This window comes from Anomalospiza imberbis, chromosome 2 (genome assembly GCF_031753505.1).
Source record: "Anomalospiza imberbis isolate Cuckoo-Finch-1a 21T00152 chromosome 2, ASM3175350v1, whole genome shotgun sequence".
NCBI lineage: Eukaryota > Metazoa > Chordata > Aves > Passeriformes > Viduidae > Anomalospiza > Anomalospiza imberbis.
In genome coordinates, this window is record NC_089682.1 from 45,852,520 (window position 1) to 46,140,877 (window position 288,358).

Consider the following 288,358-nt stretch of genomic DNA (forward strand, 5'->3'; position numbering starts at 1 on the left):
AGAGAATGGCAGCAAAGCTGGGGAAGAGCCTGGATCTTAAGTCATATGAGCAACAGCTGAGGCAGCTGCAGAGGCTCAGACTGGAGAAAAGGAGGCTCGGAGGTGGGGAGACTGACGTACATTTTCTCATTCTGTTCAACTGCTTGACAAGAGGGTGGAGCCAGGTGGGAGTCAGGCTCTGCTCCCAGGGAACAAGGGACAGGATGAGAGAAAACGGCTTCAAGTTTAAATTGGCTGTTAGAGAAAATTTCTTCGTGGAAAGGTTGTCAAGCCCTGACACAGTCTGCCCAGGGCAGTGTTGGAGTCCCCATCCCTGGAGAGATTTAACAGTCACGTTGATGTGGCATTTGGGGACATGGGTTAGTAGTGGGCTTGGAAGGGCTGGGATCTGATTGGACTCAATCTGAAGAGAGTTTTTACAGCCCAAACGATTCTGTGATTATACAAAATAAATACTGAGTTGGACCTGATTGGTACCTGAGCTATGGTCTCTACCACAGGAACAGATCTATCATCTTCTGTGAGTGACCAATCTGATTTTTATTTATGCCTCAATATATGTTACACATGAGACGAAAGATTCCTATGAAGACTCCTGGCATCCCTGTTCCCGGAGAGGCTTCACCTGGCAGCCAATCAGGGCAGAGAAAACTTCCACGATTAAACAACGAGCGCCCCCTTCCCTCCCGGCACTTGCCGGCGGGTCAAATGCCCAGATAACCGCCAAGAATGCCCTCAAAAAGCCGGGCGGTGGGAGGAGCCTTAGCACATAAAAGCAAAGCTGCTATACAACTAGAGCCATTTTGCTTTAGGTTGCTTGGAGACGTTAGGGGCTCGCTCGGAGAGTCAGCTTGGCTCTTCTGCCCCCGCCCTCGCGTCTTCTCTGTGGTCCTGTTTCCCTGCCTGTACCTGCTTCGCCCTGCTGCACCGTTTCCGCGAACCAGCTTGTCACCTCGAAGACCATGTGCAGCGCAGTCGCCGCCGCCTGCATCCGGCATCGAACCGCGACCACCGTTGCCATCGTGTTTCCCCGCCGCGACCGTAGCCGCTGCCGCCAGCATCCAGCCGTGACTGTCGCCGCCATCGTGATTACTGGAGCTGCCGCCCATAGCTGCAGTCTGCAGCCGTCGCTTGGAGACACGCTGCCGCCGCCACTCGGAACTCGCGCTCAGCCTACCACGGGAGCTAGACGCACCGTGGTTCGCAGCACGCCCATCGGTCTGCCAAACCGCAGCTGACAAAGAGCCGCGGATCTTGTGGTGACGCTGTCCCTGTCTTCTGTTTCTTTCTCCTTCTCCCTTCTCCGCCCCCCACCCTGCTCCTTTTCCTATTCTCCCCCCTCCCCCCCTTAGTAGGAACACGTTTTTATCAATAAACGGTTTTCAGATATAATATTACTGCGTTTGCGCTTTATTTTCATCTGAGAAATCTATCAAAAGAATCCTTCCCGACTCCCTCTTTTATAACGGAATGGGATATATTAGTAGGCTCAGGAGTCAAAATTGTGGAGAAAAGGCCCTTTTCGGATGCTGTGGTTGCAGCCTTTGCAGACTACTGGATTAATGAACAACCCTAGTAGCTGTAAATTCTCTGTTTTTAAGATAGAAATCAACTCTTTAAACAAAAATCTTATCAAAATACTACTGCCTTAAAAGACAAAACCTGAAAATCCATGAGCACTTGTTTAACTCATGCAGGTAAATGATTCTATGGTTATAAATCAGTGAAGGGAATGACAAAGACACATAAGCCCTACACTGGAGTGTAATGTGTTCTGACAAGCCAAATACAGGAGCTTTCTTACATACATCCAAGCCACTGGGTGAAGACAGTGAACACTGATTATTTGAAAACAAGGCATTTTCTGCCACTGAGTAGCCATACTGAAACAAAGCTACAGAACTGCACACCAAGTTCTGACTCAAAGTATTGCAAATCTGCCCCACAACTTGGAAATGATTCCTGCAGTCTCTGAATAGAAGTGCGAAGGGAAAAATAAGTGTGTTCTCAAAAGCTTTATTCAATAGGCATTGCCCTAAAAATTCAGTATATGTATTAAAAAAAGGAGTCTAAAACTATTGTGAATTGTTCTTGGCTGCAGAGAGCTGGAGGACTGGCTCCTATCTGTGTTTCTCTGTCCATAGCCCATGTTTTTCAGACTCATGAGAAGTAATAGTAGAGTATTTGAAAAGATGTTATTGTTCAAGAATATTCATGCTGGACACACAGGTTAATAACAGACAAAGTTGTGTATCTCCTGCATCAACCAAAACATAAAGAAAACATGTCCTGGGCATTTCCAAAATCATTATCAAACCACCACCTGGTGTGTGGCTTCTTGTTGGGAAAAGCATCCTTGTGGGAACACAGCCAAGATATTTCTAATCTTTTATTTAGGACTGTTTGCTGATTTTCAGTGAGTGAGATGGGAGAAGAAAAAAAAGTTTCAGGACAAGTACTCTTCAAAGAAGTGAGATACTGCACTGCTCAAGTAGCGGGAGTCAAAGAATCCGAGAATGGTTTGGGTTGGAAGGTTCCTTAAAGCCCATCTTGTTTCAACACCCTGCCAGGGGCAGGGTCACCTTCCGCTAGACCAGGTAGATCCAAGCCCCATCCTACCTGCCCTTAAACACTTCCAGGCATAGGGCAGCCACTGCTGCTCTGGGAAACCTGTGCCTGGGCCTCACCACCCTCACAGACAAGAATTCATTCTAACCCTGCCCTCTGTCAGTTTAAAGGGATTCCCCTGACTGTGTCACTACATGCCCTTGTGAACGTAGAGGCTGTTCTGGGGCTCAGTCATATCATCAGGTTGAGGCTTATGTTTTCCCTCCTCACAAGAAACTTGGTGACACAATTTTCAATTTCAAGTCACAAAGCAGCTGCTGAGGCTGAGGCTCTCTATGGTGGTTGCATCTTTACCCCTGACAGTTGTAATAATCCATGAAGCACTAAAGCATTTTATTATTATTAGTTTATTTATTTAAATTTTAATGCATCCATCTAGGCTGGGATACCATGGCAGTATATGGAGCAAGAAAAGCAGCCCAGAAAACCCCCATGTCCTGTGTCTGGGCTGATCCCACAACATGGGCAGTAGGGGAACAGGTGATTCTGCTCTTCTGCCTCACTCAGGTAAGACCCCACCTGCAGTTCTGCCTCCAACATCAGAAGGATGTGGTGCTACCTGAGACCTTAGAGCCCCTGCCAGTGCCTAAAGGGGCTCCAAGAGAGCTAGAGAGAGATTTTGGACAAGGTCATGGAGGGACGGGATAAGGGAGAATGGATTCCCACTGCCAGAGAGCAGGGTTAGATGGGATATTGGGAGGAAATTCTTGGCTGTGATGGTGGTGAGGCCGTGGCACAGGTTTCCCAGTGTAGCAGTGGCTGCCCCGTGCCTGAAAATGTTCAAGGGCAGGTAGGATGCATCTCAGAGCAACCTGGTCTACTGGAAGGTGTCCCTGCCCATGGCAGGGGATTGGAAACGGCTGAGCTTTAAGTTCCTTACAACCCAGACCATTTTGTGATTCTGTAATCAGGATTCAGAGATTTTGCACCAAAATATATAAAAGGTGAATATATAAATACTAAGATGATGGATCTGGACAGATAGTGATCCCTGCAATTCAGCTATTTTCCATTTGCCTCTCTCATGCCTGTCATGACCTAGCAGTGTGATTTTTTTGAAGGCTTTTCTTTCAGTTACAACAAGAAGAGATACCTCAGCCCTTCTTTGCTTGTAGATAACTTTATTTAATTCAACAGAGAACACAGCCAGGCAGGAGAACATTCTCTTTTCACTCAACACTATGCTAGAGTGATTTATTTGGGTTCTGGGCTCCCTTTTCCAGGTCTTAGCCAAGACCTGTTGGTCAAGACTCTGTCTTCAGACAGGCTTTTGCAATTTTACATTATTATGCAGATTTCCACAGGCTACTACAAGTGTTGGAACACAGCCTTATGGCATAATGGGGAGCAAACCAGTTCTGGTGCTATTTTGACTCATAAGGACAGATGTGGGAATGCCTCGAGACCGAGAAGAAAAAGAAACCGTTCTTTCACCTCTGAATCACAGGTTTAAGCTCTCCACAGCAGAAAAGATGACCTTTTTTTTTTTTTTTTTTTTTTTTTTTTTTTTTTTTTTTTCAATGAAACACACTGCTAGACATGTCTATCTGGGCCAAAAAGTGGATATTGCGGCAGCATCTCCAGAAGCAACTGGAAAAAAAAACTGCTGACACAGCTAGACACGATCCTGCTTCCACCCAAAAAACTAGTCAAAAGTTGAAGCATTTTCATATCTGTTTCAGTTGTGACATGCTCATTGCTTTCCACCAGCTTTTCTTTGAGTGATGTTGAAGTGCTTCTTCAATACAGATTATTCCATTTTCTCCAAATTACAGAAGATGAAACTGAGATTAGGGAAGAGACAGAGACATGATCCTTTGTCCAGAACTATAGCAAAGTCCCTCCTTTGCCAATTTACCCAGACATGATATAGTTATAAAGAATCAGGTTTAATGTCATGGGAGCTGGGACACACCCATCTGTCTCCAGAAATCTCAAGTGGCAAGTGCAGCTACATTAAAACCTTGGTGGAAACCTAAATAACAACTTGTTTCTTATGGATGAGTTTAATAGACCCTTAAACATGTTGTTAGAAGAAAATGAGGCTTGGTCAGTGGTTTAGACATTATCTGTAGGGTATCTTAATGAAAATTATTCTTAATGAAACCATTAGAGCCTCCTTTAAGTTTTAATGTTTTCATTAATTCCATTTTCATTCAAATTCCTTTAAAAATGCATCAAAATGACTAAATTTTCCTCCTTTCTGCCTTTTCTCTTAATTTCATTATTCTTTCAGGAACCCAGAACTCCCAAAGCCAGCTGGGGAAGATAAAATTAGCCAAGAGTGGGGTGGGAGAGCATTTGAACAAGAAGAGGGTGTCTTAAACAGCCCATCATTAGTAGAAGAATGGGGTGATCCCCTCCCCACCAATGAGGGGGGAGAATGGATTGAGAGCAGCCCTGAAAATGAGGACTTGCGGGTGCTGGTGGACAAGAAACTGAACATTCCCCAGCCATGTGCTTTGCCAGCCTAGAAACCCCTGTGTGCTGGGCTAATCAGACAGTGTGGGGAGCAGGGGAGGGGGGATTCTGCCCCTTTGCCCCACTCAGGTGAGACTCCCACCTGCAGTGCTGCCTCCAGCTCTGGTGACCAACATCAGAATGACATGGAGCTGCTGGAGTGGATCCAGAGGAGGCCATGGAGATTCTCCGAGGGCTGGAGCCCCTCTGCTCTGGAGATAGGCTGGGAGAGCAGGGGGTGTTCAGCCTGGAGAAAAGAAGGCTCTTTTCTCCAGGGAGAGACCTCAGAGAGCCTGCCAGTGCCTAAAGGGGCTGCAAGAGAGCTGGAGCAGGACTTTGGATAGGGGCCTGGAGGGACAGGACAAAGAAGAATGCTTCCCACTGTCATGGGGCAGGGTTAGATGGGATATTGGGAGGAAATTCTTGGCTGTGATGGTGGTGAGGCCCTGGCACAGGTTGCCCAGAGCAGCGGTGGCTGCCTCATGCCTGGAGGTGCTGAAGACCAGGTTGAATGCAGCTCAGAGCAACCTGGTCTAGTGGAAGGTGACCCTGCCCACGGCAGGGTGTTGTAAATGGATAAGTCTTAACGTCTGTGCTAATCCAAATCTTTCTGTGATTCTATAAAACAGGGCATGAAACAGCCTGTATAGGAGGCGGGCCTCTGCTTGGTCTTCCCGCTCCCTAATCCCTATCCCATGCAGAAAGCTGCATCACCTGGACCAAGACCTTCCCCCTACCCCCACGCCTGGGCTGGGACCTGGGACCTGGGACCCGGGAACCGGGCCGGGCCCGCCCCTCCACCTCCCTCCGTCTCCTCCTCCTCCCTGGGCTATATATGGATACGAGACTCGTGTCTCTCCTACGCGCTGGCTGCACGGGGGCGGCGGAGCGCGGTGCGCTTCTCCATCCCATGGCCCTACCCGAGTGCTAACCGCGCCTCCCACCATGAAGACCATCATCGCTGCCTACTCCGGAGTGCTCCGAGGTACCGGCGGGGGGAGAGGGGGGACAGTGGGAAGGGGTGGAGATGAGTCTTCGTGCCCGGAGGGGGATGCTGCGGTGCGGAGCAGCGTTCCGGTGCTTCAAGGGCTGGGGTGGGAGCAGCACCGGAACAGTCAGCTTTAAGATATTCCTCCTTTTTTTTTTTTTTGGCCGCAGGAACGTTGTTCAAGGGGAATAAGGAGGGGGAAGAGCGATGCGCAATGGCGGGAGGCAGCTGTAGCTTTTCTTGGGTAGAGGATTACAGGTCTCTGCGCAGGTTTTGTGTTTTAGCGGCTCGGAGGCTCGGGGTGCGCTCCTGGGGCTGTTGGAAATGGCTCTAGTTAGTCTTGTACATTTTGCCAAGATGCAAACTACAGTAAGTTTGCACCTTGGCAAAATGTGGGCGTGGGGCACTTGCCTATAAACGCGTCTCCCCCTCCCCCCCGCTTCCTTTTGTCATGGTAAGAAGAGAAGTGTAGTCGCTTTATCGGTACTGCGTAGCTGATAAAGTTCGGTCTCAACTTTATTTTCAAAAGATTTAATTTAGCTTGGAAAAGGCCTCTTTAGCGAATCCAACTGTTTCATAATACTGTGTTCCCCACACCTACATCGAGGGGAGAGAGGAAAAATAGCAACATGTTGCTATTTTTGCTGTTTTGTAATGAGGATGTGAAGATTCAGTGCTCAGCAGGGCTTTCGTGGTAGCCAGTTCTGCGAAGTTTGCTTTAACAGCCTTCCGTGCTGGTAAGTGGCTTGTTGAAAGATGTGGAATGGGTGTCAGTGGCTGACACCCATCGTGGACAGAACTGCTGCAGACACCGAACACTCCCCTGCACGCTGGAACATGTTGGATAAAAGCTTTGGAAAGAGTATAGGGAATCCCAAACCACATGCTACCTTGCCTGCTTGTAAAGGCATCTCAATGGATCTAGTAGGAATAAATTCAGCAAGTCTTAATGACTTGCTAGATAGAGTTTTGTATCCCTTCTGCAAGGGGGCTTGTCTAGAGAAAGATCAGGATTTGCAAACAGGGTGGGCTTTGCGTGAAAATGCAGTTGAAGAACGATTTAACCTGTGATTTGTGGAGGGTCCTTGAGTGATTGCTCTGTGTTGTGAAAGGCTTTTTGCTCTCAAAAGGCAAACTGCTAATACCTCCTGGGATGAAGGGACCTGTGAAATGTTTTATTGATTAAACAAATCCTTAGCAGAGCATGTCCCTGTTCAAAATATTGTTGATCTCCAGTTGTAGACATACCGTACTGCAGATAATATGTAATTGAGTAGCTTCCTGGGACAGGAGCAAACTGTTCTAAAGCTGTGTACAGGGCAGGATAACTATACTCTGCACTGATTACTCATTATTTTCTTAACAAATTGTTTATAGTGAATATGCTTGTGCTTGGGGCATCCAAGTAAACCTAAGACACAAAATGACTAGTGTTGCTGAAGGGCTTTTACAGGTGCCCCAGCATGCTGTGTGGGCTTCTGCTCTTGCATGGGAGGCTGAGTCCTCCTGAATATTCTACTACTGGTCTGTTTTTCTTATCTATCTTTGTTCCAGTTTCAACTTCTCTGCAAAATATTTAGCTCAAAATGTCTATTTGCAGCTTATCCTTTGATGGATCTAATACGGTTTTCCTCTAAATAAGCCATGTGAAGCAGTTTCATTCTTGACCAAGAATTAGCATGCTAATTGTCTGGAAAAGGTGGTAGATGAAGCTTGGCTTTAACAAGGTTTCAGTGTATTTTTAACTATATGTAACACTTGTACTTGAGTTAATTTCTTTGCTGCTGTTTAATTAAGCATGTCAGTTGGGTTTTTCTGGTGCCCACGTGTGAAGTTCTGTTTACTTCCATTATTGGGATCTTTGATTCTACTTCCCTGCCTAGATAAGTGTTGTTTGTGTAATTTATCTGACATAAACTGTGCTAGAAGAGCACTGGATGCTGAGTCTGTAATGCAGGGGTCAAATGCTTGGTCAAACCATTTGCTGATTCCAGGATCTCCTTGGTAGCAACTCCTGCATTTGATGTTAAATGAAACTAAATGATAAAAGTATGGTGAGCCCATCACCAGTTGCAGGATAGCTGGCTAATGTCCCTGAGCTTTCTTGGAAGGCTGCAGATGACTGCTGTCTCTGAGCAGCAGCGAGGAGTTCTCCTGGAGAAGTTGTTACTCTGTCCATTGTGACAAGGAAAGTCCTTGAGAGCCATGCATGGCTTAGTGCGGGGAGTATCCCATCAGTAGTCCAGGGAACGAACGGGCTGCAGTGTGAACTGGAAACCAGAAAAGCTGTTGGTAAAGTATGTCTTGTGTAGATATGGTTTGCCAAGGCTAACCCCAACAGTCATGGAATGGCTTGGGTTAAAAAGGATCTTAATGATTGTCTAGTTAAGGCTCCCCAGTCAGGCTTTCCAGTTCTAGGACAAGTACCCTGGAAAATGCTCCAGGGGGTGTGCTGTGTGGCCAGCATAGGAGCTACTGTCATCAGTGGCAGAAGATAGAGGTTTGGGTTTCTTCAGAATCAAGGATGTTTCCTTGGGAAAAGACTTATAGGAATGTATACAAATTATAGTTATGTCTACTGGGCCCTTTTAAACTAGGTTATAAGGGTAATCTGTTCCCTGAAAGTTAGAGAAAATGCCTTGGGTTTTTAATATGTGAAAGGTACTTGGTGTGGGCCCACAGGTAAGCCATTAGGAGGAAGTATTTTCTCTAATGGACTTAACTCAAGTGTCAGTGTTGGGTTATTCTGTGGCTGAGTGCCAGCTCCCCCTTCCCCCCATTTCTGTTGACTTGTCAAAGCTCTTCTGCTCTGTGTTACTAGAAACTGGCCTGGTTCTCCAGAGCATGGAGAGTCTTTCCAAAAATGCCTCCTGGCTACTGAAGCTGAAAGGAGATAAGGCTTGCCTGGGCGGTTGAATACAGTGTGTCAGTCATACATGATGAACGGGAGGCTCAGAACTGCCTGGAAAGGATTGTCTTGCCCTAAAATCTGCAAATGCCTGGTTGATGAAATGTTTAATCTGCAGGTTTGGTACAAAGGTAGGCCTGATGAACTTGCCAGGTTGACTGACCATTCCCATGGTCCTTTCCTTTGCTACTGGGCATCTTTAATTTCTTAACTGAGAATTAAATGCTAGTATTCAGGCCATGGTAACTACTGACTTTCCTGGTGTGGAAAATCTTGTTCTCTTTGAAGGATATCTTTGCTTTCAGCAAATAACTGACCCAAGATACTTGTCCAAGGACAGGTGCTTAGAGCTGTGTGGCAAACCACTGCCTTCCCTCTGTCTGCAGGAGTTAAATGTGAGTTTTATGGGGTTCGAAAAACAAGCTGACAGGTTGATTTGTGCTACTCAATACTGGTCTATTTACAGGGCTGGCAATGCCTACAATTTGTTCAAAACATCTAGAAAATGCTGAAGTAAAAATTCTCATCTAGAGGGATAAACAACTGTTCTCTTTGGGAAGAGGATAGGGATTTAGCTGATCCAAGGCTGGAGTGTTTGGTTTATGAAGCCAAAGAGGTTTAGTAGTATAAAAGCGAGTACTGGAAAAAAAATTACATGTGGCTGGGCTTTTATTGTGAATCACAAATAATCTCTAAGACTTTTGGCTTCTTTTGGAGGACATAGACATATGTCCAGTGACACCACTATTGCTAAATGCTTTCTTTAAACTTGTATCTGGTAATCCTCAGTCTATATCAAGTCTGTCCACATGCAATTTTGTAAGGTTTTTGGGATAGCAAGTTCCTGGAGCTGTGGCCCCTCAGCAAGAGTTGAGCAACCTGGTTTAGTGGAAACCATGGCAGGGCATTGGATTAAGATGAGCTATAAAGGTCTCTTTGAATACAAACTATTCTAAACCCAAAAAATTTCTTTTACCCCTGAACAGGCAACTGGTTTTGTAAAAGATTGGGTGAAGTTTATCCCTCACCCCAAATTTCGGGATTTGCTGCTAGATTTTACAGCATGGGATTTCTGAATCTCACTGCTTAGATACTCTGGTGTGGCAAATCAATGCACGTGACATTTTAACTCATTTTGATGTTTTGACATTCTCCTGTCTTGCCTCAAAAACAGGAGAACTACTTGTGGAATTCAATCTTAATACTAGACTGTATTATCTTGTAAAGAACTGCCTACAGCTCTAGCTGTTGTTTCAACCTGGATTAGTACTGTAGGCTTCAGTTTACTTGCAGTTGTAGTGGTATGATCTATCCCGGCCTAAAACTTGGTCTGCTTAGTGTAATTAATGCCCAACACACTTCTGGAATTGTTCATGTAATATGGACTAAGCAGAACTTAAGGGTCTGAACTGGGTGGTCCAGCTCTAAATTTAGACTGCAGCCTTTGGTGTGGTTCCCCCCTGAATGTTGCCAGGGATGAGACATCTCTGGGTAACCTGTACCAGTGTTTCACCACCCTCATAGTAAAAAACTTTTCCTTACTTAATGTAAATTGACCCTTATTTCTATGAAACGGTTGCTTTACATATTTAAAGATGCACCAGTGAGAGTATCTTTGTAGAAACTACCAAAAATCCTAGTGCCTGCTTATACCTAGAGAAGCTATTTTCAATCACTTTTATTTGACTGAGTGTGAACACTTGTTATGCTATTACCACTAGCAAGTAATATCTTGTCAGCAAGAACTGAACCTATTCATAGTCCTAATAACAGGTTGATCCTTAAATACAAAAGAAAATATGTAAATATGCATAAAGTGATTTGTATTTTGGCCAGTTATTGTGGTGCTTGTAAATAAAGTAATGAAGAAAAGTGAAGGAAAATCCACTTGCAAGTGCTTCTTTCTGGAGGTTGTATATACTGCCAAAAGCTGCAGCGGGTGGTTCGTCATATAGAAAGCAAGTGTTTTCAGTGTTTTACCCACTTTGGGTTTTTTCCCCACTTGAGTATCTTAAGCTTCTACAAGAGTGGCTTTCAGCTCCTTCCTTCTTATTCACTGCTTGAGGAATGCTGATAGTTTGAGTATCTTAAGCTTCTACAAGAGTGGCTTTCAGCTCCTTCCTTCTTATTCACTGCTTGAGGAATGCTGATAGTTTTCCTTAGTCATAGAGTTGTGGATCCTGAGGGTTGTATGTTGATGTGTTCAACCAGCCCTTGAGTTGTGCTGAGGAAGGCTGGAGCACAAAGCTTTCCTTGAAAAGCACTGGGAGCTGTGTAACAGGCCTTGTGAAGGGTCGATGAGAACAGGTCAGACCACAGCCAGGTGTCTGCTTGCCTGTGGTTTGAGGCAGCTGATCTTTATCTTACTGTGTGCTCATAGGGTTCGGTCTTACCAAACACCACTTTGAAGAGCTAGCAGTTTGAGGTGAGGGTATGTGTTAAGATCATAAATTTACATCCTCTGCATTTTTATGGTCAAGTTAACAGAGGCTTGCTCAGGTGAGTACTGATGATTATTCATTAATCCCCTCCATTATTCTGAAAAAATCTGGATGTTGGCAGATGGCAAGCCTTCCTCTTCCAGGATGTCCAAACTCCATGGAAAATACTAGCTTTTAGCAAGCCTTGCTCTAAAAGCAAACTGCACATTTATCTGAAGCCTCTTACTAAAATAAGTTGGACTTGATGACCCTTCCTTTTTCCTTCAAAGGAAAAATATTGTTTCCTTTGCTCAGTGTGCAAATATAACTTTATTTCTTTTATTTTTCTTTCTTTAGGCACAGGATCGAACATTCTTTCTGCTCTGCAGGATTTGTTCTGGCTATTGAAATCCAAAGCAGAGAAACAGCTCCAAATCATCTCTGTGCTGCAATGGGTTCTCACTTTCCTTATCATGGGTAATACCTTCTGGCCTAAAGCAAAGGGGTTTTGGCTGTAATTCTGGATGAAGTCTAATGCAAAATGTTAACTTTTTCCTAAGTCAGCACTTAATTACTTTACTAGATGTGTACTGCAGCAGTGTAGTTCCTGGGGTACATGGATAATGTAAACCAGTTATGTTGATATTTTCGACTATAAATGACTTTTTCTGGCTCTAGAAACTTTCAAGAGCTATGGAAAGACTGATGTTTAGCTCGTGTCAGTGTCTACTGTGCAAACAAGGCTGAAACAATTAGAAATGTCTTACTTGGCTTGCTCATGGGAATATTCACAGAGATTTCTTAGACGCAGCTGGTAACTGATGCAAGTGATTGCAACAGGAACGCCTTCCTCTTGGCTTGGTCTCCTTCCAGGAGGTTTCAGAGATGAGCAAGAATTGTTTGTGTTAGACCAGTAAAAGAGTAAAGGCTGTTTATCCCTGGGTACTTGGATTATGTGAAACCTCAGGCTGCTCTGCTCCATTGGACTGTTAATAATTAAACTGGAGAATGACTGCTCTCAGCATCTATCTTACTCTACCTTCCCAATTCGGTTTGTGCTAAAATGACAGTGTCATTTTTGAGTGGGATCCATGGCACCCTGATGGATTGGCTGATAGAGAGCTGATGTTACGTGTGGAAGATGTGTGTAGCTGTGGGGAAAAAACCCATTGGTGTGGGCCACAAGAAATCTTTGCTCATCCAGTGTGATGAAGCAGCTGCCCTACCTGGAGATATAAGAGATGCCTGGAGGCACCATTAAGGGGAGTTAGAGGTTTTCCAGAGCTCTAGAGGAAGCTGCCTCAGCACTACATAAGGGGTTTTTGGCCAAATCCAATTTATTTGAGGATTAATGACATCAGACAGAGACTATGATTTCAGCATGGAAGAGTCAAAAGGCAAGGGATGTAAATGGAGACCAAAACCTGATGCAACCTTGTTTTCTTTTTTCTTGCACCTCTACAGGTATTGCTTGCACTTTAATTCTCATGTATATACTGTGCACAGATTGCTGGGCGATTGCTGCTCTATATTTAGCCTGGCTGGTATTTGACTGGAATACACCAAAGAAAGGTAAATATGCAGAACAGATATTTGTTGTTAAAGTGTCCCTGTCTCCATATTTGGACCAAGAAGCACTTCCTTGTAATGGATGACTTCTCTTTATAGTGGGACTTGGCTGAATCACTGTCCAAAGGCATTATTCAGTGAAGGATTTAAATGGTAGCCCTTGGCATGAACAGTGACTGCAGGTTTCATTGATGCTGAGGGCAATACAAAATTAACATTCACTACTCTGCCATTGCTGGCTTTTGCTAATATATTTATAAGGCATAGGTTCTTTCTGTAGTTCAGAAAGATCTAAGAAGTCAAGACCTTTCTGTCCTCTCCAGCTCTTGAAAGGTTCAGATTACAATGTGATTATCAAGGTGTGGCTCCTCTATGGAGTCAGTGTTGCTACAAATTAAGCAGATGACTTTGTTTTAGGAAAAACAAAACCAAACCTGTAGAAGCCAGCTCTGAGAACCAGCAGTGGTAACAAGCTTTGGCAACTACTTTTATAGCCAGATGAGCACAGTTCTCTATTGCTTCAAGATGACTGAAACCATCCAGGATTTTGGCCTTTCCCAAAGGTTGAATAGGAGTGTTTCTAGTTTGAATTGTAGAGTTGCCTACCATGAATTTGTAGTCAAGCCTTCTTTTGCTTGAAGTACCTTGTATTCCAGAGTGCGCATTGATTTCAGAGAATGATGTAGGTCTCCCACTTGGAGGAATGAAAGTGTTGATTCCTCTAGTGAGACAGCAAATGCTGGAGTCCTTTAGGCTTTTAGATGGACAGCCATGTGAAAAGAGCTTTAAAGACATGATTAATTTTTTTCAACAGGGGGAAGAAGATCCCAGTGGGTGAGAAATTGGGCTATGTGGAGGTACTTCAGGGATTATTTTCCAATAAGAGTAAGTAAAAGTTTAACACTCATCCCCTGGGCTTTAACTGCTTTAGTGTCTTGTACTGGCAGTAGTCTATCTATGACACTGAACTGTAAGCAGGATGTGACTCAGTTACTATTGCCATACTACTGCTTGTGGCAGCTGTGGTTAGAAAAACTGAAATGTATTACCAATGGTGGCAATGTGATTGCCAGAAGCTGCTGTTTCTAGTGGTTTTACCAGATTCCTGGAGGGAGTCTGCAATCATCTCTCCAGCTTCTGGAGGCACTGGCATAAGTTGTCCCAACAAGTGGTAGCTGCCTCATCCCTCAAAGTGTTCAAAGTCAGGCTGGATGGGGCTTGGAGCTGCCTGGTCTAATGGAAAGTGTCCCTGCCCATGGGAAGGAATTGGAATGGGATGATCTTTAAGGTTCCTTCCAATGTAAATCACTCTGTGATTCTCTTCTGTGCTGCAGCAGTCCTGTGTAGTGCCTGACCCTAACACTGTTCTCCTCTCATAAATCATAAAATCTAGCTCAGTTTTTGCCTGTTTTCCAGTAACTTCTGCTCTGGGATGTATTGGGCCAGAATATCTGGGACCTTTGTGCACCAAAAGTCATAGTACTTCACAAGGAGCAGTAAAACTTGTCCTCAAATCTATTTGCTTCAGAGAAGTGGATTTTCCAGCAGTGGGAATAGCTTCAATTCTCCAGCTTGTAATTTGCTCACCACATACTTGTATTTTTCCTACTGGTTCAGACATACTGCAGAGAGAGGACAGGGCTGCCAGACTGCTCTGGGACCGCAGAATAAGCTGGATGACTTGGAAGGGAGCAGGGGTCAAATTCGGTTAGGAGGGAACTCGATCCTCTTTGGAAGGGCACACAGCTGAAAAGACTATTATGTAAGGTTGTTGGCAAGTTTTACTCAGCTTGAGTATGAGGGAGGGACCTTGATACAGCTTTTGAGCTACCCATCCCCAAGACAGTCCAGCCTCAGAAAGGAACAGCAGGACGCCAAAGCGGCTTAGACTGGATTCTTCATTTGCAAAGTCACTTGAACTCTCAAGGTGCCTGAGCGTGCTGCTGGTGAACAAGCCTTTTGTCGTACTCTGAGAAGCATAGAACCATTTAGGTTGGAAAAGACCTTTAAGAGCAAGTCTGGCCATTAACCCAGCACTGCCAAGTTCACCATGAAACTTGCTGTTGTTAACAGGTAATTCTTGGCAAGTCTAAGTGAACACGGAAAAATTCACTATGCCTGCACAGACTGGAAGTCAGCCTGGGTCTCATGGCTGACAGAGAACTGAGCAGGCTCTGCTGTTGAAGATGGGTCTCAGATGTGTTGTGTTCTAGTACCAACTCCTTAGTGCTGCCTTGGATATTGGTGAAATGGGCTCTGTTATGCTGGGGACTTGGTTTCAAAGGGTCACTTGTAGTGCTGATTCTGCTGTTCTATCATTCCTTTGATGCACATTTATCCTTGTCTTCATGGAAATATGCTCTGCAGAAGCCCTGCAGGTCAGATTCACTGTGGTTATAAAAAGTTTGTCAAAGAGCTGGGTTGTTTAGGTAAGTTTAGAGATGAGATGGAATAGATTAAACTAAACTTTGCAGCAGTTTTAAAATAAATACTTGCAAGTTCACATATCTTTTTGTCAGAACTCCTTATGGGTGTAATTCCTTTGCCACTGAGGGGGAGGAGTTGTGCAAGGTTTATGGAGTCCACTGGTATTTGACATGTAAAGGGCAGAACAGGAGGGCCGACAGCTGGGAGATTACTCCTGCACATGTTTTGAGGGAACAGCCAGCTGGCTGCAGGGTTGGTAAAAGCTGCTACAGGGATCTTAGGGTAGAGAGGTGCTAGAAGTGTTTTTCTGCAGTTAAGGGACTGATGTATGAACAAAGCATCAGCATGAACAATGAATCATGTCTCTGGGTATTGAGAATGGTACCAAGAGCCAGAATGCTTTGGGCTTGCTAAGAGCATGGGAACTCCTGGGTGTCATGGTTTGACACTGGCGCGATGCCAGCGCCTCCATGAAAATGTACTTTTTAAAATAATTGCTGTGAGATGTGATCAGGAACAGAGCAGAGCAGGCCCAAACTTAGTAACTAAGGAAAGAACTTTATTAAACTACTACTACTAGAAAAACTACAAACACTAAATCCTGGATGAAGACTTTCTAAAACACCCCTCCTCCTCCCACCTAATTTCTAAACAAACTTAACAGTGAGACACTACCCAGGATCCTGATCAAGTTGCTACCCTTCAGATATTCAAATACTCAATCTTTCAAGGGAGACAGGAGTCTCTCCTGTGCCACAGACCCCCCCTCCAGGAAACACAATTGCCACCTTTGTGTTTCCATGTCACACATGGCAACCGCCCGGAGAAAATTTGCCATGGTGACACTCTCCTTTCCATGTCACAGTGCTCTCACCACTGTGCATGGACAGACTGCTCATAGGGCTCCTTTAAGGATGCTTTGCCATGGACCAAAAGAGACAACAGTTCAGTTTCTCATTTTGGGACTACAGTCCCCCCCATTTCCCCCTGGGGCTGAGGGTCCAAGAACAGAGGTCTTCTTCTCCTCTTCTTCTTCCTTGAAGATAGAGGGCTTCTCCACACCTTCTCTCTACTCCTCTGCTGGTAATCACTGAAACAGGTCTCCTGGCACACCAACGCACCACCCTAAGTGCAGCTTCTGTTAGGAGAATTTGGTTCAGTCTATGGCTAACAAGAGAAGTCCAGCCACAAGCCACTCCATCATCTCCTTCCAACTCGAGAATTTCTTCTTCCATCATCTCGGATCCCAGACTGTCTCTCTTCTACTTCAAATCAAGGAGGAGTAATATTTTACAAAGCCTTCATTTCCCAGGAAAGGGTTAAAAGCTCAGACTCTCTCTGGACGGCTGATATCTCTGCCCAGCAGCCGATTCCCAAGGCCAAGGCTGGGCGCCTTCCCCCCTCCCCTTCTCCTCCGCGCCGGCAAAGTTACAGGTGCCGTCCGGACTCTCTATCTCTTCCCTCTGGGGGGGGGAATGACAAAGACATGTCCACTTCTTTCCACCCTTCTGTCCACAGGAGCTGACTCGGTTCCAGTCCTTCTACCCCTCGGCTCACCTCGACCAGGCCGCATGGCTTCCCCTCCCCCACCCAGCCCCATGGCTGGGCAGGGGAGGTCTGCACAGCACCTTGACTGGAACCAAAAAGAGCGAGCTCTTGGGAGTTCTTGCTTTTAACCCCCTGTGTTCTCAGAGGCGTATCCCTATCTTCAGTGGTCACTTCAGGTGCCAATATCCAAACTTGACCACTGATTGGTTTGACCCAACTTCCTGAAAAAAAAAAATCACTTCCATGTCAAACCACGACACTGGGTTAAACTAGTTACCTGTTCTTGCACAAGAGGGAGATGGGTCTACAGAGGATCACTTGTTTAAATGTTCTCTCTGCAAAAATCCTTTTTACTGGATTCTGATCTGTGTAATGGCTCTGTAGGACTTGGTTTGTGTCCCAGGCTTATGGTTTGTCATGACAGTCCTCTGCTGCATCTCATCATGTGCCATGTGTCTGCTGAGCACTGCAAGGGCAGATAACACCAGTGACAGTCACACTGGTGGCACTTGTAATGCTGAACTTGCCTCCAGCAAAGTCTGAATATAGAGCTGTGGTAGCTGCATCCATACCTGCACAGGTACCAGCAGTTTTGGGCTATCACTCAGATTTAATTCATGGAATTAAATTCATATTAATTAAATTCACAGTGCAGTTGGAAGGGACCTTAAAGCTTGTTTCATTCCTCCCCTCTGCCATGGTCAGGGACCTCTTCCATTAGACCAGGCTTCAACCAGGCTGTGTAGCCAGGCCTTGAATACTTCCAGGGATGGGGCAGCTACAGCTTCTTTGGGCAACCTGTGCCAGGGCCTTACCACCCTCACAGACAAGAATTTCTTCCTATTTGGCTTGCTGTATTAGAGCAGCTGCATGAGACTCAAGCTCTGCTCCAATGTTTGTGCTGGTTAGGTTGGTCTCACTAGAGTCAGCAGTGCCTCCCAGCCTGAAACACCAGGACTATTGTACCCATACCTGGAGATATGAGGTCATGTTTTGTAATACCAGGTGGATTTGGAAAGCAGACTGAATTTGGCTCAGTTACTCTGCATGAGTTGAGTTGGCCACATTCCCTGGGACTTCATGCAGCTGCTCTGACAATAAGAAGCTATTTCAGGGCACTAGAAACTTAAGTTTGTCTGCTGGTTAATGGCTGGCCTTGTAAATAGTGCTTTAAGCTAAGCAGCACATGAAGCAGCTGAGGAGTGTTCCAGTGAACTGAGTCCTGGACCTGAAGTGACAGGTGAAGACCAAGCCGTTGCAGGTGTATGCATGTGGCTGGACTGGAGCAGACATCATCTGCATACACCATCACAATCTCATGCTGTTGATCCCAGCAGCCTCCTAAGCACATGCTGATCTGAGGATGTCATGCTGGGAGTGCCATGATCTCAAGGTTTTGTTTAGGTAAAGAAGCTATTGCCTGAGCATGTGAATATCTCCATGTGCAGTAGGACTCCAGGTAGCCAGGGCTTCAGATATTTGGCTTACTTCTGTCAGACTGTGAGCACTTCAGGTGTGTGGAGGGAGACCCACTCACTGCAGTGGGGGAGTGGGCATCTGGCCAGAGCAGGAATTGCTGCCAAAAGTTTTTTTTGGTTTTTTTTTTTTTTTTTTTTGTTGTTTTTTTTTTTTTCCCCCTCAGTTTGTCTTGTATTCTGTGTCTTGGCTAGCTACCTGGCAAAGCTCCTCCTTAATTGTTGTACATGATTTACAGAATGGAAATAGAAGGGTTAGATTGCACTGTCCTAACCTAGTGTAGTGGAAGGCATTCCAGCTCATGACAGGGAATTAGAACAAGCTGAGTTTTAATTTCCCTTCCAACCCAAGCCATTCTGTGAATTTGTGACATATATAATACTGGGAGCCTGGTGAGGGGTCTTCAGGTCCTGGCTTGTACTGCTGGGAAGGTAAGATAATTTCTTCCATTGTGTTGCTGGGTGTGATGTGGCTAAGTGCAGTTCTTGGGTTGTTTTGCAAGCTTACATGCTCATGAGACCTGCTGCTTGGATCCTGCAGGATCCTGCAGGATGAGCTCTGGTTTTGTGCTTTCTGAATTCTTCCATAGTCAGTGCTGCTCAGCTCCCACCCAGACAACTGATTGTTTTCCTGCTCTTTGGCTCCTGGTGCTGATCAGCAGTGGTTCTGCAGTCCTCTTTCTCCAGTACTGAATGTGCCACTGTTCCTAAAAATAAAATTGGCAATATGGTTCTTTAGCTGTATCTGGCACTCAAATGTTAACAATCATTTTCGTTACACTATTGCACTGGCTTAATGCTTCTGTAGGCTGGCTTAGATCTATGTAAAGAAATCTGTTATTATTAAACAGGTGGATGGACTTTGCTCCCAGAGAAACACGTTTGGTTTCTAACAGCAGCTGGGAGCAGGTGTGTTAGTGCAATGGGGTGAAGGTTCAGCTTCACTCCCAGTACTGATTGTCCAGCTGAGATGCAGCAGGGATGTGCTGACTGCCTCATCATGGGAGCACCGAGGTTCCAAAGAGCTGTGTGGGAATGCAGAAGACCTTGGAGGCAAAAGGGAAAACCAGCTGGAGGTTCAGAACAGAGTTGCAGTGGTGTTGTTCAGTGACAGCTACAGCAGTTCCTTGGGGCAACCTGATAACACTATTTGCTTCTCAAGAGGAGTGGTTCAAAGAACCAGCAGTGAGTGATCAGCCTCCTGAAGAGAGGCATGGAATCATAGGATAGTTTGGGCTGGAAGGGGCCTTTAAATGCATTCTAGTTCCACAGCCCCATCTTGTGCACTTCACTATCTTCACTCTTGCTTTAGTCTAGAAATACATGATTTACACTACTTCAAAAATTACTGCTTCTAGATTAAATTTAGGGAGAGATGAAGGTATTGACAGGTCATACCCTACCTGGGCTGAGTTTGTGCATTAGTAGATTCAAGACCTCTACTTGCAGAGAACTGCCCAACCCTGTCTGATGTCTGTTGGTCTTAGGTTCCCTGGCTTGACTTGGGTGGAAGAACACATAGAATCACCAAGGTTGGAAAAGACCTTGAAGATTGAGTCCAACTATTCCAGTGCCTTTTGGGTAATTTTTCCTGATACGTAATCTGAACCTCCCTTGGTGCTACTTGAGGCTGTGTCCTCTTGTCCTGTCACATCTTACCTAGGAGAATAGACTGACCCTCACCTGCACCCTCCACGTTTACCTTCTGTGAGCCTCTGTGTTGTGGGACAGGTGTAGAGGGCAGTGGCAGCCTGCATGGGACAAAAAGGGAAAAAGCACACACGTATGAATGTGACTCTAAATCTCAGCCCTTCTCCTTGCCTTTGTTTAGTTGGATCCCTGCATACACCCTGCCCAGCTCCTGCAGTGGTGTGGGTGATAGATTGTCATGGGTATTGCCAGCCCTATGGCTCCATAACAGGAGCTCTTGGAAAACAACTACAGCAATAAGGCTGCATCTTGGCTGGGGCTCCTATGAGGTATCCAAGCAATGGGCTCCACTGGGATCTGTGTGTCATTGTGTGTGGTGGAGGAGCTGGAGCAGGAGAACAGTGTGTCTTCCATATGTGTGGCTCTGCCAAGCTCAACATGAAGATGCCTTGTGCTCCAGAATGATAAGGACAAACCTTCTTTCAGCTGTCTTCCCTATTAAAGGATCTGTGCTTGGTGCAGGTGAGAGATGAGCTTGGAAATCACTGCCTTGCTCTGACATGAGCTTTAAGGAAGGAGTGTCTGCTGCTTGTGCAGCTAAGCCATGTGTCTGTATCTACCAGGCCTGTAGTCAAAAAGTCAGAATATTGTCTAGGTTGGAAAAGTCCCCCAAGATCATCGAGCCCAACCATTCTGCTAGAAGTGCCAAGGCCACCACTAACCCATGTGCCCAGGTGCCACATCCACAAAGCTTTTAACTCCTTCCAGGGATGTGGAGTCCATCACTGCCCTGGATAGCCTGTTACAGAAGTCTCTTTACTACTGAGCAAGAATTGAGGGGTTGCTTACCATATCACTGCTTTTTTCCTGGAGATGGGTTTTTGGTCTTTAGTCTGTGATCCCTATTTCTTGTAATTGATCAAGGGGACAGCTCTTCTATCCTGGGACGTGAAAGCAAAGTCATCTTTTAATTGGGAAAGAAAGGAAAGGGTATGAAAGGATGACTTGGTGTCATAAAGGCAACGAGGCTCTGCAGAGCTGTTTCAACCATGAGCCAATGTGCCCTCTTCCTGGAGTTCTATATGACCTCAAAGCCAGAGGAAATTATAAAGAGGGCCACTCAGCTTGCAGAACCTGCTGCTGTATCATGCTTATATCACAGCCACTGTTTTAAATAGCACAGGAGCTGTAGCTTCATCTGGGGGCAAGGCTGAGAACAGGGAGAAGGGAATCAAGTTTCTGGGTGTGCTGCTTTAGTGTGTTGCAATGGTACTTCAACTCCCTGTAGCATGATCCAACAGAATGAACTTGCATAGTGCCAAAACACTCCTTGTCCAAGGCAGTGGAGTGGGTAATGCTGGTGTGACATCTTGGCAATTTGTGGGTTTTTTTTTCCTATGAGAGCTGATGGAGAGTGGCCTTTGCATATACAGTTTGAGGGATGGGGTGCCAAAGCTTCAGCTTGTAGGTCTGTGAACTGCTGAGGTGTTGTAGTTGGCAAAAAGTGGCACTGTTGCAGCCTGAAAAGAAGAAATGTTTAGATTAGATATTAGGAAGAAGTCATAGACTCTTAGATCAGCGAGGTCCTGGCACAGGTTGCCCAGAGAAGCTGTGGCTGCCCCATGCCTGGAAGTGTTAAAAGGCCAGGATGGACAGGGCTTGGAGCAACCTGGTCTAGAGAAGGGTGTCTCTGCCTATGACAGAGGTTTGGAACTGGATGATCCTTAAGGTCTCTTCCAACACCAACTATTCTAACATATGGAAAAAATTAAATTTGATCTCTATTTTTGTAGGATGATGCAGCAGCCATGCTGTGTTTTGTCCTGTGTGCTTCCTCAGACTGCATGTGTACTGCCTGGGGAAGATGCTCTGACACATGGGATGCTGCTGCTACCTGTAGCATCAAAAAAGCCCTCTCTGGCAGTAGTTGTTCTGTGCTAGCTAAGACAGCTGTGGAGAGTCCATGCTCTGCAAACAGAGGAGCAAATGGTTAGGAATTTTGCACAGCCTGAAAACGATGTGATCATAACTCCTAGTGCATGCCCTGCAGGAATCAGAGATGGCTTAAGGTGTCTTGTTGACCCTTTAGCATGTAGGCCAGGGCAGAACCTCTTAAAAGGAGGGATAATGTCCAGTGGTTACCACCCTTCTGCACATTTTCCCACTTGGAAGGTGGCCAACAGGCCCATTAAAGGGTTGGCGTTTTTTTCAGGCATTAGGTGAACTTGCTTCTGCTATGAGACAGATGCTATGATGTTTATGTTCTTCCCCCCTCATACTGGGAGCCACTAATGTGCTGAGAGAGGGCCTGGAAGGAGGTAGCTGTGGCTACAGGACTGAAGAACTTGATTGGTTTGGGCAAGAGGTGTGTCAGAATACCTGAGGAAGGAGTAGAGAAGCAAAAGGCCCAGACTGCAGCAACCCATGCCCTCTTCCTACCTGGCTGGCCAGCTTCTTGTATCTGAGATCAGCCTGTTTATCCTGCTCCCTCTGCTTGGGAAACTGAAGTCTAAATGGCTGCTCCTACCAGAGCCTCTGAAATCCAGGTGAGACTATACAAGAGCTCTTAGGCTGTTCTCCCTGATGGGAAGAGAGACAAAACCTGGGGGATATAATTTAATTTTTTTCTTCTCTCACTTTTGTTTACTATCTGAAAATATCCATCTTCATTTGAGCTCTTTTTTCTTTCCTAGCTGGTTAAAACCCACAATCTGCTGACCACCAGGAATTACATTTTTGGGTACCATCCACATGGCATCATGGGCTTAGGTGCCTTTTGCAACTTCAGCACAGAGGCCACGGGTGTCAGCCAGAAATTCCCTGGGATCCGACCATACCTTGCGACCCTGGCTGGGAACTTCAGGATGCCCATATTGAGGGACTACTTAATGTCTGGTGGTAAGCGCAATTACACTGTGCCATTTCTGCTTATGCTCTTGGCTCTGAGTTGTCTTCACCTCCGTCAAGTGAAAAGCTGTGTTGGAAGCTCATGTAACCACTTCCTGCTGATAGCATCACCCAAATATTGCTTTCATATAGTTGTCAAGAGGAAGCTGTGAATAAATGTGAGAAATCCTGTCTAGTGGTGGGTGTCCCTGTCCCTGGCATAGAGTTGGAGCTGGATGATCTTTAAGGTCCCTTCCAACCCTAAGGTCCCTTCCAACCCTGGCATAGAGTTAGAACTGGATGATCTTTAAGGTCCCTTCCAACCCATTCTGTGAATATGGCTAGTTTGGGCTGCACGGACTGCTGTTCCTCTGTGTTCATCCTTAACTCTAGGATACTCTTGTCCAAAACCATAGTAAAGATATCTGACAGCTGTAGTTGTGGAAGGTGGAGACATGCAACCAAGTCGTCCTATTTATTGTGTGAAGGTACAGGAAGAAGTTGCACTGATTGAAAATATTGAGTAACCATGGCCAGCTCAGCTCCTGGGCTCACTACCACATCACTTGTTACACATCCGTGTTTTGTGGTGGTGGTGGATGCTGTCTCCACTCAATCACACTGCTGGGTGCCTGCCAGGGGTAAGGAGTCCTGAAGTATTACACAATACCAGCTGTTCACGGACCCTCCTCCTTGAATGTATTCCTGTAGATGGATCCCACGGATTGCAGTGACGTAAGTGTGCTGAATTACATTAATAGGACTGTTTTAATGGAGTCCAGGATTTTAATGCTGGAGGGCTTATAAATTAGGACTGGGCAGAGGAAACCATGTTTAAAATACCAATAAAGTGTTCTTACATGGCCGGAGCTTCCTTTTCAGAGTGAGAGCGCCTGTCAATTAGATAGAGGTGAGGGAGTAACACTTAAAGAATTGAACAATCTAGTAACCTGTTTGCTGTTTCTGGAACTGATTCATCAATAAATGACTTTAAAACAGGTATCTTAATAAGTACCATGGCTGGGAAGATGATAGGAGTCACTGTACCTGACTCTGACTTGTTAGAATTGACTATTTCTGAGATTACTGTCTTAATTGAGGGAGAGAAAAAACTGACTGGATCTAGTGCAGAGAAGGTGTTTGTCTCTATCTAGAAAGGGCAGCATCTCAACCTGGTTTTTATCTTCTTATACTGATGTTAGTTGCTGTGTGAAGTTCATAATGTGGGAATTCCCAGGACAGCAGTACATGAGAAGTTGGGATTTGCTTTCCAGTCTGTCACATCTGTAAATTTTAGTTGTGTTACTTAAGTTTCCATGCAGCCTTTTTGTATTTAAAAAGAAATCTTCAATCTGTTCAGTATGACTGGCAGACAAATCTTGTGGCCAGCCAGAGCTGCTTTCTCCTTTTTGGAAGGAATGTGGGAGTAGGCATTAGCAACATCATTGCTGTCTTGACTATCCCTGAGCATTGTGTTTAAACCAGAGGAAAATTGTGCTTTTTGGTTCCTAGGATCTAAGCAAGGTGTCATGAAGTTAACCTGAAAGCCATAATTTGTCTTCACTTTCCTATTCTGGAACTTAAAGGTGCTGATACAAAGGCCTTAACATCACTTGGAAAGTGCTGATAATTCCCTCAATCCTTTTTTCTGTGGATGAACCACTTCCAGGTGGAATTATAACAAATCCTAACACTGTACCAATACATGTAGTTGGTTTACAACTAGTACGAGTTCTTAATTTTACAGACTACTAGAGGTTAAGGCACAGCAGAGATCCTGTAAGGCATGAGGGCATGACCAGAAAACCCTGTATACTGTATGAATGTGCTGAAGGGCAGAAGTTATCTATTGCTACTTGTCTCCATGTCTCATTGCACTTTCTGAAGGAACTGTTTGGTGCTGTGAGCAGCAGTAATCTCCTCCTGCTAACAAGTGTGAAAGAGCTGAACATAAATCTGTTACTAGGCCTGTGTAGCCAGCATGAGCCTTGGTGTGGAGAATGGGAAAAGTTGAAAGTTGGAGCAGTGAGTGTAGCCTGAGCCTTTCAGAGGAAAAATGGTCAGAGAGATGTAATTGTGCTGAAAGAAACTAATTCTTCATCCTGAATTCCAGCTGATCTGTCTCAAGTGTGGTCTGCTGTGTTCTTATCTGGAGCTGGGATAGGTGATGACCTTGATGCCCAGATAGACACCAAGGCTGGCAGACTTGTCCTGTCTAAGTCCCCAGGGCCTATTCATCATTTAGTTCTTGTTTCAAGCAATTAATACCATGAGTGTAATAGGGGAATGACCTAAGGTACTCAGATCAGATGTGTTGTGTTAATGGAATGTAAGTGATGGCATCCCATTTCTCCTTGGCTTATTCTGGCCAAAAAACTGAGGCAGGAGCAAGCTTGGACACCAATTGTAGGATAAAGGCAAGAGTTTAAAGAGCAGGCAATCAAATTTATTTACATTTTTAAAGCAATACAGAGGAAATTAAAGGTGGTGTCTTTGGGTTTTCATTTCCCTGGAGTGGGGACTGGTGCTTTAGGGCAGAGATGGCTTACTAAAGGTGAAGGGAGGTCCTGCTCTTTTCAGTGTGGAATAGAAGGAAAGGCCTTCACACTTTCCTCAGAGTATGGATTTGCCTAAACACTTTGTCACGTAAATTGCAAGAGCTTCAAATTATTTCAGATCTGTCTTAAATGTTTGTCCATTTATTCTTTTTATATAGCTAAATCTATTCCACATCTATTCTACTACCTAAATTTGCTGAGGAATTGGTCAATATCAGACTCTCATCCATCAAAATAACACAATTGCTTTCTTCCTTTCTAAAGGTAAACCAAATCCTACTGTAAAGTTTACATGGAGGGAGGATGTCTGATACCAGTGCTTTTGATATCACAAGATATAGAAAATCCTTGCTGAAGCCTTTTGATAAAGGAAAATTTTTGAGAGCTGATGTTTGTGGAGTTTATGACCAAGTCTAGTGCTGCCAGGTCTGTGAGCTTCTTGTTTAGTTGAGGAATAGGTTGCCTGCTAATACTACCTGCTCTGACCAGAGGGACGTTGGACAGCTCAACTTGCAATTGAGGCATAAACTTTGTGCTGTAAGTATGAGAAGATCCTGAAGTCACCAGCCAATCCTGTAGTGTGACCCTTGTGTCTGTCTCCTTAATCCAGGTATATGTCCTGTGAACCGTGACAGCATAGACTACATCTTGTCCAAAAATGGCAGTGGCAATGCCATCATCATTGTGGTTGGAGGGGCAGCAGAGTCCCTGAACTGCACCCCAGGGAAGAACTCCGTGACACTGAAGAACCGGAAAGGATTTGTGAAACTGGCTCTACAGCATGGGTAAGGGGCAACCTCAATGCTGGAGCAGTACTGCTGCCATGTGGAAGGTGCTTTTATTTGAACAACTTGGTCTAGGTGAAGTGGTCCCTGTTCAATGCAAGGGTATAGGACTAGATGGGCTTTAAAGGTCCCCTCCAGCCCAAACCATTCTGTGATTCTGTTCCCTGAAACAGCTGATACCTTAGAGGGATTTTCCTTTTTGCAGTTTTGCTGTGTTGTGTGGGTGTTTCCCCAGAGCATCAGACATGAGCATCCTTTGGCTTCTGCCCCTGAGCAAGGTACAGGGGTCGGGGGATCCCTGGGACAGCAGGAGGCTTCCATGGCAAGGAGAGGCAGTGTCAGTATGGGGTGATGACCTCTGCAGTCCCCCTGATCCCCATGTGTCTGAAAGGAGATGGCCATCAAAAATAGGAGTTGAGTATATATGGAAGCATGTCCAATACCTGACTGCACAATGTTCCATAGGTACATTGTCAGTACAGTTCTTTATGCCTCCAAAGTCTATTATGTCATGCTAAGTCTGGCTGGCTTATGTCAGTACCTTGTGCTGCAAAAAAAGCTCTGGGCAATGGTACCAGCAACTGTGCAGCCTGACAGAACACACAGCAGCAAGTGTGGGGCTGTCGTATGAACTGTAGTCCAGGGGGTGGGTCCTGAATCTTTCTGTCTTTCTAGAGCGGACTTGGTTCCTGTCTACTCCTTTGGGGAAAATGAAGTGTACAAGCAGGTGATCTTTCAAGAGGGTTCCTGGGGAAGATGGGTTCAGAAGACGTTCCAGAAGCACATTGGCTTTGCTCCATGCATCTTTCATGGCCGTGGCCTCTTCTCCTCCAACACCTGGGGGTTGTTACCTTACTCCAAGCCCATCACTACTGTTGGTAAGGTTTTAGTATAAACATGCTGTGTGCCTCTCTAGGTAGCAGAATACTTGAGTCTATGCTGTACACTTGCTGTAGTTTGGTCTTGGAGTCTTGACTAAAAAATGGCTTTCCCTTCTATATGAAAACCTTCCAGCAAAACTGAGAATGAGCTAGAAGAGTTTCCAGAGGTTACAAACCTTCAGTCAATGTTCTGCTTCCAGGCAATTTTGCAAGAGAGCTCTTTTTTGGGGGAAAAGGCTGCAGCTCTACTTGGCTTTGGATAGCTGAAGTTAGAAGCAACCTGCCCCCTCATATTCCAGTGGGATCCATGTCTGACAGTTGACTATTTAAAGCCAACCCTAATGCTTGCATTTGAGTCTTCTAACCCAAAGCAGCAAGGCTTTAAGGGAGGAGGGGAAAAAATGTCAGCTTTGCTTTTGTGGTGTGTATAGGGGAATACATAAGAAGAACTGACTCTTGGCTCATGTTAGTTGAGGGATTTATCACTCTGCTTTAAACAGAAGGGAGACTTCCTAGCCGCCTTGAACAGTAGACACTTTTGTGTAGCTAAAGCACATCTGGTATTGCTGCAGAAGTGGTGTGTGTCGTTGTTGTGGGACAGTTGTGCTTCAGAGCCTGGTAAAACTGTGAGGAATCAGGCAAACCTCTGCTATAATGGCAAACTGTGCTGTGCCAGAATGGTCATGCTGAGCTACCATAGCTGTGTCCATAGAGGACAAATACCTTAGGTTGTAGGAGCATTTAATCTAACATGGATTTGTCCCTTTTTTATCAGTTGGAGAGCCCATCACCATCCCCAAAATTGATAATCCATCCCAGAAGGATGTGGACTTCTACCATAGCATATATGTGGACTCCCTGATCAAACTCTTTGACAAATACAAGAGCAAATTTGGCCTGCCAGAGACTGAGGTCTTGGAAGTCAACTGAAGGCACTGGCTCAGCAGCACCTCCTTCTCTCAGAACCGACACATCATTTCCAGGAGTCAAAGTTGTCACTGTGTACTTGAAAGCATGTGTGGGTGTATGTGTTCTTCAAAGCAAGTGTTTAAAGTATTGCTAAACCACTTCAAAAATAATAAAGGCTTTGCTTTAGAGAATTCCCATTACAAACATTTTTTTATACAAAAAAAAAAAAAAAGCACAACTCCCTATTGCTGTGAGGATTTGGATAAATTATTGCCTTTGTAACCTGCTATATAATGCTGTTGGATCACTAGCAATGGATTAGAAAAATTCCTACAACTACTGTGCCCACTAGCACAAACAATTTTGGGAGAGTAGGATCCATCTGGTTTTCAACCTAAAAAAGCAGCAGGTTGATTTGAGCAGCATGGCAATTTTACAGGTTTGTTGCACAAGAGGCCTGTCGAGACATGCTTATGTAGTATAAGGGTATTTCTGCTTTGGAAAAGCCCTTTCTGGAGGTAAGGTTGGGCTGCCACCCCCCCTGGTGTGGCATCTATGCTGGATGGTGCAGGGAGAGTCAGGTGAAGCTTGATACATAGTGTAGTGGAGGATGTTGTGGCTGTAAATTAACCACTGTATTTAAAATATCAGTTTAGAAGCAGGTATATCCCAGGTGCTGCTTGCACAGAGGCTTGTAGCTGGAAATATGAGACTTCTTCATAGCCACAAAACTCCAAGGATAAGCTCTAGGAGCAGTGGGATGGTGCAGTGGTGTTGCCCTGGTGTTGCAGACTTTTAGGGTAGACCTTAGGGAGAAAATGCAGTGGGGCTATTGATGCAAGTGCTTTGGATCCCAGAAGCATTTGGAGAAATCTAGAAGTAACTTCTGGTGTGAAGATGGCTTCTAATTACTCCATCCAGTGAATGTAAAGGAGTAGCCTTTGCATACATAGGATCTAAAGTGAGCTACTTTTAAAAGTATTTATAAAATGTTTATGTGGCTGTTAACACTGCTTGTAGTGAGATTTCTTGAGAGTACAATTAGTTTATGTATAAACCTGAAATACTGCACTACTTGCATGTCTGACCTGCCTTTTCAGCCATTCAGTTGAGTGTATCTTGAGCTCTAAAATGTGCCTTTCTTCCATGTAAGAGGATGGTACTTCACATTCCTGGAATCTTGCCTCTAAAGACAAATGTTCATCTGTCATATTTGATAGATTATTGTATTACAGAGTATCAATTTTGTACAAATTTCTAGAAATAAACTTGGGCAAAAATCGTGGGCTGCTTTGGTCCCTTCAGTGTTGCAGGATTTGTTGCTGGTATTACAGCAGTCGTTTGTATGATTGGAGTTGTGCCTTTTTTTCCTATGGGGAAAAAATGGTTTGTCTCTACAAAAGCAGACTCGCACCAAAATCACCATCTCTGGAAGTGTGTAGTGGTAGACCTGGAAGAGTTAGGTTAAGGGTTGGACTTGATCCTAAAAATCTTTTCCAACCTTAATAATTCTGTTCTACTATCTGCATCCTCCCTGCATGGGGTAGCCATGATAGTTTAAGCAAATCTTTGTGGTTTAAAGTTGGGGTTTTGCCTGGGAGTATACAAGGAGCTGAGGCAGCCTCCATCTGTGGACCTCCACTGAGCAGATACAGAAAGCGCATGCCCTATTGCCCCTTACAGCAGATTACTTTGGGTTTTGTTTCTGCCTAGAACAGAAAAAGCTGGATTGCATTCCTGGACCTCAGGTGAATAAATCCTTCCAGCCCCTTTCAGTACTTAAAAGGGAGCTTCATAAAAAAGTGACTTTCTATACAGAGCGCTCAGTAACAGGACAAGGGCCAAATGACTTCTATAAATAGGCAATAAACCTAATAGAGAAGAGATTTAGATTGGATATTGGGAAGAAATTCTTCGTTGTGAGGGTGGTGAGACCCTGGCACAGGCTGCCTAAAGAAGCCCTTGCTGCCTCATCCTTGGAAGTGTTTTCCAAGCCAGCAACCGGGTTTAGTGGAAGGTGTCCCTGCCCCTTGGCAGGGAGGTTGGAATGAGATGAGCTTTAAGGTCACTTCCAACTTAAACCACTCTGTGATTATTCTTGTCAGAGCCCCCAGACTTCTACTACTGGAGGTGCAAAGTGCTGCAGAAATAGCTCACAGTGCTGAAAAGTTCATGTGGGTTGTCCTAGTAACAAGTAAGGGTTTAACCTGTTTTGGGCTGGGTCTGGCCTGTGAACCATGGAAGTGATTAATCAGTGCTGACTGACTTTCACAGCCTGACATTGCTGTTCTCCAAGGTGAAGGCCAAACTTAATCTTTGCCCTTTTCAGGCATGTCCAATGGAATTTTAAAGTCTCCTGCTGAGGAAGATAAACCTGATGCATTGGTTGCTTCCCCTTTTCATCACCCCTAGTAGGATTGATTTGTATCTCTGTGGTCTGCTAGCTGACATGAAGGTTGTGTTTCCAGTGACTTCCCTGGAAATGAATAGCAAGAGAAGCTCTGCCCAAACCACTTATAACTTCTTGTGGCATGTCACTGGAATCCACCTTTGAGGATTCCATGAACTGAAGGAAGTCAGTTCTTGTAGAGCTTTTTCCAAGCAGTGTTTTTGATTATCATGTTTTAGATCAAAGCATAGCTGCAGACTGAAATCCCCCTAACACAGAGGAGGGAGAGAGTTATTTCAAACAAGGCTCCCTTCTTGCAAAAAGGGATATACTAATGAATATCCTGTGATTTTCCATACTGTAAGGTTGGACTGGCTCTGCTGAATTCTTGGCTGTGCTAAGAGTGTAACAAGAGATTGGTACTGAACATTGTTCTTTTGCTATTACCAGTCTATGAAAGGGGAAATTTTGCCTGATGTCAGCTCATGCCCAAGGTACTAGCCCATATTGTCTCTTAAAATAGTGCGTAGAAGGCCAAATGCATCTTGGACTGATCTTATAGTGTGTCAGCAGCTCAAGGGAGATCCCTTTGCTTGTGAGGCCCCACCTGCACTGCTCCCTTCAGCTCTGGAGTCCCCACAAAGGCATAGACCTGGCAAGTCCAGAGGAGGCCACATAGAGGCTCTGAGGGCTGCAGCCTGTCTCTGCAGACACAATGGGAAAGCTGAGGATGTTCAGCCTGGAAAAGAGAAGGCTTTAGGGAGATCGTAGAGCCCCTGCCAGTGCATAAAGGGGCTCCCAGAGTTTTAGGTATGGAGGGATAGGACAAGGGGTAATGGCTTCACAGTGACATAAGGGCATAAGGGTTTTTAGGAAGAAAAAAACTTTTTTCAGTGTGAAACAGTGGCACAGGTTGCCCACAGAAGCTGTGGCTGCCCCATGCCTGGAAGTGATCAAGGTGAGGTTGGATGGGTCTTGGAGTAATCTAGTCTAGTGGAAGGTGTCTCTCCCTTGGCAGGGGTGTAGAACTGGATGCTCTTTAAGGTCATTTCTAATTCAAACCATTCTGTGCTTCTATAAACTTAAGCACTAAGAGGAGTTAAAATTATCACCTCTGACTTTGTGGTGATAAGCATTAGAACAGTCTGCCCAGGGAAATGGTAGAATTACGATCCCTAGGAGTCTTCTAAAAGTTAGTGGATGTGACTTGTGGACAATGGGTTAGTGGTGGCCTTGGCAGTGCCAGGTTAATGGTTGGACTCAGTGATCTTAGAGAGGACTTTTCCATCCATGACAGTTCTGTGATTCTTTGGTTCTGTGACTTATGCTGTGTGTTGCTGGCACTGTGTCAGGATGGAATTGCTATGCTCTTGCTGCCTTATCTAGGTCATTTCCCTTGGCTGAGGTAGGCTGCTGCCCTGATAAAGCTGTTCTTACAATCTCTGTTGAGAAATGAGCATCTTTGCTTTCCTGTGGATCTGTCTTGCCTTTAGCTCAGCAACTTCCCCTTCCTCTGCTTTTGTTTAGCTTGATATATGAAGTACATTTGCACTTCTCTGGTTCTTTAAGATCTCCCTGTCCTCCTAACATTCCTCATTATACCTGCAAGAATCCTGATAAATCTGTCCCTCATTGCAGGCTGGAAGAGGGGACTTTCCACTTTCACCAGTTTTTCCTCATGTGTTTATACATAGTTACTGTCCTATTTTGTTGTCTTTGCCTCAAATCAGAGTCTTCTTCTGGCAAACAGAACAGTAGGGAACATGACTCAGTTTATGGAAAAGGCATGGCAGTTGGATGCAACCCACCTGCAGTGATTTATCCCTTCCTTGACTGCCAGCCATAGGGCACCCTAAGCATGTTACGTGAATCCTGGGTTCAGTTTTAAGCCCTTCATGATGAGAAGGACATTAGGGGACAGAAGTATGTCTACAGAAGAGAATGCAGCTGGGGAAGGGGCTGGAGTGCCAGAAGTGGCTGAGGGAGCTGGGTGGGGCTCAGTATGAAGGAAAGGAAGCTTGAGGGGAGCTTTGGCACTCTCTGCAACTCCCTGACAGGAGAATAAAGTCAGGTGAAGGTTGGGCTCTGCTCCCAGGGTGCAAGGGACAGGACAAGAGGAAACAACCTTAAGTTGCACCAGGGAAGGTTTATATAGTATATTAGGGAAAATATCTTCACTGAAAGGGCAGTCAGGCATTAGATCAGGCTGCAAAGGGCAGTGGCAGAGTCTCCATCCCTGGAGGGATTTAACAGAAGTATAGATGTGGTACTGGGGGCATGGGTTAGTAGTGGGCTCAGAATGGAATGGTTGGACTCAACGGTCTTAGGGGGCTTTCCCAATCTTTATGATTCTGTGGATTTACTCAGCTGTTTTTTCTCTCTCTGTGAAGCAGGGCAGCCTTATTTCCTACAGCACCAGCTATAAAGGTGGGATATCACCAGCTTGCTTTGAGTCCCTTGTTAATTAGCATAGCATAAACAGAATAATGCTGTTTGTAGTGTGTACACAGTTTTTTTTTAATTATTCAATGTGGAAGTAGACCTGGGTCTAATGAAGGAGATTGAAAAAACAAACAGAAAGGACGTGCTGCCCCCATAAAGTGCCTGTCAGTAACTCCATGATAATGTAACAAAGCCCCCAAGCATTTTGGGGAAACACCAAGTGGCAATGCCAAGAAATCACTCACCCAGACTAGAATGGCCGCCTTTGAGGAGGCAGAAACCTGAAACTGATGCATTACCCTCTGAATGAACTTTTTGTCAATTTAGCCCAAGCAGCAGTACCACAAGGAATCACAAATTATTTTTCTACAGTGCGCATTCTCAAAGCTTCATGCTATAAAATGATCCCCTTGAAAATGGTTCTGTTTGGCAACAGCTTAGATAAATAAGTTTTTCCATTTAAAGAAAAATCCATACTATCACAAAAATAGGCATTTTTTGCCTGCTTCTACCAGAGATTCAAGGGAATCCCACATCAGGCAGCTGAAAGGGCAGGAAAAAGTGCTAATGTAGGGATTTCTCTCTTTTGCTTTGTGGTTATCTTTTTTTCTCTCAGATGGGGTTTTTGGGGTGAAGATGCTTGAACAGGTTGTAAAAGGCCATAATGTAAGCCTGGTGGGAATTTGAACTATATCCACAGTCTGATTATTTACTAGTTCCCTGATTCCTCTTAGATCAGATCCACACTTCTAGCTAATCATACATTGGGAGCTTTTTCCCCCAGCAGTTTTTGGCTTTGCTGTGTGCTTTCTGCTGTGCTTAGATCAAGGCAGCACAGTGCAGGCAGGAGTGCCCTCCTGCCACATTTGACTGAGCCAATATTAGCCTCTGTGCCAAAATGTCATACTGCCATTGTGTGAAATCTTTGGAATGGTTGAGCTTGATGATCTGAGAGGTCCTTTCTAACCTATATGACTCTGTGGTTCTATACTTCTATGCAAATAGGCTATATAGCATCAGCAACCATAGATCCCATCCATTCTTCTTCCTTGTCACATCAGAAGGTATGGATATCCCAAAATCTTTTCAATAGATGTAAAGGTTTCATCAGTGAAGAGTCAGTCAGAATATTATGACCTACAGATGATACCTTATAAGTGTCAAAGATCAAGAAAGTCTTGGTGGTGTGGTATAATGGCATTTTATTATCTGGGAGATGCTTATAGCCAATGAAAGTGAAAAGTTTTGGTGCAAATGCTGTCCTGGGGAGGCTTAACAGCAAGTAGGCTCCAATTCAATGGGTATACTGATTTTTCCTCTTCTTATGTATATTTAGCTTTCATCAATGCTTTCATCTGGCAGAAACTTTTCATTCAAAGAGCTTTAAAGGTTTCTATAAATATTGAAAAGAAGGATTTACTTTTCCCATAAGTTAAATGCAACCACTTCTGGACTGGAAAGCGCAACCATGACACATCAGATAAAGTGATAAAATCACATTACCACCTCTGCAAGATGAAAATGCAGGTGCAGTAAAGGGAGGGACTTTATTTCAAGCAGAATTCAGAAATAAGTTTCCTTCAGGGACTTATGGTAATGTATCAGGAGATATTTCATGACTGTAGTTACATTTGAGCTTAGGAATTTTGCATCTTGTTTGGAAGACAGTCCTTGCAGCAGCCTGCAGTCCCAGTGGTTATTTGTTATGTGGGATTGGTGGTCAGACACACTTTCAGAGATCCACACAACAACAATGAGTTTTATTGTTCATATCTTCTTTATATAGGGAGTTTGAAACACCTCGGTTTAAACCGCCGATTGGTCTGGTTTTAACACCACCCAGCTCTTTGACCAGTGTGATGTCTGCAGTTTAGGATGGAGTGTGATCGTGATTGGGTGAAGTCCCTGTTTGAGTTTGAATGTATCCTATCATTGTTCACCAAGGGACCGGTTTATGGAACTGAGCTGGGTTTCTTATTTATAGCTGAATTAATTGCCAAGCCACAGACCAGCTGTGACACTTACTTGGTTGTGAACCACTTTGAAGGCCTTTGGCCTTGATCTACCCACTGAAATCAGAAAGCATCTTCTGGTTGATTGACATGGGCTTTTAATGTAATCCCCAGTGGTAGCAATCACTTTGAGGTCAGTGGGTGTGATGGACCCCATGTGCTGTTCTCCTTCATTTAATTGCCTTCTAATTTAAAATATATTTAGTTTCATAGAATTACAGAATCATGTAAGTTCTAAAGCCTTTGAGACCATTGAGCCCAACTATTCCCCCAGCACTACCCAGCCCACCACTAATTCATGTCTCCAAGTGCCACATCCACATGCACACATCTGTTAAATCCCACCACAGATGTGGACTCTACCACTGCCCTAGACAAACTGTTTCAGGGTTGGATGACCATTTCCATGAAAAACTTTTCACAATATCTAAGCTAAACCTCCCCTCACACAACTTGAGGCCATTTCCTCTTGTCCTGTCCCTTGTTCCCTGGGAGAAGAACCTGACTCCCACCTGGCTCCACCCTCCTGTCAGTGAGTTGTAGAGAGGGAGAAGGGCCCACCTGACCCTGCTTTTCTCCAGGCTGAGCCCTCCAGCTCCCTCAGATGCTCCTTGTCACACTTGTGCTCTAGTCCTTTCACTACTTTCCCTGTCTCATTCACAATATAAAATTAAAATACGTGCTTGAGTCTTAGAAGGAAGTTTCTTCCATGTAAATAATAGCCCTTCTAAGGAGAGTAACAGATATTCTAAGCATCATTTGCCTTCCAAAGCACCAGGAGTCCTCTTCTGTGTCCTGCGTGGAAATTATTATTTTATTATATATATATTATAATATATATATTATGAGCTGACTTGAAAATGTCTTTTACTGAAAGTGGATCTCCTCTGCACACATAATGTGACCTAAACAGCTTGATGGTGTGTAAAAAATGACAATGAAGTGTCTCTGTCTGAGGTGGGGTTTATCTATAATGGGACACTCAGGAGACTTCTGATAAATTCATTAAATCAGTTTTAATACCCCCATATTTATGTAGCTGGTGGTGACGGTAAAGTGCAAACAATGGCCAATTGCAAATTAGTACTGTCCCCCTTGCAGTTTATTGCATTAAAGACTTATATTACTATTAATTTAAAACCAAGTGCCTCTACTGTGCTTTTTCACTGTGAGCTTCTGATACAATGCCTAGGGATTACCAGAACACCTTAGGTAGCTGCAAGTGTCTCACAGCAGTTCAAAATAACCTCTGTGAAGGGAGCAAACATACTCAGCTGCAACTAGAAATACAGATCCTAAGAAATAGCTTGGACACAAACAGGTGCAGAGTTCAATGCTCACAAAACCAGTCTCGTGTTTTAGTCACTATTGCTTAAGATTGATCCCTCTCAAAGCAAAGCTAAACAAACTCTTTTAACCCCACATCTATGGCTGTAAATTACATTATTTAATGTGCATTCAGTGCAGAATTTGTCCTTTTTTCTCTTTAAACAGTTCACAAACTTCAAGTATTTTAGTATTTTGCTCTGCATTTGGAATGCTTCTACCCATTCGTGAAGTATGTTGTCTCACTGGAGTGATTTTGCAATGATCTCATACCCCAATAAGAAGCATATTTGACCTGATCTGTGGCAGAAGTGGGAATTATTGTTAGCCACAAGGTCATTTCTTCCATTCCCAAAGGTGCTACCCTGACAAAATTTGCAATAAAGTGTATTAAATAATATCTGTAATAACTTGCAGACAGTATCTCTCCCCTGTATGTCATTTTGAAGGACATGAGTCCATATATCTCACCTTCAGTGAATAAAGATTACTGATAAAGTAGTGCTTCCAGAAATGGCAATTAAATATTCTAATGTAATTTCTGGCAATTCCTTACTGGCACTTCATCCAGGTTTCTCCAGAGTATTTTCAAAAATACACTTCATTCTGCAGGAGTCTTTACCTGATTTTATTAAAATTGATTTTTAAAGTTTTATTAGTAGTAATTTTAATTATCTTCTGGCTTTGTTTTCCAGAATAAAAAAAAAAGTCCAGAAGAAATGCCATCTGGTATTCCATAATGTCAAAGTGAGGAGCTGCTAGTGTGAGTTTAGACAACATATAAACACAAGACAGAGTCAGTAATCTGGTGATGTTTTTGACTGTTGAATTCATCTGAAGAAAACTGAAGATCACAGAACCACAGACTGACATAGATTGAAAGGGACCTTAAAGTTCATCTTGTTCCAGCTCTCTGCCATGTGCAAAAACACTTTCTACTATACCGGGTTGCTCCAAGCCTCATCCAACCTGGCCTTGAACACTCCCAGGGATGGGGCAGCCACAGCTTCTCTGGGCAACCAGTGCCAGGGCCTCACCACTCACAGGGAAATATTTCTTTGAAATTTAACCTTGCTTTCGGTCAATGTGATGTCATTCCCCCTTGTCACAGAGTCACAGAATATTCTGAGTTGGAAAGGACCCACTAGGATTATTCTGTCATTCCAGGCCCTTGTCCAAAGTCCCTCTCCAGCTCTCTTGCAGCTCCTTTAGGCACTAGCAGGGGGTCTAAGGTCTCCCTGGAGCCTTCTCTTGTCCAGGCTGGACAGCCCCAGCTCTCCCAGCCTGTCTCCAGAGCAGAGGTGCTCCAGCCCTTAGAACATCTCCATGGCCTCCTCTGAACTTGCTCCAGTAGCTCCATGTCCTTCTAATGTTGGGCCCCAGAGCTGGAGGCAGCTCTGCAGGTGGGGTCTCACCTAAGCAGGACAGAGGGGCAGAGCCCCTTCCCCTACTGCCCTTGTTGCGGGATCAGTCCAGCACATGGGTGTGGATATTCTCAGTTCAGTCAGAGAGAAAAGAGAGAGAATTCTCCCAGGCCTAGCCTGGGAAAGTTAGGAGAAGGAATGAAAACAATTATTACCTCTCTTTCTGTTCATGTTGTTTATAGATATGTTCTACCACAGTGTGCTATTCATAGTGCACCAGTGGTGTGAATGGTTTTCGCTTTGAGACAAATCATACTTCACCTTAGCAATCCTGGTTATAAAAAGGAGCACTACTTCCTGTAATAAAGATTATTCTCTTGCCGTCTGAACCATTGGAGTATTTTCATTCCGTCCCTGCCTCAGCAGCGACACATGGGGGCTTCTGGGCTCTCAGTGCACATGGTCAATCCTGTTTAACTTCTCACCCATCAATACCCTAAAATTTTTCTCCCCTGGGCTGCTCCCTGTTCATTCTTTGTCCAGCCTGTGTTTGTGCTTGGGATTGCCCTGACCCATGTACAGGACCTTGTAGGAATACAGCTAGAAAGCTGAGCTGGGAGCACTGTCCAGCTCACGACAGAAGTGGATATGTTAGCATTAGTAGGCTGCAAGCCTTGTCAACAGAAAGCAGAACCTCAAAGAAGGAATGCAGAAGTTAGCAGTGTGCTTGGTATGATGTGCTTGGTAAGCAGAACTTACGTGAGATAACACATACCTGCGCTAGTTAGTACAAGGCTCTGAATTAAGCAGTGTTACCTAGTTACATAAATGTTATAGTTGTGCTATTTTTAGTAATTGCTGAAAAGGTATATAAGCTTAGCTTTGTGAATCAATAAACGGCTTCATGTGTGCAACCTATGGAGTCCACATCTCTTTTCATCAATCGCTGTCAGAACCTTGGACGTGGTCTGGTTGAACTTCACAAAGTTCACACAGACCCACTTCTCCAGCCTGTCCAGATCCCTCTTGACACCATCCCTTCCCTCTACACAGTAGAAACACCACTCAGGTTGGGTAGATGGGGAGGTTATGGATGTGGGAGCACTGTGTGCATCCCACATCCATAACCTCCCCATCTGCCCAACCTGAGTGGTGTGTCTGCTGTACTTGCTGCAGATGCAGGAACTTCATCTTTTATGATAACACACTGCAGGAACCTTGACAACCTTTTGATTTGGTTAAAAATGACAACCTTTTGATTTGGTTAAAAAATTCAAATGACAGTTTCCTAGGGCATCAGTAAATTACACAGGGTCCCATGTAATGCCATATACATGAGTTGGGCAGTACTGCTCCAGCATTACTGCCTCCAGTGATTGCTCATAATTAGGGACAAAACACTCTCAAGCTGAAGCTTGCAAATACGCTGCTTAAAATAATCCAACAATCCTAATTAATTAACAAATTATTGTAAGCCCTACATTTCAGGAATGATCTGGGTTATTAAATGGCTGTCATAATGTTGAATGATCATTGTGGTGAACTATACAAGGCAAGTACTAAATCTCTCAAAACTCATGAAAATCAGATGTAAATCTGAAACCTTATTCCTACAAGCTTCCCATTTTATGATGTCCTTGGAAATGGTTCTTTTTCATGCAGACATAACAAAACCTAACAATAAATCTGAAATTTAGAATAAGGCCAAAGCTTGAGCTGGTGTGAACTGGAAATCTGCCAGGACTTCTTTGCAGCTGTATGAGTTCCACTGCTACAAAATCAGCAATAAATCCACGTGGGTTTTGGGGTCATATTTGAATTTTTCTCTGGGCAATATTTTACTTTTTAGTCCTTGAATTGCGAGTTAGAGCTCTCAGTCTACATCAAGCAGTCTCTCTACATCAATGCAATCGCCATATACATGGCAGGTGAACTGCTATGGTAAATAAATAATTTGACTTTTTTAAACATCACTATTTTATCATCACAGTCTGCTCCTGTGGAAAAGAAGAAAAGTAGGAAAATCCTGCTATGGTAATGACATATGGACTTAAAATTCAGCAAATTTTACTATGTAAATTTGTGTCCTGGTGTTCTCCGGCATAGAGTTAATTTTCTCCCTAGTAGCTGGTATGTGGCTGGGTTTTTGATTTAGAATGAGAATAATGTTGATAACATACTTTTTGTAGAAGGAGATGGTGAAGAAGTGGGGGAAAATCAGTCACAGAACTGAGAATGGACTTATTTTTTAAGGATGTTTTGGGATTTTTATATTTTGGGCAAACAAGCAGTGGCATCTTCCCACTGCTTCCATAAATTGTTTTTAGTGATTTATCTCAGGAAAAACTATTCTTACAGCTGTGATCTTCTTTGATTTTGTATCTAAGTCTAAGCTAGAAATAGTTTTGCTCTCTGGAGGAAACATATCAAGGGCCTCAAAGGCAGAAAGCATTCTCAAAATTTAGAAAATTTTGTCATTCTGAATGCATTTTTCACACCTTGAGGAAAGAAACCCCCCAGATTTCATCCTAAAAATCAAGTTTCAGGCATCCAAGGTGAAGATGGAATGCTTAAAAGGAAGGAGAATGTGTCTTGTACTGAACCAGAAACCAGGAGGTGAATCAAACTGATAAAACAGGTCCAAAATGACTGTGTTTGAAATTCCTGATCTCAGCATGTCTCAGGACTCTGGGTGCTTGAAAATAGAAAACTGGCTATAGAAAATACTGAAATAGAAAGGTTTATTTTTCATCAGAAGCAAAAAAATGGAGACGTGCTTTTTCCCAGAAGGTCTTCCAAAAAAGGCCACTGTTTTTAATTTAATTTTCCTGATCAGAGACAGTAATATCCAGTACTCACATACGCCAGGCTCAGTGATGTCCAAAACTTAAGCTTGAGGTTACTGAATGTATTTGATGCCTACATGTTGAATCAAACAATTTGGGAAAAGAAGTCCATATAGATGTGTTACTATGCGATAAACCAAGGAATCACCCAGAAAAAAATTTAGCATCTCCATTTCAATTAGGAAGCATTTTGGAGAAAAGCAGACCATGGTGAGCAGCTGCAAAGGAAAGAGCAGGATGGAAGATGACTTCATGCCACAAGGATAGCCATCAAACCCCAGAAAACTTGACTTTCCATTCTAGATTTTATTTTACTTCTTATCTTTAACAAGTTCACTTTTGAATACCCTAGACCTAAATAGGTGCTGAAGACAACGCTGTTAAAACACCTCACTACAGCATGGAATATTATAAACCGAGGAGTACTGCAGGTGAATAAAGGCTTACTGGGCTTCCAGCAGAATGGTCTCCATGGTGTGGGAGATGCATGGTGCTGAAGACAGGAGGACTGGAGGAGAGGAGGAGCAGAGGATGGGGTTTTCCAGCACTGCAAAGCACACTCAACCCTTTCAGAGCTGCCTGGCCCAGTGGGAACAAGCATTTCCAGTGCTGTGGCATGTATTAGGGACATTCCCAGTGCTGCTGCAGGGATGGCAGGACTGGTGTTCCCAGTAGTGTGGGGACAGGTGTTTTGGCTCAGTCCCTGATGGTCTCTGCAAGTGCCATGGGGATGGGCATCTTGAGTACGACCACCTACACTAGGTAGGTGCTGCAGAGTGCTGTTGGGATGGATGGCCCTGGTGGGGCACAGGCACATGACTGGTGCTCCGAGAGCTGTACTGTATGTGGGGATGGTGCAGTTCCAGGTGGGCGTGGTCTCCGCTGTTCAGGATGGATGTTGCCTGGTTGGGATGAGATGGAGGTAGGTGCTAAGGGGATGGTTGCATTGGGCTTTGTTGTGTCTAGGCATCATGGTTGGTATGATGTTAGGTGAGTTAGCCTGTTGTGGGATGGCTTGGCATGGAATGGGATGGGTCCATATCCTGTGGGAAGGGTTTGTCTGACATGGGGTTGGTTGGCACAATGAGGGGCAGGCAGGTCTGTTGTTGGGCAGGTCGGGGTGATATGAGGCAGGTTGGGGTGACATGAGGCAGGTGGATGTGCTATGGAGAAGGTTGGTGTGATGTGATGCAAGGGGATGTGATGTGGGGAACTTTCATAGAATCACAGAATCATGGAATAAGTTGAGTTGGAAGAGACTCATCACGATCATCAACTCCAGTTCCTGGCCCTGTGTAGGACACTACAACAATCCCACCATGTGCCTGAGAGCATTGTCCAAATGCTTCTTGAGCTCTGTCAGATTTGATGCTGTGACCACTTTTCAGGGGAGCCTATTCGAGTGGTCAACCACCCTCTTGATGAAGAATCTTTTTCTAATATCCAATTCAAACCTTTCCCGACTCAGCTTCAGGCCATTCCTTCAGCTCTCATCACTGGACACGAGAGTTAAGAGACTGGTACGTGCCCCTCTGCTCCTCCTGAGGATACTGAAGAACCTCAATGAGGTCTACTCTTCTTGTTCAGCCTCTTCTCCAGGCTGAACAAAAGAAGTGACCTCAGTAGCTCCTTATAAGGCTCTCCAGACCCTTCGCTGTCCTCATGGCCCTCCTTTGGACCCTCTGCAACAGCCCAAGGTCTTTTTTATATTAACATGACTTAGATGGATGTGACACCGGGCAGGCTGTCCTGTTTTGGGGCAGGTGTCACTTGGGGCAGGTGGATATGATGTTGAGCAGGTCGGAGTGATATGGAGAGGATGCTGAGGATGACACCACTGCCGATCCACAGAGTCGGGCCTAGCCTCGCAGCCCCTCCGGGTGCTATAGCGACCGCTCCTCCCTCCCCTCTGCTGAACTGTTTTCCGTCCCACCACGTGATGACAACAGCTCCCGCACACGTGACGGAGGGCGTGCTGTCAATCAAACTCGATCTTCTCCAATCATCGCCCGTAATTGGGAACCGTCCCGCCTTCCGGAAGCGGGCGCTCTAATCGACGCCGTCGCGCGTTCCTGCGGTTTGACAGGGCCAGCGCGGAGGGGCGTTGGTTTGCGTCATGTTAAGCCAGTCGTAACTCGAGAAGGCGTGTGGGCTCCCGCCCCTGCGGCGCGAGGACCAATGGGCGTGCGGGAGGCGGCGCTTCGCCCGCCCCCCGGCACTGCGGTAATATGGCTCCGTAGCGGGCGGCCGGCTCGGCGTTGCTGCCGCCATTAACCCCTGCGCGCCCGGCGCCCTCGGGGGAGTGGAGTGGGGACCCTACGTGAGGATGACCTCGGCTGCCAGTCCCGCCGCATTACCGCCCGGCTCCGCCGCCCGCGCCCTGCATGTGGAGCTGCCTTCGCAGCAGGTACGGCGGGGCCTGGGGGCGGCGCTCGGAGTGGGCTGAGGCGGAGAAGGGTGTCTCCTGAAGTGTGGGGTGTTCTGAGGTGAAGGGGATTCGCTCTTTTAGGTGTGGGATGCCCTGAGGTGTATACAGGGGCGTGCTCACTGAGATGTGGGTTGTTCTGCGGTGAAGGGAGATGTTTCCCGAACTCAGAGGTGCTCCCTGAGGTGTACAGGGGTTGCTCCCTCGGGTGAACGGGGGCACTCCCTGAGGTAAAGGGGTGGATAGGTACTCCTAAGGTGTCAGTGGGGCTACCCCGAGGTCTGGGGGTACCTGAGGTAGAGTCCCCAAGCTGATGGAAGGGGAGTCCCTGAGGCAAGGGGCAGTTAGAGAACCTTTCTCTTAGGCTGGTAGGAAGGCAAGAGGAAGCCTGGGGATAGGGGTCTGTGCTTCTCTCCCGGGGGAGTCAGGTGGTGTTTCCTCTCCCAGAAAACTACTTCTGTGCCTGTTAAGGATCTGGAGCAGACTAAAGGTGGGAGTTGCAGCAGGAATAACACCGTGAAAATCTATGTTGAACTTGAGCACCTCGTGAGGCCGGAGCAGCTGGGGTGTCCCCTCCTCCTTCTCTTGGTGGGGTGGGGAGCAAGTGTAGATATAACATGAGGTGTATTCTGAAAAGTGGTGAAATGTTCTCTCTCTATTGCATCCTTCCTTCGCCTAACTCTCTTTTTCCTATTTGCTGATAGTTGGCTTTTGATTTACTAGGCATTTGTCCCACATTTTCATTTTGGAGAGCATTAATTTTAAGTGAGGAAGACTAGGTTTTGCTTGAGCATTTAGCAATCCGTATCAAAGCAACTTTGTGCCCTTTCCCCTCTTTCATGTGGTGACTTTGATTTACAGAAGCTGGAGCGGAGTGGTGAAGGCAGGAGTAATTAGCAAAATTTTGCTTTTCTTTAGAAATAGTGTAAGATATGAGTGTTGTTTGGGGTCATTGACTCACTACAGTCAATGTTATTACAAGTTAGACACACAATCTGTTTTACTTGAGCTACGTGTTACCAGGTGGGAATATAAAGAGTAGCTAGAGAAAAATCAACAGATGTTAATTTGAAGTGGATCTATAACTGCTCTTTTGTTAAACGTGTTCTAGAAGACATCCTCCTGGGGACAAAGGGAGGGAAATGGAGGTGGCTGTTGGCCACCTGACTCTAATTTGCGAGCAAGTACTTACTCTGAAATGTGGGTCTGCTCTATGTTATTAAGCATAAACATGAATGCTGCTCTGTATGAACAGGAAACAATGGATTGTCCACGTAATCAAGTATGGCCTTCTCCTTGCTGAATTTTTGGTTTTATTCTTTCTCAGGCTTGTGCAAGGACCGAGTGAATGCTGCAGGGAGAAGCCTGATATTAGTCATTGGATTTCGTTTGGGAAAGTGAGACCAAAACAAAGGCTTTTTCTTCTAGGAGTAGAAACTTTTATAGGAGTTCCTGGGAGCAGAAATTGAGTCATCAATTATAGGATGTTCCAGTTTAGTAAATATTTATCGAGGAATCTTGTATGTTAATTGTAGCAAATGTAAGGCTATGACATGGTGTAAGACTGTAATTGTAGCAAGTGTAAGACTAAGGTATTCTGCTGTGTGCTCTGCTAACACAAGGACCATGTGCTGAGGGATCTGTGTACTGTATCCGTACTTGGAATCAAATTGAGAGGCTCAGCTGAACACACTGATAGCAAATAACCCTCTGTATTATCTGAGCTCAAAAGCCTGTTACTGAAGTGCAAGATACCTTGAAGGGGCTTAGCAAACTGGAGCTATTTTAGTGCAGAATTATGAAAAAGATAAGTCATTCCTAGTCTATTGTCCTACCTCTGTAATGCCATAGTCTGGCTGACCCAAGCTATATGATGCTACATAAGGCAAGGTAATTGTTTGCTGTATGCCAGCACAAAATCAACTTGGTGATTTGTTTCAGTAGGCAGCTTTCTCTAGGACACCCAAAGTTACTTTTTTTTGACTATAAGGACTTAGAGCAGGATGGTCTGAGTCATGGCTATAAATCTCTCCAAAGACAAATTCTCAACTGTGAATTCAAGCTGAGTGCTTTTAATGACTGAAATGACTTTTTAGGGGAAGAAGTACCGACGGTGTAATTTGGATTTAGCCTAGCTTTAATTGTTCCAGTGACATTCGCATTTATTAGAAAACAATGTTCCTGCTACTGACACTTTTGCAGGAGTGAAAAGTTAAGTCTGAAACCTTTTGCTACTGTGATGACACTTATGTCAAAACTGACTGACCTCTTCTGTAACTTGTTTGTGTGTTGGGATGACTGAGGCAGAGAATGCATTTTGCTGTTGTATTCTGTATTTTAAGAAACAGAAATAGAGGATATGGCTGTAAAGAAATGCATCTGATTAAGCATGAAATTCCCATTCGAATCCCTTAGTAATTGTGTCAGGATGTTGTTCTCTTTTGCTGTACAAGTGAGCCCAACAGAACTGAAAATGTGAAATAATTGCACTTCAGGAGCAGAGATTCTTTAGTAATATCTCTTCACAGTTGCTCGACACAAGAAAACTGGGAGTGTCATAATAACTTAAGGATTTCTGAATGCTCAAAACAAACTGTTCAATCCTGTCATTATAAGCAGTTCAAAGCATTGGAGGGGTTGGGGGACCCAAACCTTTCAGACTTTTTTTTTAGTGAGTCGTGTGATCATCATGAGCTTATATCTGTTTTAGTCTTAGTTCTTTCATTCAGTTTGGACTCCAAAGTAAGTGATGTAGATATTCTACATGTGATTATGGGGTACAAAGAGAAGATTTCTTGTGCCAGCTGAACAGTTACCAGCTGTTTACATAATTTTGTGGGGATAGAAGTTGAGTTCTGTGTTGCTTTTCAGTGTAAATGCAATTGCTTAGTGAGGAAGTAGTTGAGAGGTTTAGCTAGTAGAAAAGGGTGAAGGGAAGGATAGACCAGAGAACACAGCTGTCTTTCAAGAGCAATACATAGTCTTAAGTTTTTTCAGTTGTAGTATAGATATCTGTTTTAATTATTTTCTGGTGTAACTGTTGCTTTAGTTAGTATTAAAGTAGCAGATAATGCCATAGACTAACATATTTTGTTAGATCTAACACTGATTTCAGATTTTGCGTTCTTTAACTCCATACTGACCTTGCAAAGCGCTGTTTTGCATTCAGATAGCTGGAAAATAATTATACTTCTGCATGGTCCATATCAAGTATTGAGATATTCCTTATTCCTTATTCTTCCTGTTTCACTTTCTCCTTGTGTGAATTAGGGCAGACTTGATGTCTTTTGAACATCTTCCATTTGCTGACTCTTCCTGGTGAAGTTCCCAGTGCAGTACAGAAGCAGGAGTAGCCATGGCATGGGGTATGGATGATTAGAAACCTGTGTTGACCCTTGATGTGTTCACATGAAAGCTACATAGCTATTTTTCTTCTTAAGGGAAACTTTCAAAAGCCTTTCAGATGCCCAGAAGTGTAAAGGCATCTGAGGCACTTTGATTTAAGGATCTGTAAACTAAAATTCACTACTGTGCATCTTTGAGCCCATGTTGATGAAATAACTTTGATTTTTCTTGTGGTAATTTAGTCTTGGTAAATCACTCTGCACAGGTTCAATGTATCTGGTTCCTTGTACAAGATCTTTGTCAATGTGAGGTATATGATGTATGTGAGTGTTTTGCACCTTCACAGGAAAAAGAGTGTGTTGCTATGGTGTTGTCCTCAGTTCTGATTCCTAGTGGAAATAGTTTTCTTAAAGGCACTTGCAAGAAAGTAACTTAATCTTAAAAAGGGAAAGGAGTTCCTGGATGGCTGTTGATCACTTGACTTGGGGAAATGGAGATAGGAAGGAGGCGCAGTTAAAAGGAGAACTACAAGTGATTTATTGAACTAATTATGGCTGTATATGAACTAATTATGGTTATGTAGCTTTGAGGGCCTTGCTGTCTTCAAGTGTGTGCTGGAAGACATTAAAATAGAATTCCATAAAATTCTTTATAGTGTGTCCCACAAAAATTGCATATCAAATGCTTCTGCTTTTCATCAGAAGTAGATCTGAAAGCCCATTTGATTCTCTTGACTCTGAACTGTGGAAACTGTTAAATTGCAAACTTCATAAGTCTTCCTAGCAAGTGTGTAAATTAGAGTACAAGCGTTTTCTTGCCCTTCCTGTGGTTTTAAGTAACCATACATCTGAGTAATGCCTAAACTTCCCATGTACATTTATTGGATATTAAAAGCTTTATGTTTTGCAGCAGAGGTGACCCAAACCTTCTGTGAGATATGCTCCAATTAAAACAGAAAAAGGTATTAAACTGGAAAATGAGGCAGCTTGAAAACTTGTATGAATTTTTGTCTACCATTTGACTTCCAAGAGATTGGATCATGTGATTGCTTCTTAATATTCAAAGAGAGAGAGACAAAAGCACAGAGAAGTGAAAGCAAATAGTGAAAATCTGAGGAAGTTGGAAGGTGCAATATGGAGGTGTAGAGTGGTGCTGTGCTAATAAATAATGCTCACGCTGATTAAATATAGATCATATTTTGGTAACTTTTTTTTTGTTTCAGGGCTGGAGGTTTTATGCCTTTTAAGAAAAAGACCCAGCACAACCTGTCTGCTATGAGCTACAAAGCACACAGAACCCTCTGTTTTAATATGACTTAATTCTGACAAATATCCAGACATCTAAATAGATGACATTGCAAGCTCGGGTCCGTTCAGTTCAAAAACAGTGGATTTGCTGTAGTAACATTTGTGTTACTAATTAATCTTTGCCTCCTGCTTTAATACTAAAATAGTTGGAAGGATTTTGCTTAAATTCTTCCAGAGCTTCTGTGGGTCATAGAGCAAGGAACCAAGCTATGAAATTCATGTGAAAGCCGGGTAAAAACAGAGTGTGTATCATGTCACACAGAGGTCAGAGCTGATCCTGATCTGAAAAGAATTCAGGGAATTTACTTCCTTGAAAGAATTGTGAGGAAGGCGCCAGTCTGAAAACAGAGATGGTGCCCAGAGATGAAGACTGTCTTGGCATGTCTTGATTAAAAACTGTTTGATAAGTAGGGTACCCCATTAAAGGCTAAGGAAGTAGATCTGGTGCTGAAATTTTAGCCAGTGTTGAGAGTTCTTTGTTCTGGAAATACGATAATTGCTTTTCAGCTCATCAGGCCTCTGAGAGAGCCCTGAGTGGTGATATAATTTTGATAAATTTAGGCTAAGTAATTTACATAAACTTCTACTTTGCTTGTACAAGATGATTTCCCAGCCTTTTTAATGCTAGTTTTACCATTGTATTTGCATTTCAGGCAAAAGTATGTTTCTGGTTCCCTGGATTGTATGGAAAGCCATCAGGAATGGGATGGGTGGGGCAGTCTTTTTCAAATTCAGTCACAGATGTATAAAACTTTCTCCCTGGGCAATTGAATTTAAGCTTCATTCTGGGAAATGTATTTCTATTTATAAAATTCTTTAAAAATCTGCCTGATGGAATTTCTGAAATTTGCTTATGGCCATGGGTGCAGTGAGCCCACTGTCACTTAGTAACATCTGGAAGTTTTCAGCCAAACCCTCCATTCACAGAGGGGGCTGTTTGATGGCATCTTGGATGGTTCTTGCTGGAAGAAAGAACCTTCCTCCCTTGCTTCAGTTCAGATACTCCCTTGACACCTTTGCAAATTTATTTAACATGTCAAAGGGCCTGCTGAGAGTAGAATTCATGAACAGTGTTGCTAAAAGAGCCAATGCTGAAGAGGGAAGACCATGCTACTGGGAGAAGGCAGATGTGGGACAAGGAGAAGACAGACCTCCCCCTTTTCCCTGCTGTGAGCCATTAGATCATCCCAGCTGCTGACAGCATGATGGGCTCCATGTGATTAGAATGGGCTTTGCTGTTGCCCATATTAGTGACCTGAGCTTCACAATTGATGCTTGGAGCTTGAGTTAGAGTCAGTGTGATGGCTGAGTACCAGAAACAGAAAATGTGTTTGGCTGTCTTCTCATCCAGCCTGGATATACTGACATTATTTTTTTTTTTCCTGAGGGTCATCAGATTCTTGTAAGGGAATAATGAAGTGGTTAAGATGGAAGAGGAATCAGAACTCTCCATGCTTGCTTTTGCTACTCATTATATGACCTTGAACAAATAATTCTGAAATTCCATGAATACTTGGGACTGTTGTAGGTAGTCCTGTTCTCCTGCCATGAGCAGTCCAGACCTTTTGTTAACAACAGTGCACTTCTCTCTCATTTGCCTTATTTCTTTTTCTCACCTCCCTGCTGCATCATCTGTATGGTGTTTTTTATTAATTATACCAGATTATTAGACAAAAAACAGTGAATAGCTTTATCATTTCTGTTTCTCAGGCCTTGGAGGAAAGCAAAGAGTGGCATTGTGGTGTAACGAATAAGAAAGGGTGATGCAGTGCTGGGGGTTGGCAGTGTTTGGCTGATGCCGGTGCTAGCTGAGCTGCAACACAGTGGGGTTTTTGTTTTGTGTATTCCAATGTCTCCACTCCAGCACAAAATGATATGAAATGCATAGGAGGTAACACTAGATATTTAAAACTTCCCTCAAAATAATATTTTGTCACAAAACAAAGCCCTTAATGAGGAATTCTAGAACCTATTTCAGTTGTCTTTGGGTATGTCTTTGTAGCTGATAGTCTCCTGGTTTAAGGTAATTATATTTGATCAGGAGAGGTTAATTAACTCTGAATGTTGCCTGTGTAGAGTTCTGAGGAAATTTGAGTAATTCAGTATAATATCATTGAACATGTGTGTGTGAAAGGGAAGATTTATTACCAGGATTCAAGTCTCTCTGTCATCATAACTTCACTAAATGGATAGGAGGAGAACGCTGGCTAAGATGGAGATTCAAATAGACATTCATTACCTGTTGCACATTGCGTTCTTAACTATGTTGTGGTCTCATAGCCCCAGATTTAATGATCCTCTTCCAACAGGCCAACAGGTTTAGGAAAAGTGAGACTTTAACCCCCAGATCCTGAAGGGTGCAAGGAAGTCACAACTCATGGCGATAAGGATTCACATCTTGTTCAGAGGTGCAGGTGCAGGTTAGGACACTCGACAGCTTTTTTTTTTTTTTTCAAACCTTGTTAACCTCATTGTGTACTGTGTATGGTAAGAAACTTGTTTGACTTTGTTTGAGAGCTAATCAATGAAACATATTACTTAAAAGCAGGTAAACAATTTAGTTTGCAATCCTAAAGAGACCTGGAGAAAATTGCTGTCTTAGTTAGAATGCAGTGGGGGGGCTGTTCTTTGTAAGGGATGAAAGGAAAAAAAAGATACCAAAAATGAAGGGAATGAGCATGTTAGTTGATTGATTTCTCTGCTACTGATATTAGTTAAAAGAGAGATGGCACATAAAATTCTTGAATCATTTTAATAGGTAGCAAAATTCATGTGCAAAGCTGTTTCTTAAAGAATGTTTCAGTTGCACATAAAAACAGCCATCAAAGCTACCCAGCTTTGAGGTTAGATGTGAAAAAATATTTCTGTTGACATTTTTGATACCAGTTTCTAAGAAAATAAGACCATGTAGTCTCACAGAACGTTTTTTGTTGGTTGGGTTTTTTTGTTTTTAATTGCGTAGTTTTTGTATATACTAGAGGTACCTGGGCATCCCATCTCAGGCTCTGTTTAAGTCATAAACAGACTTTGAATGGAATGACTCCATCAGTGATATTTTGGCTGTCAAACAAAAATTTAATATTCCTCATACCTTTCCATAAAGGAAAACTAATATATCACTGGAGTGGTGTTAAGTGATATAGTGTCATACTATGACTCTAAAACAGATTATGGCCTTTCAACTCTTCTTAAAAGCCTTTTAAGGCTAGCAACAAACAGGAAAATTGTCTTTTGGTTTCAAAAGCTTTTAACATATGCTTTTGGTCAATCAGTTTTTAAGGTGGATTCAGCCTTGCAAATAAAGACACTTTTGGGAAAAAATGGTTTAAGATAAACTCTGAGGTAAAAGTATGCACTAAAGCAGTTGTTTGAGACTTGTTGGTGTATTGTGGTCATCCACAAATTATGTGAAGCCATTTGTCCATGTCCCCATGGTAGTGGGTGAGACACTGGTGAGTTGAGAGATTAATTTGGAAAATATGGCACTGAAGGATTTGGTGAGAACTTTATGTATTTGAAGTGGCAGTTTGCTGAGTGCTGCATTCATGGGAGGCTGTTTGAAGCATGGGTCTTCGAAGTTACAATAGAAACAACAGCTAAGCAATGATTTAAGTGTGACAGTCCTGCAAAATTGCTTTGTTAACTAGTTAAATTTTATAAGATGTTAATAATGTAAAATATTTGTCAAAGATTAAGGGTGTGGTGTGCCTTGAAGCTAAGACCTTAGCTACAGCTATTAAAGCTGTTGGGCACAGAGAGGTATGAGAGAGAGATCGATTTGATCTGATGATTTTCATTCAAGGTGCAGTATTGTAGTAAACCAAGATAATGTTGGAGTTGGATAAAATTACTTAAACTAAATATTTTAGTGACATATCCTACTGTATTAATTCCAAGGGAAAAGGACTCTCATCACAGCAGATGGTAACTGACAGTGAAAATCTCAAATTACACTGTGCCCTTAATTTTCCCTGAAAATCTTCATATGTCTTCCTGATGTATTGTACCTTTATTTAAGGTTGTTATAGCAGTTTCTAGGATTACCGTGAAATCAGGAAGCTTTGTTCAGCCAGTTCCTTATGGCTCTGGATTAGGTGGTGGTTTGTTTGAGCTATTTGTCTGTTAATGCTTGTTGAAAGTAGCTTTGGCTTGGAAGTGTTTCCAGTGCGATGATGCAAAACATCTGGATGATGCTGCTGCTGTGTTTGAAGTAGATAATGTCAGATTGCTTGAAACTGCTCGAAAAGTTGGGGTGATTTTGTCATGTGGGATAAAAATGACATATAGAAGATGAATAAGAATAGCTTCTCTTGAATATCAGTGCTGCTTAATCCAAGCTTTTAGGTGCTTGTTGCTTGTCCTGTGGCTTTGCTGAATCCTGGCTGTTTACACTTGCTGTCTGGCGGAGAAAATTGAGTGTTTGGGATTTTATTTTTTTTTCACAACAGTGCTTTGGGAATCATTAAAACGCTTTGAAAAAAAGTGAAAGGGTTAATTTTCAATCTAAGAAAATTATTTGAATTATTTTTTCCTTATTTTTAGCGCCGTCTTCGTCATCTTCGGAATATTGCTGCGCGTAACATTATTAATAAGAATGGTCATTGCCTCTTGGATACATACTTCACTCTTCACTTGTGTGATAACGCCAAGATCTATAAAGGTAAACCAGGCTTGCTATCAATCTTTTTGCTAGTTTGAATCTTTGAATTCTTATGAAATGAATTATCTTTCTTCCTTTTTTTTTTTGTCTTGACAGCTTTCTGCAATTAGTTGCATCACCTTTGCTAACACTTGAAAAGAGCTCTTTAGTTTCCTCAATTTCATGAAAGCTTTCAGTGTTAGCAGCCAAGGAGGCAAAACAGATGACAGGTTTTGTAGTCTTTTAAATCAGCCTGGTTTTGTCACTGTTCTTCCCTGAGTGATGATGTAAGAAACTGGGAACTTCCCAGGGCACATAAAAGTTAAAGCTTTGGAGCTTTGGTTGCCTTTTGTGAGGAAGAGTGTCCCACTCTGTGCATACCAGTTGTTTTACAGAGCATACATCAGCACATACTGTTACCAAAGTTTTCAAAAAATTGAATTGTCAGCCAATGACGTGAAGCATCCAGGCATCTGTTCCAGTTTAGATAACTGTGTTTGAGCATTAGCTCGCCTCTCTTTCTTGCTTTTCTTTCCCACTACGGTATATAGTTCATTGTGGAGAGATGTTATTAAAAATACCTTTTCATGCTGCTTTTGGTGTGATTGGAGATGAATTTTGATTTTCTCTTAATTTTTATTTTCATCTGGCACAGTGATACATCTGGTATCTTGCCTGGCTTTTTTTACCAAGGTTGGTGTTTTAGAAGGATAAGAATACAAAACTTGGGCTTGCTGCCTGGACTTTGTTGCAGTGGTTGGTTAAACCTATCACTGATGACTATTTCTGCAGTGTTTGGTGTTAGGGACTCTTTTGCACTTCATCAAAGCTTTATCCCTGGTCTCCAGTGGGCTGGGATATTGTACAAAATCTGTATTCCTGCCTCTAGAGCTGTCTAAAGTCTTTTAAGCTCTTGCTCTGACTGGGAAAGCCAAGGTACATGCACCAGCAGTTGCTTATTCCCATTTAACTACAGGGTTGTTTCCTCTCTGAGCACCTGGAATAGGTCACCATTGCTCTTCAGGAAAGTGCTGTAATTAATTAACCAAGCTGCTGTGTTCCAGGAAGATGTTGTGTGGCAAATTAGTAATTTTTGCAAATGTCATCCAAATTCTGTTAACTACTGTGCCATGTTCTTTTCTTAGAAATCAAAGCCTTGTAAAACTTGAGGATTATCATGAGTATAAAGATGAAATACTAAATTTAAATAATGACTTGTAATAAGTAAGTGTGAAGGAGTAATTTTAGTCAAAAGCATGACTGCATTTCAAAGTCTGTCTCATAAATCGGTTACTAATAAACTGGACCCACTAACATTTGTATTTCTTCATAGTTACTTATTTTGGTTTTTTCTGTTTCAAATACTAAGATTTGTGTCAATGTTTAAGCTAATCTAAAGGTGTTTTTTTATTTATTTTTCTTTAGAATTTTATAAGAGTGAGGTGATCAGGAATTCTCTGGTAAGTTACTTTAATGTGGAAAAACTTTGTTTTAAAAATTGTGTATTTAGTGCTGTATATTGATTTCTCTGCTGAATGCCATAACTGTTTAATGTATCTTTCCACTGTTTGGTTCTGTTAGGAGCATTGTGTTCTTCTCCTCCTTTTCAGATTCTTTTCATGAGGGTTAGAATAGGGAGCTACTGAGTAGTAGAAATACTGATTTCTATTAACATCTTTGTGTTGTGTAGGAAAACAGAAAGGAACATGTACCTGCCAGATATATACATGTATTCTTTGATGAGCTAATTGCTGTAAGAAACTGAAGTTTGAAAACATGTTAGATTTTCTAAATTTTTCAGTTTAGATGAATTAAGGGGTAAGAACTAAACAGTTTATTACAAATGAGGAAGGGTAATAATAGGATAGGAGTAAGATGTTGCAAATGTTGACTAAGGGAGTTTGAGAACTTGCTGAAGACTTTTAAAGGCCTTCATTAACAACGTAGAACTGCTCCATTTTTATCACCCTGGGTAAATGCTTTGAAACCCTCCTAAATTAAGGAAGAGCTGTCTGCTTACTCAAGGCTGCTAACTTCTCTAGTTTCTCTCTTAAGTTGTTATGGTTTTTAGTTCGGTCTATTCTAAATCAGGAAAAGGAAAAACAAAAAGGGAAACTAACCACAGGATATAGGAGATAGAATAACAAAAATCTAAATAAAAGATATCTGGAGGACATCCTGTATATAACCTATGGGTATTTGAATGACCTGGTATTCTTGTGCCTGAACAGCTATGAAATATTCCTTCTTGTTAGGATGACTTTATTAATGCATTTCTTCTGTAATTCTTAGTGGGTAACTTTGCCTCTCCCTTCTTTTCAGAGGCATCCTATTTCAAATTGACTCATCCCAGTTCAGGGATGCTAGGCCTTTTCCAAGCTGCTTAAGCACTAAAAAGGAAGGCGAGTTCTTTCATGGGGTGGTGGGTTCCTATCTTTTATTTTGCAGGAGCTAATGTTTCTGTGTTCTGCAGTGGAGGGAAAGAAATAAATAAAAGCATTTTCCCATTTCTGCTTTTGGACACCCTCTTGTCTCTTGGCACTAGTAATGTTGGGTTGACTTGGTTTTGTTACAGCTTGGGTCAGTTCTTTAGATGTTGTTAGAGATGAGTGGAAATTCTTGGAACACATCGTCTTTGCAAATCTGAGTTCTGGTGGAATTTGCAGTTTAGCTTAATGTGTGCTGGTTCTGAAAAGCTCCAGATGCAAGTCTGATCTCGTGGTGTAAAGATGAGCTTTTAGTGACAGCATTTGAGGATTGAGCATCAGTCAAGAGGAGAAGAATGTGAACAAATATGTCAGCAAGTTCTGCAAATTTAATTATTGGGGAATATATCAGCATTTAACTTTGGGAATACATGCTATACTCTGGTTTTCATAAGCTGAATTATAACTGTGAAAGGAATATTACTTCATTTTGAAAGTTCCTGATTTGGTTAAACTGAATTGGTAATTTCTGAAGTAAATTCTTTGATGTCTTGTAATGGAAGGAAGCAAAACCCATTCACAGTTTCTGAAGTACTTTACAGCTTGTACCTTTTAACTGAGGAATTCTCTTTAGCAAACTGGGTAAGAAAGAAGCAGAGCTTGAAATGGTTGTTCCTAATGCTTAAGATTTTTAAAAATCTTTGAGGTGGGCTTTGCTGCTTTCTGAATTGTCAATTTATGGACTAGTTTCAGCTTGTTTAAACTGTATTTATCCTTCTTTGAATACTTAGAATCCAACATGGAGAAGTCTGGACTTTGGAATAATGCCTGATCATCTTGATACCTCTGTCTCTTGTTTTGTTGTGAGGATCTGGGGTGGCAAGAAGGAACACTTTCAGCTTTTGATTGAATGGAAGGTCAATTTAGATGGGTTAAAGTACTTGGGCCAGCAGGTAATGTGAAAATATTTTTTCTCAGCTTTTTTCTTCAGGAAACAAAACATCTGGATGAATTAATATATAGAATGCTGAGAAAGGAAATGCGTGTGTTTGAAGATTATATTTTAAAGTTTGATTACAGATATTCATGTTAGTTTACCTTAGAGCTTTAAATCATAAAATCATATAGTGGTTGGGGTTGGAAGAGACCTTAAATATCATCCAGTTCCACTCCACTACCATGGGTGGGGACACCTTCCACTATACCAGGTTGCTCTAAGCCTCACCCATCATGGCCCATTTCCAGGCATGGGGTAGTCACATCTTCTGTGGGCAACCTGTGCCAGGACCTCACCACCCTCACAGCCAAGAATTTCTTCCCAATATCACATCTAACCCTGCCCCCTGGCAGTGAGAAGTCATTCCCCCTTGTCCAAGGTCCCTGTCCAGCTCTCTTGGAGCTCCTTGAGCCACTGGCAGGGGCTATAAGGTCTCCCTGGAACCTTCTGTTCTCCAGAACAAGCTCTTGAGTCTTACCTCTGTTTAGTTTCCAGCTATCTTACTTATTTTTGTCACCTGGAAATGCAATGATAGGAAAGATGCTCTGTCTAGTATTTCTGATTTCAAAGTAGAATGGCTGAACATGGTGACTGTTGCTAAAGCTGTGAAGCAAACAGGTTTTCCATATTAAATTCAGTTTTCTGTGAGCTTTTCTGTACTTCGGAATTACAGCTGATGAAAAACTGCTTTAGACTCCTGGAACAATTTGTGCTCATTTGGTATGAAAATATGCAGTAAGCTGGCTGTAAACTGATTTTTTTCTTCCTTCCCTACAGATCCATGCAAGAAACCCAAATGAGATTATTTTTGGTCTCAATGATGGTTATTATGGAGCTTCATTTGAACAGAAGGTAAGAGTGTCCTGTATTCTGGTTTGATGGTACTGGTGACAAACTGAAGTTCAACCTGTGAGATTGATTTTTCACATTTGGATGTGCAGAGCATTAAAATGCTTTGTTTTGAGAAGGAATAGTTTTTTGACGTGACAGATACAAACTAATATCTTGCCTTGGTTGCATGGATATCTATGATGTTTTGAAAAGACTTGAAGTGTAGCATTTAGGGTCCAAAAACCTTCTGGTTACTGAAAATAAGCTTTGACTGTATTCTTTGAGGCAGACATTTCATTCCAGGATAGGACATATTGAAAGTGATGTGGTTGTTAAGACTCATTTTCATGGCAAATATAAAACAACAAAGTTTTGGTTATCAGTCTGAAGCCTAGAGTTTGTAGGTCTTTAATGAGAAGCTATTTATTTGCTCATGCTGCACCTGTTTTTCCCCATGGGTTTTTTCCTCAATAATCTACTGTAGTATTCGTGCCTGTCCATCCAATACTGTCTCTGATTATTACCTCATTGATGATGAAAAAGTTTAAACTTGCCTGTTGTAAATAGTGCCTCTGACAGTTTTTTTAAATCTCAAATTGTTGGTGGCAGTACTGTGGTACAGATAGGTTGTGTTAAGGAGTCCCTGGTTGGAGAGGAAATGACTCTTTGACACACAGCTGCAGTTTCTGCATTCAGTTTTCCTGAAGCAGGATGCAGTTGTTTTTCAAGATTTCAGTACTGACAGCCTGGGCCTGTACTCAAAGATGGGAACATTGTCGTCTTTTTCTGATTGTTGTCAGGACTTGTTCCCCAGCTCATAAGGTTTAAAGGTACTTCTTGGTTTTGGTTATAGGATCATATAATCTAATTGTTTGGGTTGCAAGGGATCTTCAAGACCAGCTCATTCCAGCCCATGGCCATTTGCAGAGACACCTCCCACTAGACCTGGTTGCTCCAAGCCCCATCCAATCTGGCCTAGAACACTTCCAGGGATGGGGCAGCCATGCTTCTGTGGGCAACCTGTGCCAGGGCCTCAACACCCTCACAGGGAGGAATTTCTTTGAAATATCTTATCTAACCCTGCCCTCTCTCAGTGTCATTCCCCCTTGTCACAGAGTCAAAGAATATTCTGAGTTGGAAAGGACCCACTAGGATTATTCTGTCATTCCAGGCCCCTTGTCCAAAGCCCATCTCCAGCTCTCTTGCAGCTCCTTTAGGCACTGGCAGGGGGTGGTCTAAGGTCTCCCTGGAGCCTTCTCTTGTCCAGGCTGAACATCCCCAGCTGTCCCCAGTCTGTCTCCAGAGCAGAGGTGCTCCAGCCCTGAGAGCCATTTTGTGGCCTCTTCTGGACTTGCTTCAGTAGCTCCATGTCCTCCTTATGTTGGAGATTGCAGAGCTGGAGGCAGCACTCAGGTGGGGTCTCTTGCCCTGCAGGTTCCTCATTCTGTATTTTGGTTGCAAATACAGTTGTAGCCTGTCATGTAGAGGAACAAAGCAGGAAACTCTTGTAGCATTACTGGTGGAGAAATTCTAAGTATCTCAGACAATTGCAGTATAATAATTGGTTTACCTGAATAAAAGAACCATGGCCAGAGCCTCTTGATTGTTATTGTCACTGATTCTTCACTTTTTTCCTGGACATGCCATCAAACTTATAAATTGACAATATATAGGTATTAGGAGTTTTACCTTTCTTCCACCTCTTCTGTCCAGCAGCATCTTGGCTGTTGCTGAAATGCTCAACAAGAAGTTTTCTTTGAGTCATGTTCTTACTCAAGTTGTAGGTTTTTTACTGCCATGGATACTTAGCTTGTGGCAAGGAAAAAGGTTGGGTTTCAAGGGTTTAAATAACTTCTGTGGGTGCCTTCTGAACACTGAAGGGTACTCTTTCTCTACTGTAGATGTCTGACAGTAACTCTTCTAGTGTTCACAGCTTTTCTTCTCAGTGTAAATACAAAATGTGCTGTCAATATAGCTGCTTTGTTCTTGATCACATTTGACTTTCACATGATGGTACCTCCAACTTCTGGACTTCAACAAGTTTATTATTTTTTGCAGCAGTAATTTTACTGGAAGATTTCAGCAGGATTCTGCTACTTTCATCAGAACCATGTCCAATGTATTTTCCTGTTTCCTTTTTGGCACCGGACCACTGAAATGCTCTGTCCCTCTCTGTTTTACCATCTCTACTAATCATACACTGAACCTTTGTTTGGAGTTGCTTAAACTGGACCAGTGTTTAAGTAAGATAGATGTATGCTTCAGGGGTTTATTTTGAAGCTGTTAACCTGCATTTAAAGTATTCCTGATCCTTGAGCAGCTTTCTGAGTCTCTTTGGTTTTGTCTGAGCCTTCATGCTTGTGTGTAAAACCAGTATTTACCAAGGTTCAACATAATCAATTCTGGATGCTCTACTAGCTTTCCTAAAGCCAGGCTTCTTGTCCTCTGGTTTCCTCAATGCCTTCCTGACTTACAGATTGCCTTTCAACTGTTTTATACGTGCTGCTTCCAACTGATAGAGCTCACCCTTCTTCTTGCAGAGATACCTTTTCAGAAAGTGTATTGAGGGAAGCAAGTGTAGGTTCTAGTTAATGACTAGCTTTCTGACTTCTCTTTAAAGAAGTAAAAGCAGAACTAATCAATACAACTCTCTGTAGTTCAAAAGTTGTCAGAGGCATGGGGAATGAAATGTAAGTTATATTTTTTCAGGGATGCTGAATTGTATCTTCATTTTCAACCATCAAGAAGGAAAGACTCTCATCTTTGGAAAGCTGCATCTCTCTCTTTTTTCAATCTGTGGTCTCCATCAATGTAGGTAGAGTCTTCCCCACATATGCATATTCTTAGTTTTTTTTTAGCAGCTAGATTCTGGCCACTTTGCACAGGCAAAACATTTTTGTGTGTTTACAAGCACATGTGCCTATAAATGTGGCAGAGAAGAAGACACACTCCTCTTTCAGAGGGTAAACTTCCTAATAGCTAAGTCTGAAACCCTTACATTACATGTTCTGCAAATTTTCTCAGGGTAAAAGTGTTTACATAAAAGAAAAGGCTGAAATAGATTGCTGCTGCAAATTCTTCCACTCCTGAAACCAGTTATTCTAGGTCAGTCTTGTTCTCTGAGAAATGTTGCACTTTGCTTTCTGAAGGCAGTGTTTGTTGAAACACCATTAACTTCATGCTGTAAAATCCTAGAATGGTTTGGGTTGGAAGAGACCTTAGAGCTCATCCATTTCTTCCCCCCTGCCACAGGCAGGGATGGATACCTTCCACTGTATCCTCCCCTTGGAGATTGCTCCAAGCCCCATCCAACATGGCCTTGAACACTTCCAGGGATAGGGCATGGTGATGCTGGGTGCATTTTCAGTTTTCCACCATCCTAGTTCTTTCAGACAGACATTAAGATTTTTTTATTTGGTATTTTTTTTAATGGAGAGATGTCTGGATTTCAGCATTTAGCATCCAGTGTCTTGAGTATGAAAACGAAGAACTGAGAGAGCTGCTGGGATGGTGCCTCTGTAGCAATGTGATGTGCTAGACAGTGTGTAGATCTCGGAATTATTTAGATGGAGCCATATTTTTGGTGGAAAGGAATGTCTGCTCTGTGGCCTGTGGTTAACACAGTTGTGTCAGGAGATGTTGACGTTTACCTCTGAATTTCAACATCTTCTGTATGGAGACAGACTCTTGTTGGGGCAGGAAAGACTCTTTAGGCAGAGACTGTGGTACTCAGAATCCATCTCTATCTGTTGGAAAGCTGGCTGATTACAGGTACAAGATGGGGCTGCTTTATACACTAAAGTAAGTGCCCTTTTTTCCTGCAATCCATAATCTTTCTGACAGTGCTGCCAGTGGCTTGACCTGCTTGAAATTTACTTTATCATGTAAAGCAACACTTCTAAGTTTGCAACTTTTCTAGGAAATTGTGTGACTGTGCCTGATATGGAAAAGCTCAATATCTGACATTTGCAGCATGAGGAATTGCTGTTTGTCTGTTACTGTTTTGATACCTTTTGGGCAGAATGGGATACTCTGGTCTCTTAAAAGAACAACCTTACATCATTCTTGCTTTGTAACTTCCAGAAACTTGTTCAGGTCACTCAAAACTAAGATTATTTTGATATTTTAATGTGTTACGGCACTGATAAAGGATGGAGCTTTATCTCATGTTCATGTAATTCTCTTGCACACAACTGAGTGGGCTCTCAGGTCTGAAGCTGAAGAATGGCAGTGTTGTCAGTAGCACTTTTCAGTGTTTCTGTGCATAAAATTCAGACAGTTATGGATTATAAAGTTCAAGAAAACACGCTATGTGTCTAGAACATAGATAAACTGATGGGTCTTTTATACGTTTATAGGTAAGTGGTGTTACTGCCACCTTAAATTGTTTCTACCTACCATAGATAAAATGTGTGAAGACAGATTTAAAATACATTAAATGCAAGATCATTCATTCTACTAAAAGTGAATGCTCTTACTCAAGATGGGTTTTTTAAATTTAAAAGTAATATTCCTTCTTTTCCTCAAGGATCACTCAGGTACCCTGAAGAACAGTCTTCTCCAGGTGGATCAGAACTGTGTTCGTAACTCTTACGATGTCTTCTCTTTGCTTAGGTAAGGTTTTTGATAATATTTTGTGTAGCTATTGTAACTTCTGTAGTGTCTGTGTGGGAGGAATCTTTCCAAATATTAAAAAAAACCCAACATTCTGGTATGGAATGTGAAAGGAAATACCCAGGTTGTGCCAATATGCTCATGTAGTGAGAAGCTGGGCTGTGGTGTATGTGTGTTCAGTGGTGGTCACTGGGCTTCTGACATGGGCTTGAGTGCTCTGAACTAGGACTGACTGTGGAGCTGGACATGCCTTGTGAATGTCAAAATCATGGAGCTTTTTTGTTGGAAAGTTTCTGTGGAAAGCCTCTACTCTGTTCTCAACAGCAATAAATTTTTTAAAATACATGAGAACACAGTCAAGACCCAGTTACTCCAACACAGATGTGGTCTAAGAAAGGTGCAGTGTTTTTTTGCTTTTGGGTGGCCACTTAAATGTCTGTGGTGATAAAAAATATGAAGTGCTAGTATTAAGTTAAACAAGATGTCCTTTTTCAGATCTGCTTTAATTATAATAGTTCAAAAATATTAGTTATGAAAAAGTATAATTTTAGTCCACCACTATCAATAAGTTGGTTTTGAGGAATCTCTATATAAATGGCATTTTACAAGACAGGTTAATAACTTTGGTTCTGCAGTAAAGGCAGTAGATGTGCTATGAAGGAAACCCTTGAATAGGAAATGTTTAATATGCTTTCTGTGTAAACATTTGACTTTTTAAATCAGTTGTACAACTTAAATCTATTTGACAGTGTTGACAGTAGGTGTCAGTGTTGCCTATCTCAAGAGAGAGGAAAAGTCAGCTCAGTTTGCCTATTCAGATGTCCTTATTTAAGCTCTCTTAAAATTTCACTGTTCTCTTTCTTGATTCTGTAAAACATACTTAAACTGAAGGCTGCTTTCTTAATGTTTGTTTTCTGTGCTTTTAGTGGGAAACAAACCAGGGGACGTATTAGGAAGTTCTGATTACATTCTGGCACAGTCCACTAGAAAAGAACTTGTACTACCTAACATTAACTCTTTGTTAGACAGAAAAAGGAAAATATGTGCAGTGTACCCTGATTACTTAATTCATGAGGGTTTTTCACATTTTGTGTACATATCTATGCAGTACGAGGCACGTTCCAGAAAAAAGACTCACTATGGTCATGAACTTGACTAGTGGGACCCCGTCTGTCTCTGTGTAATTAATCTGTGAACCTTCTTCTGAACATGCCTACCTGTTTTTCCTCAAGCTGACAAGAAAATAAGATATCAGCTGTGATAAAGTTCACCTGGTTGAGTGACCAGTGCTGTTTTGAGCCCTGACTACTGGAGCTTCTCTCTGTTTTGGGGATGTGAGAGTCCAGGCTCAAGTCTCTCACAGTGCCTAGGCATGCTGTTGTGTTTAATTTCTATGAAGCTTTGTCTCTGAGCTGGGATGTTCTCCGTTTTTATTTTGTCCCAAAAGGAACAGTGTTTTCCAAGCCTCAGAACCAGGCCTCCTGCTGATTGTATTTTAGTGGATTCTGCATATTGTATCAAGGGGTTTAGATTGCATTGTTTAGTTCCAGCAGAAGTTAGCAGCTGTAATTTGTGACTCTACATAGCTGTCATTTTTGTCTGATTTCATGGTAGTTAGGAAAGCTCGTCAGGAACTAAGGCAGAGTCCTCTCTGTAGTTTAGAATCCTTTCTATTCCCTTTCATGTTAACTCTGCTTTTTTACAGGTGTTTTCTATACTGCTGCTTAGCTTTGATATCAAGCTGAAAAGCCTGGTGATGGTATTTGTTTTAAAATAATGTCTAGTCACTTTTTGTCGGGTGTCCTTTTTCTCCTACCAAGCAGTTTGGTTTGCCACCTCCTCCCAGAGTCCATGCTTGAATAACCAGCCCATGAACTCTTCCCAAAGATAATTTGTATTATGAGTGTGTTCCTCTTTGAACAGAAGAGAGAGATGGGCATAATTTGACTTACAGTTCATTAGGCAGGATATACTTTGGGAGGTGTCTTGGTTTGAAAAGACAGGTGTCTGCTAAGGAAGGCAGGAGCTTCCCTTGAAATAGAAAATGCAAACCCCCTTCCTCCAAATTATTATAATTTTGAAATTAAGAGGTTCTCAGGCAAAGATATGGAAGTAGGAATAACAGTTATTTATTAGGAAAAAAATTAAAAGAAAATATAAAAATAAAAATGCAGTAATACAAACAACACTGACAGAGTCAGAATACAACCTGACACCCTGTTGGTCAGGGTGTTAGTAGCAGTCTGATTAAATGGTGGCTGCAGTCCTGGAGTGACAGATGTGGTTCTGTTGAAGCATTGGTGCTGTAGAAGGGTGTAGTTTTCCTCTGAAGGTCTGGTGGTGGTGTAGATGGGCCTGGTCTTCCTCTGGGAATCCAATGGAGAAGACAGCTGCTCCTCTGGGAATCCAGTGCGAAAAGTCTGCTCCGGTGTCCCAAAATCTCAGGTTATATCTAGGTAGGAATGCTTGACTCCTCCCCCTGGGCAGGGCATCTCACAATGGGATGATGTAATTTTTATCAGCCATGCAGTGAGAGTCAGTGGCTCATTAACAGAAGATATCTCCCAGAGGGTGGATTGGTAGTGGAAGAGATAAAGAAAACTGCCCCACCTGGTTTTACAGATGGCCCGATTAACAGAAGAAGCTGCCCCATGTCTAACAGATGGCAATAGAACACACACTCCTAGCCACATTTGCAACCTAAGACAGGAGGAAATGAGTTGTTGTCTTCCTTCTTCTGTCCATTGGCTCTAAAGAGAATACTGAGGTGTCCACACCATAAAGATTTGCATCTGGTCACATAAATTCCATGTTTTGAAGAGTTTCTCATTATAAGATATATGTTTGTAATAAAAATTCACAAGCTCCACATGTGGTTTCCTAATGTTTTCGCAATAAATGTGGATGTGAAGATAAGCTTGTACTGGCTTTATTTAAACTTACACAAAAGGAAGCAAATCCTGGTGACAGTGGGATCTGAGTCCCAGTTGTGGTGGTACTGTGCTGCCAGATGTGGCAAAGCCACTGATAGCCAAAATGGAGAGAACTGGCTCATGCCCAACTCTTGGCTTTACAGTGAGAACTTCTGTGGTTAATCTGTGTTTCAAAACTGCTTTTGGGGGAAGAAGCGATGTAGTTTTTTTCCTCAGAAGTGAATAGCTAAAATTTATGAAGCTTGTGAATAGACCTTAATTAAAAGTGTATGCTTGGCCCAAATTATCTTGATTAATAAAATTAGTTGGGAATGACAGAGTGTGAACAATAGAAATTTTTTTGTGAGTTGGATTAAAATAGTGCTTGTGTTCAGATGCTGAGTTACGTGGATTTAGAAGTTAATTAAACAGGAGGAAAAAGTTCAGCCAACTCCTCTTTACACAAAGAACGTTTCAGCACCTCTGCAGCTCATGACCCTTCTTGTTCTGAGACCAGGGACAAGATCCTCAGGCAAACATGGTGCTGCTTGTAAGTTGTTTGTGCCATACAGAAGTAACAAATTTTCTTCCAGCCATTTGCTTTAAAAGGGCTAACTAACAAAAATTCACCATATCAACTGGAAAGCTCAAATTTTGAGGTTTTCGTTCCTTGTCATATTTCCTGAAAAGAGATAAAGACTTTCTAAACAGTATATTGCTGGTAGTAATAGGTTATATAGTAACACCTTTCACACAGCACTCAGGATGGGCCAAATTCATCTGATGTCGCATTCTGGGCATGTCTCAATAATCAAGTTCTGAGCACGTTTGCAGCACTAATGGGAATAGGTTTATACTTGGTATTCTCTTGGTTTTCTAGCCTTTCTTTTCCTAAAGCTTTGAAAAATAGACATTTAGTATTAAGTGGTGTTGGGAAGATGAGATATCACTATAGAAAGGGCTTGAAATGCTAGGTAATAAAATTTTACTTCAATTTCTAAATACAAAAATTAATTTAGTGTATTGTGCAACAGGTTTTTGTGTTGTTTTGACACAGAGCAATTGGCTTGTGCCTTCAAGTATGTGAATGCCTGAAATCCTCCCATATTCTTCCTGGAGACAAAAAGTACTCTTCAGAACTAGTGAAAATCTGCCTCTTTGAAGTTTTGCTTCCAGTAGTTTTTGTTACTCCATTCAGAACTGCCGTCTCTATGGCTTAACTGTTCTTCAGCAGATGGCATGGTGTGTTTCTGGTGTTTAGTCAGCCAGTTAGTGCAGATTGAAGACATTTTGCTTGTGTTTTTGCCTTTAATAAGTATTCTTTTACAACAAAACCAACAACAGAATCTGACATTGGTATCATTTGAGTGCTGGGCTGGATAAAAAGACTAGCTCCAGGCAGCTGCTTAATATTATTAGTGTCCAATCTGGCAGAATTTTATTTGAATAATACTTCTGGGTAATAATCTCTAATGGGGCAGGGGTATGCTTCAAGTGACAGAGTATGCTTCAGGGTTTGCCATCTGTAATATAACTGTTCATTTAAAGAAGAGTGCATGTCTCATCACTGAAGAGGTGTTATTTAAGAATACAAGTGTTGGTAGTGTTTGTCTATGATCTGAAACTGAGATATTCATAAAATCATCTTCTAGTGACCATGGCTAAAACATGTTGATGTTATATAAAAGCAGCTTTTGTTTAGTTCTGCTTATTTTAGGGAAGATGTTTTTAAGAAGCTGTACTGCCTTTTGAACTTCCCTGAAGTTCCTCTCTTTACATCTTCATCTCCATGAAAGTAGTGAACACAACAGAGCTGGGAAGTAGATGGGCTACATGGAAAAGAGTTGCTTTTTGCTACCCTATTCTTTGTGGCATGCTGGTAGCTGCATAGAGATAAGGACAGGCAGAAAAGATCTAGTTAAATTTTAGAAGATGCACTGATAATTAAGTCTCCTGTTCCTAGCTTTTCTTTTTGCTGTCCTTTACTCAGAGAAGGGTCCCAACTCAGCTGTGACCAAAACCTCTCTAAACATTGCAGTTAGAGATGTTCACGTGGTGTAACAGGCACCATCTTTTTGTAGAATGTGAATGGGTCAGGAAAGGTGATCACTAATAAATAACCTGATACTCTTGCAGTACCTTGCTCTAGCTTTTTCTGAGAGTATCTTGGCAATCACACTGTAGACTTTCGTACTTCATTGTTGCTGCTGCTGCCATCATCTTCTAGTTGATGCAGAAATACACCATCTTAAGTGTGAAAAAGGTTATAAGATTCTTCTTACCTGCTCTTAAATCACCAAGTTCCTCTGCTAAAACATCCCTTTGCTAGTGATAAGTGTAGGGGGATTTTAAGATGGCCAGGTTTGATGTTTCTAAACAGGAAAGATTTGCACCTGGAAGACTTGGCACTTTGTACCCAATAGGCAGCCAAGACCAGGCAGGCATCCCCTCTTGGCTTTGGACAGGCAAATCCAGGTGGCCTAAGGCCAAGATGAATAAATAGGAGCTGGAATTAGACCTCTAGAGTGCCTCTGTATGCTTAATTAAGCAGTACTGAAATGGATAAACAGTTTAACAAGTGTAATCCTTCTTGGCCTGAAAACTTTGTGGGTTGAAATTGTGCTGTGGTGGCTTCCTAAAAAGCAGTGATGGAGATGAAAACTTGGATCTGATTTTTTTTTCTATTTTCAGAGGTTCCTTAGGGATTTTTATTGGTGGCATCAGACTTTTGGACAAGTCTCTTCCCAGGCATTTTACCTCTGTGATGCTGAGCTTTATGGGAACTGAGGCTATTCAGTCATTAGAACACTAAACTTACAAGCCTGCCTTTTGCCAAAATCTGTAGCAGAGAGTAGCATGGATCATAGCAAGTTGAAACAGTCCATGAAGCATAAGAGCACATGTTTGTTAACAGCTGGATTAGTAGTCTGCTGCTGCTCTGATCTTCAATTTTCCTAATATGCCATATGCAATAAGCTACCCCTGCATTGGCACATTTTTAGTGTCGATATATTGCTAGCTCTTGGTCAAATTTTGTTTCAAAGCACTTTTGAGAGGAATTACACACAGCTCTGCAGGTCTTAAAATGTAGCTTTATTGTGCCTCTTTATTTGTGACAGTGTGTAAAAGATGGTATTAATGAAGCAATACTGAGAAGTCAGAACCCAGTCCTCCTCCTTTTCTGGCTCAATGAAATGGATGAAAACCAGCATGTTGTAGAATTGTACAATGGTTTGGGTTCAGAGGGACCTTTAAAGATCATCCAGTTCCACCTGCCTGCCATGGCAGACCAGGTTGCTCCAAGGCCCATCCAGCTTGGTCTTAAACACTTCCAGGGATGAGGCACCTACTACCACCTTGAACAACCTGTGCCAGTGTTTCACCATCGTCATTGTCTTCCTTGTCTTTAATCTAAATAGTGAAGTGTCACCAAAGGAGAATCTAAGTAATTCACTGATGGATACTGAAAGTTTTTAAGAAAGAGAAATTTGTGATCAAGACTGTTTATTTTTTTACACCTTTGTCCTGGGTATGGCCATGAGAATGGTGCTGTGAGTTGCTTTCTCTCTCAGTCTGGGCAAATTTTGGTGAATGCAATCATGTCTCTCAAATCCTCAGAACTATCCAACCACACCAGGGAAAGTCAAGGCAAAATTTTGACTGAGAACAAATAAAATGGATTAAAGATCTTGTAGTGGGGAAAATGCTCTAATAAATTTGCTCATTAAAGCAGGGCAGGACAGGAAGTACATGGATGTCCAAGAAGCTGAAGAACATTCCTGAGAGCATTATGACCATCTCTGTTAGGTGTGAGTTTTCACTACTATAGCTGCAGAATTCTGCTTCCCTTGGAAGAAACTCAGATTTGAATTTGGGGGTGGCTACCAGGAGGAAAGTGCAGCAGTATGCAGCTTTGAAACATGAGTCACCTGAATATTGGCTAGTATTCCACCTCCTTCCTCCATTGCATAAGCCTGTGCTCTGCTGTCACAAGCACTTTATCAGTTGTGTAGCCTTGAGTGGAAGAACACAATCAAGTGGAGAGCACCTGGTCTCTTTTGGGTGGAGCCTGGAACACATTCAGTCTGAATTTGTGCATCTTCCTTTTCAGTTGTCTAATGAATCCCAGTCTTAGGCTTGCTCACTGTCTCAGTGTGAGAATTGAAACTTCTATGAAGATTTGTTAGGAAATGGCTGTTGAATTCTACTGGTGTTACTGTCCACCTGGCAGGAGTCATCTTGACATGTTTATGCACTTCAGAAATTTGATTTGCATCTAATTTACCTTTTTTACTAAATACAGTGTCTTGAATATGATTCTGTGTGCCCTGGCAGCAACGTTTCTGTAATCACAAACTGATAAAGAACAAAAAGAAGCTTCCTTTGTAATTTGCCACATTTGTTCTTTGAATAATAAAAAAAAATAACCCATAAATCCATCAATTTAACTGGAGTTAAATCTGTGGATTGGAATAAGAGAACTAGAGGCATAGCACATTTTGTTGCTTCATTTCTCAAAAAAACTGAGTTTCACTTTAAGGGTCTCCTCTTCCATTCATGCTCTTTGAGTATTGAAGGTGATCTATATCCTAGCTAGCTTCCTTAAATCTTCCTCAAACTGGAAGCTGGAATCTGCCCTTTTCATAGATGTGTTTTTTCCTTTTCTTCTCTGTTTCCAAATAGTTCAAAGCATTCACTGTTGCAGTCTACAAATCTACATGGATTTGATTATTTTAAAGCTTAATTTGAGTCTTAAATGTGTATGGCTTAAATGTAGACTCTCCAATGTAAACATAAGGCTTACATGTAAGTGATTTACATTTGTAGGACTCAGAACTGTTTGAAAGAATGATGGAAAATTATCTGTGCTGCATCAGCACTGTCTTGTGTGAGTGTGAGAAATGATACTCACTTTCAAAAAATTTAAAACCTCGTGAAAAATACAACAGAAGACTGAATAGAGAAAATGTTACGGTGCCGGGAGCAGAGGATCTTTCCCACCATGTGCTCATCCACACAATGGAGGTTTTGCCTTTTGACCCTTTAGGCCCTCCCAAAGTTCTGTCCATTGACTTCTTCACTGTTCAGTGGTGGAGTTTACATCCTTAAATCTTGATTGGAGGTCAGGTGCTGCCATAGTGACAAGCTGACTCTCCCAGATGTCTCGAACCCAGGCCACCCCCTGATAATGACACAAGGGGAGGTAAAACATACCTCTAAGTCTATAAAACTTCTTTTAACATACATACATAATATTTGCCTTTTAATCGTGAGAGTCAACCATCACATTATTAATTTATCACATTAGTTTCTTATAGCATTGGCTGTTGTAGAAGTTTGATGTCACAAATTAATAAGTCAGACTTGTATTTTATTGTTTTCTTACTCCCTACTGTCTTTTCTTGCCCTACATCTGCTTTTGATAAATTGTAGGTATAGGTATCTTAAGAAATTGGAAAGGGAGTATATGATTATAAATGAGGAATCTTTTCTTGTGGGAAAGCAGATGTAGCAAATGATGGTTTAAGAGGTTATGAAAAAAATCTTACAGCTGGCTGGCACTCTCCAGAATATAAATTTGTGGACTGATACAAAGTAGTGTGCATTCCAGTTTCTGAATTTAATAGGAAAGTCTTTTAATTTTTTTTTTTTTTTTTTTTTTTTTTTTTTTTTTTTTTTTTTTTTTTTTTTTTTTTTTGTTGTTATTGTTTAATAATAGATTTGGGTACTTTACTTCCAGGACCCTACATGTCACTTATTGCCAGATATGTTCCATTCTATTTTCTAAATCCCATGTAGTAATTCTCAAGTTTAAATTTAGTCTTGCTGTAAACTAAGGTTGTTCTGGCAAATATGACCAGAGGCGTTTATTTCTCTTGTGAGAAGGAGCTGTAGTATGCAACTACTATAATTAATTGATGTATTTATGGCTTAAAGTTCTGTACATGAAAAATCCAGCTGTGTCTGATAGAAAAGAAATATTGGGAGTGCATGATAGAACTGCAAAATCATGTATCAGTTGTCTGATAAAGTTGAGACTCTTTCAATAATGTAAATACAAGCATATGTTGCCTTAATGTTGGGGGTTAAGATTTTTCCTTTTGTTTCTTTCTCTCGTGGTATTTCATCCCATCTGTTGCTAAGAGACAACAATGACCAGTACTTAAAAGACACAAAAGATGTAGGCGAGGGGGAGGAGTGCAGCTGGCTGCAGTATCCTAGCTGAGGTGCATGTGCATTATCTGGGGAAGGGCAGAGATACCGCCAGATTTTCGCCGGCGGGGGGTGGGGGCGAGGGGCTAGGCTCGGCTCCTCTTGTGCTCTTGGGATTAGAGGAGGGACAACCGGTCTGCAGTCGCTGCCGTGCCCGGAGGATTTGCTGCCACTGCGGAGCCTTTGTCTTCTCACTGGGTTTTCTGCCGTGGGTGAGCCTTTGCTCGTTAGAGCAGCCGTTTCACTGGGACCTTGTTAACACCTGATCTGACTGGAAAGGACCCGCATAATCTATTTGGGTGCCTCAGGGGCAAACCCAAGAGCCTGACGCCCTCCTCACTCCTGGAGGGCGTGTCCCCCTGACAACATGCTGCAGTCCGGCCCCACTTCATTCTGCCGCTGCCTCAGGTTTTTTTGCTACACTCAGCATCAAGTCCACCCGACCGCTGCGGCTCCTGCTAAGGCTCTGGAGTTGTCTGTTACATATTCCACCACGGGGTGAAGTGAGGGGGGGTATATGGCGGGGGGGGGGGTGGTGCGTGCCTATCTCCGCCATCCGAGCTGCTGCTCCGAGGTTCCTGCTGCGGCCTATTTTTGCCATCCAGCTCGCCCGCCATTACCATGGGAGGTAGATGCAACTGACCTCGTGCCACAGCGCCCCTTGCAGGCGTGGGGGAATAATCGCACCTGCCCTACCTGGCTGGGAGCCACCACCGCCCCTGCCGGCTATGAGCGTAACTACACCGAAGGGGAAAGTGCTTGACAACCATGAGAAGGCTGTTTTTACTAGGTTTCTAGTTTTGTTTGTTGTTGCTGCCATTGTTGTTTGTTTGTCTTGTTGTACTTATACGTACTAGTAAAGCCCTTTTATACCTTTTCCCATATCTTTGCCTGAAAGCCCCTTAAATTCCAGATTATAATAATTTGGAAGGAAAGAGGTATTTTTTCTATTTCAAGGGAAGTTCTGCCTTCCTTGACAGATCCCTGTCTTTCAAACCAAGACACTTAATAGGCACAACTCTCACTACACTCCAGCTTTCAGTTTTTTAAGAGATTGCAGCCAGAAATGAACTTACTACACAAATTAGTAAGTCATTGGACTAATGCATGACCAAGAGAGACTAGGATACTGCAGCATATTGAAAATGAAAGTGCTCCAGCTGAACATTCAAACTTACTGCAGACTGAAAGAAAGAGAATGTGTTGTTAGAGCACATTCCGAAGTTGTAAAGTCAAGTTATGTTGGACCACTGCACTGTTCAGTCCTGGGAAGTAAGGAAAACTGATTGATATTCCAAACAAGGTGAAATGAACAGGGCTAATGCCTTTATTAATGTTCAGTTTTTTATTAAAAAGATCAGCTGCGCAGGGGGCCCGACACAGAGCTCGCCCCTGCTGTTGTAGCTTTCCCAGGTAGCCAGAAGGGGAGGAAGCGTGCAGAGTTTGTCACTGAAGTCTAGAGCAGCAGCTGTCCCCTCTCCTTTCCTTGTGGCACACTGGTAGCCTAAGGGTGATGAGGTGTGCAGTGTCTGTTGCTGAAGTCCAGAACAACAGCTGTCCCCTCTCCTTCCCTTGTGGCAACATCAGGAAATTCCATCTCTTCATCTCTGCTTCCCACAGCCTTTTGTAGGAGATGGTGACGGACAAAAGTCGATCAGGGTATGTGTTTCCCCTCTTCCTCAGCTAGGGCATTTGTCTATCCCCCTCTACTGTGTTTTAGGTCTTTATTTATGGGTGTCTTTATCCCCTAAAAATGCTCCCATGTTCCCAAGGGTTTTTATTTGCATTTTAGTCACAGAATGTCGGTGTGGGTGGAGGAGGCACGTTATCGCCAGGTAGTTTAGAGAAAACAAACAGGGCAATTAGCTAACTAACATTTCAATATTGGTACTCAGCTAGACCCAGCAGCCGTTTCAGTGTTGCCATGGGAACTAGGAAGGCCCTGCCCTTGTTCCCAGGAACTTTGTTCATTACACAAGGCAAGAACATTATGTCAAAGAAATCCTGTAGTGATGAAGTCCAAACCTTGCTAACCACTTTTTCCCCCTGTCCCGATCCAACCTGGTACCCAAATTGGATTGATTGGTGGAACACTGTATGCTGAATGGTTTCAAATCTTACAGCCAAGGTAGAAGGTGGGTTTTGGGCTTCTTTGCGGGGGGGAGGGAAGGGGGGCAGTAGTTGTTGGGGAAAGCAATTAGATGTAAGACTTGAAAAGCCTTGAGAAAATAACCCAAATACCCTGTATTTCAGGAACTTGGGATCTAGAAAGTATAGAGGAGAGACATTGAAATTTTATGTGGTGGTCCTTTGTAGACCAAGTAGGGATGCAGCTTGTGTTAGTCTTAGTTTATAATATATGGATTGCACTTTTAATGTATCCAACTGTTTTCTAAACTGTCAAAGGAAGGGAGAGTATTTTGTATCTTCTTAATCTCCCCCATCTCAGAAAGCTGGTGCTATAGGAACTGAAGTAAAACAGCAGCCTTGTGGATCTCCACCTTCAATAAGTCAGGATGCTCAAGAATTTAAATGTCTGCTTTGCTTTCAGGTTCTTTCCCAGGCAGCAGCATGGAACTGGCCTGATGTTGGACAATTGCAGAACAGGTCTCAGGGCCCCAAGCAACAGCAGTAAATCTGTCAGTCATCACATTCCAGTTGCTCTGCTTCTGGCTGACAATGGCTGTGAGCTGTTGCAGACACTGGGTTGACAACACTGTTGGCTAAGCTATCCCTTTAAAAAGGCTGGAGTTTTTGCTGTAACTGGCTCGGCTTTCCCAGTTGCTGGAGGAAATTTGGTAGCAGGCCAGTGGCCTCTTCAAGTCCTCAATTAGCTTTTAAAGTGCTATGGAAGTGCTAATTTTAATAAAGTACTTTAAAAAATGAAGTCTTGGGCAATGTAGGAAGAATCCCACGTTGGCTGATTGCATGTAGGTGATGTAATCAGTTGGCTTACTGTTGACAGTTATTAAACTAAGTAGGATTGTGCTCAAAGCACAGCTTGTGCTGACTAAGCTGTAGCATTGGGCCTGCATTTAGCCTAGAAATGGAAACAAGATGTGGTCAGTTAGGGTTGAAGTTTCTCTCTGTTTATTCTGAATGCGTTTTAATCCAGATTTATGGCCTCAGCTTGCTGATCTCCGTTGTGTAATCATAATTGCTTTCACCAAGGTCTGCTTGTGCTGAAGTGATACATAAAATTTCCATGTTGGCATTCTTAATAGCTCGGTTTGTATTCCCCTTGTTGGATGACCAGAGATTTCCGTGGGATGACGTGGGAGCTTTTTTTTGGTTGAGAAAAAAAAATCTGTTGATGGTTGCTGCTTTTGTGACATGAAGTCCCTAAAATTTTAATCTTGTAAGATTTAACTTTGGATATGGTCATGGTAACATTTTAAATTTCTTAGAACAACAGGGGATGTACTGGAATTGAGTCAACCAATATCAGTAATTTTTCTGTCTTGCAGTGTATATGGCCCTATTTGGCATCAAGGCAGCAATGTTTAACTGTGCAAGGAATGAGTGGATGATGCTTGGCTTAAAAAGAAATAAATTTCTTATTAAAACCAGATTTTATTGCTGAATTATTTTGTATTGCAGTTTTTATATGTTAGAAATTTATATTTAGATAATGATTCACCCAATTGGACAAGTATTTGACTACATGTATTGTTTTGAGAAGTCAGTCTCTGTAGATGTTTGTTCCTTATCCTTTGAGTATGCATAGGAGAACTTAGTTACTGTTACATAAGTTACACAACTTGTAGGTTGTTAATGAGCATTGGTCAAATCACTGTGAGTAACTCACACAGCAAATGACCCTTCTAATAATTTCTCCATTATATAAATACTCTTTCAATGAGTAGAACACTTTCCAGGAGGTTTTGCTGCCTAAATGGAGGGTTGTGAAAACTTGTAAGACTGTCTTGTGATCACCTAATGGACTAAATCAAGAACGTTCTTCCAATGTTAAACCACATAAAGAGGAAGGGGAAATGTCATTCAGTTATTACTCTTTACCAAAAAGTTTTATATTGGGTGAGGCTTTCTTATATGTAGAAGGAAAACATTCCAGACTTTTGGAAAGAGACAAATTGGAAAGTGTGGAAGTGGATGACATGACAGCAGAGCTCCGAGTGATGTTCAGGATGGTCAGCAAACCTTGGCTTTGACCTGTGTAACCACATGTTCCGTAGCCAACAGCCTCAGGATGCATTCACAAAGGTGGGAGGTGTAAGAAGTAGTTCCCAGTAGGATCAGGATTTCCAGGAGGTCTCAGTTCTTCATTAGATGTGTTTAGACCAAGCCCTTGGGTGATGCAGGACTGTTGGTCTTAGCAGTCCTAGCCCCCTCCCACCCCGTCAGCAGCCAGCAGAGCAGTGTTTCTTCATATGGGATGGCCCCTGACCAGCTCTGCAGCTTGCTGGTGCTGTGAGCAGTTTGAGAAACTCAAGAGAAGCCAAATAATTTACTTAAATTTTTGCTTGAAATTATGCTATTACTGGTGTTTAGGAGAAGCAATAGTATGAAGGAACTAAAGGCATCTGGTCACTTAAGTGTATTCATTTAGAACTGTAACATGTAAAAGTTCTAAATCACAAGACCTTGTTTATTAATATTACTAGCACTGTTTGTTTCCATGTACAACTCCTCTTTTTCTACTAAATACAAAAATTTCTACTCTGTGTTAATTTTAAGAAAGATGTTAATGTTTCTATTAGACCTGTTTTTGCCATCTTTTTCCTCTGCTTTTTTTTTCCAACAAATATGGCAAATAATTGGTTTTCTCTCTTCACCCTGAAGCCAGGGCTAACAATCAGTAATGCATCATCAAAATATTTTAATGTTTTCAAACGTGATTCAATTAAGAAGCCTATGTTTTAGCTGCGGAAGGACCCATAGCATAGTGGGATATAGTGAAGAATGTTTCATGTTCTTGGCTGGGTAGCTGTGTGTTAGCTAAAGGATACTTGCACTTTTTCTAAAGCTGGCTGTGTTAACAATGCTTGTGTGTATCTATTTTCATGTTAATGGTGATTTAACTTAAGTGAGGTGCATGTAATTACCTGCTCTCTTACCTGCAGCCTGGTCAGTATCTGTTGAGTTGAAAAAGTGAAGAGGAGATATTGATACCTGATTGAATTTAAAGACTTGGTAGTTTTCTTCATAAACTATGCAAGTTATCACAAAATGGTTTGGAGTTGTGGGATCTTAAAGCTCATGCAGTTCCAACCCCCTGCCATGGGCAGGGGCACCTTGTACTAGACCAGGCTGCTCCAAGCCCTGTCCAACCTGACTTTGAACACTTCCAAGGATGGGTCAGCCACCGCTTCTGGGCAACCTGTGCCAGGGCCTCACTACTCTCACAGGGAGCAATTACTGCCCAATCCCATCTAACCCTGCCCTCCTTATGCTTCCTCATTTGCTATTTTGAAATGGAGGCTGACAGTCTGAATTTGCATTCCTGTTGCTGGTTTTGAGGTGTTTGCACATGTAGGGAACCTTTATCACAGCTATAACTTTCTCCTTGCAGGCTCCACAGAGCTCAGTGTGCAATTAAACAGACTCAGGTAACTGTTCAGAAAATAGGAAGGGAGATTGAAGAAAAACTGAGATGTACATCTACAAGGAATGAACTGGTATGTTTGATTTATTAAAACTTTATTTTATGGGCTTGCTGAAGCATCTGACTGATGTCTTGACTGTAAGCTATTTTTTAACACTTGAACTTGGAATCTTTCTTTACACCTGTTGTTTTAAATAGGAACTCATCTGAGAGCTGTGTAGTATCATCAGTTTGAGTTGTGTGAGTTACTCGGATTGATAAATCTGTTATCCTCTTTTTACCTTTATTTTGTACAATCATGCTATCAAAGCATAAACATTGCACAGTGCACTATAGAGGTCTTCAGGAAAACCAAACTTCTGATGATTTATATGAAACTTGACAGGAATCTGTGGTGGATTTAGAGTGAGGTGAGTCCATTGGCTGTATCTTCTTGCACCATGACTCCCTTTGGATGAATAGAATTCATGCAAATGCTGTCACTCAAGTGACATATTCATTTTAAACAGAAATTGTACTAGATCTTACAATGGCTTTTGAAATTTGGTTTTGCTTGCTCTCCTCCCCTCCCCAGAGAAGTCTGTTGACATTAGTTTCTGCTTGCTGCCCAGGAAAGCTGATCTTGGTTCAAAGATGAGTTGACACAACAGGAGTGGTTTCTGGTGACTTCATTATGTTGGTACTCAGTGGTATGTGTCTGGTGCCTTGTAAAGGACACATTTGCAGTGTGAAGTTAGTTTATTGCTGTAAAGCAGATTCTGAGTTGAGAGTACTCGGCTAAGCTCCAAAAGTGTCAAACTAGTTGAAGGATTTGACAAAATGGGAAAAATGGGAGCTTGTTTACCCACTGTAATTACAGGGGTTACATTGTAGATGAAGAGGTGAAGAAGTCACCTTCCATAAGGGGCAATATAAAATCTCTTGTGAGTCTTTCCAACCCAGAGCTTCTTTGCCTTCTGGTATCTTGACTGTTTAACCATTACCTTTTCGCTTATGGATATGCTCGTCCCTCCTTGCAAAGGCTTTTAATTTTTAAATATTGGAGGGCAAAACTATATCATACAATACTAGTGTGTTTTTGGTTGGAAGGGGCCTTAAAGCTCATCAAGTTCCAAACCCCTGCTACAGGCAGGCATATACCTTCCATTAGTCTAGGCTGTTCCAAGCCCTGTTCAACCTGGCCTTGAACACTTCCAGGCATGGGGCAGCCACAGTTTCTGTGGGCAACCTGTGCCAGGGCCTCCTCACCCTCACAGCCAAGAGTTTCATTCCCAACATCTAACACTACTCTCTGGCAGTGGGAAGCCATTTCCCCTTGTCCTGTCATTTCAGACCCTTGTCCAAACTCCCTCTCTGGCTCTCTTGGACAACTGGGGCTCTAAGGTCTCCTTGGAGCCTTTTCTTGTCTCCAGGCTGAACACTCTCTCAGCTTTTTCTTTGTATCCTCTTATTGTCATCGTCCCGAAGCTGAGAATTGAATCTAATAGGGCAGCTTGAATATCTCCAGCCTTTTTCCAGCTCCTGCCTTCACTTTGTATGGACTTCTTACTGTTCACCTTCCCTCTTGCTAGTGAGCCCTTTCCCAGGGAATGAATGCTTATCCTGCTGCTAGTGCTGTGCTGTCAGTTTTTATGTCCTCTTGAAGCACCGTTCTTAATTTTTGGTCTGGGCTCAAGAGAGATGCATCCCACAGGAGGAGTAAGCACTGTGGCACACAGCTGCATTGCTTTCCTTCCAAAGCAGCAAAATTATTAGTCTTTGGGAATCTGTTTCCTTTGGTAATCTATGAACTCCATTCTTAGGCTGGTCCTAGTCTCCTGTTTTTTCATACTCTTATACCACCTTTTTATGGAACTGCTTCTGTGCAGAGAAGCTTTTTTTTTTTTTTTTAAATCTGTATTTCTTCCTATAGAAAAAGCAGAGTGAATGTTTACAGTTGAAGATCCTGGTGCTACGTAATGAACTGGAGCGACAGAAGAAGGCCCTTGGTCAAGAAGTAGCCTTGTTGCATAAGCAAAAAAGTACTTTGCTTGACAGAGGTAAGTGTAGAAACCTTAACCTAGTTTATGACCAGAATGAAAGTGCTGGTTTCTTTTCCGTTTTCATTGTCTGGCTGTAATGTGCTTGTGTTTTTTCTTTTTCTTATATTTGCAGCCAGGTGTAATTTCTTCACTCTATGTTATATTGAGTTTTAGACAGGAGTTTCTGGTATCTTGTCTCTAAATAACTTCTTACTATGACACCTCTCCAAAGCAATTTTAAATCTGTGTTTAATTGACATTTTATGATAACATCAGAAGAACTGCAGTATAGTACAGTAAAGATTGCCATCATAAATGGACTTCATGTCACAAGGGAAGTTGCTGTACCTGTGATTTGGATTCAGTTTTAAGTATTAGAAGAAAAAAATCCCTCTTAATATTTTAATATGTAAGTGACAGATGCAATACTCAGTCATCTTGGTATCATCCTTTACCAGGCAAGTCTCCTGTAGTGAAATGCTGTATCACTGCCTGTTCAGAGCTCACCAAGACCAAACTATATACATGCTTGATTTTCTTGCAGGATTTTTTGTTTTCAGTACTTAGTTGAGTCTAAAGTAATTAGTTACTACTAAAAAGAATGGTTTTTACCATGTACTTTATTCTGGCTATGCAAATATTGAGACCCCATAATTGTATTAATGCACTGTGTGATTGTGAGAGGAATAGGTATTAAAGGAAGATGAAATCTGATGGGTTGTATTTGGCTGATGAGTGGTGTGTAGTGCATGAAGACAGGTGTTCCTCCTGCTGTCTGACTTTCTCTAGTTTGGGAGCATAATATGGAAAATGGGAGGGTAAGAATAAGTGGAGAATTATTGCCAGCATTTTGTCAGTATCTACTTTTAAAACGGATTGCTAAGAAAATATTTATGCTATTTTTTTTTCCTTATTCCTCATGTTGCTTAGAAAATGCATTTGGGATTGAATACCAGAAACTTGAAGAGCATAATGAATCTCTATATGAATTAAGAAAGGAATGCACTGCTAAGAGGTAAAAGGACCTATGTTTGTTCTGTAACTGGAAATAAAAGATAAGCTTGAGAGCAAGCCATTGAAAATGGAACTTCTGGCACCAAATTCTTCCTCATGTTGCCCTAAAACTTCTGTTAAGACATCCCTGCTACAACATAGATATCTAAAGTGATTACCAGTGGCAAGTCTAGAAGAGAAGAAAACTAATGCTTGGTTGTTTGTGAAGACTCTGATAGGGATTTCAGGTGTGTTTTAGTGTAACACAGCTTTGTAATACCTGATTCTTGTAGTCAAAATATGTCTATAATGTATGGTATGCCTGAAAACAAAAATTAGCTTTGTGTGCTGTATTTTTTTGGGGTGGATTTACCTAACTTTTTGGAGGATAGGAGGTGATAATTGGAAAGCTGCAGAAGGGATATGACAACTCGATACCTTTATTTGGAGCTTTTGAAGAAAATAATAGCTTTGGAATCTCTTTCCCCAAAGAGAACAGTTTTTGAAGATAAATGCCCAGCAGACTATTCGATGCAAGCAGTTGCTGTCGGAGCTATCCTACATCTACCCTATTGATTTGGTATGTTTTCAACTTCCTGACAATCTGCTCAATGTGAAATGGAGTTCCTGTTTATTACACTGCAAACAAATATTAAGCTTTACTTGTGACAGAATCTGCTCTTTGCTCATTCTGTTTATTTCAGCTTTTTCTTACATTTGGTCTTTAGATTACAAACTTTACAGGGAGGGAACTTACACCAGTATCTCTTACACAGTGTCCTCTATGAAAATAGAATAGCTATAATTTAATGGATGTTTTCCATTTTGTCTACAATTGCATAAAGTAGCCCTGACAGTAGGCTAGGTGAGTGCACAGAAACATGTTAAAATGTTTAGCTTCAAAATATTTTATATAATGAATTAATATAAAGCTCTTCACTCTTTAAAAAAGTTGCATTTATTTTCTGAACTATGCGAGATGTGGATTAAAATACTGTGTCAGTCACTCTAAGTTTAGTTGAATATTTAATTTTTTGACTTTTATTTTATTGTTTGTTAGCTTTGTTGTCATGTTTTATGCAGGTTTTGGTGTTCTGGATGTTATTGTTTCATTCTCACTTTCCACTGTTGATGTTAAATTTACAGAACAACCAAAAGGATTACTTTGTTTGTGGAGTCAAGCTTCCTAATTCTGAAGACTTTCAAGGTAGCTGCATATTCTTAATATAGTTGTTACAGTTAACACTGCTTCTAAACTTTGTAAAATTAAGAAAACTGGTAGCAATAGCTTGGGGCCCAAATCTTTGACCAGAACGATATAGACTAGAAAAAACCTGACAAATTATTTGTTGGTACTTCCTAGCTAAAGCAAAGGAGGTTCCATTTGACCGTTAGTAAAGTACCTCTGTGTTCTAAGACTGCATATTGAAAAACTGGAACAGGTTACCCAGAGAGGCAGTGAAGTCTACATTCTTGGGGATGCTCAGGACCCAGCTGGACACACAGTCCTGAGTGCAACCTGCTCTGAGCCAGGGGTAAAGACTTACAAACTCAGAAGTGCCTTACAAACCAGAAGTGCCTTACAAACTCAGTGATTCTGGAAAATATTGGTGTCTGACCTAGAATTCCATTTGGGCTACTTTTAGTCCATAAATCTCCATGGGACAACAGGCATGAATCCCCATTTGTTTTGCTGTACTTGCTGGTGAACTTGCCAAATAAATACCTTGCAAAAAAAGACTGTGAACATCTCTGACAGTATGGAGTACTTCACAAGTGACCTTCTACTTCAACTGTCAACCCTCATCCTATTCCAGAAGCAAATATATCATATACCTGCCTGTATAACAGTTGTACAGGTAACTACATGCATTCATCTACAAATGTTTGACGTGAACTGGAAATTCATTAAAATCTCCTTGAGGATTTCTTGTCCCCAGTACCTGTTCACTCTGGTTTCTTAAGCAAAAACCTCCATCAACTGTCTGACTCCTTAAAGCCACCCCATAGTTATTAAGTTGTACTAATAATATGTATATTGGATGCTCGAATATTGGAGGAATAATCTTTAAAACAAATTAATTTGTCAGTAGGACAAATTTTGCTTTGTTTCCCTGATTGCACTAAATGTGGTAATGAACTCAGTTTGCTAACTCCTGAGGAATGAGTGGTGTGCCATCTTCTGTCCCGTATTTCAGTTTCGTGGTATTAATTAATTGCAAAAGAATTACTAATTCTTTATCCAAGTCTTTAGAAAAATTGTATTGTGAGGAAGAAGTACCAAGCATTCAATTTAGTGAAATAGGCAGTTAAATTTGAAACTCAGGTGTCTGGCATGGATCTTATCTCAGACTCAGTAGATACTAACTTTTAAAAAAACTAGGCATCAAAAAATCCCTAAAAAGCCAGTTTTGCTGCAAATTTTGAACCTTTTTTACAAAATCCATTTTGACAGGGGTGTAACTTAAATACATACATCATGACAGGCTCTGATAGAGCTCAGTATGGTTGTTGAATATCACTATAAGCTTTGTTGAAGGTCCTCCGTTTAGCTGGTTTCATGGATGCATCAGAAGGGATGACTATTGTGATGTCTGTGTCTCTTAGAAAGAATTAAAAATAGAGAAAAGAGAAGCCTTTATATGGCTTAAAGATATAGTTTCAATTGCAAGACCTATGTGTATTCCTGGCAGGTGAAGCTTTAAGATTGAAATTTTAAATGTGGAATTGAAAATGATACTTTAAAACAATGGGTTAATCTAAGTTTTTCCAGCTATTGGCAGAGAACAGAGTTCATAGTTTGGGGTCGGTGTCTCTCCAACTGATCTCACTTGTGAATAAAGTTGAGGAGGAATGCAGCTTTCTCCTGATCCCACTCATACGTGTCAACTCCATCTAGAGAAACACAGAAATCTTAATACTTGAGTTTTGTGAATTTTGTTTCACTTTTCCCATCTCTTCTTCACGCTCCCCCATCCTGGCAGTGTAGCTTTGAAAGTAAAATTTGCAGAAGAACAAGCCATCACCAGATTTCTGTGCTGCATCACCAGAGGCAAACACAACATAGTGAAGTGCAAACACTTGTAAAGCTCTCCAAAATGACACCAAGTCTCCTTCTGTCCTTCAGTTCTGACTTCTGAGAGCTCCAGTAACTGATGTTCTCTGAGCAATAAAGATGAATATTAGGAATGAATATTAGGATTCAATGGATACGAATAATAATAGAATATTTTTGTCATTAACAGCAAAAGATGATGGAAGCATAGCTGTTGCCCTGGGCTATACCGCTCACCTAGTTTCCATGATATCCTTCTTCTTACAAGTGCCACTCAGGTATCCTATAATTCACAAGGGCTCCCGGTCTACAATCAAAGATAATATAAATGACAAGCTGACGGAAAAAGAGCGAGAGTGAGTATATTGTAAATACACTGATCTACTGTCTTCAAAACAACAAATCAACACCAAAAAAAAAACCATCTTAAACAGTTTTGGGCAGTCTGAGGTGATAAGGAATTTGAAGTTATTGTTACTGCTTTCAGCAGCTGTGGAATAGTCGTTGAGTTCCAAACTTGTTGGAATTTTGGGATACAGTAGAGTAACTCAGCTTTGTTATTCTGAGTCTGTTGGCACATGCATGGCTTTGATTTGGCATCCAGTAATGCTAGAAAAGCTTAAATAGTGTTTCTTAGTGTTTTATGAATTTTGGTTTCTATTTGGAAAACTTCCCTTTTATGTTTTGCTACTGGCTATGGGAATAAACTGCAGATAGCAGGTGTAGTTTCACTGGGGAGCTGCTGCCAGTGCCAGAATAGTGGTTGATAAATGGGAGAAAACAAATAGCTTTGTCTTAACACAGAGTTTTTTAATCAATTGAAAAAGCACACTAACCTACCACCTACTATAAATCAACTAAATATTCAATATAGAGCTTTTCATTTGTTCTGTAATCATTGTCTTTGAGCACGTAGCTACACTGTTATTGTTTTTCTTCTAGGAAACTGTCTTGCTGTCTTTAAATTCACTCTCTGAATGTCTTTTCCTGCATTTTGGAACTTAGCTTATTTTTCCACTGTCTTGGCGCCTGTGTGCTCTAACATGAAATTAGCGGCAATTAGTGGTTAAGGTTCCCTTTGTAGCCTGAAACCACTGAACTGCCAGGAATGCAACACTGACCATTGCGGGGAGGCCAACTGCTCTGTTTGGATTCTGGGCACTGGCAAAGTTTGCCCAGAGACTTTATGGACTACCCATTCCTGGAAGTTTTCAAGGCCAGGTTGGATGGGGCTTGGAGCAACCTGGTCTAGTGGGAGATGTCCCCACCCTGGCAGCTGGTTGGAATGAGATGAGCTTGAAGTCCCCTACAACGTAGGGATTCTGCAACCCTGTATGTGTGTATGGATGGCTGCAGTCAGGCTTGCAGCATCAATAACTTCATTTTTCCACAAAAGTTTGAAAAAGGAGCAAAGGAAATGACAGGGGAAATGAACTTGTGGGAAGTAGTTGACTCTATTGACAGGAAGCCGTGAAAAAACAAATTCTTCTCTTTGGAAATATGCAGTCTAAGTAATACAACATTTTAACACTAATTCCTCATAATCCAAATAAAGATGCAAGGGTTTTATTGTGCCCAGTTGACAGAATTTGGGTGTGAAAGTGTCTGATTTATCTTTGAAGATTAGTGTCTTTTGGCAGGATAGGCAGGGTAATTTGCCTTGAGATTTAAACTTGTCTTCCTGTTGGGACATCATAAAACACAACTATATAATTATGTCTTGCAAAGTAATTTTGATACTGTTATGGGTAAAAATTAATCGAGCCGAATTTATTAATTAATAAAAATAGATTTTTATTTTGTGACCGAGATTCGGTCCGAGATAGCCACAATCAAATAAAAAGGTCAGGTCTGACTGCTACAGCATAGGGTCCCATATGTTTCACAGGACCCTCTCGTCTGAACAGTTTTTATACAGTTTATTCTGCCTGAGGCAGAGTTCCTTTTCTTCCTTTCAGAGTCACGCATATTCGTGTGGTTTCTCATGTCCAGGAGCAATGTACATCCATGATTGAGTTACTGGAATCTGGCATTGAGATGTATCTCTCCAATCTATCTCAATCTTAGATATTTATCAATTATTAATTGCTCAGGAAATCCAGGCCAGCTACGTTCATTCTTTTGCAAATGAGGTTCTCCTCCCTCTTGTCAGCTGGTTTTGACACAGTGTGAAGCAATCTCTCAACTCTGGCCCCTGTGCTTAAAATCTCTATAAGAATATTTCTCACCAGCATAACATATTATATACATATCTTTTTTATACGCACAAATTATCCAAATTACACATAACAATATTATTTTAATAACTTGTCCAAACACTCTTCTGGGTACCTTAGTAGAACATTGAACTGTTTTGATTCAGTGTAGTTCTTGAAGCAGATGATCATACTCCTTCCTGTACATCACTTTGAGAAGGGTTACAAACTAGAACATTTGTATCTTGAAAACAAATTTCTGAGTAGTAGAGCTCCTTGTGTGTGTGTAAAGATTAATTTAATTTCCTGTTCTCTCATACAGATTAGAAGGTTTAGTTCTTCATGCTACAGTCTTCCAAACTCTTGTGACTTAATTAATATTTGATTTCACAACAGATTTCTGAAAATGAGAGATTTTAGCTAAGTAAATGAGTCCCTGTTGGGCTATTTACCTGTGTTGTGCAAGATATTTTCAGAATTAGCTCCTGCTGAAGATCTTCTCTTCCCAGCTATTGGAGAAACAATCCTACCCAACTCCAAGGTTTTATGTCAAATGTCTTAAATTGCAGTTTTTATCTAAACTAATAGATCATGTTTCTCCCTTGCTCCTAATTGTGTTGAGCACAGCAATTAACATGCATTATTGGATTTCATTATTTCAGTTACCTGTTCTTTAGCAGCTTTTCAAACTCCAACATAAATTGTTGAGTAATTGCAGTGATGTAATCCCTATATTTGATTTTTGCTATAAAACATGGCATCCTCATTATTGACTGGCTTGTACTTACATACTTGGCTTTTTTTTTTTTTTTTCATTGCAGGGTGTTGGAGGTTAGGATTTTTCCTCTTTTTTTTTCCTTTCTCAGAAAATTTTTCTCCCATTTGTTGTCTAAGAGATGGGAACAACAGATACATAAGAGAGACAAAAGATGTGGCCTGGGCTGGGGACTGGGCACTCTGCTTCTGTCTCTTAGCTGGGAGGTTTTCTCTTGGAAAATGCGGGGATACTGAGAGAATTGGCTGGGAGTTAAGGGCTGGGCTCAGCTCTCATTCTCTCTCTCAAGATCAAACTTGTGGTTTGGTGCCGGCCTGCTGCTGCCTGGGAGATTCACTGCTACTGTGGAGTTTTTTGTCCTTCATTGCTTCTCTTTTCTGTGAGTGAGCCTCTGCTTGCAAGAGTAGGTGTTGAACTGGGACCTTTTCAACATCCAGCCTCACTGAGAAAGGGACCCTGACCCCTCCCTGGAGGGAGTGTCTCCTGGCTGCATGTGAAAGCCTGGCTGCTGCTGACCTGCCCTGTTGTTTTCTGCCAGTGCTTCAGGCTTTTTCACTAAACTTCAACTCCACAAGTGGCGTCTGACCCCCGTGGCTCGGGTCACTGCTTTGGAGTTTTTGCTACACTTGCTTTACCACAGTGGGTGTGCTCACCTTTGCTGTTCCAGCCTGTTGCTCGGAGGTTCCTGCTACAGTCCATTTCGCCATCTGGAGTGGCCCTGAGACCAGCTATATGTATGTCCCTGTTACTCCTTTTCCCATATCTTTGCCTAAAAGCCCTGTAATTTCAAAGTTACAGTAATTTGGAGGGAAGGGGTTCATGTTTTCCATCCCAGTAAGGTTCCCACCTTCCTTGGCAGGTACTTGTCCTTTAAGCCAAGACACAGGGTTTCTCTGAGATCCTTATTAGAAATTGTTTGTTGGGGGGAATAGCTGAGGTTTTCGCTCAAGAGCAAATTGCTAAGTACAGGTGTTTGTTTTTAAAGTCATACTATATAAAGATGTTACTACACTTTCAAGTTTCTTTACTGACTTTTCTAAGCCCTCCTGTTGAGCTGGTTAATATTTTGAGAGCTTTCAGAATCTAGGTAACTTCTAGGAAATGCTTCATCTGCTTCAGATTAGTTTACTTGCATGATACAGGTAACTTCTATGAGGATCTTGAGAACTTACAATTTTGTTCTGTTACAATAACTGTTACATAGGGACTTTGAAGTTGGAGGCTGAGAACTTAGCTTTTGTCTGGCCACAGTACTGAACTTAGAATGAAGTACAGAGTGACTACCAGTAGCATATAGTATATGGTCAGCCTTGTAATTGTAAGGATATTAGTGTTTGTAATCTGCTTAATAACTGTTCCTCTCTTGTATTCCAAAACCTGATTTTGGTACTACCAAAATGCTCTAAGTTTTCTCCTATGATGTCTACTTTTATGACTTTTTAAATTACCATGTTAAGGCAAGAATCAGATTTTTACAAAATTTCTGATTAACTCACTTCTTCAGTGGTCCCTTTCAGCATCTTCAGAATGCATGCAATGTATAGGAAGAAAGAATTCTCAGAAGTTCTGGAGTCTAAAAGACTTCAAAGCAATGAGTGCAGTTTGAGTCAGTTTGCAGAGGACACCATATTTGGCAGGAGTGTTGACCTGCTGGAGGGGGCAGGAAAACTGTGCAGAAGGATCTGGACAGGCTACATTGATGGGACAAGGCCAGTTGTATGAGGTTCAACAAGGTCAAGGATTGTATCCTACCCTTGGGTCACCACAACCCCATGGAATGCTGCAGGCTTGGGGCAAAGTGGCTGGAAAGCTGGGAAGGGCCCTGGGGGTGCTAATCAACAGTGGCTGAACATGAGCCCTGGTGTTCCCAGTACCAGTAATGGCACCTGGCCTCTACCAGTAATGATACGGCATCAGGCCCAGGGCAGTGACTGTCCCTCTATGCTGGGCACTGGTGAGGCACTTCCAATCCTCACTGTCTCTCGGCAAGACAGACATTGAGGAGCTGGAGCATGCCCGGAGATGGGGAAGGACTTGGGGAAGGGTCTGGAGTACCAGGAGAGACTGAAAGAGTTGGCGGAGCTCAGACTGGAGAAGAGGAGGTTTGGGGGGACCTTTTCACTTTCTACAACTCCACAAGAGGGTGGAGCCAGGTGAAGGGGTTTCTATTCCCAGGTAACAAGTGACAGGATAAGAGGAAACAGCCTCAAATTGTGCCAGAGAAGTTTTAGGTTGGATATTAAGAAACATTTCTTCCCTGAAAATGTCGTCCAGCCCTGGTTCAGTCTGGTACAGTGGTGGAGTCAGCATCCCTGGAGGGATTTAAAAGTCATGTGGCACTTGAAACGTGGGTTAGTGGTGGCCTTGGCAGTGCTAGGTGAGTGGTTGGGTTAGGGATGTTCTTAAAGATCTAAGAACCTTAATGATTGTGTGATTCTATGGATATGTAACTCCCAAATTAAAGCTACTTAGACAGCAATATTCTCTCTCCAGTGATGAACAAGTTTGCTTGCAGAATAAATCAGCTAAATTCTTTGGCAGTGTTCTGGTGGAAATGAAACCTAACACTTCATCACATGCTGAACAATAGAGTGAGAATGCTAAGATGAAACTATTTCTGATATGTTCTGAGACTGTGTCTCTCAAGCCCTGTATTTAATGCTTCTGTTAGTCTGCTCCCAGATTTTTAATGAAGGATGACTCCCAGCTTAGGGCAGTATTAGGATTGTTGTGGCTGGAGTGAGACATACATTTTAACATTCCCTGTGTTGGTGTTGCTGCTCATGTTGTAGTATTTTTGAGTATAAACAACTTGGAAATATATATATATTCCTCTAAGTGGAAAAATAGGGTTTTTTAAGTTTAATCACCTTTCTGGTATGCTTTGTATATCTGGACAAGTGAAATGTACATTCAGATGAATTATTTATGTTGAATTTTTGAGCTATCACTCCCACTATGTCTCTTAAAGATTTTCGAGAGCTCTTACTTCCCTGCTAGGTAACTTGGTGTCGCCATTGAGTCAGGAATGGGAACAAAAGACTCCAGTCTCCAGGAGGTGAAAAGAAGATCTTTAATGAAGAATCACATGTCTTTTATAACCTGACTTGCTAAGTTAAGATTTGATTGGTCTTAGAGTAAAAACTTCTCACACTACTGGTGAACTAAGTGGTACACTCTGGAAAATTATATCTATAAACAACATGTGCAGAAACAGAGATAATAATTGTTTTAATTCTTTCTCTGAGCTTTCTCACAGCTTCCCAGGAAAATCCTGGGAGAGCTTTGTCTCTCTCTGTTCAGAAGATATGTGATTACTGCAACTTGGAACTGGAAACTCTTTCAAGAAATAGTTTTACTAACATTATTTCTCTGTATTAATAGTACAGACAAATCAAATAATACACATAATCTGATGGATGCTACATCTTCTTCCCAACAAAATGTGTTAAGGGAGGACTAGTAGGAGCAATAGGAAGAAAGTTGCCACCTCAGTGTCATACTTCAGGTTGTGATAAAAATGAAGGGGTAGAAAATGGTATCAATATCTAAAAAGGTTTTATATTTAAAAGGTAGCAAGAACATTGTCATTTGCAAGCATAGCTGCTGGAGCATTTAAAGACATTGCAGATCCCTGATCTCCAGGAAGGGCTTTTTTTTTGTCATATGTTTAAATATTGAACTTGTTGGTATTTAGTGTTATAAAGGCCAAAAAGATTTATAAAATTTAAAGATAAACAAATAGGACCCAGACAGCAATGGAAGAAACCTGATCTAGTCTGGTGCATTTTTTGTAGAAATATTTGACATTAGTTGATCTGAGATAACAGTAAACAACTGTAAAGATTTCCTTGGCATTTTGTAATTTAGAGAAAGACTTTTTTTTTTCCTTTTACTGTGCATGACAAACACGGACAGCAAAGGCCAAAGGATTCAAACATCTACCATGCAAGTCTTGGACATGTACATTGAGGCATCTGACATCTTTGCAGTTGTTTTATGACTTTAATGTACCTCAGGATCCAAAAGATTTATGAAATTATGTAAGGAGGAGTGAAATTAAGGATGCTGCCATGGGTTACTTGTCCTCTCTAAATACCTTTGTTGTCATTAAAGTAGGAAACATCTGTCTATTGTAATACTGGGCCCTCATAGAAAACAGGATCAAAATACAGCTAAATAATAATATAGCTAAAAGGGATAGGTTGGTTCATGAAGTAATTTCCTGGAAGCTATCTTTATTAGTTGGAGTTACACCTCAAATTTGTCTTTTTATGCAGCTCAGCTTGATCATTATTGAAAACCTCAAGCATGCCAGAAGATTGCAGTGATTAGTCAGTTTTTGTCTTGATGTTTGATTTCTCTAGGTGCTGATACTTTGAAGGCCAGTTTGAATTCATTGCTGTAGCCCTTGTGGGAAGGGCAAATGTATAAATAAAAAAAAACAGGTCAATCTCCACTGGGATAGTGGAGACTTCTTGCAACTGAAGAGTGCATAAAGCATGAATCAGAGGTGCCCTTCTTGGGTCTTCAGAGTGGTTCTGGATTCCTTAAGGATGCAAAGCATTGAGTAAGTTTATCTTAGTTGATGTACAAGGTCTGCAGCATCTTTACATATGGAGAATGTTGATGTATCTCCACAGTTTGTTGACTGAACTTTGAACTCAAACCCCAGCAGACTGGATTAGTCCAGTTTGGGGTGCTTTTCATTAGTTTAGGTAACCAAATTTCAGAGTAAGTAAATCAGGCAAGAGGTATTTTGAATTTGCACATACTCAAGCAATTATTTTGATGTATTGGTGTTGTATTTTAGACCTACTCATTTGCACTGCTCAGAAAAACTGCTGTGTTGTGTGTGGTTCATGCAGTGTTCAATCATGGAAAGTGAGGTACTGACAAGTGGAAGTTCTGATGTAAAAAATTTCTTTTCAGGATAAAATATGAATAAAGCAAACATATGGGATTCCTTGCCAGTTCTACTCCAAAAATGCTTCCAAATTATCTTTCTTGATGTATTATCTTTAATTTCTTTGAAGTGTGGCAAGCTGGATTTGCAAATAAGTGAAGAAAAGTGTTGCTGAGCTGGCCTATGGATAATTTTGGAGTATTTGCGATCCACTTGTTGAATGAGCATAATCTGTAAGTGATTCTCCTTATTGTGGCCTTACTCTAATTTGGAAGAACGAGAAAATAAGGATTTCAGCTGCAGTAGACTTAGTACAACACCACTAAAGTTGTTATTGCTCTGTGCCTGGTAACAGATAAGTCATTTGCAAACAAAACAGTCTGAAAAATCAGAACACAAGCATGTGAAAAGAATAACTTTTCACTGACATTAAGATTTTCCAACTCAGTTGACACATCTTTACTCATATTTGGTACTTTTGCTGAGGTAATGAAATGGCAGCTTTGGGAAGAAATCTTGGCAAACTTAGATGGAGAGAGATGGTTGCTTGAGAAATCTAATTGCTATCAAAGAAAAGTTGATTCTTTGGGGCAGATTGAGTGTGTGTTAAGGGTTCAACTGTATTGCTCAAAGAATAGTTTTTGCCATGAACTTATCTTGAACTGTATTTTTGCATTCTACAATTCTTGAGGATATTTAGCTAGAATCCTGACTTACTTGATTCTTGATTAGCAAAACAATACTTTTGCCTTCATTGAGCCAGCAGATATTGCTGTGTATAGATATATAATTAGAACAGGTGTTGTTTAATGAATTTAGATAATGTTAACAGTGTTTCTGGGAACTGGAAGTTTTAACATGCTCCTGGCCAGTCTGAGAAAGCAGATTTTGTTTACTGCAGTATATAAGACCACTGATCCCAGATATCTGAGACCAGCTGAGAAATGTTACTGTGAAGACTTACTAGTCTTAATTTACTCCCATTGGAATACTATACTCCTGTTGAGATTTTTTTCCCAAAACATTACTTCATTTTTTAAAATAAGCAGGGACTTGACCAGCATAAAGTGTCTTCTAGATAAAAATGAATCTTCAGTGGCAGTGAGATTTAAAGTTCTGAAAGCGAGGTTGTCTGCTCTGGCCTTAAAGATAGTCCACGTGTTGTGACATCCATCATGGCTTGTATGGTACAAGACTTGAATCCAAGCTGAAATATGTCATGGAAATGCCCAGTTTACTAAAAACCATCAGTGTCACTGGCTCTGTAGATTCTTTGCTGTAATTTTGAGGAGTTTGAAATGATTTGCCCTCTTGTACAAAGTGGTGGCTGTCCTGTCAGGAGCTACCTGAACTTTCATAATCTGTATCTTAGCTTTTATTTTCTTTCTATAGACTATACATACTGAAGCTATTGTGCATTCCCCAAGAGCAAGGTCACAGCAGTTACACCTATCATAGAAAGATGCTTCTACTTTTGATTATCATAATCTGAACAGTTCAGAAAAGCATTTTGAAAATACATTGCATAAAGTTAAACTAATGTTTTATTTCCCCAGTAAACTAATTATTTATTTATTATATAAAGCTTGAATGGGGATATGCTTTTTCCTCATGGCAGTCTGTATTTTCATCATCAAATTTGTTTTACAAGTGTAGCTTTTTCTGTTAAGTAGGAACTAAAAACCATGTAGTCATCCAGTCTGAATTTGCTTGTGATTTGTAACTCATATTTATGTCTTAATCTGTAATTACAAGCAAAATGCATGCTTGTAGTCCTGTCTTCTGTCTTTTCATTTAATTTTGGGTCTTCTGCAGGAGATCTGTGCAGTCTCTGCACTGAAGCAGATAGAGTTGTGAGAAGGAAACAGGTTGTAAAGGTGTGCAGCCAAAGCTTCTTGTGTCTTGATCTTCAGGTGGAGTGCTAAGATGTTAGGAATGCTGGATGTTTTGGTGCTTGTGGCTCTTGAGCAGTTTGTTTGTCCTAGTATTTGATTTGAAGTGTCCTGAGAAATTGTCATTTCAAGTGAGTTGTCTGGACAGTGGTGGTCCTTCTGACTTAAAAGACTTTCAGGGTTTAATGTCTTCTGGTTCAGAGAAGCCCCAAGACTTTTAAATAACACAAGCTTCCTCCTATGAATACGACATTCCATTACAGTAAACAAACAAGATGTGGTTAGGTTGGAGGGAAAACACTAGTTCTTTCCTCCCCTGCCTACTCCTCTTGCAGACCCCAGAATGGGGTGAAGCTGAAATAACTCAAACTTCAGTAAATATTTAAACCTTTTCTTCTGCACTCCTCATACTTCAGACATATCAAACAAGAACTTGTGTTTTTTTCAGGCCACTATCTTACCTGGATTGTGCTATTTAGTCCTATCCTTGTGCAGTGTCCTATCCATGGTCTAAAGCTTAAAATTAATTTTTTTCTTAACTGACCCATTTTTAGTAACGTTGTGTGAGACACAGTTGTTCCCCCAGATCTGTTAGATGACTCCGCTATGACACGAGTGACTTAGAGTCACAGAAATTACATCAGTTCTTTATCAGTATGGTAATGAATAACTGGGTTTCAGCTGCATTCTGCCAAGTCTGTGCTGCAGCCACCTTTCTGCAGTCGTTCTGTTTACTGTCTTTGAAAATGAGAAGTGAAAGAAAAAGCCAGGTTGAATTCATTCTCTGATAAATTTGACACAATTGGGCAGTAAGTATTGGGCAGCAAGATAGTGTAAATATGGTCATGTGAAAATGCAATGGTATCAGCTTCATTTAATCTTTGGATTAAGATTCCAGTCTGCACTTAACTACTGGGTAATGTCTTGATATTGAAATGGACAGCAGTGATGACTGGTGTTCTCATGATTTGGAATTGTGACCAGCACTGTTTAACTTCTAAGTTAACTTTTAAATCAATGATGTGGACAGTGAGATGGAGTTTGCCAATGACACCAAGCTGTGTGGTGCTAGAGGGAAGGGATGGCAGAGGGACCTGGACAGGCTGAAGAGTTGGGCCTGTGCCAGCCTCATGAAGTTCAACCAGGCCAAATGCAAGGTGCTGCACTGGGATCATAGCAATCCCAAGGACAAGTTCAGGCTGGGTAGAGAATGGATTGAGAGCAGCTCTGAGGAGAAGGACAGCTTGGGAAAATGGCTGGATGAGAAGCTGGACCTACCCTGGCCATGTGTGCTGGCACCTAGAAGCACCCGTGTGCTGGGCTGATCCCATGGCATGGGCAGCAGTGAAGGGGGAAATTCTGCTCCTCTGTCCTGCTCTGGTGAGACCTCACCTGCAGTTGCCTCAAGCTCTGGGGTCTAACATCAGAAGGATGTGGAGCTGCTGGAGTGAATCCAGAGGAGACCACAGAGGTGCTCCAAGGGCTGGAGCCCCTCTGCACTGGAGGCAGCCTCAAAAACAGAAGGCTCCAAGGAGACCTGAGAGCTCTTTCCAGTGCATAAAGGGGATCCAAGAGACCTACAGAGGCATTTAGGCAAGGGCCTGGAGAGATGGGACAAGGGAGGATGGCTTCCCACTGCCAGATAGCAGGGTTAGATGGAATATAGGGAAGAAATTCTTCCCTGTGAGGCTGGGGAGGCCCTGGCAGAGGTTGCCCAGAGAAGCAGTGGCTGCCCCATCCCTGGAAATGTGCAGGGGCAGGTAGGACAGGGCTTGGAGAAACCTAGTCTAGTGGGAGGTGTCCCTGCCCATGGGAGGAGGTTGGAAAAAGATGGGCTTTCAGGTCCCTTCCAATACAAACCATTTTGTGATAATTAAGTGTTCTTAAAACATAAGTGTCCTAATTTAGCTTATAAAGCTGCAAATATTACTGGTCCTTAAAGTTCTGAATCACGTGGAAAGTTAAGGCTATGTAACATGATACCAAACTAGATTTGGAATTTTAGTTAGATTTGCCAAATGAGATGTAATATGATATTTAAATTGTGCCAGACTTCAGCCTGTGCAAGACAGTTGGATGTGATGTGTAAAAAACATTACTTTACTGACTTCTTCCCTTAAGAGCTTTCTGAAGTACAGATGAAACTTAGAGACTTTAATATGATTCGGGATATGGCAGAGGTCTGAACCGAAGAGAGAATAAAAGATCTAAAACATATGGTGTATTACCAAAGTAGAAGCAGGTGAAAACGTTTAAAAATGAAGCCATTTCATGAGCTTTAAAAATAGTTTGTGTTAAAGGCAGGTGGTTATAGACAATAAAAGTGAGCCATCAGTATATTGGTACATATACTGATATGTGATATTTCTGCATGCAGAATTCATAAATCACAGAACACAACAGTAAATGTATTTGGACTTGAATTCATAAGAGATGCTTGAGGTCTGAAATAAATGTATGGAATAAGGATTCTTTCAACTTTTCCTAACATTTACAGTCTGCCTGAGACCGGAATCCTGTAGTGATTTACTTGAGTGTTCATCAAGCACCAGAGTGACTATTTAAAATGGCTAAAGATGAGCTAAAGATATGAAATAAAATGAGATCCTGATGGCTGATGAGTACTTGTTGAGGGTCAGCTGAAAAAAAGTAGGACAATGAAGACTTTTTAGTGGTTAGAGTAGAATACTGAACACAATTTATTTGAGTTGTAAGAATGGTCGAATGCTTAAAACACCTCGAGTAGTCTAATCATTGCTGTAGCTTTGAAACAGGCCTCTGGTTTTCCAGAATCAATATCTGTGGGCAATTTTAAAACATCTCTTTTTCTGTAGTCAGTTTTCTGGATTTTTAAATACATCAGTATTAGTGAGCAGTTTTGGTTGAAGACACTATATTAGCAAATTGTTGCCTATGCTCTTACCAAAGCCAGAGGTTTTAAAAGTCAGTAAGAGAAGGGTTGTAACCCTTTCTTTTCTTGAGAAGTCAGTAATACTCCTTATAAGGAAAAAACCCCACCAGAATATATTATGGATATGAACTGCAGGCATCACACCTCATACTGTAAATATGAAAATGAAAAATCCTTGCAAGAGGCTTTTTCTCTATCTGCGCCTGAAATTTCTTGGTTTTACTTTCAGCAGCACATGATTACAGACTTCTTAGTTACATCTTGAATCATGGAAAAGACTTAAATTAACAATGGAAGGTGACTTAAACAACCTTCCTACCCCTTGAAAGGATGAAGTTTATTTAGAGGAAACTGTTATGATAGCTGAGCGTACAGGGTGGTTTGAACTTGCCTTAGAGGTGATACATTAGGCTTCTTTGTGCCTGTAGCTTTATGATTACAGGATGATCTCCTTGTATCTGGATGAACGGCAACACAGAGCAGTGGCTTGTGGCCTCATGGGGTGGGCTGCAGTTTCTGGATCAGATTCCTGCAGGGATCCCATAATTACAGAGCCAACTTCTAGCAGAAATACCTTTAGGCCCCTAGACAAGTATAACTGGCAAAAGTGTTCCTCTGAAATCATGTCTGCTGCTCCTGTACTGCCACCAGACCACGAATGTGTTTAGACATATTCAGGAATCCTCCTTGAACTGAAAACTGGAATTTGCCTTGGTTTGACACTCAGATTTCTGTTAAGCTGTTTGCATGTGCATGAGTCAGCTGGAGTGAAAATGCTGACAACCAGCCACCATTGGTTTTTCATATTGACTGCAAACACATATACTGGTTTCTCTTTCTTAATAGAAAGACTTAAACCGGAGTAGATGATTTAGTATCCTTTCTAGTCTTTGTAACCTTGATGTGACTTACTGTAATGAGATTATACTTGCTTTTAAGTTTCTTAGAGTTACATGTGTTTCTTATGTCTTCAGAGCATTCTACTTGATTAAATATCATGGTAGAATAGTCTAATTTGACTAAGCAAAGTAACAGCTCCCTGAGAGTCCTGTTGATGGTGTAGTTGGGTACTTTTAAACTTGATTCCTATCAGAATTATATTTTTATGCAAATATTCAAACTAACTATTTAAAAGCTTAGCATTTGTGAAGTGTTGTGAGGTCCTTGAACTCAAAACTTAATTCCATTGTTGATGGTAATGTGCTGGTTTTGTAATTTCAGTGTGGATTACAGGTAGACTTTCAGCCCTGTTTTTTATGTAAAAGTCTGACTTGATGTTACCCCAGCAGGGTAACTGTGAACCAAGCATGTAACCTCTGCCTTGCTTTTTCTTTTTCACAACTCTATTGAGCCTTGACTTGCTCACACTTGTTTCCTTACTCACTGCATATCAGCAGATCCTCCATAGGTTTAAATATTTGAATATTAGGTGACTTTGATAGAAAAACAAGTTTTAATCTGAAGACATCCAGTAGCTGATGTCTGCTTAGGAAGTGTGGCATGAATTAATAGGGAATGGATTGAAATAAAGCAGTGGATACTGACTTGCTGAAATTAAGATTGCAGGTAGCGAGGAGGGGCTTACTCTTGGGAACCCTCCAAGCAGGAGAGATGGGAGGGAGGTCAAATGGGTGAGGATGAGAGAGGTAAGGTTAGGGCATATGAATTGTCATCTCTATTTTAAGGTCCGTTAAAATGAAGTTATTCAGAGATGATTAAAAGAGTCTTTTATCTGCTTATATTCTTTTGGGTTTATTTTATTTAATTTTTTTTTTCATCTGTGAGAAATGACAATCAAAACCGCTTCTTGTGGGGCTGGGAATGCTTGGGTCTTGAACATAATAGTGTTGGTTCACCAGGGGAGAAACTGTTCAGTCATTGTGGCATCACAATAGAAAAACACAGGTTTTGTCCAAAGTGATATGCCATGGAAGGGGATATGAGCTATGTGCATAAAAATGTCCCACATATGTTTTGTGGTTAATTGTAGATATGCATTATGATGCAGCTGGGTAACACTGGTCATCTGACTTGTATCCCAGTGAGCCCTATAACAGAACATGACTCAAAAAAAACTAATAAAAATTTAGTGTTTGTCACAGTCCTATAGGATTAAATAAGCAAAACGTGAGACTCCCAAAACAAATGTAAGCTTTTAAGATTAAGAATCTTCTTTATGTTATCCTAAACCTACAAATCACATATTGACCATCTGGTTCAAATCAGTCTGGTGTGCAGTTTGGATCACTTTTATCCAGAGTTCTCCACCTTCTGAATTCAGAGTGGGACTTGTTTAATTTCATCATCTTTGGCACAATTCTCTTAGATCCTAAAGCCACCTTTACGCACGCCTGCTGGCTGATTATTCCCTTAATCACTTCTAGTTCTTGTTGCTTTTTCCCAGTACAGGCTCCTACTTTTCCTGACATGTCTTGAAAGCAGTGGGAATACCAGATACAGAAACAGCTCCAAATGGAGTAAACCTGTTACAAGTTACCAAACATGGTGGATATCTTTTCTTGCATCAGGTTAATTTTCTCTAAACCAGGATCTTCTTTACAAATTATTATTAAAACTACTATTGCTGAATTGCCTGTCTCTTTATATACAGAAGTAGATCATCTTCTGTAAACTCAGGATGTGTTAGCACTGTATTTTAAGAAGTCTACATATTGAAATGTCATATTCCATATCTGTACGTAAATGACAACATATTTTTACAAAGGCACATGTTGACCTTCACTGAGCAGAAGCTGTTTTGTTCACAGTTCCTGACTGTTCACATGGCAAATGCATGGTTTCCTGGAGTGTGTAAGTACTACTCTGAGGAGAAGTACTCAACTTCTGAGCTCTGTTCTGGACTGAGAACAAATTTCCAACACTTCATAACTTTTCTCAGATAATCTTTTCTGTTGATTATAGAAAGGGTACCTGTAGCGTGTGTTTTTTGATTCTTTCCACCAAACAATTCACGCTCCTTCAAATTTTTTCTCAAAATAAGTATCTGTGTTTTGCTTTAAAGGAGCTTAGTGATTTTTTTTCCCCAAATATATCAGCAAGAATGGAAAGAAGGAAGGTGCATTTTGGAATAGAATAGGTAAGTGGATGCCATTTTGAATTTTATTATGCATTTTGTGATTATAAAAACACTAAAATAGTGTTTTTTCAAAAGTATTTTCTATAACTAAATCCTTACACAGCAGACTCAGCTTTTTGCAGCATGCCAAAGGGAAAGATTAAGCTTACAGTTAATGCTTTTCTGTAGAGTGGGCAATAAGTATTTCACACAGGGAGGCAGCAGTTCAAGTTGAGTTCAGTTATACTGACTGAAGCACTATATAAAATGTTTGTGTTCCTCTCCCTTGAGTTTATTGCTTGTGATGAGGCTTAATGGGCAAGCAAGATAAAACACCAAGAGAGAGGCATAAAACCTAGTAGTATTTTTCTCTCAAGTCATAAATGTGTTTATGCAGAGGTATCCACTGGCAGTTTTCAAGACATTCATTTAAGTGATTTTGTTGTGAAAGCTGACCTGAGGAAGTACGTGGTTTAAAGCGTTTCAAGATTAATTAGTGGAAGTTAGAGGATAAAAATCTGAATATTGGCAAAGAAGCAGGATCAATGTGATAAGCAGAAAAGCCTGATTTTCCCTTTTAAAAGAAACTCTGTGTGGGAGATGTCAGTGAGCACCATGAACCAGTTTTTAGCCCCTTTCTGTACTGCATGGATCAAAGAGCTCTGTGTCTAATAATAGAATTCATGGTTCCTGTTACCAGTGACTTCATGAAATGCTGCCTTTTAGGGAAACATGGTTTGTGTTCCTAATGGTGCTTTTATTGTAAAAAAAATGGTTAGATTGTTAATTGTAAAGTTATTATTTAAATCTAACCCTAGCTCTGTTTGGGTAGTGCAATTGGAGATATTGAAATTAATTCCTCTTACTTTGTATTTTACACCTAGAATAATGTGTTGCAGAATTTTTGCAGTATTTGGGAAAGTTTCATTTTCTTGCATGGGGAACTAGCTTGATTTCTATTGATTGCTGTTGATTGCTATTAAGCAAGGTTAGCTATCTATATAGTATTCACAGAGATTTTAATGTTCCTTGGTTTAAAGAGACCTAGCAAGTTTGAAAGTAGCAGAAAACCTGAAGCTGACATCTCAGTATTTGATGTGCTGTGATCGTGAATTGTTAACCTTCAGCTTTAACGACACTATATAATAATTAAAATTACTAATGTACTCTAGTATGAGGCTGATGGATGATAAAATTCACTTTGCCTAATCACCTCTCCAGAATGTGTGTTGTTTCTAGTAGATATTATTCTCCTGTATTTGTTATCTTATATTTGAGAGAGACCTTAGTTTCTGCTGTAGGGTGGGGCTTATGTGGATAATTCATTCAGCATCTTGATTAGGAGCTGTAGGACATGGTTCGTGAAAAGGCAAAAGCTTGATTCATGTTGTAGTACCCATAAAAATAAATTTTAGTTTGCACTAAGATTACTGAATTGACCATGATGACCTTATAACCTCTGGCGCTGAGGAGGAGTCAAAAGACAATCCTTAGAGGTACAGTGTACAGCCGTTAAAGCTGTTGGAGAATTTCTTCACTTAAGCAGAGATTCTTTAAGCAGACTATAAAACCATATTCTTTAATGCAGAAACTGTCAAAGAGTTTCAATATATAAGGGACTAATGTTTTAGTTCTCTTGTCTCACTCAGCAGTGCCATGCTATGTTCTTACAAGCTATTTGCGACTTCTGGGTATTTAAAATGGTGAGCAGTATTTATTACATAGGAAAAATAAAGATCAGTAATAAAATATTTGCAAGGCCTATAGTGACCTATGATGCTGTGACTCAAGCCTTTGGTGTGTGTGTGAAGTTTGTTGAAAGGAATCACTTCTATTCTGAATGTTCTTCTGGTAAGTGAGCCTGCAAGTTTCTTCTCTGTGTAAAGGCCTTTGTGCTCTGTCAATCACAGGATAATGATCAAAAGAGAGCATCTTTTAAAAAAATACTTCTATTTGGAAATGAGCTAACCAAGTGTGACTGGGTGAATGCAGAGGGATAACATGGGATCTGGAATTGTGCTGTGTGCTTCTGAAATTACACTTTGATTGGTGAGAGGGATGTTGCAGCCCTCAGGGAATCATAAAGTGTCTTTTAAAAACCTGAAATACTTAAAAAAATGGAATTCTGTAGCTGAGTTTTGGCATCAGTTGTTAAATGCTGATTGACTGGAGTTGCAGAGGGTTCATAAATACATCCTGTGGAGGGGTTCCTGGGAGAAGTCAGCAAAGGAAGCTTTTTAAATTTTTACCTTCTCAGAAAAGGAATCTGGGGCTTTTTGAAGTTTACATAACCATCTGAATAATTTCACCTTAAATACTTTCCCCCCTCCCCTTTTTTTTCCCCATCAGATTTCCTTTATATGCAAAAGGAGGGGAGAAACTTCAGTTTGAATATGGAGTTTATCTTCTCAACAAAAATATAGCACAGGTTGGTACACTTGAGATTATTTTTTATTATTATTTATATGTATGCTCTGCTTGGTGTCAATATGATGTGAGTGTGCATGTGCTGTCCTGTGATGCTGCTCTCTGTGGTAAAAACCTGTGAACTAAGAAAAGTATCCTTGAAAACATAATTTTCACTTACCTTCAGCTTTGTGCTTTAAATTTTCTTCTGTGGTGCTTAGAGAAGGACTTGCCAGGTAACAATGAATCTTTTCAAATAGTACATTCTATGAGTCTATAGACTCCACACTGTTTTGAAAACTGTAAATATTCTCAGTTTTTTAATTCTGTCGTACCTGAAGATCTATTCATGTAATTCTTGCACATGTGTCTTTAATTTTGCTGTATTATTACTTCAGCTAGTATTCTACCCTTGTAAGAAAACACAATACATGTAAAATATGAAGTATTGCAAATGTGTGACTTTTATTTAAAAAGTTATCTAATCAACCTTATTTCCATGTTTTTAATGTATTTAAAAAAAACATCCTTTACTCTGAAAAATGCAAGAGACTTTGCAAACTTGTATTTGAGATGGCAGTACTACCTTCATCTAACACAAGAATTCAGAGAATGTTCAGAAAGCTGGTCTTAAAGAGGCCTGGCTGTTTCAATTGGTATGTAGTCCTAGGACAGGGTCAGCTGCTTTTATGCTGTCCCTGGTGATGTTCTGTGAAGAAAAGCCTGCAATATAAGTTCTGCTTAGTTCCAGTGCTTGACTGTCTTGACCACTAAAGACAGCTAATTTCTGACATTGAGTCCAAACCTGTCTTGCCTTTGTTTATATATATTATAATAATCTGATCCATTTAAGTCTCTTCCTCTTTGCAAACTTTTATGCATTGAAAAACCACTTTTCAACACTTATCTTGTCTCAGATTCTCCATCTGAAACCATATTTTTCTTGTAATGCAATGCCCAAAGTTGGATCCAGTGAGCTTTTTGCTTTCAAAACAGAGTAGGATGGGAGAAATGCTTCCTAAGTCTTGTCCTTTTATTTCCAGTTCATTGGGTTCTAATAGGTTTGTTCTCTTAAAAGCCTAGCAGAGTAAATGTTAAGATTCTGTGCAACCAACAGCCCCAGGTATCTTCTGCACAGCAGCACAACAGTCCATTCTGAATTTGCACAGGTTATTACATTTGTTGCAGTTCTGGAGACAGGCACACGACTGAACACACTGAGTTCAAGTGACAACAGTCCATTGATGGACTCCCCCTTTTATAGGGGGTTCAAAATTCCCACACTTGAACACCTGAGTGGTCGAGGTCTCAACACCACCCAGCTCACTGGCCAACTAGATGTCTGCATTCAGGATTGAATGGAATTGGCTGGATTCCCCTGTTTGAGTTAGAATCCAACCTATCATTGTCTTCCTGGGGACTTGTTTCCTTCTCCTCTTTAACGAACTAGGCTGGTCGAGTTGGGTCTGTTATGGCCAATCTTATCTGTGCAGCTTCAGACCAGCTGCAGCTGTCACAGCAGGTGGTTTGGTTAATTCACATTTTACATGCTGTATCTTGAATGTATTCTTGAAGATGAACTTTGTTGATCTTAATCATGTTTCTGCTTTGGTGGTATAACAGTAGAGGTTGAGAACTCAGTCTCAGCTTTATGCTGGCTACATCTGAGCCTATGCCCTATCCAGATTACCTAATTAAAATACTGGATAGAGCTAGAGTTCTGTTATTCCAGGTGGAATCCCATTTTGCCAGCACTTCAGTTGTAGTCATGAACCATTCCTTATTACACCCAAAGATACTTTCTCTGTATCCAGTTGTACTTCATCAATATCCCATTTCTCCGGCATGCTTGTGAGCATATTATAGCAGAAAATGCCAAGAGATTTAAATTCCAAGAGAAATAAGGCATTTCTGTTTCTAACCTGTTTGAAATTACATTAGTCTTACAGTTTTATTCTTGAAAAATATGACCTTTTTATGCTTAGTTTTTACTAGTTTTGTTTGTTTTTCCAGTTTTCTCTTCCATCACTTTTTGCCATTCCTTGTCCCAAATTGAAGTAAAGCTTCTGAATCTTTCTGTGTTGTTTGTTTTTTAAGCTTGGATTGCATTTACCATTTTCCAGACTTGCCCATGCTTAGTGTATTTTGGACAATAACCTCTGAAATTACTTAAAGGCTAAAATATCTTAAGACAAAGTTAATTGAGTCCTACTATCTTGGAAATTTGCTTAGCCAGGCTGTTAATGCATCTTAGAGTGTACCTCCTTGTTGGTGGTATTAGTAATGGCAGCCAGCTGTTCACACTTGACCTCTGGAGGGAAGATCAGTGAGAAAAAGGGATTAGTCTTTCCCTCAAATGCTTTGATAGATCTCTCTCTTCATTACTATCAAATCTGTGCTTTCCTTAACGCGACTGCTCTTTACTTTTCTCGGCCCCGGTCAGCTCCCGAATGCCCGGCTTGGGCGTCTCAGCTTTTCGTCGGGGCCGGGGCTCGCCGCAGTTTCCGGGCGCTTTTGCTGCCGCACTCCGGGGTGGGCTGTTGGCCGCGCTTTGCCGTCGGCGCAAGGGAAGAAACAAAGAGACAGGGAATTCATCCAAATACGTCTGCGTGGCGGCTGGATGCTTTATTGGCTGCGAGAGCTGCGGTGGAAAAGTTGCAGCCGCTCCCAGCTTCGCATGGACGCAAATGGCCTTGAGCATGCCGAGGAGTGGGATCAAATAGGGGAGGGACAGGGCGGACGGGGAGCCCTCCCACCCAATGGGTACAGACATCGTGGTGATGACGTGTACTACAGCAACCAATGGGAACACGGCAGGGGCGGACACGGGGCTTTGGGGAGAGTGGGATCACGAGAACGGGGAGACGGGCACGGAAACCACAGCAGTAGGGAAAAACCTGGGGGATGCACGAGGGTACAGAGAACTGGAAAACTAACAAAGAAAAAACCCATAATGTGAACCCAAACCTAGGATGCAACACCTTAATCTCTGCTTACTTGTTCATTCTGTAACTTGTGAGTCATGGTGTTGCTTGCTTTGCCTTTCAGCCCTTCTTTGTCTTTACCTTATTCTGGAGTTTGCCATTTAGTTATGTGATGCAAGCAAGAAGCTCTGTTACTTTTTTCATCAAAATGTTGAATTCTTCATTGAGCCCAAGATGGCTGTCTTTCCTGTTTGTGTAGTTTGGGTTACTTGACACTTGTGCCTGTAGTATTTTTTAATAGAAATTGTCACCACTTCTCTTGTTTTCCTGTTTAATCTCTTTGACTTGTCACCTCTGAGTTGTTACCACTTTTGGACCTACTGAAACCTCTCATTCTCATTTTCTTGTCCTGTTCCTGAAGGACTCTGGGTGATTGAACACACAGTCACTCAAGGCAACCCATGTTGCCTTCCAATTCCTTGCAGTTGGTTTCTGAAATTACTGGCATATGTTAAACTTATAAAAGTAAATGAAGGCTTTAAGTATGTATTAGTATAAAAAGAGTTTCCAGCTCTACTTGGGGTCATTGGTGCTGGTGCAAGCTAGTCAGTGGCTAGACTTCAGAGTGCTTAGTAGAACACTAGTGGTTCACATGTTAATGCTTCAGATTGTATGCTGTTGGATATAAAAACATAATAAAAGTAAATTGGAATTTCTGGGGGTGCTTCTACTGATTTAATCATGAAAGTGTTATGATGTCCACATAACTGTTGCAGTCACCTTTGTTTTGATGTCCTTGGTCAAATATTGCTGCTTTATATAGTTCTGCCAAGTGGAAATTCCACTGTGAAAGCAGAGCAGGTAGATAATGTGCAGAAATGCATCACAAAACCTCTGTGCTCTGGGGCTGACTTGACCTAAAAACCAAGATTGTCTTAGTTCTTGTATGTTTCTTGGGATGCTGAAACTGTTGAATTTACGTAGCTTTTAGCAGACCGTGTGGCTGCTTTCAGAGAAGTGTCCAGATATGCTTCGTTCTTGTGAACATGTGAAAAATTAGGTTTGGACAGAGAATGAGCAGCTGCCTCTCTCTTATCTCCAGACCATCACCCAAAGGTGTTTACCTTAATTCAGAGAACCAGTCCTCTTTGTCCGAATAAGTGTAAATCAGTTGCTTAATTCCCTCTGTGCTCTGGGAAGGTTGGAGGTGCCTGGGAAGAATAGTGGTGACTTCACTGGAGCATGAAAACAAGAGCCTGGGACTCTGTCACCTCATTTGAATCATTCATACAAGTTTTGAACACTGTAACAAAGAACCCAGAAAAACTCAATCAAATTAAAGAAATATTTTGAAATTATTTATATAAGCTTCCCTGGTTTCACAGATTTCTTTTTTTTCCTTTTACAATTATCAAAAACTCTGGCAGCAAGGAGAAATGTGAGTGTGGAAAAAGTGAGATGGGATTGATATTAAATAAAATTACTGGCATAAAAACTCTTCTAGAGATAAAGGGGTACTGTTTTGTAAAACAGCAGGATAATAACACTGGAAACCACATCTTGCACTCAGGAGAATTCAGCTGGAATTAGAAGCAGCCCAGTGCTGGCTTGGTAGAGTTTTTTTTGGAGAAACTTGCTTTGCTGTTACATTCCAAAGTTGAAACAATGTATGTTAATTCCAAGAGTTCATAATAACTTCCATCTGTATGTGAGCATGAATTGTTTCAATACCATATTTTCTGTTTGTAAAATTACATCCCTCACAAAGTTTACAGAGGAGCTTTTTGAATTGGATAACATTATCTAAGGCTGTAAATTTCCATTTAGGATTTCAGCTGTTTGACTCTCACTAGCATAGAAATGCAGGGGTTTTTTTAAAGATAAATTAGTCACTTTTGTCTAATAATACATATGAAAAAAATAACTATAATTATCAAAGGTGAAGTACAATAGAGTTGCTAAGAATGGGAGTGAATTGCACAGCTCTTCAAAGCATTAGACAGTGGGAGAACATTCAGCAAGTACTAGCCCCATAAACTCTGTAGCTCCTAGGTTAGGGATGTGCATGGAGTATCTGAGGCTTTAGTAGGAGAAAGAAGTGAACTCTTGTCCTGGTATTCACAGCGGAGTAATTGAGATTACACCATGAAAACCTCTTGTTATGGTGGATGAATATTAGGAAATCCCTGAAGCTTGGTGAGGTTTTTTGTGGGTAATAAGTGAACACAGAACAGGGTCAAAATGGCATCTCTCAGAGTTCTCTTTGTTCTGAACATACAATGTGGGTGGCACCCAGTTCTGCTGGGGCACAGACATGGACCTTGTGGAACTGAGCTCTCACCAGTGCTTGAGTAGTGGTCTTTCTGCTCTAGGTTTTTTCATCTCAAGAATTTAATTTATTTTTTTTTTTAACTTTGAAGTAGGGGTTATTGAGAGTGCAGTGACTTTGAGTTTGGAGACGCAGGCCTTTGAAAAGAAAGCATCTTTATTGCTGCTTTACTAGCTGCTTTGCTGTCTCTTTCCTTCATTCCCAGAGCCTTAATTGCTTCGACCTGACTTCAGTTTAGGTTCTTTATTACATATGATGAGCTGATCTTAATTTAGTGATCATCCTCCTTGAGGTGAGTGAGTCCCTGGTGAGCACACACAGTGTTACTGTGGGAGAACAACTTGCCCAAAATTGTACACCCAGAAAGTTGAGGGTGGTGAGGCCCTGGCACAGGTTGCCCAGAGAAGCTGTGGCTGCCCCACCCCTGGAGGTGGCCTAGGCCAGGTTGGATGAGGCTTGGAGCAGCCTGGTCTAGTGGAAGGTGTCCCTGCCCATGGCAGGGGGTTGGAATGAGATGAGCTTTAAGGTCCTTTCCAACCCAAACAATTCTGTGGTTCTATATTAAATTATTTCTGTCCAGTATTGGTCAATATGTCTAATGCATAAATTTATGATGTCTAGCCATTGAGGATAGCATGTCCATCTTGTTCATCAAAGTTCCAATTTCTTTAGGTGGTCAAGAGGTTATCTCTTGCATGATACTTGATAGGCATTATTCCTTGTCCAGTTCCCAGATTGCTTGTAGAGGACATAATTTCAATAGAGCTCAAAAGCTGGTTTCTTTAGGTACCAGTAAGAAGGGAGTTTACTGCAGCTATTTTCTTGCACAGGGCAGTCAAGTTATTTACACTCTTAAGTGTCAAATTATTTCCTATTTTAGTCAGCTATTGAAGGACATCAAATTAATTTACCTCTTAATCGTCTGGATTTCTTATTCTAAGTCTTATCTCAGCTTTACCGCAGAACCAGATGGCATCTGTATGACTCTTGTGAGACCCCTTTTATTCTTTTGCTGTGACCTTGGTCACTATCTCCATCTGGCTTTATTTGACATGGCCTCAGGAGTGGTGGTGTTCTGTCCTTGTCTAAATTAATGGCTCTTGAAAAGTAGACTTGTAAAACCAGGTGTCAAATCATTTGGATCATTTTACAACTCTTTGTTTTCCTACAGCCAACCCAAGGAGTGAATGTGTCTATTCTTACCTCAGTTCATAGAATCATAAAACAGTTTGAGTTGGAAGGGAACTTGAAGACCATCTTGTTCATGGGCAGGGACACCTCCCCTAGACCAGCACCCTCCTTGCTCCACCCCTAGACCAGGTTGCTCAAAGCCCTGTCCAGCCTGGCCTTGAACACTTCCAGGGATGAGGTAACCCCAGCTTCTCTGGGCAACATGTGCCAGGCCCTCACAACCTTCTGAATAAAGAATTTATTTCTAGTATCTAATCTAAATCTGCCCTCTTTTAGTTTAAATCTCTTCCCCTTTTCCTATCCTTGTCTGCCCATGTAAAAAGTTCATAGTTGATGTTTGTTAGCACAGTTTCTGCATATAGTGTCAGAGCATCACTTCCAAGTTTAGTGAAACCTGTGGAATTTGTTACACTGTATGAAATAAGGTTATTTTTTCTTCTGTTCAGCCTGAATGCCATGCTTAGAATTGTTTCACAGGGAAGGCTTCTTTTCTCATTTGTTTTGTCAGGCCATTATTGTGTTGTGTTAGACTGATACTCCTATTCACATTGGACTCACTTGCTCAGCCCTAGCCAAAGAATAGTTCCGCTATCATCTGACAATCATTAGCAATACATGAACTTTGCTGTTTGATATGAAAATAAAAAAATCATTCTCTTGTCAGCTCCCCCAAGGTTCTTTTTCTCATCAATAGAGTATAGATCCAGGGAAGTAACTAATGTCTAGCCCTCCTCTCGTGTGTCCACAGCCACTGTGTCCACATGGTGGCAGATGGCGTTTATGTGCTTTGTGTAATCTGCTTGAGAAGCTGAACAGCCAATGCTGCTTTCCTGGGAATGCTGCTATGTGGGCGAGTTGCTTGTCTAATGCACAAAGTAACATTCATAGAACCATAGAAGAAAGCCAAAATATTCGTTATATTGTAGGTGTAGTTAAAGTGCCATCTTCCTAATACCTGCATGGAATTAAAGTTGAATGCTTATATATTAGTGCCATATGTAAGAGGCTGAACTGAAACTCAGCTGTTAAATATGAAATGAAGCAAGAGGTTCAGTTTCTGGTTCTGTTAGACTATCAAACATGAGAGAAAATCAGCTCTATAATAGAAACAAAAAGCTTTTCCATGGCAAGTTGACCAGCAGAAATGTCTGGCCTAGAAATTGGTTTTGGCAATAAACACTAAGGAGTAGAAGTCTTTAAAGAGTTCTGTGGGTAGTGGTGGATATGCAGTGGTTATGGCCCTTTGAGTGTAGGGTACTGTGACTTGCACACTACATCTTTTATGAGGCCCCTAAACTAAGGTCATAAAACATACAGTTCAGAAAGAATGCACCAAGGCAAATTTAGCTACATACAGAAAAGTGTTCTTAAAAGAGCATAGGTTGAAGCCAGAGTCTAGTCATTGTCTTGTGAAGTGCCAGGTTTTCATTTCAATATTAAGAGGAAGGGGACTGCACCTGAAACACCACAAAGTACCTTCTCCGGCTGTGTAGAGCCAAAAGCTCTTAGGACAGGTTTCATTCCTGAAACTTTCCTAGGGTAACAGTGAGCTGATATTTAGCCAGATCATTTAGAATTGGGGAATTTATATATGTTTTTTGCAAACTTTTTGGAAAGGCTTTCTTTTTTCCTTTCCTGTCACCCATGCCAAGAAAAAATAGGTTTAAATGAGACTGGATTAGTTGTAACTGAAGTCCTGGCTTTCATTCAGCTGAAAGCCTGCCTATCCTTGTCTGTAGGCAAAGGCCAATATTAACTTGCTCTGTGAAGGAGCAGATCTTGGGTGTTCAACCCGTACAGATCCCAGCACCTTCCGCCTAAGCCCAGGCAGTGCTGGAGGCTCCTGCAGCTGTGGTGGGATAACCAGTGTTGTTGGGTGACTGGAGGGCTGAAGCACTTCTCATCTATGGACAGGCTGGGAGAGCTTGGGCTTTTCAACCTGGAGAAGAAACGGCTTTAGGAAGACCTCAGAGCCCCTTCCAATGCCTGAAGGGGCTCCAAGACTGCTGAAGAGGGACTTTGGAGAAGAGCCTGGAATTACAGGACAAGGGAGAATGGCTTCCCACTGCCAGAGGGCATGGTTAGATGGGATATCGAGCAGAAATTCTCGGCTGTGAGAGTGGTGAGGCCCTGGCACAGTTTGCCCAGAGAAGCTGTGGCTGCCCCACCCCTGGAGGTGTTTGAGGCCAGGCTGGACAGGTCTTGGAGCAATCTGGTCAAGGGGAAGGTATCTAGGCCCATGGTGGGGTGGGAGGGGGGTGGGTAGGACTGGATGAGCTTAAAAGTCCTTTCTAACCCAAGCTGTTCTGGGTTTCTTTGAATAGGAGAGATGACATCACCAGCTGTGCTTAGAGTCAGTCCTCCAAAATAGTTTTGTGGGACCAGCCTTGCAGGCATGTTCTGTGTGTTACATAGCTTTTGTACTGTGTAGCTGTCATCATCTTTGTGTATTAACTCTTCAGACTAAAAAGTTTCCTAAAAATGAGTATGTTTTTAAAATAGAACTAAATTGAGTAATCAAAAGGCAAATGGATTCCTGATATAGTTAATCTGACATAAACACATGTTGTCTGCCAGCTTCAGCTGCTTTGATGTATATATAAGTTCAATGTTATAAAATTGAAAGAGATAGGGAGGTGGGAAATCTGTTATCAAGCCCTGGCACAATGTATCAGTGTAGGAAAAAGGTGCAGTGTATAGTTTTTTTTAACTACTTGTGTGGGTGCACTGGAGGCAAAGCTGGACATTCAAATATAAAGTGTTCACATCTGTGGAATTCCAGGTCCTGCTTTTGGTAAGCCTGTTTCTTCCTTTGGAGCCTTCTCTCTTTCTGCCATGTGGCCTATTTCTTAATGGGTAAGAGAAATTATGGTAAAATGCACCTAATTTCTTAAAACTTTTCTTGCTTTAATGCATAAAAATTATTCTTATCTCTTATTTGCAAGCAAGTGACAAGCTGTGACTTGTAGGGTTTATATTTTTTTTTCCCTTCTGTTATTTTCACATTTCCCCCCACATTCTTTGTTCATCTGTTGTATAGTTTAATATGTATGTTTTGTCCTCCTTGGGTCAGGGTTCGTCTCATACTTCTGTGCGCAAGATTTGGCACATCAGGGCACAAAACCTATTTTGAAAGCTTTTGGTATGTCAGCTACTTAATCATCCATAAATGTCTTTCAGGTTTTTTATATTCTGGGGTTGAAGTTTAGAGCAAGTTGTTCTCCAGCAAATGGAATGAAATGGTCTGATATGTATGGACTCACTCATTTTTTGGTCAGTCCAGAATGTTTGGAAATCCAGAGCTTTAAAGTATTTTGTTTTTCAAGAGACTGGAAATACTAAAGGGGTTATTGCATCTCTCTTTGCTGGCCTTGTGTGTAATTAATTTGAATATTTGTGAAGTTAATATTGTGTAATTAGGAAAAAACCAAGCTCTGCTTCAATTTAGCATGTATAAGTTGATGTTTTCAGGAAGACCAGTGCTGAACTGTCCTTGGTTTAATGCTCTCTGACCTCAGCTTTTAAGTTTGAAATATCATCCATCACATGGGAAACCATTTCCTGTGTTGGTGTGTCTTACTGCCAAGTGGAGTTCACTGAATGCTGGTGTTATCCTGATAGGAAGCAAGTCTTTCATAGGTAAAACTGTTCATTCTGTACTCCTCAAATGAGAGGGCTTCCCATTTGATTCACAATCTGATCTTTTTTTAGAAGTCAGTCTCTTTTGTTCACTGACAGTAACGTAATAGATACCTGGAAAGCAGTTCAGCTGAAATGCAAGATGTGGCTGGGAGCAGAGAATCCCCAAATTCTTCTTCCATTTAAGCTCTGTGTCATGGGCTGAATCACTTGCTCTTTGGGCTCACAAACCTGCATGAATGAATGGCCAGAAGCTCAATTCCAGCCATTTAAAACAAGGGCTTTCCCGACACAACATGAAAGGGCAAATAGCTGAAAGATTTTATAACATCCAATGGAGCTCATTGTTTGCCCACTGAAATAATTCTGTGGGTTCCTTTCCTGTAACATCTTAAGGTAGAGGGTAGAGCTGGACAGATGTCATATGGGAAAATTACCTGATTTTGGATTTCTTAAAATGTGAAAGTAACAGAGAAGTGGAGGAGGAGTGTGTAGCCCTATAACCCTAACCATACATTTTCTCTGATTTCCATTCAGGACAAGGTGGGAGAGTTCTCTGTATATAACTGTATTCCCTGAGAATATTGCCCTTCTGGTATTCGTAGGTTCATATGTAGGTAAAAAGCAAACTTCAGGTATGCAAATTACATTTGGGGAGCTAAACACACACAGAAAATTTCATGTTTAAGATGGGGGCACAGAATGTTACTTATCTTTCTCCTATTGACTTTTGCATGTCTGACCTCTTGTTCTGTGCCTGATCTAATGATTTTTAATACAAAAGCTCAGGATGAATGAAGTCACAGGATATAAGTGTGCCCATTTCCTATAATCCAGTGAATATCAATTAGTGATATTGAACCCTTTTGAGAAGCTCTGACCTGAAACTATAAAGGTTATGTGCTCTATAGTTTCATCTCATCAAGCTATAAATGCAGCAAGACTGCAGTAAACATGATTTTAGTTATTTGAGTGCTTCACTGAGGAGTGGGGGAAGCTTTTTGGAGGCTGGTAACTGTTCTGTCTTCTAAATTGCCTTTTTAATGTTCTTTTATGAAACAGTCATGTCATATGAAGCATACCTTTATGGGCATGAGAGCCCATATATGTTAGTTTGTGTAACAAGCCCAGTAACGACTAAGTTTTACAGGAATACTTTACTTATAAGACTGGGTATTTCTCCCAGCCTGTCTTTGACGATGGTTCCCCTTACTGGACACCAGACTGAAACCATGAAGGCTAATGTTTGAGACCTCTCTGGAGGGGTGTTGTATTTACCTCAAGAAGAGAGAGTTCTTGAGGAAACACAGCTTTTTGGCTTATCTAAATGTTTAGTTCTACAGTGTGTTCTACATGTACTCAAACACATACTCCTATTTCCTTATTTTCTTGAGGTCTATCTCAATAAAAACTATTGCTGTGAAACCAAAATCCAGTATTAAATATTGTTGAAGTTTTAAAAATAAGAAGAAAACTGCTTAACAAATGTTTGGCAGAATAGTACAAGTTGCTGTGCATTTAGAATTGAGGCTGCTGCTGTCTTTGAATAAAGATCAGACTTTGTGTTTTGGTGAATGCAAAAGGAAGAATTAGCTTAATGTAATTCCAGGACAAATCAAATAAGGTGAAAGGGAATAAAGTCTGTTATCAGATGAGAATATAGTTTCTGTCATCACTTCTGAACCATTCCTGTATGTAGATTTCATGCATGAATTTCCCCTGCCTTTCAGATGGAAGTGAATTAAAATTCTCCAGGCTGAGAGGAGAGGAAGGGAGACAGGCTGTTCTTGGGGCAGGAAAAACCAGTGGTGAGAAAGTTTCCATCTCAGTTTGATGCAGTTTGTGAGAACTGAATCAGCCAGAGCTCTGTGGGAAAGTTTTGCTTGTTTTGGATATTTCTGAACTGTACTAGTGACTGTCTTGGTACAGGGATTGTGTAGCATCTCCAGTGTTAGTTATCACTGTTACAGGTCAAAGTGAGAGAGTGAGGGGCCCTCAACATCAGAAGGGCATGGACCTGTTAGAGTGACTAGAGTGGAGGCCACGGAGATGCTCCGAGGGCTGGAACCCCTTTGCTTTGGAGACAGCCAGGAGAGTTGGGGGTTCAGCCTGGAGAAGAGAAGGCTCCAGCGGGACCATAAAGCCCCTTCCAGTGCCTAAAGGGGCTCCAAGAGACCAGGAGAGGGACTGGAATGCCAGGACAAGGGACAACGTCTTCCCATTGCCAGAGGGCAGGTTTAGATAGGATATTGGGCAGAAATTCTTGGCTGTGAGAGTGGTGAGGCCCTGGCACAGTTTGTCCACAGAAGCTGTGGCTGCCCCAGGCCTGGAAGTGTTTGAGGCCAGGCTGGACAGGTCTTGGAGCAATCTGGTCCAGTGGAAGGTATCTAGGCCCATGGTGGGGGTGGGTAGGACTGGATGAGCTTAAAAGTCCTTTCCAACCCAAACCATTCTAGGATTTTGTGATAACAGGAAATTATCTTATTGATATCAGCATCTCCCTTGTAAATGTGGGACAAATCAGGTTAGTTCAGACTAAGCATGCTTTAAAAATTACTGGTTGTAAGTATCCTTCAATGGTATAGCATAAAATGCACTTATCTCCTTTTACTTCTTTCGTTGCTGTTTGTGTACCTTATTTGCTCTTGCTAAATCAAAATTGTGCTGGGAGACTTTTAAGATGGTTTTAGTGAAGGCTTTAGGCATGCTGAGTTGGCTTGAGGAACTTGAATGAGTATGTTCAATGGATTAATAAAGGACATGGGTCTTCAAGGATGTGGATGTAACTTGCTTTCTTGTTAGTTTAATACTCTTGAATGAGTTGCAAAGTAAACATCTGCTTTTCAGGTGTAACTCTGGGAGACGGACACCGGCATATATAGATGAGTCATAGTATCTACTGAAATAGCTGTTATATTTGAGCACTTTGTCTTGCTTGGATGAGGGCTGTCATTACTGTAGCAGTCCTCTATTTGCTCCTTCTGGAAGCAAGATTGAGAACTTCAAGACTTCAAAACTTGTTATAAACCCAGTGGTTATTTTTATTTTTTCAGCTCCTACTTCCCCAAGAATCTTAAAAAGTTTTAAAAATCCTTTTGTTATGTTTACTTTCAAACTGTAATTGATGCTTACTGATAGTCTTTTTAAGTATGAAAAATGAAAATGATTTTTAGATGCTTAGTTTAGAAGTACATTATCTGAAGAGCTATTGATACCACCACATGTTTCAATAATGTTGTAGCTTAAGCGTTTTTAAGTAAACCCACATAGGTGTTCAGAGCTAGAACAACTAGACAGATTCAATAAAACAAAGGCAAGCAAAAAATTTTATAATTGCTCCCAAAAGATATAAACACGTATCTTTTGTTTATATAGCAGCAGCATTATTTCACTGATCCCCCTGGTTGTGTATATAGCAACAGGCATTATAACAACATTTCCTGTTTTCTTTATTGCAGTGCTTAGTAATCTGAATCTCTGCCACTGTTCTGTCATATTCTGAAAAAGTCACCCAGGATCTTGTAAAACAATTAACTATGTCATTTTATTAAAACTTCTAAAACTTAGTATTTCTGTTTGACATTCTTAATATTTCAGTGTTTGACATTCTCTGAAAACCTTATGCAAATGCTTGGCTTGTGACCAGCTCTGCAAATTTGATTGAAACAATAGTTTTGCTTCTGTTTTTCTCTGTAGGTTTTCACATTTTTGGAACAGATGGGTTTTTTTTAAATTCTTGATGTTATCAAGAGAAGCTCCTCATATAGCTGAAAAGAATTCAAAATTGGTTTTGACTCCCTTAATATTGCAAGATCTTTGCATAGTGTAATAGTGGGTTGAGTCCACCTATTGTGTTGGTACCGGTACTGCTACAACATCAAAAACCAGTTGCCTACAATGGGGACTAAGGGAAATCCAAAATACAGCAGATTTTGGCATAGACTTGAATATTTTGCACAATATGTACTAAAATGGCTGATATTTTGAGCTTTAATGGCATGTTCTGGCTGTTAGACTGCTTCCACATGGCTTACAACAAGATGGATATGGCTGGGGAAACAATGTGAGAAATGATGAATAGATGAGGTTAGAATTGGAGTAATTCTGCACTCTCCCCGCCAAAAAAAGATACTTGAGCCCAACTACTCTGTGGTTTCTGGCTGTAAGTAAATATATATGCTTGTATACAATTAGTTATTACATCCTGCTGCAAGAATTAGGATAGGAAGTGGACAGTTGTTTTTTGCACATAAATGCAGGATATCATTGTTTTTCTTAAGAGTAGGCATAGAGTGGCAAACCTCCTAATTTTGATCATGGGTGCAACCTGTAATTACCCAGGAATAGAAAGATAACTAATTAGTAAAGCCAACTTGATTGAAAAACTTCAGTAGTCCTCATACTTCTTATAGACTCCATAAGAAAGTAGCTGAACTTTTGCAGGTTTGTATTTTAATTAGTTAACAAATGATGTATCTCTACTGGTAGACTTGATGAATGAACATTTTGCTGCAGAATTGTTTCCTTTAGGAAGGCAGTAAGATTTTCTGTTGTCTAACATGATTTTAGGTCATGATTTTTAAGTCTAACAGTCCAGTTGATAAAATGAATCCATGGAAGCTGTTTGGTTGGCAGTGGAGTAGAGATGCTCAGATTGGAGCTGGTTCACTGCTGGTTCGCTCACTTACCTTCCAGTGTAAGTTCAGACCACTGCAGAGAGGAAAATACAGGTAAAAATTGAAGCAACTGAATATTATTTTTTCTCATCTTGGAGTGTAAAATAATTATGCCTATTTTGTTACAATTTAACTTCAGTTTGTCATGCCTCACCTACATCTAATGCTGTGGTTTTGTTGGTATTAGTTTTTAAAGGAAATTTAGTCTTTAAACACTTTATTAGAAAGCTAATACAGTTTTTTTTAAGAATAAATCTACCATTTACTCTGAGAACCATTGTTTAAATGCAGCTTATTTTAACATTTATGGTTTTCTGTGATGTTGGAATATATAGGTATATTAGAAAATATCCACTGGTATGATAAGCTGGTTTTCTGTAGAGAAGTTGGCCTTAAAGTAAGTGTATTATCCCATTTCTTGACATTCTCTGTACAGATAATTCTTTAAGTTCTTCTGCCTTGAACTGTTTTTAAAATATGATGCATCTTGTCTCCCGTATCTTGTTTCTCTGGAGTAAGTATTGTTAGTAACAAATATGAGAGCAGAACTTGGGAAAACAAAGCTGTGCATAGGAGCTAAATATTGGTATAGAAATCAGAATTAATATTTTATCACTGGAACATCATTAATGATTTACTCAAAGTCCTGTGGAGAATACGTGGTCTTCTATGTGAATGCAAATTTTGGACACTTCTTCAATTAAAATAGGCACATTTTCTTTGGATGCTGGGTCTGTAATATCCTGAAGAATCAGTCTGATCTTTAAAATTTTAAATAAAATGCTGCTTTTGAAAATTATTGCATTGGAAACTTAATGTGGAGATGGGTGACTTTTAATAGCAACAATTGAAATTTGAACAGTTTCTTAGGAGAATCAAGACAGCACATGATTACCTCTGTCTGCTCTTGTTTTCCTGCCCTCTTAATTCTTATAGGCAAAGCAGCTTCTTCCTTCATTTTTCTCTTTTTAAATTTGATTTTGATGTTAAGAAGTACTTGTGTGAATCTTACTGTAACAAGTCACAGGGAATCATAGAATGGTGTGGACTGGAACAGATCTTAAAGATCATCCAATTCCGCCCTCCTGTCATGGGCAGGGAAACCCCCTCTAGATCAGGTTGCGCCAACCCCCATCCAACCTGGCCATGAGGCCCCATCCTTCCAAACATGGGGCACTCCCAGCTTCTCTGAGCAACCTGTGCCAGGGCCTCACCACCCTCACAGCCAAGAATTTCTTCCCAGTATTCCATCTAATCCTGTCCTCTCTTAGTTTGAAGTCAGTCCCCCTTGTCCTGTCATTTCAGGCCCTTGTCCAAAGTCCCTCTCCAGCTCTTGGAGCCCCTCTAGGCACTGGAAGGGGCTCTGAGGTCTCCCTAATGCCTTCTACTCCAGGCTGAACACCCCTAGCTCTCCCAGCTTGTCTTCAGAGCAGAGGTGCTCCAGCAACCCTTCGTGTATCACCATGGTGTCCTCTGGATTCAGTCCTTATGACTGTTGTTCAGTGCCTTACTATTTATTGGATGAGGTGGATTAACTGGCCCTGCATGTGTGGCGTTGGATGTTAAAAAAAATTAAACTTAAGGGAAGGTGTATGAGAAATGCTTTATGGATTGGGGAAAAAAGCCCAGTCCTTAATAATATTTGTTATTTTACATTGTCAGAGGTTAAGGAGAGGAGGAAGAGGAATTCTGATCTTTTAAGTAAAAAAAGTTAGTTTTAAGCTCCCTCCACCTCCTTGTTCACATTTATTTGGTATTGTACCTGTAGTGGCCTGCATCATGCAGCAAAGCAGAGATTTCTTTGTCAGGATATGTGAGACTACTACAGAATTTGCAAAGCAGGAGTTAACCTTTGCTGCATTAATGGAGTGATAATTTTGAATCCAGACTAAAACCCAATTCATCAGCTGATCCTTGAATGTCTTTTTCTGTCTCTAGAAGGCAGATAAGTTTTTAAGCGATTTCTGGGTTTGTAAATACATTAGCATCAGCTTGTATTGATGCAGACACAAGGCAGTATTGCTTTGCTTTTAATCTATTACAAAGCAAAATAGTATGCAGTTTATGAAGTTAAATAATAACTTTTTCTAGGGGTTTCATGAAACTTGTATCCTAACTTTACTTAATATGCATCTCTACTATTGGAAATAGGAAAATGTGTTTTAGTAGAAGCAGTGGTTTTGCTCATGTTTAGATACTGGGGTCTCCCATGAATTCTTCTGATCTTGGCTGTTGGAGAGATCCCTTAATTCATCTTATATTCGTGCTCTGAAACCTTAAAATGTAAGAATGACTATAAAAAAGAGTATTCCATGAACTTTTCGTTGTTGGAGGAGGAACAAATGTAAAGTTTTGAGGTTGGTGGGTTTTTTCTTCTTTATTTCTTTTGTTCCAGGCTAGTTCTCCAGTTAACCAATTCCACTGTAATCCCATCAGGAGAATGTGGTGATGATTTTGTAATTTATATTGTATGGTTGTCTTAATCCAGGTTCTGTCATTGTAGCAGAAAATATGAACCCAAGCCCACCATATGATTTGGCTTTGTCCATATGGACAAAATAAACTGTAATAAATGGCCAGCTGTTGTACAGTGCGGTACCGAGGGTGATTTTCTTCCAAAATAATTTTTCTTTCTGAAACTCAGACAAGCATAAAAATCATTCCCAATTTCAGGAGTCTTTTTCTCTGAAAAACTGATTGTTTGGGAGAAGTCAAAAATTTTTGAAACATCAGATACTTTCCTGCATCTTGCTGCCAGGAGTTGTGGAAGCAGGTCTGTGATTCTAAACAAAAGAAATTTAACTTTGAGTGGGACTGTTCCATGTTTCACCAAGTAGCTCTATCAGCACTACATTTGTGCAGTTACTGTGTGTGCCTATGTTAGAGTCCAGCAGAGACTTCTAAAGCATGTTAATGTATGCTGAGAACTTCTTATTAAATTGGTAGTGCATCATTCCAGCAGCCTTAGAGATACTGGAATGTAGGTTGTTGGGGTTTTTTTTTGATATTTTAACCACACAAGGGATACATTTCTCTGCAAAGTTTCCTTGAAATTTTGAGATTCAAACTTGAAAGACAGACTTTTTCCCTTCCATGTGCTGTTTTCTTCAGAGGTATTTTTAATTTGGTGACTTGTTAAACATGGAGTTTATAATTCTCACCAGTGACAGTTATGTCATGTGGACGACGTAAGAACAACTTGTAGGAATCAATATCCAGGTTAAAGTATGTCAGTGTTTAAAGCCTTTCCCTTTGCTAAGTAGCATCTGATTGGAGTGCTGGATTTAATTATGATACTAATAACAGGCATTTAAATGGTGATATAAACTGTGTAAGGAGCACAGATATTGATCAGTTTTGTGACGATATGTATTTTTACTCATTGATGTTACTATAATAATTCTATTACTGATTCCAGTATACACTAATACACTCAGACTGACAAGTGCACACAAATAAATATTTGGAATTCATGAATACAGAATATTGGGATGGAATTTGGTGTCTTCCCATAATGGCCGTGTTTTTATTAACCTGTGAAACTGCTCTCCTGTTGCAGATAGTAAATGGAGAAAGTGTAAGGAAGTTTAAGAGTCAGGTTGTCTGATTATTTTTTCCCTGTTCTTGGGTGGGTTTCCTAATACAAGTAGTAAATGGACCATTTTCTTAAAGGGAATAAATATCTTGGAACTGCTGGATAATAATCCTAAACTCTCTAAAATCCAGTGACTTAACTGACCATGATGTTGTGTTCTTTGGGATTTGGAAAGCTGTGCTAATTTTAGGATTTTTTTTTTTCTGGTTTTGTAGCTTAGATACCAGCATGGGCTGAGTACTCCAGATCTAAGGCAAACTCTTCCTAACCTGAAAAATTTCATGGAGCTTGGGCTGATGGTTAGGTGGTAAGTATTTTTTATAATTTATAAGAGGTGGTTGCTACAAAAAAATTGAAGGTAAGAATTTGTCTCAAACAAGCAGCTTGTCTTCACAAGCTGAGCATGCTTGGCGAGATTATGACCTTCCCAAAATACAGACTCTCTAACTGTCCACAACATTCTACTGTTTTCTTACGCTTTTACAAGTTTTTCTATATGATGGGCCCACAACCCTTCTCAGAGGTTGATGTAGCAAGGGAATCCAGTTTGAAAAAACAATGTTCTTCACTAGAGAGAGGTGAATTAATTGTTGTCTTAAGACTGTATTTAATATTTAGTAGCAGGTGCACCTTCTGTATCAAACTTCTTAAGCAGAACAAGTCATAGCCTGGGCAGTCTCTGATTGTGTAATTCAAGTAAGCTGCATAGAGGAATCTGAATGAAAAACAAAACAACTTCTCTGTAATATAATTGCTGCTAATGAAACTAGTTGTTGCATGTTCATTGTTGTTGCTAAATGAGAAGCTACTTTAATAAATAACTGAAGGTTATAGTATCTTCCAGGGAAATCCCATGTACTTCTGTTCTGATTCACTCTGGAGGATTCAGACTCATCTTTCACTGTCTGCAGAAAATCAAATCAGACAGGTTTCTATGTTTTAAGGCTAAAGTTAGTTTAGGTTTATCTTGCAGCAGTTGTTTGAGCAGGAGGTTGAACCAGTTCTCCTTAAACGGAGGTGAACTTTACTAAATGTGAAGCACAGTTTACTACCCAGTGTATTTCAACAAGTGATGGTTTTAATTTATGCTCTTTGAATTGCATGCACTCATGCAGTCTCTTGCTTTAAGCAATTATTTTGTCCTGCATTCTCATCTAATCATGGAATCATAGATTGGTTTTGTTTTCCTGCCTTCTTAACTCTCATGAGCAAAGCACTTTCTTCTCCATACCTTCTCCTCTTTTTAAATTTGATTTTTGATCTTGAAAAGTACTTGTGTGAATCCTACTGTAACAGGTCACAGGGAATAATAAAATGCTTTGGGCTGGAAAGACCTTCAAGACCATCCACTTCCCACCCCTTGCCATGGACAGGGACACCTTCCCTAGACCAGCACCCTCCTTACTCCACCCCTAGACCAGATTGCTCCAAACTCCATCCAACCTGGCCTTGAACATATCCAGGGATGGGGCAGCCCCAGCTTCTCTGAGCAGCCTGTGCCAAGGCCTTACCACCCTCACAGGGAAGAATTTTTTCCCAGTATTCCATCTACCCCTTCTCTCTGGCAGTGGAAAGCCATTCCCTCTTGTCCTGTCATTCTAGGCTCTTGTCCAAGGTCCCTCTGCAGCTCACTTGGAGCCTCTTCAGGCACTGGCAGGGGCTTTAAGGTATCTGGAGCCTTCTCTTCTTCCAGGCTGATCACCCACACCTCCAGGCTGCTGTTTGGAGTCTTGGCTAAGGAAAACAAATATAGGAGTAGGAAAAGTTTCCACTGTGAGCAATAAAGTTTCCACTGTGAGTAAAAAGCATTGCCTGATGGAAATTTAACTCAGCCAACAGAGGAAGTAAATAGGTCCTGAGAAAAGGAAGCTCAGCCCCTTGTGCAGTTTTATTCTATAAGTAATTCAGGCACAGCTGAAAAGATTCTCCCTGCTTTTGTTTTTTTCTCTAGCAAGATGCATAAAGAAAAGCCTTCTTCATTGGGAAAATAGCACAGTGAGTTTTCGTATGGTATCCATCACAATAGTGTAAAAATCCTCAGATGATGTGTGGTCCCCTCAGAACATCTGAAAATGAAAGGCCAGACTGGGACATTTGTAGCACTTCTCTCAGTAGAGTGGGAGGGGTGCAGGTCATGGGTGTCTAGTACAGTCTTGAATAAGCAGAAGTGGGTTGACACTGGAACATATGAAATGGGAATAATTTTCAGTGTGGATACCTGTTCTTCCCTTCTGGCATGTGTCATCTCTGAGGAACTGATCTGGAAACTTTAATTATGCTTCGGAGGTTTTGGCACCATACAATCCTGTTGTTTTCTGTAGATGATGCACAATCATTAACGGAAAAAAGCACTTCTTTTTTTTTTTGGCTGGATAATATTTCTATGTAGGAATATTAAGCATAGTTCTTCTGGAGTATCCCATTCCCTTCTCCCCATGGATGTCTATGCCTCATTTCCTTCTCATGTCCAGAAGTTGTATGAATAGTGTTTTTGGTTTTTTTTTTTTCTGATGATTCCAATCAATGCTTCTTAGTGCTTCCTAATAATATAAATGGAAATGAGGCTTTACAGGGAGTCTATCTTGAGGGGAAAACTGGCTAGACTTTCATAACTGGGCAGAATACAGATGTCCACTGTCCTGTGGATAATATCTGATTACAAACATTGAAACAAGTAGACAAGCCACTAGCTGTTAATATGAATATTTGAAGGAATTTTTTGTTTTCAGGTTACTGTGAGTCATCTGATACCCTCTGACACAAACTGTAGTCATTAAATAATAAATAACATTTCCAGGTTATTCTTTGTTTGCAGGAGAAGAGCAGGGAGACAAGAGGTTTTCTTATCCATGTACTCATTTGCACTGCCTGATTTGTTTGATTCTCTTGCTGGTCTTCAGTTTCCTTTCTAAGCACTGTAGCTGGGTTTTACTGAATTTAAGTTCTGTCACCACCATAATCATTACCATTTTAGATTAAAAGCAAACCCAAAAAATCCTCCATGGCTTTTTTAGAAGAGCTCACTTATGCATCCATTAGAGCAAATTAGGCTGCAAAGTCTCTGCTTCAATCTTCTATAAGTTCCCCTGTTTTGCCTGGAGCTCTGGGCTAGCCTTTGACCCTTTGGAAGGTCTGCAGAGTCCAATGTTTTTCCATCAAAGTTTAGTGGCTGTTTCCCTGAGCCTGGTGAGATTTGTGTTGTTTTGGTTTCTCAGGCATTACACTTAAATTATTAATACATGTTTTCACATCCCAACTTGTGTGGTTTATTGCTGCAAGCTTGCAGGTCTGCAAGCTCTGCTTCCATCCTAATACCTCTCTCCTGGTACCAATATTCTGCTGTGTTTACTTTTGTCCCACCAATACTTTCTGTTTCCTTTTGGGAATACTTCTTTCTGTTTCCAGATCTTTTAGTCCTGGAGTTTCACTGGCCTCCAGAAAAGTAGCTCAGTTTTTTAGGTTAGCTTTTGTGGATGCAGAAGGCCCTATGCAGATTCTGTCTTAAATCCTTTTTCTTGTGAACAAACAGTTTATTCCAGCATTTAAGACCAAATCATAGAAAGGTTTGGATTGGAAGGGACCTTAAAGCCATGTTTTCCCAGACCATGGGCAGGGATACCTTCCACTAGACCAGGTTGTTCCAAGCCCTGTCCAACTTGGCCTTGAACACTTCCAGGGATGGGACAGTCACAGTTTCTGTGGGTAACCTGTGCCAGAGCCTTACCACCCTCATAGCCAAGAATTTCTAATCTCTAATCTAAATCTCACCTCTTCTAGTTTAAAACCCTCGAAGTCAAGAATTTCTTCCTAATTTCTAATCTAAATCTCCCCTCTTTTAGTTTAAAACTGTTTCCCCTTGTCCTGTCCCTCTCTGCCTCTTTAAAAAGTTGCTCACCCTGTTTTTCGTAAGTCCCCTTCAAATCCCCACTTTCATGTAGCCTGTCCATTTTTAACATTTTTAATTAAAATAGTTTTATTTCTTTTTGCATGTTCAGATTTATCTTTCCCAAGTTTAGGCTCTTTAGATTATGGTTGCATTAAATCAAGAGACTGACTCATTTTCTCTCCTATTCTTCAGCTTTTTTTTCCCTCTGTGTAATTTTTGAGGGATAGTATTTGTGATTAATAGAAGGTAAAGAACATGCTGCAAACCTGAGCATTTTTAATTAAACATTTTTAATTAAAATAGTTTTATTTCTTTTTGCATGTTCAGATTTATCTTTCCCAAGTTTAGGCTCTTTAGATTATGGTTGCATTAAATCAAGAGACTGACTCATTTTCTCTCCTATTCTTCAGCTTTTTTTTTCCCACTGTGTAATTTTTGAGGGATAGTATTTGTGATTAATAGAAGGTAAAGAACATGCTGCAAACCTGAGCAGTCCAGCAAGAAGATTTTTTTCTTAGTGAATAGACAGTAGACTTACCTAATGCTGGCAAATACACGATACTCCTTTTGAATGGCTTGTCTGTAGGCAGGGAGATGCCCTTTTGAGCTGCATTTAATGGCTTTCCTCAAAAATACTTGACTGCCAAAGCTTATATTTGTGTATTGAGGCTATGTCTTGATTAATATACTGCTAGAATCAAGAAGAGCCCAAAACTTCTTAGTTATGAAAACTGTGGTATCTTGATTTATGAAGATTTCATTTTTTAAAATGTGTTGCCGAATTTCTTAGCTGCCAAAAGATGCAGTTTCATCTTAACTTCATATTGGCAGCCTTCTTATTGCTATTGTACATTATTTTACCAATAATCTCTATGAAGGTGATAAACTATTACTGCTTTTTAGCACAGTTGACAGGATATTGGCTCTGAACTACTCATGGAGCTTCAAGTGTTTCAGATAGCTGTAAACCAACTAAAACACTTTAATTTAGTATTCTTACTGCCATGAGGTCATAGTTTACAACACAAAAAGATCAAATGATGTTTAGGTTTTTGCGGTTTTTTTAAAGCATTCTCATAGCAAAGAGTTGTAGCTGTTGATTTTGGCTTTTGGCCAGGCAATCAAAATTTAGTATTTTGTCCAGCTGTGATCCAGTAACGTTCCTCACAGGAGACTGTGATCCAGTAAGACTCCTCACAGGGGAGGAAAAGATACATATTTGAGCCTGTAAATTGTATTTTGTCCCTCATATTGCTTTACAGTTTCTCTGAGCCACTTGCACACAGATTAAATAATCACTTGTGAATCTGACTGAAGAAACCTTTTACCAAAACTGCAACCAGAATGGGTTCCCTAAGAAAATCATTTCAGAAATGTTTGTGTCTTACTTCAGTCACTTTATCTCACCTGTTTACAATGGGGAGTCTGTGTCTTCCACCTTAGGGCTAAGAATGCTCAAACTGACGATTTGTTAACTAGCGAAAGTTAATATTCTGGGAAGAAATAGCTACTTTCTCATTTTGCTGCCAGAAAAACTTAGAGCTGAAGTCAGACTGTTAGAATTGGCTTTTGAGATTTGGATACAATTGAAACATTGAAATTGGTGACCTGAGGCTTCTCATTGTTCTTTTTTTAATTTAGAAATCCTGCTTTCTGACAGGAACTATACATACCCATATGTGTAACCAGTTATAGTGTCATCCAACCTGATGACTGAGAGTCATCAGGCCCTAATGACAGTTAATCAAATTAGTTTTTATACTCCACAAGTCACAGGCCATTCCTTTTGGACAGACGTCCACACCTGTCTGTGTGTCTCAGGAGACCAACCAAGGGATTGTTGCTAGAAGCTGAATCAGCCCAACCTGAGTAATTCAGCTCAAGGCTGTGCTTTAGAGTAAAGGGCTGTGCTCCTGCAAGCCAAACCCTTTTCACTGGGGCCAATACCTGACAGTCTCTAAAGTCTGTGAGTAACTGGATGATAGTTTTCTAACATTACTCTGTTTTTTATATGCTTTTATATATTTTTATTAATTTCATGAGCTGTGAAGCTCAAAGGACAAGGGATTATATCTTTAAACTGATGGAGGGTGGGTTTAGTTTAGAAATCAGGAAGCAGTTCTTCCCTGTGAAGGTGGGGGAGCCTGTGTTCAAGGCCGGGTTGGATGGTGCTTGGAGCAACCTGGTCTAGTGGAAGGTGTCCCTGCCCATGGCAGGGGGATTGGACCTAGATGGTCTTGAAAGTCGCTTTCAAACCAGACCCTTCTGGGATTCTATTTTGGGATTCTTTCTCTGGACTTTACTTTGATGTGAATGCTGTGAATTCTGGTAACAGTACAGCCTCAAGGAAAACACAAATGGAATAGACACCCTCCATCAGCTTCTTGTTTTCATAGGTATTAGTAGCAGCCTTGTATTTCTGAGCTCTGTGCCTCTGTCTAAACATTACTTTTGAAACTTCAGCATGACTTCCATTCTCACCTGGAGGGAAAAACTGGGTTAAACTGTTTCCTGATAGCACAGGAAGAAAAGTTTAACCCACTGTACCCAGAGTCCTTATGGATTTGTTTTACTTGCCTGCAAGACTACGACCATTGTTCGACTTAAAAAAGAGCTATTATCTTTTTATGTTTGCCTGGTAGACACTTGTCACTCAGCCTGAGCTTGTTGCCTAGGTTGCCCCCTGTGACCAAGAAGAGGCATCCAGGGAAGATGACATTCCCACTGATCATAACTGGCTCTCAAACAGGGGATTACCACCCTTCTCTCATTTTTCTTCTCCAGTGACTGTGGAACTCTTGAATGGCTGATCTCTAAAACCCTTTATACATATTTACTTCTATCTAGATGCCTTAGATAATATTTGATAAACAGATAAACCATACTATTTACTTTATTCCTCCATTCTCAGATTTGGGAGGTTATCCCTGTATTTATTCCTGACTGAAGCTCAACCCATCCTATTCATATTTATTGGTAACAATGGACAGTTTCTGAACTCTGCCTCCATATTTCTCCAGCAGCTTAAAACCTGGTTTTAACACCTTAAGGTCCATTTCAGTGCATGTCAACCAAAGAACCTGGCTGCAAGCCATTTTTGTTTGAATACATTAGTTTGAATATCTGTATCTGCTCAACAAATTGAGATAATTCCTGCTTTACTGCCCTATGAGGCAGCCCTTACCTACTCTGCTGAGAAGTTATTTTGTAGATGAGAGAGATGAATAACTTACTGCTGCTACATTTAGATCACTTGGTATAGATAATTCTGCCAGTTCAATTTAGTAAGGAAGGGAAGATGTTTTGGCTGCTGAACTGAAGAGGTATTGTTCAGGCATATCTAACATATTAGCTTGAGTAGCCTTGTTGTAAGAACCTCTTAAAAAACTCTCCTGGTCCTGCAAACTAATTAATTTCTCACCCATTTTTGTGTAAGGTCTAGTTTTACAAAGCAATTTAGGAATGTTTCCTTTGAGGGGGAATTTAAATTTTTATATTCACTGCAACAATTTTTAAAGCTGCTTTTCTTGTGCTAGACACCTCAGTTTTCATGTTGGTTTACTTGGACACTTTAATTTCTTCTGCTTCGTAGAAGAGTTACTACTGTGCCTAAATTGAGCTGATTAACACTTGCTAAAGAATCACAGAATACCCTGAGTTGAAGAGACACACAGGGATCATCAAGTCCAACTCCTGGCCCTCACAGGACACCCCAGCAATTCCACCCTGTCCTGAAAGCATTGTCCAAACATTTCTTGGGGTCTGACAGACTTGGGGTTGTGACCACTGCTCTGGGGAGCCTGTTCAGTGCCCGACCACACTCTGGGGGAAGAACCTTTTCCTGATAACCAACTTAAATCTCCCCTGACACAGCTCCAGCCATTCCCTTGGGTCCTGTTCCTTCCTGGTCACAGAGAACAGAGATTGGAGTTGCTGCTCTGCTGCCCCTTGGGAGGAAGCTGCAGACCATGCGGAGATCCTCAGCCTCCTTCAGGCTGAACAAGCCAAGTGACCTCAGCTATTCTGCAGGTAACTTGGGGTTTGCCAATTAGGCAGTCCTATGCCATACTGAAGTCTCTGTCCTTTAAAGAGTCCAGCCCAAGATAATTTAATTTGGGCAAGCTTGACACACAGCACAACAGATAAGAGGTATTACTCACTCAAGACGGCAAAGAGACTTTGCCTTGGGTTTGATCTCTCCTAGAATTACCTGTGTTTTTCAAAACAATGTGCCTCTGAAACTTCAGAACCTGGGCCTACTTTCTGCTCTTCTTTCCCTCCATATCCTTCTCATCTGAGGTGGCATTTATTCTTGTGCGGCATTGCATCTTGTCCTGAAGCGATATGCAGTATAAATAAATAGACTTCACAACTTGATGTAGTTATGAAGTGGGTATGTATGTCAGCGCCCGGCACAAGCGAGATAGTTCTCCAAAAACTTGTGCCTCAAGCCTCAGTCTGACCCACATCTTTATTCACAAAGGTGTTCCATATGCAATACATTACACAACTTTCTCATGCGTATTCAACCCCTGGCCCCGCCTGTCCTCACCTCTCATGCTAAATAGGTCCACGCCCTTCTGAGCATGCGTGGTTTGCTGTGGTGGTCGCACGGTGGTCTCTGGTGGTCTCCTGAGGCTGAAGATTGTGGTCTTCCTCAGGATTGAACTTTTGAACTTTTCTCCTCTGCGCATGCGTTTTTGGTCCTTTGGTGCCTATCTGAGTACGTCTGTCGGTCTTGATAAGCTTGGAGACAGAGGAGCCCCTTTATCTGGGTTCTTTGCATCTCCTGGTCTTCTCTGGCATTGTCCTTTATGCAAGAAGCTTCAGAGATCTGCATTTTCCTGTGCCCTTTGTACCATGGCAGAGGTTTCTCAAGTAAAATGTTAAAATTAATTTATTTTGTTAATTCAAGTGAACTCCAAAAATCTCTATTTCAGTCCCCCCCTTTTCTTAAAGTATAGTAAATTTTTTTACTACAGGGGTCCTGGTCTAAATTCTGCCCTACTATCATGACAGTTCTCCTTCAGCAGAATTCCATGAGTTCTAGAGAGTAAAGTCAGAATAGCCACCCATTTTAACATCTTCTAATTCCACTTGAGTGTTAAAATAGGCATCATTAAACTTATAGTAACTAAAATTAATAAAACTATAATGGGGTGACATAAAGTGTTCATGATCCCAGTTTCAGTTGGTGACCATCTAAATAGTGCATCCCACCAATTATGACTTGTGTCTTGTTTTACTCTTTGCAGGACTCTGTTTATTTCAGTTATGTCATGATGGACAGTTACCAGAGTTCTCTGCCCATTCTTTTGAATCTCTTCTATAATTTTAATTAGATCTTGATGTTTCATTAATTGTTTTACCAGGGTTAAATTCATTCCAATAGGGGTGGGTGGTAACTCATTGTATGTTGTGTAGTTTGATTTTATTAACTGGTGGGACACGACTGGTGTTGAATATAAAGTTGCAAATACAGAAATTTGAGTGATTCTTAATAGATAAGGGGACTTTGTTCTCATCAATTTCTATGACATCACACACGGTCCTTACACTAGTTTCATGACTTAACCCTCTTAATTACCTCCTCTATGGTCCCTTGAAGTGACTACAACCTCTGTTTCTGCCACTCTTGCTTTTTATATATTTGGCTACTGCTCATGACTAGAGATGTTAGATTTAACCCTTTCAGATCAGAAGGTTTAAAGGCCTGGGGCCAAGGCCATTCAGCATTGCTACTTTTTAATTGTTGGATTACAGCTATAATTGTAAACAACACTTCAGCAAAAATCCCCACCCACCATGATACATTCATTTTGTCTGAGTAAGTTTCAGTTTCAGTTCACCATCACCCAGTGTTATTCTCTAAGTGGCTTTTGGAGCTTTCTTAACACGGCTGTGGTGGATCCACGTGTTTTGTTCCTTAATCTTGATTGCAGTGAAGGTAGTAAGGAGCACTTGGTATGGTCCTTCCCATTGTGGTTCTAGGGTCTTCTCTGTAAGAGACTTAACATATACATAGTCTCCAGGTTGTACATCATGTACTGGTGCATCGAGCCCTGTACCCCAAGTTCCGGCCACATATTTTTCGATTGCTCTAAGTTGTATATTTAGAGCGATCATATAGGAAGTTAGTGATACATCCTGGGCAGACATTCCCTTCTGCACCCCATATGGTTTCTCATAAAGCAGTTCAAAGGGACTCAGCTTTTCTTTGGTCCCGGGTTTGGTTTGAATCTGCAGTAGTGCTAGTGGGAGGGATTGAGGCCACGGCAAATTAGCCTCTTGTCCCAATTGTCTACCTGACCACTTGATTGTGGGTTATATGGGGTGTGAAGTTCCCAGTCTATGCCCAAGTATTGGCTAACCTGTTGCACTAATTTTGTGATAAAATGTGGTCTTCTATCTGAGGAGATTGTGGCCGGGACTCCAAAGCGTGGAGTCTTTTTTTCTTTTTTTTTCTTTTTTCTTGTACCAATACCTTAGTTACCTCCTAAGCTTTAGGAGTCTTGGTGTGGAATGCTTCTGGCCATCCTGAAAAGATATCTGTTAGCATCAGTAAAAACTTATACCCCCCTTTTCTTGGCAATTCTGTGAAATAGGTCTGCCATTGCTGCCCAAGCCCATAGCCCTTCCCAGTCTGGCCAAGTTTTAGTTTGGGAATATTCTCGGGGTTGGTCTGGAGGCAAAGGTCACATTGTTGAGTCACTTGAGTAAGAGTGGCTCGTAAATGTCTAGCTATGATCCTTAATAAATAGGAGGGTATAACTAATTTTCTTTCTATGGTGGCCCATCCCTCTTGGTTATAATCTCCTTTTTGCCCCTGGATCAATTTTTTGTCTAATTTGTTGTATTTTGGCTTACCCTCACGGGAAATCTGCCCATCTGGAATCAGGGCTGCCTCATTTATTACCTCAATTTTTGCCGCTTCTTTTGCTTCCCTATCTACCAGCTCGTTCCCTTTTTCCAATTCTGAGTTTATCCTCTGATGTGCCTTAATGTGCATGATTGCTACTTTCTCTGGCAACTGGACTGCTTCTAGAAGTCGCAGTATCTTGGATGCATGTTTAATGTTTTTCCCTTGAGAATTCAGCATTCCCCTCTCTTTCTAGATGGCTCCATGAGCATGCACTACTCCAAATGCATACTTTCAGTCCATATATATGTTTATCTCTTTCCCTTTTGCTAATTCTAAGGCCCGAGTTAGAGCAACTATTTCAGCCTTTTGTGCAGAGGTATTCGTTGGCAGGGGTCCAGATTCTATTACCTCCTTGCAGGTAGTAATTGAGTACCTGGCATGTCATTTTCCACTGATGATATAACTGCTTCCATCAGTAAACCAGACGTCTGCATTCTCGAGAGGGCTGTCCTTCAGGTCAGGGTGGCTGGAATATGTGGCCTCGATGGTCTCCAGGCAGTCATGTTCCACTGGTTCCCCTTGGTTTCCACTGAGGAAGGAGGCTGGATTGACAATGTTAGTCACCACTATCTCTACATCATCTTGCTCCACCATAATAGCTTGGTATCTCAGGAACCGTTGTGGGGAAAGCCAATGCCCGCCTTTCACCTCTAGTACCGCAGACACCGTGTGAGACACTAGCACAGTCATTTTCTGGCCCAGGGTGAATTTACGTGCCTCATGGATGTTCAGTACAACTGCTGCTACGGCTCTGAGGCATCCAGGCCACCCTTTAGCGGCTGCATCTAATTGCTTAGAGAAGTAAGCAACTGCTCTCCGGTACGGGCCGAGGTCCTGTGCTAATATTCCCAAGGCAATTCCTTGCTTCTCATGGGAGAACAAAAGGATTGAAGGATTGCTTACTCACGTCTGACAATCCCAGAGCCCGTGCTGACATGAGGGCTTTTTTTCAGTTGGTTGAAAGCCTGCGTAGCTTCCTTCGTCCATTGGATGCCCCTGCTTTCAGTTGCAGTCAGTTCATATAAAGGCTTAACAAACAGTCTATAGTTATAGATCCATAACCTGCACCACCCCGTCATCCCCAGGAAAGTTCGTAGTTCTTTTACAGTCTGAGGTTTTGGGGTTTGGCATATTGCCTCCTTCCGGCTTTGGCCCAGGGTATGTTGTCCAGCACTGACTTCGTAACCCAGATAAGTTACCTTCTGTTTTACTACTTGGGCCTTTTTCTTTGATACTTGGTACCCTTGGAGCCCCAGAAAGTTCAAGAGGCTTACCGTCCAGGCGACGCATGCTTCCCTTGTCCGTGTGGCTATCAGGATGTCATCTACGTACTGTAGCAGCTTCCCTTCCTCTGGGGGGGCTTCCCAGGTCTCTAATTCCTTTGCAAGTTGTTCTCCAAACAGAGTGGGTGAGTTTTTGAATCCTTGTGGGAGTCTAGTCCATGTAAGTTGGGTTCTTTGCCCGCTTTTAGGACTTTCCCATTCAAATGCAAAAATTTTCTGGCTGGCTTCGTGGATAGGAAGGCAAAAGAAGGCATCTTTTAAATCTAAAATGGCAAACCAAGTTAGTTCGGGTGTTAAGTTAATAACGTGTAGGGATTGACCACCACAGGATACAGATCCTCAGTTACCTTGTTCACGGCTCGCAGACCCTGTACTGACCGGTATGACCCATCAGGTTTGCGGACCGGTAGGAGAGGGGTATTCAAATCAGATTGACATTCTTTTAATAATCTTAGACGCAAAAAGTTCTCAATTACTGGGCTAATTCCTTCCCTATCTTCCCTCCTCAAGGGATACTGTTTAACTCTGACAGGTTGCTTTCCTTCTTTTAGCCTGATCTGTATAGGGGGAGCGTTTTTCGCTCTCCCTGGTACATCAGAGGCCCATACCCCAGGGAATACTTGATCCATTACCTCTTTATCAATTTCAGTTTCCCTTGTGACTTCGCTAGTGGTTAATATCAAACTCAATATTTCTACATACTTTTGATCATTTACCTCTAGAGTCATTACCCCATTTTTAAATGTAATAGTTGCCTGTAATTGCCCCAGCAAATCTCTGCCCAAAAGTGGCTCTGGGGAGTTTGGCATATATAGAAATTTGTGGATCTCCCACTGCTTTCCCAATTTGTATTTTAGCGGCCTAAAGAAAAATGCCTTTTCAGTTTGGCCAGTCGCGCCCGTAACTATAGCATAATTATCTCTTATGGGCATCAAGGCTGTATTTAGCTAGTGCTGTGCGATAAACTTTATCTGTCCTGGTGCACCTCTGTCTTATGCTACAGGCCGAGCAGCACTGTTTAAGTTCTCCTATTTTGCTTCTGTTTTCTTTTCCAAGAGCCAGAACGAGGGGGTCAGAGGGGGCCTGATGCCACAGACCCTTTGCCAATTAGGGTTATTCCGGAGGGAGAAGAACATATCACAGTAAGAAACCTCCTCCCATTTCCTTTCTCTCCATAGAAATAACATTAGCTGTAACAAGGTATTATATTCCAGTGTACCTGTAGGAGGCCATCTGGCCCCCTCCTCTAGGCGATATAAGGGCCACCAGTGGGAGCGATATTTGATTAAACTTTTTTTATTTTCCATACCCCCTTTGCTTGCTATTTCTTTCCAGTGAGCTAAGACGCACCCTAATGGGCTAGCCTTGGGTACTTCCTTACTCTGTTTTGCTCCCATTATGTCTTTTAGAGCAAATTTTAACACTGAGTGTTCAAATATAAGTCACAGATAAAAGAAAAAAAAAAACCCTATTTTTTTAATTACTTATTCAGATATTCAAATTAAAATATTAATAAAAATTATAGTTATTCAAATAACCAAATTAAAATATTAACAGCCAAATTAATAAACAATAATGCTTATAATATTGAAATATTATTGTATTAATTAATTAACCATCAATTGTTGTTACTTCATTGTTTGCCCAGTCCCACATAAATTTACTAACTCTTTAGGGTTCAATCTAAACTACTGGGGAGGAAAGAAAAGGGAGAGAAAAAAAATTTCTTTAATTCATCCTTTTAACACTAAGGCTGTGCCACTCCTTTATCTTTTCCCAATCTTCTTCAACCATGTCCCAGGTTTCAGGGACTAGGTGGCTTTTCCCACAAATTAAATTCACTATTTCACACCTTGCTTGCTCAACCCCTGTTTTATAGTAACTCGGTAATTCAGGGGTGACACGTGGATCTCCGCTTACACGAAGTACAATACCACCTCTTCTGACACTTTAAACATCGGAGGAGAACCCAAGCTGTGTGCCAGGCTGGCTTCTAGAAAAAGATTGTCAATCCGCACACGAAACAGGGGATTACCCCTTCTAGACCCCACTTCAAGGGGTTTCTAAGCGCTCGTTCAACTGGGGGCTGTTCCCAGTCAAAGGCTAGATAGCAACTTGTTGAACTTTGGTATATCCCTCTGTCTCTCCCTCTGTCCTCCCGTTCTATGACTACCCAGTCCCTTGATGGATGAAGAGACTGACTTGGTTCAAGCTGAAACCACCCATGGAGACCCTGTCTCAAAGGCCGGGTTCTCTCGGCCCGGGCTTGGAGTTCTGCAGCCACTGTGGGCAGATCGCCTCTCACTTGTAACAAGAGCTAAGCTGCAAACACCGTAATGCAAAGGATCTCCCAGTGACAGCTTTTACACTAAAGGGCAGCGTTATCGTACAACAAACACTTAACTCTTAGCCCAGCCGGGTTCACTGGCTACTTTTGCAAACCCTTTACCAACCTGCGATGCTTGTAAGTGGTGCTTGCAAGTCCCAACTTGTACCACGCTCCCACTAGCTGCGCTGTCAGCTAGCGGCGTTCAAAGCGCGGCTTGTGCTCGCACGCCCGCTGCACTATCAACTAGGCTGCGCCGAGAGCGCCTTTGCAAGCCCCGACTCAAGCCCCGCGCCGCGCTCTCCCCCGTTCGCCAGAGACAGCCCATGCCGCGCATGCGCATGGCCTGCTCTATCAGGCGAATGTGCCTGTCTGCTCTATCAGACAGTGCTGGCTGGGAGCTGCCCCGCGCTGCACTCTGCTCGCTCTATCAGGCAGCGTGGTTTGGGAGCTGCTCTGCGCCTGCGCTCTCCAGCACCGCTGCGCCGCGTCTTTGTATCTTAGTAACGCCGCACTGCGCTTTACCGTTTCACTCACACATACACGCACACAAGCATACACATCCGGACGCAACAGACACACCACACCGAAGTCGGGACACACCACACTGAAATTGCAACACACCACACTGAATTCACAACACACCCCACTGAAATCGCGATTTCTCCTTCCCTGAGCTGCGCTATCAGCTGGGGGGGTTCTCCCGCCGCCGGTCTCTTGCCCGGTGGCATTCTGCTTGCAAGCCCCTGGGTAACCCTGCACGCAAAGACGTCTCAATGCGCTTTACCAGGTCCCGACCTTAAAAAAGAAATTAATACATACCGCTTCTGTCCGCAGTCACAGGGCCGTGGTCTGCTCCCGGCAGTGTACAGCCGAGGCGCAGAGTCCCTCCGGGGAAGAGCCCCGCGGTGCCTGAGGGCATCTGCCCCCAACCGGACCCGCAGGTGAGCAGAGCCGTCCCTTCGTGGTCGCCAACTGAAGCGATATGCGGAATAAATAAATAGACTCTACAACTCGATGTAGTTATGAAGTGGGTATGTATGTCAGCGCCTGGCACAAGCGAGATAGTTCTCCAAAAATTGTGCCTCGAGCCTCAGTCTGACCCACATCTTTATTCAAAAGGTGTTCCATATGCAATACATTACACAACTTTCCCATGCATATTCAACCCCTGGCCCCACTTGTCCTCACCTCTCATGCTAAATAGGTCCACGCCCTTCTGAGCATGCGTGGTTTGCTGTGGTGGTCGCACGGTGGTCTCTGGTGGTCTCCTGAGGCTGAAGATTGTGGTCTTCCTCAGGATTGAACTTTTGAACTTTTCTCCTCTGCGCATGCGTTTTTGGTCCTTTGGTGTCTATCTGAGTGCGTCTGTCGGTCTTGATAAGCTTGGAGACAGAGGAGCCCTTTTATCTGGGTTCTTTGCATCTCCTGGTCTTCTCTGGCATTGTTCTTTATGCAAGAAGCTTCAGAGATTTGCATTTTCCTGTGCCCTTTGTACCATGGCAGAGGTTTCTCAAGGGTAAGGTTAAAATTAATTTATTTTGTTAATTCAAGTGAACTCCAAAAATCTCTATTTCACAGCAATCTGAGTTTCCCAGAGAACGCACTAATTAATGTAGTGGGTGCAAATGCCACTGCACCCACTAGAATTATTTATTCTTTTTTTGCTGCAAGATAAGGGTTAGGAGGAGAGCAAAGCAGGCTCAAAACTTTAAAGGGTATAAAGAAAATTTTATTAATGGAACTAAAAGAAAAAAAAGAAATCAGAATAAACCTTCTCAGCACTTCTCCCCTCACACCCCCTTTTCTTTCCCACTGACGACGTTAAGAGACTAAACCTGTGACTTTCAGTCAGTTTGCCACCTCTAAAATAATCTTTCTTCAGTTCTCTTAGGGAGAGGAGTCTCTCTTGCCATGCCGTGGAGACTTCTCCACAAGAAATAGTTCTCTAATGGCTTCAGCGTCACAGCAGATCAGCTGCCCAAGAAAGGAAAATCTGTCAGCAGTGTGAAAGTCCCTCCCATGCTTTGCAGTTTTCCCACAGGTGCTTTCATGGGCCATGTCAACTTATGGGGTACTATTTTAAGGATAAGCTGTGTTATAGATAAAAATTGACCCAGCCTAATTTAAAAAAACACAATTTTTATTATAGTAATCCAGTTCTATCTGAGCCAGCCACAAAGAAAAGGACAGTGCCAAGCCCGGGATCGGCGCTGGGTGAGACACAGGTCCGACCTTTCTAGCAGAGGTTCTCCTATGCTTCACACCATCCATCCTGCGCGAGCAGTTTTTATACAGTTTATTTTGCTTGAGGCTGGGATTTCGGTAATCAGCCTTTTCTTTCCATTCAAAGTCCCAAATATTCATAAAGTCTCTTTTCTCTGAATTGAACAATTCAAGGTCTGGGAAGTGATGTACATCGATGATTGAGTTTCAGGAACCCAGCATTGAGATGCATCTTCCGGAGGTTCCAGTGATCCCAATCTTGGGTAGTTGTCAGGAAGATCATTGGGACGATCATCGCTTGTGAGTTCCTAGATCATCTCAAGAAACGGCCTATCTCCACATGTAACTTGCAAATGAAGCCTTATCGGCAATGGTTTCAACATACATGAGGCAACCCCCTTGCCCTGGCTCGATTGCTTTATGTCTATATTTTAGTCATATAAAACTTCTACCCATATATCTATCACTTTATAGGTGCAAATTATACATATTAGACATAACAGCTGTTATAGCATAAAAGCAAAAATTCTCTTCAGCCATCTCTAGGAAACAGAGGCTTTCTCTATTCCTGAGGCAAGGTTTCTCATCTCTCTCATTTCTTTCTGTTCAAGTTACTTCAACATCTACTTACTTCAACACGGGTGCTTCTGCTCACAGTTGTGGCTAGAATGCTACATCCCCCCAGTGCATTCCACAAGTTATAGGGAAAAAATTAAAGTCTGATGTATCAATTATATCTTCACCATAGCCTTACAAGAGAATTTCATCCCAAGACTAAGGCATCTCCTCCGTCTCTTCCCATCTAGAATTTGACTTCTTCACTGATTTCAGTGTCCCATGTTGTTTTCTCTATGTGTCTTCACCCTTTCCTTTTTCCTGATTCAAGAGAGAATTGGTATTCATAGGTTTTTTATAGGTAAAAAATGAATCGAGCCAGATTTAATATTTAATAAAAACAAATTTTTATTATGCGAATGTAATACGGTCCGAATTAGCCACAATCCAATCAAAAAGGACAGAGCCGAGCCCGGGATCAGCGCTGGGTGAGACACAGGTCTGACCACTACAGCATAGGGTCCCCTATGTTCACACCGACCTTCCCATATGAGCGATTTTTTATACAGTTTATTTAGGCTGGGGCTGAGTCCCTTTAATTCCTTTCAGAGTTTCACATTCATGTGGAGTCCTTTCTTTGGGATGAACTGAACAAAACCGTGTCTGGGGAGTGATGTTCATCTATGATCGAGTTCCCGAGTTCCCGGAACATTGAGAATTGAGATGTACCCCTCTGATGGCTCCGGCTATCTCAGTCTTATATATTTATCACTGTAGTCACCATCCAGGTGTTCCCCAGATCACCTTGACATTCATTCGTTTGCAAATGAGGTTCTCCTCCCTTTTGTCCAGGTGGTTTCAACAGTGTAATGCAATCCTCAACACTAGCTTGTGCACTTAAAAATCTTTGATAAGAATGTTTTTCACCAGTAAAATACATATAAGACATGTAAACCATTTTATATGCACGAATTATCCCCTATACAAATAACAGGTTCATTTGTTCTCAAGCTTTATCAATTGAAACAGTTTTGTATAGAGTTCTGTAGCACTGGAAGGTTGATCTCATCCAGGCTTCACACTGGGGAAATTGCTCGCGGTGCCTCTCTGTTGGTCATGTGGTCTTCTCTGACACTGTGCCAGTTGTGCTGGCTGCTAGCGCGACCCTGTGTCTCTTCTTCATGTGGGGCTCCAAAAGAAGGCTTTTGTCCTTCTGTCAGCAGCATGGCTGGCTAAAAGCAGCCAAACAAACAAAGTTCATTGCAAGCCAAAGCCATGCTGAGATAGCTGCAGCTGCATGGCGCTACCCCTGCCTCGCTGATTTCGGCCGAGCAGTCCCAGCCACATGGCCACCCCCGGCCTCAGGGCCCTCTCCAGCACCGGCCGTGGGGCCATTCCCGGTTCTGGTCCCGGCCACATGGTTGCTCCCGGCATTGGGATGGGCCCTGAAGGCATGGCCCAGCAGTGCAGCCAGGAAAAAAGAACCTGCAGGCTTTCCGGGAAATGGCTTGGTCCTGCCGGGAAGGGGCCCCAGCCACCCCAGCAGGATGGGGTCTGGTGGGCTTCCTGGGAAGGGGTCTGCATCACAGCAGAGCCTAGCCTGGCTAGAGCCCAATTACCTGTTCCCAGGCCGGAAGCAATAGAGGTTTTCATGGGCTTACCTATCCTTAAATATGTTTTTACAGAGGCTTATGCAGCTCTTTTAAGTGGTTTAACTGGGTGTCAATCTTCAAAACTAGCCAGCTGATTGGGTGCGCCAGATTCCCACAGGGAACCACCCCCAAAGCCCATGGATTCCCTCCCCACCTCAAAACCAAACAATCTGTTAAACTGTGACACAAGATTTTCCCATGCCAGACAAAACGTATCAGGCCTTAAGCAGAAGGAGTTTCTTTCAAATGGAGTTCATGAAGGAGTTTCATACTGACAGTGGTTGAATCTTAATAGGTGTATATTCAGCAGATCAATAATAGCTGGTTTTTTACTATTTTTTTTTAATTTGGAAAGAAAATGAATCAGCTGCTTATGTTAATGTGCAGCATGCTATTTGTATAAAGGGTGGTGATTATAGTTGGATAAGTATTGAGCGGACGAAGGAAAGTTCTCATAACACACCTGAGAGGAGGTGAAGCAGATTTTCCAAATTATAGAGCTTTAGACAGTGAAAGTGGTTTGTAAAACTGTATTAAACAGTAAAGTTAGACCTGTAAATTAGGCTTGATTGGTTCACGTTCCTTAAGAAATAGAGGTTGACATTTGTCCAAAAAGTTTTGGAATGACTGGCACAGAAAAGCAGAAGGTCTGGCAAAAATAACACTCTGCAAATAGTGAAGTTGGTGTGGTTTTTCTGCTTTGTGCAGCTGTCAGGGAAGTCCACTGTTGGATTCTTTGCTCATTCTTTGCTCAGTTGTTATTACTCACTTTTGAAGAGTTTATGATGACCCAGTACAGGCCATAAATATGTAAATATATGGTCAATAGTAATATTCCATAAGTGGAGCTCGGTCCTATAAAATGGACAGTTAACAGTGCAAATTAGTATAATGTGATCATTTCTTGCGTGATTGGCTTGCCTAACCATAGAGCTGTGTAAGTGTTCCTACACAACCTCACTGTTTTTAAGTACAGCTATCCTCTGGGCTGTCTTCTGTGGTTCATATGCCACTAAACGTGTTTGGGGTTTTAGCACTTTGGGATAGAAGTTGTTGGCCAAACGGAGCCTGGAGTTGTCATAAAACAATTGCTTCAGCCTTTGGTTAAACATCTGTATTGCTCGTGAGCATGCCTGATGGGTGTGATCTGTTCTTTCCTTCTTTTATAGCGATCGACACCATATATCCAGTGCAATTCCTGTTCCAAAGAGACAGAGCTCTAGCTTCAGCAGATTGGATATTGGCTTATCCAGTGGGCTTCCTTCTCCAGGTAAAGGACTCCGAAAACGAGCAAGCACAGGAAGCGAGAGACTACAGTACAAAACTCCTCCTCCTAGTTATGACTCTGCTTTAACACAGCCTATTGCTGTCACAGCCTGTGCTGGAGAGGTGGATAAAAAACCTGGACCCATATGTTCTTCCTTGGACACCTCTATGGACTCCTCCAAAAGAAATACCAAAAAAGGCCAGGACTTGTGCAGTAGTTTAAATGGAGAAAATGGAAGCCTAAACAATACCCAAGACAGGCAGGAATCTTTCCTAGGACATTCTAGTGCAATAAATGGGGCGTTTCTGCCTGGCGAGTGCTCTGACACCATGAACAATGAGCAGCCCTGTGAGTTTCAGCCCTCACTCAAGCCTGTGCTTTGCTGCACTGTGGAGCAGGCAGAGGAGATCATGGGTATGGAAGCGACAGGGTTCAGCGCAGGAGATCAAGATCAGCTGGAAGACTTTACCTCCATCCCAGTGGAACATGCTGTAGCGGTTGAGTGTGATGAACAAGTCCTAGGGGAGTTTGAGGAGTTCTCTCGAAGGATCTGTGCACTGAATGAGAACATGTCCAGTTTCCGCAGACCTCGTAAAAGTTCGGACAAGTGAGCTCCGACAGAGATTTGATAGTAGACATTGAGGTGAAATCAGTGATCTGGAATGGAAATAAAATTGCACTTATTCTTTATATTAATTATGAAAATAAAAAAGCTAAAGTTGTTCCTATGGTGTTAGACAAATGGACTTGAACACAAAAACACAGGATCATGGTGTATTCACAGCCCAGGTAACTTCACTCTGCTTTAAGTTCTTTTATGTCTGGTATTTATAATCTGTTGGAGGTTTTGTGTTTTTTTTTTTTTCCTTGGGCATTGGAATCCATTTATAAAGGCTTTTCTGAAAACAACTTCTAGTGCTGATCAGCCCCTTCTATGAATGTTTGTTATGTTCTTAATTATTATTTAGAGTTAAATTTATTTTAATCTTTTCAGAAGAAAAACCCTTTAATATATTTTTATGGTAAGATGTCTTTACATTCTCCCATGTACTCCTGTGTTTGCTTGAGCAATGTAGTCAGTATTAGAGAAATACCATTAATTTGCTACCATTGGACAACTTTATTTTGGCTGTGCTCTGTAGCCTTTGAAGTTCTAGTTTGCACTGAGGTGTCTTCAGTTGGCAGTGTGAACTTGACAGAGAATGAGCACCTGTGTGATTTTTTGCATTTTCCTTGCACTTGGTTAATCAGAATTGACATTTGGGAGTTTTTCCACTCTTCTTTTCCTCCATACTTGCTCTTCCTACCACTGGAAACCTTGAGGAATAAATCACCTCTAAGGTTCTGTATAATAATCTCAGCCTGACCATTCCCCACTTAGGTTGGGCACAGATCTCATTAGAAGAGACTTAATGAACCCAGTACCAACATGGGGTTCAGCTGCTACCCTCCAAGGTGTGCAGTGGGGACAGTGTGCCCTGAGACACTTCAGATATCTTCCAAAAAACCCAGACTGGGAATGAAGCACTTTGGAATTAGATGAATGTGTGGAATTGTTCCATCCTCCGTAAAAAGGAGGCACTTAACATTATTAATCTGATTTTTTTTAACCACCTATACTTTGAGGGAAGAAACTTCCAGTGGTTTGCTGGAGGTGCAGTTTGCTGTTGGGTAGGTTACCACTGCCACACGTGTTCAGCTGCACTAATGAGAAAGCAATTTGCAGCCTTCTTTGTGATTCCTGGTATGTATTTCAGTTTGGATTTCATTGCTCTTGCTGTCTATCTTGTATACCCAAGAATCTGAGCTCAGTTGTGAGCTCTGAAATATAAAATTATATAGCAGAATAAAAATACTTCATTTTGTCTGGCTTTTTTTTTCTCTCCCTGGTTTATGTTTTCTTTTGAACCCTAGTCTTTTCCTAACTTCACTGTAAGGCTAGCTGAAATTAACTTTTTAAAAATAAGGATATGTATCATCGCAGCTTTCTGTTGTCAAAACAAGACATGTTTGTGAGAACCAGTATACATAATAGCACTGTTCTAGAATATGCATTTTTCCAGGTAACGCCTTAATGATTGTATTAAAACTATACTGACATTTCTTCAGTTAGCTTTTAATGGTTATGTCCACAGTTGAGTAGTTGGATAGAGCCTCTCTGCAGCAATTTGCTGGCTTCGGTCTGTCCCAGGATGATGTGCTAGATGGAAGCATTTGGAGACTTTTGAGACACTGAACATGATTTCAGGTACAAAATTGGACACATCTATGAGTATCTTCTCCCCCAGATTAGCTCTTCTGTTCAAACTTTATGAAAACTTCCCCAAAGGAAGAAGCTCAAAGCACTGCCATCATCTTTATAAAGGAATAGGTAGGAAGCTCTTGCTGTCCTTTTGCCTAGAGAAGGAGAAATAAACACCTGAAAGAACAGCACTTGGTAGTGATGAGCATAAGATATTCTGTCCTAGGCCCTGTACCATCTTCAGATACCAGTATAATTTCAGGTGAAATTCAGTAACTTTAGGTCAGTTTTGCACCCTGTGGGATGGGATCTGGCACGCTCAAAGCAGCACAGGCCTGTTTGCACACACACTCATATTCCTGTATAACAGAAAAGCATTAGCTTGTGTGTGATGGTGACTTTTCAAAGCAATCCAAAGAGTAGTTGTGAAGTCACTGTGTTTTGTAGGCGAACATGGAGCATCTCAGCACAATTTAGCAACTTGTGAAATTAGGTTTGTACAGCATCAGTGGGACTTTTTTTCCCATTAGTTGTTTATTTCTCAGGTTGCACAAACCAAATGAAGCCTAGTTCTCCTCCCCAATGTTGTGTTGCTGTTCCTGTTTAATCCTTCTAATTGGTAATGTGTTAAACACTACATTTAATTTTTGTATCTGTTGCACAAAGCTGCTCAGATGGGCTTTCTATGGATGTATCTTTAGGTAGCCTTAAATTATCCCTGTGTTTCTCTTCCACTTCTACCACTTTCCTTGTAGCAGGTGGTGTGAGGTGGGACAGCATCACAGGGTTGATGAAGCATTGACCAGCTCCTTGTGGCTGTGAGGAAGAGTGTTATACAGACTGCAGCCATGTCATAGCTTTCTCCTTTTGGTTTTTGGTGTTTTTTTTGGGGTTTGTTTGTTTGTTTTATTTTATTGTTTTTTGGGGGTTTTTTTGACCCCGTGTAAATTACTTTGGAAATAGTGTAGTGGAAGAGAAACAAACAGGAGGTTTGAGGGTGAGATAATGGATCACAGTGTACATTCAGTTTTCAAGAGCCTTCTTAAAAGTCTGCAACTGTCTTCAAATGGAGAAAGCATTTCATTGCAATCTCAATCTAATCCCTCATTAGAAATCCTTAAGATTTTTGAGCATATTAGTTTTGGAATATCAGATCCAACTATATTTTTATAGCAAGCACAACAGCATTGGTTTATCCTTGCTTGACCAGGTATTTAAAATAAGTGAGACTAGAATATTGCATAGTAAATGACACATTAAAACTATGTTGGCAATTGCAGGAAAGCTCATCTGTCTTTATAAAATAAAATTGATTTGTATCTCTCAACTTGTGTGTCTTCTTCAATGGCTTCTTTGTATTTGTTTTCTTTATGAGCCTAGTTTAAACCCCAGTGGCCTTCCCAGCCCCAAAACTCCTTGGCTTATTGTTCATCAAATCAATATTGCTTCCAATGGAAATGGTTGGGCAAGAAGATTAACCTGAAGAACTGACTGCCTTGATGGTTCCAAATCCTATTTCAGAAGAGCTGGTACTGCAGTTCTTTTTCATGCTTCTCCCCAAAAGATGGCATGCAGCTAGAAAAATAGCTCCAGCCTACACTGGGGCTGGGGTTAAGCTGGATTTGTAGACAGTAATACTGTGCTCCTTCATCAGGGAAGCACCGCTACTCATCCAGCACCTTCTGTGATCCCAGCTAATAATCAACATATGTCTGCCCAAAATGCTGATGTGTGTCTTGAACAGGAGTCGGCTGCATGAGTCTTGGCAGGAGTCTGTCCACAACTCATGAATCTCTGGTGGGAAGCAGTGAAATGTGAAGAGCTACAGGGGCTCTCCAGGTTTTTTGGAGAGTTAAAAAAACTTAGGAGGTTTTTTGGGTTAGTTTTTTTTCCTCCTACCCAGTCTGTCTATCAGCAGAGAGTAAAAGCCCAGGGCATCATCTGTATAGTCCAGGAGCTGAAGTGGGAAGATACAGGAGATTGAACAGCATTACTGAAATATAGTTGCCTGAAAGTGAAGAATAAGGAGTGGGAAGAATAAGATGGAGGTGCTGCTGGAAGAGTGGACTTAATCTAGGTAAACCTTGGGTTCTTCTGTGCCTTATTCTGTCACCTTTCAAATGGCCAGAAAAGGTATGTCTGCTTACTGTCTGGATTTTAACCTTTTTCAGTTGGAAGTATTTTAATGTGCTCTGTCTGCTCTGAAATGATCTGGCATAGCTGGTATCTCTGGGCAGCCATGAGCACCTTCAGTCTGCAGGTGAGCTGTTCTCAATGCCAGGTGAAAAAATATTTTCCAGGGGAAAAAACATTCATGAATCAAATCTTAATTGCTCATTATTTTAATATCACTTTATTTTGTATATGGTAAATTGCAACATTGTTTTACAATTTTTCATTAAATAGTATGAAAGCTTTTTTTCCCTAAATAACTCTGAGATGTCATGTCTGCTGCTGCTCAATTTAATGGTGAATGTATTGCATTGACTGGCTCAACATATAATCTGCAGGACTCTTCAATCTTGCTTTACTAGGTTACTTTATTAGAATAATAGAATAGGCTAAGAAGGGACCTTCAACATCATCCAGTTCCACCTCCTGCCATGGGTAAGACACCTCCCACTAGACCTGGTTGCTCAGAGCCTCATCCTTCCTAGTCTTGAACACTTCCAGGGATGAGGCAGCCCCAGCTTTCCTGAGCTACCTGTACCAGGACCTCACCACTTTCACAGGATTTTTTTCCCCGATATTTCATCTAACAATCTCTGGCAGTGGAAAGCCATTTGCTTTGGTCCTGTTATTCCAGGCCCTTGTTCAAAGTTCCTCTCCAACTCTTTTGGAGCCCCTTTAGGCACTGTCAGGGCTCTAAGATCTTTCTGGAGTCTTCTCCAGGCTGAAGAATACTATTTCTCTTGTTTTTTTTTTTCACATGGCAGAGCTGCTCCAGACCTCAGAGCATCTTTTGCTGATAGTGCTTGAACTGTGAGCTAAGCCTGGACTTCCATGAGTCCATCTGGCCAGCTGCCTTATGTTGTGTGTTTCTTATGTCTCTGTTAAAAAGGAGTTTGCAAATCAGCTTGTATGGTCTCGTCTCAGGTGTTAAGTGAAACCATGGATGAGAACCAATTGGCAACTCCTGAACTGCCACAGCATACTTACGTTTATATATAACAGATGTACAAACACAGAACATTCTTACCTGCCTCAAAATTTCATGCAACATGCATTTATTTTGAAATACACAAATAAGGTAGCTCAGTCAGTTAAGCTGCATGAAAATCTGTAAACCTTGAACATGCAGAGTTGGCACATGTAGAAAACCTGCCAGCCCAGCCAATGTGTTTCTGCCAGGCACGAGGGTGTGAGATTGTACCTTGTGGATAGGGCAGGCAGAGGAACTCCTGCTCTTGGAGAGACATTTCTCCGTGCTTCATACAGAAGGAAATTGGTGACATCACAATGGATAGTTGGGTTACCTATCCCTACTGAAACCTGAATCCCAGCAGTATCTCTTGTTGACGTTCTACTTAATGAGTCTTTTTGGACTTCTCCTTTCAAGAGGGCACTATCTAGCTGGCCAGTTGTTTGTTGCCAATACTGCCAATACTGCCAAATGCTAAGTGCATTTATTTTCATCTGAGATCTGTACATGCTACAAGCAAGGCATTTTTGGGAAGAAAATCTCCTTTTACTTACAGGGTGTCTCCAAAGGAGGACGTGCGCAGAATTCCTTGTCCTTTCTTGGTGAAGCTCTGCTACAGAAAACCATCTGTCTCTTTTTTCAGCCCTTGGTTTTCTGGTTTTTCTTTCAGGAATCTGGTTTCTCCAGCACCAGTTGTGTTGTGTGCTCAGGCAGGACACCATCAGTTCCTGTGCAAGAGAAGGACGAAAGCAGTTATATGGTGGTTTTCTGCAGTCTGGGAACACCTTTAAAACCCTCTGGGCAGGCTGAAAGTTACCTGGAATTCTCTAAAAACATTCCCTATTTTCTGTTTCTCTATTTGTAACTGCAAAAAAATTACTTGTTTTGGAAAGAGATTGATAACTTCACATATTTTTCAGATGGCCTTGAAAGGCAAGTGCCCCATGGATTCTATATGGCTTCTCCACCTACTGATGTCTGTCACATCTCCCTTTGTTCTGTGTGGGTGTTGGTCTCTTCTCTCAGGGAATAAGTGATAGGACAAGAGAAAACAGGCTCAAGATGTGCCACAGGAGATTTAAATTGAATATCAGGGAATCTTTTTCCCCAAAAGATGTTGTCCAGCACCAGCACAGGCTGCCCAGGGTAATAGTGGAGTCCCCATTCCTGGAGGGGTTTAACAGATGTGTACATGTGGCCCTTGGGGACTTGGGTTAGTGGTGGCCTTGGCAGAACTGGGGGAACAGTTGGACTTGATGATCATGGAGAGCTTTTCCCACTTTAATGATTGTGTGATTCTATGTCTGTTCAGAGTATTGACTTGGACAGCTAAAAACTCTTGAAACTACAGCATCTTTAATTCCTTGGTGAGTTTAAGCACATTCAAACATGTTCCTACTGCACATCTACCTCATTTCATTTTAACATCTCACTTTTGGATTTCATATTCCTCATCTACCAGATGGACCCCTCCATTCACAGATCACCTTTCTTGGACTTTGAACACTGATACAAGGCAAGTGCAGGTCCACAACCTGAGGCAGCACTCTTTGCCTCCAAGTGTGCCTTTAATAGCCTTTTCCCCTGAGATAGCAGGAAATGTTCTCATGCTGGAATAAGTGGAGGGTCCTGGCTGGCTTGGCTCAGTGTTTTTATAGTGATAACTTTGTCAATAATGCATAGTGTAACAACAAAAAGTAGTTTGGCTACCCTATTGTTCATTGAGGAGGCTTGCTAAATTGGGGTAGGATTTGTCCTGGCTGATCATTCCAAGATGATGTCAGCTTTGCTGGGAACTTAAAGGGCCAAAGAGGGAAGCTTTATTCCTCCCTATATATCAGGCACTGGAATGTGTGGGTTTGCTCTGTGCAGCAAAGCTTCCAGCCTTAATGAAAAGTGTTGCTGCCTTGAACAGTTTGTCAAGTTGATGAGCAGTGGAGTAGAGGAACATTTTTCATGGTCTTTGGCTAAGCATCTTGAAACTTGTGCCTCAGCTGTGATTTTCAGCATAAGATAAACAAGCAAAACAGACACCATTGATCATTCTCTACCTGCCAAAACAAATGAGTCCCAAAACCTTTCATCATTTTCATTACAAGCCTGTCTAGCCACAGGAAAGGCTGCCCAGGGCAGTAGTGTCCCCATCCCAGGAGAGATTTAAAAGTTGTGTGGATATAGCATTTGGGAACAAGGTTAAGAGATGGCTTTTGCAGTGCTGTGGGAATGGTTGGAGTCAATCATGTTAGTGATCTTTCCTGACCAAAATGATTCTGTGAACTACCTTCTTCCCTGACAAAACCACTGTGAAACACGTATGACTTTGGTTTGACTTAATGCTCCTCACTTCAGTTTTGGTGCTAGTGTAGTTAGTGAAAGCAGAGCAAATTAAAGGCTCTGGAATCTGAATTACTGGAACAGAGGAGAGGAGGAAGAGCATGAAGTTTTGTGGGTGATTTTTAATGACTTGGCTAGGACAAATGCTTCTAGCCTAAGATTGTTCCCAGTGATTGGAAGCCAGAAGGAGGAGTGGACAAAGGATGAGATGACCAGCTCCTCATGCTGCTGAGTGTTTCCAGGGAAGAAAAGAGGCTGCAAGTGCCCTGCAAATGCCATTCCCGACTTTGGTAATTCATGGGGATGCATGGCCATGAGCTGCCAGATGATTGTGTGTGTGCATGTACAAGGCAGAAGTTCAATGCTCCCTCAAAGCAAATGAAGTTCTGATCTTATCCCCAGATTCACCATAAACAGGTTAGAGAATTATGGGGTAGAGTTATGAATAAAGGTTTATATTTGTTTTATTTAAATTTTTTTAAGACTTCAGTCCTATGATCTTTGGTTGGAGGAACCAAACTTCACCTTTCTTTTGTCCAAGTATTTTCTCCATCCAGCTAACTACAAAATGTTGAGAGTCTCTGTGAGAAGAATTTAGGAGGAAACTTTGGGGAATATAACATTAATTAGGACAACACTCTTGCGCCCTTGGTTGGTCTTGATGATCCTTGTGGGCCCCTTCCAGCTCAGGATATCCTATTATTTGCATTGAATTCTTCTCTTCTAGCTTGAAATTATTTTAAAATCTGGCATGTGGCTTGTGCCTGGGATTTCAGCTTCTTCTGAGCATTGCCTTGGTAGGATACCTTTTCCCACCCTTGTATGAACGTGTGACCCCTCTGTGAATGTGAGCGTGTGCTTTCTGCAATGCATACCCCATGGGTGCTGCTGTGTGTGTGCAGTGAGTAATGGGCAGCAGAAGAGACTTAGGTCTCACTTCCAAGTGCTTAGGATGGAGCATAAGAAATGAATGGAGTTCCCCAGTTTTCCAGTCCAGCCTGCCTGTTTCCACATGAATCCAGGTTGATGCAGGAGTGTGGATGAAATCCCAGGCACAAGCTGTCGGCAGTCCTTGAACAGGGGCAACATTGTGGCAACATGCCTGGAAAGGAAGATGTGTTATCCCTCTTGACCCTATGCACTTCTTCTCTGGCATCCCATGCTCTGGATTAATTCTTTTATGCCTTTAGCACAAGGGGTGGGATCTTGTCTTCACCTGTGTCTGGGAGGATGGGAATTGTGATTGCATTTGGCACTTTAGGCTCCCAGAATGACACTAGTGGCTGTGATTTAGATGTGTACTAATAGAGGAATTTAGCCTCACAACATATCTGAACACTCCAGATCTCTTTGGGCCTCTAATGAAGCCCTCTAATGAAACCTTCCCAGACAAAGAAATCATGTGCAAAGTAGGAAAGGTGCTGGGGAGAGGATGAGGGGGCTCATCTCCTAGACATAGTAGGTTTGTTCAGTCTTAGCTGTTATATTTGCACAGGGAAAAATATAAATGAAGGCTGTGCTGGTCTGTATCTGACAAATTTCACTCTGGAGTTCCTGACAGGTGACCCCAGGGTCCAGCTGCATTCTCTCAGTGCTTATTTTTGACACTGTAATCCAAATTAACATTCAGTGCTTGAATATACAATAAGTTAATTACAGCTAAACCCTCCAGCTCAGGGATTTCCTGTTAGTAAGTGTTGGAAAAATCAGGATTCCTAATGGTATCAGGCTGAAAACATTTACAGATCAAATTCAAGTTAGCAAGTAATGCCAAAATATTTTTGGAGCCAAAGTGAAACTGTATTTTTAGCCTGCTCCAGTGGTACCTTATCCTTCCTTGTCTTATCCTATCTCTTCCTGCCTGGGATTGGAGGCGGAGGTGCCAGCCATGCATAGCTCCTGAATAGGGTTTTGGTGCTGCTCTCAAGAGAACTCATTAAATTGCAGCAGATGAATCCACAGTCCTATGGCTAAGCACATTTCTTGAGCATGCTTTTGCAACTTAAGGTGTCTCCTCTTGTCCCTCTTTCTAATGAGCATGACAAAAATCTGCACAGCATCTTACCCGATCACTATGTGATCACCCTGATAAATGCCACAAACAGATAAGACTTCAAATATCCCAATTACCTCCAAGAGTGGAACATATGTTCCATTCTTTCCATGTCTATATGAGCATTGCAACACAGTGGGGTTACTACTTGAGCTCTTGACCTGCTGGTTAATAAACTGTTATGATGAGGTGGGAATTTGGCCTGGGACTGGTCCGTACCCATCTGGCACATGGACAGCAGCTCTTCTGCTTCCACCTTCTTCCCTTGATAGAGCTGATACCTTATAAAAACAGATGCAGCTCTCTTCATGCAGTGGATCTCAGCTGGAATTTTCAGCTGGTTTCTAATAAGATGAAGGTAAAACATTCATTTTTGTGTCCCAAATAGGAAATATGAACTGGCTTTGTGTGGGGTTGAGGGGTGGGAAAGGAGCCAAGAGGTTCTCCAGCAGAGGTGATGTCAGAGTCAGAGGTACTGCTATAAAAAAAAGGGATGCATCTCTTGCAAAGCATTAACAAGATCCAAAGAGAACAGGAAAGGTCTCATTTCTACTCATTCACAACCATGTGATGAAAAGAAATGCATGACCACACAGAATATGTGCAGTTTGGGTATTTTAGGAAGAAAATTGGAACTATAGGAGTAGGGAATATTAGAAAAGATGATCCAAAGAGACTGTAATCCCTGCTACTAGAGAGTGTGAGGACAAAGACAAGGAATCATAGAATGGTTTGGTTTGGAAGGGACCTTAAAGCTTATCTCATTCTACCCCTGTGTCATAAGCAGGGACACTTTCCACTAGACCAGGTTGTTTCAAGCCCTGTCCAATCTGACCTTGAACACTTCCAGGGATGGAGCAGCCACAGCTTCTCTGTTCAACCTGTGCCAGGGCCAGGGAATAATTTATGATGATAGAATCAGAGTAAACAAGACTGGAAGGACCAGCTTTGAAGATTGATCTGAGGTTGCTCAGGTTTTTTTGTCAAGAGAGTTTCAAGCATCTCCAAAGGTGGAGGTTCCCTAACCCAGACCCCTGTTCCACTGTTTGACCACATTCATGGGGAAAAGATTTCCTAATTGGATTTTCTTCTCTTCTTACTTGGGTTGTTAACTCTTTTCCTATCACTGAGTATCTCCCATGTCCCTCTCTCATCTCTACACCATCCCAGAGTTGCAGACAGTATTAAAGTCTGTCCTTGCCTGAGCCTCTCTCTGTGTGCCTTGAGCTCCAGTTCCAACCAGCTTGGTGGCTTTGCTGTATTCTTTCACCATTTACCTGGTACCGGGGAGCCCAAACTGGTCCCAGTGCCCTGTTTGACAAGTGTCAAATGGAGAGAAGGAATCACTTCCCTGGTCCTGCTGACTCCACTCTTGCCACCACCACCCACCACATGGTTTGTCTTCATTGTTCCAGGTTCTTTCCCCAAAAGCTATTCTCCAGCCCAGCAGACTCCAAGCTGTAGACATCCTGAGAGATGTCCCATTCTATCTCAGCAACTGACAGTGGTCAACTCAGGCTCCTGAACTCCTTTCCAGCTCCATGTTTGTGTTCATCCAAGTCACATGTATCCTTAATTCCCAAATAATTAAATAAATAAAAAAAAAAAACTTGGGAAAAGGTTCCTGTTCTTTCTTCCCTCTGTGGTTTTTAAATTTTAAGCATCTTAAACCCAAGTCATATGATTGTCACTGGAAGTGTAGCATCCTGTAGGGCTCCTGTGAGAAGAACATGTGATAAAAGTATGATTATCATTTGCAGGAGCAGCACAAGAGCAAACCTGGTAACATACCTTTCTGCAGCATGGGACCTGCATGGAGGATCAACCATGAGCTCTTAAATACCAGATATGGAAACAATTCCTTGCTGCATGCTCCTGCCTGTTGCTCTTGGCAGCTTTTTGTTGTGACAAATGATACAATTTGTTTTCCTACATGCTCATGTTTTTGTGGCAAGAGTGTTTAGAAGCAGCAGCTGAGCTGAGCCTCATTCCCCCAGGGGCTGCCTAGCCAACTAGAAGGGGATGAGTCTCTTCCTGGTGGCCACATCTAAACTTTCCCTAGGATTTGGAGAGCAGAGGCTGCTGTGGGGGGTGGCAATGAATAATTCTATAGGTGAGAAAGTCCTGGAAAGTTTGATCTTTGAAAATGCCCTAAAAGAAAGGACAGAAACCTGCTCAACCTGAAGTCATAGACCTTGCCATCTATGCTGTCTATTCTGGTGATTCAGAATATATCTAGGTCTTAAAATTTCACATTTCTAGGACTAATATATTCCCAAATTGTTCCTTCTCCCTGCTTTTGTGTCCTTCCTTCTTCTCTTCTCCAGCTAAGTAAGAGAAAAAGACTGCCACTACCATGAAGGTAGCACAGGATTGCTGGTCCCCATGGCTTGGTATGATGTCCAGTTGCTGTTGCAACTATCGCTTTTGCTGGAGCAGGGATGGATCAGAACCCTCTGTCCTCATCTGAGGTGGGGCTGTGAAGATTTCTCCTGGGTGGTACTCATTGCCCAAGGATCTGCTGCTCATCTCTGATGAGAGATTGAGCTGAACTGGGGGATTTGGTGTGCCAAAGGGTGGCAATGATCTGAGTGCCGGGTTCCTCCCTCTCCTGCACATCTCAGCCTAGGTAGAAATCTAGCTTTTGAGGTTAGCTCCAACCTTCCAAGGTTTCTGGTTCTGGGGAGCTGGAGCATCCCTCCCACACAATCAGCACACTTCTTTCCCAGGCTGTCTTCCCTTTGGCTGTAGAGGTGAAAACATAAGGGTAAGTGTCCACCCCATGATACTCCTTGGCAAAATACTTGGAGACCTTTGCAGGGAAGAACAAGATCAGCTAAGCTTTCTCCTTGTGTCCACCATATGCTAACACCTCCATGTCTCTAAGGACCACTTTCCAGGCAGCTTTGGGAATCCAGGACCTACTTTTGATCTGAGGGTGCATTTTGTGCACCCAGCAATAGCTTAGACCCTAATCCTGGAGAAGTCAGTGCCAAGGATGCTGGCTGATGACACACTGCTCAGGTGACAGGCTGTGAGAAGAGGGTTGTGTTAGAAATAGGAATTTGGTTCTGTTCCATCGTATTTCCAATGAGTCTCAGTTTATAAAGAGTTCAGGTCAACCACGTGCTTCCTTCTTTGACACTTTTTTGAGGCTGAAGATGCTTTGGGGTTAATAGTTTGAAGCTCTTCTTTCCTGGCTGCCTCCATCTCCTTGCCTGCCAGGAAAAGTCCAGCACAAGAGTCAAAAAGGTGCCTGTCTGAATTAATGAGGAGCCATCACTATGCTTTTCCCAGGGCATGGCCTGGTTGGTACCAAGGAGTATATAAATCATCATGGTTCCTAGGTGCTGAGCTGCTCTCAGGGCTGGTCCCCAAATGAGGAAGGGCATGGGGCTTGTTTCCCATTCTCAGCATGGAAACAAGCTGGGAAGACAGATAAAAGTGGTGCTTGCGAAGGATAGTTTAACATCTGGAAATTATTTGCTGTAAAGTCACCAAAGCCATGCAGAGTGATCTTTGTCCTTTTGATCTTCTCTCCTGAGCAGATGGGAATTGCAACATCCACCTGGCAGGGTAATGGCTGTGTCGACAGAGTCTAGGGCTTGGGGGTGGGGATTTGCTCCAAGAATTCTCTTCTAACAGTGTTTGGGATGTTGAGCAACAGATCCACCTTTTGCCATGATCTGTGTGAAATGAGTATCCCAGCAGTCATCTCCTGAGGTGGGATGAGGATGTGAAAGCTGAAGGGAAAGAGTAGAGGTATTTGCAGTGTAAGTTAAATGACTGTTTTGAGCTCTAGTAAGATTGAAGGAGGAGAAGTGATCATAGGGTCCCATTCTTGGGGTGCAGGCATCCCTTGGAATAGAGAAGTCTTGCTGCAAAAATATTATTTTTCCCTATCAGCAATAGAAACAATTTGTGAGGAGCAACTCATGTGGAGCCATTCCCACAGAGCTGCATTCTTAGCCAGACCAGGGTGCATTTTTCCCACAAGATTGGTTTTCCTTCTTTCTTCAGGATCACACTGTTACTTCACAACTCAGATGTCTCCCTAAACTAACCTCCCGATCTTGAAGCAGGAAGTGCACAAGGAGAACACAGGAGACAAGGTCTGATAGTTTTCAAGTTTTTTTCATCAGTGATGTCCTTGTTTTCTTACTCTGAATGTCAAGAGAGCTAGAAACACATGGAAATGCTTAGAATCATAGAACTGTAGAAGGATTTGAGTTTGGAAGGGACCTTAAAGCTCCCTTTAAGGTCCAAGTTCCAACCTCCTGCATCTTCCATTAGACCTGGCTGCTCCAAGCCCCATCTAACCTGGCCTGCAACACTTCCAGGGATGGGGCAGCCACAGCTTCTCTGGGTAACCAGTGCCAGTGTCTTCACAGTTGTTGGGTTGTGCACATCAAATCGTCCTACAAGTGCTGAAGTACAGACGAGAAACTGGAAGAGTCTTGGAAAGCCAGAGACTGACTCATCCTGCACAAATTACAGGTTGTGTGTTATTCCTTACCACTGTTATAAATTAATCAGTCAATTTAATAATTAAAGGAATTTACTAAAAGAAATCAAAGTAAAATTGGAAAAGCCACAAGCAAATCAGCACTGAGCCAGGCGATTGGTGTTGGATGAACTGGGTCCGGACTATGCAGCTCCATACCCCTGGCAGTTCACAGGGTACTGATTTGATTTCACAGGGTCTTTTTTATACTGTTTTCAGACTTAGCCAGATTCTAGCGGGGGGGGGGGGGGGTCTTCCTGTTTCCTTTTGTCCTTTTTCACATATTAATGCATGTTCTTTTCTTGTGGTGCTTCTAAACAGAGGTTTTCTGGAATAGTCTGATTGCTGAAATCCTGTTAGAAGGTAATCCCCTCGAATATCTTGTTCTGGTGATGAATATTCATCTTATGGTTCAAGGCATATCTTCTAGGCAGAATAATCCTTCAGAATGACCATCTTTTGAGACAGGAATTCATCTTGTGTATATTGCTCTTTCCCGTCACTTTGTTCCATTTAAAAGGATACTGTATTTTTTAGTCCTAAGCAAGAATTTATTCTAAATCATATATTACACCACCAACCAAGTCCTCCCAGAAACTGGTCTGTTTGTTGCTAGTGGTGAAGGGGAAAGAGAAAAGCCACACTACTTCCTTCAAACCAGGCCAGGAAGCAGGATAAGCTTCAGATTATTTTAAAGCCAAACATGTCTGAAGGGTTTAGATCAGGGATTTACAGTCTGCAGCATGGCCCTCAACAGTGAAACATGGGAGATTTGCAATGACTTGGTGGAAATTTCCAGCAGTTTGAGCAGGCATCTCCTGGTGCTTGAGTCCCTCTGAGGTCAGAACCTCAAGAAGAGGGGACTTCCTGAACAGAGAGGTCTGAGCTGAGCCACAGCCACTCAACTAACCTAGGAGACACTGTCCTCTGGTTCCTCTGCTTCTTTCCACACAGACATGCCTGAAGAAGTGCCCCTGGACGGGGCTCTGAGCAACCTGATTTAGTGGAAAGTGTCCCTACCCATGTGTCTAGGTTTGAAAGACAGGTGTCTGCCAAGGAAGGTGGGAACCTCCCTTGGAATGGAAGATGTAACCCCCTTCCCTCCAAATTATTATAACTTTGAAATTATGTGGCTTTCAAGCAAAGATATGGAGAATGGAATAATAGTTCTTTACTAATATGTATATATATATAAGAAAAACAAACAACAACAACAACAGCAGCAACAACAAACAAAACCAGAAACCCAATAACAGCTTTTTCTTGACGTCAAGCACTTTCCCCTTCGGTGTAGTTACAGCCACAGCCGGCAGGGGCACTGTTGGCTCCCGGCCAGGCAGGGCAGGTGCGACGATTCCCCCGTGGCTGCAGGGGGCGCTGTGATGCGAGCTCAGCTGCCTCTCGCCACATGGTTAATGGCACTTTGGCGGGTGGGAGAGAGACAAGGGGCTCCCTTTGCAAACTCACAGAGGGCAGTGGTCTCAGTGCAACTCGGGAAGATGACTGGACTGCAGCAGAAAACCTCAGAGTAGCAGTCTGGAACAGCAGAGGTGGGCACACCTGGGGTGTAAAACAAAATGCAGCAAAGACTCCAGAGTGGTGCCAGAAACAATGGGATAACTGGGTGGACATGGGGTGTTGGGTTAAAGAGTAGCAAAATCCCTGAAACATCAGCAGAAAACAGTGTGACTGGGCAGTGGCAGGTGGGATGCCACAGGCAGGTGCCACTAGCAGCTGGGAGACTCTCCCTCCAGCGGGGTTCAGGGTCTTGCATTTTCCTCTGAAGCACCTGAGTAGGTGGTGAGGGTCCTTCCCAGTGAGGATGGGTATTGAAAAGATCCTAGTTCAACAGCCGCTCTTACAAGCAAAGGCTCACCCACGGTAGGAAAAGCAGTAAGGGGTTGACCTCCGTGGTGGAAGAAAATTTTCCCCTGTAATGGCACCAGTCAGGCTGGCTGTTCCCCTCCATTCCCAAGAGCGACAGAGAGCAAGGAGCTGAACCCTAGCCCCTCACCCTCCAGCCAAAATCTCGTGATATCTCTGCACTTTCCAAGAGAAAGCCCCCCAGCTAAGAGAGTGCAGACAGCTGCACCCCTTCCCCCATCATGGCCACTTCTTTTGTCTTTCTTAAGTATCCTCATTACCATCTCTTAGGCAACAAATGGGAGAAAATTCCCTGAGAGAAGGGGAAAAAAAAGGAAAAATCCTAACTTCCAATACCATGGCAGTGTTGTTGGAACAAGATGAGCTCTGAGGTTCCTTACACCAAATCATTCTGTGATTCTAGGATGTCTTTCTTCAAATGGAAAAGTTATTTCCAGTTTTGTTTTTTGGAGACTTCAGTATAGATGAACAGATTAAAAGTAACCTCTGCCCCAAAGAGCTTGAAGTCTTAATGTGAAAGAAGAGGAGGATATAAAAATGAGGTTCACTCTCTTCATAGAATTTAAAAGTTTAATAAAGGACAATGAGAGACAAAGATAATAAAGCAAAGACTTACAGCTGGGTGCTCGGCATTCAGCCAAGAGCACAACTGCTATTTCAGAGATGCCCTTTAAATATCTTTCCTATTGCATCAGCCTCTTGCATATTCATAAACAATTATGTATATTTAAAATTTTCCCCAAACTAGTTTACATAATCCAAGAACTGTTTAGCATGTCTCCTCATCAGGTCCATCTTTTTAGAGCATGTGTATTTCATGGCTGTGGTTTTGTTATGTTCTTGTTATTGAAATAGAGATTTTTGGAGTTCACTTAAATTAACAAAATAAATTAATTTTAACCTTACCCTTGAGAAACCTCTGCCATGGTACAAAGGGCACAGGAAAATGCAAATCTCTGAAGCTTCTTGCATAAAGAACAATGCCAGAGAAGACCAGGAGATGCAAAGAACCCAGATAAAAGGGCTCCTCTGTCTCCAAGCTTATCAAGACCGACAGACGCACTCAGATAGACACCAAAGGACCAAAAACGCATGCGCAGAGGAGAAAAGTTCAAAAGTTCAATCCTGAGGAAGACCACAATCTTCAGCCTCAGGAGACCACCAGAGACCACCGTGCGACCACCACAGCAAACCACGCATGCTCAGAAGGGCGTGGACCTATTTAGCATGAGAGGTGAGGACAAGTGGGGCCAGGGGTTGAATATGCATGGGAAAGTTGTGTAATGTATTGCATATGGAACACCTTTTGAATAAAGATGTGGGTCAGACTGAGGCTCGAGGCACAATTTTTGGAGAACTATCTCGCTTGTGCCAGGCGCTGACATACATACCCACTTCATAACTACATCGAGTTGTAGAGTCTATTTATTTATTCCGCATATCGCTTCAGTTGGCGACCACGAAGGGACGGCTCTGCTCACCCGCGGGTCCGGTTGGGGGCAGATGCCCTCAGGCACCGCGGGGCTCTTCCCCGGAGGGACTCTGCGCCTCGGCTGTACACTGCCGGGAGCAGACCACGGCCCTGTGACTGCGGACAGAAGCGGTATGTATTAATTTCTTTTTTAAGGTCGGGACCTGGTAAAGCGCATTGAGACGTCTTTGCGTGCAGGGTTACCCAGGGGCTTGCAAGCAGAATGCCACCGGGCAAGAGACCGGCGGCGGGAGAACCCCCCCAGCTGATAGCGCAGCTCAGGGAAGGAGAAATCGCGATTTCAGTGGGGTGTGTTGTGAATTCAGTGTGGTGTGTTGCAATTTCAGTGTGGTGTGTCCCGACTTCGGTGTGGTGTGTCTGTTGCGTCCGGATGTGTATGCTTGTGTGCGTGTATGTGTGAGTGAAACGGTAAAGCGCAGTGCGGCGTTACTAAGATACAAAGACGCGGCGCAGCGGTGCTGGAGAGCGCAGGCGCAGAGCAGCTCCCAAACCACGCTGCCTGATAGAGCGAGCAGAGTGCAGCGCGGGGCAGCTCCCAGCCAGCACTGTCTGATAGAGCAGACAGGCACATTCGCCTGATAGAGCAGGCCATGCGCATGCGCGGCATGGGCTGTCTCTGGCGAACGGGGGAGAGCGCGGCGCGGGGCTTGAGTCGGGGCTTGCAAAGGCGCTCTCGGCGCAGCCTAGTTGATAGTGCAGCGGGCGTGCGAGCACAAGCCGCGCTTTGAACGCCGCTAGCTGACAGCGCAGCTAGTGGGAGCGTGGTACAAGTTGGGACTTGCAAGCACCACTTACAAGCATCGCAGGTTGGTAAAGGGTTTGCAAAAGTAGCCAGTGAACCCGGCTGGGCTAAGAGTTAAGTGTTTGTTGTACGATAACGCTGCCCTTTAGTGTAAAAGCTGTCACTGGGAGATCCTTTGCATTACGGTGTTTGCAGCTTAGCTCTTGTTACAAGTGAGAGGCGATCTGCCCACAGTGGCTGCAGAACTCCAAGCCCGGGCCGAGAGAACCCGGCCTTTGAGACAGGGTCTCCATGGGTGGTTTCAGCTTGAACCAAGTCAGTCTCTTCATCCATCAAGGGACTGGGTAGTCATAGAACGGGAGGACAGAGGGAGAGACAGAGGGATATACCAAAGTTCAACAAGTTGCTATCTAGCCTTTGACTGGGAACAGCCCCCAGTTGAACGAGCGCTTAGAAACCCCTTGAAGTGGGGTCTAGAAGGGGTAATCCCCTGTTTCGTGTGCGGATTGACAATCTTTTTCTAGAAGCCAGCCTGGCACACAGCTTGGGTTCTCCTCCGATGTTTAAAGTGTCAGAAGAGGTGGTATAGTACTTCGTGTAAGCGGAGATCCACGTGTCACCCCTGAATTACCGAGTTACTATAAAACAGGGGTTGAGCAAGCAAGGTGTGAAATAGTGAATTTAATTTGTGGGAAAAGCCACCTAGTCCCTGAAACCTGGGACATGGTTGAAGAAGATTGGGAAAAGATAAAGGAGTGGCACAGCCTTAGTGTTAAAAGGATGAATTAAAGAAATTTTTTTTCTCTCCCTTTTCTTTCCTCCCCAGTAGTTTAGATTGAACCCTAAAGAGTTAGTAAATTTATGTGGGACTGGGCAAACAACGAAGTAACAACAATTGATGGTTAATTAATTAATACAATAATATTTCAATATTATAAGCATTATTGTTTATTAATTTGGCTGTTAATATTTTAATTTGGTTATTTGAATAACTATAATTTTTATTAATATTTTAATTTGAATATCTGAATAAGTAATTAAAAAAATAGGGTTTTTTTTTTTCTTTTATCTGTGACTTATATTTGAACACTCAGTGTTAAAATTTGCTCTAAAAGACATAATGGGAGCAAAACAGAGTAAGGAAGTACCCAAGGCTAGCCCATTAGGGTGCGTCTTAGCTCACTGGAAAGAAATAGCAAGCAAAGGGGGTATGGAAAATAAAAAAAGTTTAATCAAATATCGCTCCCACTGGTGGCCCTTATATCGCCTAGAGGAGGGGGCCAGATGGCCTCCTACAGGTACACTGGAATATAATACCTTGTTACAGCTAATGTTATTTCTATGGAGAGAAAGGAAATGGGAGGAGGTTTCTTACTGTGATATGTTCTTCTCCCTCCGGAATAACCCTAATTGGCAAAGGGTCTGTGGCATCAGGCCCCCTCTGACCCCCTCGTTCTGGCTCTTGGAAAAGAAAACAGAAGCAAAATAGGAGAACTTAAACAGTGCTGCTCGGCCTGTAGCATAAGACAGAGGTGCACCAGGACAGATAAAGTTTATCGCACAGCACTAGCTAAATACAGCCTTGATGCCCATAAGAGATAATTATGCTATAGTTACGGGCGCGACTGGCCAAACTGAAAAGGCATTTTTCTTTAGGCCGCTAAAATACAAATTGGGAAAGCAGTGGGAGATCCACAAATTTCTATATATGCCAAACTCCCCAGAGCCACTTTTGGGCAGAGATTTGCTGGGGCAATTACAGGCAACTATTACATTTAAAAATGGGGTAATGACTCTAGAGGTAAATGATCAAAAGTATGTAGAAATATTGAGTTTGATATTAACCACTAGCGAAGTCACAAGGGAAACTGAAATTGATAAAGAGGTAATGGATCAAGTATTCCCTGGGGTATGGGCCTCTGATGTACCAGGGAGAGCGAAAAACGCTCCCCCTATACAGATCAGGCTAAAAGAAGGAAAGCAACCTGTCAGAGTTAAACAGTATCCCTTGAGGAGGGAAGATAGGGAAGGAATTAGCCCAGTAATTGAGAACTTTTTGCGTCTAAGATTATTAAAAGAATGTCAATCTGATTTGAATACCCCTCTCCTACCGGTCCGCAAACCTGATGGGTCATACCGGTCAGTACAGGGTCTGCGAGCCGTGAACAAGGTAACTGAGGATCTGTATCCTGTGGTGGTCAATCCCTACACGTTATTAACTTAACACCCGAACTAACTTGGTTTGCCATTTTAGATTTAAAAGATGCCTTCTTTTGCCTTCCTATCCACGAAGCCAGCCAGAAAATTTTTGCATTTGAATGGGAAAGTCCTAAAAGCGGGCAAAGAACCCAACTTACATGGACTAGACTCCCACAAGGATTCAAAAACTCACCCACTCTGTTTGGAGAACAACTTGCAAAGGAATTAGAGACCTGGGAAGCCCCCCCAGAGGAAGGGAAGCTGCTACAGTACGTAGATGACATCCTGATAGCCACACGGACAAGGGAAGCATGCGTCGCCTGGACGGTAAGCCTCTTGAACTTTCTGGGGCTCCAAGGGTACCAAGTATCAAAGAAAAAGGCCCAAGTAGTAAAACAGAAGGTAACTTATCTGGGTTACGAAGTCAGTGCTGGACAACATACCCTGGGCCAAAGCCGGAAGGAGGCAATATGCCAAACCCCAAAACCTCAGACTGTAAAAGAACTACGAACTTTCCTGGGGATGACGGGGTGGTGCAGGTTATGGATCTATAACTATAGACTGTTTGTTAAGCCTTTATATGAACTGACTGCAACTGAAAGCAGGGGCATCCAATGGACGAAGGAAGCTACGCAGGCTTTCAACCAACTGAAAAAAAGCCCTCATGTCAGCACGGGCTCTGGGATTGTCAGACGTGAGTAAGCAATCCTTCAATCCTTTTGTTCTCCCATGAGAAGCAAGGAATTGCCTTGGGAATATTAGCACAGGACCTCGGCCCGTACCGGAGAGCAGTTGCTTACTTCTCTAAGCAATTAGATGCAGCCGCTAAAGGGTGGCCTGGATGCCTCAGAGCCGTAGCAGCAGTTGTACTGAACATCCATGAGGCACGTAAATTCACCCTGGGCCAGAAAATGACTGTGCTAGTGTCTCACACGGTGTCTGCGGTACTAGAGGTGAAAGGCGGGCATTGGCTTTCCCCACAACGGTTCCTGAGATACCAAGCTATTATGGTGGAGCAAGATGATGTAGAGATAGTGGTGACTAACATTGTCAATCCAGCCTCCTTCCTCAGTGGAAACCAAGGGGAACCAGTGGAACATGACTGCCTGGAGACCATCGAGGCCACATATTCCAGCCACCCTGACCTGAAGGACAGCCCTCTCGAGAATGCAGACGTCTGGTTTACTGATGGAAGCAGTTATATCATCAGTGGAAAATGACATGCCAGGTACTCAATTACTACCTGCAAGGAGGTAATAGAATCTGGACCCCTGCCAACGAATACCTCTGCACAAAAGGCTGAAATAGTTGCTCTAACTCGGGCCTTAAACATGTATCCGAGATACTGCGACTTCTAGAAGCAGTCCAGTTGCCAGAGAAAGTAGCAATCATGCACATTAAGGCACATCAGAGGATAAACTCAGAACTGGAAGAAGGGAACGAGCTGGTGGATAGGGAAGCAAAAGAAGCGGCAAAAATTGAGGTAATAACTGAGGTGGCCCTGATTCCAGATGGGTAGATTTCCCTTGAAGGTGAGCCAAAATACAACAAATTAGACAAAAAAATTGATCCAGGAGCAAAAAGGAGATTATAACCAAGAGGGATGGGCCACCATAGAAGGAAAATTAGTTATACCCTCCTATTTATTATGGTCCCTAATAAGGGAGGAGCACCGTAAAACACAATGGGGAATTGATGCCCTACATAAATATCTAAATGGAAGGATCATAGCTAGGCATTTATGAGCCACTATTACTCAAGTGACTCGACAATGTGACCTTTGCCTCCAGACCAACCCCAAGAATATTCCCAAACTAAAACTTGGCCAGACTGGGAAGGGCCATGGGCTTGGACAGCAATGGCAGAACGATTTCACAGAATTGCCAAGAAAAGGGGGGTATAAGTTTTTACTGGTGCTTACAGATATCTTTTCAGGATGGCCAGAAGCATTCCCCACCAAGACTTCTAAAGCTTGGGAGGTAACTAAGGTATTGGTACAGGAAATCATACCAAGCTTTGGAGTCCCGGCCACAATCTCCTCAGATAGAGGACCACATTTTATCACAAAATTAGTGCAACAGGTTAGCCAATACTTGGGCATAGACTGGGAACTTCACACCCCATATAACCCATAATCAAGTAGTCAGGTAGAATCATTTGATCAAACAACAAATTGTACAACTGGACTAGAGGCTAATTTGCCGTGGCCTCAATCCCTCCCACTAGCACTACTGCAGATTCGACCCAAACCCGGGACCAAGGAAAAGCTGAGTCCCTTTGAATTGCTTTATGGGAGGCCATATGGGGTGCAGAAGGGAATGTCTGCCCAGGATGTATCACTAACTTCCTATATGATCACTCTAAATATACAACTTAGAGCAATCGAAAAATATGTGGCCGGAACTCTGGGTACAGGGCTCGATGCACCAGTACATGATGTACAACCTGGAGACTATGTATATGTTAAGTCTCTTACAGAGAAGACCCTAGAACCACAATGGGAGGGACCATACCAAGTGCTCCTTACTACCTTCACTGCAATCAGGATTAAGGAACAAAACACGTGGATCCACCACAGCCGTGTTTAGAAAGCTCCAGAAACCACTTGGAGAATAACACCGGGTGATGGTGAACTGAAACTGAAACTTACTCAGACAAAATGAATGTATCATGGTGGGCGGGGATTTTTGCTGAAGTGTTGTTTACAATCATAGCTGTAATCCAACAATTAGAAAGTATTCCTAGTCAGAGCAGTGCTGAATGGCCTTGGTCCCAGGCCTTTACTCAATACACCGGATCTATGGGGAAACCTTCCGATTTAAAAGGTTTAAATCTAACAACTCTGGTCATGCGCAGTAGCCAAATATATAAAAATCAAGAGTGGCAAAACCAGAGGTTGTGGTCACTTCAAGGGGCCATAGGGGAGGTAATTAAGATAGGGTGTCGAATGATTAATGGGACTACCCACAGTAAGGTAACCCAAATCAGTGTGAATAAGCACCAGAAAATTTGCAATCGTCCAAATGAATTAGACTGTCAGTAATGATGTCTATTTTAACACTCATGTGGAATTTGGAGGATGTTAAAATTGGTAGCCATTATGACTTCACTCTCTAGAACTCATGGAATTCTGCTGAAGGAGAACCGTCATGATAGTAGGTCAGAATTTAGACCAGGACCCCTGTAGTAAAAAAATTTATTACACTTTAAGTAAAGGGGAGGACTGAAATAGAGATTTTTGGAGTTCACTTGAATTACAAAATAAATTAATTTTAACCTTACCCTTGAGAAACCTCTGCCATGGTACAAAGGGCACACGAAAATGCAAATCTCTGAAGCTTCTTGCATAAAGAACAATGCCAGAGAAGACCAGGAGATGCAAAGAACCCAGATAAAGGGGCTCCTCTGTCTCCAAGCTTATCAAGACCGACAGACGTACTCAGATAAGCACCAAAGGACCAAAAACGCATGCGCAGAGGAGAAAAGTTCAAAAGTTCAATCCTGAGGAAGACCACAATCTTCAGCCTCAGGAGACCACCAGAGACCACCGTGCGACCACCACAGCAAACCACGCATGCTCAGAAGGGCGTGGACCTATTTAGCATGAGAGGTGAGGACAAGTGGGGCCAGGGGTTGAATATGCATGGGAAAGTTGTGTAATGTATTGCATATGGAACACCTTTTGAATAAAGATGTGGGTCAGACTGAGGCTCGAGGCACAATTTTTGGAGAACTATCTCACTTGTGCCAGGCGCTGACATACATACCCACTTCATAACTACATCGAGTTGTAGAGTCTATTTATTTATTCCGCATATCGCTTCATTATCACCTACAGTTTGGGTTTTGGTCCTTATTTTCTATAGACAGTGGGTGCTGATAAGTAGTAGCAGTCTCCATCATATGTTCATTGGATATTATCCCAACCAAGTAGGCAGTTTAAAACAAGCATACTATATCAGCTATTTCACTTCTATGTCTAAGTTTAGTTAAGAACAGAAATAAAAAAAGCTATATCTTTATAGCAAAATTACTTTAACATTTTACATATAGCATCCATTTTAATATTTGCAAAAAGCCAATATTATATGTATTTATAACAAGGATAACTGAGGAAATGATGAATCAGTAAATTAGAGAAATATGTTCTCTCTGTTCAGTTCCTTTATGAAATCCTTCTCAAGTATCTCTGAAGCGATTTGTGGAATAAATAGACTCCACAACCTGATGTAGTTATGCAGTGGGTACGTATCGTCAGTGCCTGGCACAAGCGAGATACCTCTCATGAAACTTGTGCCCGAGCCCTGGTCTGAGCTACATCTTTATTCACAAAGGTGTTCCATGTACATTACATTGCACAACTTTTCTATGCATATTCAACCCCTGGCCCTGCCTGTCCTCTCTTCACATGGTAATTAGATCCACACCTGAGCATGCATTGTTCATGGTGGTGGTTGCACGTGGGTCTTTCGGTGGTCTCTGAGGCTGAAGGCTGTGGTCTTCTTCGTGATTGAACTTTTGAACTTTTCTCCTTTGCACATGCGCCTTGGTCCCTTGGTACTTATCTGAGTACATCTGTCAATTTTGATCAGCTTGGAGACATAGGAGCTCCTTTATCTAGATTTCTTGCATTCCTTGGTCCTCTCCCCTTATTGTTCTTCATTGCAAGAAGCTTCAGAAATTTGCATTTTCCTATACCCTTTGTACCATGGCAGAGGTTTCTTAAGTAAAAGGTTAAAATTCAACACACAATTCTACAAGCTAAAATTTAAATGCTTAATTCATATTGCTAACTTAAGAAAACCCCCAAACCTCCATTTCATCTCGATGAATGAGAGTTTTTGCCCTGACTCCTGTTTGGAGGCTGCCCTTGAATTCAGGTACTGAAACAGCCCTGGGATTGTTCTCCTATTTTCTGTTTAAATATCAGAAATCGTCATGTCTCCTGGAATATCAATCCATCAGGCTACAGAGAACATTAGACCATTAAGATCATGCATGGAGCACCTGCAGCCTTTCCTCTTTATTGTTACAGCTATGCATGTGCAAGCGGGAAGAATTTAGGAATTAAAGAGGGTAACATTACTGAACAACCCAGGAACACTGGAGCAACCTGATTGAACAGTAGATTTAGCTACGGAGCACCTGGTTTATCTTTTCCTGCCTTCACAGCTCTGGGCTGGGAGGTGTGGGGTGATCTACCGCACGTTGCTATGGAGATCACAGTTTGCTGTCTCTAAATTAAAACAGGGAGAGCTGCAGCTTTTTGTATCAGAATAAGGCTGAGCTGAACTTGCAGAATAAAGGTAGCATTGAGCAACCTGATCTGAGAGAACTGTGATCTTGCTGTGAGCACTCCAGAGGTCTGTCCAACCTCAATTATTCTGTGATTCTGGTTCTTACCACAATGATATGAGTCACAAGTTACTACTTCTGGTACAAACGTCCCAGACAGTTATGGTAAGTGGTGTAAAGTCCACCTGGCAGTCAGTAACTAGTGGTATTCCCCAGTAATCAATGCTGGCATTAGTGAATGTCTTCACTGATCACCTGGATGAAGTTTGCTCCCAGAAAGCTTGTGGGTGGCAGTAGACTTAGGTAGGGAGGTGGCCAATGGACTGGAGATCAGGGCTGCTACTCAGAAGAGGGCCCTGAGCAGGCTTGAGAAATAGGCTGACAGGAGCTTGACCAAGTTCAACCAGGGCACATGTGAGTTCTTTTATCTTGGATTGAACAATCCCAGGAAGGATGGGCATCTAAACCTTAGATCACAGCTCTGCAGGCAGGGAAGGACAAAACTGCCCCCATCATCTTGTGTGAATAACTGAGCATTGCAAACTCTTTCTTGCACAGAAAGGGTTGCAGTTCATCAGGTGGAAGTTTGAAGGATTTCCTGAATAAAATACAAAGGAATATCCTGTGAGAAACTACTGTACAGCCAAGGAGAATGGACCTTTCCCCAGCTGTTCAACACATCCTGTAGCTTTTGCAAGAATTGCATCTTCCAACCCCTGTCTTTCCACCCACAAGCCCCACAAAATTATGCACTTAGCAAGTGGAGGAGGAAGCTCTTCACCCAACATGTTGGTCTTTGCCTTTCATTATTTCTCCTAAATGGTGAATCACAGAATTATTGAAGTTGTTAGAGGGCTTTTAAGCCCTCTAAAATCATCAAGTCCAACCAATCCCCAACAAACTACCAAGGCCACTGTCAACCTATGTCCCCAAGTGCTACATCCAGGGATCCACTGCCCTGGGCAGCCCTTGCCAGGGCTAGACAACCTTTTCATGGAAGGAATTTTCCCAATATCCAACCTAAACCTCTCCTGGCACAACTGGAGGCTCTTTTCTCTTCTATTCTGTCCCTTGTTCTGCTCTTCCATTCTGTTCCTTGTTCCCTGGGAGAAGAGCCTGACCTCCACCTGGCTACACCCTCCTGTCAGGGAGTTGTGGAGAGTGAGCCTCCTTTTCTTCAGCTTGAGCCCCACTAGCTCCCTCAGCCATTCCTGGTGCTTCAGCCTCTTCCCCAGCTCTGTTTCCTTCCCCGGACATGCTCCAGCCCTTCGGTGTCCTTCTTGTTGGGAGGGGCCCAGAACTGCCCCCCAGGGCTGGAGGTACCTCAACAGTGCCTGGAACAGGTCATTGCCCTGGTTCTGCTGCCACACCATTACTGGTACAGGCCAGGTGCCCTCAGCCTTCTTGCCCACGTGGGCACACCTAGGTTCATTTCCAGCCTGCTCTTAATCAAAATGAAGGAAGAAGACCAATCTTGGTGGACATTTGCAAGTCCTGCACTTGTATTTGTGCTCTGCCACAAAGCTCCTCTCTTAAGTCTCCTGACACAGAGGAGTCTCCAGGAGTCCTTCTCAGGGTCACCATCAGGGAGGTGTCAAAGCATGGAAATATTCCAGGGATGTGGGTGCTCACACTCAATCAGCTGAAGTGGGGCAGGGTGTGTTATGTCCATAAACAGAAGCATTTGGGTTGCTGCTAACCTCTGGTGGAGACCAGGAAGTTTTTGTCCAGCTTCCACTGCCCTGCTGAGATGAGGGGTCATCTGAAGAAGTTGTGTTGAAGAAATACCCAGACTTCCTTCCCAGGCCAGTCAAAATAAAGAGCTTTGGATTCTTTTCTGCATTGGCTCCGAGAGGTGACTTGCTGACACCTCTCTGGGGATGGTGCTGGAAGGGCCACTGTACAAATGTCCTCTGATGACAGGCCCAGTAAACACCTTCTTGGGCTGAAGAAGTGAAAAATGACAGTAATTTCCTGCCCACACCAACCACACAGATATGTTCTCCCATGAAGTTTTATGAGGCTGTAGAGCCTGGAAATGTATTAAAGGCAGAAAGGACTAATCAGTGGAGAGGGAAAGACTGATTGAGAGGAAAATAATGGTGTGGAACTCTGAGAAAATTTAGAAACTCCTCTGAAGACCCAGGGCAGGATTGTGATCTGACCCAGAGAGGTGGCAAAACTTCACTCGATCCAAGGTCACAGATTTACAGAACCCCTTGCAGAGACTTTGCATCAGTTCCTGCCCACTTTTAATGTGTCAAAGTGTGGACACAAAGCAGACTGATGTCTAAGCACTGGTGTTTTCCTGCCAAATGATACAATGAGTCTATCATAATTATCATGAGTTTTGTGGGGTATCATGATGTCTTCATGACATCAGTCTTCAGTCACCAGTGTTCCATAGAGGCTGCCTATACCCTGCTTGTTGGTGAGTCCTTCAGGGAAGGGCACAGGAGGGAATGTCTCACCCTGTTTCAGGACACATGCACTTACAGGCATGTATTTTCAGATGTCCTGGCTCCAACCCAGAGGTTGAAGCACATGTGGGGACATGTCTAAACCCTCACTCCTTTCTTACACATTCCATCCTGAGCAGCCAAACCTGGTAGTTTTCCAAGGACTGTATCTCTTTCCAGCTGTTCAAGGCCTCAGGTCCCAGCTCTTCTGGTCTCAGCCACCTTCCAGAACCCTGTGCTTATGCTGCAGTACCAGGAACAGGCAGTCTTGGTTTGGTGTGGTCTCAAGGCACCAACTGCTTACCATGGGCTAGACAGGATGGGGTGAAGCAGTGTCCTCTGTGTAAGAGCCCCAGGAGAAATAATCACTCTGGGGGTGGCTCTGCTGCTCTTCCACTGTGAGGGATTTAATTGATGCTGAGGAGTCCAAGCAGAGGTGCAAAGGAGAACATAAATGGGAAAAAATAGGCAAAATGGAATTAAAAAAGAGAAATCCTCTATTTTTTGTATAAGTTGTGGTCAACCTATTGCCTTCAACTTGCCAAAATGCTGAAAAATATGGTAACTGCACTGAGTGTTATCACACAACTTTTGCGAAACATTGAGTGGCTGACTCTTAGAAAAAAAACACCTTTCTTCTTTAATGTGTCATTTGAAAACTGCAGAAAGAAAAAGAATGCTTTTTGAAGGATCCAGTTTCAGCTATGGGGAGACTATAGGCATGATCTAGTTGAAGGTGTCTCTGTTCATTGCAAGGGGGTTGGACTAGGTGACCTTTAAACCTTCCAACCCAAATCTTTGATTATTGGATTTTCCCAACTGAGGGCAACCTTGGCTTTTTGCAATTCCACTGCAAATCTTCTATAAGAACTCATTACTGACCTTGTTATCCTTACTGTGTTTTTTTCGTGAGTAACATACCTATATCACAACTACCTTTTCCCTCAGGGATCTTCAACTGCTTTTGAGATAAAGGTTTATTATCTCTGCTTTAGAGATGGAGAAAACAAGATGCGTAAATGGGATTGGCCTGGTGTGATGGGGTTTTTTACATCTTGTCTAATTGCTTGCTCCCTTTATTGTTTCTGGAGAGAAACAGACACTCCTATTCATTACTTCCTAACATAGATGACTGAAATAGGTCAGGTGACCAGCTTCAAAATATTTATGTAGTGTTTGTGATGGGCATCTACAGGGAGAGGATGAGGGGGAGTAGACAGCCTCTCTAGGATAATTTTTTCTCTTTAACTACCCATTCAAGATACTTATATCTAAATAGTCACAGGCTCTTTCCTGTCCTGGTATATGATGATGGATAGATAACCTTTCTCCATAAAAATATACATAATTAAGGGTAAATTTTTCAGTATCATCTCCAGCTTGTGTTGAACAATTTATTTTCCTCTTTTTTTTCCCATGGAATATTGTTGTGGGTGAAGAGTTCTGATTTATGTCTAACATAATATTCTTGGATGGGTTTTTTGAGTAATGACACTGTTATTGTACAACCTCCAGCAAGAATAATTTGCAAAGTGTTGTGAACTTTTGAAAATGACCTGACAACAGCTCTCCAACCAGAGTGGTTTTACAGGGGTCTGTTCCAGTTCCACAGGGTTTGGAAAGAGGGAGGAAAAAAAAAGGCATCAGAGGTCTGTACAAGCTGCCCTTCGAGTTTGTGGTGTTGGTAAAGGGGCCTAGTGTCTGCTGTGCAACACCCACGGTAGGTGCGTCATTCTCTTTGGGGCATGAAAAGCTCCAAGTGCTCAGTGTTTATTGAAATAGTCTAAACCTAGAGTCACAAGGTCACCTTTATGATTTTCTCAGAAGGTTTATCTTCACCCATGACCATCTACTACATGTGAACACAGAGCCAGCAGACTTGTGCCCAGAAGCTGCAGAGACCTTACAGATATGAATTAAAACACATGACTATAGATGCTGTTGCCTCCCTTGTGGGCACGCAGTTCCTCTGGGCCACCAAGGCTTTGCTTTGGTCCATTTTCTCCCAGCTTGCTTGTGATAAGATACAGGTCCAATCACCATGAATTTAGGTGAGACCTGAATGCAAGCTGCTGCTCTAACAACTGAGGTCTCCATGATGTAGCATGGGCTGGTCTGGTGTATCCAGAAGTAATGGTGTGATTCTTACTTGCTAGGATTTTTAGAAACTAATTTCTTCTTCCATGTGGGGTTTGGGTCCCCTGAGGGGCTGAATGGAGAAAGTGAATGTTCAGAACCAGGCTTCAATTGGCTGAAAGACAATTGTCTGTCAAGATTTACTCCACAATCCCATAGCAGAAGGGCTTAATATGGGACTCCTGTGCCAAGAGTAACAGCAACAAGAGAGACTGGCTATGGAGTCAGGGTCAGATGGGGTGAGACCCTATTGTTAAGGTGCTTTGATGGTTATCAAAGGATTTAAAGAGAGGTTTTGCTATATGGGTGGGATGAGGAGACTGCAAGGGAGAGGAAGAGCATGGTTCATGGTCAGCTGGTGTAGAGAAACCTTCAGAGGTGTGATGGGACCCAGAGTGGCAAGAGCACTGATACCAGCACCCTGCAAATACTAGTGGAGTGAGAATGGGTAGATTTTCTGTCTGTAACAAAGTAGTGATGGAAAGCATCAGCTGGGGAGCCATGCTGGGCATTCTACCAACACCGTCTGCTGTGTGCCACAGCTCCGGGGCCCAGGGGAAGTCAGCCTCTTTCCACTGATGCCAGTGGATGCTGTGGGTCTGTTCATGTGCAATTAGCAGGATCTGGTCACCCTTCTCACTTCACATGTTCTAAGTGGCCTCTCTCTTTAGTGTGACAAGGAGAGACGACTCAGCCAGACTCTGTGGCCGAAATGCCAGGCACTGCTGACACACAGCAAAGCTGATACAACCATAATGAGGGGAAAAGGCTGCTTTATTAATTACAGTGGATTACAGAGGAGAAACCAAGGACAAAGAAAGCCATCTGGGCTGGCAGATTAGATGATTGGAAATCTCCCTAGATTGCCTGAATCTTCTTAACCATGTTTTAACCATAGGAGCCTCCTGCTGGCATCCACCTTCCAGAAACCTCTGTCCATGATATCCCTCCATCCAGTAAGACTAAAAATTGGGCCTACAAGAGAGACATCAAGTTTACCTGGACTCTCAAAATGTGTGACCAACATTCCCTTTCCCCTGATGAACAAAATTATGTGCAGCTGAGATGTCCTGACTGCATTCCCTTGAGATGAGCCCTTCTGCCTTTGTGGTACCAGGCTCCTCTGCAAGCAGTAAAGTTGACTTGAACCATTATTAAAATAATACGGACAAGCCAGAGGATCTTTAACCAGGAGATCTTTAACAATTACTACCTCTAAGACTGTTGCTACTTGATTTGAACCATGGTTTCTCCTGCTATCTAAGTGCTGTAGGAGACCTTAAGTCCATTCCCACAGGGCTATGAGTGCCGTGTGACTTAATTGTCCTTGATGTCTTTCTAGTCATGTCAAAGGTTTCCTTCAAAATGTTATATAGCTGAGAAAGAGATTATTATTTGCTGCCAGGGGGCAAATAACACCAAGGCATCTCTGAAGACATCTATAATGTATCTGTGTAATGTGAAGGTTAAAATAAATCAGTAAAAAAAGCCATTCTCTTGAGGGCAATATACTGTAAAATATTTCATCAGAAGGCCTAGATATTATTGCACTTGCAATTAATCTTCTTGGTTATATCACAGTTTGTTTTCTCCTGCCACATTATCTTTCTCTGTTTTCAGCAGCCACTAGATGTCAGGAGGAAATTCTTTTGGCATTGTTTTTGAGAAAATTCCTGTCTAAGTTAAAGCTGTTGACTTTCTTCAATCATTTGAGGTCCAAAAAAATGCCTAATATGGTTGGAAATGCCTTGGTATCTCATCTGTTCCCCAGCTTCTCCCCTTGGTTTGCAACCATGGATCACTTCACGCAGCTGAAGAGGCTGGGCTCTGGCAAAATGATAACCACAGCACTGACCATCTTTCATCCACTGCATGCAAGTAATGGATATTTTATTATTATTACTCCTGAATTTTGCCTAGGTTTAAACACTGGCTTTTGGAGCATTTGTAACCCTTCTGTTATCAGATCATCATGTTGCAAGTAATTCTGTGACTTGATTTTTATGACTGGAGTGAGTAGTTTTTGTTTGTAAGTTGAGTGTTGGGGGACAAATCTTGTATAACAAAGATATGCTTGCAAGGAGCCACAACACCAAATGGACTTTGGGAGCCGGTGCCTGGGGAAGGTGGTGGTAGAAGACACTTTGTGGGTGGTTCTTGCATGCAAGGAGGCCACCTTGGTGCAGATGTTCCCCTCCTATCATGTGCACCATCAGCATGAACCTCCTCCCCAGAAAGGGTCAGGCTCTTTCACAGAAAGAATTCAACAGGAAGATGCCAGAGACCCATATATCACTCCCTGTCTCCAAGAGTCATTGCAACACACTTTTTTTTCACACAGGGGAAAGGGGGACCAAATGCAAACCGTGAGTCCCATAAAACGGAAACACTATTGAAATGTTTTCTTGTAAGTTCTTCTCCTCAGCTGTGCACTACCTGACTCTTGAGCAAGAGCTGACTGCTGCGAACAGCTCTGCCCCTCAAAGCAATGACCTGCTAGAGAGGGCCAGTTCTCTAGAGAAGGGTCCTGTCTGGAAAGAGAATGCTTAAAGGTAAAAGGTTAATGCAGGAGGACAGAGAGAGGGTCTCTGACATTTGAAGATTATAGAAATGCTCCTGCCTTTCATGTCCCCTGGCAGCCCTCCCTGCCCTTTGAATGCTTTTGCTTTTTAGCCCAGTCTGCTGCAAGTTCGAAGTGGCTTTTTCCTCTGTATTGGAAAACAAGTGGTTTGGGAAATTTGGAAATTTGGTTTCTGCCTGGTTCATGGTGTATTTTGATTCATAAGTTTCCTCCTAATGTGCATGGCTTTTCCATGGGAAGCTGAGAATAATAGGTTCATGAAATCATTTAGGTTGGAAAAGCCCTCTAAGATCACTGAGTCCAACCATTAACTCAGCATTGCCAAGCGCATCACTTAAACCACGTCCCAGAGTGCCACATCTACATGGCTTTTAAAACCCCTTCAGGGATGGTGACTCCACCCCTGCCCTGGACAGGCTATGCCAGGGCTGAACAACCCTTTGAGAGAAGAAGTTTTTCCTAATTTCCAATCTAAACCACTCCTGGTGAAACATGTGTCTGCTTTGGTGGGTATATATTTGAATTGATGCAATATGTAATAGTTTTGCTGTGATGGAGAGAGGCTGCCACCATAGATATGGCGCTTGGAACCAGAGATGCTTTCTAAACATAAATTATAGGTGTGACCTATGTTTCTTTTGTGCCATGGTGTTTGTTGCAGGTGGGCATCCTGATGCACCTTGCCCCAGCTCAGGCAAGGCTCATCTGTATCCTTCATCTAGCTGAAGAGGTTTCAATGTATTCCAAAACTGTGAAATGCTGAAAATTTGGCAGCAAATGAAACAAAACAATTTTTGCTCTTTTCTCTCTTCTTTTTTACTGATCTTACTGGAATGTCCTCAGCAAGGACAAAATTTCATGTAAGTTTCTTGCAGAAAGACTTTATACTTAACATTACTGAGAACAGGATTTGGTTCCTCACCTCCAGCCTCAGCCTGTTAAACTCAGCCTTTTTCACCATAACAAGTGTTTGTAAATCCTGGTGCTTGGAGGTAGGATGTGTGTAGGTGAACAGATTCTCTGTCCACTAGCACTGGTTTTGAAGACAAGATGGACTGTTATTCTGTTCTCCCTTGTGGTGTGAGTCTGGATAGTAGACCTACAGAAACTCCTTTTTTATGGAAGTTATATAGCAGAGCCTGTGGAATTTCATTAATTTGGGCATCTTTGGGACAGAAGAAAACTCAAGACACCTCTTAGTCTGAATGTCTACACCAAGGACCATACTGCCAGAAGAACCCACAGCAGAAATGAGTCCGAGCTTTTTCAGTGTTTCACTTCTATCAACTTAGTAAGTTTCCTTTGGAGCCAACCTAAGTTTGCTTTGCTGCAACTGACGCCATGGCAGTCATCACATTCCCTCCATGGGCTTCTTTCCTGTAGGCTGAGGAAACATTACTCCACCAGTCTTTCTTCTTAAGCGGCATTTTCTTCAGTCTCTTATAATTTTTGTTCTCCTGTGACCTTTTCCTCATCTTGCCCAAATCTGACTGCCTTTTTTCACAGTGTTGATGATGTTTAAAAATGTTACGTCTCACAACATGCCCGAGGAAGAGACGACTGATTGACATCTGGGGAAAGGGGAGGCAAATTAGGGCAAAACCACCAAAGGAGGGGGAAAACAGGAACAAACCAAACAACACAATACAAAAACTAAATAACACAATACAACACTCCTAATAAATTTTCTTTGCATCCTTTACCCTGAAGGTTTTCTTTGTTATTTCCCTCTATATAGAAGTTGTAGACCACCACCTCCAGCTGCATTCATATCCCTGTCTGCCTTGTAATGTAATGAGTAACACACTCAACACAGCCCTGTCCTTGCAGGAGAAATTCCTCCATTGAGATGGATATTGAATCTCATTCTGACCAAACTGTATTCTGCCAGATTCCATTCTAAAGCCAGGAATGTGAGTGTTAATGTACAAGTGGCCTCTCATGGCAAATAGAGAAGGTATTGTTTGTGATTATTTTTCAGAAATCCATTTGGTTTTGGGTTGTGATTTGTGTTTGGTTTCTGCTCAGACACACCTAAAGAAGAGGGACAGTGTCACCTTGAGTTCTTTGTGTTGACCCACTCCAAATTATTCTTCAAGGCATTCAGAGGATAGTGGGGTTGGCTTGCTTCAACCACACACAAGTGGGAACTGGAAGTTAGAGGCTCAGAGAGGAAAACATTACTTATGGGGTCCAGAGTTAAAAGTGTTGCAGCAGGGTGGTAAGTGGGAACCTGTCTCCTGGGAATACTAAGCCAACAGTGAGCTCTCATGGTTTGGAATTTCCTTTGCTCCTGGTAGACCTGATTGGAATGAAGTATTTGTAGCTGCAGACCAGAAACCGGACTAGGGCAACCCTCCTGCCTGAAACCATGAGTCACTTAACAATTACAGCCCCAGATGGACACACCTCCTTGGGTCCATGTCAAGCATCCAAAAAGGAGCAACAAAAGTACCTCAGAGACTTGCCATGGAATCTATCACCATCTCCCTGACATCTGTTAGGCCAGTTCCTGTTCTTTGACTAAACCCTCACTCCCCATCTGAGCTTGGGAGGTGGAGATCAAACCACATCGGTCTCAGGGACAACATGGGAATCTTGACAGAGAGAACATGCAATGGCTTCTTTTCTCTTTACAGTCCCATGCCTATTCTGTGGTCTATTATCATTCAGCAGCTCTGCTGTGATTTCTGTGTCCCAGTGCTGCAGGATGGATATATCCAGGTTGATTTACCCCAAATGACCAGTAACAATTTCACTTATCTAAAGCCAAATTTTGGTTCCAGTGTGTGAACAATTTGGCTGAGACTCTGCAATCCTTATGACTGATATAATCTATACTTACACTGATATAATCTATACTATTCGGCCCATATCCTCCCATTTCCCACACCACTCAGGATTCCTCACCCTTGGTTTTACTCCTAAATCAGGAGTCTCACCAGCCCCTCTAGAAATCTCAGCCTTCATCTTATATAAACTGCAGACAGTATAAAGAAAGCTTACTAAATTAAATGCCAGAAAGATGGTGTCCTTGGCAGTCAGGGAGAACCGAACATTTTCTAATAGAGATGTAAATAATTCAGAGGAGAAGAAGGAAAGCAAAGCCTGAAAAGCCTCCTCCCCTGCTTCTCCCCTAACAAACTGAGTACACAGCCACAACCATGAACCATACATTCCTGGAACCGATAGCAACATTTTTATAAACCTCTTGCAAATCATCACAACCAAGCCCAGCCCGATAAATATTCTGGTTAGTGCCCCTCTGCTACAAAAGCTACGCATTAGGGACAATACCGGAGCTATTTCTGGATAAGAAAATAAACCTAGGGACCACAAAGGTATTAAAACTTCAAAAAACCCTAATGACCAGAAATAGAGGCAGGCTTTCAATCCAAATGACATTATAACTTCAAAAACAGACATACCAATGTACCCACGAAACAACTGAGACCAAAATATTATTTAGAATGAAGTTTTTTCCACTTTGTCTGGTCGACCGTCCCCGTACGGGCCACCAAAAAATATTTGTCCTGGTTTAGGACAAATTAGGGGAGAATCTCCAAAGGAGCCCCTTAAAGGAAACAAACCTCCACAACTCCTCCCCCCTCCCCACCACCGGGTTCAGGAGGAATTTCCTCGGAGGAAAAGTGGAAAAAACTTGTTTATTAAGCAAGAACAAAAACACTCCCCAACACAAGAAAAACAGCCCGAGATGACAACAAACGTTTTCACCAGTCCAAGAGAGGTCAAACGGCTTGGGCAGTCTGCTGAGGAGGGTGCTGAGCTTCTCTGTAATGCAGACTTCGGAGGAGTTCCTTGACGTTCCCGAATCAAGGTCTGAAGCAGGTCCGATGTCTTCAGGGAAGGGGAGGAAGGAAGGAAGGGAAAAACAAAAATAGAAAAATGGCAAAATAAGGCAAGCAAAGAAAAAACAAAAAAAGCAAGAGAGCAGAGGAAGCGAAGCGGGCCTAAAGCTAGCAGCAGCAAGCCAGAGCAAGCAGCCGGGGGAGGGACACGGCTATAGACAAAACAAACTGAGAGCACGGGAACAGGAATACACGATTGGGATACAAAGCATGAAAATGTCCTGTCACCCCAGGCCACAGGCCATACCAGATTCTGCATATTCCAGGTAAAATTCACCTGAAATGAAAGGGAAACTTGATTTACAGAGATATCTAATGGCTTCAGGCTCCACTTTGCAGAAGCTCCAGAATTACATTGTGCTGTCCAGACCCATAGGACTAGACGCACCTGAACATCCCTTCCAACCTGGACACTGGGTCTATGATAAGTGGTGGGACAGTGATCCTCTACAAGCTAAATGGAGAGGAAAATTCCAAGTTCTATTGACCACCCTCACCGCAGTCAATGTTGCTGGGAAAGGACCCTGGATTCACTACTCCAGAGTTAAGAAAGCTTCTGCTCCTGAAACAACTGTAAAAACAGAGACTGATGCTGATGAAAACCTGTTTTAAATGATTCCTCTTCTGTACCTAAAGAACTGTTCACAACAATCATTATTCTTCTTTGCATGATACCCAACTGTGCAAAGCATTATTGTTGTTAGATGTTTATTACTGTTTATTATTGTTTATTATTAATAATATTGTTAGATATGTATCTATTATTAGATATTTGCTGTTAAATATTTACTGTTATTAAATATTTATCTAGTATTATATATTTATTTACTATTAGATATTTATCTATTGTTAGATGTTTATTATTAAATGTTTATTTTAAAAGTTATTTATTGTTGTTAGATAGTTATCTGTTATTAAATACCTAATACTATTAGATATTTAGAATAGAGACTCGACAAGGTAAAGGCCTCATAAGGTCAAGCCTCTAAAGGGAAGAAATGATGCCTTAGGTTTTAGCTTTTATATTTTTCAGATTCTGTACTGCTTTAATGTGTAGTTCTGAGCTTCATATTTAGGGATGGTAAGCTCTCTTCACAGAGTAGGTAGGCAAAACAATTCCTTTTCTAGCTCGGGACCAAGGACAACTGATCCAAATTTCAGGCCTAAGAGCATAAACAGCATGGACTGAAGAGAGAAAAACAAGAAGGATAAGACTTCATAACCTAAAGCTATAATTGGACAATTAATTCCAATATGCTAATGGACCAGAACTTCTAAAAGTGAGAGTCCTCATGACCATTCATTCTGTGACTATTTTGGGTCCATCTTGGATGTAGCCCTGGCTGGGCTCTTGTCCTGCCCAAGGTGTATCCATTGAGGTCTTTTAATAAATACCTACTTTATTCTTTAACTCCATCTAGCCTCTGTTCTAAGTCAGCCTTCACAAGGCATCACCAGCAGGTCAGTTTGTTCTTCAGTCCATGTATCACTCCATGTGAACTGCAACATGACAGCCCCATCAAAGTACTTGTGATATCCTCAGTGTCTTATATTACACTAACATCAACACTTGAGAACTGCATAGAGAGAATGGAGGTTATGTGTTGCTAGCTATAGGTCAGAAAACATAACAATAGGAATTCCTCCTTTATTAGTAGGTAGCTCGACTTCAAGTTAACAGTCTGTTTCATCATAATCAGAGCTTGGAAAGGGCAGACTATAATGGCTTTGATGCAAATGGATTGGTGCTCATAGGTTTTTGCTCACTCAGATGTTGCCATTGCTACTGGACCAAGGCATGGGCTGTCCCCCATGGATGGGCCTCATCCTTGGAACTGGAAAGAATTTCTGTTAGTTTCCACCAATCTCTGTGGAAAGCAGCTTCACAGCTCACAACTGTTTAATAAAGGTCTTATTGTCACAAACTGATACTGACCTACTGCTTAGTTCAGAGTGTCCTAGGTGTGGATACTTGGCCATTGCCAGAAAAAAAGGACTCATAAATCTGTAGGTTTGAGAGGCAGGGTGTGATTCAGACATGTAAACTTGGGTGCCTCTGTGATGTTTGTTCTCTCTTTATTCTTGATGGAGATCTATGTAGTCAACCATCCCTACAGATTTTGTTTAACCCAATTTATTTAATCCAACTGGTTAAATGCAAGATTTAGTGCCTAGAGCATGCCTGGAGTGTCTAAGATACCCAAATGATCCTGAAAATGCAACAAAATTTATATGAAAGGCTATTGTCCTTCTGCAGAGCTGTCTGGAGCTTGGGTCAGGTGCTCTTCAGGCATCTCAAATGATTAAACACCTCTGCTGGGCAACAGTGTCCTGCTCCAGGCGAACAGGACTCTAAGTTCCACAGTCTGTTTGACTGTCCTCGGCCATAATGGAAGCAGAGGCACCACCATGCATTTGGTGACACCTTCATAAGGGCACTTCATGCTAAAGCTTCCCCATACAGAACTTTCATGGTTGCCTCTGCATCTGATGTTATTTCCACTCCCTGCTCCAATGCGGGAGGTATGGATAGGTCTGAAGGACAGATGCTCTCTAATCTCAGTCCTGTCTTTTCTGCAATAGGTAGAACTTTTCTGCCCAAATTTAGTGTCTTTAATGTACTTGTCATCTGAGTGCAGCATCTAAATGATTGCTGAACTCCATGGGAAGGACCAGACTCACCCTGTCATCATTCATCCAAATAGAGGGGAAACTACCAGGTCAGATGCTCTATGCTTCAGACCAGCCTCTTCTTTGCTCTATAGCAGAATCCAGGCACCTAGTTCAACATCAAGGGTTCATCTGTCTGCTTGTAGGCATCTAGTGCAAGCTGATGGCTGTAGAGCATTCTCCTTGGTCTCCAGCTTCCAACACAGAACATTTGTGTTTTGTAGGTCTGTGGTGATGCCTACTATCTCTAAGTATTTTTATATGTACCATGCATTGATCTGACTACATTTCCATTATGATTTCTTTACTTCTTGTCCTAATATCTTCCATTTATTCCCTGTATTGTCACTTGAATTAGCCCTGATGGAGGAATAAAAGAAAACATTGCTGGACTGCCCCTCAACTTGAGCACAGGCTAACCACAGACTCAGATCTCCATTTTCACTTTTTTTCATCATTCTCGAGTGGCAAATGTGAATAAATGGAAGGACTCTTGGCTGTGACTTTGGCCCCTGTCAAAGCCTCCTGGAAATGATGTAACCTCTGTTTCCTCTGTCACATAGCAAAGATAGTGTGGCTTCACATGGGGTTTGTGGCAAATGTTCGTACAGTGTTGGGAGATATTTGAATGAAAAGGCACTACAGAGCTATTAAATAATCATGTTTACTGTGCTTTCTCAAGTGGGTCACCTTAACAATGTAGTGTGCAAGTAGTGTGATTCTAGCACCCTATTTGACATTGAACTACCACACTCCCCACATCCCTCTGGAGCTGAATGTCTTCTATGCAACTTCATGCCACTGTAGGTAGAGCACTTATGAGTGTCTTGCTTCATAAAACACACTTGCCTGCATTTCTCCTTTCCTAAGCTGGTTTTCCCTCAGGAAATCCTCACAGTCTGGTGGAATTTGATCAAGGCAGGACTAAAATAAAGTTCTGTTGAGCTGTACTTCTAGAATAGCACAAGACACTTCTTTCTGATGCTCTTGAATGCCACCCTGTACATTTGCAAGGGCAGAAGATAATACAGTGAGGAGACTTGGATTCTTAGCAATTTTCTTATTGAAGTGATTTATCTTTCTGGTCTCATTTACTTTCATTACTTTGAAGTTGGCCCTTTAAATTACTTTTAAGAGAGAGAAACTTGGTGATGTAATTCATTCAACATACTGCCAGAGTCTGTGCTGAGAGAAACTATATGCTACATATACTCTTGGTGATATGTCTGAGCAATTCAAAACTCCAGCCTAGAAGAAAATGTCCATTTTCCCCTCTTTTTTTTCTTACCATCAGCACAGGTGGTGATGTTCAAGCCACCACCAGTTAAGCACTGGTTGCTCTGGCCTCTGTGCTGCGCCAGGTACCATTTTGAATGGTTTGCCTCCTGGTTGTGATGCACACACTCTATCTAGAGACTGCAGTGTGCAAAACATAACTGGAAACCATCTGAATATGTGTGTTCTTGAAGAATTTCTGATGCTTTTTACTCAGATATTTCTAGACAGCCTGGAAATACCAGAGGGAATTGCCTTTCCAGCAGGGTTTGAGTGGACTCAAATCCAGACACAAATGAGAACAAAGCATGACAGGAAGCAGAGTCTGATTGTGATGAATTTCTGTCTCAAAGTTGATGGCTTGTTAAACTGATTTACTTTAAGATTGTCCATTTTTTTCTGTTTCCCCTTTAAAATTCCCTTGGGCTTTTTGTACATTTTGTCTACTACAATCTACTATCACCTGATTGTCTGCTACAATCACCTGCCCTGTAGAAATCAGATAATAGGATAAAAATTAAGAATAAATTGTTTAGCTTGAAATAATTCCCTTCTCTGAATAATTATTTTAATGTTGAAATAGGAAAATAATATCTTTGGAGACCTTCAGTTTCCTTTCAAAACTGTTTGAAAAATCAACAAGTGGAGAAATCTCTGGGGGGCAGATAGATGACAGACTGAATGACCAGTAAATTTAAATTCTTGTGGAGAAGTTTATATAATAAATGGGAAAATGAACTCACAGGGGATTCCTTCACTGTATTCCCTGTACTGAATGGAGAAGAAATGAATTGTGGAAAATCTTAACCCAGGTTTGAATCTGGAGACAGGATATTTTTGAATTAAATTCAATTTTTTACAACAGGTCTTGATAAGACAAACACTTCACAGATTTTGAAGCACTTGCTTTAGTGACAAGCGTATCTAATTTGTCCATAATGTGCTCATCACTGGAAGAAATCTGAATGACTTGTCCATGTGTTGAGGATATTATAAAACCCTAATTGTTGAGTCTTTGTTGATTAGCCTAAAGCAAAGGAGTAGTGGCCCCAGTGCAGAGCAGGAGTTATCCTAGCAGCAGATACCAGTGGTTTAACTTACACAGCAGGATTTCAGCAAGGAATAATAGAATCATAGCATAGCTCAGGTTAAGAGGGACCTTAAATCTCCTCTCATCTCCACCTCCTACCATGGATAGGGAACCTTCCACTAGACCAGGTTACTTCAAGCCCTGCCCAACCCGACAATTGATGTTCTTTGAAGACTGAGGCACGTGCATGAGACTGGCCATAAAAAACAAGAGTACAAACATTTCATTACTATCTCCCAATGCCTGATAAAATGAGAAAAGACTTGATCTGGGGTATGTCATCTGTTCAAGAAGACCAGTGGGTGCTACTGTAGGTTGTTTCCTTGCAAGGAGGATGATTACAAGCTAAGAGGAAACCTGGGAGAGTGAGAGAAGCTATACTGCATGGTGAGAGTCTTGAGACCATTGGGGAGACCTTAAAGGAAACACAATTTCAGCTGAATACTGAGTATTCAAAGTGTTTCAAACTTCTGGGGACAAGTGTTTAGGAAGTGGACACAGATCCCTGCAGAGATTAGACCCCTGCAGCTGGTTGTCCTCTTTCTGGGATCACAGTATTCACCTTTGGCAATAGGAAATGTGCTAAATGCAGACAGCCTTATATAGGTGCTCAGCAAAGCAATGTTTGGATAGATAGGATTACTTTGCTCCTGGTTTGTGAAGTTGGCATACCTTGCGTGGCACATTTATCACCCCTCTTCCCTCTTGGAATAGGGGGAAAGGGAACAGTAGGAGGGAAAAGAAAGTGGAAGACAAGAGAGGGAGCTTGTGGGGCATGTCTTCCCATCCTGAGTGATGTATTTTTCTTGTGGGAAACACTGAAACTTCCAAGTTGAAATTAATGGGACAAGAACACTTTACAGGTGCTCATAAATGCAAAAGTGCAATGAATCAAAGATATAGTCTAAAGGAGGAATCTTGCAGCTTAGGGAGAAAAAAAAAACAGGCAGAAGAGCTGTGTCTCCTTTGATGTGTAGGATGGTCTCCAAGTTCCTGTGATGCATTTGAGGACATGTTTTGGCCTGCAGAAGGAGCTTTCTTGGGCCAGTTGAATCTGTCGGTGGAGGAACCTGGTGTAGGAGATTGTTCTCTGGGTCTGAAGCATAATGAGAAAGATTTGGAGAGGGCCAGAGGGAGCAGAAGTACCAAGAGGGAAACCTGGCAAAGGCAGATGACAGAATCACCTATTATCTGTAATGGAGAGAGATCTCTGTTCTCACTCTGTGACCTCAAAACTCTAGGTCAGCTCTCTGCTAACACCCCAATATCCTACAAGCTTACATTTACTCAGCTCTTCTTGAAGGGATACAGGGCCAACTTTTAACACAGATGATGCACCATGAGCTCTGGCTCTGACTTCCAAATTGTCCCCCTGTTGGTGATGAGCATAGAGAGCTGCATCAATCTTAGGCTTTGTACCCTTCTGCAGAGAAGCACAGCTCCATCCCACCCCACTGATGAGCCCAAGTCAGGGCTCATGATTTCACGCCACATGAAGATACATCTTTGGCATCAGCAAAGCACTTTGGAGCATGTGGAATTGTACGCTAAGGGATGCTGTTGCCCCAAGGCAACTAACATAGGGCATGAATGTCCAGCTATGGGGCTCCAAAAATAAGAAGGATGTGGAATTTTGGAGCAAGTTCAGAGGAGTCCATGGAGATCCTTCAAGAGCTGGAGCCCCTCTGCTGTGGAAGCAGGCTGGGAGAGCTGAGGGTGTTCACCTGGAGAGAAGAAGGTGCTGAGGAGATCTTGAAGTTCCTTTTAGGGCCTAAAGGGGCTCTAAGAGCTGGAGAGTGAGTTTGGACAAGGGGCTGGAGGGACAGGAAAAAGGGGAATGGCTGCCTACTGACAGAGGGCAGGGTTAGATTGGATATTGGAATGAAATTCTTGGCTGGGAGTGTGTTGAGGCTGTGGCACAGGTTGCCCAGAGAAGCTGTGGCTGCCCCATCCCTCGAAGTGTTCAAGGCCAGGTAGGATAGGGCTTAGAGAAACCTGGTCTAGTGGAAAGGGGGGTTGGGCTAGATGACTTTTAAAAGATTGTTCCAATTGAAGCATTCTGTGACTCTATGCTATGTTTGAATGAGTTGCTGATGTCTTAAGGAATGGCTTCATTGTCAGTTTGTGACTGGTTTCCTCTCCTAAAGGCTTCTGGGCAGAGTGGTTTGCTCTCTTGTAGTTATTGATCACCAAAGAAACTCCTGATCCAGGGAAATGCTGGCCCTTTTCATCTGCAGCATTCACACAAGAGCTGCATCAGTGACCATCATCCCAACAATGCTAACCTTGTTCTGACATCTCCACTAACAATTACTTTTTTTTTTTAATGAGAGAACTAGTTTCTCAAGTACTACTGGGATTTTCACTAGAAGAATTTTCAGTGCCATGTGGAAAGTGGGTCATTTGAACTCTTGGAAAATGGAAGCATCTAGAATGTGTTTTTGTGGGAATAATTCCCCATCTTTTTCAAACATCACTTCCCACATATTAAATAACTAATACTATTTGTTATTATTTCTTGTTACTTTATGCTATTAATAATAACTGCTGATTGCTAATGATAACTATTATTCATTATTGCTGAGATAACACTTGGAAACTTTGGGGCTGTTCTGGCCTACATCATGCCAGAAGTTATGCAAATATACTGTCTTGACTTCCTTTTCTCTGTCTCTCAAGTTGTCCTCATGCCAGAAGTTAAGCAAATATACTGGAGAACTCCAGTCTTGACTTCCTTTTCTCTGTCTCTCAAGTTGTCCTGGGCTTGGGCCCATCATGTTATCCATTCTTGATTTGCTAACAGCTGTAGAGAGCACAATGAGTCAGTTCCCTATTTAAGATGAACCACTGGTCAATTAAACTTTTACTGAAAATCTCTGGGCATAAGAAAGGAAATGTTTATGAGCTAATGTTAAGAGTGTTAGGGCTAAAGGGAAATAAAAGCCCTTCACAGTTGTAATGGGGGAAAGTGAGAACCCAATCTCATTAATAAACAAAGAGCAGGATGTAATTAATAAATGCCTCTAAACCTGCCAGAATATGGAATTCCTTTCTAAATATGTCATTAGGAAGAGAAATAAAGAGAAAAATTAAAATAATAAGAATAGGCTTGGTAACCTTGAAAATATACCCAATGTAGTAGCTGGCTGACATTTATCCTGCTTGTTAAAGGCATTTAACTAAAGAGTTAAGGAATCACTGTGGAGCATGTGGAAGTGTGACCACAGAATATAAAAGCAAATGTTTCTAGTTTGCTTTTATATGGCAGATGTTGTCTGCTGTGACTATCATGGTACAAATATATCAGAGGCATATGGCCCCTGGTCAGAGGGAAGCATACCAGTGGATGTGGTCTGTGACACCATCCCAGGGGGAAATTTGTAACATGCAGGGAAAAAAGAAATATTTCTGGTTTTCCCAGACTTTGGGGAATAAAAAGTTCTGCTACAAAACAACCATACTGACCAGATTAGTAGTGGAGAAAAATGGTACACAGAAAACAAATATATTATGGTTTAACACAATTTCTAACTACTGGTAGGTCAATCACCAACTTTTTAATGTCTTGGACCTCACTCACTTAAGGTGCCCCTTTCATCATGGGCCCCAAAAGCTCTCCCTTTTATCTTCCTGAGGTGCAACCCAGAAGGGGTGTGGAAGAACCCACCAGTCCCAGACTGAGTAGCATTCTCTCCTGAACTTCATTTTCTCATGTGCTTTGATGAATCCAGGTTCTGACCAAGAGAGAGCACACATCTGAGAAACCTGAAATGGGCAGCAGCAGATGCAAAACCTGGCATTAGGGAAGGCCTGATGAAAGCATGATGAAAGGCCTAATGAAAACAAGGAGAAGCAGCTCACACTGGATGTGGCACTGATGGAGGAGTCTGAGGAGAGCTGTTTGGGGAGGAAAAGACTTGATCAAAGATACACTCAGGATTAATGTCAGTGGGATGGGATGGCTTTTGTCAAGATTAGAGGAAAAGAGGTTCCCACGCAAGGATTTGGTGGTGCAGATGGGCTGGAAAGGGCATGCTGCAGAGGCAGTGTGTGTAAGGCAAGGAGCCAGAACTGAACACAAATGCCAGAAATTATCAGACTCACTACTAGTTAACATATTTAAACCCAATTGTTATTTTTCTCTTCAAAATGAAAGCTCTTGTTCAATCATGAATTATTAATCTGTCATAGAGATCTGCCATAAGATTGCACCATTGTAGAAGTTGACCACTTGTTGGCAAATCTATGCATTTGCTGAAGGTCATTGCTTTGCCTTAGGTCTCCCTGGGTTTTTTCCTCACTTAATTATCACTGGGAGAAGAATCAGCCCCAGAACTGTCTAGTCCAGCTTTTTCCAAGTACACAACACAAGTGACACTATTTTGGCAACTTATCTGTGATATTTTTTTAGCTGTTCTTTTTCTAGACTTTAATATGTGTTTCAAATCTTCACAGTGAAAAGTAAAAAGTAAATAAAGAGACAATTCTGATGGGTAATACAGGCCCTAACAGAAGATGGAGAAGAGAAACAGTAACAGATAAATCTAAACAAATAGTCAAACTCCTAATAAATTATGTCCAATCACCAGACAACTGTAGCAGAGCAGCCAAATTAGCTGCCTGATGCTGATGGTCTAGATAAAAAACTAAAACAAATCTGGACCAAAGAGAGTCTCTCAGCAGTTTCCTTTCTAGCCAAGGCAAAAATAACATGTATTCATTTAATACCATTTCTTCAAATAAACTTCATTTTGAGATAATAATTTCCAGATGGATGAAGGTTTATAAACATCTCTGCCACATGATACATTACCACTGGACAACAGAAAGATTAAGAGAGGGATTTAGTCACTGGGTCTATACCAGTAAATTAAATGTGACCAGTGCTGATCTCCTAAGGCCAAACAGCAAAGGAGGGTTGTGTCCATGTTGTCCCTTCTTGCTATCCAAAACTAAGTGGCTTCTTCCAAACTGCCTGTTTGGAGTTGTCGACTTGTGCTGCCTTCTGAGCTGTGCCTGGAAAGTGTACATAGTCTGATTGTCCAGACCTGAATGGTGTCAAGAGCATCCTAAAAATTAAACCATCTGGAGAAGAGAGCTCTCATGTCTGGAAAGAATCCCAGGTGCTTTTTGATTTTCCTGTATGGACACAGGTGAAAAGAAACTTTGCAGAAAACACCACAACTCCTTCTGCATCAACTGATATTGAAACTATTTTCGAAGCTCATCTAAAGCTTTAGGGTTGGATTATCATAGCCAGCTTTGAAAACATGGAATCCCACACAAAAGATCAAGTCACAAGTGGTCATACTCAAAAATAAGGCAAGAACCTGTTCAAGATGTCCATATAGTTTGTCAACTAATGGCTCTGCACCATTTATTCGATGAAATACTAGCCTTGATCTCCTTGGAGCCAAAGCTGCTAATCAGGCTGTCAGTGTTACACATGTGTTTGATTGCTTTGTTGGGGTGGGGCCCTGCAGAATCAGCACCAGGAATGTGAGGGAAACAATGGCACTTCACACTTAGCATGGAGAACTTTGATTGTTATTAATTATTTTTCATTTTCCTGGTTAGCATTAAGAGACAGAGCTGAAACAAATCCAGGCAGAAATCAGCCAGAGTTATTAGTGTCTCAAATCTTTGTCTTCTAGGCATCAGTCTGGTTAAAACAACAGAAAGAAAAAAAGCTGCATATGTTTCAGATGAAGGTCCCTGAGATATATGGGATTTTAAATAAATCACTTGGGTTGGATCCAGCACTAATTATTTCCCTTTTAAAACCTCAGATTTTTTTCCCTCTGCTTACAGGGGATTGTTAGTTGTGAGCTTTTCCTCAGTTTTATCCATACCTTCCACCATGACAATACCTCCATAGATCCCACAGCTAAATGAACCACGGAGACAGTTGGATTTCATCAAGAGATTGACAGAAAATTGGCACGTGCCTAGCTCATCCTGCTTAATTTTTCACCTGGTGGGTTGGAAGAAGAGTCCTCATCTTCTAGGATCTCACATCTTGGGCAAATTGACTGCTGTGGAGCCAAGGCCACGGTGCCCGAGTTCTTAAGCTTCTCACCAAGAGTCCCTGCATTCCTTGGGTGTCTACATGTTGCTGCATTCTCTGCAGCTCATTTGCCAGGCTCCTTTTAGCCTTTCAAAGCAGGAGCTGTGGAGTCATGTAACTCCAGAATTTCCCAGTTCTTTGTGGTTGCATGTTTCTGTGGCTCTGGAAAAGCCCCTTAATGGTGAAGGTATTTCAGGGACTCTTCTGCACTGTTCCACATAAAAGTATGAAAGCCAGCACATTTTTAAGTGTTTATTGGAAGAGCAGATAGGCTTTGGGATTATATTTTTGACTTCATGAACAAGCATAAAAGGTAGATCTTGAAATGAAAGGTTAGTAGTGGATTGCATTCCTGAATGTTTAGATGAGATGGTGGTACTCAATGTGATTCCTCTTGATTCTGAGCCACAGAGACTCAGCAGAAGAGGACATCACTGCAGAAACTTGCTGAAAGATCAGAAACTTGTTAAAATATATGCTATTTAAGTGGAAAACAACAAAACATACAGGAAAGGATCCAATTTTGGTTAAAGGCCCTGCACAATCTAAAGGACTACAAGGTTGTTGAATACAGTTATCTTTGGGCAAGACTGAAGATCTGATTTAAGTGACTAAATGTTGATGTAAATGACACAGGTGCCACTGTGGGTGTCATCTTTTTAATTTGGCACTTTCAGCTCCAAAATGGAAGTTTGGTGGGCCTGACAAGTTGGGATTTTACAGTGCACTGACTGTATTTGCCTTTTCCATGGTAAAGGACATCAATCCAAAGGCATCTGGAGATTCCTGGGTATCTGAAGGGAGACTGTGACAAAGATTTTTAATGGCTGAATCTCCTCTCTGCCAGTTTTCAAAGGCTGCATGTCTGGAGGACTTAACAAATACCTGCTGTCTGCTCCTCCTTCTCAACTGAAGAGATGACAGGCTGAACCAGCTCATTTTGGGCAAGATGGGACCCACGTTCCCTGTCTGAAGAGCAGAGCATCACCAATTCCCAGTCTGAATCCATGCTGAAATTCAGGATCACGCCTAAACTGCTTCTTGAAATGTTTAATCTTGACTGTAAGAATAGCTGTGGATGAGTTTCTGTTACTGATTGCTCAATATGTTTCTGATGAGTTGATATTCCAGGGACATTAGACAACTATCTCATTAACTGTTAAACCCTGCATGGTTTTATCTCAAATCCTTTCGGAGATATCAAATCCACTGCTGCCAAGTTGGATGCCAGGTGTCACGATCCGCTAGAGCAAGTGGGGTGTTATGATGGTTCATTTTACTGATCCCAAAAGTGCAAAAGGCAAACAGCAGGGGACCATCAGTTTAATAACAAAAAATGTACCTTTTATTGAGTGCCAACAGCAAATGCGATGGAAGGAATCAGAAAGGAGATAAAGGATGGGAGGAGGGGGGATACAGCTACCAAATGGAGAGACAAAATCCTCAGTGGTCCAGCCACATAGATTTGCCGTCATCCATGGGGGTTCACCAAAGACTTGGTTAACTTAGGGATCTTTTATAGTCCTCTGCCAAGTAGGGGGGAATAGGTAATGGAGAAATGAGTCTACTGAAAAAAAGGTACAGACAGTCCATGTTCTGAAGCAGGGCAAGTCAATTTCAGCAGTGAGCGGGACCCATTATTTTCTTGGTCCAGCGAACACACCTGCAGGCACCACTTGGCAAACATCCTGCTTCACTCAGGCCAGCACCCCTATGTTAGGATTATAGGGGTCTCAGTCTCAATCCTTGGGAGGGAGCTTCAATCTCCATCTGTCACAGTGATCGTGAGGCAGATGAGGGATCTTCCGTGGGAGATCACCAAAGTTACCCCAGAAAGTTCATTTGGCCGAGAGGTGGGAAAATTCATGGGTTCGGGTAAGTATCGTGAAGAAAGTGTAAGCTTGTAGAACAAGCCGCTCCTTTCCAGGTCCTTGCCAGGCCCTGCTCGAAGCAGTGTTCCATGGTGGCACAGCAAACACACTTGCAAATAATCATCCACCTCTCCCAAGCTGGAATTACAATCCGGGTCTCCAGGATCTCAGTCTCTGCTATTGTGGCAAACGTGAGGCAAAAATGAGGGGAACTTTGGACCATCTCTTACACCAGGTCTTAGGCAGGTAGGAGAAGCCATGTTGTGCTGCCCTTAAACTACATAACCCAGCAAATAGTGTGAAGATCCTGCTCTATCATCTCTGCACGTCAAAATCTCCTCAGCCTTTCTTCTTCACCCTCCATTGACATGACAGGTATTTCTGGACACCTTTGCAGGTTCATAATGTCAGTTCTCAGTAGGTTGGAAATCTCTGTTTCCCATATAGTCCCCTCAAAAGAAAAACAAATACCATCTGTGGTGGAGCTGAGCAGTAGAATATGTCCTGTTATAGATTCATGTTTACATTACTACTCGGGGCAGACTAGGTGGTTTCATATTTTTGGAGTTTTTTAGTTCTCTTGCACATGCTATAGTTTTGTAATCCAGCACAAATACTGGGACACCTTTGGAAAAGAGTGGCTTAGAAGGGCCTCAAACCTTCTCTACTCTCTCTGTATTTTACAAGCTCCATTTTCCACCCCAAAACTTCTTCCATGACCAGGATCTCTCTTTCATGTCCTTCTCACCAGGTAATCTCTGCTAGGTGTGTAGTCCCATCTCATGCTGACAAAACATAGAATCACAGAATAGTTTGGGTTAGAAGGGGCCCTTAAAGATCATCCAGTTCCACCCCCTTGCCATGGGAAGGACACCTTTGTTATAAATGAAAAATGTTCCAGCCAAATTAAAAAAATAAAAAGAATTTATTTTAGCAATAGAGATCTAACTTAGCCAGCCACACGGAAAAGGACAGTGCTGAGCCCGGGATCGGCGCTGGGTGCAAGACACAGAGATCAGCCTCAGCAGAGGTTTCAGTCTATGCCCCCACACCACTATCCTGGTACAAGCGATTTTTATAGGGAAAATTTTGCCTGAGGCCAGGATTTCGGCATTCAGTCCTTTGTTTCATTCAAAGTCCCATAAGTTGATGAGATTTCCTTCTCGGCGACAAGGCAGAGAAATTCAAAGTCTGGCGTCGTGGAAACTCTTGATGAAATTTACGGGAACAGAGTATTCACATGTATCGGCCCGGGGCAGGGGGGGGGATGTTCCTGATGGTGATCAGCGCCTGGGTGTCTCCATATCGCTTCAGATAAGGCCCATCTCCTGGTGAGCTACATCCCCTTGCTTGTAAATCAGGTTTCAACACACACTCAGTTTTGCCTGAGAAGGGAGGCTTTTAATGCCAAAGGGTGCATCCTAACAATTATTTAACATTATATAAATATATATTAAAAAAATGGCGCGAATGATACCTGTTACATATAACACCTTCCACTAGACCAGGTTGCTCCAAGCCTTCATCCTACCTAGCCATGAACACTTTCAGGGATGGGGCACCCACAGCTTCTCTGGGCAACCTGTGCCAGGGCCTCGCTATCCTCAGGGAAGAATTTCCTCCAATCTAACCCTGCCCTCAGTTTGAAGCCATTTCTCCTTGTCCTGTCATTCTATGTTGTTTTCACAAGTCCCTCTCCAGCTCTTTTGGAGCCTCTTTAGGCACTGGAAGAGGGCCTAAGCTCTTTCTGAAACCTTCTTTTCTTGAGGCTAAACACCCCCAATTCTCCCAGCTTGTCTCCAGAGCAGAGGGGCTCCAGTTCTTGAAGCATCTCCATGGCCTCCTCTGGACTCACTTCAGCATCTCCATGTCCTTCTGATGCTGGGGGCCTCAGAACTGGAGGTAGCTCTGCAGGTGGGTTCTTACAAGAGCTGAATAGTTTGGGACAATCACCTATTTTGACCCAGTGATAACAAGGCTCTGAAGTGATTACACTGTGCTGCTGCAAATGCACAGGTGAGCTCTTTGCTATGTGTTTTATGCTGCCCCTCTCTGTCATTAGAAACTTCACTGTCTCTTCAGTAACACCAAGCATGTGAAAACTTCACAAAATGCATATACAACTAACCCAATGCACCTGCTAATCAAACTAGTCTCAACTGTTTGGCAGAAGAACTGAATGCTCTTGATGATTTAGTATGTGGGTCATGGATATTACTTTCCTGCTGCCAAGTTTGGGATAGGTCTACAGCACCATTGAAACCAGACAAGTATCTGAAATAAGGTTTCTCTTGGTGGGCAGTGTCCTGCAGAGCTTCTTGCTTCATGTTTTGTTTTTTTCACCAGTGAACCACTAAGACCCAAGTGACCTTTCCAGCTGAAAAAAGGACTCAACAGTTTGTGCAAGAAAGTTTCAACACAGAAATTGGTGCTTCTCCTGCCCGCTGAGTCAAGCTCATTGCAGAACAGAGCTTGTTGTGCTGTCACAGCAGTGGTGGAAAAGGGAGGGTTAATATCTGCAGGACTGCTGTGACCTCAGGAGAGCCTGAGAGCAGGGAAAGGGTAGCTTTGTTTTGCTTTCATTGTAAACAGGGAGAGTTGATTTTGTCTTGACACTCACCATGCTACCAAAGGGTTCAGAAATTTTCCAGCCAAACTTCACTGGAGACCAGGGGGAAAAAAAGTTTAGTCAACCAATGTGTGAGATTTGCAACAGTGATGGAAGCCTGGAGGGAAGGTGTGCGTGGTAAAGGCAGCACAGCCAGGTCATGCACTGAGACTGATTTTTATGGCTGTCAGCTAATCTGTCTGTGGGCAAATCTAGCTCATGTTACCAGCAGTAGGATGCAAGAATGGCCCATAATTGGAAGCAGACTATGGCCCATTGTTGGGAATTAGGATTTTTCCTGTTGTTTCCTTCCTTCATGGAATTTTGCACATGTTGCTAGGAAACAATAACTTGCGAGTTAAGAAAACAAAGACATAGCTGGGTGTCCCAGCATTCCATTGAAATGGCCTTGGCTGCAGGCAGGTTGCAAGTAATAACAGGAGAGAAAAGGCTATCCCAGAGGTTTGGGGCTGGGTTTTTGGTCAGTCCATTCTCCTCGTTCAGAGAAGAAAGGAATTGTTTGCTATTTTCCCTGCCACCTAGCTACTTGGAGCTTAGAACCAGCATGTGTGGCGCTGAAACATCAGGATTGCCTCCTCTGCGCACAGTGTGTTGCCACAGCCACTCCTGTGCATTGGACTCCGAGATCCTGGTCAGCTGCAGTTTTCCTGCACTGCAAGTCTGCTTAATTTTTTTTTTTTTTTTTTTTTTTTTTTTTTTTTTTTTTTTTTTGTTCCTCAGATATTTGTGGGTGGGAGGGGTCCAGAACCCGCAGCGTGTGGCTCTGCACAGTAGCCCAGCAATTGCGACCAGCTACTGCCTGTGACTTACAGTTGTTATGTGTATTTTAGATAATTCATGCTTGTGAGAAATAGATGTATGAAATATGTTATATTGGTAAGAAATATTCCTGTAAGTTTTTTTAAGTACCCCAGCGGGGACGGGAAGGTTGCTTCACAGTATTTCGAACCCGCAGCTGGAAGCAGGGAGAAAAGGGCCTAATTTGCAAACGAGTGGATGTGGCTGGCTCGTAGATGGGTGCTTCTCCAAGGTGGTCCGAGGAATGCCTGACGAACACGCCCAGAACCAGCCCAGAACCATCAGGGAGATACATCTGAATACCGAACTCCGTGAATAGTGAACACAATAACGGGGAGATCACGGGTGATCATCACTCTCCGGATGGGTTCTGTTCAACTTGCCACAGTGAAAGAACTCCACATGAATAGGTGCAGCCCAGAGAAGAAGAAAGGGACTTTGCCTCAGGCAAGAAAAACCGTATAAAATTCGCTCGGACAGAACAGTCCGTGTGAACATAGGGGACACTATGCTGTAGTGGTCAAACCTGTGTCTCACCCAGCGCCAGTCCTGGGCTCGGCACTGACCTTTTTTGATAGTGGCTTTTTGTTGTTATTCTCTAAATTTATATCTGGACCATTTAATAAATTTTCTTTAATTAGTAAATTTGAGCATTCATTTATAACACAGTCTTGGCCAAGACGCCATTAACCACGTGGTCTCCAAGCTCGCATTGCAGCGCCCCCTGCAGCCGCGGGGCAATCATTGCTCCTACCCTGCCCACTGGGTGCCTGCCAGCGCCCCTGCTGGCTGTGACTGTAACTACACCAAAGGGGAAATTGCTTGAAGAGCAGGTAAGAGAGTATTTATTGGTTTGGTGGTTTTTTGTTTGTTTGTTTGTTTGTTTGTTGCTGCCATTGTTGTTGTTTGTTTTCCTTATTTTACACACATATATCCTCGAACTGTTATTCCTTTCCCATATCTTTGCCTGAAAGCCACCTAATTTCAAAGTTATAATTCAGAGGAAAGCAGGTCATATTCTCCATTTCAAGGGAGGCTCCTGCCTCCCTTGGCAGACACCTGTCATTCAAACTGAGACACACATAAACTGGATCTCCTTACAGCTTGTTGGAGTCAATCCCTTGCCCCTTAAAAGAAGGCACCTCAAGGGCAGCTCCTTCTTGAACCCAGTTACTACATCCCCTTCTTGGAAGAGGGAGGTGTTGGAACCTGCCCCATCTTTCCCCTCATAAATGTCTTTGATCATAAAATTCTACTGTGCACAAAATATTTCCCCAAACTCAACTTTTTTTTGATGAAAATTTGACTCTTTTAATGAACCTTCATGATTTCTCCACTCCACAGAAGACAATATTCACTAAACCAAAGACAAATATCAGCCCTAGAACAGATGATCACACAAAGCCCAGGAAGGGCAGGGAAGCAGATAATACTGCTTTACCAGCTTCTAACTGGACCTTTGTTGTCAACATCCTCCAGCGCAGGTGGTTGTCATTCCCAAAATCCAGGGTAGCTATCCTTGCTCCCTTTTTCATAGTGTTCCATAAAGTACAGGGAAATATTCACTGGAGCAGAATGAATGGAAAATTTGAACAATCATCAGATAAACTCTCTATGAAAAAAATCATCATAGGGAATATTAACAAGGAGAAATGTAATGCAAAATTTCATTTTAGGTGGGAAGTATCCCATTCTGCTATAAAAAGGGGAATTGGGAAGGATGCTTTTGATAGATTTCTTGGATGAAAATAAAGCATAAATACAGCACTATTATATCTGAGAACCGTTTATTGACAAAAAAGGGTAAGTGTTCCTACTAAAGGGGGATAGGAAAAGGAGCAGAGAGAGGAAAAAGAGAGAAGCTCATTGTTGGCATCAGCCTAGAAGGTGAAGGTGTGTGCACTGTGAACCACGGTGCATTTGCCTTTCTCCTGTGGTGGGCTGGGCGCAATTTCCAAACAGTAGCAGGCTGCATGTTCCTTCCGTTGGTGGAGAACAGGCTGCTGTAATCATGGGTGCAGTCCTGGATCAGCTGCGAGTTCTCAGGGTTGGGGTGCTATGGCTGTGGGCACGACTGAATGCAGGTGGTGGCAGCAGGCTGGTCACTATGGGCTACTGCTATGGCAAGTTGGTGCAGGTTGGCAGTGCAGAAAACACAGCAGCGGTGGTGGCAGTTGTGGTCAGGTGCAAGCAGGTTTGTGGTGCAGGCTGGCTCATGCAGGTCAGCAGCGGCAGCTGTGCCTGGGAAGCACAATGGGGACTTCTGGCTGCGGCAGCATCCGCTCCATAGGGGAGGCAGTGGTGCATGAGGACATTGTGATGACAAACTCATCTGTGGGAACGATGAAGCAAGCAAGCAAAGCCACAGGGAGGAAAAGACAATGGGGGGAGGATGGCCTAGGGGACCCTACAGGTGAGCCTTCTCTCCTTCCAAGCGACCCAAAGCAAAATGGCCCTCATTGTGTTGCAGTTAGCTGGTTTATGTGCTAAGACTCCTCCTACAGTACCACTTTGCAGGCATTTTTGGTGGGCATTCTTCTTGGGCAACCGGGCATTTGCCCCACCGGCAAGTGGGGGGTGGTCACTCACAGACTGATTGTGGAGGCTTTCTCTGCCGTGATTGGTTGCTAGGAGAAGCCTCCTCAGGGACAGGGCTGCCAGCATAGGAATCTTTCACTTCATGTATAACATATCTTGAGGCATAAATAAAAATCAGATTGGTCTCTCTCAATAGCTAGATACATTTAGTAAAAACCATTCCTATACCCTTCCCTGCCTCTTTTGCCGGTGCTCCTGCATAAGCCTTTCAGCATCCATTCATTCAAAATCCCTTCTTCCTGTCTCCTGCAATCTCAGGATTGGCAAGGATGGAAACCTTTGAAGTTTGTACCCCACAGTCATGGCTGGTGGAAAGGTTGCTTCTGTCCTTCAGGAGGACAGCACACATAAGTGAGAAAGACCCAAAGATGGTTCCTTCTTGTGGGAATGCTAGACCAGGTTAACCAGACCTGCTAATACAGGTCTGCCATGCCTGAGCACGAGGGAATGTATCAAGCATCACAGTATGGCTCAATAACACTGTGCAATGTTGAGAAGTTGAGATGTTGTATCTGATCCCTAGAATTATTTGAGATCATTTTGGACAGGGCTTGGAGCAACCTGGTCTCATGGAAGATGTCCCTGCCTAAGGCAGGAGGTTGGTACTGGATGATCTTTAGGGTCCCTTTCAACCCAAATAATTTTGTGATTCTATGATTCTGTGTCTGGAGAACAGACTGCTTTTAGGCAACCCATTGATCAGGCAGGGCTTTTGGCTGAGCTTTGAGGTGCACTAGGGGACAAGTTTGGAGCATGCCATTCCTCATATCAACCTCATTTGAGGTACAGGAGTGACTCACATTGTCCAGCCACCCTCATATACCCCTAAGAGCCTTTGGACATCGTGTGGTTGATGCTGAAGAGTGAGTTGGCCAGAAGGTCCTTGGAAGGTTCATGGTCCTAGGACACTAGATATTGTTTAATGCTACACTGAAGCAGGGACGAATAATAAAAGGGTGGCCGGACAGGAACAAACGCAGATCCAAACCAATGTGGTTAATCCAACGTTCTCCCTTTATTGTTTACAGACAGTAGTTTTTATACACTTTTAGATAGTTTACAATCGTGAGCACACTCTCATTGGCAAGCAAACATTGTTTGTTCCTGTCTTAAGGTCGCCAAAGTTTCACACTGCAGACCTATACTAATTCACACCTAGATAGCTCAGTACACTGTGTTATACTTTAACATAATTTCTGACTGCACCACAAACTTATTCTCAGTACACTGTGTTATACTTTAACATAATTTCTGACTGCACCACAAACTTATTCTTAACTGCACCACAGGCTTTCAGGCCTCCGAGGCCCACATCTGAGGCCTAGGCTGGGGTAGCTCAACCTTCACTCTAAACATATAAATCATGAACATCCAGATCGTGACCCATTTCTCTCAGAAACTGCTCTACACTACACATTTCGTAAAGTCGATGAATTAGGAAGAGTACTTCAGTCTGGGTACACTGGTGTGGCCATGCCTCAAAGGTGCATAAACATGGTGGTAAAAGAACATGCTGTACAGGTCAGCCTGTGCTTCACCATCAGGATCACAGGTCACAGCCACTGCTTCTGTTCCACCTCTGACATCACCTCTCTGTGTGACCCTGGACTACTCTGCTCAGCTTCTTTATCTGTCAGACTAGGACAGTAATGACTGGCTACCTCACAAGTTAAGTTTACAACTTCACCTCACAGCTATTGTCCCAGCATAGTGTTACAGGATGGTTGGGTTCATTGAAGATCTGATGGAGTTTGTGTTTTCCCTTTGCAAGAGTAGATGGGGCATCACCCCAGGTGTCCCAGCAAATTTTCCAGTTTGCTTTCTCTTGCTGTGATGAGAGGGGGCATGTCAGCCCTAGAAAATGCATGCTAAGCAAGAAAGAGGAAAATGCTGGGAAAGGTCTTATTTTCTGCAAAATTAGATTTGCTGAGTTTACAAGGTGCCAAAGGCTATTAATACTGCATGCTCTGGTACCATATGACTGCGAACAAAGCTTCTATATGCCTTTCTACAGTGCCATGTATCAGCCTCCACCTTTTTTCCTTCTAGTTTTTTCCCACCTTTTTGTCCCCATCCCCCCCCCCCCCCCCTTTATCTCATTCCTATGCTTTGTCTCCTGGATTTATTCCCATTCTTTAGATTGCTAGGAGTTGGGATGCAACTTACTGCTTTGACCACTACTAGATACTTAGTTAGAAGGATATCAAAACCAACATGGCTGTGCTGTATTATTATGACAGACTGGTCTGGTTAAGATGCTGCCGCACCTCTCATTTTAACACCTTTTTTTTATGCTGCTTACAAATAGCTTTTGCCATGAAAAAGTATATTCAGTGTATATCATTAGGAAATCATTAGGAAATTAGGAAATAACGTGTGACAAATTTGGTGATCTATGATGGGGCTACAGAGTTTGTGGATAGGTGCAGAGTGACTGACATCATGTGCCTGGATTTCTGCAAAACATTTTACACTGTCCAACACAACAATCTTGTCTCCAAATTGGAGAGATGGATTTGATGGGTGGACCATTTGATGGACAAAGAACTGGCTGGATGGCCGCATGCAGAGTTGTGATCAACGGCTCATTGTCCACGTGGAGACCAGTGACAAGTGGGGTCCCTTGTCACTGGTGCTGGAGGTGATACTGTTCAACAGCTTTGCTGGCAACATGGACAATGGGACCTAGGCACCCTCAGCATGTTCACTGACTACACTAAGCTGTGTGCTGCAGTCACACACTGGAGGGAAGGGATGGCATCCAGAGTGACCTAGACAGGTTGAGAGGTGTGTCTGTGTGAAGCTCATGAAGTTCAATAAAGCCAAGTGCAAGGTTCTACACCTGGGTCATGTCAGTCCCAGGCACATCTAAAGGTGGGACAGAGAAGTGATAGAGAGCAGCCATGCAGGGAGGCACCTGTGGGTGATGGTTGATGAAAAACTCACCATGAGCTGGTAGTGGATGCTACCAGCCCAGAAAGCCAACAAAATCCTGGGCTGCATCCAAAGAAGCACAGCCAGCAGGTCGAGGGAGGTGATTCCCCCTCTACTCTGCTTTTACCTAGAGTACTGCATCCAGTTCTGCTGCCCCTAACACAGAGAGGGACATGGAACTTCTGGAGCAAGTCCACAGGTGTTATAATAAATCAGCCGTGACTCCATTTTCTTCATGCAGGGAAAGCCCATTATTTGTTCACAACTCATTTTACAGACCTTGTGTGCAACTTTATTTGGTTAATAGCTTTCTTGCCAATTAATCTATTGGTTAGTAAAAGGTATTTTACTTGTCCATCAAATCTCTCTATTCTTGAATTGAGATTTACAAAATTTACACATTTCTTCACTGATTCTCATGGGACAGATTTAATGTTAATGCAGGTGCCAGTTGTTTCTCTCCCCAAGAACAGGTTGTTGTGTTTATGAACCTTTCATACCAAGACTGTTTTTGCATGGAACTTACAAAGTACTTAGCTGCACTTAGAAGAAGTGACAGGCTAGCTATTTAATTTAGCAGAGCAGGCCTGATTTTATGAGGCCTTTCTTTTATAATTTCTCTACCTGTCTGTGACACAGAGAAGATCCTAAAATTGATGAGGGGACTGGAGCACCTCCCATACGGAGACAGGCTGAGAGAACTGGGGCTGTTCAGCCTGGAGAAGAGAAGGTTGTGGGGCAACCTTATAGCACCTCCCAGTATCTGAAGGAAGCCAGGAGGTTCATCATAAACTGTGGTAATAGGACAAGGGGGTATGGGTTCAAACTCTAATTAGGGAAATTTAGATTAGATGTTAGGAAGAAATTACTTACTGTGAAAGTGGTGAGGCCCTGGCACAGGTTGCCCAGAGAAGCTGTGGCTGCCCCAACCGTGAACTTGTTCAAAGCCAGGTTGGACAAGGCTTTGAGGCCTTGACTTGGTCTAGTGGAAGGTGACCCTGCCCATTGCAGGCATGTTTGGGACTAGATGGTGTTTAAGGTCTATTTTAACCCCTTAACATTCTTAACCCCTCATTAGGAGATGAGGATAGCATTCAGTAATTGGCATTCATTGCTCACTTTGCTGCCCAGTAAAATGCAATCCCCCAGCTTCATGCTGCTCATTACATTCTCAAAGCATAATTTCAAAGAGGCATGAAACACTTCTGCTCCTTGCTCCAGACACCTGGATAGCTGTACTGCTTGGTCCTAGGCAGTGTCATGCTTCCTTTATTAGGTGGAAGTACCATCATTGTCATCTGTGCATGGTTTTGCAAAGGCTTTTAATGTCCTTCAGGGTGAAAACTGACAGTAGAAAGAAGGACACACAGGTATTTGAGCTGCATTTTAAAGATGACCATCCATAATGTGTTTTATATCATTGTGGGATCTGCCATCATATGAGATACTTTTTTCCACTGCAAGGCATTTGGGAGACCTCCTCCCCTTTCATTTTTCACCTGTTTGTCAATCTTCTTATCCTTCCATTTTATTTAAATAGAAACACTGGGCTTGATTATATTTTTCCTCAGAGACAGAACACACCAGGACATTCTCCATGTAACTCAGGTGGTAGAAGTGATGCCTTGAGAAGCTACCTAGAACAGAGGCTAGACAGTGTTAAAGGAATAAAGTAAATACTTATTAAAAGGCCTTCAAAAGATAATATACCTTGGGCAGTACAAGAGCCCGGCTGTGGCTCCACCCAAGATGGACACACTTCTGTAAATTTCGGTCCATTTGCACATTAGGGTTAATTGTCCAATTAGAGCTTCAGGTTATGAAGTCCAGTCCTCCCAGATTCCTCTCCTCAGTTTGCTGTTGTTTATACTTTTCGGTCCTGAAGCTCCAACAGTGTCTTTGGTTCCCAGGCTGGAAAAGGATTGTTTTGTCTAACTAAACTGTGAAGAGAACTTGCTAACCCTTTATATGAAGTTCAGTTATATCTAATAAAGATCAGTATATCTAATGCAGTAAAGAATCTTGAAAATATGAAAGCTAAAACTTAAGGCATTAGAAGTACATTGGCTGCCCTGAAATCACCTGTGGAAATACAAAGAGGAGGAAAAGTTCAGTATCCCCCTGTGCTGGATTACTAACCCAACCCTGCGATGTTTCTTTAGAGAGAACAGACACACATCCCCTGCTGAGGATGAATTACTGGATCTTATTATAACAGGAGGCATGGAGGCATCAAAAAAAAAAAAAAAAAAAAAAAGAAAGAAAAACTTCACCAGATAATCAACATCTGCTGCTATTTCCAGGATACCCCCCTCCAGGCAAGCCACTGCTGTGATTCATGCCACATCCCACACTGTTGCCCGCCCTTACCATCTGAAGAGTGTGCATGCATATTTCCTCCTTATGTGTGAGTTTCTGGCTGCTCAGCAAAGCAGGTGGATGGGGAAGACGTAACTCATCCATGAGGAGGATGACAGACAAGGTGTCGGGGAGAAAAGTTTCTAGTGAGTCTCTGGATGAGAGACATGGATCTTCTTTTCTGTGTCAGCCATATGTCAGGGTAATTGGAAGCAACAAGGCAGTGCCGGAAAATGCTGCCATGGATCTTAAGCCTTTGTGGGAGTCACTCCTCACAATATATGAAGTGCTTACAAGAAGCCATGACAACTCCAGTGCATGGCTGACATGCTGAGCCTTTCATCTAAGCCAGTGAGGCAGGAAAAGAAGATGAAAAGTTTCATGCAGCCACAGGGAGAACAGACCAAGGGTTGTTCTACAGGAGAAGAGGGTAAAGGGGGTAATAAAGTCAGTTTCTAGCTGGGGAGGCCAAAATTATTTTGTGGAATATAACATGTGCTTGCTAAGGTAGCAGTAGATCGGGTTTAGGAGCTCTATCCTAGCCCTGTGTGCCTAAGCTATTCCCTACAAATGGCATGAGGAAAACAGGCACAGTCAACACCTACTGCAGGACAGTTGTGTCTCTGTGAGGGCACTGCAGGAGCTCCTCGAGAAGCCCAGCATCCCCATGGCTCATCTCCAGAGCTGGTGAGTGTTTGGGATGCCACTCCACATGTAACCTCACAGGCTGCCCCTCTTGCCCCTGACACATGCCATGAACTCAATGTAACTTTACCAGGCATTGGTGGCATTTTCTTTTGGAGGGTTCCTTCTCTGGAAGAAAAGTCCCTTTTCCGTCTTGAAAGTTGTGTCTCAGCTGATGTGTGGCTTTTCTATGTTTCTGTCACTAACCATTTGTCCAGCCCCTACAGCAGCCTGCACCACACCAAGAAAATTTATTAAGTTCAGACACATAGTCTTCACCTTTCAAGAGGAAATGACCTATGCAAAGTGTTTTTTTCTGGCAAGGAAATCCCAAGTGGAGACTGAGGAGCCCTAAATCCAGCCCAGGGAGTCATCCCTTTCCACCCAGTTACTCTCTAAGGGCAGCCACAGAGGACCAGTGCCTGGCATTGTCTTGCCGGGCATGCAGGACAACCCAACACAAATGAGATACCATGAGACAGAAGCAGTGTGTACTTCTGTTCATCTGTCTTAGTAGAATTATTCTGTAATTTTTTTCTGAATGCTTTTTGGTCTCACTTCACCTTTAAACCTTATTTAGAGTTTAGGGTCTGAACATTAAATTTGACGTAAATTTGTTTCTGTGTAAGGACAGCTGCTGCAGAGGGTGAGTCTTATGCACCACCAGTTTACTGTAGGCTTTTGGGCTGGAAGTACACTGTTTACTCCTCCCAAATCATCCCAACTGTGCCTCTCATAAGCTTTGGATGCTGGACACAGCAGGAGAGGAGTTAAAATTAACCAAACCCAAAGGGGGATGAAAAGGAGGATTTCTCAGTGTTACATGTTCTGGCTGGACTGTAATCCCATCCAGGAAAGTTTACGCTGTTCCCAATTTCACTGTTTGATCACTTCTAGAGAGACCATGGATCTGGGGCCTTCACTGGTGACTTGCTGCCAGGGCTCAGCAGGGTGGGTGGACAATGATGAATTGGTCTGAGATAAGATGTCCGACTGCAAAAGGTGTTACATATCTCCCCTCACTCCTGCTCCTTACAAACCACTGCAAGAACTGTTTTTCTGCCCTTTTTTGCTTGGAACCAGTGAAAAAAATCTCCAACCTCCAAAATTTCAGGGGAGGGTGTGATTGTGCCAGCATGCTGGAGGGATGCTCAGCAGGACTGGGCATGCAGCAGATGAGTCATGCTCGGAATTGCATGTTAGTCCTAAGCACTAACTCTTGGCCACTGAAAGAAAAGGGGATTTCTTCCTGACTGTATTGGAGTGATTTATGATGACAGTCTATTCCATGATCCTCCGCTTTATGCCCAAAAAAAGGGCATAAAGGCCTGGGATTGGGTGTGTGTGGGAGAGGCGGACAGGGAGCTTTGGGCTCTTTGGCAGGATTTTTCAAGGCCTCATCACCCAAGTGTTGTGTGATGCTCTGCAGTTTGGTTTTGCTTGGCTAACGTGGTTTTGTTGCCCAGACAAGAAATTTTTCCCCCTCCCTGCCCCTGGAGAAGCTGCAGCAGCAATCTTTCACCTGCCTCAAGGTGAACTGAACAGCTGCTGGTCCGTGGCTGGAGGAACGGGGCCGCCCCGTTCCAGCCCCAAACCTCAGGAAGCTGAGCCAGGGACAGAAAGCACACAGAAAGGCTCCAGCCCAGCTGCTTTGTCTGCTGTGCAGAGGAGGTCGATGCCAAAGAGCCACCAGGTTTTTTGCATCCTGCTGGAACTCTTGTGATAGCTCCACTTTCCTCAGCATGAAAGCTGGCACCATCTCACACCATGTGTTGGGAAGGGGTATTTCTCCAACATTTGCCCCATTCTGCAGACATTTTTGGGCCTTTGTTCCTCTGTGTGTGTGGGGTAGGGGCTGAGTTCTGTGAGCATTCTTTTGTTAACAAACTGTTGGTTTTGGCTTTTTTTCACCTTCCTCTACTAGTATTCATCTTCTGTTGGTGGAAGAGAATTGTTGAAACCCTTTAGAGGAAAGGGTTAGAGGAAACTAGTCATTGCAGCATGTCTCCTCCTAAATTTGTCTCAAAACAGACACTGTTTTGACACTGTGACACCTCCACTTTCCTAGAGGAAAAGGAGTATTTGCAGCTTTGCTCACTTGCTGTCGTGCTATGGTATCCGAATACTCTGACTCAAAGGAGTCAATCTCGTGGTAGAGATGTGAGTAGAAGTCCATACCAAGGGGATTTCTGTAAATGTGCTTCTGTCTGACTAGAGTGACAATTTTTTTGCTGCAATGAAGCCTGCAAGGTCAGAATGTTGAGTGTTGAGCACTAGGCATGTAGGCTACGACCTACGTGCTTGTTATCTTGACCAAACTTATTATCTCAACAGATAGCAAGAGTAGGGAAAGGAAATATAACCATGGGAAAATGAGGGTTAGAGAGACTAGACTTCTTGAACTAAAGCTTTGATTTGATTTGACTTGATTAGATTTGAGCAGTGTGGGTCTTCAGCACCATCATCCCAGTGCCTCCCTCTGGTACTCAGTGTCCTGAAATTATTTCTTTGTAATTGCGGGTTTCCCTAATCCCTTGTGTTATTGCAGCTCAACATGTTTTTCTCACTGCAGGGTATGGAGACTTCTGTGGAGCTATGAAAATGAGCAAGGGAGAGAGACATAGAGGAGTTCAAGAAGTGCTCTTCACATGGTGAATTGGGCTCTGTCTGAGGTTAAACAGGAGTCTGAAAGTGGTGAGAAAGTGCTATGGCCATGGAAGGCAGTGCAAAGCTCAGGTGCAGAGGAAGTAGTTAACAGTAGAAAGGCAGCAAGGAGCTGGGAACCCCTTCCAAGCTCTGGAGTATGCCAGCTTCCATTGAGAAGCTGTAGCAGCAGCAGATTCTGTGCACATGCCTTTCTAGCAGGCAGATATTTTTATCACATGCTTGGCAACCATCAAGTGCCCAGATTTTGGCAGGAAAGATGAGTGGAGAGAAAGAGGCTGAGTGACAGCAGAAGCCTGGTGAGGCTCAAGTGTCCAGGTGAGCTTTGAAGACATGAATCTCACCTCCAAGCATATAGTTATAAAACATTTGGTATGCATGCTCACACATAAACACATGCACCATGTCCCATGGCAAATGTCCTCAGAAGAGTTGCCTTGAACTGATGGGTAACACAAGTAATAAAGGTGTTATGCAATTACTCTCTTCCATATACCCTTCATTAACTTCAATGCTGCTTTGTAAAACCTCTTAAGGGTAAAGGCTGTCACTTTATTATGTGCCTGAGCCTTGTCAAGCATGGTGTCAAGCATTCAGTCAAGTCTAGGACGTTTATATCATGGGATTTGATCAATAGTCCTATGAAAAGGTAGGGATAAACTGGAAAATCCCAGCCATTGATATGGTTTGTGCTCTTCAGGAGAGAAACCACAAATGAGAGCAAAATGGCAAGAAGGTCAGTGTCAGAAGAGCAATGTTTCAAGGGCTTGGGAGTATTTTTAATCACCTACTCACTACTAGACAGATGCATTAATACAAATGAGAAGGAATACACCATTTACTATAATGCATTCAAACCAAAGATAAATAGTATAAACTTGTGTGCTGATACTAAGCTAAACAAAAGTCAAAAGTAAGAAGTTCTGAATCCAAGGATTTTGTTGTATCTCCCCTCTATAACTCTTCCTTATGGCTTTGTTTCTTCAGATAACTTACACTAATTTATTTCTAGCAAAAGCCTCAAAGGTCTGCTGAGAAGCTTACAGAGGTCCTTACCAGTTAACCACTTGTTTAATGGAAATCTCAGGCACTTGAACTCCATGTACTTCTGAGAAGGATTGTGTGACATGGCACCTGAAACAGCAAGCGGCTACTCAGTGTTTGTGTCTGTGCAAATAAATTCAATGTGCACAAGATTGTCCTGTGTCTCAGGTCATCTGGTGTGGAAGAACTTGCATCCACACCTTTAAATCTGAGTAGGTAACTTTTTGTGAACTGCTCATTGGGAATGGTTCTTGGCCTTTGTTAGATTTCAAACCACATGTGAACATGTCTCCATGCCCAAAAAAGTTCTCTAAAACTTTTAAGGAACAGGTAAGAAATCAATGTTGACTCCAGAAGCCCCTCACTGAATTATGTCTTCTTTCAGGACCAGAGTGACTAGTAGTGTCACCCCCATGCACTGAGTTGTAATCAAACTGAATCTTACTGGGGGAGCCTCAGAAACTGTGGATTATCTGAGTGGTGTCCTTTTGTCCCACGTTTACATTTGGGTCTCATGACTTGTTTTCTCATAGCAGGAACATGTGAATTCCCCATTCCCAGCACTTTATAGGAACATTGGCCTTTGTTCTCAGATTGCCTCATCATCCAGTGATGAGTTGGAGTACAGATGTAACCAAGGGTAGATGGAACAGGCTTTTAAGTTCTGCTAAAGAGAGATGCAGGCTAAAGCCTACATCACCCAGGAGATGATAGTGACCTTCCCAGAGTATAACATATTCTTGTTTTCTCTTCTGGAACCATTTTATATGCCCAGTTGTGAGACGAGGTCTTTGTGGGGGCTGCCAGTACCTCTGACAGGAAAAACTGAGTGCAGCAACCAGTCTGCAAGGCAAATAAATTGTAGGAATGAGGTCTGCTGTGCTTCCCACTCCCTCCTGGCCTTTGAAGTAAATAAGCAGTCTGGGAACTGGAGGAAAGCCTCCTGCCTGGCAATGCAGACTGGCACCAGAAAGCTACCAAATTCTTGATAGGAGAGGAATGGGGAGAAAAGGAATTACACTCTCTGTGAGACAATACTCTGTGGCTGCTCTGGCAGATGACAGCTACAGCAAGTAATTTGTAAGTCGGAAATGTCTCCATCTGAGAACCCTTGCAGAGAGGAGGAGCACTTACAGCTAGTTACACTCATACCCAGTTTTTGTCAGAAAGTACAGAAAGAACTCCTGGGTCATTCTGCCCTGTCTGTTTGAAGGTCCAAGGAGTCTTTCTTATCTCTTATCTCTTCATCTACTCATTCTTTCATTCTTTCTACTCAGCTGGGGCAGTTTTACTAGTGTTGCAAAGTTACCAGACTAAACAGCATATTTTACTTAAGCTAGCAAGCTCAAAGCTGCACATTTCACCTAAATCCAAATTGATTTCTACCCTGTTAAATTTTCATTCTGCCTCACTGCCAACTCAGCCAGGTCAACAGGAACACTGTAGTGGCTAACAGCGGGTCTGAAGGCCTCACAGTTATAAATAATGCTAAGTATAATTTTATAACTGAAACACAACTGATTATATAACTAATTATATAATTACCTTGATTATATAACTTGACCAGTCTGGGCCATTGGTGAAGAGGCCTAGGCTGCTGGGGACACGGGAAGCTATTGGCTGGTTGGCCGGGTGGCAACTGGTTCAGCCAATCAGGATTAACTACGCAGACCTGCAGTGCTATATAGGGAGAACAATACTCAATAAAAGTACTGTTCTCAATTAAAAATACTGTTCCCAATAAAAGTTGGCTGTTGTCGCATGAACCTCAGTGTGTTCTGTCGCATGCCTGTCTTTGACATCAGCAACAGAACACTTGGGTCCACAACCACGAGGGACCACCAGCAAGACCCCCAGGACAGAAGAACAAATGCATAAAGGGGCAGGGGAAATATGTTAATGGTTTCGGGGAAATTATTATCATATGTCTGCTTAGTCTGGGACAATCAATGAATATGTATGAAAAATACAGTATATAAACAGAAACTTTCCTGTACTCAGCATGCACAGCTTTTGGGAGAAGCTATCCTCTTGTGCATCCACTCAAATAGAGAGTGCCTGCTTCTTAATACTATACCCATGTTAAGGAGTTTTTGGTAACAAGATCACATCTTCCTTCATGGGAGAAGTTAAGGATGTTCCTAAATGCTCCTCACTGAACATCTTGAACTTAAAAGACACTAAACTCAGTTATCAGTCACTGTTAGCTCAAACCACCTTTGTGATTTGAACATGAACAAAGTCAGGCCAAGAGTCAATAGTAATTATAAGGTGTGTCTTTCACCATTACTGTTTGTGCAAAGGAGTGGTCTTATAAAAACAGCTGGTAACCTGAATGAGGGTTGAGACCATGGTGTGTAAAGAGCTACATCCTGGGGGAAAAAAAGAGAATCACTAGCAAGTCTAGATATGGGAGGCAGGGGAGTGAAGAAAGAAAGCATTATCAGCCTTACTTTACAAAGGGGGCTCTTATGCACAATGCGTTTTCTTGTTACTTGACCTCCTTTTGGAATTGCATTGCATCTCAGGAAGAGCTTGGGCAGGGACTGAAGGTAACAACAGTGACACTGAAGTTTCAGTGTGTAGTGGATAGTTTACAGTCTGAAGTACTCACAGAAATCTCCCTTCTTTGTTCATAGAGGCAAAGAGGCAATTCCAGAGTGCAAGTCATCTGTCTGTTTTCATACACTTAAATTAGGAAACTGAGAGTAGATTGTTTTATTCCTCTACTAAAAATGACACAGATAGTCTTGAAGTACCCATCTGTGACCATGGACCTCCACAGGTCGGCTACAAATGTAGAGAGACTGTATATACGATTACTACATAAAATATTTTCCCATTTTCTGTCTCCCCAAACTGAGAAATGCTTGAAACTGTTTATATTGCTTATATAGCTGTGCCTGGTGTCTAAAACCTGAGGGAAAAAGAGGAGTGAAGATGGACTGTGGAAAAACTGTAACTGTCAGTCATTTTATAGGTGATGTTTTCTACAAATGGGAGATTTGTGGTTGTCCTGAAAGTCATGCACACAAGCAAGTAGAGGTCATCCCCAGCGATCCCAAGCCCACCAAGGAAGAAATACCCCCTCCCCCGCCCATTCTTTCTTTTTTAATTCCTTCCTTTCCTGGTGAAACTTTCCAAGCTAGGAAAGCCTGGGTGTTTTCAGGAACAGGATCAGTATCAAAGGACACTTAAGTAGAAGAAAATTCCAGGCCATCCCACTCCAGAGGTGTGCTCCAGCAAATTAATTGCTGTGTCTCTGCTCGAGATCAGTACCAGATGCCATGAAAGTAGCTACAAGAAGCTCTAAAGTAGGCAATGATGAAAAAAAGGATACATCTGAAGATAATTACCAAAACACCCTGCTTTGGTTTGTATTAAAAAAAAAATAGAGATTGAAGGAAGGTTAAATGGAGCCAGTATTTGTAGGATATCTGAGTGCTCAGCCTGACATGTGGCAAAGTGAAGGAGTTAGTCACATGGAGTTTGAAACAACTTCAAGAAGCCTCAGAATGGTCACACAAAACTTTGAGGTACCCCACTTGCTCTGCATTCTGACAAATAGTGGCCAGTGCTTTTTAATCCCCAAGATTATTATGCTTTTTAATCCCCAAGAGAGTTTTCTTTATGCTTTTTCACACATTCAGCAAGCAGGAAAGACCTAGGCAGGGCTATCAGAGCATCAGCAGATCTTTGGTGGGGGAAAGAAAATTATTTTTAATTTTTTGTGCATTCCATGTGTCTGCTGGTGACTTTTCCCCCTTTTCTCCTTCTCCTTTTTTATTTATTTTTAAACTGAGTTGGGCCAATATATAGGAAAACATTTAGCATGAAACATGAACATTGTCTCAGTGAATTTGAAATGGCAGCTCCCATTAGGAATTTCCCAACATTTGCTGTTGCTTTTGATGCCACCTAATAAACATACACCCTCTAAAAGAGTCTTTCTACAGGCTTTCTATCTGTTAGTATATGCCCAAGAGGGTGTACTGAATTGTGGCCTCTGCCTTCACCCACTGTCTTAGGAGAAAATGCTCTGAAATGAGTGTTTCCTCTAAAGAGAAGGGCTCCAGTAATCCCTTTTTGCCAATGAGAGAAATTAATACCAGTGGGTGAAAGTGAAAAAACCTTGTTTATTAAGAAAGAAAAAAAAAAAAGGTGTCTGCAAGGCACAGAAAAAAAGGAAAAAACTGAATAAATGCTAGATATAGAAATTGTGGAGCCTTACTCCCCTCCCATCCCCCTTAAAGAAAGCCAGTAACACTTCTCTTGGGTGCAAGCACTTCTGCCGGGCAGGGCGGGTGTGATGGTTACCCTGCAGCTGCAGGGGGCGCTGCGACAAGAGTGGACAATGGCGGACGCAGCCGGCAGAAAGGAATGGAGACGGGGCCTCCTTTACAAACCGCCAGGAGCAGCCGATCCGGTGCCCCCTCTGGATAGCGAAAGGAGCTGCAGCAGGAGCCTTGCAAGCAGCAAGATGGAATGGCAGGGCGGGTACACCCGGGGCAGCAAGCAAGAGCCAGCAGAAACTCTGCAGCTGTAGCTGGAATCTCCCAGCAGACAGGGGATGAAAGGCTACAGCGTAGCAAAAAGGAAATAGCCGGAACACTGACAGAGTGGGCTGTAGCAGCCTAGCTCTCGAACAGGGCAGAGAGACGCTCCCTGGGATTTCTCACCGGCGCTGGCTAGTCCCTGGGTTTGGGCTGTGCGGGGTGGGGGCAGCCCTTGGCAGGAAACGAGGGTGCTGACGTGGCACGCACTGGCTCTGGGCTTCCCAAAGCACAGCAGCAGAAAAAGCAAGCCGGCAAGCCCAGTCACAGTGCCGAAGCAAAAAATAGGTATAACTCACAGAAAGTAACAGTATCCCTAGTCAGAGATACCAGCCGTGTAGTCAGTTGAACACCTCGCCCGGAAAAGGAAGGGGCTGCCCCTCCCCCCACCCCCAACTCTCTCCGGACTCCCCTGCCTAGCTCCCACTCGTCACGGTACTCCTGGAGCCATGGAGGATGGTGGGGGCGGGGGGGTTGTGGGAAGCGGCCACCCCGGAAACAAAACAAAACAGAACAACCCCCCCCCCCCCCCAAAAACGATATGCGATAATAAACCATCCCCAAGACACCCACTTATCCTATGTATTAATGGTCTGATAAAATTCACTCTGTTGTGCTTTATTGTTATGATAGAATTTTAAAAAGGGGGAAAGCAATAGTAATTTATTGTTTTAAGGGAAAGACCATTCAAGATGAGGAGACAAGATGAAATTATGACAAATAAACTTCCCTCAGGTCACTCCCCTAAGACACAGAAGAAATAGCAAGCCTGCCACTTTGGGGTGGCCACCATACCTGGCAGCATGAGCTGTCTGCAAGGCATCAGTATGGCTGTCTCTGCTTACACTTCAGGCTAAATGTATCCAAAAATCATTAGCATCAATGGTATGCTCAAACAATCTTATTGTTTGGTCTTGCATCATCTCTGAGTTCCACTTCTCTCTGACATGGACCATGGCAGGGAAGTATTATCAAGGGCTTTGAATTGGTTGGTTTAGGACTAATCTGCTGCAAGATATTGAGAAGTCACAGATTCTGCTGAGGCAAGGGCATGGGAAACACGTAGACCTAATCTGGTTGAAGATATCCCTACTCTTTGGAGGTGACTTGGCACTAGATGGTCTTTAAAAGTCCCTTCTAACCCAAATAATTCTGGGTTTATGATTCTATGATTCCTTGTTAAGCTGTTTTCTGCCACAGACCAAAGAACCAAACCCCAGCTGAAGGACATATCTGCTGGCAGCAGCCTGTGTGGGAAGCTTTTGAAAGTCATGCAATATGTCTGAGAGCTGTCCTACCAGCAAGGACATGGTGAGGTGGGCAGTTCTACCATGTGTTAAGCTACTATACTTCCCTGTCTTTGAGGGAACACAGCTCTGATGGTGAAATCTATGTAGTAGTCCTGAATACAACACTGGATTTAGTTTGTGATATGGGAAGTGAAGTTATAGCAGAAATAAGAGATCAGGCTGAGGCTGTTAAATTCAGGCTCTTCAGGGCCCTTCTGGCATTGCTTTCAAACCCCTTGTTTCTCCCAACTATTATTTCCATGAAAAATATGGTAAGGGACACAGGAGATTTTCCAATCCAGTTTACTCTGCTTTTTGGAGCCTAAGGTACATAGCTGCAAACTGTTACTCATCTCAGAGTTGAGGACATGAATGAGCTTTCTGTTTGGGAAAGCTTTCAAAGACATGCTGAAGCTGTTCTAATTCAGCCAGCAAAGGGAACCATCAGCACAAAACATGCCTGAAAAGAGAAATTGAAAACAGCCTTGGAAGAAAATGTGTATACATGTGGCAATGACATTTATTTATTATCCTGTGCTATAGAGTCCTTGCCCAAGCTGACTTGAAAGCTTAATGAAAACAGTGGATTTTTCTAAGCTCTACCAGGATTTAGACCCTCCAGCAAATGTATAAACAAGGAACATTTTCAAAGTCTTCTCCTACTTATGGTTATTCATAAATATTTTAGAGACCTGTTGTTTTATATGACTGGCAGCACTGAAAAGAAACAAGATCTCAAATGTGGTCTTTCTATGCCATGATTTGCCTAACAGATGGACATGATGCAAAGCCCATTTTCTGTTCTTGCCACAGCTGGTTTGACACCTGTCTAATGGAGCAGAAGCAATGGGGATTGATTTGGCTTGTGAGAATACAATTACTTGCTTTTGCTTCCCATGTCTCTGAGAAAGAAGGTGATGGACCAAACTGATTTCACAGTTTCTGTTGGCATGCTGAAGCCTGACTTGAGAGTGGAACAGAGGTAAGGAGACACTGAATGCCGGGACCTGGAATCCCCGTCATTGTCTAGGTGAACATCTCTCAGAAATATCTCTTAATTTCTCTGTACCTCCATCTCCTCCAATGACCCATGGAATATCACTCCTCATCACCCTCAGAGGAAGGTTGCAATTCCCATAATCATTGATATTATCTAATCAGTAGTCAGGCATGAGGAAGACTTGATCCTGTACAAGTAGGATGTACAAGGATGTACTGTACTTTCAGTACAGTAGGATGAACTGGGTAAAAGCTGATGTTTTCCCATTCCCATCTTTTGTGTTAGTGCAAAAAATAACTGAAGACAGAAAATTTTCAAGATTAGGCCTTTCAGGGCAGCCCTAAGACATCTTGAAAGGTTGCCAAGGGTTTTCTTTTCACACTCTGTGGGCATTTCAGCTTCTAAGGCTGGAAGTCCAGCATGTTTTGAGTTGTTCAGAAGTTATTTCAAGAACTTTGTAAACATGATGAGCTTGGTTTTGAGAATGGGCTCAAAGTGTTCCTCTAAAGATGTTGCATGACATACCCTGAATACTAACCAAGATATTGGGACTTAGTTGCTCATCTCTGTATAATCAGAGTCTCAACACACTGGTTTCAGCAGTCTCTTTGTGAAAACTTTGTAGCAGCACAAGTCCCTGCATGTTTTTTTTCTTTCTGCAGACAAACCCAATGCCAGGAATACAAAGGGAGGGTCTGCAGGTAGCTGCTAAGGCCATCATAGCCATATTATCAGACTGTGCTGAGCCTGTGAATGATGACTATTTTGTGCCCTGATGTTCAGCAATCTCTGCTCTGCTACACTTTTGTGGTTGATGCCTTTTAGTGTATTACTGCAGCACAAATGAGGTCTGTGATATAGGAGACCCTGCCTTTTTCTTCACGTGGCTCCTTACTTTTAGCTGGAACTGCATGTAGCATCCTTGCCAGGCTTGAATTTGCAGCTGAGGAACTTCTGCTACAATCAAAGGTTTAGCTTTTACTGACAAATGAGAAGAACCATCCTCATGTGATGTACCCGAAATGCCTACAAACAAATTTGGGTCCAGTCCCCTCAAAGTCACTGAAGCCCCCTGTCTTCTGTGTACTTTTCCACATTTTAAGTTATCCCATACACTTGTTCAAACACTATCACCACAGAGAAGGGCAAAGTTGTTCTTTCTAGTAATCGTGAAACATCTTTGGAGCCAAAATTTCTGTGTTGGTACTTGTTGCCAACTCTCACTATGGCGTGCCAAGCACATCTCAGGACAACTCTGGAAAAGCCAGGCAACAATTTCTCATCCTCTTGCCTTATTTTTGTCAAAAAAAATCAGTGGACATTTCACATTTATTAATTTATTTATTATTTATTTATAATGAGAAAAAAACAAAGAGCACTGCACAAGGGAGGGAGAACCTTTGAAATGCATTTCACAGAGGCTTCTTTACTTGGTCTTGACTCCATTCTAGGACAATTCTTAGCTGAGATGATGCAGATTAAAATGATGTGATTTTATTAAAAATAAATCAACATTAAAGGAAAGGAAGCCATGAGTTGTTGCTAATGCCAAACAAACCTACCTGAGCACTAGGCAATATAAATATGATCTACATGATGATTCACATACGTTTTCTTCTATCTGCTCTAAACTTCAACATCCCATGCAGGCTATAAAACAAAACAACTTTTTCTGTTTATATGCAGCAAATGTTTGGGTTCTGGATACCTCACAGGTTTGTACAGTTGGAGATGCCAGTTTTACCTCTTCTGAATAGAAAACAAAACCAATATATGAATCAAAGCTGGGTTAATGACTTGGATGATGGAGCAGATGCCTCCTCATCAAGTACATTGATGACACAAAGCTGGGAGAAGTGGTTGGTACCCTAGGGAACTGTGCAGCCCTTCAGAAGGACCTCAAGACATTGGAGAGTTGGGCAGAGGGGGGCCTTCTGAAATTCATCAAGGACAAATGCAGTGTCCCACACCTGGGCAGGAATCATCCCATGCTGGGTACTGACCTGCTAGAGAGCAGCTCTAGCTAGATCCCTCGTCTAGAGAACGACTAGGGGATCCTGGTGGACAACAAGCTGTCCATGAACCAGCAGTGCCCTGAGGGCCAAAGAGGTTAATGGTGTCCTGGGGCCCATTGGGAAGAACACTTCCCAGCAGGTCCCTGTCTCTCTATGCAGCCCTAATGAGGCACATCTGGAGACCCATGTCCAGTTCTGAGTTCTTGAGCACAAGAGAGACATAGAGCTCCTGGAGCAGGTCCAGTGGAGGCTGTGGAGATGATGAGGAGACTGGAGCATCTCTCTTATGAGGAAACGCTGAGGGAGCTGGGGCTGTTCAGCCTCAAGAAGAGACAGCTGAGATAAGACCTCATCCATGTCTGTCAGTGTCTGCAGGGAGGAGTCAGAGCATGGACCAGACTCTGCTGTGTGTTACCAAGCAAGAGGCCATGGGCAGAAACTAATGCCTAGGAAGTTCCACCTTGTCTTGGTTTACAAGGTCTGCCAAGGACGGTGGAAACATCCCTTGGAATGGAGACTGTAACTGCCCACTCTCCAAAATATTATAACTTTGAAATTACGAGGCTTTCAGGCAAAGATTTAAGAAAAGGAATAACAGTTTTTTACTAATATATATAACAAAACAAACAAACAACAGCAACAAAAAACAGAATCCCAACAACAGCCTTCTCTCGGACGTCAAGCAACATCCGCTTCGGTGTTGGGGAGATGTTATGGCCACAGCCGGCAGGGGCACTGTTGGATCCCGGCCAGGCAGGGCAGGTGCAATGATTCCCCCGCAGCTGCAGGGGGCGCTGTGATGTGAGCTCTCTCACCTCGCCATATGGTAATGGCTTGGAGGGTGGGTGAGAGAGAAAGGGGGCTTCCTTTGCAAACTCATGGGGAGCCACTCTGGGTGGCCAGCTGGACTGTAGCAGGAACCTTGGAGCAGTGGCTGGAACAGCAGAGGCGAGCAGACCCTCACAGGGGCGGTGAATTGAATTGTAGCACTAAACCCTAAGCGGTGGAAGCAAGGGGGTCCTGGCAAATGCAAAATGTCAGGCTAAAGTGTAACAAAAAGCCCTGAAGCAGCAGCAGTAAACAGCATGTCTGGGCAGGGGTTTGCTCCTTTGCACAGCTCATGGGTGTTATAGATGAGTAATGATGGTTGACTCTCACAGTTAGAGAGCGAATATTAAGTATAGGTTAAGAGCAGTTTTGTAGATGTATAGTTATGTTTCCCCTCCCGCTTGCATTGTTATCACAGGATGGCCTTAGAACTCGGGGGAGTGGGAGGGTCATCTTGTTACTATGGCAACACCTGACCTCCAATCAAGTTGTAAGAAAGTGATCTCCACCACTAGACAGTGAGGAAGGAGTTGATTGACAAGACTTTGGGAGGGGCTAGAGGTATAAAAATGGCAGAACATCCATTTTGTGGATGAGCAGATGGTGATAGAATCCTTTGCTCCTGGTGCTGTAGTCTTCATTGTATTTTTGATAAGGTTTTAATAAACCTTTTTAATTTTTTTGAAAGTATCATTTCTCACATGGGTGATGGGTGGTTTCTAGCTGCCACACAGAGGGAAGGGCCTGGCAGGGGAGGGTGTGTCCCCAACTCCTGGGTCCTGGCACAGCATGCACCAGCTCTGGGCTCCCAAGCAGCAGAGAAACAGAGAAGCAAGCTGGCAAGCCCTATTCACAGTGCCAAAGGAAAAAAAAAAAAAAAAAAAAAAGAGGGAAGAAAGGCAAAACCCATAGGGCAACAGGATCTCAAATCAGATGCACCATTCCTCCTTATGAGTTGATCACTCCCACTGGAAGGAAGAAGTCGCTCCCTGGCCCTCAACCCCTGCAGGATCCTGGGCTGCCCCTCACCCATTGTGATATTCCTGGAACCGGGGGAAACAATGACCTTTCTGGACACAAAACAAAACCAAAACCAAAAATGGTTATGGGATACAAACTGTCCCCAAGACACACCTGAACACGAGAAAGAACTTTCCTGTGTAGTGACCTACTGGAATGCAAACCTCTCTGAGTCCCTCAGAGAGAGAAATGAATGCAGGGGTTGAATTAAAGCCTTTAGAGAAATTAAGATATATTAAGCCACATAGATATGAAGTAGAAATATAGGTTTAAGTAAGTAGAAGAGTAAGTTCTAGTTTTAAGTAAATAGAAATATATATTAAGTGCCTTAAGAGACTGTGTTAGCTAGAAAAGGCCCTAAAGCCTGGTTTAAAGTTCAGTAGTGTTATTTTTCACAGGATTAACAAAAATGTAGCAGAACTCTGCTTGTTTTTTTAGAACAGTTAGAACTATATGCATAAATAGATAGAATTATTCACGTAAATAGATAAACTTATATACATAAATTTTAAGTAAGAAAACAGTACATTTGCGTAAATAGATAATATATACATAGTTTTTGGGTAAGAACTGACACTACTTTCCTACTACTTTCACACATTAGAATTAAGCTTTGATTGGTTTAGAAAGAATGTTTCAGAATCATATTTTAGAAGTGTTTTTAGTTGATTGGATGATTTATGTATAAAAATCCCCTTGTATTAGGAGCACAACACAACAATAAGAAAGAAGAAAAAAGGCTGTTCCTGCCTGCATTCTCCATGGACTCTATGCCAGGGACTTTGCTCCAGGGAGCAACTGTTGCTGCTGCTGCTGTTGCCGCTGTTCCTGCACAGAACCTGAGACTCTATGCCAGAGAGCAGCTGTTGCAGCTGCAGCCTTTGCTTGGAGCCTTATGCCAGAAAGCTTTTAGCACGGACTTTAATACCTTGAATTTTTTGCCTTCAAGATTGATGTATTCACACAATAAGCAGCTTTATGGCAACCAACAACTGCTCATGTCTCCTTGAAGACCCCAGATCCATGCAAACCTTGACAGTGATCACATACTGGAACAGATCACCCAGACAGAGTGGGCAGTCTCCCTCATTGGAGATGTTCCAGAACTGCCTGGGCACAATCCTCTGCCATGTTCTCTGGGATGACCCTGCTTGAGCAGGAGGTGTGACTAGATAACCAGCTGTGGTCCTTTCTAACCTGAACCATCCTGTGATTCTGTAATTAAAACACAGTATAAAATGTACTAAATGTTAATGTGTTCTAAGAGAAAAACACCATCTCATTGTGGGAATTCATCTCACCTGACTTTAACAACGGGATTAATCTCAAATAAGTGCAAATGTTTTCAGTGCACTCTTCCCTCAGTTGAACATTCAGACTTTTGTGACAGTAAATGGGGATTTAACCAGTACTGGGACTCAAGAGCAATACTGAATAATGTAAATACGGTAATAAAGAAATATGATGTTAAAAATCTACAACTTGGCTGAGTTGCCCCCTAAGACTCCATTGGTTGTATAGATTTTGCACCATTGCCTTGAATGGAGCTTAGATTTCTATCTCAGAGTAAAGCATGCACTTTGTAAACATAAAATACATTTTTAAAATCCCATCCTGTATGTTTATGTTGCAAGTCAATGGAGGGAAGCGGGGATTTGCAGGATATAATTAACCTTATCTCAAGTAAATATTTCAAACAGACTAAATAGTCTCTCTGATACATGTGGCAAATTCTCTCCTTTGACTGAAATAAGAGGTCAGGGCACACAGTTAGGATGGTGGCTTCTACACTTCATACATCCGAACACAGGTGAGATGGATCCCACACAATCTCTTCAAGTTCTTTACTAAATTTCATTATGTACTTGCATTTCTTCCTGAAAACAGCTGCATCACTGGCATGGCTTGGCTACTGCCCTCTTGCCGAGCTGAATTACCAAAGAAAATCAACAACCAAAGTCTGAGGGTTGAAGCACCTCAGCATATATATGCAGCATGAATTTAAGTTATTAGACAACATATCCAGGAACCTCCTCAGTTTGACTTGACAGATCTTTTTGACTTTTGACTTTGACATTTCAAGGATAACATCTCCTTGACCTCATGATGCAAAAGAATTTTCCAGCTTCTCATTCTTTGGCATTGAGGGGGTTCATAAAATAATGTTAACTATAGGCACTCCTGTGCAAGTATGTGTGTGTGAGTGTTTGTACATGAAATATTTAATAAGCCATTGAAAGACATGGTAGGTGAAGACGTTCTGCATGTCAGATTTGATTTCTTTTTCAGTTGTTTGGGCTTGGCAGTAATAATTACAGAAATCTTTAGTTTCAGCTTAGAGAAGGAGTGTGAACAGGAAGGAAGGAAACAAAACTCTTACACTGAAAAGAAAATGGGCTTGTTTTATATGACATGATGTTAAGAACTACTGACAGTTTTGTCAACGACTTGCAGTTATGACTTTTTTTTTATATTTCCTTTTCTAAGTTTTAGGCACCAAATCTGAGTTTCTCAAATAGTATGAAGACTAAAGTCCTTGCAATTCTGAAAAGACTTTTAGTGGCATTAAATGTGTGAATGGGAACATATGGCAGAGTACCTGTGACAGCAACATTTTGATCAGATGTCTCAAGAGGTCTCTCATAGGCTTCTTTCATGCATTGAATTATAGCATAATGATTTTCCTTTCCTCCTGTTTCCTCCATTAGCAATTCCAAATGGACTCTGCAAGATATAATACTGGGACTTTGATTATTTTCCTATGCTGGAATTGGAATTTGTCAACCCTTAGCATTTCCTCAACATTGGAAGGCAGAAAAAGGTGCTGTGGCCATGCAGTGCAACTACTGGAGCACTGAGATCTTGAGCACTGTGGCCCTTAAGACCATCATTGAGGCCTCTGGACATGAAGGATCAGACTGTGGTGGCTTTAATTCTACAGATGGGCTCTACCTCTTGTCATCCACAGGTGACACAGATAGTGTTGTTGATAAACTGAGCAGCCTGTGATGGATTTTTTCCTGGAATTCCTTGCCTTTATTCCTTAGTTATAAGGATGCTGGGCAGTCAATTTTGAAAACCCATTTGCACAGTGGTCTTTGCACAGTGGTCCTGCAATTTTAAGTCATGCCAATAGTGGCTAGTTAAAGAAAGAGACACTCCATCTTTCCTAGTTGGAGGTATTTTTTAATGTTGAATATCATCCAGCCAGGGATTAAGTCAATTTTAATATTGTTTTCAAAACCTCACAATGTATCTGTTCTCAAGTTTATAATTTGAATGTGTCAAAAAACCAACATGGGCAGGAAAATGGGGTTGCTTTGCACTGGGGCTTATGCAGAATTTACGGCCCATCTTCTTCACAAATGAGAGGGAGACTGCGTAACTTATCTGGGGTTCCCTCCTGATGCGCTTGGACTTTTTTGGTTCACTTACTTTTGAGGAAGAGGGCTTAACAAAAAAAAAAAAATAAAACCATGCCCCACCTACAGAGAGGGATCAGCATTCAATAGCTGCTTCTGGCCAGACTGTGCTCTGCAGTAATTGTCAGAGTCTAGGAAAATGAGAACAGGAAAGATGCAAACACTGGCTCTCAGCCCCTGGCCACAGTGGACAAAGCACAAAAGCTGGAATGTGCTGGGGCTTTGAACGCAGTTCTTTAAACTTCATCTTTCTCTCTCTCCAACACACTCTGAATTCCTTCTCAATCCCCTGTGCAAAGTAGGGTCCTTTTCACAGTCCTTTCCTTCATGCCCCTTCTTGCTCCACTTGCTTGTCAGGATGCCTTATCTGGCTCTGACAATAGGGACGAGTGTGTTCTTAATCAAGCCCTGCTTACTTGGATGAAAGCACAGCATGATGAGCATGGCAAATCCTTTTTCTCAGATAATGCAAACTCATACTTCTCCCGATTTCCCAGAAGGTGCTCAGAGAAGCTATGTGTGAAAGATAAGCAAAAAGTCGCCACTGGAAGCTTGCAGAGCAATTTTTCAGACTAAGTGCAAACAATCTGGTTCACATCAATCCTCTATCAATTCCCCTATCTACAACCAGATGTTCAATGGACAGTGCAAAGGCTGGTGAGTGACTCCATCTTCCTGGCTTACAGGAGTTGCTGTCTGCCCTGTGGCAGTGAGGGAAGTGCTATAGGTGAATAGGGAGGCAACCAGAGTAATGGTGTTTTCAGGGACCCTTTGCAGAAGCTATCTTGGCTGGTATCTCATGTGCTGTAATCCACCGTGAATCCCTGAAGAGTTCAGCTGCATTCCAGAAGGGCCATGTCCTTGAGGGAGAAAACATGTTGAGCTCCATGGCAATCTAAATAATTAGCAGGTTTGCAAGGAGATTGAAGAAAGCCTGACCATGACTGTCAAGCCAGTATGTTTCAGGCTCAGGATAGACTGGCCCAGCAAGTTGGGACACAGCTCCAAGCTACCTGAGATAGAAGGTAAGAAAGTTCAGCTACATGGAAATAAAACGTGTTGTGCCAATTGTGCTCAGGGTTGGGAAATTGTACCTAGTTTATTCCCTAGAGCTAAACACCTGTAGCAATTGGATTGTTCAGTGTGGAGTCATAACCTCTGCAGCACGTGGAAATGGGATGCTGCTAGGAAGCATCTATCCCATGACCATGTCTTTGGGTTTAGACACTACCTACTCAATGCTTAGAAGCAGATTTCTTCATTTTATTTTTAAGTTTTCCCTCCTAAAAGGTCTTTTCAGAGACATATCTGACCCCCTTACCTCCAATCCTCTTCTGTCCCCTCCTTAGCCCTATTACTGCCTTCCAAATTCAGGGCCTGTACTTGATGCTTCCCTATCTTCCTTTCTCCAATCCACACTACCACTCTCCCAAATCCTTGTTGGGCACTCTTTTTTGAAAGCCCAACACTGCAGTCTGGAGAGTGCAGAAAGAGCTGCAAACAGCCAACGTGCCAGGTGCATGTAAACAAGATTTCTGCACACTATGCAGATGACTTAGTCTTTCCCCAGCATGGAAAGTCTGTCCACTTGCAGGAATGCATAACAACCTACCTGCTTCTAAAAAGCTCCTGAAATAGGAACTTGACATCTAAAATACGGAGCAGAAATAATGTTCCTAGGGATGGAGTAGGTATGCCTCTATCTTAGTGACCTTTTGGAGATGGTGGCTTATATCATGATACCTATTTATTGCCTCCCCATCTCTCTAGCTAGAAATGTACACCGTCAGCACAGTGTCTTGGTCCAGGCTGAGGGCTTCGAAACCTTCAGTTCAACCCTATGGGCTTGTCAGCAGCCATATATTGTGGCAATAGTCTATTGACTTAGCACTGATCTTGTTCCACTACTGGGATAGCCAAATATGAAGGCAGTTTTCTCAAGGTGAGGTGGATGCATCAAGCCTTTCTGTATTGTCCAAATTCCAGTGAATGAAAATCACAGATTTTCACTTATGTCCCCATGTGGTGAACACAAAATAAAATTAAAGATGACCCAGAAAATGAGAGTTGTGGAGATTGTTTCCAGATAGACTGTGTTGTCATACCATGAGAAATAAAGTTAGTGGAAAATCTGATCATATTGAACCTTTTTTTTTTGTGTGTAAAATAGCCCTGAAGACACTAGAAGAAATAATATCCAAACGTCACAGTGCCCTGTCCTCAGGTGATTTGGAAAGACTTTAATCTACCAGGGGTTCTTGAAGCTTTCACAACCCAGAATTCTGGAGCAATTTAGCCATGCAAATTTCCCATAGCCAGAGACTTCTGCTTTCATAGCCTCGCTACCTGTTGGCTTCCCAAAGTTGAAGGGATGAGGAGAACAGTTTGGGAGATCTCATGGTAGCAGATTGTCTAGAAAACCCCACTGAAGAAGCTAGAAGGTTCTCATTTCATTGTAGGAAATGTGAGAGTCCAGGAGTGCTGGCGCAAGATACATCTTGGGGACTTCTGTCATGGGCTTTTCAACTTTCCTTCTGTGCATCTGCAAATTTCTTTTCCCACCTTGTCTCAATATGAAGGCCATCAGCTATACCAAAGTCCCATTTATGCAATTCTTGAAGCCTGGAGGAATGAAGAACAGGGACATGTAGAACAGCAAATAACCAACTTTAGCTTTGGTGCCCCCCTTTGTTCCACCTTAAAGGCAAGCAAAAGTTGTGCTGTGGATAATCTCCAGATCTAGAAATGAAGCTGCTGCTCTCTAGGCAGCCATTATGAAGAGTGTGAAGGTCCCCTGGAACCTCCTTTTCTCCAGACTAAATCCCCTCATCTCCCTCAGCTGTTCCTGGTGCTCCAGATCCTTCCCCAGTGACATTGTCTGGACCTCCTTCAGACCCTCAATTTCTCTCTTGTCATTAAGGGCTCAGAACTGCCCCCAGGACTGGAGGTGCCTCACCAGTGCCCAGCCCAGTGGGATGCTCACTGCCCTGGTCATGCTGCCACACCACTGCTGGTACAAGCCAGGCACCCTTGGACTTCTTGCCCACCTGGGCACACCTTGGTTCAGTCTGTCAATCAGCATGCCCAGGACATTTCCTAATGGGCACTTTTAAGCCACTCTGCCCCCAGCCTTTATTTCTGCACAGGTTGTGGTGACCCAAGAGCAGGACATGGCACTTGGCCTTTTTGAACCTCACACAATTGGTTTTGGCCCATGGGATGCAGCCTCTCCAGATCCTTTTGCAGAGCCCTCCTGCCCTCAAGCCATTCAGTGCTCCTGCTCAGCTTAGTTTTGCCTACAAACTGACTGAGACTACTAAAGTCATTCAGTGTCTTTAAAGTCCCAGCAGTTCTCTGACCCATGCTAGAGGCTGCCTAGATCAAAGCAATTTTCATGTTTGGGGCAGACATATGAGTTGGTTGAGTGGTCCATGAAAGTGCTAATGGGCAACCATCTGGTTGGATGCTCAGGCTGGAAGCTGTGACAGGAAGAGAAGAGCCATGTTGCAGAGTGTCATACCATCTGTGCTGTTGTAAAAAATATTAACATTTTAAACCTCAAAGGTTGTTCACAAACTTGAGGCAATTCTCCCTTTTTCAATGTATTAAAAGAGCAATGAGCTTTTAAACAGAATAATATGTTTTGGAGTTAATTATTAGAACTTTGATTTCTGATTCTTTCACTGGGTGCTTCTGAAGAAGGAGCAGTTTCACTATAATGAAAGAAGTAGCCCCAGTGTAAGTGGTGGAAGTCATACTGAGGTACGAGACAATGTGCTCTGAAAAAAAAGAGGATCCTTTATTTTTTTCCCACAGAAATTGTGATAAACAAGATAATTACTATTATGAATCAGTATAGCTCCCAAGATCACATCAGTTTCCACTGGCTCCATCTCTCCCTCATTCTCTGGTATCATGTTGTTTAGGTGTTGATGCACTGTCCTCTTCTAGGAGGCAAATGCTGGCAAGTGACCACATGGGCTTCCTGAAAATCAGAATATGCTCCCTGGTTAATTGGAGAACTTCAAGGGTTGTTTAATTTCCCTTAGAACAGATATTTATAAATCAGATGTCTAAGTCTCACCTGCGGCATTTGGTAACAAAGGACAGAACTAAGCAGCTCCAGAGGGCAATGATGTCTCGATGATCTTGATCTCTAGACATCCTCTTAGAGTGAAATGGTCACCCCATGTGTAGGGTCCCTTCTGTTCAGTGCATATGTGCACTGACATGCACACCTAAATGCAGGAGTGCAAATCCCTGTCTTCAATTTCTACCCCTAACTTGCTCCAGTCTGTGTAAAAGCTGGGTTTTTTTGTGCCAACTTTTCCTTCAACTTGAATAGTTTTTGTCCTTAGTTGATGTGTAAGCACTGCCAGGAACAGAGTCATGACAGTTCAGTCACTGGTACATCAATAGCAAAGTTTGAGCTGGTGCCACCTGGGATGCTCTCAAGCTCACGATGTTCCTGAAGTCTTAATGGACCATGGACTGCCCAGTCAGCAGGATGCATATAACTGTCCTAGGCATTTTTCAGTCCTTTCTGGTTGATCTCAGTGTCATAGAACTATCTTTGGAATACTTTATTTACTAGTACAGATGAAGTTTATGAACCTACTTGTATTCTGTAGTTGAATAAGCCAACATCTCATGCTGTTCATGAGATGCGCAGTCTGGTCTCTTTGTACATCTTCCACTTTGAACTAATTTTGCTTGAATTTGCGTGACCAGGACTTAACTGCAGTTTAGATGATGTCTCAGCTGTTCTCTGTGCCATGATATGAACATTTCCCTATGTCTGTTGGAAACATCTTCTGTGATATATATTACAGTTGCAGATGTTCTTTTTAAGGTCACTGCTCTCAGATAGACTAACTCAGGTCCTTTTTCCTCTACTGTTATCTTGAATCAACAAGCTTCTACCTTAGTATCTAAATGCAGTGTCTTACTCTTTGTTACCATTAAAATTCACCTGTTTCTCTCAGCCTTCCTTCAAGGTCATCCAACTCTTCCCTCTTCCCATATCATATTCTAATCCTTCTCTGCACTAGCCATACAGTCACTCAAGTTTGTGTCTTCAGAAGATCTCGTGACCAGGTGCCTAGTTTTTTCTGCCAAGTTCAATAAGGAAATTATTTAATAAGATTGGTCTCAGGACTGATTATTAAGGACCATGATAGAGCTTCTCTGGATTTACTCACAAATAACAGACAGCAAATGTTGGCCCCAGATGGTATTTTGTTCAAAACAAAATAATGGCTTCCATGTGTCTTTCCAAACTGAGGTGTTTGGAGCACTTGTTGGTGGTCTGTGCAGAGCTGGCCCTTTGCAAAATGCTAGTTCTTCTTTGTTACTTCTAGCTTCTAAATTCTACTAAATTAATCAAAGCTTACACTAAATGTTTTCCTAATATTATTTTCATGTGTAAGAAACTGTGTGAGTTTCTGGTGGGACTATATGTGATTGGAAGGGGAACTCACCTGTGGGATATAGTTCAAGCAGATTAGGACCTATGAAATTTCTTAACTGTTTATCAATACAGAGTGTATTATTTATGTCATAGTAGCACCAGATAGTTCAAAGAAGGGATATGACCACAGATAGGCTGAGGCCTTGTATGGGCTCCTGCTGAAGACTCTTCTCATCTTCAGCAACATTACAAGGCAGGTTACCAAAGGGAAGAAAATGAGACAATAGGTAAACAAAGGAGGATGATACATCTGAGGAGGACATATCCATCCAGGCACATTTACATCGTCATCATGTCTCCTGTGCAGCTGACACATTGCTATCATGCTATGCAGCTGCATGTTCTCCAAATGTGTCTGTCATGTCACAGTAATAAGCTTTGTTTGCCACATTGTTTGTGGCATCTTTGTACATCTTGAGGACTCAGTTTGCAAATATGCAGGAATTCTTTCACTGAAGCAGATGCAGGCACCTGCTACTGAGAGGATAACAACAGCTTTCCTGGAGTCAGTGTAAGCTCTTATGTCAGAACTTGTAATGCCAGTTTTGAAAAACATCTGACAGAATGCAAAGAAAGCATGGAAGTGGGTTTAGGACAGAGAAACAAGCAATGAAGTCCTCCATACCTTTTGTTTCTTTGATTGTAAGTTTGTGGACTAGAACTGAGTTGTTACAGAACCTGTTACAGTGTTTATGTGGCAAGAAAAAAGGGCTTTGTCATGGTCCAGTTTTTAAAGATTTTAGAATATGCCTCTGCCTGAATTAAGGTGCAAATGAGACCATAGCCAATGTCAAAAGTTTGGGTTTTATTTAATAGTAAATATGAGAGAGAGAGGAAGGAAGAGAAAGAAGTAGAAAAGAGATGGGGGGGCAGGAAAGAGTGACAGAGATAGAATAAAGAAAATATCACCAATCTGGATCCCACCAGTGTCCCAGTGATTCTCACCAGTTGGTCTTCTTGCTGGTGATGGTCCCCCAGAAAGCATAGAATCCAATTGATTAGTATACTCTCAGACCAGGTGGGAATGCCCAGGTACCTCCCCACAGGGCGGGGGGAGGGGAGCAGGACCAGTCTCTTGCAGCAGACTCCGGATCTGTTGCATCACTTTGTATCACGTGCAATGCTGTGGTGCAAGGCCTCTGGGGAGCACTCCAGGAGGTCTTTGGATTATGACACCCCCTCAGCTGCCTCTCATGTGAATGTCCCATGGATGTGGCCTTCCTGGGGTTGAGGGTTCCTTGAGGGTTCCACAGATGGGCCAGTTTGTGTGAGGGTGGATGTGTGTTCACTGCCTCTGACCAGAGGTTGTGCCACACTCATTTCAGGGGAAGTCTGCGTAAACCTAGCTTCTGTGGGCTGTGGTCTCCCCCACCCCAAACCCAGCTAGAGATTATTCTCAGCACAGCTGCTGGATTTGGCTTTCTTGTGGATGCATTCCTTTCCCTCATTCTTGTTTGTTTCTCCCTAGACCTGAGATGATTAAACAATAATGTCCACTCTATCTTATCTAGGTGGCTTTACTCACAGTCCAAAGTTTCAGTCAGACATCTTCAAGGAGGCTTCTGTGGTTGTACCTTCTTTATACAGTTTTTATTATAATGGGCAAAACTCCTTCATAGTAATGTTTAAGGCATGAACCATTTCCATCCCTGACAGTCTTCTTCATGGTCAGGTTGACAAGTATTGACTTCAATGTCTGAGCCATCCCAACAGTCCTGTGAGAGGGGATTGCTTCATTCACACTGATCTGGTCCTAAATCTACATGTGTAAATACTTCTCTTGAGCCAAATTCTCTGATTGTAGTTGTGTGCACTCTCAGCACCAGGACAGCCAGCTTCTTGCTACATTATTGATTTCTTCTGTAGCATCAATGAGTATTCAGCAAATGGTTATGGATTTAAACTCAGCTTATTGCCATTACATTCAGTGTGAAAACACAGTGACAAGGAAAATACTCCTTTCTCATTGCTGCTAACCATCCTTACAACTCCATTGTAACATACAAAATCCTATGACTAAGAAAATAAATATTTTACTACATGACAAGCCAAAGCTGAAGATACAGAGAAAGCAAGGACGAGTTGCCAAAGCAGACACCAACCATCTGAAGCTCTCAAGGCTTATCAAAACTACAGCAGGCTGACTAACCTCCATCAGAGCCCTTCTGCACCTGCTGCAAGAGAGGGACAAAGAAATAAATTTGCAGGTGGTGCTCCAAAATTAAAGCCTTGACATAAAACAGTGTGTCCGACTTCCACGCAAACAGACCAAAAAGACAAAATTCATCTCATCTCATCTAACACAGGCATCTATGTGAAAGAGGCCTCCAAGTGAGCTAGTCACCCCAGGCTGTCTTTATAGTCAGTGAAGAGAAACAGAGCATGGTTCTGACCTAATTGAAATGTCTACATGAGGCTGAGATTAATTGCAGCTCAGAAGTGCCTGTTTTCCTCTCTTGACTCAAATCTCTGGTGAGTGTGGGGTCTGCAGCTCTGATGGAGAGGTCTGCAGACACAGAGCTGGAAAGCCAAGTAAAACGGATTTCACCATGATAAATTCCTCCAGAGTGACAGTAAAGGTGCTTGCCAGTGAAGCACACTATATCTTAGGTCTAATATTTTAGGAGTTAAGTGCATTCTTTGCACTGAAAGGAAAAAAGAATTGAGCAGAGTGGGAACAGCACGCATAAAAACAAACTCACTATGACTCAGAGGTAAAGGAAGACAAATTCTATCCTAGAGCTTAGAACCAGAAAGGACTTTGTGTTAACCCAATCAGATCTTCCCAGGGAGAATGGCTGGAGAAATACCAGTATATGAAACCTGGAACAGACAATGAATTGGAGAAAAAGAGATGCCTCAATGAAATATTCTGGTTATGCATTGCCTTGTGATTATTCACTAACTTGGCGCATTGCCAATTGCATGTTTGAAGAATAAAACTCTTCCCACTTGCCGCTTCCCCTTTGGACATTTTTAATCAGCTAATTTCTCCCAAGGCTACCCAGGCAGGCCAGAGTTCAATCCAAATTCCCATTAGAAATAGGGACAACCTGTCTGATTACTGAGTTTATCCAGCTGTGTCGTTTGCAGTGAATAATGACTACTAGGGCTTTAGCAAACTGTGGGCAGTGGGGTAAGGGAGAGAAGTGAAAGCTATGAACTGTCACAGGCTTACTGGGGCTATGGAGACTTGTTATGGTATTTCCTACTGATGTGTATTTTCTGTATAAGTTTATGCAAATATTGACATGATTATGGCATCTTTTTGCTAGATTTCCCTGGTTTGTTTTTGTCTTCATGTGACAAACCTATAGGCAGAGATTTAGGTTTGTTGGGGGACAGGACCAGGACAGATGCAACCCTTTTTTAGGATAATTGCACTGTAACAGAATGAATCAGATTTGTTTCTCCTTTGCATGCCGCATGTGAGCTCTTGGCCCAGTCATTCCAACCAAGGTGCTCTGGAAGAGGCTGTCTTCGCAGAAGCTCCACAAGAATCCTTGGGCAGCTGCCAGCCTACCTCAAAAACCAGTGGAACAGGATAAATCCCATACAAGAACATTTGGTTCATGTAAAAGGTGAAAGGTGTTTCACAGGGCTGCCCTGTGAACTTGTGCTAAAAATTCTGCATTGTGTAACCACCACCTGATCCTTCCTCTGTGTGGTCCTGCAGAACCAGGATGATAGAGTCCTTCATATTCTGCAAGGTCCCAAGGTCACATTTCAATGAAGATGATGAGCTGTTCCAAGTTGTCACCGCCATGGGCAGAAGGAACATCTGGAATTTCAGAGCTTGTATTTGTGGCCTCATTAAATCAGTCTATGAGAAACTGTAGAAAAGAATGTGGAAACTGAATATAAATGAAATTGAAGGCACCTGGAAACTGGTCAGCATAAAACTGATGGTGACGAGACTGCATTCCCTTTGGGAGCTGAAAAATGGGAAACAAGCATGGCAAAGTGACACTGGTAATATTCCCCTTCAAACTTTTTTTTTTTTCTGTGCTATACTTCATAGTCTAGGAAGTATCAATTTTAAAAACATTCTTGTTTGGCCCTATTAAAAGTTTCAAAATGAGGCTAAAATAAAGTCTCAGAACTGCAAAGGCAAGAGCACTCCATGTGCAAAGAGGAGCTGGCAAAGGTGAGTACAGAAACAAACAGTCAATCAGAACAAAGGCATCTGGTATAGATGAGAACAGGATTCTAAAATCAAATAATAGCCTTATGTCATTTCTTCTGTCATGTTGCAATTAAAGAGTGAGGTATTGTGTGCAGGGTGGGTGTTTTGTCCCATTTAATAATCTGTGAGTACTCATGCCTGATTCTCATGTGTCAGATATTCTATATTGCAGGGCACAGCTAAAGCTTCTTAGTGTAAACCAGTGATCCTTGTTTGTTGCTTGCAGTTAATCTTCTGGTGTCCTTTGGCTCTCAGGGTACTTGTGTGGTCTGTTTACATATTGTTTCAAAGAAAAATAACACAACATCAGGGGGACAGACCTGAGACCTGTCTCTGGCAACCTTGCTTTGCCCTTTTTCCAACTAAGCTATGTATTAGGATCAATGCCAATTTAATTGTTATCTTTTTAAACTCTTTTTTTCAGTAGGGTTCTGAACAAAATTAAATAATTTGGGTTCATCAATTACACTTCAAAGGAGTTTTATTTGTTTGTTTGTTAGTTGATTTGTTTATTAGTCCTTTCCTGCAAAAGAAAATATTAAAGGAACAGAAGAATGTGTAAAAAGAAGAAATTGCTATTGGACTTGAATGGGGCTGGAAGAGTGGCTGATATTTCAAGCAAAGATATTAAAAGAAAATCATTCTTGAAGACCAAGCCCAGCTTTCAGAGAAATTATTGGATTTTCCCTCTAAACAGATTGACTTCAATGATATTCCCCCAGCCCTGATTTCTGTCAGCAAAGTTACATATGAAGTGCATTTGACAGAGGGTATTTTGACAGGAAACCTGTCCCTCCACCCTCAACCCCCTCTATTGTGTTACTCTCCAAGAAAGTAGGGACATAAAAAAGACTCCAGGATGAATTCTTCAAGAACAGCTTAATGTAGCTCTGGAGGAGAGGCTTAGCTATGGGAGACCAAGTGTGTGGTAAGACTGCACCTTTAGTGACAAAAAAAAAAAAGGCAAAAAAAAAGAAACTTGGAAGAATTCTTCTGGGAGCCTTTCAATTTTTACCAGTCAGCCTCTTCTGCACATTCAAATTCCTGGAGGACAAGTTTGCTTCTGGTGGAAGAAGGCTCAAGGTCATACATATCCATGCCAAACTTGATTCCACCTCTTACTCTTGTCATTTGGAGCAACAAGAAATCATCAGCAAACCAATTGCTAAAATGGCAAGTCATCAGTAGTTTTGGAAAGTGTAGAGGTCTGGTAGCTGAAGTTTTGAGGACAAGCCTGAGCAAGGCAATGTGAGTGGTAGATAACCTCTTGGCACCCATCTCTTGTTGTGTCTCTTCAATCAATACCTCTGGCCATCATGTGTAAGATGTAACTGACACCCATTGCAGCAACCCTGTTACTTCACGTCCCATTGGCAGACCCTGAATTTGCTAATAAGGCAAAGGAAAGTCCAAAGTCAAGTGGGATATGATCAGCATTCAATAAATTAATCAGCTGTTGTTATTGACAGAAATTTATGAACCCTTCCCCTCACACAGAGATATTGTGGGTCTCAGTTTCCCTGCAGGACCTTCTAGATTGAAATGACACCTTCCACTCCCTAGAAATTGGTTGTTGACTAACAGCATGTTCTGGTTTAGGGCAAATTTTGGGGGAAACCTCTGAATTGGGTTCCCCTCAATAGAAAACCCCAATTGGGTTCACCCCTCTAGAAAGCAGATTCAAGCAGTGCCTCCCCAACTGGTTCAGGAAAATATTTCCTTGGAGAAAAGTGGAAAAAACCTATTTATTTAACAGGCAAAGCATTCACCAGCACAAAAAACAAACAAACAAAAAAAACCAAACAAAAACAATATTAAACAATAACACCTCTTGCCACTCTGAAGAGATGACAAGCTCAGGAAGTCCCTTTCATGGGCTGTAGCTCAGCTCACCCAGTCTGTTATCATTCCCTCCAGTGCTGGAAATTCCATAGCCCAGGCCCGGCCCTGGTGGGCCACAGGTGCGAACTGCCAGTGCTCTTCTGGGCTTTCAGTCCAGAGCAGGTTTAAATAGTTCCAAGAAAAAGAAAAACCACAGTCCAGGGAGCTTTTCTGCCTCAGCTAGCTAAAAACTAACTAAAAGCAAAGGAAAGCTCTCTCCTGCCCTCTGTCCATTCTGCAGACAACACAGTCCAGGAGAAGGATGTCAGGGAGCAAGTGCAGTTTCTGATAACAAGCTCTGCTTCTTCTCTCTCCCACTTTGCTTTTGTAACCAATCTTAAAGGTGCAAAACTTATTTCTGGGCTAAACAGACAAATGGGGATACAATCATCATGAAGTCACCCCAGGACACAGCTTCATCTGAAATGAAGATTTTCAGCTCATGCTTTTAACCCAGGTCTCTCTCATCACCCTACAAAAACAAGCTGGTAAAGTGCAATGGCCATGGGCACTGAGACATCCTCTGCTCTGCAATAATACAGATGTTTCCCATTCACATCTTAAACTGGTCCAGAATGCTAATTCTTTGGAGTACAGGACTGGTCCTAGTGAACCTTATCTTCTTCAGTATGCCATACCTCCCCTTCAGAGTTGCATGAGTTGAATGCTGCATGGCAGAGTACATTGTCTTTGACCAGAAGAACTCCAGAACTAACAATTTACAACTCACAAAGATCTCATGAAATCCCTGTTTGTTGAGAGAAAAGAGATTTCCTTCTGTTTTTATATTAGAATGATCATCTCAGCTTTGCACCAGAGAATAGTACCACAACTTTTTCAAGATCTGCCTTGAAAGCTTTCAGGCAAAGCACAAGATTTGAGAAGGCTGGAGGCACTGTAGAATCATAAAACTGTTTGGGTAGGAAGGGACATTAGGGAACAGCCTCCTGCCATGGGCAGGGACACCTTCCACTAGACCAGGTTGGTCCAAGCTCTGTCCAACCTGGTCTTGAACACTTCCAGGGATGGGACAGCCACAGGTTCTCTGGCCAATCTGTGCCAGGGCCTCACCACCCTTAGAGGGAAAAATTTCTTCCCAATATCCAATCTAACCCTGCCCTCCCCATTTGTTTTGGCCCTTTTGCAATGAACTAATAGGAGCTGAGTATAAAAGAACATTTCCAAGATTTTTTTAGTTTTCTTCACCTGTGTGAAGCCATTCCCCCATGTCCTATTCCTCCAGACCTTTGAAAAAGTCCTTCTCCAGTTCTCTTGGAGCCCCTTTAGGCAGAAGAAGGGGCTCTAAGGTCTCCCCAGAGTCTTCTCTTCTCCAGGGTGGACACCCTTAGCTCTCAACTTGTCTCCAGAGCAGAGGTGCTCCAAACCTCTGATCGATTCAGTTGCCTCCTCTTGACTTGCTCCAACAGAGGTTTAAGTCCTTTTTATGTTGGTATTATGAACATAAGAAGGATCCAGGTGATGGGTTGCCATCAAATTTCAGCTAAGAAACTCCTGGTATGTCAGCAGGTACTGCCAAGGGACCGAAATGTAGCTGGGTAAGATAATAAGGTGGTCAAATGGGTTACTTTTGAGATGGTATATGTGGTGCACTTCATTAAGTGTTATCCTTATGTCTGCCTTGCTCGGTACAGAAACCTGATGGCATGAATATCCCTGCAGAAATCGAGGTGTGAGGTCACATGTGTCTTCCAGGTGTTTTGCTGTATGAAAAGAAACTTTGCAGTGGTGTGAGATGCTTATGAGGTGATATCTATACCTGGGAGACATGAAGAGAGTAAGAAAGCCAAAGTTCAAGTGCACTGCTAAGTAGCTTTAAAAAACTTGCCAAATGCATCTTTAAGGCATTAAGTCACTGATACAACACTCCAAATTTCCATTGTATTTGCTACATGATTTTCTGAAGTTCAGCACTACCATTCTTTTGACATTGTTAATTTTTTTCATGATGATCGTGTCACTGTTGCCATAGTGGTGTAAAGGAGATCAGAAAATGCAGTAGCCAAACTGCTGGAGGATCACTGCAAGCAAGAAGCAGGAAAGGGGAGAGGAGAGGATGGAAATACATGTTTTGTGCCTGAAGTCAGGAAACTGGCTTCCTTCTAAGAGAAAACAGGGACAGGAGGCATGGATATGGATCTACAGGGAAAAGGAAGGAAGGGAGAGGAACATCAGAGCATCACCAAGATAAAAAAGCTACTAGCTGTGAGATGAGATAATACTGTCTGGGGAGATTCAGTTATGATCAGCATCTGCTTAGTACTGAGTTTCACTTTCACTGGTATCTTCACTGGAGATGGATAGAAAAGTTGTAAGAGTGTGTGTGGGAGTCAGTGCTCCAGTTTGATGGGTGCCAGGTGGGTGAGGCCAGCTACAGGGCTCAGATTTACAAGCCATTCCTGTTGCCTTGTAAAGGATGCAAAGGATGGACAGCTGGGAGGAAGGTGAGTTTGTGCTGCTTTGGCAGGGGAATAGATTCAGGATGCTCTGATCTGTACATAATTGTGCTAGTAGTCAGGGATTCCTGCTAGCTCTGACAGTTCCCTGTTCAGCCATGGATGTGTTGATAGAACAAAAATGTTCAAAGCTGGAAGCTTAAGGTGTATGCTCCCACAATAACATACCTTGAAATTCAAAGGAGCTGAGTAACCAGAGGGTGGGTTTTTTTGTTTTGGCCTCTGAAATGAAATAATAGAAACCAAGTACCTGAGAGCATTCCCAAGAATTTTTTTAGTTTTGTGTACCTTTTGTGCCTCAGTTTCCTCCAAGTAAAAGAGAGTTCTGTTTGCCTTTCCCATAGGATTACAGTGAGGAGCAACATGTGAGATCTTAAGAAAGGGACAAGTAACATTCTTTACTTGGATTTATGGAGAAAAGGGAAATTTCTAGTTCAGATAGTGTGGTGAGTCTTACCCCTCTGCCACAGAAGAGCTTATCTGTTCTATCAGCTGGTGTGATAAATTCAGGCATCTTCTCCCTTCACATGAATTTGTTAATTGGTGATATGATGCAGCCTGGACATCTGTCCAGTAGTGAGTTATCTCTGGCGCCATGGAGGTGACATTCCCAGCTGACAATAAATATCTTGGCTTGAGAACAGTTTGAAGGAAGATAAGTCTTGAATTTCTGACTGACAGACATTTCACTTTGCAAAATAAAATCTACACAAAACTTTCACAAAGCAGAAATCTTCTGCACATTCCCTGGAAATGTGTGAGGATCTCTCCTCAAGGTTTGGAATGCTGGCCTTTGAGTTACTCTCCTGGGAGGTGAGTAAAAGGACTCTATGTGTACTCCATCATCACTTCCATGGTAAGTTACATTGACTCCTAATCTATACTGTTTCTTTGCTAGCTGTAATATAGGTACCTTTATACTGTGCACTGTTTTATGTAATCTACTTGTAGATCTTTGTTTTAACCTATGTAGTAAGTAACTCTGTTTAAGGCCTTTTGTCTGTTAATCTCCTGTCTATTCAATAGACCCAATCAGCCACTTTTAAGAACTTGTGAGCCAAGGTGGTTTAGGCGTGGGTTGCCTGAATTAAGGTGCTGCCAAAAATCTGAACCTGAGACAGAATTTCTCTAGCACTTTCACTCAATCCATAACAGGTAGTGATGAATTAAAGTTCATGAATGCAAAGAGAAGCAGCCTTGTCTTGAGTGATACAAGTTTTGGTGAGAAAGAGCTTCCTTAGGGGTAGCCCATGTGGCACAGTGGCAGTGGAGAAGGTGTTGCATTACTCCAGCACCCATTTGTGGCTTAAAACACATTATTTGAGTTACCATACTTGACTTCACAGCTTGGACAAGTGAAAAGCGACATGGGTACTTCAGAAAGATAACCAGGTTTGCTGTTGTAAACTCAGGATGTAGTGTAGTAGAGGGGGACCAATACTGAGACAGGGATGGTCACTATCAGCTGACAATATGATCTGTGGCCCATTTGCACAATTCACCTGATGACAGAGCCTGAGGAATTCACCAAACCAGAAAAGCTTCTTCAAACATATGGTGATTTCCTTCTGGTTGGGCAGAAAACAGTGATATATGGGCCTATAAATAACAAAGTTTTGAGGAAGATGAGGTCTAAAGCTAAGTCAAAAATGAAATGGTTGTGCTATACCTCTTAAAAAGCCACATCAATCTCTTGGATCGGGACACACTAGGCTTCTGGAAGTGTTTAACGATTTTTAAGGCTAACCTGTGGCTCTTGCTTTATTAAGAGACTTTTCCAACAGTTGAAGAAGCAGCACTTTTACTGTCTGACAGCTTGAGGAGCCCTGTGCTTCATCTGCCTTTGACCATAGGGAAAAATGAGGGCATAGCAAGACAGTAGTTGCACTGTATCTACTAGATCTGCTGAGCTCCAGCTAGCCTGACAAAATGCCGTACAGGTTTCTCCCTTGGTAATGTCTGCCTTTTCTTACTGAGCAGTGGAGAAGAATGGCTTTTTCTCTGACTTTTGTCTCTCCATAAAGTAATTTTCAAATACCTCAGTGGGCAAAAAAATCACAAATAATCACTCTGGCCCCAGAATCAGCCAGCAGGTTAGGGATTAATGAGAAGTCCCCTTGCAGATGAATGGCTGAGGAATAACCCAATTAATGAAACTCTGCTCTTCAGTTTGAGGACTGAGTTGTTTTTTTAGGTTAAAATATTTTTCTGCTTGTAAATCTTGGTACCTTTATGGGATTGTATTTGATGGAAAGGTGGAAGGTGATGCTGTTTTGGTTTAAAAAGACAGATGTTTGCTGAGGAAGGCAGGAGCTTTCTTTGAAATGGAAAATGTAAATTTCTTCTTTATGAATTACTATAATATTTGAAATTAAGAGGCTCTTAGGCAAAGATATGGGAATAGGGATAACAGTTATTTACTGGGAAAATTAAAAATACAAATGTAATAGTACAAACGAAAAAAAAACTACTGACAGAGTCAGAATATGACTTGACACCCGGGTGGTCAGGGTGTTGATAGCAGTCTGATTAAATGGTGGCTGCAGTCCTCCTGGAGTGATAGGTGTGATTTTGTTGAAGCAGTAATCTTGTAGAAGGGTATTGTTTTTCTCTGACAGTTCAGTGGTGGTGTAGACGGGCCTGGTCTTCCTCTGGGAATCTAGAGGAGAAGACAGCTGCTTTTCTTGAAATCTAGTGGAAACAGGCTGCTCTGGTGTCCTCAATCTCAGATTATATCTAGGTAGGAATGCTTGGCTCCTCCCCCTCGGTGGAACATCTCACAGTGGGATGATGTAATTTTATCAGTCATGCAGTGACACTCAATGGCTCATTAACAGAAGATATTTTCCAGAGGGAAAATTGGTTTGTGGAAGAGATAAAGAAAACTGCTTAATTAACAGAAGATAACTACCTCTAACAGATGGCAAATAGAATACATACTCTCAGCTAAATCTTTCAATTTATGACAGATGCCCACAAAAATGCATTCACCATATGTGCAACAGAAGCTTTAGCTGGCAGTGGTGGTCCCTGAGCAGAACTGTCTTAAAACCATACAAGAATAAAGACTATTGAAGTGAAAGTCATCATTGCTTCTGGTCTGCTCTGTCCCAACAGCAAATTGTTCCCCACAGCTTTCCCTTGACATGAAGGAGCTCTTCCCACATTAGAAAACATGGCTGTCTAAAGCGGGAGAGAGGCTATGCTATGTCCCTTTGATCTCATGTTGTGTGACATGGATTGTTCTGATGAGAGGCTGATTGCCTTCTCCCTCTCCCTTCCCTTCTTGGGGACACGTTCCGTTCTGCCTTGTGTTCCTGTATTGTGGAATTCCTTGGTAAGTCCATGTCCAGCATGTGAGGCAAAAATGTCTCAGGCTGTAGATTAGGAGACATGATGGCTCCAGATAGTCTTCTTGTCTGCAGGTGGGGATAGCTGTCAGCAATGGAGAGAGACGGGGAAGACTGACTCGGTGATCAGAATCCACATTTATTATGCACTACCAATGCTTATATACTGTTTTAGGAAGCCTAGTAATATTTACTACAATGATTAGGTTAAAATAGCGTGCACAAACTTATGCATATTACATCTCTTGCTTGCAGAGTTTAATGAAATTTTCTTTTTCTGGTAAACCAATCTGATTGAATCTTCTTTTAATCCTCAAAGTCTGTTTGCTCTTGCCAAGGCATCCTGTTATCAAATACCTTATGATAACTGGGTCCAAAGTCCATCATCTGTCTTGTCCCAATATCCCAACAGATAGCCTCTAGGCAGCACACCAGTGTCACCATTCCTCATGTCACCTGCATCTTCAGTGCACTGTACAAGAGTTGGATACCTCTGGGCTAAGCATTTCTGTGATCACAGCCTCAATCAAATGGCACAGTGTTGAGTGTTTGGATACCTTTGTGGGAGGGGAGAACAGGATCCTGTCTGAATGTCTGCTGTTACTATCACCCCCCCAGAGAAAGCTCTGGGTTATCATGGGCAGAAGGCCAAATCTCGTTCAACTCACAAGAGGAAGAATTTGGCAGCCTTTACCCTTACTCTACCCTTATTTCCTCTTCCAACTCTGATGACAGATACTTACCATAGCAAAGACACTGTCCTGGTCTGGCAGCTCCTGCTCAGGGAAATCCTTGTGTGTCTGGGGAAAATGGAGCTGAAGGAGGTGAAGTAGTATAAGAAAATATTCAAAAAGGCTTAAGTGAAAGTGATTTGGGTTAGAAAAGCCCTGAAACCTCCTGCATATTTATATGACCCTTCCTGCCTTGAGAAAGAATTATGAGGCTTCTGGAGTACCCCTGCTGCATGGCTCACTTGGACTGGCTTTTTGTAAGTTTTTGGGTAAATAGGCAAAGGCACAAGAGCAGCCTTGTCTTGTTCAAACCGTCCTGGTGCACGGCTTCCTCTGCTACCAGGAGATTCCAAAGACCACAGGATGGGACAGATGTGACTACATCCTTCTTGATGAGACTTGATGTGCTCAGTCCTGGCAAAAGTGGGGCACAAGCTGCTCCCAGGATAGTTGGAAGCAAATCCCACTCTGCAACCTTACAGATTTTATAGGGCCATCTCTGTGTCCAACAAGGAGATGGTCAGTAGATGGCATAGTGGACTGTGGGCTGAATTTGAGACCTGGGGTCGGCATGGGAGGGAAATACTAATGCAAAGTTCCTCATTTTTAAGAATTTTAATGGGGAAAATTCTACCACAAGGAGTGTGGTAATTTTAATTAATTTATTTATTTCCTTCTTTTTTTATATTGGAGATCCATTTGGACTTCACACTCAGCTAACCTCACTTACATCCTACTTACACCTGGTTCAAAATAGGTCACAAGAACTTGGGCCATGGAAAACATTTAGCAGAGGACTTCTAGCAGCCTTCCAGTGCACAAAGGGGCTCCAAGAGACAGAGAGGGACTTTGGTCCTGTGGGGACTGGATGAGAGGAAATGGCTTCATACTGTCAGAGGGCAGGGTTAGATGGGATAATGGAAATAAATTCTTGGCTGTGAGAGTGATCAGGCTCTGGCACAGGTTGCTCAGAGAAGCTGGCGCTACCCCATCCCTGGAAGTGTTCAAGGCCAGTTTGGATGGGGTTTGGACCAACCTTGTCTAGTGAAAGGTGTCCCTTTCCATGGCATGGGGGTGGAATGGGAACCATTCTATTATTCTGTGATTCAATGCTCTGGTCTTTCCCTGGTCTAAGGTGTGCTCAAAGGGTAGGTATATGTACATTTCTGTCTTGAACTGATGCATTATGTATAATATCTTTTGGTAGACATGAGTGGGGAGCATAGTTGATATACTTTCCTTCTTATTTCCTTTGCAATGTTTCTCCCTCTTTCCACTCTGAGGTCCTCTTTACAATCAGATCCACCCAGGTTGAGCAAATGTCAGCCAGCAAGATGACAACAGTTGAAACCATGCATCCTAGCATTGTCTAGCCTAAAACTACACACATCTGCTATGATAAAGCCACTCCAGGCCATTGTGGAGATTTACTTATGAAATGAGAAGAAGGGATGAAATCACCCTCTCACTCTTCAGGTTTCCAAAATGCATAGCAAGAGGAGAGATGGGAATTTTGGGTGTGTTACCTGTGTGTCTGTGTGTTAGGTGGCATTTTGAAAATAATTTTCCCCCTTACTATAACAATTAAAAAGCGAGAAGAAAGATTTCAGAAAGAAAAGCAAGCAAACCACACCCCAAAACAACTAAACTCACTGGTTTCAAGGTGGGTTAAAAACGTGAAAAGCTCATGCCAGAACATGTGTTATTAGCAATAAAAAAGTTCTTTATTTGTCTGTCTGGGGAATTTCTTTCACACTCACTTTTAAAAAAACTATCTTTATTTGTTTTCTTTCTATCACACACACAACCAGATCAGTTAAATAAAACAGAGTTTTATATTCATTCCAGGCAAGGATTGTTGCCAAAATCTGTGCCTCCTTTTTCTCCCCCCACTCATTTTCTTATATACAGACCAGTGATGAAAACACAAAAAAATCTGAAGCCTATGAGGTGACAGATCAACAAGATATAGAGGCAAATAATCCAAATGGTGCTGTGAAGGAATGGCTTTTACTGGGAAAAGGGAACATATTTCTGCAAAGGTTAGAGGAATTTTTCTGTTTCTGTTGGATTTTTCCAACAGAAATTTCCAACAGATAATTTCATGAGGAGACTAAGATCTAAGACTAAGATATTACACAAGACAGGCCTCAATACTGAGCCCCAGGGAATCCCACAAGTGACCAGCCACTAACTGGATTTAGTCCCATTCCCCACTACTCTGTGGGCCCAACTATCCAGCCAGCTTTTACCCAGCAAACAGCGCACCAGTCCAACCCATGAGCAGACAATTTCTCCAGAAGAATGCTGTAGGAGACAATGCTTTACTAGAGTCTGTGTAGACAATACCCACAGCATTTCCCTCATCTACCAAGCAGGTCTCCTTGCCAAGATAGCCATCAGGTTGGTCAAGCAAGACCTGCCTTTCCCAAACCCATGACGGCTGGGCCTGGTTCCCTGGTTGTTCTGCATGTACCAGGTGATGGCATGCAGGATGATTTGCTCAATCACCTTCCCTGGCACAAAGTCAGGCTGACAGTCCTGCAAGTTCCCTGAAGAAAGATGGGCTAGATGTTCACATGTATATTTGTATATGTATATATCTGTACTGTGTCTATGTGCACATGTTGGATGTGGGAACATGAAATTGCAACAATCTCACTCCTATTGGGCTACCAGGTTTCAGCAGCTCTCACCCTCATCTGATATTGCAATGCTATGGCTAAACCAAGAGTTAAAACAGGTGACTTGCAAGAGCAAAGTACCATGTTGGATGTTAATCTGCTAAATATTCTTGCTTTTTTGTAAACTAAAGTTAGGGACCAATCGAAGAAAAGGCGCCTAAACCTGTGCATCCCACCCCAGATATGATATTGTGCTTTATAACATCTGTGGAACTGGCATTGAGTCACTGGAAGACATTGCATTCAACAGGCTTCAGATAAGCCCAGGACTGCAAAACATCCTCATGGATATGTCCTAAGAGGGGCTTCTGGCCAATGCAGCAGTAGAAGCAATACAGATAGTTTCATGGAATCACAGAATTAACTAGGTTGGAAAAGACCTTTGAGATCATCAAGTCCCACCTATGACCTAACACCACCTCATCAACTAAACCATGGCACTAAATGCCACATGCAGTCTGTTTTTAAACACCTCCAGGGATAGTGACTCTCCCAGCTCCCTGAGCAGCTGATTCCATTGCCCAATCAGTCTTTCTGTGATTTTTTTTTCCTAATGTCCAGCCTAAACCTTCCCATTGTGCAGCTTTAGACTATGTCCTCTTGTCCTGTCACTGGTTGTCTGTGAGAAGATGTGGGGTCTGTTGTTGTCGGGCCTCACTCCCTGACTGGGGTGGCCCAGAAAGGTGGAAAAGTCTCTCCTCCAACCTGTGCCTTCAAAGAAAGACTCGGTAGTCTTCAGTCGTCCGGTCTCAAGGTATTTGTTGTATGTTATCTAAAAGATTTCTCCCTGAGCTGCTGCGGTCCGTTCAGCAGTCAGGCAAGGGCACACTCTTGACACCCAGGGGGCTGGTGCCCTCTTTTATATAATATATTACGTATTAGATGTTTACAGGTTTTCCCCAATGCCTATCACCTATATTGAATAGTGACTTTCTACTCTAAACCAATCTGTAAGTGCCAACATCACCAAGAACATGGAGGTTAGGAATAAGGAAAGAGGACAGGGCACACCCAAGTTCCTCCACCTTAGAACATCCGACCCCCATGTACAAAACTCAGACCCCTCTGTGCAAGGCCTAAAACCCCCCTGTACAGCACTCAAAGATTCTTCCTTTCACTTTGTGACTACTTCTACTATAATATCTAAACTTTTGTGATTTCTTGTTCCTCCTGCAAGGTTGGTAAATTGTTCCATGGATCAGGTTCAAAGCCACAGGGGTCTGTGGCTGCATTCCAGGGTTTCAAATGCTTTTGACCTGGGCCCGGAACATCCAAGAGTGTCCAAGGGACATTCTGGGTTCCGACAAGAAGAGATCAACCTCCATGTGACTACAACCTCCTTTCAGGGAGTTGTAGAGAGTGTTAAGGTCTGAGCCTCCTTTTCTTCAGTCTGAGCCCCCTCAGGTCCCTCAGTCACTCTTCATAGTGTTTGTGTTCTAGATTCCTCACCAGCTTTGTTCCCCTTCTCTGGATGATTTCGAGCATCTCAATGTCCTTCCTAAATTGAGGGTCCAGAAGAGGACACTACGCAAGGTGGGGTCTAACCAGTGGTGAGTACAGGGAAGGAATCCCCTTGGCCTGTTGGCCAGGCTGATACAGGCCAGGATGCCACTGGCCTTCTTGGCCATGTGGGCACACTACTGGCTCATGTTCAGCTTGCCATCAATCAGCACCCCCAACTCCCTTTCTGTCTGACCACTATCCAGACACTCTGTCCCCAGCCTGTAGTGCTTCAGGGGGTTGATGTGGCCAAAGTGGTGGACCCAGCACTTGGTCTTGTTATACCATATACTGTTGGATTCAGCCAATCTATCCAGTCTGTTCGGGTCCCTCTGCAGAGTCCTCCTACCCTCCATCAGATTCACACTCATTCCTATCTTGGTGTCATCTGCAAATTTGCTAATGGTGGACTCAACCCCCTCATACAGATCATCAATACAGATATTAAACAGGACTGGCCCCAGCACAGACCCCTGAGGGACACCACTGGTGACTGGCTACCAGCTGGATGTGGTACCATTCACCACCACTCTCTGGGCCTGGCCATCTAGCCAATTCTTTATCCAGTGAAGAGTGCTCCTGTCCAAGCCGTGGGCTGCCAGATTTTCCAGGAGTATGCTGTGGGAAATGGTGTCAACATTTTGTTGAAGTCCAGGTAGGCAACATCCACAGCCTTCTCCGCATCCACCAGGTCGGTTACCTTGTCATAAAAGGAGATCAGGTTGGTCAGGCAGGACCTGTTCCTCCTAATTCCATTATGGCTGTGTCTGATCCCCCAGCCACCTTGCAGGTACTGTGTGATGGCACTCAACGTGACCCGTTCCATATTCTTGCCGGGCACTGAGATCAGGCTGACAGGCCTGTAGTTTTCCCGGATCCTCCTTCCAGTCCTTCTTTTGGATTGGCATCCAGCTTCCAGTCATCTGGGGCATCCCCAGTGAGTCAGGACTGATGATAAGTGATGGAGAGGGGCTTAATGAGCTAATCTGCAAGCCCCCTCATCATCCTATGATGGATCACACCTGGTCCCATACACTTGTGAGCATCTATGTGGCTCGCCTGGTCTCTGACTGCTTCTTCCTGGATAACAGGGGGCTATTCTGCTCCCTGTACCCATCTACCAACTCAGAAGGCTAGTTGTCCTGAGGATAACCTATCTTAATATTGAAAGCTGAGGCAAAGAAGGTGTTACGTAGCTCTGCCTTTTCCTCCTCTTTAGTTACTATATTCCCCCCATATCCAATAAAGAATGGAGGTTGTTCTTGCCCCTCCTTTTGCTATTTATGTATTTAGAAAAAAAATTTTATTATCCTTCACATAAGTGGCCAGATTAAGTTGTAATTGGGCTTTTGCCTCTCTGTTTTTTTCCTACATGACCTAGCAACATCCTTAACAATTCGTGAGTTATCTGCCCCTCTTTCCAAAGGCACACCCTCTTTTTTTCCCTTAGTTCCTTAAAAATCTCCTTGCCCATCCAGGCTGGTTGTCTTTCCTGCCGGCTCATCTCTTAGCACATAAAGACAGTCTGCTCCTGCGTCTTTGTCATGGTTTGATGCTGGCACAATGCCATTGCACTCATGAAATTATCTTTTTCTCAAATGACTGCTGTGAGATGTGACCAGAAACAGAGCAGAGCAGGCTCGAGCTTAAAAATAAAGAAAAGAACTTTATTAACTTCTACTATGGTAAAAGGAACACACAGGAAAACAAAATGAAAACTTTCTAAAACATTCCTCCTCCTCCCACCCAATTTCTAACAAAACACAGTGAGACAAAAAACCTTGGATTCTTGAGCAAGTTACCACCCCACAGATAATCAATTTTAAATCTATCAGGGGAAAGAGGAGTCTTTCTTGTACTACAGAAACCATCCCCTCCCCCTCCCCCCCAGGAAATACAATTGCAATCGCTTGTGTTTCCATGTCACATATGGCACTGCCTGGAGAAAACCTGTCAGTGTGACATCTTCCTTCCATGTACAGTGCTCTCACTACTGTGCATGGACTGAGGCTGCTCACAGGGTTCTTTTTAAGGATGCTTTGCTAAAGACTAAAGAACAACAGTTTTTCATTTTGGGACAATGGTCTCCCTCATTTTCTCCTCCCCTGGGGCTGAGGGTCTTGAGAACAGAGATCTTTTTCTTCTCTGAAGACTGAGGACACCACTACACTCTTTTCATCTTTCTCTGTTACTCCACTCCTGTCACTCTCCTGGCATCACTGCAGCAGGTCACTCTCACTCCGACCCTGGTAGTCACTGCAGCTGGCCACTCCCTTGGCTCAAACTATTGCATCCCCCTAAGAATGCAGATGACTGGAAATTGGTTCAGTCTATGGCTATACAAGAAAAGTCTAGCTAAGGCTACATTATCATCTCTTCTCACTTAGGATTTCTTCTTCTAACATCTCGGGTCTCAGGCTGTCTCTCTTCTCATTCAGGTCAAGGAGGATTAATGTTTCACAAAGCCTTCATTGTCTAAGAAGGGGTTAAAAGTCTCAGGCTCCCAGGATGAAATTTTGGCTGCCCAGAACTCCCATGGCTGGGCACCTTCCCCCCCTCTTCTCTTTCTCCTCTGCAGGCATACTGCCAGCATATGATATCAAATTTCCAGGTGGCTGCAGTCTCTGTCTCTCTCTCCCTCTGGTGGAGGGGGAACAAAGACATCTCAGTTTTTCTCCACCTTTCTGTCTGACCCAGTTCCAATCCCTTCACACCTTGGCCTACCTTTCTTAGGCTGCTTCCCCTCCCCCACCCAGCCTGTGGCTGGGCAGGGGAGGTCTGCACTCTTCTGCTGACCAGAACAAAAGTTCCCCTGGGAGTTCTCTGCTTTTAACCCCCTGTGTTCTCAGAAGCGTGTCTAAGTCTTCAGTAGTCACACTAGGTGTCAATATTCAAATCTTACCACTAATTAGTTTGACCCTAACTTCTCAAGAAAACTCACTTCCTTGTCAAACTAGGACAGCCTTCAAGATTTCATTATTAAAATATGTCCATCCTTCCTAGACCCCTTTATCTTTAAGGGATGTTTCCCAAGGTACTCTCTGAGTTAGTCTCTTGAATAGCACAGTCTGCCCTCCGGAAGTCCAGAGTAGAAGTTTTGTTGATGCCCCTCCTTGCTTCACTGAATATTGAGAATTCTGTTATTTCATGGTCACAGGAATGCCAGCTCCTGTCATAGCACATGGGGCTGACATATCCAAAACAGAAAGTCAGTTCAGGTTGCAGCAAACTCAGCTTTACGAAAGTGGACAGGACATGCTGAAGCTTAAATTATCAGTTGTCAAGTACTTGGACTGAAGGAATGACCAACGTGCCAAAACTGATGGTTTGTGGCCTACATCTAGTCTCCTTTTGAGACTGTAGTCACAATAGAAAATTGCACTTAGATGACAGGAAGTATAAAAAGAGACTGGAAGTTGAATGGTTTAAATCAAAACTCAGGAAAGAGCAAGAGGGGGAATGCTGATTGCAAGCAAGGGTTTGGGGGAGAAGCATTTGTGCATGGTGCCACCTGGGTAACATCCAAGCTCTGTCCCAAAGCTGTAGATGAGAGCAAAAGGAAAGATCTGAAGGCAGACCATCTCAGACAAAGAAGAATCACACCGCTGCTGTGTTGTGAGGGTGTGGGAGGAATAAAATATTGGAAGAGGCAATAGTAAACTTCTTGACCTCTGCTCAGCTGACTCAGAGGGAATGTAAAATTCCCAGAGGAATTGTGATTGTGATCTTAGAATGCACAGAGACTTTTACTGCAGAAAAGTGGAAAAAGTTGGAAGAGCTTGCAGTTTAAGTTTGATCTTCGTTAAGCCCCAGTAGGATTAAAGGGCAGCACAGGCCAGTGTGGGGCGTGAAAGGAAGGTGAAGATTAGCATAGGAAGGATAATTTGGAGGTCTCCAAAAAGAAGCAGAAGCAAATTCAAAGGATAATTCAATAAACAAATAAAGAGATTCACTAGAGAAAGCACAGAAACAAGTGAAGAAGAAGATAATACTGTGCTACACAGACCACTAAGGAAAACACATTGTTTAAGAATATTTTATGAGTGAAGGGAGATGAATAGTACCTCTCAGTGTGGAGGGAACCTGAGCTGGCTTTGGTGATCTCCTTGCAAATCTCTGAAATTGCAAAGGAAAGACTGAGGAATTATACTCCTAAACAGTCATGTGCTGCCTAGAGAGTCACCAGCAAGTTTGTTTTTCAGGGTCTTAAATTTGGAAAGCTTCATGTACAGGCTTTTGTACAGGCAGTTAGATATCAGCAGGTGATTCTTGGTGATGCACCAAAACCTCTGGTTATCTCTCAGCCTGTGAGGTCTGGACTCTAATTCCTGAAGAAGTTAATTAAGAAGCTGTGGCACTCCAGTGCTTCTCTTCACAAAGCCCTTCCCAGCCAAGAAGACACCCCTTTATTTATGCCTACACAATTCCTCAAACATGACCTCCTCTCAAACCTTATTTGTCAGGAAAGGACTGTCTAGGCCATAGTGAGGCACTTCTGGGCTTGTATCCCAGATATATTTGGTTCAGGACAGATTTTGATTGTCTGAGGAACTCCTGTGGTTTCAACAGAAGTAGAATATGCCCTTGTGGCAATTTCTTTCAAATTTGTTGTTTGTAAAGGAAATTAGAAAATGAGGAGAAGGAGTGAAAAACAGAAAGAGAGGAGAAATTATTTCCTTTTTAAAAATATTATTCAGGCATTCACTGTTATGGGATGTGACTCAAAGGGGAAAAGAAAGGCTGCTTATCTCTGGTTCAGTTTTGATCCTTTATATCTGAGAAATGGGAAATTGCTGGAGAGCAAGAATGGAGAGATGACTTGTTTAAACTTTGCAAATTTTTTCTTTCTTGAATATGAAGTTTTTAGTATCACCACTAGAATTAGTATTAGGTAGCCGAGCAGATCAATGATTTAAATCTCTCATTACAAAGCAATTTCTTCATAAATTGGTTTTAGTTTTTTTTTTCAGGCCTACAGGGAATTTCTCCAAGCCTCAGGAGTGGGACTTCTCCCAGCAGATTTCATTCACATAGTTTGTTGTAGGCAAACCACAACAAATAAAAATAATCCCAATGCAGATGCATTGTTTAAAAAGGACCTGGATAATTTAGGTGGTGTTCATACCTGACTTCTAGAGATTGTTGGAGTTAGTAGAGAATTTATGCTTGTGATACTGAAAAAGTAAGAGAAAAGAGAAATATCTTACAAGAAACTTAAATATTCATTCTGTTTAGCCATCAAGTGACAAATGGACTTAATTACTGTATAAAATATCTTGTAGAAGAGAATACAAATTACAAGGAGCTCTCATGCAATGGAGAAAGAGCAAAACTAATGTAAGCAGATGTCTCATAAAGAAGGCACAACAAATTCAGGTTGTAAAAGCATGGAAGTGTGGAAGTGTCTACAGTTAGTCCTAGGAACAGAAACAAAAGGAAGTGGAAGATACCTCTTGAGTCGTTGAAAACGGGCAGGTTTCTTTATTCAGGAAGAGCTGCACTCAAACACAGGTTACTCAGTTTAATATACAGGTAACTGGGTGTCCTGGATTGGCTATGTGATGCTTGTAACAGTCATCTGTTCTGTTTATGCTGGATAATAAGTTTTGCACCTTTAAGACTTATTCCGAGAGCGAAGTGGGGAGAGAATAAGCATGCAGTTTGTTATCAGAAACTGCTCATGCTCCCTCACATCCTGCTCCTGGACTGTGTTGCCTGCAGCACAGACAGACAGCAGGACAGAGCTTTCTTTTGCTTTTTAGTTAGTTTTTAGCTAGCTGAAGCAGAGAAGTTCCCTAGACTGTGTTTTTTTTTGTTTTTCTTGGAACTGTTTAAACCTGCTCTGGACTGAAAGCCCAGAAGAGCACTGGCAGCTCGCACCTCTGGCCAGCGGGCTGGACCAGGGCCGTGGCATTTCCAGCACCGGAGGGACTGATGAGAGACTGAGTGTGCCAAGCTACATCCCATGGAGGGGACTTTCTGAGTTTGTAATCTCTTTGGAGCAGCAAGATGTTTTTATTTATTTATTGTTTAATATTGTTTTTTTGTTGTTGTTGGGTTTTTTGTTTTGTTTTGTTTTTTGGGTTTTTTTTTTTTTTGTGCTGGTGAATGCTTTGCCTGTTGAATAAACAGGTTTTTTTCAACTTTTATCCAAGGAAATATTTTCCTGAACCAGTTGGGGAGAGGCTGCTTGAATTTACTTTCTAGAGGAATCCCTTTGGAGGTTTTTTTCCCAAATTTACCCTAAACCACTACACTGGGTAACATTAAACAGCCTGCAATATACAGGTCAGATGAGCTAATAATCACTCCTGGTGTTACACCATGATCTAAAACTCTTTATTAATCTGAAACTGCTCTGTCTTCAGCCTTTTTGGCATGATTCTGGTTTCAGATATTAGTGCAAAACATGTGGATTTCATTACGATTGCTGAAAGTGTGTCCAGAACCAGAAATAGAGGCTTCAAATGGCATCATACAACAGAAAGATTTCCCCCCCCCCCAAAATCTACAAATCACAGTACTCAGTCTGGGAAATTATTTTACCTGTTTTCAGCAATTATTTTATGTGTGAATGTAATGATGTTCTACAGTGTTTCTGAAGCACAGGATAAACAAGGGGAGAGATGTCCTGAAATTCAATCCTGCATTTAAGGAGAAAACATGCATTGGTTTCTGGGGAAAGGAGCCTTAAATGAGAAGCAAGGAGTGATTTACAAGATTTTCTGCCAATAAAAGTATCTTCTGGAGTGTCATCAATGAAATTTATTGGGGGAATCACTCATCACTCAAACACAAATGGATGTTCAAGCAGTCAAAATGCCAGAGGTGCAAAATAACATTCTGTACTTGGTAGGTGTTCTGTAAAAACCAGAAGACAAAGGAAAAGCAAGATGCATCTTGTCCCAGAAACACTTCCTGAATTTTGTGTTGATTTCATAACTTCATAGGGTGGAATCATGATTTTTTGGATAGCTGTGCTGTATAGTACTGGCAGGTACTACACAAGCACTTTGAACTACAGGAGGAAGAAGTGGAAGGAAAAGACAGGCTGCCCTTGGATACAAAACATAGTCTTTTGAGTCAAATCTCAGAAAGCTGTAAGATGCTGGTCCTTAATGTCCAGGAATTATACAGGAGTTATTTCTTGATGTTAAGATAATGTATTATCTTTAAAGATGATGTAGACTAGGAGAGGAGAAAGGAGAGGCGTCTCTGAAAGACGGCGTTTAGAAAGATGGAGATCTTCAGTGCTTTGGAGTTCAATGCACTGCTTCCTGTCACTTCAGAGACACAGATGAAATAACAATGTTTGGCTGTATGTGATGTTTTGTTTTACAAAAATAGAGGCAAAGGGCTGCAACTGAATTATCCTTGCTTTGGTTGAACAAGAGGGAAGAAAATGGGGGATATGATTCTAAGATGGGTTATTCAACACCTTATGAGAACAAGGTTGCCAGAAAGTCTTCTGATATACATATGCAGAATCATCTTGAGGTTTTGGAAATCCGAGACTTGCAGGGTAAAATTCAGCCCCCACCTCCATCATATGTTTCTTTAATCATGATGTTTCTTTAATATCTTAATGAACACTTGAAGGACACCAGATGCAGGTGGATTGAGGAAGACTTAGAAACCACCATCATTTTCCTCAAAATCCGGCCAGCTGACCCCATCCTTTGACATGAAAGGAAACACTTTTAGTCTGTCAGGCTAGCAACAAGAAAACAATGTAGCAAAAGAGAATAGCTCCATCTACCCTTTGGCAGAATCAGTAGTTTAAGCCACTTCCAAAGCTAATTCAATATGGTCTTTTCCACTCAGAGTTTTGCATTCAGGGAGGCTTCAACCTCAACCATTTCAAAAAGAGCATTACAGATTTATTTGAAAGGGTTTTGTAGATATTTTTTGAGTTAAAGCTTCACAAAATATCCAGGGCATCTGAGGCACTCACTATTGGTCATAAAAACTACTGACCACCTCTGACCTAAGTGAAAGCAGGAGGAACAATCTGTTCAGAACTTTGGAAAAGCCCACTTTTAAAGTCATTTTCCTGTGTTGAAGCTATAAATACACACACACACACGCAAACACACATCCCTATCCTTAGGCCCAGCAAGGTAGTCTTTCCCCTGCTGGAAAAGTGATGTAGGTGTTGAACAGTTTTGGCAGAACCTGGGTCATTTAGCTGGGTCAGAAGATAGCTGGCTCTCAACCAGAAAAGACAAAGTGGATGTAAATGGCAATTTCTGTAGCCAAGGCAATTTTCAGATGAGGTGAAGAAAAATAAGTGAATAGCAGAGTGAGGTATAGCGTTGGATGAAATGGAGTATAAGGTCACATAACTTACATTTAAACTTAAAACTCTCCTTCCTTCCCCAGTGATTCCTCATGATCTTTTCAAGCCACCCCTCTCATGCCAGAAGCTTTTAAAGGGGTTTCTTAACACATAGAACTTTCTGTTTCTCGTTCATCCTAAAAAGCCAGCCATTATTCTAATGAAACCTCTTAACTAATTAGTGTTAAGCTCTGTGAGTGAAAGTTGACCAGGGGCTGGGGATCAGGCCCACCACTTTGCGGTGGTCACAGTGGTTTTACTTTTGTGCCATCTGCTTTCCTTGCTTATGATCTTGCATTTTGGCGTATTGCTTCAAAACAACACGTCTCATGACACCTTTGCTGGAGGGCCAAAGGCCACATTTCTTCCATTTATCCTGCATAGAATTTTCATTCTTTTGTCTTCAATGCATTATAGAAACCAATCTTCCTTCCTTCTCTTTTTTTCTCTTTGACCACCCGCCTGCCCACCTACCTGCCTGCCTGCACCCATCACCTCCTCATAACTGCCTCCTCCCCCAAGGTATTGTGGGTTATTACCTCAATCCTTTTCAGCTGAGGAAGGTTTGAGGTAATGTCCTGGGTTGACTATATCATGCTTGTATCCCCAGTTGTCTGTTCTGTTTATGCTGAATAATAAGTTTTGCACCTTTAAGACTTGTTCTGAGAGTGAAGAGGGAGAGAGAAGAAGCATGCAGTTTGTTTTCAGAAACTGCACTCACTCCTCCACATTCCTGCTCCTGGACTGTGTTGTCTGTGGGTAGACAGAGCTCTCCTTTGCTTTTAGTTAGTTTTAACTAGCTGAGGCGAAGAAGTTCCCTGGACTGTGATTTTTTTTTCCTTTTTCTTTGGACCTGCTCAAACCTGCTCTGGACTGAACACCCAGAAGAGCACCAGCAGCTCACACCTCTGGCCCACCGGACTGAGCCTGGGCTGCGCCACTTCCAGTGCTGGTGGGACTGATGAGAGACTGAGTGTGCCAAGCTACATCCCATGGAGGGGACTTTCTGAGTTTGTCTCTCTTTGGAGTGGCAAGAGGTTTTATTTTTTAATGTTGTTTAGGTTTTATTGTTTAATAAACAGTTTTTTCCACTTTTCTCCAAGGAGGTATTTTTCCTGAACCAGCTGGGGGAGGGGCCAATTGAATCTATTTTCTGGAGGAACCCCTTTGGGGGTTCTCAAATTTGCCCTGAACCAGGACAGGTAATGACCTGAAACTTCCTGGAAAAGATCCCAAGAAGCCCCAGATGAAAACCACATGCAACACATTAGGAACCCTAATGGCATAAAGAAACATTAGTTCAAGTAACAAGAATATACACTGATCAGCTACTTATATACCAGCTGGTAAGAGGCATGTATGATCAGCCATGAATATGAACCAGGTGGGGGAATTAGCTCATTGGCTAGGTTATGGCAAGAAAAGTCAAAAAATATATTGTCTTTTAGGAAACAGTTTCCTTAATCACCGTCCTTGAAGCTGTGTTGGGGATCTGACTCTTTGCAGTAGCAAAAACCTGGAAGAAATCCACAGAATCTGCATGATGCCAAATGCTATTGGGTTATGAACCCATGGAGCCCCACTAATGCTTGCTTGATGCTGTAGTATCAAGGTGAAAAGGCCAGAGAACTTTTTATTGTAATCACAGAGAGAAAAGAGTTCTCTTTTTTTCTATGCCCAGTGAAAATAATGTCCTTTTTCATCAGTAACAAGAAAATGCATCACCTCCCCCTCCACCCCTCAGCAATCCTATAGTTCTACAGACACAAGCAAGCAAGAGGGGATCATGATAAAACAGTCATTTTGGCCCACCTCCAGGAATATATTTCAGCTTTTGTTTTCCACTGAAGTTGAATGCAGTTATGGAAGTGAAGGTGAGTTAATACTGAGTGCCTCTGGGCCTTTTGTGTTGCAGAGCCATCTCATCATCTCATCATAAGTTTCACCATGCAGTAACATGGGAACATGACTTGTGCTTTTTCAGAGTATTGTTTTATTAAATCCAGATGATGCAATTTAGCCCAGAGCCCAGTGCTATACATTCTTTTTACAAACCAAGGACAATATCCTGCCACAGAAATGTGCAAAGTATCAAAAGTACTGAGCATTTTAACAGGCTGCCCAGGTGTTGTGGTTTGACACTGGCCAAACACCAGGCACTCGTGAAAGTCGCTCACTTACCCTCTCCTGCTACAGCTGGGCAAAGGAGAGGGGAAAAATTAATGAAAGGCTCATTAGCTGAGATAAGGGTTAGGAGAAAAACATTCCAAGGACAAAACAAGTTTAAATTTAAAGGTATAAAGTAAATTTATTATTGACAGAGTCAGAGGAGGATAATGAGAAGTAAAATAAACCCTTAAAACACCTTTTTTTTCCCCCTAGCCCCTCCCTCCTTCCCACTGACAGCACAGGGAAACAAGGCATGGGGGTTTTGCTCAGTTCGTCACTTAAGATTGTTTTCTGTTTGCTTAGGGAGAGGAGTCTTTTTTCTGCTATTCTGTGGGCAAACAGTCTTCCCAAAACTGTTGTGGCATGGGTCATTGTCCACAAGGGGCAGAGGTGAGGGGTGGAGTGTATTGGTTTGGCACAGCCTGCTTTTTGATACTGGGAAGGCGGGGGGGCACAAAGACGGCTCCTGTGGGAAGCTGCTGAAAGCTTCCCACAATGTCTGGCAGAGCCAATCCTGATGGTTCTGAAGATGGACATGCTGCTGGCCAAAATTGGGCCAATGAGAGAGGCTGGTAATGTCTCTGTTATTACATAATTAAGAAGAAAATCAAAACAAAGTAATGGGTTTTGCTTCTAGTCAGAGAAGAGGAGGAGGTGAGAGTATGTGAGGGAAACAACATAGAGACACTAAGGTCAGTGGAGAAGGAAGTGGAGGAGGTGGTTCAGGTGCTGGAGCTGAGATTCCTCTGCAGGCTGTAGTGAAGACCATGATGAAGCAGGTTGTCCCCCTGCAGGCCATGGGATGCAGATATCCACCAGCAGCACATGGGGGAAATGCCCACGCCAGAGCAGGTGGATGCCTGGAGGATGCTGTGATCCAGTGGGAGACCCAGTGGAGAGAGAGGACCCTTGCTTCCAGGCTGGAGCAGCCTGTCCTTGGAGGACTGCACTCTGTGGAAGAGAGCCACAATGCAGCAGTTTTGGGAGGACTGTCTGCCCATGGGGGGAACCCATGTTTGCAGGCTGCCACTTTGAGAGTGGACCCACAATAGGGAAGTTCACAGAGAACTGTCTCCCATGGGAGGGACCCCATGGCCTCACAGTGGAAGGACTGCACTCCTGGAGCAGTGGAAGAAAATCTCAGTGATGAACTGAACAAAACCCCCATGCCCTGTCTCCCTGAGGTGTTGGTGGGAAGGAGGGAGGGGCTGGGGAGGGAGAAGGTGTTTTAGGGGCTTATTTTACTTCTCATTATCCTCCTCTGATTCTGTTGGTAGTAAATTTCACTTTGCAACTAAAGTTGAGCCTGTTTTGCCCTTGAAGGGTTTTCTCCCAGTCCTTATCTCACTCATGGAGCCTTTGTTAACCTTTTTTCCTTTACCCTCCTTTGCCCAGCTGTGGCAGGGGAGGGTGAGCAAGCAACTCTCCTGGGTGCCTGGCACTGGGCCATTGTCAAACCATGACAGGGGTGCAGTCTTTGAAGGATAGGCTTCTCTAGCTTGGAAACAAGGTCCCTCTCTCTCTATCTCTGGAAGCAGGGCCATCTCTCTCTCTCTCTCTCTCTCACTCTTTTGTCTCCCACTAGACCATATACCTGCTCTGGTATGAGCACTTTTCCCACAGGCTGTGAGTGGATCTCTGCATCTTCCACAGACTTCATGTATTACAAGAGGTCAGTTTGTTTTATCACTATCCTTGCCATGGCTTGCAGAGGAATTTTGGCTCCAATGCTTGAAGCACCTCCTCCCTCCACTTTTTTCCTACTGACCTTTGTGCCACCATGTTGTTTTCCTTCACATGTCCTCACTTCTTTCTCTTCTCTGACCACAAGAAAAACTTATGCTTGTATGTACCATTGTTAACAAGTTCCACTAATTCAAAGATTTTTGCAAGGTCCCACAGCGCCAAGAAGTTTATCTTGCCTACTTTCCACGTCAGGAATCACTTGTCATACTTCCGCTGCCAGCCATGCAACCCACCTCCATCATGTGGGCAGTAGCGGTCACTGCAGCACTGGTGCTATTTAACATCTCTGTTCATGTGGGGTGCTGGGAAGGGGAAGCTGCCCTCGCCCTCCCTGACCTTCTGCCCACAGTGGCTGGCTAGGGATAGGCAGGCAGACAAGGCTCACCAGGAAGGCGAAGCCGCCACCACCCCTGCTCTTTTCACCTGCAGCACAGATGGCTAGGGGCAGCCAGGCAGGCAAGGCTCCCTGTGGGCCATGCCGAGATGGTGGCTGCCATGGCAGTGCATTGCCACGCGCTGCAGCAGGGGTGGCCCCATGCGGCAGCACTTTGCCACCCCTGGAAAAAAACTGTGCTTGTGTTGTATTGATTTTCTTCTTAATTATGTCATCACAGAGGCATTACCAATGTCTCTAATTGGGCCAGCACCATGTCCATCTTCAGAGCCATCAGAGATTCGCTCTGTCAGACATGGTCACAGCTTCTATCAGCTTCTCACAGAAGCTACTCCTGTGGCCCTCCCCCGCTACCAAAAACTCAGGTTGTGCCAAATCAATACACCAGGGCAGTGGTGGACTCCCTATCCCTAGAGGGATTTAGTAGATATGTGGATGTGACACTTGGGGAGATGGGTTAGTGGTGGGCTTGGAAGTGCTGGGGGAACAGTTGTACCCAATGATCTTAGAGGGCTTTTCCAACCTAAATTGTTCTAAGAGATCTGAAGCAGTAACAGCAGCTTGGGTGCTCCAATGCAGTTTTACTCATCACACCCAAGTAGGGATGTAACCCATTGCAACTGATCTACCATATTGCAAAAAAACACTGTTCCAGAACCCAACCAAGGCAGAAGAAAGAGCTACCAGCAAGAACAGTCTGTCCAGAGCATGGCAATGACATGCTTATGGTGGAGAAAGGAATCCCCATATTTAGTGTCTCTTCCCCTTTTTCCTTTCCAATGAAACCACACTGAATATTGTAAGAGCAGAAGAATGACTCCTGAAAAATGAAGTCCAAACATCTGCCAACTCTTGTGACTTCATCGTGCAAGTCATAATGTCTATGTTTTTTCTTAAAGCCTCAGTTCCAGGAGCTGAGTATGTGGGCTTTCATTTCTTTCCTCCTTGGGGGAAAAGTAAAATTTATTTTTGTTCTCATGGATGCTGAAAAAGCTGGAATATATGTCTTGAGTGTGCCTAAATGTACCAAACCCAAGGAATCAGACAAAAATAATCCAGAGTGCATTAATCCTCACAATTTCTAGGCCAGCCTTAGAATTTATGAGCCTGTTGCTTCAGATTCATAATTTTGGCATGGTTGGCAGAAATGAAATAGAATATAAGAAACAGCTGAGAGGAAGAAAAGGGAAAGGTAACTTGTTTGACTGGGTTGTCCATGCTGGGGTGCACTGGACAATTATTTACAGTAATTCTTCTGTGCCTCGGTATATTCTCCAGAATTGCCTTGCCTGTTACTTTTACAAAAGTATAAATGGCAGGCTAGAACTGAAAAGAGTTTGATAACATTTTCAGGAAATTTTTGAATAATATTCCATTTGTATTTTATTCACTCTGTGATTTCCATCTCCTTTTTGTTTCTTTTTTTTGCCTCCTGCTCAGTAGAGATTTTGCAACAAGGCTTTGCCCCAGGCATGGCCTTTTTGCACATTAAGAAGCACAAAAAGAATAGAGAGTAAAAGGCAACCTAATTTTTTGTTTTTCACAGGTTTCCTAAGAGAAAAGGTTTGCCATCTGGGTGGAAATCTGACAAAACAACACAGCAGGGGTTGGACCCATCAGCCAAGCCAAACAGCTGCAGGGTAGCTATGTGAAAATTGAATCACTCCACTGGAATAATTTATTGTAGCTGGTTTGCAGGGATAATAACAAAAAGAAATTCAGCTCTTTTATCTCCTCTTGCAGCATGAGGTCTCATGCCAGACATTTGCAAAGCACTTTTCTCAAGCTGCATTGAGAATTTTACCTGGAGTGTTGTGCAGGAGTCAGCTAGGAGGGAAAACAGCACAAAGTACCATTGTGGATCTGTAATGTTGCATCTCAGGGCTTCACAGTGCATTCCTTCAGCACATCCTGCTTGTGAAACTTCTGTTTATCATGCTGTGTTAGTCCCAAATTGGTAATGCCCAACTAGAGGCATTTTTGGCTGCTCCTTGACTTGTGGTAGATGGGTTACTGGCTTGCTGTACTGCCATCTGGGCCTGGGACATTTCAGACCATCTTACTTTCTCTCTACCATGGAATGTAGCTCATAGGGCTAGGAGGACTTTAATCACTTGGTCCTCCTGAATCTGAATGCCTTTAGATTACCATCTAGGTCCCAGTTCTCCTCCACCTGAAAATACTCTTCCAGACCATGACCTCCTTTTCCTTGGTTCTCAAGGACACACTAGTGCCTGCCTTCTCTGTTGGCTAGATGTGTGCTCAGATGATTGTGCTAACTTTGCTGTTCATCACTGTTAATTTATATCTCTAGGACTAAATCCTGGCAATTAACAGTGAAAGTTCTTCAACTGAATTGATTGAAGAAATAAATAGCAGAAAAATATAGAGAAATAAGGGCTGCTAATAAACCACTTCCAATTTGACAGAGTAGTTTTCAAGCACTGATGAGGCCACACCTTGAATCTTGTTTTCACTTTTGGGTCCCTCGCAACAAGAAAGACGCTGGGTGCTGGAGGGTGTCCAGGGAAAGGAATGGAGCTGGAGAAGGTTCTGGAGCACAAGTCTGATGTGGAGTAGCTGGGAGCTCTCAGTCTGGAGGGGAGGAGGCTCAGGGGGAACCTTCTCACTCCCTGACAGGGGGGTGCAGACAGGTGGATATTGGTCTCTTCTCCCAGGTAACAAGTGTTTTGAAAAGAGGAAATGGCTTCAAGTTGTGCCAGAAGATATTTTAATTGAATATTAGGAAATATTTCTTCACTGAAAGGGTTATCCAGTTCTGGCACAGTCTGCCCAGAGTGGTGGATCCCCATCCCTGGCAAGATTTAAAAGCAGTGTAGATGTGGCTCTTGGGGATATGGGTTCATGGTGGCCTTGGCAGTGCTGGGGGAATGGTTGGACCCAATGATCTTAGATGGCTTTTCCAAACTTAAATATTCTATGATTCTATGATAAAAGTTCATTTAACTTTTAAAACTAAACAAAATTAGTCCAAAATTATTCACAGTCCAAGATGTGTGGGTAGAAAGGGAGTTCTGGAGGCCTCTTAACCATACAAACATAAAAGCAGCATAATCTATTGCCTATTTTATTTGCCACTACAGAAAATTGTTAGGCTTTACCCATCCATCTAGCTATTTTTTCAGAAGCTGGAGGCTGCTTTTAAATCTTCCCCTTAAAGAAGCACAACTCCTTAGGCTCGTCTTGTAGGTCTTGCAAGTGCCTGGCCATCTTGGGAGCTTCACAGTGGTTAGTGGTTTTCAATCTCATCTGGAAGGATGGTGGGCCTAGAAATGGGTGATGCAAGGAAACCAGGAAGAGCCTTTCCTCACAGGAGTGCTAGTCCAGCTTTGGAGCCTCAAAGAATTTGCACATCTCTGAAAATATAGTGGTAAGTACAAGAGGAGATTTACTGGGTAGACTGAGAAAATCCATCATCTTTTCACTCCTAGCACTGCTCCATCTGTCACACACACAATGCTACATGATGAGGAGCCAGACTGCTGTCCTTTTTTATATTACAGCTCTCCAAAGCCCTGAAGCACTTAAATCCAAACTCGAAGGTCTCTCAGGCTGTTTTTTTGGCAATAGAACATAACACATACCATGCAGTTTGTTCTGCCTTTCCGTTACAAACCACTTTTAAGTTGCAAGTGACTTAGCCACACTTCAGCAGCTCAACTTGACATTTCCTGTACCTTGGGATGATTTTGTGGTGTGAAATTTTCACAAAACCTTGGCTGGTGAACATTAAGTGGTTTTGCCAATGTCTTTTTTTTTTTTTTTTTTTTAACTCACATGGTCAAGATTCTTGGCTGATGTCTGCAGTTCACAGCTGCTATGTACCCAGCCAGCTGCTGCTGCTGTGGAGGCAAATTGTGAACTCTGCAGAAAGCATTGTGTTTTCATGATACTGCTAATTCTTATTCAGGCATAAGCCATTTTTTTCCTTTCTGAGTTAAATTTTGCCTGGGCCATGGCTGTAGTGAGCTCAGGTCCATGCAGTGTGATACAAAGCCTTAGAGCCAAGAAGCATGATCGTACCAAGGTCTCACCCAGGTCTGACACAAATAGTGCCAAGATATTGCTGACACTTGGAGGTTTATACCTGATGCTCCACAGATGTTTCAGTGTTGGTAAGGTGTTTCATTGGAAACACTTCTGCACAAGTGCGTATTTATTTTTAGTGCTTTGATTTGCTATTTCCATTTATACTATCTTCCTTTTTCTCCACAAATTTAGTAACATCTTTACCTAGACCTAGTTTCTCAGTCCAGCTGCCATGAATTCCCTAGCTCATTGTAAGGAAAGATCTGACAACAGATCCCAACAGCACCATGATGCATGGTGCAGCTGGCACGTTGGAAGGAAGGGATGCCTTCCAGAGGGGCTTTGACAGGCTGGAGAGGTGCTCCTGTGCCAACATCACTATGTTCAAAAAGGCCAAGTGAAAGATCCCGCACATAGGCTGGGGCAATCCCAAGCACAAGTGTAGGCTGGACAGAGAATGGATCAACAATGGCCCTGTGGAGAAAGACTTGGGTGTGTTTGTGTATGAAAAGCTCAATATGACTCAGCAAAGCACACTTGCAGCTCAGAAAGCCAACCATATCCTCAGCTACATCAAAAGAGGTGTGACCAGTGGGTCAAGGGAGGGGTATCTGCCCCTCAGCTCTGCTCTTTGGACACCCCACCTGGAACACTGTGTACAGCTTGGGGCCCCCTACATAAGAAAGATGTGAACCTGTTTGAACAAGTCCAGAGAAGAGTCACTAAGTGATCACAGAACTGGAGCACCTCTCCTATGAAGATAGGCTGGGAGAGTTGGAACTTTTCTTCTCTGGAGAAGGCTGCAAGGAGACCGTAGGGCCCTTGCCAGTGCCTAAAGGAGGCTTACACGAAGTCATGTAATGATGAGACTAGGGGAAATGGCATTAAGATCAAGGAGGATAAGTTTAAATTGGATATAGGGAAGTAATTCTTCCTGTGCTGGTGCTGATGCCCTGGCACAGGTTGCCCAAAGAAGCTGTGGCTGCCCCATCCCTGGAAGTGTTCAACAGCAGGCTGGATGGAGTTCTGAGCAACCCAGTCTAGTGGAAGGTGTGTCTGCCCATGGCACAAGGTTGGAAAAAGATGTTTTTCAAGGTCCCTTCCAACCCAAACCATTGTATGATTTTATGATTCTATGAGCTGGCTCATTAGCCAGACCCCAGACTTCCACACAGCTCCCCTGATCCTAGGATTAGGACATGGGTGACAGAAATGTCTAAATTAAGGTGTCAGCTAATTTCCCAGTTTGCCTTTCCCAAGCAGCCTTTTCTTTACTTTTGTTTCCCTCCATCACCCCAAATGAGATATTTCCTCTCTGGTTTGTGCAGCCAAAAAAACATTTCTCTTCTTTTCAAATCTGTTAAAAATAATCATGACAAGGCCAGTGGAGGACTTGAAAAATGTGCTAATATTAAGCAGACTTTCATACTAAAATCTCTGTATCCAATGAAAGGTCAGTCAGTTCAGTTCATATGCTACAGGAAAGACAAAAAACAGTATTAATGACTGGATCTGGTAAAGAATTAACTGCAGTCATGTAAGTTTCTAAGGCAGCCATGGGATCAGGGCTGTAATGTGTTAATTACTCACATGGGGTGGTCATCCAGCTAAACCCGCCTCACTGAGTAGTTATATCAGTGTGATATATGTCATAGATCTATGAACCTGAAAAGTAATCACGTTTCTGTTGCCTGTGGTGGCTTTTTCTCTTTCACAACTCACCCCAGGGCTGGGCAAGTTGGGCTGGAGGAATCTGTCTGTTGGGAGTATTTTTGGAATTAGTTAGTGAAGAGGCAGAGATTGAGAGATCTCAACTGTTGTTGCTCATGGAGGGGCTGAGCTCTCCTCATGTACATGAAGGTGGCTCATTACTGTCTCCTAAGTGTTCTGGTTCCATCTTGGGGCATGGCCAGATAACTCAGGAAATTTTTACATATTCTTAGTTTGTCTGTGTAGGTATCTCTTGGTGCCTCTGTGTCCCACCAGCTCTTTCCATCCCTCTTGTCTGTTTGTGAGGACTCTGGACCTACCTCTTGCATTGTGTCAGTGTCTCAGCGTCCCAGCTGCAGGCAACTGTTCCTATGTGTCTTGCTCATGAAGGAAATGCCCTGGAAGAGTCCAAGTAACAGGGAACCTTTCCTCATGCCATCTGCATTACAAAGCAGAGACTTGCAAGGGTCATTTCCCTCAGCTTTCCCTCCTTTCTCTTATATGTCAGAGGAATCCATCATTCATCCCCCTGTGCAGTGACCCAAGGAGAGATGAACCAACTTGCCCTGTTTTCTGGTTGCCCAGTACTTTCTGAGATCGGTGACCATACAAACACATCCCTGTCTCTCTGGAGATGGCTTGGGCACCTGGCCCTGCTGCTGGCAGCACCACACAAGTCATCATTGTGACTGCTTGTTACTGAAGCTCAGAGCTGTCAAGATAAGAGCCATCCAAAATACTGTATGCTTCAAGTACCAGACTCACCTGAAAAGTCTCCCCAAGATTTTGGAGGACTATACAGTGGAAGACATAGGTGCGTTCATTGGCTTGGAAAATGAGGCTGTGCCATGACCACAGCAGTTTCTGGTTTTGATGCTGGCTTAGATGTTGTTATGCTGCTTCAATGTGCAATTTTATAGGTGACTCAATATTAACACTTTTTCCAATAACAAATTGCATCAGTATATCAGGCAGATGTTTGTTTTTTACGAGACCTAGAACCTCCATCCTTACATGATGCCAAATCAAGTAATTCAGATAATGCTTGAAAAGTCTTCAAGACCTCTCTCAGCTTTCTCTTTGGTCTGCGTGTTGCCTCAAAGTGAGGCTGAGATTTTTATCTGAGGGCTTGCCTGTGCTGTTTTTGTCTGTTGAATTTAGAAGGGCTCTTCTAGGGGGTGACTAACCACTGTGGACACCTCCAGGTCTTGGAGATAAGTCGAGAGGGCCACAGGACACCACCAGCCAAAAGTGATTAAATGCCCAAAACCTCAAGCATAAGGGGTGGAAAATGAAGGGATCCTTCATTATCTCAGACTACCTTTGGGCAGCTCCATTTCTATGTAACTGCTTTTCTAGCCCCTTTTTCAAATATTCTAATTTGAAAGAGGCTTTTAAAAGCAGGATACATTCCCTACCTGTACAAAACACTGAGAAGACCCATCAAGCAGCTAATTGCTAAAGGGGAGGGGGTAACTTTTCAATGAGCAGAAGACACCCTGTTTATAAGTATGAAGAATAGGCACACTGATTTACACTTGTAATCTTGCAGTGTGCCATGAGTTTTTTCATCTGTCTGCCTGTTGTCCTCTCAGTGTCTGGTCTCAAAAACAGCTGCTATTGTTTCTGTGGTGGGTGTGTACTTGCATGACAAGCCTCTGCTACCTGCAGCAAAAAAACTTGAGTTATTTCATTCTGGAAGTTTGCTCAGTACTGCCATTACCAGGCTTAAAGTTTTCAGCTGCTCATATCATAGGAATTGAATTGCACTGAACTGTCTGTTGCATGTCCTGGCTGCACTGGCTATTTCAGAGCCAGTCTCAAACTCTCCTATAATCTTCTAAAGCAAAATCCAGTCTGGCCAATACATCCTTTTCATGCAGCAGTTTCTGGGCTGCAGCCAGACCCTTGTGTAGCATCCACCTCCTGGCTTTGGGAGGAAGAGCTGCCTGTGCATCTCTGTAGTTCTTGTGGACCATGCCTCCTGGAGGAGCCCATATCTATCTCAGTCCCCCCGAGGAACTAGCAGTGCAACGGGCTTTGGTGTATGTCATGTTGGCAGCCTGATTACAGGTCCTTGATCTGGAGTTCATTAAACTGCAAGGATGAGAAAGAAAAACTACTTGGAGAAAGCAAGATGTACAAATGTGTGTCTCATCCTCAAATTACCACTAAATAAAACTCCAAAACAATACAGAGTTTTGTGGTTTATACAGAAAGATCCACAACCATAGATACTGCAAGAAAGGGATTTAGTCCTTTTTGAATTCATATTTGTTTTTCCCTAGCTACATCTAGATATTCCAAAATCAGATGCTTACTAGGGATCACAGCACTCTTCTGTTTAATAAAAATTTTTAGAAAGGTATTTAGTCTTGATTTAGGACTCAGCACATCTATAGATAAGCCATCCAAAGAGTTCTTTATAATTCTTGTGAAAAGATAAACATGTCTTGTCACCCTTCTTCACTTATCTGGTCTCTGCTTCCAGTTATGGCACCTGGTAGCACTTATGATGGTTTTGCAACCTCCACTAAAACCTGGTGAGGACACAAAGGTGCTTGCTGATTTTTATAATTCACTGAACACAGAAAAAAACATAGAAGAATAAGTGATTTTGGGTTCTTCTTTACACTGAAACCTTATTCAGCCTGAGTGGAAGCCAGAATTGCACCTAAAATGTGCAATCTAGCCCATGGTTGTACAAGAGAGCTGTGAAGTCCTGCAGTGGGCCAGGCTGGGTGAAAGTTTATTTGAAAACAGTTCTTTTCCAGGATGGTCATAAGGGGACGTGTGGTCGTGGCAGGTTGCAGCCCTGCAGAAGGAGATGCCAAAGCATCAATCCCTTTATTTTAAATAAACAACTCAGTGTTTCATGTGAGCATGAGCCCTGCAGTACTCTTGTTTTACAGAGATTGCATTACTTGACACTGTTTTGGGCTCTTGAAAGCCAGGTTGATTGTTGTGGCTTGATGAGACCTCTCAGATTGTCTATGCTCTACTGCACAAAGCTGTGGTGGATGGACTGTGTCAAGGGCAAGCACTGGGAGATTTCCGCCACCTCTGTCTTCCATGTGTTTCAAGTAGGGGCACTCAAGTCCTGCCTGCCCTAAAGTACAATCCCAAGCATAGCTGATGGGTGCAGAGAGGAACTTTTCTAGCTCTCCAGCACTGGGAGTTTGGTCACGGAGAGGAGAAATATCTTGCCATTGTCCTGCCTGCATCAGGATTTCAGATCTGGCCACTGAGCTACAAAGCAGGTGCTAAATTGGTGTCTCCAAAAGTGGGCTCTTCTGAGCCCGTGACATCCTAATCTAGATCTCAGTTCATGTGTACATGGATCACATCCCTGCAGTAAAGACTCCTGGATGTTAGTTTTGCTGATAAGCACTTGGGGCACACCCAACCTTTTATAAACACTCTACAGACATGCAACCACTTATAAACACTGATAAGGAGGGGGGAAAACAAAACAAAATTGCAACTTAAAGAGTAATGGAAAAAGCTGTGCTCTGAGTTTGGTAGGGTTTAGTTATTCTTAGAGAAGCAAATATGCCCATGTCTAGTCAGTGAGAAAAAGTAAGAAAGAGCACAAGTAAACATGTAGCGGGTTAATTAATCTTCTTTGGGTTAACCACCATAGAAGATAATGTCATCAGAGAAGCTGTTACAAGATTGCTATGCAGTAATGCTCTCCCTTATTCCCTGTTAAAAATGAGGAATAGGATGGTTGGCTCTCACAATTAATGGGTGAATATTATGTATATGTTAAGAGAAATTTTGTAGATCTATAGTTACATTACTGTAATATGTCCTCCCCCTTGTATTGTTATCACAGGATGGCCTTGGTAGTTGGGGCATTTGGGGAGGGTTGGCTTGTTACTGTGGTAACACCTGACCTCTAATCAAGATGTAAGAAAGTGATCACTACTAGACAGCAAAGGAGTTGAATGACAAGACTTTGGGAGGGACTAGAGGTATAAAAAGCAGAGCATCCATTTTGTAGACGAGCACATGGTGGTTTAGTTCCATGCTCCCAGCACTGTAACTTTTCCTTATTTAGTCCTTTGTTGTTTTTTTGTTAAGGTTTAATAAACCTTTGAAATTTTAGAAGTGAGCATTGTTTCTCACATTGCCCCAGATTCTGCTTCTCATTCCTGGGGGCTCATGCTATGGAAAGACTCTGGGATCTACCTGGAAACAAAACCTGCTAAATCCCTCACAGAGGAGCCTGACTGCTTGCAGGCCCTTTCTGCCTGAGCTAGACATTTAACACTAACCAGAGAAGTGCTCTTGATACTGAGTGGGATATGCTTTTCCATCCTCTCACTGCTAATCTATAGTGGGTGCATTTGTCCTCACTGTGGGAAAATTTGTTGCCATGAAAATTCCTCTATCAGTGCAGAAAGGGCTGAAAGCTTCTTTACTGCACATGCACAATGCCACACAAACCAGCTGATGTTGCATTTTTCTGCAAGCTCTGAATCCATTGCAGCTAATTTGAGTTGAAGGGAATTCATGATGCAGAGTCAGGAATGTCATGATGCAATTGGGAAGGCTCTCTTTCTCCATGAGTGTACAGAAAATCACACTATGAAACGCCAGTGTCCATAAAGGAGACAGAGGAGTCCTGCAACTTTATTCAAATAAATGGAGAAAGTCCACGAGGACAACCTTCTCTCGAGGTTTCAGAGGGCACAGCCTCCTTTTATCCTAAACTCCTGGCCGCATGTTACCCTCTTCCTTTCCCCACTAGCTGAGGTACGAAGAAGGTACAGACTACCCAAACTGCCTACCACATATCCCCCCTTAAACCTGTTCTTTTACCCCAAAGTTCAGAAACTCAGGCTTGTGAAGAGCCCCTTAGTTTCGGGAGCCAAGCTGTCTGGGCTCTGCAACAAACCTGCTGCTTTAAAGGTAGTAAAACCCGTTTCAAAGACACTAACACCCATACCTTCACCCATGGAACTGTTTGTAAAGATACTAGCACACATCTTTGCTCTCATGAAGGTCATAGATCACAGAATACTTTGGGATGGTAGGGACATTAAAAGGCCATCTAGTCAAACCCGCCTGAGAGGGACTAATTTGATTTTTATTTATGCCTCAACATGTGTTTTACATAAGGTGAAAAATTACTATAGGGGCTGCACACATGCTGGGAGCCCTGGCCCTGGCGAGTCTTTGCCTAGCAGCCAATCAGGGGAAAGAAAGTGTCTACAATCGGTCTGCAAGCGACGCCCTCTCCCAACCCCCCACCTCCTTACCAGTAGCGTATAACTCCGGATGCCCAGGAAAAAATGCCCGGGAGATCAAGCTATTGGAGGAGCCTTAGCACATAAAAGCAATTAACCAATTAACTGCGCCACAACCCCCAGCCGTTTTTCTTTCAGTTTCTTGGAGGGAGTGGGGGCTTGTCTGGACAGTCATTTTGGCCCTTCTCCCCCCCTCATATTTTTCTTCCTGCAGTCCTGCTTCTCTGTCCACATCTGTCTGTCTGAAACAGAAGCACTGTTTCAGTGCTTCTCTGAGACAGCTCGACACCACAGCACCCAGTGCTCCACTGTGTCCCTAACGGAGCAGCTGCAGCCACCTGCAGCCACCATACCCTGACCTTGACAACCTGCAACTGCTGCACAAGTATGCTCATAGCCACAGCAACCTGTTCTTTGGCAATGGGAGAGAGACACACACAGCCCGCTGCTGTTTGGAAATCACACCTAGCCCGCCACGGGAGTCATGCAGACTCATCGCAGCTTGCAGCACACACTGTCCATCTGCCGAGCTGGTACTAACAGGGTGCCCGTGGTAGAGCGCTTTCTGTTTCTCTTTCTGTCTCTTTTCCCCTCTTTGCTCCCTTTTCTATCCCTCTTCATTTATCTCTCTTTATCAATAAACAGTCCTCAGATATAATATTGTACTTGAGTTTTATTTTTGTCCAAAAAAGCTATCAAGGAGAATCCTCCATGACTTCCCTTTTACAGCAGAATGGGACACCCCCATTCATGGGCAGGAATAACTAGGTTGCTCCAAGCCACATTCAGCCTGGTCTTGGACACCTCCAGGGATGGGATATGCACAACTTCCCTGGGCGACCTTTGCAAGGACCTCACTACCCTCACACTAAAGAACGTTTTCCTACTATCCAGTCTAAACCTATTCTTTCAGTTTGAACCCATTCCCCCTTGTTCTGACATAAAGGCTCTTCTAAATAGTTTTGCCCTGTCTTTCCTGTAAGTTCCTTTTGGGGTTTGACACTGGCCCAATGCCAGGCACCCACAAAAGTCATTCATTCACTGTCCCCTGCCAGATGGGCAGAAGAGAAAGAAAAATTAACAAAGGCTTCATGAGTTGAGATAAAGACTGGAAAAAAACACTCCAAGCGCAAAACGGGCTCAACTTAGAAGTACAAAGTGAATTTATTACTAACGGAATCAGAGGAGGATAATAAGAAGTAAAAGAAGCCCTTAAAGAAGCTTCTTCCCCCAGCCCCTCCCTCCTTCCCACTAACACCGCAGGGAGACAAGGGGTGGGGGTTTTGGTCAGTTTGTCAGCTCAGCTTTTCTTCCGCTGCTCCAGGAGAGGAGTCCTTCCCCTGTGAGACCATGCACTCCCTCCCATGGGAGACTTCTCTGTGAACTTCTCCAATGTGGTTCCAATCTCACAAGCAGCAGTCTTTCCAAAACTGCTGCAACGTGAGTTCCCTCCCGTGGGAAAACAGTCCTCACAAAACTGCTGCAGCATGGGGTGCAGTCTTCCAAGGAAAGGCTGCTCCAGCCTGGAAGCAGGGGACCTCTCTCTCCACCAGGTCTCTCACTGGATCACAGCATCTACCTGCTCCAGTGTGGACACCTTCCTCATGGGCTGCAGGTGGATTTCTGCATCCCCCGTGGATCCCCATGGCCTGCAGGGGCACAACCTCCTTCACCATGGTCATTACCATGGCCTGCAGAGGAATCTTGGCTCTGACACCTGGAGCACCTCCTCCCCCTCCTTCTCCACTGACCTTGTTGTCCCCATGTTGTTTTCCCTGTCATGTTCTCACCTCCTCCTCTTCTCTGACTAAAAGAAAAAACTGGGTGTGCCCCCCTCTGTTTTGATCTTCTTTCATTCATAAATATGTTATCACAGTGGCATTGTCACTGTCTCTAATTGGCCCAGGCTTGGCCAGCAGCATGTCTGTTATAGGTAAAAAAATGATCAAGCCAAATTAATAATGAATAAATTACAGTTTTATTTCGCAACCGAGATTCGGTCTAAGATAGCCACAATCAAAAGGACAGTGCTGAGCCCAGGATTGGTGCTGGGTGAGACACAGGTCCGACCTCTACAGCATAGGGTCTCCTAAGTTCACACCTACTGTTCTGTCCGAGCAGTTCTTATACAGTCTATTTTGCCTGAGGCAGAGTTTATTTTCTTCCTTTCAGAGTCCCACATATTCATGTAGTTTCTTTTCTCCAAGGCAAGCTGAACAAAATCGTGCCCGGGGAGCGATATATGTCCATCATTGAGTTACTGGAACTTGGCACTGAGATGTATCCTTCTGATGGCTCCGGCTATCTCAATCTGAGATATTTATCGAGTATTCATTGCTTGGGAGTTCCTCAGATCACCTTGGAGAACAACCCATCTCTGTGCAAGCTATGTTCATTCGTTTGCAAATGAGGTCTTCCTCCCTCCTGTCAGCAGTGGTTTCGACATACCGTGAAGCAATCTTCCGACTCTGGCTTGTGTGCTTAAAACCTTATAAGAATATTTCTCACCAGCATAACATATTTTATACCTATCTCTTTTTATAAGCATGAATTATCCAAAATACACATAACAATGTCCATCTTCAGAGCCATCAGGGATTGGGTCTGCCAGACATGGTGGAAAGCTTCTAGCAGCTTCTCACAGAAGCTATCTCCATGGCTTCCCCCGCAAGCAAAAACCAATCAGTGCCAAACCAATACAACTGCTCATCAGGAATGCAACATAAAGTAGAAGTGACCCCTAACTCTAATTTAAAATTAGACTTGATGAGCCTTCAACCAAGAAACTGTTCCCCCAACCCCCTTTAAAACCCAACAAAAGAAAACATTTGGTAGCTATTATCAGTGATTATGATAACCTATGTTAAAATATGAAGTAGGGGAATTTATCTTTATTTCCTGGGATAACATTGATGAAAAATATGCTCTTCCATCTTGATTTTCAATCACTCGAATGAACTCTGTTATGCATTAATTTGGCTTGATGTACCTAACTGATCTGGGGAGGGAATGAGGGCAGGGAGCAGGGAGAGGGTAGTTTTGGCAATTTAATCTGATGCAGATAGGTTTATTAGCTACCCTCAAATCTGTTCCTGACTGAACATGAAGACCAAGGTTGTATGTCAGACATCTCATCATACTCCGTTGGGGAGAAGGCCCAGCCTCCATTATGGTGTAATCATCAGCAAACGGTTTACAACAGTTTTCATTACACTTAAGTCTTCTAATAATTTTCTGCCAGAGGCTGGGTGGGCCCTTCTGCCCACAGGGACTTCTCCTCTACAGAATGAAAGTAAAAACTTGGACAAGAAACAAGGTCAAAGCTAACATGCCTCCCTGCCTCCCCCTTTCCAATAGGTGAGATTCAAATATTATCTACCAGATTTCTTGTGCCTAAGGCTGTATTAGGAGACTTTCAGTTCTGGCAAGATGAGGTGAAAGAGGTTTGTTTGGTGCTTTTTTTTGTACAAAGATTCTATTAAGTTTTTTGTAGGATAAATTGGTCACTGAACTGCAGTGCTGCTGTTAGATGCACTACAGGGAACCCAGGAAAGACCTGACAGAGATTTACTTCTGAAAAATACGAAGCAATTTTCTGGGAATAGAATTAAAGTAGGGCTAGCAAGTTCACACTGCTGTATTGCCCATGGAATCAGTAGCTTTGCTATTGATTGCTATGAGCCTGGACTACAAAGAGCTAATTATATGTGTGCATATACATCTGATTCAAATTGCTCTTTTTAATCTTTTTGCATCCAGGGGTGGGCAGTTTTTCAGCTGGTGCAAAATTTGTGCTGTAATCCTGAAAGCATTCTTGAGTATCACCAGCTAAGAACCTAAGAGCTGAGGGGATTTTGTGGCTGAAAAACCCAGAACCATGAGAAGAATATTACATCTCTGAGCAATTAACAGTCAATGATCTGTCCTGAAAAACATCTTTTCCCTAAAAACTCTTGTTGTCTTCTGTTGTAAAGAGCTGAGCTGAGCTGAAATTAAGATGTTTCCCCCCCGAGCAAAGCACAACTCATTAGAAGAACAGATCAGTTCAGCCTCTTTCCCCTCACTTTCTCTTTCAGACACTTAACTGAAGTGTGTTGCAATTTCTAAATCAGTTTGCTGGGCTTGGCTGAGATAGAGATAATTTTCGTCATAGTGGCTGGTATATGACTACATTGTGGATTTGTAAGAGACTTTCATATACCGACATTGTCCCAGATTGAAAAGCAAGATGTAGATGTATTCTATTTGCCATCTGTATGGCAGTTGTCTTGTGTTAAATGGGCAGCTTTACCTTATCTCTTCCACAATCAATCCTCCCTCCAGGGAGACATCTGCTGATAATCGGCCATTGAATGTCACTGCATGACTGGTAAGAACTATAACATCCCATTGTGAGATGCTCCGCCCAGAGGGAGGAGCCAAGCATTCCTACCTGCATATATAGTCTTCAGATTCTGGCCAGTTTTTTCTGTGCTGGATTTTCCCAGTGGAAGAGCTGCCTCTTCCGCTGCCTCTTCAGAAAAAGACTACACCCTTTTTCTACAGGATCACTACTCCAACAGACCCACACCTGACACTCCAGGAGGACTATAGCCACCATTTCAATTGGACTGCTACTAACACCCTGTCCAACAGGGTGTCAAATTGTATTCTGACTCTGTCAGTTATGTTTTGGTTCACTGCGCTGTTTATTTTATCTTTTTATTTTCTTCCCTAACAAATAACTGTTTTTCCTGCTCCCATATTTTTGCCTGGGAGCCCCCCTTAATTTCAAATTTATAACAATTCGGAGGGTGTCCGCGGGAGGGAACAGGTCTACATTTTTTCATTTCAGGGGAGGCTCCTGCCTTCCTTAGCAGACACCTGTCTTTCCAAACCAAGACAGACATGTATAAAGCATATAAGAAAGCAGTTCTTTGAAGCCACAAGTATATTTGCATGTTGCACATACAAGCTTCAAATGCAGATATAAGAGATTACAGACCTGCTGAGACTTGATCAGAGGGGCAGAGAAGGAAAGATGGGCCATGAGCTAGCAGTGGAAAAAGATATATGTGCAAAATACTCCCACAAGAAAGACAGTCTGGAGAGTTTCCTGTTCTAAAAGCAAAGGTCAGCCCCAGCTCACTTCAAGAAATTCATGAAAATAGTCAAGGTCTTTGCATCAAAGGGTGAAATCTCTGGTCCAGCTAGACCAGCTGGTCCACTGCTAGACCTTACCTCTCTGTGAGCAAGTTATGAACCCTACATTACCTAAACATTCCATAGCTAAACCACAGATAAGGTAGAGACAGAGAAACCTCTCTGAATTTGACATTTAGTCATGTAATAATTCAAAAGTAGTAAGTATTCAGCTGATCTTCCTCCAAAAGCTGTTGCTTTAAACAATGCATAACATAAAAAGAAATAATAAAGGGAGTATGGTGAAATGTGATGTATGAGATTTATTAGTCTCACCTATTTGTGTTTCCAATTTTCCTCTTGACAAAAAACAAAACAAAACAAAAAACCTCCAAACCCAAAACCACATGGAAAAGGGGACTTTACCAAAGGTAACATCTGCCCAGGGGAATGTAATATGATAGCATGCTTCTAACAGTTTTGGGAATGGTGGGATCTCTAATTGTCAGAAATTGTGAAATAGGAAAGGACAGCAATGGAAAAATAAAGGATTATGTCTGAATGTTGAAATTCCCTGTTTATACTTGAACTCTGACACCTGGTATAACAGATTTGCTGGAGGGCAAGTGAAGAGGGTTATGGTACAAAAGAAGGGGAAAAATGTATGGTCTGGGAGTAATTTATTGCTTGTGTTTTAAGATTAAGGAGACTTGACAGATTCCCTCCCTGAAGTTACTTGTTCCAAGTGCAGGTTTTTGGAGGCTGGTGTAGAAAAACAGTCCATCTCTCTGTCTGGTTTTTGTATATGCATCTATCTGCCTGACTGTCAGTCATGGTCTTTAGATCTAAGCATAATTTCCTTATTCAGTTGGAGGATGGGGTGCACAGGAAAGTGATCATCTGCAAGGCACTGAAAGCTGCATGGCATTGAAAAAAATCCCTTTCCCTTCCAATCTGTTTGATTGATGGACCAGAAAGGATATTGAATCTATCATCCTGGCTGTGTGTGTTTAGTACTAATGGAACATGAAACACATTTGGGTCCCATCTGTTGGGAAATTCAGATGAAAGTTTCCCTTGTGGATGTCTCATTTTTACAAACACCAAAAGCCTGCGTGGTGAGGGGACCTGAAGGAACTGTGCTGTTTCTTGGTATGAGGATCACACAGCTAAGATTTGGCTCCATTAATAAACATTGTGTTCAGAAAACCCTCCTCTCTAGGACTGTGTATACTCTACCATGAAAGTGAAGAAGCAAAGGTCTGAAAACTCATGAATGATGATTTTTCACACACATTTAAGATGCTTTGATTTTCAGAGGGTACAAAGTGGAAGTTTCAACCTCTGAAACTTGATACACCTTCAATCAGCAGTAGTTTTGTCTCTCCAGTTTGGATCTACTAATTTCATTCGATTAAGTCCACATAATGCAGACATCTTGAACCTAAAACCAGGCTTCTGAAACTGACCTTCTTATTTCAGACAGGCAATATATGCCAAAGGGCAGCAGCACTGATGAAGCCCTGGTCATACAGCAGATAGTTGCAAAACCTGTTTTGAATTCAGAGAAGATGGACTGAAACTGTTTCCTACCTACTCCTAATTTACTAATTTCAGAAAAAACTGTGTTCCTCAGTCATCTTCCTTGCCTTGTTGTTTTTGTCCAGCTGGACTTTACAAAGCAGGGCTTTCTGCGATGCTTTTTAGGCATTGCTCATGCTTGCCAGGAAGAAGGGACTGTCCCTGGTGGTCCTGTGCATCCAGTAGTCCCCAAATAATCTTGAACAACAACAATGTAACATTTCAACACTTACTTCATGCAACTCCATTGAGTGAAATATTCTGAAACATTATCTGCCACAAAGTATCCATTGAGTTCTGTTTTTTATAAAATTGGTGGGCTTTAGCCCATAAATTTTTGTTTTCCAAAGAGGTCCTCCAAGAGGACCTGAGACATAATGCCCAACTTTGACTTACACACAATGCTGACATGGGCAAAAATTAAGTTACCCCTTTGTTGTCCATTTCTGTCCCTGTTAATGTTTAAGACAATACTTCTAGGAGCTCCTAGCTGGGAGACATTGGTGGTGGTCATGTGCAGAAGTTTGCAGATGGTCCATATTCCCAGCTGATATGAAACAGGAAGGTTGCATTGCTGCCTATGGAGCTTCACCCTGGTCTAGTTCTGTTTGAACAGTTTCTGCTATCACCTTTGGATGTTTTCTTCCAGTCTCAGGCATAAAAACCATATTTCATAACAGGCATTTTGTATAAGCCTATTTAAAGCTTCTATTTTTAAATACCATGGCTAGGAGCTGCCTGAAAGGCAGTCACTGGATAGCAAGCTCAGCACACACTGTACTGTCTGTAGTCTGGACAGAACATCACCACTAAAACAGGGTTGTTTCTATCTCCCCAGTGCTCTCCTTCTGCATCTAGGATGGTGTGAAGACCAGCTTGGTATTTCAAAGATTCAGGCTCAATGTCTCACCTTGTCACTCACTTCAAGGGTGACCTTGGCCAAAGTTCTTCATCTTCATTTCCTTTCTGGGACAATAATAGTAAAATCAAGAGCTGATGTCACAAAGTATTCAACATCTTGAGTGAATATCTCAGACATGGATCTGCTGAATGAGTTCAAAGGAAGACAAAAAAATGGTCATAGCACTGGAGCCTTTCTGCTCTGGAGACAGGCTGGGAGAGCTGGGAGTGTTCAGGCTCTCCCAGCCTGTCTCCAGAAAAAAGAAGGCTCTGGAAAGACTTTAGAGCCCCTTAGCCAGGGGCTAAAGGGGCTTCAAGAGAGCTGGATAGGGACTTTGGACAAGGGCCTGGAGGGACAGGACAATGGGTAATGGTTGATGACATTTTGACTGTTTCTGGAGCTGGGACAGGGATTAAACCGATGTCTGTACTTAAGGCTGAGACTTAAATTCTACCCTGATAATTGCTCTTGGCCTCCTTTTGGTCATTTCCATTATCTGCAAAGTTTCCCTGCCCTTACCTGAGGGAAAAGAAATAACTGCAATGTGGAAAAATATAAAGGGTCTGAGGAGCACCCTTCCCAGAACCAGTGTAATGCCAGCATTGCTGCATCTGCTGACATGACTCTCTTTGCTTGAATGTTCCCATTGGGCTCTGTGGCTACTCTCCCTTCATTTCCAAAAAAGTCCTGGCTTGTCCACAGCTGTTGGTGAAAGTATTAACTGTAACCATGTTAGGACAGGGATCTAACTGAAGCCAGCAATGACACAGTTGAGTGATGACACCTTGTCTTCTGTGGCAAAGGCCCCTTCCCTCATTTCAGGTAACAATGGTGGGTTTTTATTTATGAATAAGCAAGTTTCCAGAGGACAAGAAGCAGTGAAATCAGCTCAGGCTCAGCTCTTTGGGAACACAGAAATTCATGCTAAATGGGATCCATTCCACAACTTTTAGTGTAAATTTAAGTTTCTGATTTAAGTGCCTGGAGATGTACATGCTTGTCAAACACTAATAATTTTAAGTAAGCGATCACCCTTTCATGACTTGGGTAAGCCTTGTCCAAACCCTTACATGTTTCAGAATCATTCAAGCCTTAATCTGACATCCACTATTTGGAATAGTCTTTCTCGAAGACTAAATATTAGCAGATTCCCTTTCCCTGATGGTACAGGCAACCACTGGAGTCTTAGCACTGACATTCTCCTGGCACTGTGTTCTGGGTATCGCCCCCAGGGTAGGTGATCCTGAATTTGGGCATTATCTGGATTAAATTACCATCAGATCTTCTGGCATCTGTCCCATTCTTCCTTTCTGCTATTCCACTTTCCCATTATCCTTAAGGTTTTTCAAACAAAAGGAATATTTTCAGCAGCATCAGTTTTTGAGGGAGGCTGAGCATGTCTGTAGTAACTTAAATTTTTCAAGGCAATGCTGAGCTTGTTAACTTTTTCAGGGCTACTTCTTTTACCAGAGTGAGGTTATTGTGAATTAACTGTGGCAAAGATTCAAGGGTAACATAGCTGCCAGCCACATCTTTGGTCTGAGGTGGACAGCTCCATGAGAAGGTGCTACTGGAATCACAGAGATGTGGTCAGACTCAAAATAATTCCCATTTTGCTATAGCTTGCCTTTATATCTTCTGCTGTCTCAGCTCCCTGGATGAAAACCAGAATGAATCCATCCTTTTTTCACCCTTTCATCTCCACTTCTTACTGTGTATCTATGAGCTTTTCCCTAAATAATAACATAGGAAAGGCTGCACTGGGTTATCCTTTCTTTCCTATCTCTGAGATGTAGGAACTCATGACAAGTATGAATACAGCAAAAACTATTTTGGTGTTGCCTTCTTTTGGTTCCAGGACCTTAAAAGACATTAATTTTCCATCCTCCTTCCATTGCTGGCATTTTTTATTGAGGCAGTAGACTCAACCTCTGAGGAAATGGAGGTGACACATGGTGTGACTTTTGGGTTATCCTTGCAGAGCCAAGAGTTGGACTTCAATGATCCTTATGGGTCTCTTTCAACTCAGGGAGATTCTATGACTGTATGCTGGGTGCTCCTATAAGAAGTGTAATGGAGAATCCCAAAGGAACCTTCACGTCAGCAGCCAGATGGGTCAGTTGCTTTCACCTCTTGTCAAGCCAGACATACAGCACAGCTGGTTCTGGATCTCTTTTCCACCACTGCAGTATTTTCCAAAACTGTGTCTGAACTATTTCATGGGTCGCTGGGGGCAAAATACAAATGCACAATATCACTGACAATCCCAGAAACAATGTGAGATTACTTGATTTCCATTTTCTCTAACAGCTTAAGAAGTGCATGATTGCTCCTGGCATTTCTTTATTCAGAGATGTTAAGAGTGTCAGAAACTATGGAACTCCTAATTTGGAGTTGAGCATACTGCAGAACAGATGCTTTCACCTCAAAACTGGCCTAAGCTCAGTGACATGGATTTGCTTAAATTATCTTTTTTCTGAAGGCACCCTAATGACTGGCCAGCACTTTAACCATTCCTTGATATATCGGCCTAGGCTGTCAATATCCCCCTTCAATTTACAAGGCTCACTTGCTTGTAACCAATGTTTTTTTGGCTTCAGCTCCTAGCTGTTGGCTCTTGCCATTTTTTTTTCTTAATAGTAAAGCCCTGTATTATCCCCTTGTGTTGGGCTAATATGAATGTAGCTGTTGCTGGAAGTGTGGAAGCAGTTTTCTCCTCCGAACTTATGACAGATCTTACCCCATATCATGCTCAATTAAGAGTTCCATAATCAGCAAAATGGGGTAGGTTTGAACCAGCACAGCCCAGAATATGGCAGAAGAGATGTCTTTTTTTTTTTTCCCCAAAGCTCTTACTCAGCAATGAACTCACAGTCAGTTTTCTTTCTCAGGAGTCAATAGTACAAATTCAGGATTTCTACTCATGAAGATATTTCAACATGTACCTAAAGAAGACCATTAAGTGTTTTACCAGAACAATGGGTACTTAAGCAAGCCTTCAACTACTCTCTTCTGAAAGCAGTAAGACTGAGGCAAGGTTAAATCCCTGCTGTATCAGACTAATGCTACCCAGAAAACACTGCAGTGAGAGAAGACAAGCCTATTACTTCTCTGATGTGAGGTAATAGAATCACTGAATGATTCAGGTTGGAAGAGACCCTAAAGATCACCTTCCAACCCCCCTGCCATGGGCAGGGACACCTTCCACTAGACCAGGTTACTCCAAGCCCTGTCCAACCCGGCCTTCAAAAATTTCCAGGGGTGGGGCATCCACAGCTTCTCTGGGCAATTTGTGCCAGGGCCTCACCACCCTCATAGGGAAGAACTTCTTCCCATATCCTATCTAACCAACCCTGCCCTCTGTCAATTTGAAGGCATTGCCCCCTTGTTGTTTCACTACATGTCCTTGTAAAAAGACCCTCTCCAAATCTCTTGTAGCCCCTCTTTGGGTCTCAATTCATCTTCTCACTCTGTGCTTCAATGACATTACAGATAACCTGGCAGTTTTGTCAATGGTCAGACTGGGGTGGGAGATGTTTACAAGTGTGCTTCTGAGCACCAGGAGCCACATGGTTCCACCTTACATATTGCCTGGCATCCTTGTAGTGGGTATATTTCTGCTAGTCTTTTAACCATCCTCCCTCTCAGATGAACCTCCAGTGTTGTCCAAAACCTACTGAAGTGAAACATGTTTTTTAATCAACTTCAACAGGCTTCAGCTCAGGCTTCCAGTATATGTGTCTCTCATTTCCAAACACAGCTATCCCGGTTCAGAGACAGTGTGTCTGAAAGCTCCTGGCACCCATGTCCTGCAGCGAAAGCCATTCATCTCTGAGCCATGTAACCAAGGACTTGATATCCTGAGTACAGGTCATCATCTGGCTGAATGAGTGTCTCCATCCAAACTGCCAGCATCAGCACCTTGTCTGTATGCAACTTTAACCCTGGTCAGTGCAGCAATGTGGATGTGATTGTCAGACTGAAGCATGGACAAGTTTTCTGGGGGTCCATCCTACAGCTCTGCACCTGCTTTCTCTCCTGTCGTATACACATATAAACACATATGTGTATGCATAGGTGTGTGCAACTCCTGGCTTTGATTCAACAAGCAGAAAATAAAAAGTGGGAAGCTCTGGTCTAATCTGCATGGACAGAATCCCTGAATTAATAAGTCTTCAATAACTAATTCACCTCCCTGTCCTCAGCAGCAAGCATAATGATTCCCTCATTGCCTCTAACAAAAGCAATAAAAAAATAGAAAAAAAAAATAGAAAATTCCTGAACAATTTTTTAAACTGTAATTTTTTCGCTTCTCTTCTAACATCAGTAAGTGGGGGTACTTCTACATTCTTAAAATTAAAACAATCCAGACAAACAATATGTTAAGCTTTGTCCTGCTTCCTGCTGCAATTATTCCTAATGTTTGGCCTCAGATCAGAGGCAGCAACAATCTCTATAAATGTGACAGCGGAGCACAGAGCTCTTTCCAACAGAAAAGCCTCCTGAATCATGCCAGGAATTTATGAGACTGAGAACGGGCCAAGACTTAAATATGTTCTGGAACAAATGGCATTGCATAGGTGGCTCTGATCAGCTTTAGAGTGGTGGGATGAAGATGGAATCCTCCAGATGGAGGAGTGGAAGGATATTTATTCATTTTAAAAAATAATAAATTATAGCTGAGAGTGACAAGAATAGGCATTGGTATTTTAAAACTCAGGCTCTACCAGACAGAGCCAGCAAGGAAAAAGATTTAACAAGTCTATATTCCACTGCATCTTGTGTATGTGTGTGTGTATATTATTCTTACTGTTAAATCTCCCTAGACCACTTTGTGCCTGGTACATAAGAAGAAGTGAGACCCATACTACAACCTTTTCCCCTCCAAATTGCATTGTCCTGGGGATATGCTTGCCGATCTGGTGACTGTTATCATTACAGATCATTTGGACAAGGTTTCATCCAATGGGTTTTGTTCAGTGTCTGCCTCCCATCAAGTGTAAAGTAAAATATTTTGCCCATCTGAGACCACATTGGGCTGGACAGAATTCTCAGAGCCACATCAAATCTTTATACCTCAATAAACAAAATGAGAGAGGAAAAGCTGTGAGGAGGTGGGCTGGCATGTGGTCTCCACTCACCAGCTCGGAAGGTGCAGCACTGAGAAATATTGGAAGCTGCAAAAGAAGCACCAATATGTATTTTCTTTTACTGCACTTGTTTGACTTTTCATCACATTTTCCTGAACCATGAGATATTCAGTGCTGCAAGTCACAGATCTCACTTGTGCACCAGTCTAGACAGACCAAAGCTTTCTTTGGTCAATTCAATGAGAAAATTGAATACAGAGTGACTGCATAGTCATAGATAAGGGTTTTCCAGGGGGGTTACTCTTGATTCAGATTTTTTGGGCAGGGACACCTGTTAATGTGTTGAGTTTGGCTGGGGTTGAGTTAATTTTCACCATAGTAGCACAAACTATGCTTTGAATTAGTCCTGCAAACAGTCCTGATAACACAGGGATGTTTTCATTATTGCCAAGAAGAAGTTAGACAGAATCAAGGCCGTTTCTTCTCCCCACTCCACTGGTGAGAAGGCTCGGGGTGCACAGGGAGCCAGGAGGGGACATAGCCTGGACATCTGGCCCCAACTGACCCAAGGGATATCCCAGACCATATGGCATCATCCTTAGCATATAAAGCTGGGGGAAGAAAAAGGAAATGGCAGGAGTATAAGGGTCATAAAAATTACCAGAGAGGTGAAACACCTCTCCTATGGAGACGGGCTGAGGGAGGGTAGAGGGAGGAGGAAAGGAACGGAGAAGGAAAGTGAGGTGAGGCAAGGCAAGGCAGCTCCAGGGAGACCTTGAAGCCCTTTCCAGTCCCCAAAGAGGCTCCAAGAGACCTGGAGAGTGACTTCAGACAAGGGCCTGGACAGGACAAGGGGGAATGGCTTCCCACTGACAGAGGGCAGGGTTAGAAGGGATGTTATTATCTCAGTCCATTAGTTTCCTTACTTTTACCTTTCCAGTTCATTCTCCTATCCCACTGGCTGTATGGTGCTTACTTGCTGGGTGACATTTAACCTTAACATAAGTTTTGGATCCAGACTCCATGACCTTTGAAGGGTCTGTGACATTCCCAAAGGCCCTATTTAACATTTTGCAAAGACACCGCTCCCAGATGTCAAACCCACAAGAGATATATCATAGGTTGACCAAGGTAGCACCCTTTTATGCACAGAAGAGTACAGGAGTCATGGAAAACTCTGTGAATTCTTGGACCAATTTGCTGATCATCATGACAAACTAGCATATGGTGCAGCACCAACTATACTGCTTCTACAGTCAATGGAAGGAGAAGGCAATTGCGAGAGGATACTTTATTCACCACAGATAAATAGTGAAGATAAGATATTAGGTGAATGTGGAGAACATTTTTGTCTATATGCCAATGCTTAGAAGCAATGCCTGTCCTTGGCTTCTCACTTATATGCCAGCTCAGAGATGTGATATAAACTATTTTTTACACTGTCCATGCTGTTTATAATATGTATGATGAGGGGAACTTGAAGGAAAAAGGAAGAGATCTCTTTATAAATAAATGAGGATATCATACAGAACCATAAGGAAGTACATATTTAACACAGGGAGATAAGCAGCAGAAAAGGGGAATATTTGTTAAAATAGCTCTTATCTTAAGGCTAAGAGCTCCTTTAGCTTCAGCAGGAGCTCCAGAGAATGAAATGGAGGCCTGGTACTTTTGCATTTGAATGCAATAGAACTGTACCTAGACTTGCCTGTGTCAGAAGCCAGGATGGTATTGCAAAGGAAAGATCATTACTTGCCTTTATAAATACTTTTTCAAACAACTGTTTTTAACAATAGCTGGGTGGGACACTAACTGTGTATATAGGGTCTAATTTAGTAATTTTTGGATCATTACTTCTGTAAGGAGGGGGTTCTATGTAGAGATGATTTTTTTAAGTGACTTTCCCCAGCTTGTGATGATTTAATTTCATTCTCCTGTGGAGGCAAGATGAAGTCAGTGTCAGCCCAGAAAGTGTCAGCCCCAGCTCACACCTACACAGCCTGAAGGGCTGTGCTGTATGCTCATGTCTTCTCCAGCCCCTCTGCACATAAACTGCCATATTTAGGCTTGGCTCTCCTTCACTGATGTGTAGCTTAAACCCTCATCTGTGTGACCCCTGACTTTTGCCTCACACCTTACAACTTGGATATGATTTTTGAGTTCCTGTCCCATCATTCCTGGGCCTCCTTTGGATTTTTCCATCAGCTTCACTGGAAGTGGAGCTCCCATATTTTTCCAATATTCTTCTACCCAGCTTTTTAATTCCTGGGACTAGTCCATAATGCATAATATTCCTCTTCATGCTCCTGCCAGGTAGGCCTTTATTAGTTTTGGTCTGCGTGTCAGATCATTGTCAGCATTGTTGTGTGACTAAGCCCTGGACAATAACAAGATTCTGTGCATTCAAAATTTGGCTTCAAATGTTGCAGCTTAAATGCAACAACTTTTGTCACCTTTGACAGTTTTTTTTTGCTGTTTCCTTCAATGCTGGTCAATATTAGCATAATAAAGTCTTTTTGATGCTAGAATGCAGTCATGTCTTTGGAAACAAGTCCTGGGTCTATTGAGAATACCTCTTAATATGAAAGAAATATCTGAATTTCCTTAATTTGTGCAGGGACTTCCCTTTCAGTAGCCTGGCTGGCCTTAGTGGAATAATAACTAAAAGAAATGCTGTGCCCTGTTATTTGCTCCTTTCTCTTTGTGCTTCAGAGGTCAAGATTGTATAAGCTGCAGCTCTGCTAAAATGGAGGAAACTCTGATAATCACCATAAAGGCACAATAGAAGATGCAGCTGGATGTTTTTAGGGGAAGCAGCTGTTGGATCTGTTGTGAATAGGTAGGATTTGGGGAAATTCCTAAAGACTTTGAATACGTGTGGCATTTCTGAAGTGCAACATACCTGGCAGATAGAGTATGAACAATGTTTATTATAGTAATAACACATGGCCTCCAAGAGCAGAGCACTGTACAGAAAGCAGACATTCAGCGGCTCATAAGTCTGCTGGCATATGTTTTGCATGCTAGTTCAAATCCAACCTGGCTTGTCAGCAGTAAAAACTGGCCATCCCCTCACTACCTAGTGTCAGTAAGGAGACAAATGTCCATTTTATAAAAGCCAGAGTTGTCCTGTATGATCTCCTTGTCAGCAGAGAGATGGGTGCTGAAGGAGGTGCTTTCTTCAGGCTCCTTCAGGCAAGAGAGGCTTTTCCTCTTTCACATTATTTCTGAAGACATATAAAGCCTCTCATATTGTTTGACTGAGACACACCATTCTGACCCTTGCAGATGAACTCAGCTGGGAAGCAGCCTTGTTTGCCCTATCTGACCAGGGATCTTCAGAGACACTTCCCACAAGGATGCCTGAAGATAAAATATGGGCACAGCTCTCTTCTTTGAGGTGGGCCATGCAAGTTTTAGGAGTCTCATATCAACACTTGCAGAAGTGGGACAGCAGTGTCCTTGTAATCTCAGGAATGAAGAGGATCATAAAGCAGACTGACTGGCAGATAATTTGTTCGCTTTCACACCTCTACAGGCTGGCTCTTCCAGGCAAGAACATTGTGTCAAAAGATGCAAATTGATCAAGTCGCAGCCTGGATTGCTTTTCCAGCAGTGAGTTTTCAGTCATTTGCTCATTAAGCAAACAGAACCCAAAGTGTGTCCATGTTTTTATACTAGTCCATTTCATAAGGCTCCTACCTAACCACCTGCCTCTTCCTTCATAGTCAAGTCACTTATCTTCCTGTAGACCACATCCAGGCTGTTGAACTGATTTAGATAACAAGCACTATGGCAGAAAGTCCATTCACATATACAATAGGATATCCGTGCTCATGCTGTATGGGGCCTAGAGGTTTGCTATAAGACCTGCAGCAATGTCAAGATACACCTAGAATGTAAAACCCATGCATTATGGTTTGAAGACAAGCTGGGTTTTCTTTCTTAAGAGCAGTCCATATCTACTGCCCCTTTGTGGAGGTGAAACCATTTGTGAATAGTTTGATGCTGGAGCTCAAAGTCACCACCCAATTATGGGAGCTTATATGACATTGCCGTGTGTTGGCTGAGTCTACTCTCCGTGCAAGGCAAGCAGAAGTAGGACACTTCTGCGCAGTAAGCTGGGTTGCTGTGAATGACTTCACATTTGGCTGCCATGGTTTACCCTTGCATTTGATAACCCCATTATATAACTTTGTTGTGCTGGGGACTTAATCAGGAGTATTTGTGGAAACTACTTGGGTTTAGAGTTTTGCTGTGTGTCTTACCAAAGAAAGATTTCTTGGAGCCACAATTTTCATCACATAAAAGAGAAGTGGGAAGTTGGATGAATATACATCTCGCAAACTATTTCCAGTGTCTTTACTGGCAAAAGTCTTTATTGCCTTCTAAGGACATGGTTCCCCTAAATCCACAATAATTTCTTCTGTAGTGCTAAACCAAAAAGAGTTGTGCTTCTATTTGCCTTGAAGTCCAGTCAAGCAGCTTGGTTTTTATCATCACACAGAGCTCAGGGCTGCCAGCAGACTGCCTAGTCCACAGCACATGGCATTTGGCCTCCTCCAAGTCCTGTGTGATGCCTCATGGCCCTAGTTCATAGTAATTATTGAAGGATGAGTGGAGGGGAGGTTCAGTTCAAAGTGTCTGAAATATTAAGTGGTCTGTGCTGCAGCCTGCCAGAGCTATGTTTTTATAACAAGAAATTGAGGGTAGATGCTATGAGCTCTGAGATGTGGCATAAAGACTTGTGGGGGTATTTGAAGGTGCAAAGCTTGCTGGGACAGTATTGAAGGACTGTGCAGGCCAAGAGGGAGTCAAAATTGGTATGTTGTCATTAGCAACACCTACTGTACTAAATAAAGCTGATCGGGGCTGATTCGCTGGCCCTGAGGCATAGTGTCCCAGCTTAACTTGTGTCCAAACACCTCGACACTTCTTAACTGAGAGTAGGGTTTGGGAGTGAGCTAACAGCAAAACCACTTGGACAGCTAGTGCTCCAAGACCTGAGCTGACACCCTGGAACCTCTCTTACTTAGCAGTAAAGATACTCTCTAAATGCCAGGAATGAGTTCAGGGATATTTAAACCAACTCCTTTATGGCTTAGAAGCAGCAAAGACCTTCTTATGGGGACTGCTAAGGACTTCAGATTGTGTTATAAAATTTGATCTGAAACTTAATGAATGCCCAGCTCCCCTTCATCAAACACAAGAGCAGCAGCACTGTTCACATTCAAGTACAAGGACACTCCAGAAGAGAAGATCATCACTTCTGATAGCCCTTTACACAGGCCATACCATTACTAAACAAGGCTATAATTAAAAAGTGTAATTTCACATGGGAGCTTCAGACTCAGAACTTCTCAGACAATGATAAAGCATTCACTGATCTCCTGCCACTAAAACAAAGTGGAACCACATTCTTGGAGGTGTCTGTTTCTCATTCCTGTTATATCTGAATGATCCTCAAGCAGATAGGAAAGCAAAAATGCTATCATGAAGGTAGGGGATAAAACGGAAATGCACATGAAATATCATAAGAAGATGTCACATCAATAATCTGTGCCTTTCAAGTAAATCCTGTCCACATCACTGACAAAGGTCACCTTGTTGAAGAAACTCAAATTTTCTACCATGTAACTTAACAGTTTTAAACAACATCATAACATACCTGTTATATCTTCTCAGCATCTTCCTTCCTATGCTATGCAAAAGTTGGCTAATACATCCCAAATATTCCAAATGTTTTATGATCAAATACACATTAGCGTGGCTAGCTATCACTCAGAAAAAGGCTTGTTAGGTGGCTCTTAGTCATTAATTTTTTTTTCTCAGATATTAAACAGCCTGATCCACCTAGATCATATAATGTCTTCCCAGTCCTGCAGACTGTTAAAATGTGTGCCTGCAGACATTTACTGTCACATCTGGAAAAGTCTGTGCTATCATAATGACTTCAACACAGATTTCATCAGAAGACACATGGAAATTAAGCTGGATTCACCCAATCCCTTGCAACCCATTCCACACTAAGCATATAAGAGCTGATTCAGCCGATTCCCTCTGTTTCAGGGTCTGCATAAGTGGTGGTGCTCCACTTTGTTTACATGTGAGTCTCCAAGGGTTAGATCAAACTGCCAGGTTAGAGTTATGAAATGTTCCCTATTCCAGCAATTCTGTCCCTGACTCTGGCTCTGCATATTTTGAATTCCTGAATGCCCCTGGGACCCCAGTGCACCATTCCTTCTCTGGTATTTGCTAGCATGATAAAGTTATATTTTCTTCTCTAGAAAGGAAGAAACACTAGGCCTGAATGTGACTTATTTAACAAGTCATTTAGGTCAAGACACAGTTCCAGTGTTTGTTTTAGTGCTAATAAGAACTTGCTCTCTAGTTATCACAAAATCACAAAATGGTTTGGGTTAGAAGGAACCTTAAAGATCACCTTCCAACACCTCTGCCATGAGCAGGAACACCATCTACAAGACCAATTTGCTCCAAGCCCTGTCCAATTTGTCCTTGAGCATGGCATGGAGTAGCCACAGCCACAGCTTCTCTGGGCAACTTGTGCCAGGGCCTCACCACCCTCACAGTGAAGAATTTCTTCTCAGTGTCTAGTCTAAACTTGCCCTCTTATTCATGAGCTGAGATGCCCACTAATTCCTCTTCTTATTTTCTAGTTGCCTTCTCTCTGTGGTGTGGTAAAAATGCTGCAATGAATTGCCCATGATCCAATACACTGCTATGGATTAATGGTGGCTCCAGAACCTCACCAACACACACATTTGTGGGCTGCGCTGGCAGTAGCTGTGGCTGGAAGAGAGAAGACCCTGAACAATCCCTGACCTGTGGTTGTACTGCTCCAGCTGTTTGAGCACAGATCAACTAGAAGATGGTCATACATTTTGTAATGTTATCTTTCAAATGGTCAAGGTTGCAGGGTCATATTTTCCTTGTAAATGTCTCAGTCCCTTCCTGAGGCTCAAAACATGTGACTTTGGGGTCTTTGCCTGTGAAAAGGCTGTTGCTGTTTCCACACATAAGATATATAGATCAGTGAAGACAACATGAAATTTTGCAAAACATAGAATTATAGAACATCTTGGGTTGGAAGGGATCCATAAGGATCACTGAAGTCCATCTTCTGGCCCTGCACAAGACCACCCCAAGAAACATACCATATGTCACACCATTAAAAACATAGAAATGTTTCTTCATTTAAAAAAGTCTCTAATGTCACAAATCTAGCGTTGGAAATCTTTCTGAATAAAGGTCTTTTCTTTTGGTGAAGATAGACAGGTTTTCACTCCCAAGTTTGATTTTAAGCCAGGAAGGACAAAAGTCCTTTTCATAAAAATATAAAAACTGGGAAAGAAGTACAAAGTTTACAAATTCCTTTCAATGCTCCTCCTTATTTTACCATCATTACTGGAAACCCACTGGACCTGAAACCTTTCTGGCTTGAAAACCAATCAGTCGACATTTTAAATACAGCTTGAGAAGCAATCAGTGACTTTATTCCCTTCTTTTCCTTGGTTGTTCCACTTAGTTTTCTCCATGATTTTCAATACTTTGCCTTCCAGACCACCCTTAAATTTACTACCTACCTTTTTGTGCACACAAAGGACCCAGACTTCCCACTCATTTCTACAACCAGGTCACAGTCAACTACACATGCTTAGCAAAACCCCTCACAGGCTGTGTGAGGAAGTCTGCCTTGAGCCAACTGACATTCTTGATCCCCTTTGCAGGTCCCTTCCCAGGGATGCAAAGCAGTGATAAAGTGGCGTCAGGTCCTGCCCCCCCCAACACCGTCCCACACTCCCTCCCCTGCCCCCCCCCCCCCCCCCCCCACTCTTTTCTATCTTCTTTGCAGGTCAGGCACTCTGCAGGCTGCAAACTGGGCTAAGAAGAGGTCTGTAACTTTTAGTATTCCTTCTCCTAGCAGGGAGCTTGGCCAGATCTCAGAGAAGAGGGCCCATTTCTCCAACCCACTTTAGAAAAGTTTACATCATCTGCTTGCCAGTGAGTAAGAAAACCACAGTACAAAGATCCTATCCATTTTATGTTTTGATGTGAAGCCAGAAAAGCCAGTTGGTTTTTCATTTCCCCAGATGCTTGAGGAGCTCAACTTCTCACTCTCCTATCTGTGCAGCAGGAATGGAGGATGCTAGAAACTGACAAGGTTTCATGGTGCCATGAAGGTCTTGCGGACTGATTCACCAGATTCCTGCTTAGTTTCTCAAGACAGATAGGCTTCTACTTATCCTGCAGACTTCTTCTTGTGAAACCTGAACTTCTCCATGCACTCAGGGGTGGGGCTAAGACCTCCACCTAAGGCCCAGACCTCTGTGGCCCAGGTAATTCTCATGCAATTAAACTCTCAGAAGTTTCTTCTTAAAACCACAGCTCCCAAAGTTAGCTGAGCTCCTGAGACAAGGAAACTAACCACTTCTGAAGCATTTTCTGATCAGTCCCTGGTCCACATTGTGTTCTCCTCTCTCTGAACAGCATACAAAGGGATTTCATGAAGGAGGAACAAGCACAATAGAGGTGCAGATGTTCCCTGAGGAATGATACAAGGAGAGACCTGCAACCTGTGTGTGCTTGACTTCAGGCCACAGCTATAACAGGATATCCATTTTCTGCCTCTGTTATGCATCCTTGAGGATTATAAGGGTGATAGTGAAAATGAGAGGATGTCTGGGAAGGACATCCAGGAGAAATGAAGAGGGATCTGTTTCAGTACAAGAACCTTCTCTTGTAGAAGGAGGACTGAGGGACAACATATAAAGCTGTTAGAAGACAGGTTCAGGCCAACGTAGTTAAGTATTTAGCCAACATCTGTTGGGATATAAGAAGGTGACAGGAGCCCAAGGGGAGAATGTACAGTTTCAGGAAAGGGAAATCAAAAGGTTACAAAATGCTTTAAGCTTCCAAGGCTACGTCTGTATTAAAGAGTCAGCTAGAGCCAGAACAATGTCTCCAGCTCTTTTCCATGACTACATAAGAGTGCTTAAACCTTAGCTTACTCCCTGTTGTGGCTGAGCACTAGTGAGTCCCAGACAACATCCAGGCATGTTGGATACTAGCAAAGGGCAAGGACCATTGACAAAACTCAGTGTGGGTGAAGTAATCTGTTCAGGTGATAAAACCCATCTGGTTTCAAGTTCTGCTGTGCCACTTGCCATGGGCAGCCAGTGAATAGGATCCAACCTGGTTTATTTACTAGTCAAATGCAGCCAAAAATGCAGGTATCTCAGGGCTGTGCACAGGCACTGGAGTTTTAAAAAGTGTGATTTCCAACACGTGTCACTCTCTTTGGCAGTGCCTGTTGGCTGGACTGAGACATTCCCCTGTAAAACACTTCAGGCTGCTGTGCTGCTGAGATGTCTTATTCAGGCATCAGTGGTCCTCATTTAAGCACGTCCATCTGGCCTTGCTCCATCTGCTCACAGGGCTGTGTCTCCAGTAGACCTTTCCCTCTTTCTCTGATCCAGGGAAGTTTAAAAACAAGTGCAATAGAATCTGGGATGAGTACCCAAAGGAACATGGCACCTGTGACAGGAATACAGAGTCCCATTGGTACCTCAGACTTCCATGACCAACAGACTGTTTTGGTAGAAACAGTTTGTCTGATGGGGTTTCTGCAAGTGAGAATAATGTGGTCCATCTGGTAGCTCCAGAGCTGGGACTTAAGCCCAGCAGCTTGGTCAAAGTCCAAACAGAAAGTTCAGCCATAGCTGGGACACCATATTGAAAGGATATTGTGGTTTTCCACTCTCAAGCACACTCTTTTGAAGTCCCGGTTGTAACCAAGCACAAAGGATAGCAGGAAAATTAATTGGTGTTTCAGAGAAATGCTTTTCTTTGACTTTCTATACCCATACATTTAGCGTGTTTCAAAGGTGATTTAGCCAGAATTTTCTGAGTTTATCAGGTCCAAGAGTTTGGGATTATTATCACTAAATTAATTCAAATAAATAAGTTAATTCACCTAACTCCACAAGGAATACAAGTACTTTGTTATTTTCTTCTAAGTATTCCAAATATAATTGATAATTTAGAAGACTAATGCTGAACTTCTCTGGCAGTGTGCCACCTTAATCAGAGAAGATCTGGGCTATTTTACACAAGGATGAATCATGTACCTGATGCCAGTTTCTAAAGGGAATCTAGGATGAACTAGCTCAATGACAGAACTAGCATATCTAGGCAAATATGATATTGTCCACCTTGGATGTTCTTGAAATCTCAACTCACTGCTGAAGTTCACTGGAACTGGACATGGAGAAAAGGCAGCATCTGAAAGTATGGAGGTTGGACAAATATTCCACATTCATGAAGATGGAAGAAGAATGATAAAAAATACTCATATCCTTAACAAATTAGGGTCCAAAGTCCAGTTCTGCTAACTTACCAGAACTTGCCACCTCTCCTACAGCTCCTGGCTCTGACAGGCAAACTCTGGCCAAGTTTGCTGGGAGATTTAGGATATTACCACTCCCGAGAGTTCACTCCTTTCCTAACTTTCTGCCAGGCCTAGGCTTACTGTATGAGAGGAGCAGAAAATTCTCATGGGTTCTCAGATGCTCCTAATCAGAGGTACATGTATAGATTCTCACTCCTTGAATTCATTTGTCCTATGGACTGATCCATCAATTTTGTGAGAAAATTAAATACTCCAAATACTGCATCCTATTTTCCTTCATACTGTACTGTCCTTCCCATCCTTTCCTATGCTGGATGGACACCTATTTCCACCTTCTTAGACCTGAGTAACCAGCTTTTGGGCTGCATCCATCACAGTTCTAGATACCTCTGGAGGCCCCTTAAAGGGACCCCTCTGGAGTCCTGTAAAGCACTGTGGGCTTCAGTGGGCCTTCCAGCTGTCAATGCCTTGTATGGGAAATTCAGCACCTCAGCTTGGCCATGATGTAGGAGAGAACTCAGGCCATTATCACCCAGCTCCTGCCTGTTCTGCAAAGATGGGTCCATCTTTTCAATTTTTTAATCATGCAAACAATGTGGGAACATAAAGGATAGAGGGAAAAAAAAAACAAGCAGGGCATAAAATACAACTGTATTTTTACAAAATGTTCTTCTAGCTAATATAATACACAGTCCAATGCACTTTACAAGACAGGCCCTCAAAAATTTGCTACCAAGTACCAGAATTCCTATGTTCAGCTGGTATAAATCATTGCTTCTGGTTTACACTGAGAGGCAGGTCACAACTGCCTAATTAAATAACTTCTCTTTGAGCAAAAAGCTAGACTTTATAGAAGTGAACTGTGAATTACTTTATATAGCCACTTGATGGAAAGAGAGAGAATGCAAGAGGAAAAAAAAGCCAGGAAAAGCAAGAGAGAGAAGAAGAAAGAAAAGGGAAGAAAATAAGGAAAGACAGAAAGAAAAAGTGAGAGAAACTAATTTATATATTTTGAGAGTTCAGTTCTTTCATTGTGAAAGAATGGGAAAGTTTGGGAAGCCCAGACTGAATAACTCACAATGATAACAGGGTGATACTGAGAACATTAAA

The 288,358-nt window shown here is 42.5% G+C and overlaps 2 protein-coding genes across 6 annotated transcripts; both read left to right on the forward strand.

Moving 5' to 3' along the window:
* The first annotated feature begins 5,921 nt into the window (after nt 1–5,921).
* DGAT2 (diacylglycerol O-acyltransferase 2) lies at nt 5,922–28,283 on the forward strand. Its single transcript, XM_068180689.1, has 8 exons — nt 5,922–6,073; nt 11,762–11,881; nt 12,869–12,976; nt 13,788–13,858; nt 22,767–22,971; nt 26,128–26,302; nt 26,978–27,180; nt 27,959–28,283. The coding sequence occupies exons 1-8, from the start codon at nt 6,034–6,036 to the stop codon at nt 28,111–28,113; spliced, it is 1,077 nt and encodes a 358-aa protein (XP_068036790.1). The 5' UTR covers nt 5,922–6,033; the 3' UTR covers nt 28,114–28,283.
* A 14,425-nt stretch (nt 28,284–42,708) lies between these two features.
* Nucleotides 42,709–140,316, forward strand: UVRAG (UV radiation resistance associated). Of its 5 annotated transcripts, none has more exons than XM_068180777.1 (16): nt 42,724–42,878; nt 44,224–44,293; nt 52,091–52,208; nt 53,613–53,647; nt 55,405–55,566; nt 56,388–56,462; nt 60,970–61,055; nt 75,714–75,819; nt 77,659–77,785; nt 78,698–78,782; nt 79,253–79,340; nt 79,844–79,967; nt 82,006–82,171; nt 99,920–99,998; nt 118,546–118,637; nt 138,350–140,316. In XM_068180777.1, the coding sequence occupies exons 1-16, from the start codon at nt 42,856–42,858 to the stop codon at nt 139,056–139,058; spliced, it is 2,145 nt and encodes a 714-aa protein (XP_068036878.1). In that variant the 5' UTR covers nt 42,724–42,855; the 3' UTR covers nt 139,059–140,316. The 5 variants fall into 5 exon arrangements, with proteins under 5 accessions (XP_068036879.1, XP_068036881.1, XP_068036878.1 ...); XM_068180779.1 differs by having other exon boundaries at nt 42,727–42,878; nt 79,907–79,967; XM_068180778.1 differs by lacking the exon at nt 44,224–44,293 and having other exon boundaries at nt 42,709–42,878.
* Nucleotides 140,317–288,358: the final 148,042 nt, after the last annotated feature.

What these genes read in the sequence shown, in the direction of transcription:
- DGAT2 (XM_068180689.1), top strand. Translation starts at nt 6,034, where the DNA reads ATGAAGACCATCATCGCTGCCTACTCCGGAGTGCTCCGAG. An exon ending in CTACTCCGGAGTGCTCCGAG is followed by an intron (nt 6,074 to 11,761) that starts GTACCGGCGGGG and finishes TTCTTTCTTTAG; the next exon opens with GCACAGGATCGAACATTCTT. An exon ending in GGGATTATTTTCCAATAAGA is followed by an intron (nt 13,859 to 22,766) that starts GTAAGTAAAAGT and finishes TTTCTTTCCTAG; the next exon opens with CTGGTTAAAACCCACAATCT.
- UVRAG (XM_068180777.1), top strand. Translation starts at nt 42,856, where the DNA reads ATGTGGAGCTGCCTTCGCAGCAG. An exon ending in TAAAGTACTTGGGCCAGCAG is followed by an intron (nt 55,567 to 56,387) that starts GTAATGTGAAAA and finishes CCTTCCCTACAG; the next exon opens with ATCCATGCAAGAAACCCAAA. An exon ending in TAATTCTGAAGACTTTCAAG is followed by an intron (nt 79,968 to 82,005) that starts GTAGCTGCATAT and finishes TGTCATTAACAG; the next exon opens with CAAAAGATGATGGAAGCATA.